Raw genomic sequence first — 288,358 nt, 5'->3', positions numbered from 1 at the left:
TCCCTCTCCCTCTGCCTGCTGCTCTCCCTGCTTGTGCTGTCAAATAAATAAAATCTTTTAAAAAAGAAAGGGATGCCGGGGGCTCAGTGGTTGAGTGTCTGCCTTTGGCTCAGGACGTGATCCTGGAGTCCCGGGATCAAGTCCCACATCAGAGTCCCTGCATCTTGGCCTGTGTCTGCTTCTCTCTCTTTGTGTCTCATGAATAAGTAAGTAAAATTTTTTTAAAAAAATAAAACGAAATAAAAAAAGATTATTTTTTTTAAAGATTATTTTTAAGTAATCTCTACAACCAATGTGGAGCTCAAACTCAACCCTGAGATCAAAAGTCAAATGCCTTTCCCACTGAGCCAGCCAGGTGCCCCTCTTCCTTCTCTTCTGAAGCCAGTGTCTCTTCTTACTTTGCCGTCCCAGTGTTTCCATCCTTGGCACTACTGACATTTGGGATTAGATACTTGTGTTTGTTACGAGGGCACCCATATGCTTTGCAGCATCTTTGGACTTTACCCAGTAGATGTCAGTAGTATCCTCTCTAGTTGCAAAGTTAAAACTCTCCAGATGTTGCCAAGATATTGCCCCCATTAAGAACCACTGGACTAGGGTGGCCTGGTGGCGCAGCGGTTTAGTGCCGTCTGCAGTTCTGGGTGTGATCCTGGAGACCTGGGATTGAGTCCCACGTCGGGCTCCCTGCATGGAGCCTGCTTCTCCCTCTGCCTGTATCTCTGCCTCTCTCTCTCTGTCTCTCATGAATAAATAAAATCTTTAAAAAAGAACCACTGGTCTAATCCCTTCATATCGTTTCTCAGAAGGCGTTCTCTATTGTTATTCCTTGGTTCTTCTTTCTCAACACCACTGTAAGCAAAAAGAATTAGAGGTCCCCAGAAAAAGACATAGCTTTCTTGACATAAGAGAAGTCATTTGAGGGATCTCTGGGAGGCTCAGCGATTGAGTGTCTGCCTTTGGCTCAGGGTGTGATCCTGGGTCTAGGGATCAAGTCCCACTTTGGGCTCCCTGTCAGGAGCCCACTTCTCCCTCTGCCTATGTCTCTGCCTCTCTCTCTCTGTGTCTCTCATGAATAAATAAAATATTTAAAAAAAAAGAAAGAAAAGAAGTCATTTTAGGCCCCAGGCCACCTTGTGATCTATGCCTGACCAGGACTACTTGCCCAAAGCACATTCTTGAGTTATCTTTGCAGAATTTAAAGCCTTCTGACCACTCAAACACCAGACAAACTGGGGCCAGAGAACTGACAGATGTTGACCCTTGCTGGCCTGGTGACTTCCCATCAACTAAGATCTAGACTCTGTCACCTTAAAATGACTTTTCCCTCAATTTCATGCTGAATTCCCCATTGCACAAGCCCCTTCATGACTATATGCACCCTTGGCTTAAAAGTTCCCCAGTTTTGCTGTTAGAGGAGACATGGCTTTGAGAAATATCCCCAGAGTTCTTTATCTGTTGCAAATAAAAACCTTCCTTTTCCTCTTCTTTGGCTAAATTGTGTCTTTTGACTCAAAACCCACCATAAGGTGAACCCAGTTTGGGGGAACACCATCAACTTCTACTTCACTGTACTCATATCTTTAACATTTAAACATAACATAAACATAGTATCTCCCATCCTGAAACAAATTTATGCCTTGCGTCCCACTTATCCCTCTGGTTAATGCTAACTCTCTCTTTACCACCAAACATCGCAAAAGAGTAGTCGACCTTCACAGTGTCCCCATTTCCTCACCTCCCTTAATATACCCCTAACTGGCTTCCACCCCACTACCCCTTCACTACTGTGCCAAGATGGCCAAGGATTTGAGAGTGAATGAGAATCCAGTAAATGCACTTCTGTCTTTTATTAAGTTGGTCCCTCAGAAAAATTCGATCACTACCCCTTTTTCTCTTCCCTGGGCTTTTGTGACCATATCTTACTGCTCTGGCTATTCTCTTTCATCTTGGCAGGCACTTCCATTGCTAAACGTCCTCCGGGATCAGTCTTGGCCCATTTCTTGCCTTACTCTGTGCCTTCTGTAATCTACACATCCCTTCTTGACCTTATTTTCATCTCTATGCTGGTAACACCCAAATCTTCATTTAGGGATCTCAAACTTAACACTTAACACCCATATCCTACTGCTTTTCAACTACTGCCATCTAAAATTTTCATAGATGAGGATGCCTGGGTAGCTCAGCGGTTGAGAGCCCACCTTCAGGCCAGGTCGTGATCCTGGAGCCCCAGGATCTAGTCCCACATCCGGCTCCCTGCGTGGAGCCTGCTCCTCCCTCTGCCCGTGTCTCTGTGTCTCTCATGAATAAATAAAATATTTCTAAAAAATTCAGACTCCTCTGATGAAACTTAAAAACTGAACTTATCTCTTCCCAAAAAAACCTGTTTTACTTCAAACATTCACACCCTCAGTAAGGGATACCTGTTCCCTGGTTATTCAAAGCAGGCAGAAAGGATTAGCGGTATCCCACCCTTTGCCCCACCCCACAGGTACAATTAATTGAAACAAGATTAACCATTTGACAAGGGCTTCCGGCCTCCTATGGGCTGGAATCAAAACCTAAGAGAATCCTTGATTCCTTTCCCTCAGTTCACAACAGCAATTGAAAATTTTAAGTATAGGCTCACTCTCTCCCCATTCCCAAGAGACAGCAACAATCACTAGAAACCTAAAACAAAAAGAAAGAAAGAAAAGAAAAGAAAAGAAAAGAAAAGAAAAGAAAAGAAAAGAAAAGAAAAGAAAAGAAAAGAAAAGAAAAGGAAAGGAAAGAAAAGAAAAAGAAAAGAAAGGAAGGAAGGAAGAAAGAAAAGAAAGAAAGAGAAACCTATAACTATTCCTTGATGGGATCCTCTACTCTACCATATAGCAGAAACAGGTTGAAATTCATACTAATCCAAATCATGCCCCCCCTCAACACCCAAATCCTATCAAATCATTCAGTCCTTTCTCCAGAGAAAATATCCCAGCTGCTGAAATCTGCCCCCCAATCCCAACCCCTGCTTCATGTGGATAATTCTGTTATTTTTGGTCTCTTTAAATCTCAAGTCACCTTTACTGTGAGCCCCACATCCAATAAAGCTAGTCAGTCTCCTCTTATTGTCTAAGCGTTGTTATTCCTCCTATGCAGTCTTCTTCAAAATTTATAATTATGTATTTAGTTCTTTGCTTACTTACCTTCTTTTTCTTCCACTAGAAGATAATGTTCAAAAGCACAAGAGTGGCTTTTTCTTATTAAAACATTATACCCAGTCACTGGAACATCACTAGCCACATCAAGTGCCCAGAATTCCAGATGAAGAAATGAATGAGTCTCCAAATAATCCATTCCACTTTCTATCTATCCCAACAGCATCACGCATTCCACTCTGAAACCAAGAGTCTAGATTGCCATCATTCATTTCTAAACCCTACTACTAATCCTTAATCTTATCTCCATTCCCTCAAGTTTGCCCTCTATCCTCACTATGCAACTAGCTTTCTTCTAAACTAATCTGTGGGCCACTCCAACTCACAATGGCTTCCCACCAGCCTTAGAATTACATTGTTATCTTGCTTTCAAGGTTCAAAAATCACACAATCTAATAGCTCGCCTTCCTTCTCTTGCTTTGTTTTCAGCCCTGTCCTATCTTGCTCATTTTCCAGAACATTCTAGAGCTCTTAGTTGCTCCAGGGCTTTTGCATGTGCAGAGCCAATCCTGCTAAAATGGTTTCTCCATTCCTCGTCCCACCACAGCCCAGCTAGTTGCCTAGCTGCACCCTAGTTGTGGTTGCTTAAATGGGGCATCTCAATGGGATGAGGGTCCCTCAAATGTGGTGGATGCTGGTGGCTTTGGTGGTAAAAGGATTTACCAAAGGCAGAACAAAGGAGATGTTTACTGAATGCATTGCAAGGGAGCAGCATGCAGGACAGCATAGAGGCTGTCTGCAATGAGGCAGTAGGTGGGGCTGTTTTTAAAGTGCAGAGATGGGGTGCCTGAGCGGCTCAGTCCGTTGAGCATCCAACTCTTAATTTTAGCTCACGTCGTGGTCCTAGGCTCCTTAAAGAGAGCCCTCTGTTGGGCTCTGCGCTCAGTTCAGAGTCCAGTTCAGAGTCGGCTTGAGCTTGTCTCCTCCTCCCTCTGCCCCTCCCCCCCACTCCCACTCTCTAAAATACATTTTTAAAGAATCTTTGAGGCACCTGGGTGGCTCAGTTAGTTCAGTGCCTGCCTTCAGCTCAGGTCATGATCCCAGGGATTGGGCTCCCAGCTCCCTGGCCCAGATTGGGAGTCTGCTTCTCCCTCTGCCTCTGCCTACCACCTGCTTGTGCACTTTCCTTCTCTCTGTCAAATAATTTTTTTAATCTTTTTTTAAAAAATTACCATGAAGAAACAACAGCCACAAGAAAAACTAGAAAATATTTTTAATTGAATGAAAATGAAAACCCAACATATTAAATATTGTGAAATGTATCTAAGACATTGCTTAGAAGAAATCTTTAAAGGGAGAGAACGAGGAGGTATGGTGACTATGGAATCTTCCCTTTTTTGGGAACTGTGCCTGGTTGCAAGTAGGCTATTGGTTAGTTAGGATCTATGGATTTTATTTTTTTTTTTTTAAGATTTTACTTGAGAGAGAGAGACGAGCATGAGCCAGGGAGGGGCAGAGGGAGAAGCAGACTCCCTGCTGAGCCTGATGTGGGACTTGATCTCAGGATCCCAGTATCTTGACCTAGGTGAAAGGCAGACATTTAACCAACGCTTAACAGAGCCACCCAGGTGCCGCAGGGTCTATGGATATTTTAAGGTGTGTCACCCAATGGGCCTGTCTTCAGCCAGGTGGTCACAGTGGCCCTTTCTGTGTACCATTGCTCAAGGCTATTTGCCTAAAAGCATCTATAGTAGTCATTTCTAAGATTGTGGCTTCAAAGTCTTTTCTTTCCAAGAAGCTTCATGAAGGATTAGATCAAGTCCTCCTCTGACATCTTCTCATTTACAACAACTCACCATCAGTTATAATTTAGCACACTTAGTGGCTGGACTGTAAAACCCAGGGACCTGAGCCTTATTTTGTTTGCCATTAAACCCGTGAGGCTGAGCTAACAGTAGTAAGCTCAATGTAGGCAAGTAATAACTATTTGTGGATCACTAATAAACAACAGAACTCACCCCAATAACCTTTCACTGTAAACATACTAAATGATAAAAATTACTAAAATATATGTAATGACAAATGATAAAAATAATGAAGTTTTTTAAGTTTGTAAAAGATTCATTCTATCCAGGTAAACAAGGCTTCAAATTCTATAAAAGAGGGATCCCTGGGTGGCGCAGCGGTTTGGCGCCTGCCTTTGGCCCAGGGCTCGATCCTGGAGACCTGGGATCGAATCCCACGTCGGGCTCCCAGTGCATGGAGCCTGCTTCTCCCTCTGCCTGTGTCTCTGCCTCTCTCTCTCTCTCTCTCTCTCTCTGTGTGACTATCATAAATAAATTTAAAAAAATTTTTTTTAATTCTATAAAAGAATAATTTTTATAACCAAATCCCTTGCATCTAAAACCAAAGTTGATACCTAATTTCACCTCTGCTGTGTTTTATCTGATTTGTGGGAAAATAAACATATATTTCACTAACACTAGGAAAAATTCATCTCATGTAGTCAATTCAACTCTAATTTCAGGTAACATCTTCATGAAGTTACAGTACTTTTTTTCTTAGAATCTCTTGATATTAAAGGATTGGGGGTTGTAATTTTAGTTAAGCTCACTTGAAAAGAACAAAGCTGATAATAGAACTCACAATCAAAAGGTAATACATTGCCCATCCTGATACCCTGTGAAAAAAACCTACCCAACATAGATAACTGAGAAATTACATTTCACAAGATACCTCAACCTCAAAGTGCACCCTGATGCCCACAGTCAAGAGCAAATGTTCCGTAAATTAAAAATTCTCTTACAAGGTGAAGGGTAGCAGGGAACCCATGCCACAATTACTCACCAAGACACACAGAAATCCGTAGGTCAGTGAGGTAAGGGTTTGAGCCAGACTGCGGTTCACGACTCCTCAGCTACAGCATGCTTTTGGTCTGGGGAAACACACAAGGTCACTGACTTTTATCTAGCAACTCGATTGAAAGGACTAAAGAATTAAAAGACACACCCTGTTCTCCTCAATTAGACTGACATAGTGGCTTTGTATAGGATTATTGATAACCAAAGAATATGCCCTGATTACCCTAATTCTGCTTACTTGATATTCCCTAAATATCCAGAGAGATACAAGGACTCAGAAACCTCAGGAGAGTGATTTACCTAGGAAAGTCTAAATTGTTGCATCTTTTTGCAGGGCATTTTATTATTCATTAATTCATGGAATAAATATTCATTGGGTGCCTACTGTATACCATGCACGATTCTTTTTTTTTTTTTTTAAGATTTTATTTACTTATTCACGAGAGACACAGAGAGTCAGAGACACTGGCAGAGGGAGAAGCAGGTTCCTTGCAGGGAGCCCAAGGCGGGACTCGATCCCAGCACTCCGGGATCGTGCCCTGAGCTGAAGGCAGACGTCCAACCACTGAGCCACCCAGGCGTCCCACCAAGCATGATTCTAAACATTGGGAAAGTAGAAGAAACAGCACACATTTATATAGGAAAATTAAGTAACTAAGAAAGCCTGCACAGATGACAAAAGCTGGAAGAGAAGTAAATGGTAAAGAAAAGTGAGTGATTGGTGTAGGTGAAGACAGGAACTCTTCCTAATTAGCGATTGTGGGTTTTTTGCTTTGTTTTGTTTTAATGAAGTATAGTTGACACAACACAGGCACCCTTTGAGAAGCTAATGTTCCACCTGAGACCTTAACAACAAGACTGATCAAACTTTGTGCTTGACATCATTTAAGCTAAATTGACTGGAACAGGGGTGCCTGGGTGGCTCAGCCGTTGATCGTCTGTCTGTCTTCAGCCCAGGGTGTGATCCTGGAGTCTCAGAATGGAGTCCCACATCAGGTTCCCTGCATTGATCCTGCTTCTCCCTCTGCCTATGTCTCTGCCTCTGTGTGTATGTGGGTCTCTCATGAATAAATAAAATATTTTTTAATAAAAATAAATAAATAAATAAATAAATAAATAAATAAATAAATAAATAAATTGACTGAAACAATTGGGCTCTGAATTTTATGTGAACTTCCCCCGCTGTAAATTATTTGCTCCACATCAGGCTCCCATCCCCACCGCGCCTCCACATGCCTGCAACACGTGAACATTCCTGCCTCATCTTTCCTGTTAATGCAATATTTAATGCAGTCTGTTGCATTTCAAGGCACATCCCCTTCCCTCTCCCCAGCTACCAGCCTCTGCATCTTTTTTTTTTTTTATTCATGAGAGACAGAGAGAAGCAAAAACATAGGCAGAGGGAGAAGCAGGCTCTCCAGGGGGAACCCAATGCGGGACTCAATCCCAAGACCCTGGGATCACGAACTGAGCCAAAGGCAGATGCTCAACCACTGAGCCACCCCGGTGCCCCCCAGCCTCTGCATTTTAAATCTTTGTTCGCCCACACCTCCTCTGTTCTGGCATACACTTTGCAGATCTTCCTGTTGCAAGAGTTCCCTTTAAGAAAGACTTTCCTTAGTAATTTTGAAATGCCCTTTAAAAAGAAATTTACCAACCCAATTTACAAGAGCCAACTATTGGATTGCTAGGGGAAGACATTTCCAAAGAGAAATACCAGTACGAAGGTTTTCAGGCATGAACAAGTTTTGAGAATTGGCAGAAGAGAGACTTCCTGTCAGTGGGGGAGCTGAAGTCCACTCTGCGTAACTGATCACTCAGCCTCCTTCCACCTCTGCCTTCAATGACTGCCCATTAGTGGAGTGAAATCATGGCGGGAGAATTTCCACTACAGACACCTGCCAACACCACAAATCAGAACTTTTACCAACTTCCCGCTGAACCATTGCCTCTAATCACTCATTGCTTCATTTCTATTACGGGTATAATAATGGCCCCTACCTCATAGGTTGAGACAATCTCTTGGCTCATACCAGGAATATTTAATCAGTTCTTATTTGGGTCGTGGTGAGCAAAAACTGACAAGTCCTTGTTCTCTCAGAGTTGTAGCTTACAGCACAAAAAGGCCTTTATTTGAGGGCACCTAGGTGGCTCAGTGGTTGAGCATCTGCCTTCCACTCAGATCGTGATCCTGGGTCCTGAGATCGAGTCCCACAGGAGCCTGCTTCTCCCCCTGCCTATGCCCCTACCCCTCTCTCTGTGTCTCTCATAAATAATAAAATCTTTAAAAGGGGTCCCCCCTTTTAAATAAAGCCCCTTTAAAGATTAAACAATTGCCCAAATCCTGCATCTCCCTACAGTTGTAGATGAGTGCCATCAGTAACAGGCCACCATATGGGAGAGCCGCAAATCAAGAGGCCTTGCCCAGGATAAAGTCAGAGTAGATCTACCTGAGCAGATGCTGCTAAGGCAAAAATCTGGAAGCTCTAGAGATGGCAGTCATTAGTGTTTCCAAAACAATGCAGAGAGCATTTTAAATCTACATATTTTAGTACATTTAGTAAGAAAATACGTTGCCAACACACACACAAACATATGGTTAGGAAAAAACAATTTGCTTAGGATTGTGGCAAGTTAAACTTTGCCAATTAAGAGTTGCTTTTAAGTCAATGAGAATATTGGCAACAACCATGAAAACAATCAGGAATGACTGGGGTTTGGGAGGTCTGGGTAGCTCAGCAGTTGAGCAGCTGTCTTTGGCTCAGGGAGTCATCCTGGAGTCCCAGGATAAGAGTCCCACGTTCGCCTCCCTGCATGGAGCCTGCCTCTCTCTTTCTCTGTGTCTCTCATGAATAAATAAATAAAATCCTAAAAAAAAAAAAAAAAAAAAAAAAAGGAATGACTGGGGTTTGGCAAACCATCTCCTGAAAAAGTGAGTGGTACATGGCAAGTGATAACTGGCTCTGCTTTGGGGCATCTTCATCAGCCCTGGACTGGAAGCTTTAGCTCTGGAACAGAACAGAGACAGGAGAAGGAAAGGGCAAATGTCTTATGCCCTGTCAGGCAATTAACAAGGCAGCAATTTCCTTCTTCCTGCTGCAGGATTAGAATGAAGAGAGAACAAGTTGGGAGCACCTGGGTGGCTCAGTCAGTTAAGTGTCGGACTTTGGCTTCGTTCCTGTCATGATCTCAGGATCCTGGGATTGAGTCCCACATCGCATTGCATGGAACTCAGCGCTCATCAGGGAGTCTGCTTCTCCCTCTCCCTCTGCTCTCATTGCCCCCCCCCTTATTGTGTGAGCGCATGCTCTCTCACTCAAATAATCTCTTTTAAAAAAAGAGAGAAAGAACAATTTGGCTAATAAGGAGCTTTATTTTTTTTAAGATTTTATTTATTTATTCATGAGAGACACAGAAAGAGAGGCAGAGACACAGGCAGAGGGAGAAGCAGAGTCCCTGCAGGGAGCCCGATGTGGGACTCAATCCCAGGACCCCGGGATCACAACCTGAGCCGAAGGCAGATGCTCAACCACTGAGCCACCCAGGTGCCCCTAATGAGGAGCTTTAGAAATGAGGCCTCTATGGACAGAAAAAAAAAATGTAAATAGACTGCCTGTCTCCTATCAACACAATCTCATACTTACCAGACCAAGAAGGAAGACACTGTGTCACTTCTTACAGAATGTATCTTGTCCAGAAACTCCATACATGACTGTCTCCTTGAAATTCTCAAAGGCCAATTTGTCTTCAACATCCACGTCCTGGGGAGAAACTCAACACCGGTGGCCTTCTGTGGCGCCATCCTGGATATACAGAAATACCTTGTAAGCAATTTACTATTATTATTGTTATTCCAATGTAGGGGTAGTCCTAGGTCAAAGTAGTAAGTCTAAAGCAGCAACTCTCAAAATGTTGTCCCCAGACCAGCAGCTAGGGCTGGGTTTATATGTGCATAACACAGACGGTCGCAGAGAACCCCACTCTTGGTTTAATACTTTGCTGTCACTGTCTTGAAATTTTTGAACTAGGGGTCCCACATTTTCATTTTGCCGCAGGACCTGAAAATGATCCAGCCGGCATTGCCTGAAGTATCATTACTTGGGGAGTCTTTGAATACACCCTCCCAGTCCTCACCCAGACATGCTGAAACTCTGGGGTGGCACCCAGCAATCAGTTTTTAAGAAACCCTTCAGGTAAGTCTGATGCATGGCCCAAATAGCTGTCTAAAGGCCCTCCCGATTTTCATTAATTACTTGGCATGTTTCCAAGTTCCCTGGCATTAGATTCACAATTGCTCTTTGCTGACGCCTTTTCCTCACCTGAAGTTTTCAAGGACCTATTCCCTGCTTGAAATAATCCATATTTTCTGAACTTCTCTAAGGATTCCAGGCTTCTCTGATGCACCACTTTATTTCCCAGGTAGAATAGGAGGAGACCTGTCTGCTCTGTTCTCACGTTGCTAGTATTTTTTTGTTTTTTTTTTAAAGATTTTATTTATTCATGAGAGACAGAGAGAGGCAGAGACATAGGCAGAGAGAGAAGCAGGCTCTATGCAGGAAGCCCGATGTGGAACTAGATCTCGGGCCCCCGGGATCATGCCCTGAGCCACCCAGGCATCCCACATTGCTAGTTTTAAATCCAATCCTTTGAGGGAGGTACTGAAATTCAAGGGAAGGAGACCAGTCTACCCAGTTGACTTGCCCTTTAATGTAATCAAGAGTCCTACTAGAATTTTCAAAATAGTCTTCTTCCTTCACAATTCATGAGTGTTAAAAAAAAAAAATTCATGAGTGTTGCCCTCATAGCTGTTCTCTCTCCTCCTTTATCTCCCTTTTTTTCCCTACACCTTCCAATACATGCCACTCTTCTCAAGTGCCAGTGATGGTAATATAAATAATAAGAGCAAATGAGTACACACTCTGCTGTGTCCTTTGCTTTTCCTTCCCATGTGCATTCCTAGACTATAGATACTATATCCTCATTTCCATTACCCAGATAAGAAACAAAAGATCAAGCGTGTTCATGGATTTCTTTCATTGGCTTTGTACAGGATTTGAATCCAGATGGAGTCATTCCACACCATGCTTTAGAAACTTCTACAGCAATGGTTTTTAAAGTGTGGTCCTACCTCCCTTCAACCAAGTGTTAACAGCATCACCTGGGAACTTGTTAGAAATGCAAATACTAGGATCCGACCCCAGCCCTAGTCAACTGGAAATTCTTGGGTAGGACACACAGATCTGTGGGTTTTCTTTTTATTGAGGTATAGTTAACATACAATAGTACATTGTTTTCAGTTGTATGACATAGTGATTTGACAATTATATACATTAAAAAATGCTAATCATGATAAGTATAGTCACCATCTTTCACCATGCAAAGTTATTACAGTTTTATTGACTATATTCCCTATGCTGTACTGCTCATCCCCATGACTTATTTCTTTCGTAAGTGGAAGTTTGTGCTTCCTAATCCCTTTTGCCTATTTTTAAAAATATTGGGGCAGCCCTGGTGGCTCAGCGGTTTAGCGCCGCCTTCAGCCCAGGGCCTGATCCTGGAGACCTGGGATCGAGTTCCACATCGGGCTTCCCGCGTGGAGCCTGCTTCTCCCTCTGCCTGTGTCTCTGCCTCTCTCTCTCTTTCTCTGTGTGTCTCTCATGAATAAATAAATAAAATCTTTAAAAAAATTAAAAAATTTAAAAATAAATAAAAATATTTATTTATTTAGAGAGAGTACATGTGAGTGTGGGGAGGGGCAAAAGGAGAGGAAGAGAGAGAGAATCTCAAGTAGACTCCCTGCTGAGTGCAGAGCCTGACTTAGGGCTTCCTCCTATGATCCTGAGATCATAACCTGAGCCAAAACCAATGCTAAAAAGAGTCAGATGCTTAACGGACTGCACCACCTAGGCACTCCTCCCCTTTGTCTATTTCATCCCACTGCCCTTGGGTTTGTATTCCCCAAGAACATCCATAAAGTATGAGAAATGAGGGGCAATTGATTTCTCCAAGCACCATGAAGGACAGGAGCATAATAAGCAAATCAGAAAAACGTTCTTCAACATTTTTATTAATTAATTTTTTAATCATAGTAAAATATACATAACATAAAATGTACCATTTTAACCTTTTTTTCAGTGTCCAGTTCAGTAGTATTAAGTACATCCACATGGTTGTGCAGCCATCCCCACCATCCATTTCCAGGAATTCTTTTAACTTGCAAAACTGAAACTCTCCATCCCTCTCTCCCAGCTCATCACCCATCATTCTACTTTCTATCTCTATGAATGTGACTCCTCTGGGAACCTCAGAGAAGTGGAGGCATAAAGTGTGTATCTTTTTGAGACTGGCTTATTTCACTTAACATAATGTCTTCAAGGTTCATCCACATTGTAGCAGGTGTCTGAATGTTGTTCCTTTCCAAGCCTGAATAATATTTAATATTCCATTGTATGGATATACCACATTTTGTTTATCCATTCATTTGTCAGTGGACACTTGGGTTGCTCCCACATTTTGGCTATTGTGAATAATCCTCCTATGAATACGAGTGAACGAATATCTCCTAGAGACCCTAATTTCAATTCTTTTGAGTATATACTCAGGTGAGGAATTGCTGAATCATATGGCAATTCTATTTTTAATATTTTTTATGAAATGTTTCAAAATTTTGACACAGAAGAACTATAAGACTTTTTTGGGCATTTAAAAATTTTTTCCAAATGTATCATTTCCATTCATATTTCTACAATAGTGACAATTGAAAAAAGTAACAGTCCATGTATCAAGAAATTGAGGGGAAAGGGAATATTCTAAACAAGCTCAATATTTTCCCTTCCATAAAGACTACTACCCTACTCCTTGGCCTTTTGGCTAATATCAGTGTAATGATTACTATAACCACTATACTGTTATTAATAAAAATGTAACAACAGCAATAATTATGGCCAATATTTCTAGAGTATTCACTATGACCCTAGCACTGAGATCTTTTCTTGTTTAATGCATATAACATCTTATTCATTTGAAGGACATAAATGTCCTTTGTTGAACTTTGCTCAGTTTCTCTCTTTCATTAATAGATTAATGTCCTCCCACCCTTGCTTCATAAACCATCCTATGGATTGCAATTCTGTCTAGTGGCCTGGATGTTAGCATTGGCTGGTTCAAAAGTTCTCTCCTCCACATAAGCCAGTGTTAGGGCAGAGGAAAAAATGCTCACTTACCCCCTTGTTCTCTCAAGACTCCATGCATTCCAACCTCCGTCCACTTCTGTCATGACATATGTATCCTTCCAAGATCATATCCTAAGATAGTTTAGTTTCAATTAAACCAAGAAAACCAACTTTTATATCAATAATGTATTTGCACACCAGCTCCTAGAATTATTCACTCTTGAAGATATCTTGACTCAACGATGATGTGGAGGTCAGTTTTATGAGGTGGCAATTACTGAGAGTACATAATCCCATATGTAATTATTATAGGAGCCAGATAATAGAGGAATTTCAATGCCACAGAGGACTTGGGAGTTTCATGGGTAGAATGCCATTGAGGTATCCTACAAGGATGTAATGGACCTTTCTTTGCTGGCACCTATAGGAAGATTGCTCTGTAAAGATACACAAAGTAAATGCACTTAAGACTACTTGGAAGATGGGAGATATTACAAAACCATTGCTATTTGGAAATATCCTAGAGGGTGGCTGCCAAGAAAAAAAAGTCAGTCAAAAGATATATGCTATAGGAACACCTGGTGGAACATGCAACCCTTGATCGCATGGGATCATTATGGGTTTGAGCCCCATGTTGGTAGTAGAGATTACTTAAAAATAAAATCTTTTGAAAAAAAGAAATATGCTATAAAATAACTCTCAGTTTCTAGACATGGTCCATATATCTGGCTCTAAGCTTACTAGGAGAGAGAGAGAGAGAGAGAAAGAGAAAGAAAGAAAGGAGGGAAGGAAGGAAGGAAGGAAGGAAGGAAGGAAGGAAGGAAGGAAGGAAGGAAGGAAGAAAGAAAGGTGTTTATTAGAGAAAATAGCATTGTTCCTGAAAAGCATTAACCATTCTTGTTTAAGGAACAGACAAGAATTTCCCCTACAGATATGACATTTCTTCAACAGACACAAGAGACTCATTCAGCCTTTTCTTAGAATGTCTCTCATTCACTGTAGTCTGATGACAAATGACAAATCACAACAAAGTCCAACAAAAACAATTCCTTTGAAATAGGTAGGTCCCAATAGAATGACCTGATGTAATTGTAAAATATAGAATATTTAGAAGAATGGATTAATGGTGTTATTTCTCGTGCTGAAGCAGTAGATAATGTCAGATTGTAATTTCCAGGATTACCTGAGATTTGCAATTATGAGCAGACTCGGATAGTACAGAATTAACTATGCAATTAAGATTTTCTAAGAAAATAAAGTAATCTAACCAGGTTTGATAGTTTGAAGAAACTACTAGAATGTAATCCTAGATTTTAAAATGGCATGCAGGGATCCCTGGGTGGCGCAGCGGTTTGGCGCCTGCCTTTGGCCCAGGGCGCGATCCTGGAGACCCGGGATCGAATCCCACATCGGGCTCCCGGTGCATGGAGCCTGCTTCTCCCTCTGCCTGTGTCTCTGCCTCTCTCTCTCTCTGTGACTATCATGAATAAATAAATAAAAAATCTTTAAAAAAATAAAAAAAATAAAAAAATAAAAATAAAATGGCATGCAGGCATGATAGTTTCTAAAAAAATAAAACAGCACTTGTTTTCATTCTTAGTTTTAGCATTAGAAAAATAGGTAATACATAGAAGTCACTCAAAATTTACCTGGTGAGGAAAGAAAAGAATAAAGGAACCTGATGGGAAGAATTGTTTAAGTATTATTAGATTTTATTTTATTATGATTTTTAAGATTTTATTTATTCATGAGAGACACACAGAGAGAGGCAGAGACATAGGCAGAGGGAGAAGTGGGCCCCCTGCGGGGAGCCTGATGGGAATTCGATTGCAGGACCCCAGGATTATGACCTAAGCCATTTGGGTGCACCAAATATTATTAGATTTTAAAGCATAGATAAAAGACTTCTCTCCAACAAGGGATATCTGTGTGTCTGTTTCACTGTAATTAACTTATGTCTCTAATTCATCAGACACATCAGCAACATGGAATCAGAAAACAGAACAGAAGTATCAGAATTCATCCTCCTGGGTCTCTCAGAGGATCCAGAACTGCTGCCCCTTCTCTTTGGGCTGTTCCTGACCATGTACCTGGTCACCATGCTGGGGAACCTGCTCATCATCCTGGCGGTTGGATCTGACTCCCACCTCCACACCCCCATGTACTTCTTCCTCGCCAACCTGTCTTTTGTTGACATCTCTTTCACCTCCACTATAGTCCCAAAGATGCTGGTGAACATCCAAACGCAGAACAAAGCCATCACCTATGCCGGCTGCCTCACTCAGCTATATTTTTTCATGGTGTTTATATGCATGGACAATTTACTGCTAACTGTGATGGCTTATGACCGCTATGTGGCCATCTGCCATCCTCTATATTACGTGGTCATCATGAACCCTCGCCTCTGTGGCCTGCTGATTCTTGTCTCTCTGTTCATTAGCATTATGAGCGCCCTGCTCCATAGTCTGATGGTGTTGCAACTGTCCTTCTGCACAGACTTGAAAATCCCCCACTTCTTCTGTGAGCTTGCTCAGATCCTCAAACTTGCCTGTTCTGATACTCTTATCAATAACATCCTGGTGTATTTAATGACCAGCTTGTTGGGTGTTGGCCCTCTCTCAGGAATAATTTTCTCTTACACTCGTATTGTCTCCTCCATCCTGAGAGTCCCATCAACTAATGGAAAGGTCAAAGCTTTTTCCACCTGTGGGTCTCACCTGTCTGTTGTTTTCTTATTCTATGGGACATGTGTTGGAGTGTACCTTAGTTCTGCAGCTTCCCTCTCCCCCAGAAGGAGAGCAGCGGCCTCAGTGATGTACACGGTGGTCACTCCCATGATGAATCCCTTCATCTACAGCCTCAGGAATAGAGACATGAAGGGAGCCTTGCGAAAACTCACCTCTGGAACATCTTCCTTTTCATGATTCTGTCATCTGCCTTGGGTGATGTCAAATGATTGAAAGGGAATTATGGGTATGTTAGAAATCCTGACTCCTCTTTTTTTTTTTTAAGATTTTATTTATTTATTTATTCATGAGAGACAGAGAGAGAGAGAGAGAGAGAGAGGCAGAGACAGGCAGAGGGAGAAGCAGGCTCCATGCAGGGAGCCCAATGTGGGACTTGATCCTGGGACTCCGGGGTCACACCCTGGGCCGAAGGCAGGCGCGAAACCGCTGGGCCACTCGGGAGTCTCTCCTGACTCCTCTTTAATTCAATTCTAACAAAGTAGTTGTTTTTTTTTTTTCTAACAAAGTAGTTAATCAAGCTTTCAAGTCAAATATTTTTGTATTAAGTCATACAGTACTGTGTGTTAGTACCTGTCATTTATTAACTAACAACTCTGAATTCACTTCAACATCTATAGAATGGGCAGAGTAATATTACACATTTGGTTATTAAATCAACATTATCTTAAGTTTGAAGCTAAATCTCATACCAAGCAGCTCTATGGATGGAAGAGTCTTTTTAAGCAGAATTTATTTTCTGGGGTGTGTTCTGTGTGCTCTCTGAGAGTGGCATGAGGAGAATATTTGTATAGATTGGAACCTGGCTTTTGTCTCTATGGAGAAATATTTGGTCTTTGTCCCCAGTCCCTGGCACAGAACTCCTTGGAATCTCCTGAGTGATAACAGTGTCCTTGGATGCTAAAGAGACAACTCTTGGCTCCGGAACTCCTAGGTAGCCTCAGGGCTGGTTTCCAGAAAGCCCAGAAGATTGGAACTTTCAGCCCCACCCCCAACCCCCAGGTGTTACGGTTAGGGTTAGGCTTAGGGTGATTGAACCAATGACCAATGACTTGATCAATCAAACCTATGAAATGAAACCTCCATTAAATAAACTAAAAAGACAGGGTTCAGAGAGTTTCTGGGTTGATAAACAAGAGCACAGTCATGTTCAAGGAGGGTGGAGCACCCCAAACTCCAGAGTAACAGCAGCTCCTGTGCTCAGGACCCTTCTGGATCTGGCCTTACATATCTTTTCATCTAACTGTTCATTCTTATCCTTTGTAAAGTATAAATAATAATAATAATAATAATAATAATAATAATAATGGCAGTAATCTAGTAAGTAATCTGCTTTTCCTGAATTCTGTGAGCTGCTCTAGAAAATTCATTGAACCTGAGGAGAGGACCAAGGGAACCTCTCATTTATAGCCATTCAGAAGCATAGGAGATAGTTTGGACTTGCAATTGGTTTTTGAAGTGGGACAGGGGCTGTCTTATGCAACTGAACTCTTAACCTGTGAGACCTGACACTATATTCAGTAGACAGTATTAGAATTAAGTTGAATTGCAGGACACCCAGCTGGTAACCAGGAAATGTGAGAATTATTTAGTGTGAGGGAACACACACACACACACACACACACACACACTTGGAAGCCAGAGGTATCAGAAGTAGTTTTGAGTGTTAATAAAGCAGTATTAACAAAAGCATGGATGGAGTTTAGGAAAATCACAAAGAGTAGTGTGGTACCCTATGTCTATTAAGAGAAGGCTATACTACCGGGGCACCTGGGTGGCTCAGTAGTTGAACCTCTGCATTTGGCTCAGGGTGTGATCCTGGAGACTGGGGCTTGAGTCCCACATTATGCTCCCTGCATGGAGCCTGCTTTTCCCTTTGCCTGTGTCTCTGACTCTCTCTTTCTCTGTGTCTCTCATGAATAAATAAGTAAAATCTTTTAAAAAGTTGGACCCTCAACCGACTGAGCCACCCAACCGCCCCAATGATGTCTTTTGATGAGCAGTTCTTAATTTTTTTTAGCAGTTCTTAATTTTAATGCATTCTAGTTATCAAATCTTTCTTTCCTTTGCCTCCTTTTTAAGAAATATCTGCCTATTCCAAGAAATAGTCATACTTTCTCTATTTTTTTGTTTTATCGCTCACATTTATTTCTGCAATCATTTTAGAATGATTTTGAGTTTTATACATAGCGTGAGAAGGGATGAAACTTTACTGAAGATAGTCACTTGCTCCACTGCAGTCATGGCCATAATACACTAGGTGGCGCTGTTCTCTTGCATTGTTCAGGGTTTTACTCTTGCATCAATCCCAAAGGAGGGGATTAACCCTACTTAAAGTTCAAAAAACAGGCAAAGCTCTTCCATGATGTGTAGGAGAGGGTGAAAAAAATCTTCCCTTCTACCCGTCTTAGGCTCTTGGTTGGGGCTCTGTACCAAAAGGCAGATTAACAAGAGAAAACACGCAAATGCATTTAAGTTTTACTTGACACTAGACACTTCATAAGGAAATGAAAACACAAAATTGTTAACCTAAACATTTTAGTGCTAGGTGTGAGGAAGAGTAGAAAGTAGTGGGGAAATATGATAAGACAAAAGGGTATGTGTTTAAGGGTAATAAACGGAAATTTAGCAATCCCGTTCATTTGGATTCCTCTCTGCATCCCTCCATCTTCAGAGGTAAGAATGCCCCCTTTCTCTGAGTATAGAAAGGACATCTATCCCATGAGCATCTTATGACCTACTTCAGGGGAAGGTCAGAGAGTCCTTTCTAAAACAGCCATTTCTCAAATACCTTCAACTTAACATATTCGATATGCTAAGGTGTCATATTTTATGGCAATTGTATACTGAACCCTGTCGGATTTGTTAAAAGATTTCATATTAGGGTGTTTCTTGGAGGATGGGGGATTGTAGTGACCAACAGAACCATGGAAGAGGCTTCTGGGTTTCTGGTGATTTTCTTTTTAAAAAACCTGGGTAGTGGGATATCTGGGTGTCTCAGTGGTTGAGTGTCTGCCTTCAGTTCAGGGCCTGATCCTGAAGTCCCAGGATCCCTCTTTCCAACTTTCAGGGTGCTGTTTTCTTTAAACGGGCTCCCTGTGTGGAGCCTGCTTCTCCCTCTGCCTGTGCCTGTGCCTGTGCCTCTCTTTCTCTCTCTCTCTCCCTCTCTCTCTGTCTCTCATGAATAAATAAATAAATCTAAAAAAAAAAAAAAGTAAAAACTAAATAAAAATAAGATTTAAAAAACCTGAGTAGCAATTGAATTGGACATGTACCCTTTGAGGACATTTTTATGATTTGTATATAAATGTTCACTTTTAAGTTTTATCCACAGACTATCTGAATGTTTCTTATACTTCAACAAATAATTTATTTTTTTTAAGTTTATTTATTTATTCATGAGAGACAGAGATAGAGAGAGGCAGTGACACAGGCAGAGAGAGAAGCAGGCTCCTGCAGGGAGCCCAATGTGGGACTCAATCCCAGGACCCCGGGACCACGACCTGAGCCGAAGGCAGATACTCAACCACTGAGCCACCCAGGTGCCCCTCAACAAATAATTTAAAATAAATAAATAAAATAATAAAATAAATTAAAAGTCCACTTTATCCCTTTCCAACTTCTCTAGGCAGTGTGAATGATTGATTAAAGGCCATTTACACAAGTAGGGGGATGTTTACCAGTATAAATTCATCAACTGTGAAAATTAATAAAAGAATCTCATTATAATGGAGTCTGGAAGGTGGGGAGACAGGAGCGGGGTCCTTTCAACTCTACTACTGGTTGGCAATTGCAACCAAACAGAAAGAGTGGCACCTTGCAAGTTGATACCACTTTACTACCACAGCAAGAGGATGAGAGATTTTCTTCTCTCCTGGCAACAGCTCAGCCAATGAGAGACTGTCACCACTCAGCCAATGAAAAGCCAATATATTTCAAACTACAAGTTTATTCCAAAGGAGTTTTTATGACAGCCTTCCCAATTTCCTGCTATCCTTTATGAAAGAGCATTCCTTTCCTTTGTTCTGTGGACTCCTTAGTTTGCTTGTCCTGGGTTGCAATTCTCTGGTTTTCCTACATATATCCCACCCCCACCCCCTTTTTTTTGCTGGCAAAATAACTAGCAGTTTCATTTTTAAGGTTAACATTTTATCTCTCTATGATAATCATATCTTTATGTAGAAACACAACGTGCATAAAATTTTTCCAACTTTCAGGGTGCTATTTTCCTTAACAATACTTCCCACTGAGGAGTTTTGTAGAATTGTCCTACTCTTAATTTTGAAGAGATAAGTGAGTGGTATTTTTCCACTTCACTCATTCCACCAATTAATCCTTGTGTGATTACTGGGATTCAGCCTTGATTAGACAAACTCTGATCCTGACCCAGGTTTGTTTATGAATTTTAAATATCCAATTTCTGTTTTTATGTCCCTAGATCCTACCTGCGTCCTAACTGAATCTTTTTCCTATTTTCCTCCTCTTTGCTGATTCCAGATCTTTAAGATATGACCCACCCCTCTCTAGAGTTTCCCCAGTCTTGATCCCAAGCACCCACTGCTCCAGGTCTTTCTATTTTCTGCTCACCTCTCTGCAGTGGGGTGGTTCTGTCCCCATCTTGTTCCTGTAAAGAGTAATCAGAATTACTTAATTACTTACTTTACTCTTTTGAGTCTCACAGCAATTTAGGAGGCAGCTCATGTATATAAAAGGGACATGCTATAGGCAATATACTGAAGTTGTCTGGCTTGGAGTTGGAATTAGAATTTGTGCTAATACCCTCCAGTTCCATCCACGTTGAAGCAAATGGTGGGTATTTGTCTGGAGGGTATTATGCTGAGTGAAATAAGTCAATCAGAGAAGGACAAACATTATATGGTTTCATTCATTTGGGGAATATAAATAATAGTGAAAGGGAATAGAGGGGAAGGGAGAAGAAATGGGTAGGAAATATCAGAAAGGGAGACAGAACATAAAGACTCCTAACTCTGGGAAACGAACTAGGGGTAGTGGAAGGGGAGGAGGGCGGGGTGTGGGAGTGACTGGGTGGTGGGCACTGAGGTGGGCACTTAACGGGATGAGCACTGGGTGTTATTCTATATGTTCGCAAATTGAACACCAATAAAAAAGAAATTTATTATTAAAAAAAAAAAGAATTTGTGCTAAGAGGGTGTGGACTGCCCTTTGCACTCCTCTGTGCTTCCCTACTCAGATATTTTATTTTTTGCTCTCACTTCGAAGCTGGGCTTCCTTTTTTTTTTTTTTTTTTTGAGTTTTATTTATTTATTTTAAATATTTTATTTATTTATTCATAGACACAGAGAGAGAGAGGCAAAGACACAGGCAGAGGGAGAAGCAGGCTCCATGCAGGAAGCCCGATATGGGACTTGATCCCGGGTCTCCAGGATCACACCCCAGGCAGTAGGCGGCCAAACCGCTGCGCCACCGGGGCTGCCTTTTTTTTTGGGGGGGGGGGGGGTTGTTTTGAAGCTGGGCTTCCTAACCTTCTGGCTCAGGTATTGTAAAAGAGGACCACTTTCCCAAGCCCTGCCACGACCTCTCTTTTTTTGGCAAAGTGATCAGGCTCTAGGTGGTTGGTCAAGAAAAAACTGAACATTCCCTGGTAGACAGATGAGACAAACCAAAAGATTGAGGATGTTGTCGAGGTTTATAACGGACAGATGGAAAGATGGGGTTGCAGTTACTTGAGGTTGAGAGGGTGAAGTCAGGACTTTGTGACATTTTATTTATTTTTAAGATTTTACTTATTCATGAGAGACACACAGAGAGATAGAGGCACAGGCAGAGGGAGAAGCAGGCTCCCCATGGGGAGCCCAATGTGGGACTCCATCCCAGGGCGCTGGGATCACAAGCTGAGTCAAGGCAGACGCTCCACCACTGAGCCACCCAGGTGCCCGGATTTGTAACATATTATTTTTCTTAAAACATTTTTTTTTTAAAGATTTTATTTATTTATTCATGAGAGACATAGAGAGAGGCAGAGACACAGGTAGAGGGAGAAGCAGGCTCCATGCAGGGAGCGGACGCGGGACTGCATCCCGGTTCTCCAGGATCACGCCCTGGGCTGAAGGCAGCGCTAAACCGCTGAGCCACTCAGGCTGTCCGATTTGTGGCATTTTAAAGTGTCTAAAGACAGCCAAGTGGAGAGAGCAAGTCTCATACCATCTAGAATCCAGGGTAGAGATGTGGGACTGTGGGTGTAAATTTGAACCTTGAGTGCATAGACAGTACTTAAAACGGTGAGATTCGCTGATACCACGGAGAGAATGATTACAAGACGAAATCGGAGAACTGAGACCTGGGATACTGGATCAACTGAAAGTGGGGAAACGTGGATCGTCAGGCTCCACCTGGGAACGGCGGCCAGGACGGTGTAAACTCGAGAACTACATTTCCCAGAATCCCTTCCTCCCCACGCTTCCGAGTTAGAGGCCGCCTAAGAAGTCCCGCGAGATTTAGAAGGCGGAAGTGAAGCGGAAGCCATTGCTCTCGGGAGGCGAGTGCGGCTCTACACATGGGCAGGGGAGGGGTCCGCCACGGCTTCCTCAGGGCTGTTGGGGATCCTCCGCTTCCCCGCCACAGACCGGACCTGCTGTATGAACTCGGCGTCCCCTCGGCGGCAGCTTCCGTGACCTCCACTGCACCTGATTCTACCCTCAGCCTTGTAAGCTCCGCTTTCCTCACTTAACCCTTTACCCTCGGTCTTCCCCAGGACTCGAAAGGCCCATCGACCCGGAGGAGTGAACGGGGCCGGGGACCGGGGACCTGGGACCGGAAAGCCGGGCAGCCAGGGGAGGGTGGCGGTATGAGACGTGGGTACGCGAGGACTGAAATTTAGGACTGATGTGTTCAGGACGAGGTAAAGGCACTGGTGAGCTGATTTATTATTTAATAAAAATAAAAAAAAATAAAATAAAATAAAAAAGGACTCCTTGGGGTGGGAGGGAAAAGCCCAGCCGCAGCGCATTCAGGACTTTTTGGTGGAGTCTGGAACGGGAAACCGGGAGGAATGATACCTTCCTTTGGCTCTGCGGTCCATTTTCTCCACCACGGGTAGAGGCACACTGGGCTTTCCGTTGACATTTATTTGCATTGAGTGTTAACATTCTACATGTAAACTTCTGGCCGCGCTGATCTGTTGGTTGAGTTGACTCGTGTAAACAGCCTACAACCAAATTTAAAAGTTCACTTCAAAACAAAAAAAAACGTTCACTTCAACATTCTGTTCATTTAACCTTGAGAGTTAGCCCATTAATATTTAGTGTGATCGCTAATATTTTGCATTTGGTTTTTCACCACCTTATTTCGCTTGCTAATTATCCTTTAACTTTCAAGTACTTTTTTTTTTTAGTTTTTTTATTCGTTCAAGTATCTTTTAATTGGAATATAAAACATGTTTAAAAAAAGGTATAAAAACACGCACATTCTCTGCAAAAAAAAAGCAAACACACTCTTAAAAGACAGCAGTAAAGTAAATCTATAAACAGAAAGAGATTATGAAATCTCTGGAACCTGTGTGCTCTTTCCTGCATCCTCCTCTTAATGATTTCCTTTGGATTTTACTATTACTTAATGTTTTTCCAAAAATTCATTTCCTAATTTCGGTAATTATTTGTAAATGGACTTAACGCTCTTAAATACTTTCAGGGACATTCTTTTTTTCCTATCAATGCAAGTATATTTTTAAATTTATTTACTTATTTTTAAAGATTTTGTCTATTTATGACACAGAGAGGCAGAGACATAGGCAGAGGGAGAAGCAGGCTCCTTACAGGGAGCCCAATGTGGGACTCGATCCCAGGTCTCCAGGACCACGCCCTGGGCCGAAGGCAGCCGCTCAACTGCTGAGCCATCCAGGTGTCCCTCTTTTTTTTTTTTTTTTTAAGATTTTATGTATTTATTCATGAGGGACACAGAGAGGCAGAGACATCGAGAACATCGGCAGAGGGAGAAGCAGGTTCCCTGCGGGGAGCCTGATGTGAGACTCCATCCCAGGACCCCCAGATCACAACCCCAGCCAAAGGCAGATGCTCAACCACTGAGCCACCCAGGTGCCCTATCCATTCTTTTTCAGACACCTCATAACTTTAAATTTTAGAGTCAGTTTACAAAGCTTCACATACTGGAGTTTTATTTTGAGGTTGTGTTGAATCTGTATATGAATTTGGATAATATTGACCTTATAATTTTGTTGTATTTTAACAATTACCATATCTATTTGCATATATTCTGTAATACCTTTCAGTAAAATTTTAAAGGACTTAGAATGGGTTTGTTGGGTTTTTGTTACTAGAATTTTTTTATTGGGACGCCTGGGTAGCTCAGTGGTTGAGCGTCTGTCTTTGGCTCAGGGTGTGATCCTGAGTCCAGGAATTGAGTTCCACGTAGGGCTCCCTATGAGGATCCTGTTTCTCCCTCTGCCTGTGTGTCTACTTCTCTCTCTGTGTCTCTCATGAGTAAATAAATAAAATCTTTTAAAAAATTTTTATGTATTTATTTCAACGAGCCGGAGAGTGCACAAGTTGGTGAGAAGGGCAGAGAGTGATGGAGAAGTCGACTCCTTATTGAGCAAGGAGTCGCCAGCAGGGTTTCATCCCAAGACTTTGGGATCTTGACCTGAGATGAAGGCAGACAGTTAACCAAGAGTCACCCAGCTGCCCCAAGGGGGGGGGGGGTGCGATTTGTTAAATTTATTCATAGGAACCTTTTATTTTTAACACTTAGGATTTTCCCCCCTCCCCCAGCAGCTTGGTATATTGAATTTGGGTTAGTTTTTGTGTAGTGTTTTGAATGTTCTTCAAAGACAAATGTTATCATCTGTATAGAATAAATAGATAAATATTTTTATTTTCTGTTTTTATTGTGTTGTTTGCTTGTATATTGCTTGTGTTTTATTTACTCACTTTGCTGGACAGGCTGGGGACTCCTGGTAGCATTGAGTGGAGTTCAGATAACAAACTCTAGGCAGTCCTGTTTTTTCCTGACCTTGAGGAAAATTGACCTTCTGTTTGCTGGAGGCTCTTTTTTTGAGATAGTAAAGAAAGCTCCCTTCTTTTCCTAGTTATTCCTTTTGAATGGTTTAGGCTTTTAACAAGTGATTTTTCTTTCAGCATCTACTTTGATATTTTTATCTTGTGTATCTCAAGCTCCATAAAAAATGTCTGGCTTGTGGTAGGTGCCACTGCCATTGTGCATCGAATGAATGAGTGAATAATGTACTTTTGTTATTATCTGGTAATTTGGTAAATTAAACCAGTTGATTTTCTAATGATTACACTTGCTTGGTAAATAACTCACTTGAAAAGGATAGGCAGTATTGTATCGTTTTTTTGGTTTCTGTCTGCTAGTGTATTGGTTATTTGGATCATTGTTTGAGTAAGATTGGCTTGCAGTTTTCAGTTTCCACTTTATGCCAATCTCATAAAATGCGTGGGAATATTTCCTCTGTTTTCTAAACTCTGGAACTACTTTTTCCTTAAAAGGTAGCCGCACTGGACAAGCCATTTGGGTATGGAATTTTCTTTGTGGAAATTTTTTGAGCTACTGTTTCAGTTCCTTTAAGGGTCATAGTGATCTAAGAAAGATCTTAGAGTTCAAAGCTGACAGGCAAGAAAGAACTCTGAGATGTTCCAAAAAGGTGGGTTTTTATTTTTATTTTTTTTTTTTTAAAGATTTTCTTTATTTATTTATTCACGACAGACAGAGAGAGAGGCAGAGACACAGGCAGAGGTTAGAAGCAGGCTGCATGCAGGGAGCCTGATGTGGGACTCGATCTTGGGTCTCCAGGATCATACCCGGGGCTGAAGGCAGTGCTAAACCGCTGGGCCACCGGGGCTGCCCCAAAAAGGTGGGTTTTTAAAAAAAAAAAAAATTTTTTTTAAGGGGTGCCTGGGTGGCTCAGTCAGTTAGGCATCTGCCTTTGGCTCGGGTCATGATCCTGGAGTCCTAGGATCCAGCCCCCACATCGAGCTCCCTGCTCAGTGGTGAGTCTGTTCTCCCCCTGACACCCATACTCACTCTCTCAAATAAATAAATAAGATATTTAAAAATTTAAAAAAAATTCTTAAAGATTTCATTTGTTTATTTGACAGTAGAGCACAAGCAGGGGGAGCAGAAGATGGAGAAACAGGCCCCCTGCTGAGCAGGTGGCCAATGAAGGGCTCAATCCCAGAACCCTGAGACTGAAGGCAAATGCTTAACCAACTGGGCCACCCAGGCACCCCCCTCCGTACATTTTTTTAAGAGATTTATTTATTTTTAGAGGGTGCAAGCAAGGGGAGGGAAGACAAGCTGACTCCATGCTGAGTGTGGACCCTCCATGGGGCTCCATCCCAAGACCCTCAGATCATGACCTGAGCTGAAATCTAGAGTCGGATGCTTAACGAACTGAGCCACCCTGGTGCCCCGTTTTTTTGTTGTTGTTGTTGTTTTGTTTTGTTTTTTAAGATTTATTTATTTATTCGTGAGAGAGACAGAGACTTAGAGGGAGAGCAGCCGATGTGGTACTCGATCCCAGGATCATGCCCTGACTGGAAGGCAGATGCTCAATCACTGAGCCATCCATGGACCCCCTCTCCTTGTATTTTGAACTTATTTACCCAGAAAAGGTTGACCTTAGAAGGGAGGGCAGACATCTTCGTCCTTGCTTTTTATAGGAGAGGAGGAGTATATCAGATGTCAGTTTTGGGGAAGAATTTTGGTAGAACTAGAGACCAGAAAGTTGGAAATATTCCTTTTAACTTTTTAAAGTAAACTATAATTTGAGTTGAAGACAATTTACAGATCTTAGATCCAGTTTGATGAGTTTTTTGACAATTGTGTGCTTTGTATAACTGCTAACTAAAAGTAAATAAAAATATGAAGACTTTTACTTGCTCCAGAAAGTTCCTCTTCTCTTAATCTCTCCTGCTCATACATTTCCATTGAGACAGCCACTTTTTTTACTTCTAGTGACCGAAATAAACAAGTTTTGCTAACAACCTAAATAAGTTTGCCCATTTATGGATGTCATATAACTGGAATCGGCATTTTTTGTGTTTAGTTCCTATTGGTCAGCACGGTAAACATTTAACCATGTTGTGTGTCTCAGTACTTTTTATTTCTCAGTAGTATTCTAATGTACACACCACAATTTGTTTATCCATTCTGTTGTTGGATATTTAGAATATTTACAGCTTGGAGCTGTTAGGAAATCAGATTGCTATGATCTTTTTTTTTTTTTTTTTTTTTAAGATTTTACTTGTTTATTTATGAGAGACACAGAGAGAGGCAGAGACATAGACAGAGGGAGAAGCAGGCTCCATGCAGGGAGCCAGATGTGGGCTGTGGGACTCATCCCGGGTCTCCAGAATCACGCCCTGGACTGAAGGCAGCGCTAAACCACTGAGCCCCCCGGGCTGCTCTGCTGTGATCATTTTTGTAGGAGTCTTTGTAACATGTTTTTAAAAATTTCTCAGGTAAATATCAATGAGTAGAATGGTTGAATCAAATGGTAAATGTACTTCAAGAAATTGGCAAACTTTTGTACAGAGTAGTTGGACTGTTTTAACCCCAGCCATCCATCCTTGCCAACATTTGATGTTGGTAGTCTTTTATTTTGGCCACCGTAGGGGGTTAAAATCCTTTATCTTCATTTTTGTTTTATATTCGTCTGATGACGAATGATGTTGAGTACCTTTTGACAAGCTTTTATATCGGTTATTCATTAAATTTTGTGAAGTGTCTTTAGCCTTTTTGTTGAGTTGGATTTTTAAAGATTTTTTTTTTTTATTTTTAAAGATTTTGTAGGAGTTCTTTATGTACTTGATATGAGCTCTTTAAGTATATGTACTATAAATATTTTTTCCCAATCTGTGGCTTGCCTGTTCATTTTTTTTTTAATTGAGGTATAATTGACATAGCATTACATTAGTTTCAGGTATACAGTGTAATTATTCAGTATTTGTATATATTGCAAAATGATCACCACATTAAGTCTGTAGCTAATATCACCATACATAGTTACACATTTTTTTTTTTACCTTGTGATGCGAACTTGCAAGATCCATTCTCCTAGTGGATTTCCCCTCAATTTTCTTAGTTGAAATATAGTCAACACACCATGTTACAATAGTTTCAGATGTAAAAACCATATGCTGTGCTCACCAGCCAGTGTAGCTATCATTTGTCATAGTACAATGTTACTACAATACTTTGGACCATATTCCCTATGTTGTACCCTTCCCTACCTACTTTTATATGCACTATAATATTATTAACTGTAGTCACCATGCTGTATATTGTACCCCCATGACTTACTCATTTTATAACTGGAAATTTGTATCTTTTAACCTCTTTCAGCCATTTAACACACCCTCTGCCTCAGGCAGTCACCTATCTGTTCTCTATATCCAGGACCTTGTTTCCCTGGTTTGTTTGTTTTTTGTTAAGATTCCACACAGAAATGAAACAATAGGGATGCCTGGATGGCTCAGCTGTTGAGTGTCTGCCTTTGGCCCAGGACGTGATCCCGGGACCCAGGATTGAGTCCCACATCGGGCTCCCTGCGTGGAGCCTGTTTCTCCCTCTGCCTGTGTCTCTGCCTCTAGGTCTCAATCTGTGTCTCTCATGAATAAATAAATAAAATCTTTAAAAAAAAAAAAAAAAGAAATTAAAAAATACAATAGTTACCTCTTTCTGTCTGACTTATTTGACTTTGCACAATGCCCTCAAGATGTATTCATGGTGGCAAATGGCTAGATTTCATTTTTGTAATGACTGAGTAATACTGAGGTGCATGTGCATGCACACACACATTTTCCTTCTCTCTTCATCCGTTGGTGGACACTTTGGTTGTTTCCGTATCTTAGCTATTGTAAATAATTGTGCAGTGAACATAGGGTTACAGATGTATCTTCAAATTAATGTTTTCATTCAGGTATTCTGGTTATATACCCAGTAGAATTGCTGGATTGTATGGTAGTTCTGTTTTAATTTTTTGAGGAACCTCCATACTATTTTCCATAGTGGCTGTGCCAATTTACATTCCCACCAACAGTGTATAAAGGTTCCCTGCTTCCATATCCTCCCTTACACTTGTTATTTCTTGTCTCTCTTTCTCTTTCTCTCTGTCTCTCTCTCTCTCTTAAGATTTTATTTATTTATTCATGAGAGATACACAGAGAGAGAGAGAGAGAGGCAGAGACACAGGCAGAGGGAAAAGCAGGCTCCATGGAGGGAACCCGACGTGGGACTCGATCCCGGGACTCCAGAACCACACCCTGGCCGAAAGCAGGCACTAAACCGCTGAGCCACCCAGGGATCCCCATCTCTCTCTTTTTTTTTTTTTTTTAAAGTTACTACTTATTTTAGAGAGAAAGCAAGCACACTCTCTGCTTTAGTGAGGAGCAGGAAAGAGAAAATCCCAAGCAAGCTCAGTCTCACCATCCTGAAATCAGGATGTGAGCCGAAATCAATAGTCAGACACTTAACTGACTGAGCCACCCAGGCACCCTCTTGTCTTTTTTTTTTTTTTTTTTTAAATAAGCTCTACACTCACCATAGGGCTTAAACTCACAACCCCAGGATCAAGAGTTGCATGCTCTATCAACTGAACCAGGTAGGCACCCTGTTTTCTTGTCTTTTGGTAAGTCATTCTGACAGGTATGAGGTGATATCTCATTGTGGTTTTGATGTGCATTTCCCTGATGATGAATGATGTTGAGCATCTTCTCAGGTGTCTGTTGGCCATCTGTATTTCTTTGGGAAAATGTCTCTTCAGATCCTCTGTTCATTTTTTTATTGGATTGGTATTTTTGCTCTTGCATTGTCTGAGTCTTACATATTTTGGACATGAACTCCTTATCAGTTATGATTTGCAAAGGTTTTTTTTGTCCTGTTAGGTAGTTGCCTTTTCATTTTGTTGGTTTCCTTTCCTGTACAGAAGCTTTTTAGTTTGGTATAGTTCCACTTATTTTTGCTTTTGCTTCCTTTGCTTTTGGTGTCGACTCAGAAAATAATTGCTAAGACCAGAATCAAGCTTATTGCCTAGGTTTCCTTATAAGAGTTTTGTGGCTTCAGGTCTTACATTCACATATTTAATCCATTTTGAGTTTTGTGTGTTGTAAGATAGCATGTGGCCATCCACTTGTGCCAGCATTATTTATTGAAGCCACTGTCCTTTCCTCATTCTTGGATTTTTTTGTCATAAAGCAATTGACTGTATGTGAATTGACTATATGTGTGTGACTTTATTTCTAATCTCTCATTTCTGTTCCATTGATCTATGTGTGTTTTATGCTAGACTGTTCATTTTCTTAATGATATGTGATAAAATATTAATTTGGGGGGAGTCCAATTTATTGATTTTTTAAAAATATATTCTATTTGTGTCTAGTCTAAAATACTGTTGTGTAACTCAGTTGTTAAAATATTTTCTGTGGGGATCCCTGGGTGGCGCAGCGGTTTAGTACCTGCCTTTGGCCCAGGGCGCGATCCTGGAGACCCAGGATCGAATCCCACGTCAGGCTCCTGGTGCATGGAGCCTGCTTCTCCCTCTGCCTATGTCTCTGCCTCTCTCTCTCTCTCTCTCTGTGACTATCATAAATAAATAAAAATTTAAAAAAAACTTAAAAAAATAAAATACAATATTTTCTGTGGATTTTTTTTCCCTGTGATTCACTTCAAAAGTTTTTAATTCACATTTTTGCTTACATGGTGATAATAAAAAATGCAGTTTCTTTTTACTTATTGAGTTCTTTCAGTACTATTAATTAAGAAGATTGCTTTCCCTACTGAATTGCCTTGTTCTTTTATTGAAAATAATTTGTACACGTGTAGGTTTGTTTCTGATTCTCATCTATTCCATTGGTCTATTTGTTACATATTCCAATGACTCTTCATTACTCTAGTGAACTTAGTAGCATGAATCCTTCAAGTTTGGTTTTCTTTCTTAACATTGTTCCAGCTCTGCTAGATCTTTTGCATTATGTTATACACTTTATTTATTTTATCTTTTTTTTTTTTTCATTGTGGGGCTTAAACTCATGACCCAAGTGGTGTAGAGTGTTTGGCCAGAAGGCACTGGAGATTAGAACACGTGGTTCTAGGTAGACCATCCTTGTGGCTGCTAGAACCATTCTAAACCATGGTGAGCCTTGAGGATGGATCCTTGGGTGGCTCAGTGGTTTAGCGTCTGCCTTTGGTGGAGTCCTGGGATCGAGTCCTGAATTGGGCTCCCTGCATGGAACCTGCTTCTCCTTCTGCCTGTGTCTCTGCCTGTCTCTCTCTCTCATGAATAAATAAATCTTTAAGTCGGGAGCCCAAGTGTTGTTTTTTGGGGGGAAGGGGGTAGCCCAAGTGTTTAACAAGTAAGGGAGTCTGACCAAGTTGTGCTTGGGGACAGATTACTTGGGACACTGGATCTGAATCTTCTTTGAGGCACATCAGGGACCTTCTCCACATTGCCTGGAGAATTTCCTGAGTAAGACAAAGGCCCATGATCGGACATACTTGCTGCTCCAAAGAGGAGGTGCTAGAAAGCAAAAGTTAAATTTGTCCTGTGAACCCAAGAGGCAGAAAACCTTTGACTACTCCTAGTCTTTTTATTTGCTACAGATGCTTGCTGGAAGAATTCCGTGACAGCAAGAGGGAAGCTTCCTGCTGCCAGTCCCCTGTTGTTTAGGCAGATTGACTGTCATTCTCACAGAATGGCAGCTCTTGGTCTGTCTCCCACATGTGGTAAGTTCTTGGGTTGATGAACGGATGCCCTCAAAAGTCCAGTTCAAGTGGCCTCTGGACTTCACTGGGTCAGGGCTGTACATGGCCACAAGGTAGGCTGCCAGGGTTGGAGGAACTGAAAAGGGGTGGGAATAAAGTATAGTCTTGGTAGCCTCCCAGTGACTGTCAGATTTGGGGTCTTTGTGAGTTTGGGTGAAGGTAGAGATTGTGTGTAGTTGGTATATAAGGAAAGACAGGTAATGAAGGTTATGTTATTTTATTATTATTAAAGATTCCATTTTCAAGAAATCTCTGTGCCCAGCGTGGGGCTCGAACTGACAACCCTGAGATGAAGAGTTCATTGCTCCACTGACTGAGCCAGCCAGGCATGCCTATTATTTTTTTTATTCACTTAGAATTATTATAAATCTGAGCAAAGTAACAGCTCTACCTCGTAGAGCTTTAATTTTTTTCAAACATTAATTTAGAAACATACTACTTTCTTGGTAGATATGTAAGCCCACCATCTTTTTTATGCCCTTGAGTGGAGCAGGGCTGCTCTGGCTATTTACAAGACATTGTGCATGGAAGAGAGGTGGGGATAGGTGCTGCATACTCAAAGCAGGTGTGGGGCAGTTTCCTGATCTGTGAGTGTTGGGCAGGCTTTAATCCTCATGGATCTGCTCTTCCCCAGCTGTGTCCACCCGGGACCCTGCCTATATCCATGAGTCAGAAATTCCTCCTTCGTCAAAAGACCATTCCTCTTCTCAGGACATGGACTTGTTTGTTTGCAATGGCCTGGAACCTTCTATGCCAGCCAGTGTTGGTTCTCAGGTACAGGATCTCTGGGCCCCTGGGGGTGGGAGAGGCACTTCCCTAGAATGCCTCCTTGTCAGAGTTCTAGTACCACTCGTTATAAATCTTTTAGAGCCTCACCCAGGGCACAGGACAAAAAGCCAGATTCTGTTTACAAGGCTGTCCTGGTAGCAGGGACCTAGTTAGGGAAATGAACTTATGTAGTAAGGTATTTCTCTCATAGTAGAGCTCAAAATGCTCAGGCCAGGTTAGAAGTGGAGAGAGATTTGGTCCTCTGTCAGCAGAGTTGAATTTAAAGAGATGAGATCACCTCATAGTGAAGAGTCTTGAGGACTGGCTTCTGGTTTGAGACACCAGAAGTCCATCTGACAATCCTGTGTTTGGAGTCTCTTGTGCCCAGGCTTCAGCCTCAGCCATCTTTCTGTGAACACGGATAGGCTGGTTTCTTACTGACCCCAAATGTGTGTGGTGATTCAGGAGTCAGTGACTTTCCAGGATGTTGCTGTGGACTTCACTGAGAAGGAATGGCCCTTGCTGGATTCTTCTCAGAGAAAACTGTACAAAGATGTGATGTTGGAGAACTATAGCAACCTTGCCTCAGTGGGTAAGACTGGAAATTATTTCTCTGTGTGTCAGATGTTTTTGTTCTAAGTACTTGCTGTGACCCAGGGACTATGGGGATTTGGAACTTAATTGTGAACAAAGGTGACCTCCCCCCCCCCCCCCCCCCCCGCCCCCATGGTGTTTCCCAGTGATTGTTGAGACTGTTCATTGCATTGACCTTGGAGGTTGTCCCATGTGTCTGAGTTTGGGCATAGGTTTCTGAGTTAAGAAATCCTCATTCTTTTGAAGGGCAAAGCGTGTGGGTCTTTGTGTTTTGTGTTTTATGAAAGCCTTTCACTGTGTTCCTTAGAAATTTGGCACCATCATTTTGCTGCTCCTAAGTCAGACTTGTCCATCTTCAGAACACTGAAGACCAAAACCTTGACCCCGGCCTAACGGAGGGGGTTGTCCTCTGCACGATCCTCCCTCAACATGTGTCTTTCCCCGTGAGTAGGGTATCAGGTGGGCAAACCCAGCCTCATCTCCCACTTGGAGCAAGAAGAGGAGCTGAGGACAGAGGAGAGGGAACTGCACCAAGCCACATCTCCCGGTGAGCACCAGGCAGACACTACCAGGAAAACACGAGTGCTTCTGGGTACCTGCTTTATTCACTGAGGGGGTGGAGGGAGATCCATTAGGAAATGTCACCCAGGGAAATTTGAGAATGCTCCTTCTCCATTCTCTCACAAGTCCTTTGCTCTCACTGTCCTCTCCTGTGTTGTATATGTTTCTTCCTTCATCTTTTTCATCTGTCTACGTATTCATTTGCCAACTTACTTAGTTTTGAGATGTAACTGACATGATACCATGTTAGTTTTAAGTATACGACATAATGGAAAAAAAAAAGTATACGACATAATGGTTCAATGTTTGAACCATTATGTGATCACCATGTTTAATGTGGATCACCATGTTTAATGTGGATCTTTAATGTGGATTAAGATCCATCACCACAGAGTTAGAAAAATATTTTTTCCTTGTGATTAGAACATTTAAGATTTACCGTCTTAGCAACCTTCAGTGCATTACAAAATTATTAACTATAGTCACCATGCTGTGTGTTACATCCCCAGGCTTATCTCTTTCATAACTGGGAGTTACCTTTTGACCCCCTTCACACCCACATCCACCCACCGCCTCTGACAACCACCACCAATCTGTTCTGGGTATCCATGAGCTCAGTTGTTTTGAGTTTTTTTGGCGGGGCTGGGGGGAGGTTTGGTTTTTGTATTTCGAATTCCACACTGAAGTAAGATATGATACGTCTTTCTTTGTCTTATCTTACTTAGCAATATGCTCTCTATTCCTGTTGCCAAAAATGGGAATATTCCCTTTTTTATGGCTGAATAATACTCTGTTATATATTACATGCCATGTTTTCTTTATTCATCTATTGAGGAACACTTAGATTGCTTCCATTGCCTTGACTATTGTAAATAATGCTGCTGTAAACATGGGAGTGTGGATATGTTTTTAAGGTAGTGTTTTCATTTTCTTGGGATAAATAGCCAGAAGCAGAGTTGCTGGGTGTCATCAAACTTGACATGTCTACACGAGCTCTGTCCCATTCTTTCATATTCAACATTCCTGGTCATACTCTTTCTTTTGTTATCACTGTCAGTCTTTGAAGAATTTATCCTTTGGTGAATCAAGTTAAATACAGACATTTTTACTCACATATGTTTCTCCCCTTTGATAACGCCTTTTCTTTCTTTAGGGTTAATATTGCAAAGAAATCTCCCCTGTTTTTGTCACTACCATCTCACCATCTTTCTCCAGCTAATATTTCTCTCCTCGGGTTAACGTTTTACCAATTTGTTTCAGATTGGGAGACTCCATCTAAAAGCAAATGGTCCATTCTCATGGAAGATATTTTTGGGAAGGAAACATCCAGTGGTGTGACAGTGGTAAGACTTCCTTGGGATAATCTCCCATGTTGGGAGGAAACAGGGGCAGCCTCAGAAAAGCAGCTCAAGAACCAGGCATGAGTGGCCTTCCCCAAGAGACAGCTGTTTCAGATGTTGAATGTCAGCTTCGGGGGAAAACCCTAAAAACCCAGCCTCAAATTTCTTGACTTAGAGTTGCAACAACCAAATTTTTCTAGAACTGTGCCCCAGATAGTGAGTGTTAGGGCTCAATTCAGATTTAAACAGTTAACAAAGTATATATGCAAAAGCTTTGTGAAAGTTACACCCGTGGAGCCTTAGGGGGTAGCATCCACCCTGTTATTTGATGGAGCCCAAATGGGGCAGAAACAGGACTTTGGCACTGCAAATCATGACCTCATTTGTCATAATGACGTGCTTATACATCAGTTTTTGTGGGGATGGCTAGAGGACTCCTAGGAATGTGGTGAGTTGTGGGAAACGCCTTAGTCAGCACTCCTCTCTTAATCAACAGGAAAGAACACATCTTGGAGATAAACCCACTGAGTACACTCACCTGTTTGAAGTCTTTAGCATGGGCACTCATCTTACTCAGCAGATGGGAAGGCACGCTGGCAAGAGGCCCTATCACCGCCGGGACTGTGGGGCAGCTTTCAAGAACAGGTCACATCTAGCCCAACATGTGAGCATTTACAATGGCAGGAAAATGCATGAATGTCATCAGTGCCAAAAAGCCTTCACCACGAGTGCGTCCCTCACACGGCACAGGAGAATACACACTGGGGAGAAACCCTATGAATGCAGCGCCTGTGGGAAAGCCTTCAATGATCCCTCTGCCCTCAGGAGTCACGCGAGAACTCACCTCACAGAGAAGCCCTTTGACTGCAGTCAGTGTGGAAATGCCTTCCGAACCCTCTCCTCCCTGAAGATACACATGAGAGTTCACACTGGGGAGAGACCTTACAAGTGTGATGAGTGTGGGAAGGCGTATGGCAGGAGCTGCCACCTCATTGCACACAAACGAACGCACACAGGAGAGAGACCATACGAATGCCACGACTGTGGGAAAGCTTTCCAGCATCCCTCACATCTCAAAGAGCATGTCCGGAATCACACTGGAGAGAAACCATATGAATGCACACAGTGTGGAAAAGCCTTCCGATGGAAGTCTAACTTCAATTTGCACAAGAAGAACCACATGGTAGAGAAAACATATGAATGTAAAGAATGTGGGAAATCCTTTGGTGATCTCTTATCACGGAGAAAACACATGAGAATTCATATTGTAAAGAAACCCATTGAATGTAGACAGTGTGGGAAAGCATTCCGAAACCAGTCCATCCTTAAGACACACATGAATTCTCACACTGGAGAGAAGCCCTATGGGTGTGATCTATGTGGGAAAGCCTTCAGCGCGAGCTCAAACCTGACCACACACAGGAAAATACACACTCAAGAGAGACGCTACGAATGTGCTGCCTGTGGGAAAGTGTTTGGGGATTATTTATCCCGGAGGAGGCACATGAGCATTCATCTTGTAAAGAAACGTGTTGAATGTAGGCAGTGTGGGAAAGCCTTCAGAAACCAGTCGACCCTCAAGACACACATGAGAAGTCATACAGGAGAGAAGCCGTATGAGTGTGATCATTGTGGGAAAGCCTTCAGCATAGGCTCAAACCTTAATGTGCATAGGAGGATACACACTGGGGAGAAACCCTATGAATGCCTGGCCTGTGGGAAAGCCTTCAGTGACCATTCATCCCTTCGGAGTCATGTGAAGACTCATCGAGGAGAGAAGCTCTTCGTGTCATCTGTGTGGAAGAGGCTCCAGTAATGCATCTTTAAGAGAAACGAGATCTCAGACTGGGAGGAAGCCTTCTTGGTGTATGGAAGGCAGGAGCACTTAGATGAACTCAACTGTACACAAACCAGTACATGTAACTGGAGAAATCCAGTTTGTGTAATGGCTGGGAAGGACTTGTTTTTCACAAGTGGGGATTTGTGAGAAATGGCTAGGGGCAAAAACACACTTGTGGTATGCAGAAACCATCAGTGTACATTCAACTCTTTAAAAGGACAACTTTAGGGAAAGAAACCATAGCTTGGTGTTTAATGTCAAGATGACTTTAGCGCCACCTGGCACCTTCTGGGCATATGAGTAAGCACACTAGAGAGAATCTGTAAATTCACCCTTTGGGCAAACCTTTACTGGTCTCACCCTGTATTCTCCATGAAAGAGATCATACAAAAGAGAAAAACTTATAAAGTAGGAAAGTCTGTAACAGAGGTCAGCAAACAAGCCAACTGTCTATTTTTGTATGGCTTGCAAGTTAAGAATAGTTGTTAAATTTTTAAGGAAGAAGAACGTGTGACACCCCACATGCAACTCACAATGTCTAAAATAATTAACTTTTTGGCCCTTTACAGAAAAATTTGGCCAACCCCTGGTCTGCAGCAGCAGTTGCTAACCAGGGATGATTTAGCTTCTCTGGAGACATTTTTGGTTGTTAAAACTGGGGGGGGAGATGCTACTGGCACATAATAATGCACAGGAGCCCCTGCAGCAAAGAATTATGTGGCCCAAAATGTCAATATTGCTGAGGTTGAGAACCTTAGCCTAGGGCAATCCATCAGTTTTTGTGAGACCTCACTCATACTAGGAGAGGTTTCTGTTTCAAACTTTGGAAGTATAATCAGTATGATTCTTTCAGGAAACGTGAGAACCCACACTGTACACAGTCCCCATATGGGGATGATTTTAGCCACAGCCCGCTTTCTTAGGCTTATGAGAATTCATACCCTGATGGAATTTTCTAGTAAACATGAAATTGCATTTGTCAGTCTTTAATCATGAAAACAGACCCTAGCTCATTACATTATAGTCTCTATTTTTAAGATTATGCTCCCCTAAATAATGCTTAGGCTTCATCACAGAAGGCTTGTATATAGTATTTTTATTATAATTTCATTCCTGATATGTGTATTAATTTCCTTTTGGATAACTTACTTGACCAGTGGACTGTTTAGAATTATGTTACATACTATGTAACGTGGATATTTTTAATATCTGTTTGTTACAAGTGTCTAATTTAAGTGCTTTGGATCAGCGCATGATGTCTTCCATCAGATGGATCCTCTGGGACGTTCTCGGTCTCCTGTCCAGCCAAGAGTGATGTAAACCTCTCATTGCTCTCCCACTGTCTCTTTCATGTCAAGAAAATCCCAAGTTTTTTCAGATTACTAAAGTATGCTGTTTTTAAAAGTCTCTTCAGAGTTTTCTGCAGCTAGTACAGTCTTTGTCTTATGTGTAGCCTGGCTGTTGACAGATAAGCAGATGTCACTGTGTGAGCTATGAGAAGAAAGTACTTGAAAAGGGATTATAACCTAGATTCTTCTACGTGTTTTGTTTTTGCTCTTTGCCCTACTTCACACCTTGCAAGGAGATAAGTACCTAGTGTTAAAAGATCCATCTGTGACTATAAGGATGCAAGCCACAGGCTAAAGAGGATCCTGCAGAAAAGGCATAAGGATCCTGGCCTCCCCAGTAGCTTCTTTGTCTACAGTAGCCATGAATTTGTTATTTTCAGACTTCCTATTACATGAGAAAAAAATAAAACATTATTGGCGTAAGTGGCTTTGATATTTCATTGTTTATCAATTTAATAATTTTTTGGTTGAGGGAGGGTTCCGATACTACTAGGTGGATGCCATCTGGAATACATACACTTAGTCATTAGGTTTTACAACTGCTGTATGTGGATATAATCTTTTGATTGTTGAATATGGGTGTTTTTTACATCTTTAAGCCATGTTTTAAAATTGTATTTCAAGTCTTTGACTTAAGTATTTATTTTCTTGACTTGAAGTAGTATATTAGTTTTTACAAAGCCCTAAGAAGCAATACCGTCACTCTTTCCCTTTTGCATATGAAGAGTCAGAGGCAAGAAAGTTTAGGTTGCTTGTCTGAGGTCAACCCACAAGTAGTAGTGCTTGTATTTGAGTCCACACTTACGTCAGGCCTTGTTGTGTCTGCCCCACATCTATAGCAGCGAATTGGGATTTTTGCCTTCATGGCACTTACCTTCTGCTTAGAGTAAGGCATCTGATAAACGAGTAAATATATTTTATATCAAATGGTGGTAAATGCAGTGGAGGAAAAGTTAGGCATAGTAATGGTGAGAGGAAATGCAGGGGTTTAGCAGAGCTGTTGAGTGGGCAAGGAAGGCCTGCCTTTAAGGGAGCATTTGAGCAGTGATGTAATATTGTATTCGGGAAGAGCACCCTAGGCAGTTCAAAGGCAATGGAAAAGAAAACTGCTTGGGACCACCATGCATTAGCAAAGGGGCAGTGTGGCTGGAGTGGAGCAAGCTTGGGAGTCACAGGAGGATGAGTACAGAGCTGGGTCAGGATCCTGATCTTGTGGGTTTACTGGAAGGATTTTCCTTTTATCCTCCATGTGGTAGGAAGTCAGTGGAGGGTTTTGATCAGAGGGGTGGTGACTGTCTTAATTTCTGTTTGAATCGCTGGTTTCCAGGTTGACAGGCTAAGGAAGGACAAAGTGCGGACAAGCCTGTTAGAAAGCCTTTGCAGAATTAGAGTGGTAGCCAGATTAGTAGTAGTGGGAGAGGATAAGAAGCACATGGATGAATGTAGCTATTAATTTTCGCTTCCACATAGCAATCTTTTTTGTCACCCTGCAGCATACCTTTTCTGTTGCTGATGGACAATTAGTTGTTGACATTTTTCCCAGTTGATGAACAGAGCTGCTTTAAGAATGGTGTACATACTTTGTGGAGTACTGGTGAGTTATTCCAGGAGCGTGAATTGCTGGTGTAAGGTCTGTGCACTTTCAACGTACTTGACAGTATTGAGGCCAAAATCATTTCTGCAGTGGTTGTGTGTGTTAACATTTAAAACAGGTTTTACTGAAACACAAAAATGCTTAATTCACACATGTGCAGCTTAATTATTATGTGAACAAATCCATGTAATCAACTGGCAAGAAGAAATACCAGCATAGCTAAATCCCTTCTTTGCCTCATGCCTGTGAGAAACCCTTCCCTACTCTGCACAAATAACCAGGATTTTGACTGACGGCATGGCTTGAGGGTTTGTTTTGTTTTTGTTTTTTTTGTCTTTGAACTCTACAGAACCATACAGTACGTATTCTTTTGTGTCTGTCTGAATTTGCCCATTATTTCTGTGAAATTAATCTTTATTAGAGTATCTCTAGCTAGTATGTTTTTTGTGTGTGTTTTCTTCAAATATTCTGCAATTATTTAAGCAGTTTGTATAAATTGACATTTCACTTTTCATTATGGGGGCTATTGTGAATAATGCTGCTATGGACATACTTTAACATTTCTGATAGTGCACAAGTGCATGTATTTCTCTTGGGTGTATACCCTGGACTGAAATTGCTGGGTCATATGGGGTACATATGTTCATTTTTATAGATGATGCCAATTTTCCAAAGTGATTGTGCAAATTTGTTTCCCAAGAAGCTATTTTATAGAGTTGGATAAGATACTAAAGTTGCCTGCCTTTTTCTTACCATGATTTACACATTCCATTATGAGCCCTCTGGATGCATGTTTTGCATGTTTTCCATTCCGTGGCTTGTCTCCAATGATTTAATTGGTGTATTTGGTTGAAATGATTTCCTAATTTTAATTTTATGGACAGCACTCTTCTTTTCCGGTGTAAGGAATATTTGCCACTCAGAAGACAAGAAGACATTCTTTAATTTCTTCTACAAGTTGTTTTGGTTTTGGTATTTTTATTTTAGTATATACCTGTAGATATATATTTAGATTTACAATCCCTGTGAAATTGATTTTTCTGTGTATTGTGTAAGCTATTAATCTTAGCTTTATTTTTTCCATATTGACCCAGCATTATTTATACGAGAAGTACATCGTGGCCCTAGGAATTTGAGATGTCACCTTTGTCATATATTGAATTCCATATGTATCTGGTCTAATTCTGGGCTTTTATTCTACTGATTTATTTGTTCATGTGCCATGCCACTGTTTAAATTATAAGAAGCTTTATAATAAGTTTCAATCTCTGGGATGTCTAGTTCCCTCTCGTGGTTTTTCTTTTTTTAGTGTCTTCCGAGATATTCTTGCTTGGTTTTTCTTTTTCTTTTTTTCTTTTTCTTTTCTTTCTTTTTATTTTTTGATATTTTTCTTTTAAGTAATTTCTGTATCCAACGTGGGGCTCAAACTTACAACCCCGAGATCAAGAGTCACATGCTCTACTGACTGAGCCAGCCAGGTGCCCCTGTTTGTGTGTGTGTGTGTTTTTGTTTTTTTTTTTTTAAGATTTTATTTATTCATGAGAGACACAGGCAGAGGAAGAACCAGGCTTCCTGCAGGAATCCTGACGTGAGACTTGATCCCGGGTCTCCAGGATCAGGCCCTGGGCTGATGGGAGCACTAAACCGCTGAGCCACCTAGGCTGCCCCCCGTTTGTGTTTTATATGCACTTTCCTATTATCTTGTCCAACTCTAAAATTAGCTTATTGGTATTTTTATCGTCATTGCCTTGAATTTGTAAGTTAACTTGAGAACTAACAATTCTATAATATAAAGTCATCAAAGAACAGAGGATGTCTTTCCATTTATTTGTTCAGGTCTATTTTAGTGTTTGTCTGGAATGTTCAAAAGTTTTCCATATACAGGTTTTACACATTCTTGTTGAGTTTTCCCTAAGTATTTAGCCATTTATTATAAATGAGGTTTTTCTTTACCATAATGTCTTCTGTTCACAGTTTTGTACACGAAAGCTACTAATTTTGTAACTTGCTACTTCATTGAATTGTTTTTTGAGCTAGCTCTGTTCCTGGTTTCCTGGGGTTTTCCTGGTATATTGCCATATCACCTGCAAATTGAGATATCTTGTTTACCAGTTCTTACGCTTCTAATTGTTTTTGCTTGTCTGATTGCATTAGCTAATAACCTCTAGTACAGTGGCAAATAGTAACAGATAGTGGGCATCCTTGCTTTGTTCTAGAGGAGATGCCCCTGTTTCCCATTAATTAAGATAATGTCTTCTAGAACTAAGGTATTATATTTATTTTATCATATTGAGAAGATATCCTATATTCTTGAATGTTTTGTCATGAATGAGTGTTGAATTTTGTGGGTTTTTTTGAACATTTATGAAGAGGATCATGATTCTTCTGATTCATTAATAAAGTATATGATATTAATAAATATCTCAATATTCAACAAATCTTGCATTCCTGGAGTGAATTTCACTTGTTTATGGTGTATTCTTTTCTTAACATGGTGTTGGATCCTTTTTGCTAGTATTTTATTTAGAATTTTCTCATTGGTATGTTCATGTGTGATCACTGGCCTGTAGTATGTACTGTCTGTCTGGTTAAGTATTAGTATTATACTTGTTTCCTAAAAGGGGTTGGGAATTTTTCCTTCTCAGTGCTCTGGGATAATTTATATGGTGTTAGGACTGTGTGGTTTTGGAAGATTTAGTAGAATTTCCTGTGAAACGATCTGAGTCTGGTGCTTCTCCCACCCCCCTTTGCATTTCTGTTTCAGAGGTTTCTATTTAGGCATTTTCCATTTCACCAAGTCGTCTCAGGCAGGTCCAGTCTGCGACACCCATCAAGGACAGTCTTTATTTCTGTTGCAGTGTTTTTGGATTTCTGGCATTTCCTTTTGATTCTTAGAGTTTTTATTTCTCAGCTTGCATTACTCATTTGTTCTTACATCTTTGCTTTTTCTATTAGAAAATGTAGCATATTAACCATAGCTAGCTAGTTTCCTGGTCTGACAATTCCAAAATCTCCGCCAGAACAGAGTCTGGTTCCAATGCTTGGTTCTCTTGTGTTAAAGACTGTTCTTACTTTTTTTTTTTTTTCCCCAAGATTTTATTTATTTATTTGACAGAGCACACACACAGGCAGTGGGAGTGGCAGGCAGAGGGAGAGTAATAAGTAGATTCCCCACTGAGTAGGGAGCCCAATGTGGGGATGGATCCCAGGACCTTAAGATCATGACCTGAGTTGAAGGCAGACACTTCAGTGACTGAGCCACCCAGGCATCCCTCTTACTTGCCTTTTAACATGCCTCGCAATTTTTTTGGGGGGGTGGGGTAAGTTTGACATGATATGTTAGGGTAAAAGGATCAGCAGTAATAGGCCCTCAGTGTGTTTTAGTTTTTCTGGCTAGAGGTTAGCCTGTGTTTACTTGGTGCTGTAGCTACTGCGTGAGAGGCCAGAGTTTCCTCTGGTGACCCTATTTCTCTGGATTCTTCTAGAGACTCCTTCAATCTGGGCTAAGGCTAGCAATTCTTTTAACTGTGGTCTCCTTCATATTGGAGCCCAAGAAGGTCTTTTTCATTCTTCAGTTAAGCAACAAGAGTTCCTTTATGTTTTTTAGTCTCCTGCTGCTTTTCTGAATTCAGGATAAAAGTGGATTTTTTTTTTTTTAAAGCTTGCCAATTTCTCCTTGAGAAAAAATAAATAAATAATGCTTCCTTAAGACAAGTTCCAGCCTTAGACCTTTGACAATTGTTTTGACTTAATAAGTGTCATAATTTAAAAAAAAATTAGTTTCTCTGCCTTATCCAAGATCATGGCAGATTTGAATATTTTACACTGATTAACCTGCTGTCCTCCACACACCACTGTAAGGTTGTCATTGGCCTACAGAAGACACAGATGAGAAGAGTGCTTACCTGCTGGAAAGACTGTTTGTCAGGTGCTGACACTAGTGGATCAGTTTGCCTGAGAGTGCAAGGAAGAGGGGTGTGTGGTTGTGGGTTTCTGTCTTCCATTTGCTCTCCTGAAATCCCAGCAGTGTTTCCATGCAGTAATTGTGTGTGTGGTGGTGGTGGTGGCACTTGCACATCAATGTCCCACAGGCCTCAGTGAAAGTTTTCTGAGCTCATTAGTGAAGAGCAATCATTGCTTGGCATTTGCCTAGGTCTGGGGGAAGAAAAAAAAATGTGTACCCCAGAGGCCAGGCCCAGGAGGAGGAGAGATGAAAATGGAACTGTGTCTTTAATTAAGAGCCTTGGGAATCCAGCACAGCTACACTCTGTGCAGTCCCTCCATCCCATTAATTACAAGAGCAGAAGGAAACAATTCCCAGCTACACCTAAGTGACCTGGAACTCTTGGACCTCATTGTACTTCCCTGCCATTGTCAGGACAAACATCCTCTCGTACTTGATCTTTCTGGAAGGACCTTCTAATTACACTCTTACCCAGTCTTCATGTCTCACTAGCTTTCTGTGCTTTGGGGCTTTCCAGCAGGAACTAGCTCTGTCCTCTCTAATGTTTGAGTAACTCCAATCCACTCAGGTTACTCTCTAGGGAGCCAACGAGTGTCAGTTAAGTGCCTTGCACTGAATTCAACTTTGAGAAGAGAGTAAGACAGGGTAGTATCTTCAAGGGAATAAAGGTCTAGGGGGAGACATGTAAACAATAAGATTGCTAGTATGGGCAGTTAGTCCATTCAGGAAGTCCCAGGGAGGGGTTACTGACAATCAACCAAAGCCACATAGAGATAATGCAAGCTAAGTGTAGGCAGTTTGTGTATAGTGCTCAGGATCAGAATTGAATAAACGTGCCAATCCTAGGTACAAAGGCACAGAAAAAACTCATTCTCTCTCAGGTAAAAGGATTCTCTGAAATGGTAGATAAAACTGGAGAAGTGGGATATAGACCATATAATACGCAACATTGCATCAACATTTTATGTATCAGTCTCAAATGTTAACTGAAGTTGATGGAAATCCACAGATGTTTGATGAGATTTGCAGTTTAGAAAGGTAACCTGGGCCCTTTAGTGGACTCTATATTTGCTGCATGGTGAACTACCCAAAACTGGTTTAAAACCACCATCACATGGTTTATTGTTAGTTAACAGTTTGGGCTGTGCTTGGGCAGGCTCCCTCATGTCTGCCATGGGCTGCCAGTTTGGCTTGCCAGCGCATTCACTCAAGGTGTCATCCTCCAACAGTCGAGATGGGGGCTGAACCTGCCCTGCCAGGTTTTCTTCAAGTCCCCTGTGCAAATTTTCTTCAAGTCCTGGTTTGTGTCATCTTTCCCTGCACCCCACTGACAGTGCAATCACATGGCTGGGCCCAGAGGGGAGGGGTAGGTAATCAGTTATATAGAAGGGATGTGGGTACAGGAAAGAGAAGAAATGATGGCCATTTTTGGAGACCCCACAGGGCCAATGTTTTGTAAAAGTCTAAATGAGAGAAGAGTTTTATAGGGATAACACATATAATAAATTGTACGTGCTTAAATATTTGGATAAGTTTTGGCCTATATGTACACAGCTCATGGTGGAAGTTCCCATACCCTCTGGTGGAAGTTGTAGAGATCTGAGCAGGTGTATGTTTGCCTTAGAATTACATGTGGAAACAGTACGTAGTATATAGGCATGGAAACAAAGTGCGCAGGAATGGAAGAAAATTTGGCTTACCATTGAGAAGCTGATCACCCCCAGGAGACCAAAGCACATTTTTATGAGAATGAAATTCTTTGTACAGCTGCTAAGACCATGGTAATAAGCAGCTCCTGCCTGACGGGTCTCAAAAACCATACATCTGGCTAATTTCCTTGGTTCCCATGTACTTATGGGGCGAAGTAAACTCTGCAAGCTCTAATCACTGGCTCCATGTTTCTGTAGCTTGAGGTCTTGATGGCAGGTGAAAGCAGCACTTTCTAGCTAGGTTCTGCCCAAGACTCACCATTCAATTGTGTTTTAGAGAAATTAGAGCCTTTCTTGTATATCTTTTCTGGGCATTGGAAATGATAGATGTTGTCTGTGGATGGCATCCTATCTGATTGGTTGATAGAAATTCCTTTTAGAAGAGAAGTATGATTCAGTTGGGTGATAGTGCCTTTGATCCTATGTATTTTCTTTGCTTGGGTGTGCCTCCAGTGGTTTGCAAGGGGATTTATGATGAAGTCAGGCAATGGTCCTTGATGGAGTTGGTTTGGCCATTAGATGGGACAAGAGTGTAGGGATCCACATCCCTGAGACAAGGCCATAGAGACTCAGCTAACTTTGTATAAAAGAACCTCTTAGTCCTTTATCTGGTGGGAGAAAGTGGACCTTATAGGCTGTTGGGACTTCCTTCTGCCTCAGACGTAGGGAGGACAGAGGTCCTCTAAGAAGGGAGGCCAGTAGGAAGAGAGATACATCTTTCCCCAAAGCAATCCACTTGGAGACAGAATTCATAGGAATGTCTCACCTCAGAGATCAGCAGAGGACATTTTTAGATTATACAGCTGCAGTGATTTCTGTGAATCAGCATTCTGTGCTGCTGTTCCCCTTTTTGCAAAGTAGAGATAATTGGTAGTTTCTGCTTCCTTAAGGTGGTTGTGAAGATGAACTGAGTTAACACATGTAGGTGCCTGGACTAATGGCCAGGCATACGTACTATGAGCACAAAACAGTCAATTTAGTAAGTATCTGCTCAGGATGTTCCACACACTTAGCATTGGAGGTAAAAGCAGGTAATAAGAACAAACAAGGTTCTTTTCCTCTGGTTCTTTTCACCAAGTGTTCATCTGTTTACTCAACAAATGTGCATTGGTGCTTCCATTCCTAACGTATGGCCTCCTGCATGCAATGACTCTTGACTAGAGACCAGTGTCTCGGGTCCATTCTATTCTGGGCCTTAGGAAAACTAGAGTCTTCCCCTCACTTTGTATCTCCTGCATTTTCCTTTCCTTGACTACTTTGTGTCGTAGCAGACCAGGTGGTTCTCATCCAGGAGTGATTTTGCCCCTCAGGGACATTTAGCAATGTCTGGAGACTTTTTTTTTTTTTTTTATGACTAGGATGGGGAGAATGCCACTAGCATCTAGTGCACAGAGGCCACAGATGCTGCTAAACATCCTACAACATATAGGACAGTCTCCACCACAAATAATTATCTGGACCCAAATGTCAACAGTACCTAGATTGAAAAACCTTGTGGTAGAGTAGTAATTTCTATGCTAGGCACTAGGAGAAAGAAAGCAATCAGATGCTGTTCCAGGCTCATTAGGATGGTCCTGTCCTCTTGACTTCATCTAATTCTGCCCAGGTCACCAAAGAGGGGGTTTTCCTTCTTCCTTCCTTCCTTCCTTCCTTCCTTCCTTCCTTCCTTCCTTCCTTCCTTCCTTCTTTCCTTACTTCCATTCTTTCTTCCTTCCTTCCTTCCTTTCTTTCTTTCTTTCTTTCTTTCTTTCTTTCTTTCTTTCTTTCTTTCTTTCTTTTTTTCTTCTTTCTATATTTTTTTATTGGAGTTCAATTTGCCAACATATAGCATAACACCCAGTGCTCATCCCATCAAGTCCCCACTCAGTGCCCATCACCCAGTCACCCTGTCCCCCTGCCCACCTCCCTTTCCACTACCCCCTTGTTTGTTTCCCAGAGTTAGGAGTCTCTCATGTTCTGTCTCCCTCACTGATATTTCCCATTCATTTTCTCTCCTTTCCCCTTTATTCCCTTTCACTATTATTTATATTCCTTAAATGAATGAAACCATATAACGTTTGTCCTTTTCCGATTGACTTACTTCAATCAGCATAATACCCTCCAGTTCCATCGACATCAAAACAAATGGTGGGTATTTGTCTTTTCTAATGGCTGAGTAATATTCCATTCTATACATAGACCACAGCTTCTTTGAACATTCATCTTTCGATGGACACCACAGTTTGGCCACTGTGGACATTGCTGCTATAAACATTGGGGTGCAGGTGTCCCGGCGTTTCACTGCATCTGTATCTTTGGGGTAAATCCCCAGCAGTGCAGTTGCTGGGTCGTAGGGTAGCTCTATTTTTAACTCTTTGAGGAACCTCCACACAGTTTTCCAGAGTGGCTGTACCAGTTCACATTCCCACCAACAGTGCAAGAGCATTGCCCTTTCTCCACATCCTCTCCAACATTTGTTGTTTCCTGTCTTGTCAATTTTCCTCATTCTCACTGGTGTGAGGTGGTATCTCATTGTGGTTTTGATTTGTATTTCCCTGATGGCAAGTGATGCGGAGCATTTTCCCATGTGCTTGTTGGCCATGTCTATGTTGTCTTTGGTGAAATTTCTGTTTATGTCTTTTGTCCATTTCATGGTTGGATTGTTTGTTTCTTTGCTGTTGAGTTTAATAAGTTCTTTAGAAATCTTGGATACTAGCCCTTTATCTGATACGTCATTTGCAAATATCTTCTCCCATTCTGTAGGTTGTCTTTGAGTTTTGTTGACTGTATCCTTTGCTGTGCAGAAGCTTTTTACCTTAATTAAGCCCCAGTAGTTCATTTTTGCTTTTGTTTCTTTTGCCTTCATAGATGTATCCTCCAAGAAGTTGCTGTGGCCAAGTTCAAAAAGGGTGTTGCCTGTGTTCTCCTCTAGGACTTTGATGGATTCTTGTCTCACATTTAGATCTTTCATCCATTTTGAGTTTATCTTAGTGTATGATGTAAGATAATGGTCCAGTTTCATTCTTCTGCATGTGGCTGTCCAATTTTCCCAGCACCTTTTATTGAAGAGGCTGTCCTTTTTCCAGTGGATAGTCTTTCCTGCTTTGTCGAATATTAGTTGACCATAGAGTTGAGGGCCCATTTCTGGGTTCTCTATTCTGTTCCATTAATCTGATCTATGTGTCTGTTTTTGTGCCAGTACCACACTGTCTTGATGATCACAACTTTGTAGTACAACCTGAAATCTGGCATTGTGATGCCCCCGGCTCTGGTTTTCTTTTTCAATATTCCCCTGGCTATTTGGGGTCTTTTCTTTTTTTTTTTAAGAATTTATTTATTCATTAGAGACACACAATGAGAGAAAGAGAGAGAGAGAGAGAGAGGCAGAGACACAGGCAGAGGGAGAAGCAGGCTCCATGCAGGGAACCCAATGCGGGACTCAATCCTGGGACTCCAGGATCACGCCCTGGGCCGAAGGCAGGCGCTAAACCGCTGAGCCACCCAGGGATCCCGTGTTCGGGGTCTTTTCTGATTCCACACAAATATTAAGATGACTTGTTCCAACTCTCTGAAGAAAGTCCATGGTATTTTGACTGGGACTGCATTAAGTGTGTAAATTGCCCTGGGTAGCATTGACATTTTCACAATATTAATTCTTTCAATCCATGAGCATGGAATATTTTTCCATCTCTTGTGTCTTCCTCAATTTCTTTCAGAAGTGTTCTGCAGTTTTTAGGATATAGATCCTTTATCTCTTTGGTTAGGTTTATTCCTAGGTATCTTATACTTTTGGGTGCAATTGTAAATAGGATTGACTCCTTAATTTCTCTTTCTTCAGTCTCATTGTTAGTGTATAGAAATGCCACTGACTTCTGGGCATTGATTTTGTATCCTGCCACACTGCCAAATTGCTCTATGAGTTCTAGCAATCTTGGGGTGGAGTCTTTTGGGTTTTCTCTATACAGTATCATGTCATCTACGAGGAGGGAGAGTTTGACTTCTTTGCCAATTTGAATGCCTTTTATTTCTTTTTGTTGCCTGATTGCTGAAGCTAGGACTTCCAGTACTATGTTGAATAGCAGTGTTGAGAGTGGACATCCCTGTCGTGTTCCTGATCTTAGGAGAAAGGCTCCTAGTGTTTCCCCATTGAGAATGATATTTGCTGTGGGCTTTTCATAGATGGCTTTTAAGATGTTGAGGAACGTTCTCTCTATCCCTACACTCTGAAGAGTTTTGATCAGGAATGGATGCTGTATTTTGTCAAATGCTTTCTATGCATCTAATGAGAGGATCATATGGTTCTTGGTTTTTCTCTTGCTGATATGATCTATCACGTTGATTGTTTTACAAGTGTTGAACCAGCCTGGCATCAGGGAAGGGGTTTCATGGAATGGTTTGAAGCTAAGACCTTATTATACCAAATAAAGTGATTTTTATGTAAGAGACAGGCAGTTTGTATCACATCGTCAGATACCTGCTGAGGAAGAATGCAGTTGGGTATAGCTTTCCAGAGTACAGGATCTTGCCAACAGATCTACCTTTTTGGCACAAGATGGGGATACAAATAAATAAATGCTATGTTCATAAATATGGTGCCAACTACTTTGTGAGAATCTCTATATTAGACAACACTAGTTTTCTATAATCACCCCAATAGTTATTTACAAATAAAGAATTTGAGAATAAATATTCTAATAAATGGCCAAGTTAGGATTCAAACATTGGAATCTGCCTTTGTCCAAATCTAGTGATCACCAAGAGGGTTCAACAGTCCTCAAATCAACCTAAGACATTTTCTGTTCTCAGTTCAAGGGAATCTACCATTCTACCCAATCTCGCTCAACCAGTATAAAGGATGCTTTGCCCTCTGAGTTCCCTGTTGGGGACAGTCTCTTCTGGGGACATTTCCTGGCCTAATACTTAATGTCTAGGTTCAGGAAAGTTCTCTTCTGGTCTGTGCATATCTGTCCTTCAGCATGGGGTACTCCTGAGGCTGTTCAGAGGGCTCAGCTTTGAACAGGGCCCCTCTCCTGTGTGGCTTCTTTGGTGCCCTGAGTCTGCTCTGGAGATGCACTCATCCCCATGTGAACCCATAGCCTGTTCAACCCTCTCTAGTCGGTTTTTCCAACTCTTCTCTGCTGGTAATGGATCCCTCCCCTGTGCTATCCCTTTTGCTCTATGGCACTGTAAGCTATTTTAGTTAATAGGGCTCAAGGGATGACGGCTGTTCACAATCTCTGTACCTTTTCATGGCCAAATTAGACCTCCTGGCCCCTTATGATGGTTAACATTTACTGAGTGCCTATGTCAGACACTGTTCTGAGCAATAGTATGTGTAACATTTAATCCCCACCAGATCTCTTCAAGAAATGTACTGTGATCATTATTACAGATGAGGGCAGAGGCACAGAGAAGTAACTTGTGTAAGATGGCACCATTTTGATTAATGGAAAATTTTAATAACTCAGAGCCCTCTCAGCCACTGTGCTATGCTGCTTCTCAAAATATGGCCAATGCTATGAAAACTGGACTAGGTAAAAAAAAAAAAAAAAAAAGAAAAAAGAAAACTGGACTAGGTAGGAGGTTAGTGGTCAGGGTAGGCTTCTGAAGAACTGACAGTTTTGATTTGAAGCCCGATTGTGAGAAGGAGCCAGGCACGTGAAAGTTTGGCCAAGTGTGTGCCAGACGAGGAAGAGAGCAAGTAGATTGCTTCTTATATGGATTGACAAAGACCAGGATTTTCTGTCACTTAAAATAGACATTACAATGAGTTTCCTAAAGAAGTTTCTTATTAACATCCTAAGTATAGGTTAATGGCCACCACCAAAGCAAGATTCAATAAGTAAAATTTTATGAGGTGACGGAGGTCAGTATGAGACTATCCAGATAGGTAATGGTTTCTACACTGAGACCAGGGAAACCATGGTCCAGCATTGATGGCGCTAGAAGCTAGAACATAACCAAGAAGGGTAAAGATGAGTCAGTAGCATGAAACACTTGTCACTCCTGCCTCTCTTCTCCCCAGTGCACTCAATGACTTGCCTTTTCCCTTGATGGTTACAAAAGTCTGTGTCCTTGAAATAGTGTATTTTCACAAGAATTTTAGTTATTGGTTGACCATTCTTTTTGTTGGAGACTTTTGATGTGCTTCAAGTCTGCCTTTGGTTCAGTAATGTTTTTCTTTCAGTAAATCATAAATAACATTTATGTTCTGTCTTAAGATTACATATTCAGGAACACCAGTTATCAGCACTTTGGATCTCTATTGTCTGTCCTTAACTTTGGTTATCTCACGGAGAGTAAGCTCCACTCCTGAAAAGTCTCCTCAGAGCCCCTTTCATGTCCCTGTTCCTCAGACTATAGATGAAGGGATTCAGCATGGGGGTGACCACCGTATACATCACCGAGGCTATTGAGCCCTTTCTGGAGGGATGGGTTGTTCCAGAAGTGAGGTAGACTCCAAGGCCTACACCATAGAACAAGGAGACAACCAAGAGGTGAGACCCACAGGTGGAAAAGGCTTTATACTTCCCTGCAATCGAGGAAATGCCCATTATGCAGGAGATAATTTTCGAATAAGAAAAAAGGATCCCAGTCAGGGGAATAACACCCAGCAGGCCACTTACAAAATACAGCAGGATGTCATTGATGAGGGTGTCAGAGCAGGCAAGCTTGAGGATCTGAGTAAGTTCACAGAAGAAGTGGGGGATTTCTGTCTCTTTGCAGAAGGACACCCTCAAAACCATCAAACTTTGCAACAAAGAATACGTAAGGCAGATTAACCAAGAAAGCAGAAGCAGGAGGACACAAAGGCGAGGGTTCATAATGACTGTGTAGTGCAGGGGGTGACAGATGGCCACAAACCGATCATAGGCCATCACTGTCAGTAGCAAATTATCTAGTCCAGCAAAAATCATGAAAAAATACATCTGGGTAAGGCAGCCTTCATACGTGATGGTGTTGGTCCGTGTCTGGATGTTCACTAACATCTTGAGGACGGTGGTGGAGGTGAAACCGATGTCACTGAGGGACAGATTGGAGAGGAAGAAGTACATAGGGGTGTGGAGGTTGGAGTGCAAGCTGATGGCCAGGATGATGAGCAGGTTCCCTATAACACAGACTAGGTACATGTAGAGGAACAGCCCAAAGAGGAGGGGCTGCAAGTCCACATCTTCTGAAAGCCCCAGAAGGATGAATTTTAAAACAGCTGTTTGGTTCCCTGCTTCCATAGGCCTTATGGAGATTGCCTGGAAAGAGGCAAGAATAATGTTAAAACAATAACAAAATAAGAGTGTGCCATACATTTCAAACTCATGAGGACTTATGTCTTACCTAAGAGTCATGATTTCTTTAGCCGACCAAAATCTCTTCAGTAACACCCTCCTTTTCCTGCTTCTACCACTACAACCAGGATCACCTCTTTAAAATGAATGTCCCAGGGCACCCAGCTGGCATAGTCAGTAGAGCATGGGACTATTGATCCTGGGGTTATGAGTTCAAGCTCCACGTTGGACATGGAGATTGCTTAAAAATAAAATCTTAAGAAAATTCAGGGGCAGACAAGGTGGCTCAGCGGTTTAGCGCCGCCTTCTGCCCAGGGTGTGATCCTGGAGACCCGGGATCGAGTCCCGCGTCGGGCTCCCTGTATGGAGCCTGTTTCTCCCTCTGCCTGTGTCTGCCTCTCTCTCTCTGTGTGTCTCTCATGAATAAATAAATAAAATCTTTGGAAAAAAAAAAAGAAAATTCATGTCACACACAATGGAGCAGTATCCTCTGCATCACCCCCAACTCATGGTTGTTATACCTCTGCTGTATAATCCTTTCAGAGGACCACCAGCCTCATGAGCATCTCCATTCTGCCTTGTGGCTGTGGTCTCTTCAAGTCCAGAGAAACAGAGAAGAGAGAGATCATTGGGATTTACAGGATTTAGTGATATTTTTTCTCTCATGCTGTTTACCAGTGTCTGTCTGGTACCTTACCAGTATCTGGGAAAAGAACATTCTCTGTCTGAAGTTTGGCTCAGAGAAGGATGCTGTGCAAAGATTTTTTTAAAGATTTTTTTAAGATTGAAAAGCCTTCATGATAAATGGAGTCTGTTAAACAGTAAACTATGTGTTTAGAGGTGAACCAAGGGGAAGAAGCTGTAAAATAAGTCAGGATTCCCCAGAAACACAGAACTAACTAACAGATCTGCAACCTGTTTATACAGTTGGAGTCCGAAGGCCTGAGAACGAGAGCTGATGGCCGTGGTTCCGGTCTGAAGCCTGACAGGCTTGAGTTCCGGGAAGAGCTGATGTTTCCATTCCAGCCTAGAAGCAGGGGGAAAGCCAGCCTGGAGGCAGTCAGGCAGGAGTAATCATCTCTTACTCAGCCTTTTTGTTCTATTCAGACCTTCAATGGATCTCATGAGGCCCACCCACATCAGAGAGGGCAATCTGCTTCCCTCAATCTAGGGAACCAAATGGCAATCTCACCCAGAAACACTGTCTCACACACACACACACACACACACACAACCAGATTTGACCAAATATTTACCATCACAGAAGTGTATAGATTTTATATGGTGATTTCTTTTTTTTTTTTAAGATTTTATTTATTTATTCATGACAGACATAGAGAGAGAGAGAGGCAGAGACACAGGCAGAGAGAGAAGCAGGCTCCATGCAGGGAGCCCGATGTGGGACTCGATCCCACCCTGGGCCAAAGGCAGGCACCAAACCGCTGCGCCACCCAGGGATCCCCTATCTGGTGATTCCAACTAAAAGGTAGCCGCAGCCTACAGAACTAAAAAACTCTCTACCTGGCTGCAGCATTAAGGAGTCTGATTGTGAATAGGGAGTAATGTCCACTGCCTGCAGGCCTCTGATGGGAGGCAGATAGAAATCCAGCAAAGTGTTGGAGATCCTTGCTTTGTCTCTGAGTATGTGTTGTTGTTGTTGTTGGTGGTGGTGGTGGTGGTGGTGGTGGTGGTGGTGGTGGTGAGGTTGTGTGTGTGTGTGTGTGTATGTGTGTGTGTGTGATACAGAATGAAAGATCTGATTTAGGGCAAATTTTTCAGATATGAAATGAGTATAATCCCCCTAGATGACAAATGCAAATTTGATTGCTTCAGGATTCCATGGATCATAGGAAAACAAATGAGAGGAACTTTGCCAGTGGGAGCATCTGAGACCCTCCATGCAGTAGGACATGGGGATTCAGGAATGGGTGAGGATGGCAGTGCTACAGGACTTATACATGAAGATTGGTATTTAGGGAGAATCTGACTGTCTTAGGTAGCAAAATGGCAACATAAACTTTCACTGGACACCTAAACTCACCAATGAGGCTTTAATTCAGGTCCTCATAGCTTCTCATCTGGGCTACACCTACGTGGCACCCTCATAGCCCATTATGCAGGGGAAGTCAGAATGGCTCCCATCTCATCATTGTTCACATCTTTTAAAAGTCACTTAGTGGCTCAGTATCCCTCTAGGGAAAAGGTCCAAACTCCACTGCCCTCCATGATTTGGCCCCTGTCTCCTTGCTCTGGCCTCATTACCCATTCCACCAATCCCTCCTGTCTTCTGATTCATCTTCTGTATTAAGGAGGAAGTTACCCAAAATTTTTAAGTTACTCAAAAGTAATGGCTGCATTTCTTTGGAACATTACATTGAAGTATTGCCAAAGAGGCCAACTCAATCTCCCATTTTCTGGGGGAGTGTTCTTTGGTTTGCCTGAGATCTAGACTCTGTGACATCAGTGCTAACACATAGGAGATTAATAAACTACAAGTGACTTTTGTCCAGTAGAGATGAATTTGTTTCTGTTCAGCTAAGAAGATCATCCCAAAGTTTATTGTTTATTGCCTGTGGGACAGTGAATCTCTCTCTGCTAGAGAAGATAACCCCCCCAAACTACAGGTTTTAAATTTTTAAAAAATAGAGAGCAGCACATTGCACACAAGTTGGGGGGAAGGGTAGAGAGAGAGGAAGAAGCAGACTCCCTGCTAAGTAGGGAACCCAACACAGGGCATGCTCTCAGTACCCCAAGATCATGACCTGAGCAGAAGGCAGATGCTTAACCAACTGAACCACCAGGCGCCCTAAAAGCTACAGTTTTATTTTCCTGTATTTTTTGCATCTAACTTGGAAAACTAATTTCATTATTCCTTTCCTGTCAGTATAAATCCCTGTTACTCAAATGCTCTGCAAACTAGGTTTACTCTCCTGACTTCCTCATTAAGAAAGAGGTTTTTGACATATGCTCGCTACATATTTGTATGAGAGTCACATTTTTATCTATTGGAAAACAATGTTTTGACATCAGATACTTGACATTTCTTATAATTCTGGGTACATCCGTGCAGTTTTGTAGCTCTGGATCTTTGCATTTACCTTCCCCTGGAGTCCTCTTTCTCCCTGTTCACTTGGAAAAGTTCTATCCCTCCCTCCACACTCTGTCTTGAAATTGTCACTGACACCCCCCAAGCAGTGCTGACCACTCTCCCTCTGCACCTCGGAACCTTGTAGAAACTGGACCACACATGGGGCAAGCTGTCACAGTGCATGTACATGTTTGCTCCTGAGGCTTTCCTCCTTCCAGGGGAGCAACACATTGTAGTTACCTCCTTGTATGCAGTACCTAGCTCAGTATTAAGCATAAGGAAGATGCTCTGTACATGTGGAAAGTTCCCTCTAGAAAATAAAAGGGAGGAATGTTCAAGTGAGTGAAAAGAGAATTCTGAGGGGGGAGACCCAGAACTAAGAGGCAGGGAAAGAAGAGCAGAGCTAGAGATGAGGTAAGAACGGAAGGTGCAGTGGGGCGTGGAGAACCCTGTCCAGAGCCGGGGACTTCTTTGTGATTTGGGTGGGCTTTTCCTCCCTTTGCATCCCTACCTACGTGCCAGGAAAGCATGCAAGTAAATCTTTGGTCCCCCTCTTACCTCTCTGCACACCAGTTTCTGAGCAATGCTAGGGCATCACAGTGGAATTGCTGAAGGTTTGAGCTCTATAATATTAGCTTCTCCCAATGGAAGACAAATAAGGACGGAGAAGCAGGGACAGATATCTAAGCATGGGGGCCCAGGGCCCGAATGACACCTGGCATAGCCCAAGGGCATTTCCTTCCGAGACGTGGGAGAGGCAAGCCTGAACTGAAGGGCACAAGAGGATTATTCAGGGCTGAATTCCCTCACTTCTCATTAAATAAATTGCTGTTTTGATTGTCTGCTTCTGGAGATTCCCCACCCCCTCTCAAGGGTCAGGGAGGTGATCTTTTCTGCCCTGTCTACCCACTGGGAGCAAAGATGGAGCCACATGTAGGATCTGCCTCCTCGCATACACATATACGCACGTCCTCCAGTCCCACCTCTCATCTCCACTGGGACTTTTTCTTCCTTTTTTTTTTTAAACAATTTTATTTATTTATTCATGAGAGACACACAGAGAGAGACAGAGACACAGGCAGAGGGAGAAGCAGGCTCCTGGGAGGGAGCCCAATGCAGGACTTGATTCCAGGACCCCGGGATCATGCCCTGAGCCAAAGGCAGACACTCAACCACTGAGCCACCCAGGCGTCCCTGGGACTTTTTCTTCCTAAAATATTCCTCTCCTCTTGGGTGTAGCCTCCAGGGTACACAGCTTCCCTTAGGGAACATCTTATTCCATCTCCAGTTTTTTTTTTTAAATAAATCTAAGGATCAAGAAACATCTTTTTTTAAAGATTTTATTTATTTATTCATGAGAGACAGAGAGAGAGAGAGAGAGAGGCAGAGACACAGGCAGAGGGAGAAGAAGGCTCCATGCAGAAGCCCGATGTGGACTCAATCCTGGGACTCCAGGATCATGCCCTGGGCTGAAAGCATATGCCCAACCGCTGGGCCATCCAGGCATCCCAAGAAACATTTTTGGTTAATTCTTGCTCAGTGTCCAGAGAAAGGTTCTCCAAGATTCCCAGAGATGCCTCTTAAAATGCATTTTATGGCCCAATTTGGATTCTGAGATATGGAAAATTTCCTGTGGAAGTATTATGGAATCATTCTTTTAAATGTTTTTTCCAGTATGATCTCATTTATGTAAAGGCCCCAAATGGACAAATCAAAGCTCTGGTGTTGGAAGTCAGAATAGCAATGATCTTTGGGGAGTACTGTATGCTATTTCTGGGGTGCTGGTAATGTTATAGCTGTTCTGGTTGGCAGTTACACAAGTATGTCCACTTCATAACATTGCATAAAGCTGTATATACATCTGATTTGTTTACCCTCTCTGTTTATCATATTTTAATTAAAACATTCACTTGAAAAATTTCCAGGTGGTTTGAATTAAATCCTTAGTTCAAACATCTCCTCTTAAGCAACAGAATCATTATTCCTAAATATATTTCAAGGATAATTTTTTTAAAGGATTTTATTTATTTATTCATGAGAGAGAGAGAGAGAGAGGCAGAAACACAGGCAGAGGGAGAAGCAGGCTCCATGCAGGGAGCCCAACGTGGGACTCGATCCCAGGTCTCCAGGATCAGGCCCTGGGCTGAAGGCGGCGCTAAACTGCTGAGCAACCAGGGCTGCCCCGATTTCAAGGATAATTTTGATTGCATTCTTTAATAATAACAAGATACAGTTGATAGCAACTGATTTTTGTAATGGGGCAATACATGCAGGCAATTAATAGTAAAAATGAACATGCAGAGGGGCATCTAGGTGGCTCAGTTAAGTGTCCGACTCTGGATTTTGGCTCAGGTTGTGATCTCACAGTCCTGAGATCAAACCTTGCGTCCTGGCTTTGCACTCAGTGGGGAATCTGCTTGTGATTCTCTCCCCTGCCCCCTTCTCATTCATGCTAGCTCTCTCTCTCTCTCTCTCTGAAGTAAATAAATAAAATCCTTTTTTTAAAAAAAAAGCACCGAGCAATATTCTAAGGCAGGGTTTCTTAACTCTGGATGTTAGGACCATCAAGAACTTTGTACATAGAAATTTTGATTAAACTGGTTCTAGGGATGCCTGAGTGGCTCAGTGGTTGAGCCTCTACCTTCAGCTCAATGTGATCCAGGGATCCAGGATTGAGTCCTACATCAGATCCTTGCAGGGAGCCTACTTCTTCCTCTCCCTGTGTCTCTGCCTCTCTTTCTCTGTGTCTCTCATGAGTAAATAAATAAAATCTTTAAAAAAAATAAATAAACTGATTCTAAACTGAAGCTAGTGGCAGTGTATTTTAAAATATCCACAGGTAAAATAATGGTCAACTAGGAATGAGGACTGCTGATCTTTTTTTCAAAATTTTAAATTCCAGTTAACATACAGTGCAATATTGGTTTCAGATATACAATATAGTGATTCAACAATTCCATATAACACCCTATGCTCATCATAATAAGTGCCTGCAAGTGGCTCCTGATCTATGCAATTTCTTTTTTCTTTCCTTCTCTTCTCTTCTCTTCTCTTCTCTTCTCTTCTCTTCTCTTCTCTGTTTCTTTCTTTTCCCCTTTCCTTCCTTCATGATAAGCTCCTATGTGTTTTGTTTTGTTTTCTTTCTTTCTTTCTTTCTTTCTTTCTTTTTCTTTCTTTCTTTCTTTTCTTTCTTTCTTTCTTTCTTTCTTTCTTTCTTTTCTTTCCTTTTTCTTCCTTTTTCTTTCTTTCTTTCTTTCTTTCTTTCTTATTTTTAATTGAAGTATTAATATACAACATTACTATTCATTTCAAATATACAACATAGTCATTCAAAATTCCATGTTACTCAATGCTCACCATGATAAGTGTAGTGACCATCTATTGCCTTAGAACATTATTATAATATTATTGACGATATTCCCTATGCCATACTTTTCACCTCTGGGACTTACTTATTTTATAACTGGAAGTTTGCGCCTCATAATCCCTCATCTATTTCACACATCCCCCCCTCCCAGCCACCACCCCTCTGGCAACTACCTGTTTGTTCTTTGTATTTAACAATCTTGGGTTTTTTGTTTTTGTTGTTTGCTTGTGTGTTCATTTTCAGGTATAAGTGAAGTCGTATGGTATTTGTCTTTATGTGTCCTTCTGTGTCTGACATTTCCTTTTTTTAAAAGATTTATTTATTTATTTTAGAGAGAGAGAGCGCACATAAGCAGGGGGAGGGGCAGAAGGAGAGAAAATCAAGCCGACTCCCAGCTGAGCATGGAGCAAAACTATTGCAAAACTAGGGGTACCTGGGTGGCTCAGTTGGTTAAGTGTCCCACTCTTGATTTTGGCTCAGATCATGATCTCAGGGTTGTGGGATCAAGTCCCGAGTTGAGCTCCATGCTCAACAGGGACTTTGCTGGAGATTCTCTCTCTCTCCTCCCTCTTCTCCTCCCCCACCTCACACTCTCCTGCTCTCTCTCTCTCCTGATCTCTCTCAAGTAAATAAGTAAAATTTTTTAAAGAAATTATGCAAAACTAAACATTTGTGATTGGTAAGCATGCGTCTCTGGACACATAATTTTTATAGTCTTCATGGTTTTCATTTCTCTTGATATTTCATATCTGAATATTGAGATTCATATTTGATATTTCATATCTGAATATTGCTTCTTTGAGAACACCTTTAGTGGGGTTTGAGGAATATTCTGAGGTCCTACATGTATCAAAACTATTTTGAGTTTGAATCCCATAACCTATGGGATCTTCTGAATTTGTTAATTATGACCCAGGCATCCTGGTGAAATGCACAACTCTCTTTTTAAAATATACATATAAGTCTTAACTCTTTTCACAGTTCATGCTATTATCCAAAAACTTTGGCATTGATCAAATCTGTTGAAAGAGGTTATGTGAGAGAATATATGTTACTGGTTCTCAATCTTGGCTTCATATTGGAAGTCTTTGGTGAACTTCAAAAATCATATTCCTCAGCCATTAGAAACGATGAATACCCACCATTTGCTTTGACATGGATGGAACTGGAGGGTATTATGCTGAGTGAAGTAAGTCAATTGGAGAAGGACAAACATTATATGGTTTCATTCATTTGAGGAATATAAAAAATAGTGAAAGGGAATAAAGGGGAAAGGAGAGACAATGAGTGGGAAATATCAGAGAGGGTGACAGCACATGAGAGACTCCTAACTCTGGGAACTGAACAAGGGGTAGTGGACGGGGTTGGGGTGACTGGGTGATGGGCACTGAGGGGGGCACTGACAGGATTAGCACTGGGTGACATGCTATATGTTGGCAAATCAAACTCCAATATATATATATATATATATATATATATATATATATATATATATATATATTGAAAAATCCTCATACCTGGATCCCACCACTAGGGACTCAGATTTAATTGGACTGGGGTTTAATGTGGTTGATGGTGGCGATGGTTGTACAACAATTGTGAATGTCGTGAATGTTCTTAATGCCCAAGAACTGCACACTTAAAAATGGTTAAAATAGGGCAGCCCAGGTGGCTCAGCAGTTTATCGCCACCTTCAGCCCAGGGCATGATCCTGGAGACCCGGGATAGAGTCCCACCTCGGGCTCCCTGCATGGAGCCTGCTTCTCCCTCTGCTTGTGTCTCCTACCTGTCTCTCTCTCTCTCTCTCTCTCTGTCTCTCATGAATAAATAAATACAATATTTTAAAAAAACGTTAAAATAGCAAAATTTAGGTATTTTTATCACAACTTAAAAAATCCAATATTTATACACAAAACATTATTTTGTTGTTGAAATTACATTTCACTTTCATAGTTGGGTACATTGTAGTGTGTGTACCTTGCAGGTCATCTAGTTAGTACAACAGATTCATTCAGTTTGAATAATTTTTTTAATGCACCAGTGGAACATTATCATAATATCTTTATATGAATTAAGCACACGTTATAGTGATACTATATACATTGGATTGACAGTTAAATTGAAATATTTATTTCAATTACAGAAATTTTTTTCTAGTTTCAATTACAGAACAGTTCTTTTTCTAGTTCAATTCCAGAACAATTTGTTTTCTAAATAAGTATGGACACATTTTTGAATTCCAAATGAAGGCAAACTAGTGATGCAGAACTGAGCGGCAATGCAGGAAGCAATAACTGTGACCACAATGTAAAGAAACAGACACAAGATGTGTCATTGTGGAGGGCAATTACAATGAGCTGCAACAGAGCAAAATGAAACAGGTTTTTTTGTAAAAATTTTTCAGAAACAATGAAGTGGACAAAATTAACAGATATTTTTAACAAATAATTAATGAATCTGATAATTTTCCTGTCAGTGGTCAAAAATTGGTTAACTTGGGGCACCTGGGTAACTCAGTTAAGCATTGGACTCTTGGTTTTGGCTCAGGTCATGATCTCAGGGTTGTGAGATCCAGGCCCCATTGGGTTCCCTGCTCAGTGGGGAGTCTGCCTGAAGATTCCTCTGCCCCTTTTCTCACTCGTGTGTGCTCTCTCTCTCTAAAATAAATAAATAAATCTTTTAAAAAATTATTAATTTTGTCACCTGAAATCAGGTGACCAATGTCTAGCAGAAGTTCTTTTTTTAACTTGTTTTGTTGGTATTGTGATAAAATATAATATATACGTAATAATATAACATTAAAGTTATCATTTTAACCATTTTTAGCACACAGCTTACTGGCATTAAGTACATTCACATTGTAGTGCATCCACCCAAATCATCCATCTCCAGAACTTTCTCAATTCCCAAACTGAACCTCTGTCCCCAGGAAGCACAGACTCCCTACCCCCTTCCTCACCGCTGGCTCCAACCCTCTCCTCTCTGTCTCTGTGAATTTCCTACCCTCGGAACTTCCTGCAAATGGAATGATACAATATCTGTCCTTTCAAGAGTACCCTGTTTCACTTAGCACAGTATCTTCGACGTTCATTCATGTTGTAGTATATGTCAGAATTTCTTTCCCTAGGTGGCTCAGTGGTTGAGCCTTTGCCTTCCACTCAGGTTGTGATCCCGGGGTCTTGGGTTGGAGTCCCACATTGGGCTCCCTACAGGAATCCTGCTTCCACCTCTGCCTAAGTCTCTGCCTCTCTTTCTGTGTCTCTCATGAACAAATAAATAAAATCTTTTTTAAAAAAAGAATTTCCTTCCCTTTTTATGCTGAATATTATTCCTTGTATGTATACACCATATTTTGCTTATCCATTCATCTGTCCAGGGATACTTGGGTTACTTCCATCTTTTGAATATGTGAATAAACTGCTATGAAATGGGTATATAGCCAACAGAAGTTTTAAAGCCTTTTTTCCCCCCAGATCTGATCCTGTAACTTTGGTCAGCTACATGTATGGCTCGAAATCTTACACACAAGAGAAAGATTTTTAAATGGATGATAAAGCATATTTTTTCAATTATCAAAATTTTGTTAGGAAATTATCAGGAAAAGACTAAAAAGGATATTTTTAACATCAAAGTTGCAACTAAGCCACTGAATAATTGTCCACAGTCTAAAGAGTATCAGAGAGCAATTGATTCAAAATTTGAAAAAATGCAAATACTTTTCTGTAACTGAGTATAATAAGTTGTGGTATGAGAGAGCCTGTCCAATTAATGTTTTGATACATTTTGTCTCAAAGAATTTCTAAACTTATTAAGAAATGTGTTCCATTCATAGCCTAAAGATATTAATTCACAGTCATAGGTTTTTCGAATCTTGCCATAGCAGAGTTTTTGCTAAGACTATTTACTAAAAGGAATGAAGAAATTCCCTATATAATATTTGAAGTCTTGTAGTTATGGTTCCAATGGCTGTTAGATTATACCACTGAGATTACAAATGCTTGTTAAGTGATTTATATGTGGTAGAAAACTATTTATACTTGTAGACAGGAAATTGCTTTTACTTACTAAAGTTGTGTTAGTAACACATCCAACTTTGACTTCACCACTCCACTTTTAGTTTACTTAACCAATTAAAAAATTAGACATTTCACTTACAATTAAGAGTAAATAGTTTATAAAATAAATGATTTATTCATTTAAAATAATTTTAAGTACGTTCCATGCCCAATGCAGGGCTTGCACTCATGACCCTGAGATCAAGACCTGAGCTGAGATCAAGAACCAGATGCTTAGGTAAGACTTTTCTTTTTGTCAGCCTTGACTTCTCTTTGGATATGGAGAAAGCAAAAGGCAAAAAGAACTCCATCCATGAAGTCAGGGCAAGACTATCTGGCTGGCCAATCCCAACCTTTATCAGAAGAAGCTAAAGAGAAACAGCAGGCTTCTGGTGAACCAAAGTTACCAGGAACCTCAGCAAGTGGGACCAAACAGAAAAGATCTATGAAAGAAGATGAGGCTTCCTGTTCAGAAAGATGGCCCAAGGCAAGAGTACAAGAGTAAGAATTTGGAAGAAAATCCCAATTCCTCCATTACCTTCTAAACTACCACCAGCCAACTTGCTTCACCGAGACATCCTGCGGACCTGGTGCCAAGAATTCAAGCTGAACACCAAAGGCCAGAAATTAGATGTATATAAGCGAATCTGCGAATATGCTTACCCAGGTCAAAAGAAGAACATTCTTGTCACCACGGAGGAGACCAAGATTCTCACACAGACACAAAGAAAATTGATAATGGACAAGGGGGAAATGTCTCTGGAAAGTCCTGGAACAAAGATACCTTCTGGTGGAACCTACCCTCCTGAAGTAGCTGCCCCCCTGAGCGGTCTGATGCTCTCCTGGAGGGGGTCAATACTGTTGTTGTGACAACTTCAGCCCCAGATGCCATTGGTGTTTGCCCCCTGGTATAGAATTGCAGCCAGGGCTGGGAAGATGAAGACAGTGGCATGGCCACAGGAGGCCCAAGGTGTCAAGTGGTGCATGGTCCATGGGAGAAGTATGTCTGCAGACACCCAAGGTTGGGTTCACCTGCAATTTCATGCAGGACAAGCCTGGGTGCCTGAAAAGCGGGGGAGAGTATGTGCCCTCTTCTTGCTCTCCGCTTGTAACTTTCTACCCCCACAGCAGGGGGACAATATGCTGTGCCTCAAATGTGTTCGGAGGAATAAGGTGTTAATGAAAAGTCTCCAATGACCTTTCAATAGCAGTAAAAAGGACACAGCTGTGATTACTATTAATGGTACAAAGAGAACTACAATCAGCTTGTGGTGACACTGATGACCAGACTGCAGGCTGCTCACACCCTCCATGCTTCCTTCTTACAGGGACACAAGCTTGTGCATTGCAGGTGTTACCCTGCGACCTCCATCGGGCTCTGTGGCTTCCTGGGTTGAGATGCAGGGGCTCTTAAGTTGTAAATTGTAAGAGCATTTCAGAAATTACCATTCATTCTGCTTAATAAGAAGAAAAAGTGATTCATACTACCAAACGTTTACCCTTCTGAAATTGAAGTGACCTTAACTTCTTTTAAAGTGGGTGATGAGCATTGAGGGGGGCACTTGGCGGGATGAGCACTGGGTGTTATGCTATATGTTGGCAAATTGAACTCCAACAAAAAAAAATAAATTAACATTTAGCTTAAAAAAAAATAAAGTGGGAACCTGAGCCTATGCTGGCAGAGGGGTGGGGGTGGGGGGGTAGAGTAGAAAGCACAGGTGTGCTTCCACGCTGGATTTCTCTGTAATTCTAACTCCTCCAGAGACTGCTACCTTCTCAGGTTCATGACTTTAGGCTGTTGAGTATTTTATTTTATTTTTTCAAGATTTATTTATTTATTTATTCATGAGAGAGAGAGAGAGGCAGAGACACAGTCAGAGGGACAAGTAGGCTCCACGCCGGGAACCCAGGATCGGGCCCTGGGCCAAAGGCAGGCTCCAAACCGCTGAGCCACCCAGGGATCCCCTAGGCTGTTGAGTATTTTAAACCAAAGGGAAAATTGTTATTCTTTCCCACTCCCAAAAACATACTCTTAAAATACATTTTTTGGTGTTTTCTTAATAACCTGAGACCTCTATGGTGTGTCTCTGGGATAATAATATAGAACACTTTGCGGGTATTATTTCCACTTGTAACTATCATGTGTGTTTCTACTGTTTAAAAATATTTAAGGGTACTTCTGAATCATAAATTCATAATGTATTGGATTGGATTTTATTTTTTTTAAGTTTTTTTTTTTTAGATTTTATTTATTTATTCATAGAGATGCAGAGAGAGAGAGGCAGAGACACAGGCAGAGGGAGAAGCAGGGTCCATGCAGAGAGCCTGACGTGGGACTCAATCCAGGGTCTCCAGGATCACACCCTGGGCTGCAAGCGGCACTAAACCGCTGCGCCACCGGGGCTGCCCCATGTATTGGATTTGAAATTGTATATAAAATCATCTGTTGTATATAGAAGACCATATGCATTGTGGGCAAATCCTTAATATTCTTAACTCAGGATTAAACCAAAAATCATGATTTTCTTTGGCATGATTCTTTTTTTAAAACCACTTGAATGGGATCCCTGGGTGGCGCAGCGGTTCGGCGCCTGCCTTTGGCCCAGGGCGCGATCCTGGAGATCCGGGATCGAATCCCACGTCAGGCTCCCGGTGCATGGAGCCTGCTTCTCCCTCTGCCTGTGTCTCTGCCTCTCTCTCTCTCTCTCTCTGTGTGTGACTATCATAAATAAAAATAAAAAAAAATTAAAAAAAAAATAAAATAAAACCACTTGAATGAAGTATGATAACATTAAAAGAAAAAAGCTATACATTTAATGTAAAAAAAAAAGAAAAGAGAAAAAAAAAAGAATCAGATGCTTACGTGACTGAGCCACCCTGGTGCCCTTGGTTTATTTATTTTTTTATTTTTTTATTTTTTTGCTCTTGGTTTATTCATTTAAAAACATATGGTATGGGCAGCCCGGGTGGCTCAGAGCCACATTAGCCTCATTAGCGTTGCCTTCGGCTCAGGGCGTGATCCTGAAGTCCCAGGATCAAGTCCCACATCGGGCTCCCTGCTTGGAGCCTGCTTCTCCCTCTGCCTCTGTCTGCCTCTCTCTCTCTCTCTCTCTCTCTGTGTGTGTGTCTCATGGATAAATAAATAAAATCTTTTAAAAAAATAAAAAAATCAAAACATGATAGAACTTCAGTTTTTATGGTAAATCATGGAATATCAATTTAATTTTCTACAATCAATTGGAGTGTTTCCTTTGTCATTTAAGTATTTTTTCACATCCAAAATGAAAAAAAAAGCCACTTATGGTATTACCCTCCCTCTAAAGATAGCACTCTTGATAGGAGAAGAAGTCACTTTTCTCGCCCCTAAATCCCAGTACAAGTAGACTCCTCCCCACCACTCCACCAAATCTCTCTTTTTATTATTTTTCATGTCAATAAATCCCAAGGAAATTGTTCAGCCTCTCTGACTTGACCTAGAATCATCATTTTACATGGTTGACCCTCCCTTTCTTGAAACGGGTCTTTGTTTATCTACACAGCATGTTCAACACCATGTAGCCTATGCAGTAACAATATGGTCACAAGGGATTCACTGAGACAAATGCATCTTTCTTTCCTCTGGGTTACTTTGAGACCCTAAACACTGTGGCTACAGGGAGCTGGGTCTTTGCAGCAGGAACACATTCCTGAGGGGAAGCCTCTTTCCATCAAAGCCAAATCCATAGTGATGAAGGAAGAGGCCCATGGGGGCGGAACAATCCATCTGGATCCAAAGCTGCCTTGGTGGAAACAGAATTAGCACACAAGGTTCCGTTCTGCCATTTTCTCTTTACGCCAAGGGAGCTGAATGACTTGAAGAATGGAACATCAGGAGAACAATTTATTTAATGAGGAGCAATGAGAAATCATCTCCCCTCATCTCCCCTCATCTCAAGTCCCCAGGGACTTGAGAAACCATAAATAATTCCCTACCATCCTCACCTATAGTTCAGTGACATCTGACCAGGAGGAGACCACACCTGTGCCTCTCACAGACATGACTTGGTGACGGGTTCTGTCTCCCTGCCATTCTCTGGTAGAGTCTGTCCTAAGCATCCAACAGAAGAGAAGGAGGTTGCACAACGTTTCTTTATGCAATGCCAGGCAACTAAGTCCCACTGTCCTAGTGAGTACTGGGTATGAAAAGCAGGATTAAAAATGGGGTAGAGGAAGGAGGTAATAGGGCTAATTATGACTTCTGGCCCCCTCCCTTTTTTTCACTTCTGGAATGTATTTCCCTGGTTATTTATGTCTTTTTGGATTCCATTGCTACTGCTTTCTGTCACCCTCAGCTCTAATGAGCCCTCATTAGAAACTAGTGACTAGTGACTTTCTCAGTGTCACTGGCATTGGCACTCCCTCAAGTGGACTCTTAGGAGTTTCTAACCCACCTGCCCACACCTTCCTTATGCTTCTCTAGTGAAGTCGTTTTCGCAGTGGGGTTCCTGAGCAGCTGCAGCAGTTCTCCTGGGAGCTTGTTAGAAATGAATATTCTCGGGCCCTGTCCTAGACAGAAACTCTGAGGAGACCCAGAAATCTGTTTCAGCAAGTCCTCCAGGTGATTCTAATGCAGGCAACGATTGGAGAATCTCTGCTCCAGCAGGATATCTGTTTCTCCACCCTACCACCATCATGACTTGGTTTCTACCAGGTTGTATACACCCTGTGATTCATGAAATATGTACTGCATGCCCACTCGGTGCCGGGTGTTCTCTATGTCGTCATTGCAGTTGTGAATGGAACTTTCTCTCTTATCTTTCCTAATGATTGTTTACAGATACATAAGAAGCTAATGACACTGATTCATTCTCATTGTGTTGAAGTTGACTTTCTTTAGTGTTCTAGCAGGCAATCACATCAGCAGCTAAGAGCGACCAGATTTGCTTTTGATTTCTTACTATTACATCTCATTTCGCTTTTCTGTCTTATGGCATTTCTTTTGATTTATTGGAAACAGTCTTAAATAATTATAACAGGGCAGCCCGGGTGGCTCAGCAGTTTAGCGCCGCCTTCAGCCCAGGGTGTGATCCTGGAGTCCTGGGATAAAGTCCTGCGTCAGGTTCCCTGCATGGAGCCTGCTTCTCCCTCTGCCTGTGTCTCTGCCTCTCTTTCTCTCTCTTTCTGTGTATCTCATGAATAAATACATAAAAATCTTTTAAAAAGTTTTTTAAATAAATCATTATAACAGCAGGCATCATTTCCCCTTTCTGCTTTTTGTTTCCTTGTTTTGTTTTTTAGGATAATGGATCTTGGATTAACACTTACTTTAACATAGCTATTCTTTATCACCTTTTGGCAGTATCCTTTGGTTCCATATGACTAAAATTTTACTCTGTTCCCTTCCCATCAGGACTTGTTAGATTTTATTAAATGTATTTTTATTTGCTTTGAAGCTGTATTATTTTCTGCATTGACTGATTGTGCTTCATTTTACTCCTTTTTCACTTTGTTGCTTCTGTAGTCAATGTGAGGTTAACCTGTAGATTTATTTTGTAATACATGTGATCAGTTTTTTTCATTTTTGGTTTCAGTCTTTTTTCCACTTTCCATGCTATTCCAGTATAAAGCACTGGGGATATGAGGAAAACTAAATTTTACTTTAAACATGTGATCTGAACTTGTGTAGCTGATAATTCAGTGCTGAGAGGGACATGTTAATTAAATATTTCCATAAGTAAATGTGAATATATAGCTATGATATGCTATATATCATAAAATTCAGGAGACTATGAAGGCATGGGTCAAGGGTCTACACTTGCAGGGTAGGGAGGGTTCAGGAAAGGCTCCTCTGAGGAAATGATGTTTCATCTGAGAAATAAGGACAGAAATGATCTCAGGAAGACAAAGGCATGGAAGGGCAGGGAGGGCAGTACTTGCACAGGCATAGCTGGGGGAAGATTAAAGCATTTTTAGAATTCCTCAGAAAGCAAAATGTTGGTGCTTCTAGAGTGAAAGTTTAGTGCAGTGCTTAGTAAGACTGGGAATCAGAAGGAACTGGCATATGCAGGCAAGCATCAGAAGGCTGTGAAAAGAAAGATATCAGACCAATCTCCCTTATGGATACTGTGGCAGAGATCCTCAGATGAAAGCTCCTTGCAGAGATTTGTGTTTGCTTCTGACTGAGACCTAGAATACAATTCATCCAAGAATACAATTCATCCAGGACCCCTTTAGACTAATTTCCCTTGCTGAGGTTTCTAGGGGAGTGTGGATGTGGGCTCCAAATCTGTGAATGGTCACTACACCTGCAGTGTTCTTAGAAGTTTGACTCTTTCCTGACAACATCTCATGGATGGATTTTCTTCTTCTTTTTCTTCCCACTGGGTATTGTGTGAAAATGCTACTTTTTAACTTTTAATTTTGACTTCATTTCAGATTTACAGAAAAGTTGAAAGAATAATATAAAAGCTCCTAGGTATATCTCAGATCCCCCAGATGTTAGACTTTACCATCTTTACTTTTTTCTTCATCCACTTTTCTCTCTTCCTTTTCTTTGTGTGTGTTTTCAGAACCATTTGCAAGTAAGTTGCACTGCAAATATGATACCTCTTTACCTCTAACTCTTTGGTATTCCCTAAAAACAAGGACATTTTGAGATGCCTGGGTGGCTCAGCAGTTGAGCATCTGCCTTCAGCTCAAGGTGTGATACTGGGGTCCAGGATCAAGGCCCAAATTGGGCTTCTTGCAGGGAGCCTGCTTTTCCCTCTGCCTACATCTCTGCCTCTGTGTGTGTCTCTCATGAATAAATAAATAAAATCTTAAAAAAAAAACCAAGGACATTTTCCTCACATAACTACAGTATAATGATCAAAATCAAGATAGTAACATTAATATAATGCTACTATCAAATTTATAGAACTCATTTATATTTTGACAATTATCCTAATAATGTTATGTATAGCAAAAGAAGATCCAGGATTAGGCATTTCATGTTGACATGTCTCTTTTTTAAATATTTTTATTTAGTTATTCATGAGAGACACACAGAGAGGCAGAGACACAGACAGAGGGAGAATCAGGCTCCCTGCATGAAGCCTGATGTGGGATTCAATCCCGGGACTCCAGGGTCACGCCCTGGGCCAAAGGCAGGTGCTAAACTGATGAGCCACCCAGGGATCCCCTTGTTGACATGTCTCTTAAGCTTCCTTTAATCTGGAACAGTTCCTAGACTCTTTGTATTTGATGACATTGGCAGTTTTGAAGGACATGGATCAGAAATTGTGTATAATGTCCCTCAATTTGAGTTTGTCTGATGTTCCCTAGTCTCTAAATTGAAGTCCTGCATCTTTAGCAGGAGTCTCACAGAAGTTACTTTGGGTCCTTTCCAGTGCCTCCTATTAGGAGGTACGTGATTTTTATGTGTCCCATTTTGAAGCTCCATGACCATCCAATAGGACTGTTATAAAATGGATGCTTAGGATAGGTGATTAGGGAAAAAACAGAGAGAGACAGAAACCATAAGAGACTCCTAACTCTAAGAAACAAACTGAGGGTTGCTGGAGGGGAGGTGGGTATGGGTGTGGGGTAATTGAGTGATGGGCATTAAGGAGGGCATGTGATGTGATGAGCACTGGGTGTTACATGCAAGTGATGATTCTACTCCTAAACGAGTAATATAGTATATGTTAACTAAATTAAATTTAAAAAAATTTTTTAAAGATAGGCGATTAGAATTCTAGATTCCATTCTGTAGGATTGCATTTTACTTGTTATAAAATGGATTCTGTTTTTGTTTGTTTGTTTCTATTTAAATTCCAGCTAGTTGACATATAGTTAAGAATCAGTTTTTTTGGTTTTCCTCTCTCTTTTTAAAAAATCTTATTGATTTATTCAAGAGAGAGAGAACATGTTAAGGGGAGGGGCAGAGAAAGAAGGAGAAGCAGATTTCCCACTGAGCAAAGAGTCCTGCTTGATCCTAGGACTCTGGGACCATGACCTGATCTAAAGGTGAATGCTTAACCCATTGAGCCACCCAGACACCCCAGTTTTCCTTTCTTTTTCTGCTATCATCATTTGTTTTGTTTCTTAAATTCCACAGATGAGTGAAATCATATGGTATTTGTCCTTCTCTGACTGGCTTATTTTCTTAAGATGGGTGGTTGGCGTAAGACTCCATTTTTTTCTGATCTCACTTATAAGACCCAACACTTATCAAAATGACTGACCTCATAAATAACTTGAGCAAAAGGCCAACATTTTTGTTAAATGGAGGGTGCCACTTTGCTGCTACTTCATGTTACTCTTGTCTCTTCCTTTATAGATATATCGGGTACATGGAAGCAGGAAATCTAACAGGAATTTTAGAGTTCATCCTCCTTGGGTTCTCTGAGGATCCAGAACTACAACCCTTCATATTTGGGCTATTCCTGTGTATGTTCCTGGTCACTGTGCTTGGGAACCTGCTCATCATCCTGGCCATCTGCTCTGACCCCCACCTCCATACCCCCATGTACTTCTTCCTCTCCAATCTGTCGTTGGTTGACATCTGTTTCAGCACCACCATAGTGCCCAAGATGCTGGTGAACATCCACACAGAGAACAAAGCCATCTCCTACATGGACTGCCTCACGCAGGTATATTTTTCCATGTTTTTTCCCATCCTAGACACTCTACTCCTTACTGTAATGGCCTATGACCGGTTTGTGGCCATCTGCCACCCCCTGCACTACACAGTCATCATGAGCCCACGCCTCTGTGGCCTGTTGGTTTTTGCTACCTGGTTTGTTGGTATCATGACATCCCTTCTTCATATCTCTCTGATGAGGCACCTGAGCTTCTGCAGAGACCTTGAAATTCCACATTTCTTCTGTGAACTGACACAGATTCTCAAGTTGGCCTGCTCTGATACCTTTCTGAACAGCACGTTGATATACTTTATGACTGGTGTGCTGGGTGTTTTTCCCCTTGTTGGTATCCTTTTCTCCTACTCACAGATTGCTTCATCTATAAGGAAGATGTCTTCATCTGGGGGAAAGCAAAAAGCATTTTCCACCTGTGGGTCTCACCTCTCAGTTGTTTCTTTATTTTATGGGACAGGTGTTGGGGTATACTTCACTTCTGCAGTAACTCACTCCCCCCAGAAAGTCTCAGTGGCTTCAGTGATGTACACTGTGGTCACCCCCATGCTGAACCCCTTCATCTACAGCCTGAGGAACAAGGATGTGAAGGGGGCACTGGGAAGCCTTCTCAGTAGAGTGACCTCTTGTCTGTGATGGATATACTGGCCCTAGGACTAAGGAGTTTTCTGGATCCCAAGGGCAAAACTTTGATTCTAAAGTTTACTCTTGAATCTTGCAAACTCTGTTTCACCCAGTCTTGAAGGATCTATGATTACTCTCTCCTAGTTTTTACACACTTTTAAACAACTAATTTCTGCATAATTTATCTGATGATCTTTCTGCCCTATCTGTTGTCCAAAAAAGTATGTCCTCAGGATGCCTGGGTGACTCAGAGGTTGAGCACCTGCCTTCGGCTCAGGGCATGATCCCAGGCCTGGGGATCGAGTCCCACATCGGACTCCCTGTGAGGAGCCCAATCCTCCCTCTGTCTATGTCTCTGCCTCTTTTAGTGTGTCTCTCATGAATAAATAAATAATAAAATCTTTTAAAAAAGCTATGTCCTCAATCTTCTTTCTAACTTCCTCAATGGTAAGTTGTAACTTGGATTTGGAGCACTTACTTTTTAGCTTTGTTATCTCAAATGTTAGAAGAGAATACTTAAAGTATTGGTTGTTCACTTTCACTTATTTCTATGTGTTCTGTTGTGAATTTTTGTTGTTCGTGTGCATGTACTACCAACAGTGTTTTGGGTTTTTTTTACTGGATAAAATATGATTAAAAATACATATTAAAATACAGTGTTTTAGTACTTATTATATGGTAAGCCTATGCTAACTGCTCTCTACTATCTTATGTAGTCTTCCTCTATGGGAATGATTACTGTCTCCATTTTAGAAGTAAGAAAACTGAGAATCTAAGAGCTTAAAAATATTCCCCAAAGTTACAGAGCAACCAAGTAGCAAAATCAGGATTCAAATTCAGTAATCTGACCCTGAGCCCATATTCTTATAACAGGCTGCCCAGCTGTTCACATGGATTTCAATGTGTACATCCGAATGGTGGATTTTTTTTTTTGCTTGGTTAACAATATTTCTGGATATCCTCTCCTATTGGATACCCAAAAGAATAGCATTTTCTTTCTCCCTTGAAGTTAAAGGTTGTAATAATATGTTTTGATGTGTCTAATAAAATATGAGTGGAAGTGATGTATCCCTCCTAGACTAAAACAGTTGAAGAGTTGGTACATTATTCTTCATGTTCACTCTTCTCTTGATATGGAATGAAGGCATCACAAGATCCAAAGAGTTTAGAAAGCTGGTCAATATGTGGAGGACTCCTCTGGATAGTTGTCCGAGTTAGTAGATACTTTTCAAGAGAAAGAAATAAGATTTTGTTTCATTAAACCAGTAACATTAAAAAAATAAAATAAAAAATAAATAAAAAATAAACCAGTAACATTTTAGTGCTTTTATACACACTGTTGCTGTTTTCAACAACATAGGCTAATCTACTCCTACTGTTACATGTCCCAAGGCTAGAAATCCAAATTAGAGCATTTATCTACTCTAATGACTTTTACTGTCATGCTAAAAGTAAGTCTGAGATCTCCTTTTTCATTCCTTTGTGATCCTCCCACTCTTTTTTGGAGAACTTTAATTCAATTTCACGTTAACACTTATACACATACATATATACACATATACATTCATATATAAATCTATATGTGGCCTACATCTTTGAAAGAGGAGAATTAATTTATTATTGTGCTAGAAATGCTCTCTTTCATTTTTTAGAGAGAGTGTAGGAGGAGGGGCAAAGGGAGAGGGAAAGAGACAACCTCAAGCAGGTTACATACCCAGCACAAGAGCCTAATGTGGGACTCAATCTCACAATCTCAAGATCATGACCTGAGCTGAAATCAACAGTCAGATATTTAACTGAATGAGCCACCCAGGCACCCCAAGAAATGCTTTTTCAACGGAAGGTAAGTGCCTCTGAAGTAGTCATCCTTTCTATAGTAGCCTTGGAGTCCTGTATAACTTAAAATCAGACTGGCACTATTCACTTGCAGGACTGTAGGAAATATCACATTGTCTAAGTGGACCTGTTAGGAATATTAATCTAGTTCCCAAATTGGTTATTTGAATAGGGTTTTTAACATATAAAATTCCATTCCTTTATTGTCATAATTCACAATCTCTGTCCAGTATATGTGATATCTCTAATACGACTTGATATGGTTTGTGATTTTGCATCGTATTGTTAAAATCTTTGTCTATGTATTGTAACAAATTTTTTCAAAAGTTATTTCCTATAGTTCAAATTTATATTTTCATTTTTGAAATGTACTCTACCTATGATGTATTTCTGTTCAGTGGGATGTGAGATCTACTCTTTCCAAGTAAAAAACAATTTATTCTCATACTTTATACTAGTCCTTCCATTCCCAATGACTTAGAAAGGCACCTTTTAATTTTTAAATTCTCAAAGCACATTTTCTACCTATTCTGAAGTCAGGCATCTGGTCCAATTCCAGCTCTGCCATTTGCAAGTTGGTCAGCTTCTCTCTACTTCTATTACTCATTACTAAAATTAAAACAATAACATATGTCAGGGGGTACTGTTCATATTAAATGAACTAGTAATGATAAAGATTATGGTGTTTTCTATTGATTTTGTTAGTAGGTTTTATTTACACTGTTACATGTTTTTATATTCATATCTGAAAGGGCAAGTCTTTGACTTAGGGTGCCATCAGGGACTTAGGTCCTTTACAATTGTTATTTAAGTATATTGATTGGCACAGAACATGTAGCTCAGATTCCAGTGAGATATTTTTTTATTTTTTATTTTTATAATAAATTTATTTTTATTGGTGTTCAATTTACCAACATACAGAATAACACCCAGTGCTCATCCCGTCAAGTGCCCCCCTCAGTGCCCGCCACCCAGTCACCCCCACCCCCCGCCCTCCTCCCCTTCCATCACCCCTAGTTCGTTTCCCAGAGTTAGGAGTCTTTATGTTCTGTCTCCCTTTCTGATATTTCCCACACATTTCTTCTCCCTTCCCTTATATTCCCTTTCACTATTATTTATATTCCCCAAATGAATGAGGACATATAATGTTTGTCCTTCTCCGATTGACTTACTTCACTCAGCATAATACCCTCCAGTTCCATCCACGTTGAAGCAAATGGTGGGTATTTGTCGTTTCTAATGGTTGAGGAATATTCCATTGTATACATAAACCACATCTTCTTTATCCATTCATCTTTCGATGGACACCGAGGCTCCTTCCACAGTTTGGCTATTGTGGACATTGCTGCTAGAAACATCGGGGTGCAGGTGTCCCGGCGTTTCATTGCATCTGTATCTTTGGGGTAAATCCCCAACAGTGCAATTGCTGGGTCGTAGGGCAGGTCTATTTTTAACTCTTTGAGGAACCTCCACACAGTTTTCCAGAGTGGCTGCACCAGTTCACATTCCCACCAACAGTGTAAGAGGGTTCCCTTTCAGTGAGATATTTTTTAGAAGGAATCCTGAGCTCTGAAATCACACTTAAGGAGAGAAAAGCTCCCACTGTGGAGAAAAACATGATCACCTTAAAATTTCCCACATTGGAATAGAATTGTCAAGCACAGTTTCCATTTTATTATGGTTCTCTTTCTCTCCCAACCAGCTAAAATGTTTAGAAATAAAGTAACAGGGCAGCCCTGGGGGCTCAGTGGTTTGGCACCGCCTTCAGCCCAGGGCCTGATCCTGGAAACCCGGATCGAGTCCCGCGTCAGGCTCCCTGTGTGGAGCCTGATTCTGATTCTCCCTCTGCCTGGTCTCTGCCTCTGTGTGTGTGTGTGTCTCTCATGAATAAATAAATAAAATCTTTTAAAAAAATCTCTAGAGATTTTAGATTTGTGACTTTGAAGGAGACTTCAGGCTCTAGATTGAATTAAATAATGATGATATGATAGCAGATATGCTTATCTTATTTATAACTTTAATGGTTAATGTATCCCATCAACTCCACTCCCTCAGATTCTTAACTAGAATCTAAGTTTCATTTCCAAATTTCCAGGGGAGAAAATGTTTAGCCAGGTTGGACCAGACACTCTCTGATCCAATTAGCTGTTGTCAGGGAGTAGGACCACAGAGCAAAGTGGGGCCTGAGCACCATCAACATGCATGGATCTGCTACAATATGAAAGAAATATGGGGGACACTTGGGTGGCTCAGGGGTTGAGCACCTGGCTTTGGCTCAGATCATGATCCCAGGTCCTGCAATTGAGTTCTGCATCAGGTTCCCCCCAGGGAGCATTCTTCTCCCTCTGCTTATGTCTCTGTCTCTCATGAATAAATAAATAAAACCTTTTAAAGAAAGAAAGAAAGAAAGAAAGAAAGAAAGAAAGAAAGAAAGAAAGAAAGAAAGAAAGAAAGAAGAAAGAAAAAAGTAAAAGAAGAAGAAGAAGAAGAAGAAGAAGAAGAAGAAGAAATGAAAGAAAGAAAAGAAAGAAGGAAAAAAGAAAAAAGAAAGAATAAGAAAGAAAGAAAGAAAGAAAAGAAAGAAAGAAAGAAGAAAGAAAGAAAGAAAGAAAGAAAGAAAGAAAGAAAGAAAGAAAGAAAGAGAAAGAAAGAAACAGCAGAGACAGAAATTCCAAGAGACAAATTTCAGCCCAAAAGAAAGAAGAATGTTCAAACCATTGATGTGTTTTACCTCAAATGGACTGATACTGAGCTGAACATCCAGAAGCTGCTGGTCCATGGGGATAGATCTGAAAGACAATGGCTATTTGTGATAAAGATCTAAAGGAGGGAATAGATTATACCCATAATGATACCTATACAAGATAATGACATCTGTAATCCTTCTTGGTGAATGATTAGTTTGCTGGTGAAAATGTTTGATTTTGTTTTTTCTTTGGGCATTAATATCATAAAAATATTTTTATATTGGGGACTCCTGTTTTTTATTGTTGTTATTTTAGTTTTTAGAGATTTAATTTATTTATTTGAGAGAGAGAGAGCAAGACAGGGAGAACAAGCAGGGGAAGGGGCAGAGGGAGAAGCAGACTCCCCACTGAGCAGGAGCCCGATGCAGGATTTGATGCAGGGCTTGATCCCAGTACCTTGGAATCAAGATCTGAGCTGAAGGCAGACACTTAACCAACTGAGCCACCCAGATCCCCTGTCGTTGTTATTTTAAAGTAGGCTCCATAACCAATGTTGGGCTTGAACTCATGACCCAGAGATCAAGAGTTTTATGCTCTACCAACTGAGCCAGCCCAGTGCCCTTTCTGTTTCTTTGTTTTCATTAGTATTGCTTTGGCTCTTTCCTCGCAGAATTATCAGCTACATGGATGCAGGAAACCAAATAGGTGTCTCGGAACTCTCTTCTTGGGACTTTTCTCTTCACTGCTTTTTTTTTAAGATTTTTTTAAAATTTATTCATGAGAGACACAGAAAGAGAGGCAGAGATATAGGCAGAGAAAAAAGCAGACTTCCTGCAGGGGGCCTGATGCGGGACTCAATCCCAGGACCCCAGTATCATGACCTGAGCCAAAGGTAGACACTCAACCACTGAGCCATCCAGGTGCCCCTCTTCAGACTGTTCTTGTTCAGGTACCTGGTACCATACTTGGAAATCTTATCATTCTGGCCATCTGCTCTATGACCTCTACACACCCATGTACTTTATTCTCTTCCACCTATCTTTTCTTGATACTTGTTTCAGTTCCACTGTGGCTCCAAAAACACTGGTGAAGATACATACAGATAACAAAGCCATCATCTATGCAGGCTGCATCACCTAGATGTATTTTTTTTAAGATTTTATTTATTTATTCATAGAGACACACATACAGAGAGAGAGAGAGAGAGAGGCAGAGACACAGGCAGAGGGAGAAGCAGGCTCCATGCAGGGAGCCTGACATGCAACTCCATCTGGGTTCTCCAGGATCACACTCTAGACCAAAGGCGGCACTAAACTGCTGAGCCACCTGGGCTGCCCTAGATGTATTTTTTCATAGTGTTTGGGTATTTGGACATTTTCCTCCAGATAATAATGGCCTATGACTAGTTTGTAGTCATCTCCCACCTCCTGCACAACACAGTCTTTGTATGATCTGTATTTAGCTAACTTTGGTCTGAGTATACATAGTGAGTCTGTACCACATGGTAGACACTTAAATATTTGTTAAATGAATGAAACCAAATTTGAAAGACCTTTTTGAAATAAATGTGGACTAAGAGGTTTTAGCCATAGACTCAGGGAGGTAGGAAAGAGCATTGTGTCCTTCATTTCACTTCATCAGTTTTTTTTTTTTTTTTTGGTTTTTTTGTTGTTGTTGTTTTTAATGAGGGGATGGATTTGCTTGAGCAAGACTGAATTCCCAGTAATGGATCCATTGATGCCAAGGACTGCTTGATGGAAGATAGACGAATCATTCTGCAAGTACATTATAGAATTTAAACAATACTATAGTTCTCTCTGGCAACAAATGTGCCATTAATCTTTTTCTTTCAATTAAAACATTTTAAATGTTTTCTGATTCCAGCATAATTAACATACTGTTTTATATTAATCTCAAGTGTACAATAGAATGATTCAACAATTCTATATATTTTTCAGTGCTCACCATAAATGTACTCTTAATCCTCTTTACCTATTTCACCTCCCCCCACCCATCTCCCCTCTGGCAACCACCAGTTTGTTGTCTATATTTAAAAGTCTGTTTTTTATGTTTGTCTCTTCTTTTCTTTGTTTTGTTTCTCAAATTCAAATTCCATATATGAATGAAATTATATGGTATTTGTCTTTCTCTGATTGACTTACTTCACTTAACATTATACCCTCTAGTTCCATCCATGTTATTGTAAGTGGCAATATTTCATTATTTTTTATGGCTGAGTAATAGAATTGCCATATGATTCAGTAATTCCACTAATGACTATTTACCCAAAGAATACAAAAACACTAATTTGAAAAGACATGTGTGTCCCCATGTTTATTGCAAATTTATTTACAATAGCCAAGATATGGAAGCAGCCCAAGCATCTAACAATAGATGAATGGATGAAGAAGATATGGGATGGATAGATGAGCTAGGGGACTGTTTCATCCCCACTAAGGAAGGAAGAAGAGAGGGAGGTAGGGAGGGAAAAACACTAAACTTGTTGTTAGAAAGATTCAGTTTGATGTGCCTGTGAAACATCCCACAAATAGTTTCCACTTGGCAGTGGCACAGGTTGATCTCATGTTCTGTCTTATGGCCTTAGTGGGAGAGAATTGGGTTACAGAGGAACCGGTCAGAAAGACATTATGCTTGGTTCAGCCCTACTCAAGATCCTTAATTTCTCAGTGTGGCTCCCCCTTTCTAAGGACAATTCTTCCCAACTTCTGACTCTCCTGCATCACAAATAAACTCTTGTGGACACTACATGTTGCTGCAGGTCACTATCCAAATGGTGATGGGGTGGACAGTAAATCTGTGTTGGGTCAACCACTTCTCCCTTCAGAACTATGGGCTTATTTTCCAGGTTCAAGGAGTGCAGCCATCTGACACTCCTCAGCCTTTAGCCCTCTTAGAGAATTGCCCTCAGCTAAAGGAAACTGACTTACCCACTCAAGTCTCCTGCTGGGGGAGTATAACTGCCTGACAGCCATGTGTATCCACCACTGTATTTCCTCTGAGGATACTGATGGCTGCTCCCATCCACTGACTGATCACAGCTGGATACCAGTTCATGCCCACTGCCATGCTCATGCAATGACATTTATGACCAGGGTCAATTAATTCTGCCAAGGAGCACCTGGGTGGCTCAGTCAGTATCTGCCTTCAGCTCAGGTCATGATCTCAGGGTCCTAGAGTTGAGCCCCATGTTGGGCTCTCTGCTCAGTAGGTAGTCTGCTTCTCCCTCTTCCTCTGTACTTGTGCGCTCTCTCTCTCTCTCTCTCTCTCTCTCAAATAAATAAATAAATAAAATCTTTAAAAAAAATTAACTCTGTAATGATGATGACTCGTCTTTCTGCCATGAGGGACCTCAAGCTACATAGCTTGAAGTTCAATGAGACTTTTTCTTGACTTTTTTAAAGATTTTGTTTATTCATGAGAGATATATATAGAGAGAGGCAGAGACATAGAGGAAGAAGCAGGCTTCTCACAGGGAGCCAAGATGTGGGACTCGATCCCCGGACCTGGGATCATGCCCTGAGCCAAAGGCAGATGCTCAACCGCTGAGCCAGCCAGGCATCCCAATGGGACTTTTTCTATGTCTCTGGAAATGCTACCTTCCAGATGTCAAGACCTCTAAACCTGCTGATGCCAGAGTGGAGGAGACCTGAAGCAAATACTGCCAAATTTGCTCACCAGGCATGACATTAGACAGGGCTGCTTCTACTAACAGCTTTGATTTCTGGACCCATGTATCCCATACATTGGAGATACAGCACATTATGATTGTCGTTTACTTAGATTGTATATGTGTCCTGTGAATTGTGTGGCCAGAATGTATTCTGTATTTAAATGCCTGAAGTAAATAAATATGGTCATACCCTTTGAAATCAAACACATTCCCTTATTTTCCATTAAACAAAAATTTTGTTAACTAACCATACTCCATGATTTCTTATGCAATGATTTACCTCTATCCTCACCTTCCCTAACAAACGTCATAGGTGATTTATATCGGCACCTCTATTTCTTCAATAGTCACTCATCAACCCACTCTACCTGGATTGTTTATGCCCCTATCCCTCACTTTAGAGGTAACAAATGGAGCCGTCCCTAATATCAACAAAGGCGTCCATGTCACCAGCAAATGTCAAGGAATATTTTCAGTTCTCATTTGGTTAGTCCTTTCAATAGAACCAAAACTATTAACCACTCTGCTTTTCATCAGAAAGGACCTCTTTGCCTCCATGACACTGTGGACTAAGTGATCATTGCAATCTCCAAAGACTCTTCAAGGAGTGAACAAGTGAACATCACAGAATACTCATTCCTGGTTTTGGTTCTTGTAGGAGTTCAACGTTCCTCAGGGGATACTTTGTCATTTAAGTCAACCAAAGAGAGAAGAATTTCTCCTTGAAGAAAATACCTTCATCTTGGCCCACTGTTTTCTACACAGACACAGCATTGTCTGAAATGTTTCCATTCTTTCATCTTCCTATCCCAAGGGAGCTGAATTGTTCAGAGAGGAACGTCAGTAGAACAATTTATTTAATGAAGAGCTCTAAGAACACAACCTTTGGGATGATAATAACATATCTCTGTTGGCCCTTTCCTGTAATTCTCTGTTGCCAGCCTAGGGGGAAAACCCAAATGGCCTGCTCCAGAACAGACTGCAGAGAAGAGAAAGCTTCAGTGATAACCATCAGAGAGGGTAGGATCACTGCTTCCCAGTCAGGGCTGGAGGAGTATGAGGGAATGGGGCGAGAAAGTGGGTACTGGTCTACCTCTAAGAGTAATGAAACTGGAACAGTCCCATATTTAGGTACAAAGCTGAAGTCTCTGTAGTATGAAGGTGCTTTACTCGCTCCTTAAACCAGGCTTTCCAGCACTTGCTAAATTTCCTATTTTCCAATGAGTCTCCTCCTCTTCTCTATTCTATTCCTTGAATTCTAGGCTCCTGTTCCATTACCCATCCCATCATTTATTCATTAACTGAAGATCTATGAAGCACAAGGTATTGACTATTTCATTCCTCATGTGATTGGATTTTTCTATTATATTCCATTTTTGTTGGCAGATTTGACTTGCTGATAGCACTTGATAGTTCTGTATTATTTTGTTTTCCTTTAGTGTCCACAATGTATCTACAAATAATGTCGTTACTTCTGGCATTGAGTACTCAGGCTGATTTATTTTTCTTATGAATCTCTTTAAATGTTCATGAGAGTGTTGAATGACTGAAGTTGGAATGGACTGCCTTGGCCTTTTCATGATAATACAAATATTTTAGTGTTTTAATGTAGAGAACCCTGTTGCTGCAGTTTTCAACAGCTATTCTTTATTAGGTTAAGAAATTGTTTTTAGTTTCCTTCTTTAGTGAGAGGCTCTATCCTGGAAGCTAACCGCAGGAATAGCTGCTACATTTTCTCAAATCCATTTTCTGTTGTGATTATGATTATTATTCCTCTTCATTTCCCTGTATTTGTGATGAATTGTTTTTTTAAAGCATTTTTCTTACTTTTTAAAAAAATTTTTATTTATTTATGAAAGTCACAGAGAGAGAGAGAGAGAGGCAGGGATACAGGCAGAGGGAGAAGCAGGCTCCATGCACAGGGAGCCCGACGTGGGATTCGATCCCGGGTCTCCAGGATCGCTCCCCGGGCTTAAGGCAGGCGCCAAACCGCTGAGCCACCCAGAGATCCCTGAATTGTTTTCCTTTTTCTTTTCCTTTTTTCTTTTCTTTTTTTTTTTTTTTTTTTTGCAAACATCCTAGCATTAAACCATCTTTCCATTCCTAAAATAGGTATGACTTGTTCGTGATATATTATTCTTTTAAACAATTATGAATGCTTTGCATTTAACTTTATCATTCTATTTTGTGTTCACATTCAGGTATATGATGAGTTTGAAGATTCCTTTTTTGCATTATAGTTGACACTTTTGGTCTCAATCTTTATTATACATCTAACATTTGCATGTGTTGAAAAACTACTATGTGCAGACCCTATGTAAGGCCCTGGAAAGACAATGGTGAGCTAAGAAAGTCTCAGTTTCTGACCCACAATATATATATAATTACTAACATGATAGCACACTAAGGAATAGTACAGGATGCTCCACATGTGCTGCTCACACACTCTTTCCCTTTGACCTTCACTGTCTGTTCTCCTTTTCACTGGCCTCTCAATTTCTTTCCATTACCAAGCTCACCCAACCATGGAGAAAACTATAAGTTCTGTTCTTTCTGCTCAAAATGTGTGCCTTTTCCTTATTTCCCTTAATTAACAGTTAATTAATTGTTCTTCCTTCCTCTCACAGCTCAGATATTCAGATTCCAGAGAAGTCTTTTCTATCCACCTCCCTAGGTTAAGTTGATCCCCAGTGGTTCTGTTTTCCTTTTAATTAATTAGCATTCTACAGACATTAATAATACTGAAACTTTTTCTATTATAGAAGGTATAAACATTTATTTTCACATCTTAAATTTGCCTTTACATTTTTAAGATGATTTTATTTATAGAATCTTTAAATATTTTTTATTAAGTCAACCAATATATTTTGTAATTAACTCCTCTGATTTTTAATATAATACATCCCCACTTGCAGACATGTACACTTGGGCATACACTCCCATACATGCTTTATATTTTATTTTAATGATTTTGCCATTTTTTTCCCATTCTTCTAATTTATGTAGTTCATATTCTTTTTCCTCTTTCTTGGAAGAATCTACCTAGAAAGTGGTATCTGAAAGAGGGAGGCATAGGGTCTTCATGAACTAGAAGTGCTACGTGGTGGTCAAAAGAGGTTACAGATCTGTTGTGTTTATAATGATTAGAATTCCCCCTTTGGGGAACCCTGGGTGGCGCAGTGGTTTAGCGCCTGCCTTTGGCCCAGGGCGCGATCCTGGAGACCCGGGATCAAATCCCACGTCGGGCTCCCGGTGCATGGAGCCTGCTTCTCCCTCTGCCTATGTCTCTGCCTCTCTCTCTCTCTCTCTCTCTGTGTGACTATCATAAATAAATAAAAATAAAAAATAAAAAAAAGAGTTCCCTCTTTGATGGCTACCCCAGTTTAAGTAGAATATTGATAAATGATAGCCATAGAAGATAAAATTTTTGTGATGGTAAGAACAGAAACTCACCTTTTCAAATGTCCTCTTTATATCACAAGAACCATACAAGAAATATTATATACATGATCTCATTTAATTCACTCACCAGGCTTGCAATGTATGGATTATTTACCACCCCCATTGTAGAGGTGAGGTATCTGCAGCTACAAGAGATTAATTAACTTTGTCAGGGCCACACAGTGGGTAAATTAGTAGACCAAATTTTTATTCTAGAAAGTCTGACTCGAGATCCTTTTTCCTTCTTTTTTTGTTTTTAAGATTTTATTTATTTATTTGACAGAGAGGCCACATGCACAAGTAGGCAGAGTGTCAAGCAGAGAGATAAGCAGACTCCCTGCTGAGCAGAGAGCCCAATATGGGGTTCGATCCCAGGACCTAGAGACCATGACCTCAGGCAAAAGAAACGCTTAACTGACTGAGCTACCCAGGCACCCTCAAGACCCCTTTTTCTAAATCACAGTTCTATAACACTGTATTTTGGGGCAGTTGTATGTCAAAAAATAATTATCATAAAAGGAATAGATTAATAAAATAGCTATTATTTATTGACATCTTACTGTGCACAACAGCATTTTGAATCATTATAAAGAAGGTAATAGGGATCCCTGGGTGGCGCAGCGGTTTGGCGCCTGCCTTTGGCCTAGGGCGCGATCCTGGAGACCCGGGATCGAATCCCCACATCGGGCTCCTGGTGCATGGAGCCTGCTTCTCCCTCTGCCTATGTCTCTGCCTCTCTCTCTCTCTCTGTGACTATCATAAATAAATAAATAAATAAATAAATAAATAAATAAATAAATAAGAAGGTAATAGCAGTAACCACATTTTTAGGGAAAAAAAGATACCTGAGAGTTAACTGTGACACCAGCATGTCAACTGTGACATCAGGTAACAGAGTAAATGTTGTTTGAGTTGAAAACCCATCCTAATCACTATGATAGGGTTATTAGAATAAAGGGAGTAATCAAAGAAAAGACTTTGAATGTCTTCAATTATTTTGGAAGATCATACCAAAGAAGAAATTGGTTTATATCCATAGATTGAATAGAAGAACTAGAACCAGTGAGTAGCAGATAAAAAGAGAAAGATTTCTGCTAAGTTGAAGATAGTCTGAATGATTATACACATTTAAAATAGAAATGGGTAGGGCACCTGAGTGGGTCTTTGGTTGAACCTCCTGTCTTTGGCTCGGGTCCTGATCCTGGGGTCCTGGGATAGAGTATTGTATCAGGCTCCCTGCAGGGAGCCCCGCTTCTCCCTCTGCCTGTGTCTCTGCCTCTCTTTCTGTCGCTCATGAATAAATAAATAAAGCTTTTTAAAAAATAAAATAGAAATGGGTTGCCACTTCAATGAATGAGTCACTGGCATTGGAAGGACTAGTGGAAGGTGAAGGATGTCCATGCAAAGTGGGATCAAAGGTGAATACTAGGAATTCACCCACAGCTGACTGTTCATTGAGGGTTGCTTTTGTCTCCTTTTCCAGCAAACAGACCAGCTACATGGGAGCAGGAAACCAGACAGAAGTATCAGTATTCCTCCTTCTGGGCCTCTCAGAAGATCCAGAACTGCAGCCTCTCCTCTTTGGCTTGTTCCTGTCCATGTTCCTGGTGACTGTACTGGGAAATCTGCTCATCATCCTGGCTATCCTTTCTGATTCCCACCTCCACACCCCCATGTACTTCTTCCTCTCCAACCTGTCTTTTGTTGACATCTGTTTCATCTCCACCACTGTCCCGAAGATGCTGCTAAACATCCAGGTACACAGCAAAGACATTTCCTATATAGGATGCATCACTCAGGTGTATTTCTTTATGATTTTTGCTGGAATGGATGATTTCCTCTTGACTGTGATGGCCTATGACCGGTTTGTGGCCATCTGCCACCCTCTGCACTATACCATCATCATGAACCCACGACTCTGTGTCCTCCTGGTTCTGATTTGTTGGCTCACCATTTTCTGGGTCTCCCTGATTCATATTCTAATGGTAGGGCAGCTGACCTTCTGTACAGGCACTGAACTTCCACATTTCTTCTGTGAACTGGCTCAGATTCTCAAGGTGGCCTGCTCTGACACCCTCATCAATAACATCTGCTTGTATGTTGCCACTGCTCTGCTGTGTGTTTTTCCTCTCACTGGGATTCTTTTCTCTTACTCTCAGATCGTCTCCTCCTTAATGAGGATGTCTTCCACTGAGGGCAAGTATAAAGCATTTTCCACTTGTGGGTCTCACCTTTCTGTGGTCTCCTTGTTCTATGGTACAAGCCTGGGGGTCTATCTCACTTCTGCTGTGACCCATTCTTCCCAGAGAAGCTCAGTTGCATCAGTGATGTACACTGTGGTCACCCCCATGCTGAACCCCTTTATCTACAGCCTGAGGAACAAGGATGTGAAGGGCGCCCTGCGAAGGCTCCTCAACAGAGCAGCCTCATGTCCATGATGGGCCACTGGCCTCAGAACCAAGTGGACATTGCAGGCCCCAAAGGCAAATGTGAATTTAAATATTTTTCTCCTTTAATAGACATCTTTGATTTATCTAATTCCCAAAGTACCCATGACTTCCTTTTTGTTTTTGTATTAGTCTCTCCTCAACAATCCCTCTGTAGTCCTTTTTGACTTTTCTTCCCTATATGCTGTCCAAAAAGTTCCATGTTTTATCAGCTTTCTTGTAGCCATTCTTAAGATTTCTAACTTTAGGTTTAAAGTACTCATCATATCAAGTGCTGCTGTGGCTGCCCCCAAAATTGTACTCTAAAATGTTGATGTTCTCCGCATCCTCTCCAACATTTGTGGTTTCCTGCCTTGTTAATTTTCCCCATTCTCACTGGTGTGAGGTGGTATCTCATTGTGGTTTTGATTTGTATTTACCTGATGGCAAGTGATGCAGAGCATTTTCTCATGTGCATGTTGGCCATGTCTATGTCTTCCTCTGTGAGATTTCTCTTCATGTCTTTTGCCCATTTCATGATTGGACAGGATGAGCACTGGGTGTTATTCTGTATGTTGGTAAATTGAACACCAATAAAAAATAAATTTATTATAAAAAAATAAATAAATAAAATGTTGATGTTCTTCACTTTCATTTGTTTGTGTGCTTGTTTTCCCCACAAGAAATGGAATGAAGTCTTACATGGTCATACCAGTGTTTACCATATCAGAACTGTGCCTGTTCCTTCACATGTATGACTTTACGTCATCTTGAAAACATGTCTTGGAGATATTTCCATTCATTCACCCCACTTTTCAAAAGAAGAGAATGAGGTTGACTGGGATTGTTACCTGGCTAGCTGACATGGAGTTTCTATCCTACTTTTTGTAAGAACAGTGATGTGATTTTAAACTTCAAAATAGGAATCTATATTTTTCTGATTATATTCATACTAATATACTGCTTAAGAAAACTCTGAGATGTAGCTTCATTCTTTGTGATCCTTCCATCTTTCTTTCTTTCTTCATTTCCTTCTTTTATTTGACTTTTATTCCCATATATACAATTTTAAGATACACCCTCTAAGATCCTAAAACATGTAATAATGAATACAATAGAATAAAAGTTGTTTTTCTTACATGGTTTATTTTTTTTTTCTGGGACTCTCTGGAGATGCCATCAGAACTGGTAGTTACACACATGTGGAATGTGTTCAGAACTTAGCTCATTTGAGAATAATGTTGATAGAATTGAGTGTTCAGTGAAGATTGGAGTAGTAGATGCTGTCCACATTTCTCCCACATTCCCTGGGATCCTCTCACCATATCCACTGCGTGACGGCCAATTGCCAACCCCATCCAGAACCAACTTTGCCCAATAGGTGGTGGCAGAACCTCCAGGGAATTATGCCCACACAAAGACAGCCCTTGATGGAGAGCTATGGGATTCATTGTCTTTCATCCATTAACTAGGATAATTCTTAGATTTGTATTTTGTACCATTTTCCAGAATTTCCCCACAGGATGAAAATTCTGCTCATTCTCTGTGGTAGCTGACTTAATATAAACTTGACAGATGTATTTCTTCCATGTATCACTTCTCTCTCACCCATGTTCCATGTTCTTTGTTCCTACCAATAAAACACTTGCACATAAATCCTTGGCTCAGCATTTGTTTCTCTGAGAACCCAAGCTAAGACAAGTGATAAAGCCTTTAACGTGTCAAGACAATATAATGAAAGGAGAAATTTTTGGAGGAAATAGAAGGGACCTAGCTATCGGGAATATAGTTAGGACTGAAAGATTTCTCAAAAATTATAATTTGTTAGAGAGGAAAGACTTATTTGATGCAGCTTTAATTCACTTTGATTCCATGAGCTCCAATCCAATGTGAGTTTATTTTCTGCTGTGCACAAATTGAGTAGGGAACCAAATGATTGCAATACAGAGAAATGAGCATAATAATATTGGTGTGTTATAGATCCTGTTGAAAACAAAAGTAAGGGACACCTGGATGGCTCAGCGGTTGAGTGTCTGCCTTCAGTTCAGGGTGTGATACTGGAGTCCTGGGATGGAGGCCCACATCCGGCTCCCTGCATGGAGACTGCTTCTCCCTCTGCCTATGTCTCTGCATCCCTATGCCTATGTCTCTGTGTCTCTCATGAATAAATAAAATCTTTAAAAAAAAAAAGAAAGAAAACAAAGGTAAGCATTTTCAACCCAGATTGAGTTATTCCCCAAAAAAAACCTCTAAATTTTTATTTTTTAAAATATTTTTATTGAGGGACACCTGGGTAGCTCAGTGGTTGAGCATCTGCCTTTGGCTCAGGTCGTGATCCTGGGGTCCTGGAATTGAGTCCCGCATTAGGCTCCCTGGGGGAAGCTGCTCCTCCCACTGCCTATGTCTCTGCCTCTGAATTCTCTGGGTCTTTCATGAATAAATAAGTAAAACAAAATCTTTTTAAAAGATTTTTAGGGTAGCCCTGGTGGCGCAGCGGTTTAGCGCCGCCTGCAGCCCGGGGTCTGATCCTGGAGACCTGGGATCGAGTCCCACATCGGGCTCCCTGCGTGGAGCCTGCTTCTCCCTCTGCCTGTGTCTCTGCCTCTCTCTCGCTCTCTCTGAATGAATAAATGAATAAATCTTAAAAAATAAATAAATAAATAAATAAACTTAAAAAAAAAAAAGATTTTTATTGGGGGAGGGCGGGGCAAGATGGTGGAGGAGTAGGGTCCCCAAGTCTCCTGTCCCCACCAACTTACCTAGATAACTTTCAAATCAGCCTGAAAACCTATGAATTCGGCCTGAGACTTAAAGAGAGAACAGCTGGAATACCACAGAAGAGTTTGCGCTTCTAATAAGGTAGGAAGACAGAAAAAAATAAAATAAAAAAGAATCAAGTTGGGGAGGGGCCCCGCGAGGAGCCGGGCTAAGGCCGGGTGGTGAGAACCCCTGGGACAGGGGAGCCCAGCCCCGGAGAAGCAGGAACTTCAAGAATCTGCACCAGATTCTTCCCGAATGGAAAGGCGCTCAGCAGGGAACACAAGCAGGATCCCAGGAGGGGTGGTGGAGCCTCCAGTCTCCCAGGGTCACTAACAGAGGAGGTGCGTCCGGGAGAGAGCACCCACACCCCACAGGGTAAAGGGCTGGAGCCCGCCCGGCGCGGGGGGTGGCTGCGCGGCCCCCGGGAGCCCGATCCCAGCGGCGCAGGCCCGGGAGCCCAGGACGCCGGGGGGACACAGCCCGTGATCCTGCAATCCCTCGGGACGGGCGGAGGCCGGAGGACACAAGACGTTGTGGACGCTCCTGCCACTGGATGATGCCTGGAGCTGTGCAGGTCAGTGACCCGCCCCTGGAGCATCCAGGCCCCTGCGGACTGGGAGCTGCGGTGGTTACTGCGGGAGCTGACTCCAGGGCTGGAGAGCTGGCTGCCGCCAGTGTGGTTGTTCCTCCCTGTGTCACCCTTTGCCTGGGAACACAGCCACCAGGGAACAGAGGCCTCACAGGATAAACAGCTCCCACTGAGCCGTGCACCTGGCGGGAGGCGGGGAAGCCCCCCCCCCCCCAGGTGCATACACCTGAGAATCAGCACAGCAGGCCCCTCCCCCAGATGACCAGCTGGAAGGACAAGGGAAGAGCAAGGTTTTGACCAACCATCACTGGAAAGCTCCAGGGGAAGACGAAGGATTTACAATATATAGAATCAGAGGGTACCCCTCCTTTTTTTTCTCTCTCTCCTTTTTTCTTTTTTTTCTTCCTTTTTCTAGTACAATTTGTTTTTACCTACTCTGCACTGAGCAAAATGACTAGAAAGAAGAACCCACCACAAAAGAAAGTATCAGAAACAGTACTCTCTGCCACAGAGTTACAGAATTTGGATTACAATTCGATGTCAGAAAGCCAATTCAGAAGCACAATTATAAAACTACTGGTGGCTCTGGGAAAAAAGCATAAAGGATTCAAGAGACTTCATGACTGCAGGATTTAGATCTAATCATGCCAAAATTAAAAATCCATTAAAAGAGATGGAATCCAAACTGGAGGTCCAAAGACGAGGGTTAAAGAGGTAGAAGAACGAGTGAGTGACATAGAAGACAAGTTGATGACAAGGAAGAAAGCTGAGGAAAAAAGAGAAAAACAATTAAAAGATCATGAGGATAGATTAAGGGAAATAAATGACAGCCTCAGAAGGAAGATCTACGTTTAATTGGGGTTCCCGAGGGCGCCGAAAGGGACAGAGGTCCAGAAACTGTATTTGAACAAATCATAGCTGAGAACTTCCCTAACTTGGGAAGGGAACCAGGCATTCAGATCCAGGAGATGGAGAGATCCCCCCTAAAATCAATAAAAACCGTTCAACACCTCGACATTTAATAGTGAAACTTGCAAATTCCAAAGATAAAGAGAAGATCCTTACAGCAGCAAGAGACAAGAGATCTCTAACCTTTATGGGGAGAAGTATTAGGTTAACAGAAGTCCTCTCCACAGAGACCTGGCAGGCCAGAAAGGGCTGGCAGGATATATTCAGGGTCCTAAATAAGGAGAACCTGCAGCCAAGAATACTTTATCCAGCAAGGCTCTCATTCAGAATAGAAGGAGAGATAAAGAGCTTCCAAGATAGGCAGAAACTGAAAGAATATGTGAACACCAAACCAGCTCTGCAAGAAATATTAAGCAGGACTCTGTAAAAGAAAGAGGAAGTCCACAGAAACAATCCACAAAAACAGGGACTGAATAGGTATCATGATGACACTAAATTCATATCTTTCAATAGTAACTCTGAATGTGAATGGGCTTAATGACCCCATCAAAAGGCGCAGGGGAAAAAAAAGGCGCAGGGTTTCAGACTGGATAAAAAAGCAAGACCCATCTATTTGCTGTCTACAAGAGACTCATTTTAGACATAAGGACACCTACAGCCTGAAAATGAAAGGGTGGAGAACCATTTACCATTCAAATGGTCCTCAAAAGAAAGCAGGGATAGCCAACCTTGTATCAGATAAATTAAAGTTTATCCCAAAGACTGTAGTAAGAGATGAAGAGGGACACTATATCATACTTAAAGGATCTATCCAACAAGAGGACCTAACAATCATGAATATTTATGCCCCGAATGTGGGAGCCACCAAGTATATCAATCAATTAATAACCAAAGTTAAGACATACTTAGATAATAATACACTTATACTTGATGACTTGAGTGTAGCACTTTCTACAATCGACAGATCTTCTAAACACAACATCTCCAAAGAAACAAGAGCTTTAAATGATACACTGGACCAGATGGATTTCACAGATATTTATAGAACTTTACACCCAAACGCAACTGAATACACATTCTTCTCAAGTGCACATGGAACTTTCTCCAGAATAGACCAAACTGGGTCACAAATCAGGTCTTAACCGATACCAAAAGATTGGGATTGTCCCCTGCATATTTTCAGACCATAATGCTTTGAAACTAGAACTAAACCACAAGAAGTTTGGAAGGAATTCAAACACGTGGAGGTTAAAGACCATCCTGCTAAAAGATGAAAGGGTCAACTGCGAAATTAGAGAAGAATTAAGAAGATTCATTGAAACTAATGAGAATGAAGACACAACCGTTCAAAATCTTTGGGACACAGCAAAAGCAGTCCTGAGGGGGAATACATCGCAATACAAGCATCCATCCAAAAACTGGAAAGAACTCAAATACAAAAGCTAACCTGGCACCTAAAGGAGCTGGAGAAGGAACAGCAAATGAAAACTTCACCCAGCAGAAGACAGTTAATAAAGATTTGAGCAGTACTCAATGAAATAGAGACCAGAAGAACTGTGGAACAGATCAACAAAACCAGGAGTTTGTTCTTTGTTTTTTTTGTTTTTTTTTTTTTAATTTTTATTTATTTATGATAGTCACAGAGAGAGAGAGAGAGGCAGAGACACAGGCAGAGGGAGAAGCAGGCTCCATGCACCGGGAGCCCGATGTGGGATTCGATCCCGGGTCTCCAGGATCGCGCCCTGGGCCAAAGGCAGGCGCCAAACCGCTGCGCCACCCAGGGATCCCCAGGAGTTTGTTCTTTGAAAGAATTGATAAGATAGATAAATCATTAGCCAGCCTTATTAAAAAAAAAGAGAAAAGACTCAAATTAATAACATCATGAATGAGAAAGGAGAGATCACCACCAATACCAAGGAAATACAAGCGATTTTAAAAACTTATTATGAGCAGCTATACACCAATAAATTAGGCAATCTAGAAGAAATGGATGCATTTCTGGAAAACCACAAACTACCAAAACTGGAGCAGGAAGAAATAGAAAACCTGAATAGGCTGATAACCAGGGAGGAAATTGAAGCAGTCATCCAAAACCTCCCAAGACACAAAAGTCCAGGGCCAGGGGCTTCCCAGGGGAATTCTATCAAATGTCTATTTTTTTATTTTTTTATTTTTTATTTTTTAAACATTTTTATTGATTTTATTTATTAATGAGAGACACACAGAGAGAGAGAGGCAGAGACACAGGCAGAGGGAGAAGCAGGCTCCGTGCAGGGACTCGATCCTGGGACTCCAGGATCACGCTCTGGGCCAAAGGCAGGCGCCAAACTGATGAGCCACCCAGGGATCCCCAAATGTTTATTTTTTTAAAGATTTTATTTATTTATTCATAAAGACAGAGAGAGAGAGAGAGAGAGAGAGAGAGGCAGAGACACAGGCAGAGAGAGAAGCAGGCTCCATACAAGGAGCCCAACGTGGTACTCGATCCCGGGTCTCCAGGATCACACCCTGGGCTGAAGGCAGCGCTAAACCACTGAGCCACCCAGGCTGCCCTATCAAATATATAAAGAAGAAACCATACCTATTCTACTAAAGCTGTTTGGAAAGATAGAAAGAGATGGAGTACTTCCAAACTCGTTCTATGGGGCCAGCATCACTTTAATTCCAAAACCAGACAAAGACCCCACCAAAAAGGAGAATTATAGACCAATATCCCTGATGAACACAGATGCAAAAATTCTCAACAAGATACTAGCCAATAGGATCCAACAATACATTAAGAAAATTATTCACCATGACCAAGTGGGATTTTTCCCCAGGATGCAAGGCTGGTTCAACACTAGTAAAGCAATCAATGTGATTGATCATATCAACAAGAGAAAAAATAAGAACCATATTATCCTCTCAATAGATGTAGAGAAAGCATTTGACAAAATACAGCATCCATTCTTGATCAAAATTCTTCACAGTGTAGGGATAGAGAGAACGTTCCTCAACATCTTAAAAGCCATCTATGAAAAGCCCACAGCAAATATCATTCTCAATGGGGAAACACTAGAAGCCTTTCTCCTAAGATCAGGAACACGACAGGGATGTCCACTCTCAACACTGCTATTCAACATAGTACTAGAAGTCCTGGCCTCAGCAATCAGGCAACAAAAAGAAATAAAAGGCATTCAAATTGGCAAAGAAGTCAAACTCTCTCTCTTCGTAGATGACATGATACTGTATAGAGAAAACCCAAAAGACTCCACCCCAAGATTGCTAGAACTCATACAGCAATTCGGCAGTGTGGCAGGATACAAAATCAATGCCCAGAAGTCAGTGGCATTTCTATACACTAACAATGAGACTGAAGAAAGAGAAAATAAGGAGTCAATCCTATTTACAATTGCACCCAAAAGTATAAGATACCTAGGAATAAACCTAACCAAAGAGGTAAAGGATCTATATCCTAAAAACTGCAGAACACTTCTGAAAGAAATTGAGGAAGACACAAAGAGATGGAAAAATATTCCATGCTCATGGATTGGAAGAATTAATATTGTGAAAATGTCAATGCTACCCAGGGCAATTTACACACTTAATGCAGTCCCTGCCAAAATACCATGGACTTTCTTCAGAGAGTTGGGACAAATCATCTTAATATTTGTGTGGAATCAGAAAAGACCCCGATTAGCCAGGGGAATATTGAAAAAGAAAACCATAGCTGGGGGCATCACAATGCCAGATTTCAGGCTGTACTACCTAAAGCTGTGGTCATCAAGACAGTGTGGTACTGGCACAAAAACAGACACATAGATCAATGGAACAGAATAGAGAACCCAGAAGTGGACCCTCAACTTTATGATCAACAAATATTCAACAAAGCACCAAAGACTATCCACTGGAAAAAAGACAATCTCTTCAATAAATGGTGCTGGGAAAATTGGACATCCACATGCTGAAGAATGAAACTAGACCAATCTCTTTCACCATACACAAAGATAAACTCAAAATGGATGAAAGATCTAAATGTGAGACAAGATTCCATCAAAATCCTAGAGGAGAACACAGGCAACACCCTTTTTGAGCTTGGCCACAGCAACTTCTTGCAAGATACATCCATGAAAGCAAGAGAAACAAAAGCAAAAATGAATTATTGGGACTTCAAGAAAAAAAGCTTCTGCACAGGGCAGCCCCGGTGGCGCAGCGGTTTGGCGCCGCCTGCAGCCCGGGGTGTGATCCTGGAGACCCGGGGCTCGATCCCGCGTCGGGCTTTCTGCGTGGAGTCTGCTTCTCCCTCTGCCTGTGTCTGCCTCTCTCTTCGCTCTCTCTGAATGAATAAATAAATGAATCTTAAAAAAAAAAAAAAGCTTCTGCACAGCAAAAGACACAGTCAACAAAACTCAAAGACAACCTACAGAATGGGAAAAGATATTTGCAAATGACATATCAGATAAAGGGCTAGTATCCAAGATCTAGAAAGAACTTCTTACACTCAATAGCAAAGAAACAACCAATCCAATCATGAAATGGGCAAAAGACATGAACAGAAATTTCACAGAGGAAGACATAGACATGGCCAAGAAGCACATGAGAAAATGCTCTGCATCATTTGCCATCAGGGAAATACAAATCAAAACCACAATGAGATACCACCTCACACCAGTGAGAATGGGGAAAATTAACAAGACAGGAAACCACAAATGTTGGAGAGGATGCGAAGAAAAGGGAACCCTCTTGCACTGTTGGTGGGAATGTGAACTGGTGCAGCCACTCTGGAAAACTGTGTGGAGGTTCCTCAGAGTAAAAATAGATCTGCCCTAGACCTAGCAATTGCACTGCTGGGGATTTACCCCAAAGATACAGATGCAATGAAACACCGGGACACCTGCACCCCAATGTATATAGCAGCAATGTCCACAATAGCCAAACTGTGGAAGGAGCCTCGGTGTCCCTCAAAAGATGAATGGATAAAGAAGATGTGGTCTATGTATACACTGGGATATTCCTCAGCCATTAGAAACGACAAATACCCACTATTTGCTTCGAAGTGGAGGGATCTGGAGGGTATTATGCTGAGTGAAATAAGTCAATCGGAGAAGGACAAACATTATATGGTCTCATTCATTTGGAAATTAGTGAAGGGGAGTAAAGGGAAAGGAGAGAAATTGAGTGAAAATATCAGTGAAGGTGACAAAACATGAGAGACACCTAACTCTGGGAAATGAACAAGGGGTAGTGGAAAGGGAGGTGAGTGGGGGTTGGAATGACTAGGTGATGGGCACTGAGGGGGGCACTTGGCGGGATGAGCACTGGGTGTTATGCTAAATGCCGGCAAATTGAATTCCAGTAAAAAAAAATAAAAAAATAAAACAAGGAAAAAAATCCAAATGGACCACTTAGTAGATTTGTGACTTTGAATGGTCCTTAATTTCCATAAGCATTAGTTTTCTCTGTTCACCATGAATGTGAAATTTAAGGGCATTTTGGGAATTAATTCACATAATATGAATGAAAGTGCTATATAAACCGTGTGTCACTAAATATGCTTTAAGAAGAGCTGTTTTATTTGTTTTCCTTTAACTGTAATTGATTTCTAAGTTGGAACAGAATATTCATTGCAGCTGTGATTAACAAACGCAGTTTTTATTCTAATGAAATATTAAGGACTTTTATATTCTATCTCATTTAGCCTTTGTGACACACCTATCAAACTGTATTTTTATTCCCAAATGAAGCACTAGGGGCAGTTTGGTTTTGTACCTTAGATATATTCATATAACTAATAAGTGTTCAATATAGCCAGGAACTATCTACAATTAAAGTCTATTCTCTAAAAAAAAAAAAAAAAAACTCAAAATGATTCTGATCTGTACAAATGTGTTCTCTTTCAGCTTGGGCCAATCAACTGTGGTCAGGAAACAATGTCACTAGCAGCCCCTTTAGAACAACATTTTTTGTTTACTTTTTAAAACAGATAGAGGTGTATGGGAAAAGCAAGTTGTCCTATTAAAAAGCCTGTTCTTAATAAACCTTATTGAGTACATTACATTTGTTTTTTTTAAGATTTTTTTATTTATTCATGGGAGACAGAGAGAGAGAGGCAGAGGTTGAAGCAGGCAGGCTTTCTGCAGGAGCCCGATGTGGGACTCAGTTCCGGAACTCCAGGATCACCCCCTGAACCGAAGGCAGACGCTCAACTGCTGAGCTACCCAGGCATCCCAAGCATACATTTATGAAGAAGGTGAATGCACATCTAGGGTGGAGTACCCTGGATAAATGGTAAGGTTAATACAAAGACCCTGAGGTGGGAGGTCACCTGGGGGAGGATGTGGCTGGAGTAGAGAATGGGAGCAAATGCAAAAGGAGGTAAGATATCCAGTACTGATCTTGTGAGGCTTTCCCTGCCTTTGGAAGATTTTTGCTTTCGTAAGTTCTGAGTGATGTGGGGAGTCGTTGCAGGGTTTGGGGCAGATGCATGACACCATATGACAGGATTTCAAAGATCATTCTAGCTGCTGGGTTGAGAATGGATTGCAGGGTGTGAGGATGTCTGCTCAGAGCCACCTGCAGCAAGCCAGGTGAAATATGTATAGGAAGGTAGGGCCAGGGTGGCACTAGTAGTGAAAACCTTGAGAACTTGTCCATGGGGCTATACTCGGAAGATAGAGCCAAGAGGATTTGTTCTCAGTAGGGAGATGGGTGTGAGATAAAAGAGAGGAGCCAAGATTGGCTCCAGGGTTTGGGGCCTGAACAATGAAAGAATGGAATTGTATCCATTGAGGCAAGGAGGGCTGTGGGTGGAGGAAATTTGGAAGAAAAGTGGACTTCAGAAGTTCAGGTTTTGAAAATTGGGAAGGTCAAAATTGAGATATTGCAAATGGATAAATTTTATATCACTCCACTTATACGAGGTACCAAGAGTAGTGAAACTCACAGACAGAAAGTAGAATGGTGGTTGTGAGCAGCTGGAAGGAGGGAGGAAGTAGAAGGTTAGTGTTTAAGGGGTACGAAGTTTCAATTTGGGAAGATAAAGACATTCTGGAGATGGATGGTGGTGATGGTTGCCCAACAATGTGAATATCCTCAATGCAAGTGTGTAGAAATGTGCACTTCAAAATGACTAAAATATAAATCTAGCTACAATACAAACCATTAAATAGAGGGGAAGGGAGAAGAAATGGGTAGGAAATATCAGAAAGGGAGACAGAACATGGAAGACTCCTAACTCTGGGAAACGAACTAGGGGTGGTGGAAGGGGAGGAGGGTGGGGGGTGGGGGTGACTGGGTGGCGGGCACTGAGGGGGGCACTTGATGGGATAAGCACTGGGTGTTATTCTGTATGTTGGCAAATTGAACACCAATAAAAAATTAATTTATTATTTTTAAAAATTAATTTATTATTAAAAAATACAAACCATTAAATAGCACAAAAGAAAAAAAGAAAAAAATTGAGATTTATTTACATATTTTCAATATCTTTATAAAATAATAGAAAATGGTTGGGATTTTTTAGATAAAAATTTTAATATTATTCCCCAACAGTTTAGACCAGGGTTTCTCAACCTCAACAATATTGACATTTGGGGTATGTATTGTTTGTCATGGGGAGGCAGTGTCCTGTATATTGTAGGATGTTTAACAGCAGCATCCCTGGTCTTTACCCACTAGATGCCGGCACCATGTGGTGATAACCAGAACTTGTTCTAGAGAGGTCAAAATCAGCCCAGTTGAGAACACTGGAGTGAAACAATTTCATGAGCGCAGAAGTTGATGGTGTTTGCTTTCAAACTAGGGGTGGTGGAAGGGGAGGAGGGCGGGGGGTGGGGGTGAATGGGTGGCAGGCACTGAGGGGGGCACTTGATGGTATGAGCACTGGGTGTTATTCTGTATGTTGGTAAATTGAACACCAATAAAAAACTAAATTTATTTAAAAAAAAAAAAAAAGAGATGGGATAATAGAGAAGCAACATTTGGGGAAGGTGAAACATCCTGGGAAGAAGTTGAAGGGCCTAGAACACCCCATTGGCACCATTATCTTGGAGGGTCCAATATATTGGTCTGGCAATCATCGGTCTGCACGGATGGTAGTATAAGTCAACTACTGGTAAGGAATGAGTGAGAAGTTCCTGTTTTGAGATCAGGAGTTAGAAAAGACAATGTCAAAAAAAAAAGAAAGAAAGAAAGAAAGAAAAGAAGAAAAGAAAAGAAAAGAAGAAAAGAAAAGAAAAGAAAAGAAAAGAAAGAAAAGAAAAGAAAAGAAAAGAAAAGAAAGAAAAGAAAAGAAAAGAAAAGAAAGAAAAGAAAAGAAAAGAAAAGAAAAGAAAAGAAAAGAAAAGAAAAGAAAAGAAAAAAAAGAAAAGAAAAGAAAAGAAAGGAAAAGAAAAGCCAATGTCTGGCTGAATCCTACCCCATCCCTTCAGTTCTCAGTTGTACAGTGTCCACCAGATAGATCCTCTTCTCATTGAACACTATGCTATCCACAACATTGGCCATTGTAATTAAGTAATTATTTATATAATAAATATAAAAATAAATATAAAATTATAAATATTTATATAATTATTAGTAATGATTGCCTCTTAAAAACCTCCACCTAAACTTTGAATCCCATCCTGTCCTAACTTTTGGGGAAACCTACACTTCAAATATCTTTTTTTAAATCCTGTATATTCCATGTAATGTTACAATTTCTAATAACATGGGAATCTTCCATATTCCCATTTCTTTCAATAGAAATAAAACTCACTCATCGGGGCACCCCCGGTGGCGCAGCGGTTTAGCGCCGCCTGCAGCCAGGGGTCTGATCCTGGAGTCCCAGAATCGAGTCCCGCGTCGGGCTCCCTGCATGGAGCCTGCTTCTCCCTCTGCCTGTGTCTCTGCCTCTCAGTCTCTCTCTCTCTCTCTCTGAATAAATAAATTTTAAAAAAATACTTATTAAAAAAAAACTCACTCATCGACCTTTACTCTCCTTTGGACATTGCTCCAAATTTTAGGAGATTTGGTCTATACATGCTACTTCCATTCCCACATTGTTCCCTATCTTCAACCAACTAATCTGGAATCTTTCTACCTCCATCACAATTTCTCTCCCTGAGGTCTGCCACGATCTCACATGCCAAGTAAATTCTAAGGGGGCGTTTCCACTCTTTAGAATGCTTGGTTTTCCAACAGCAATGTCACTAACGGCTACATTCTGTTTCTTGAAATAGACACCTCTTTTTTTTAATAAATTTATTTTTTATTGGTGTTCAATTTGCCAATGTACAGAATAACACCCAGTGCTCATCCCATCAAGTGCCCACCTCAGTGTCCACCACCCAGTCACCCCCACCACCTCTAGTTCATTTTCCAGAGACATTTCATGCATTTCATTTTTGTTACAGTGGGATTCTGCAGGTCAGGTCTGCTGTGTTCTTTTTAATATGAACACATCCCTTAGGGAGAAACTCTCAACTTTGAAACTAAACCCTGTGAAGAAGGGGAGGCAAGAATTGGGGCAATATCTTTTTTTTTTTTTACCCCAAGAAAATACAATTGTGCTTATTTATTTATTCTTATTTATGACTTTTTTAATATTTTAAGGACAGTATCTTAAGGAACCCTGGAAGATTTCTTTGATGGAGGATAAAACTCTTTTTAATCTCTAGGAGCATGATCTTGTTGACTGCACGTGTTTGGATGTACCAGGTAATGAAGAAATCTTTGGAAGAAGGAAATACGCCTCTCTGCATAGCAATTTTCAGGGAAACAGAAGGGGGAGAATGTTTCATTCCTATTATTCTCTTGATCTTAATTGTTTAAAAATTACAATGACAATAGGACAATTTATTTAATGAGGTGCTCTGAGAATTCAGCCTGGAAGTTCCTGGAAGCTTTGAATAAGCTCTGGGTGTCTCCAAGGCAGACTATGTTGGGCCTCCCAGAGATATGGGATATTCTCTGCCTGGATCATCTCCTTGAACTTTCTGGGGGAAAGTCACTATAGAAGACAGAGCCAGGGCAACCAGGGGTTTCCTTGAGGCCATCTGAAAGAGCCAGCATATCCTAGTAAAGGCTCAGGCTGAGGTCAAGGAGGGGAGATATAAACAGTGGAGAAAAACTTTTATTAGACTAGAACATTAGGGACACAGACAAGAGCAGTGTTTCTCCATATCAGCAGCATCTGCATCTCCTGGGAACTTGTTAGACTTGCAAATTCTTGACCTACATCCCAGATCTACTAAATCTGAAACTCCAGGGTCAGACCCAACCATTTGGATTTAATAAGCCACCCAGGTGAACCGCTAAAATTAGAAAACAATGATCTGAGGGGATTTGTTGAAATGCTTGATGAGGGACCCGCACAAGGCTACATCTTCAGAGGTCTGAGGGCTCTCCACCTCCAAAATCTTAATCTGTCTCTTACTTTGCAATGCTTGTGTCCCCTCTCTTTTTCATCTTATGCATTTCTTTGAATTATCAAAATGCTATTAAAACTCATGTTTCATAACAGCAATCCCTGTGTGTTCATTAATTATCATGCTCCCATCTTCAGCTGACCATTATATCTCATTAAAAATCATTATGGGAAAAAAAATCATTATGGGGGATCCCTGGGTGGCTCAGTGGTTTGGTGCCTGCCTTTGGCCCGGGGCATGGTCCTGGAGTCCCGGGATCGAGTCCCGCGTTGGGCTCCCCGCATGGAGCCTGCTTCTCCCTCTGCCTGTGTCTCTGCCTCTCTCTCTCTCTGTCTCTCATGAATAAATAAATAAAATCTTTAAAAAAATTTTAAAAATCATTATGATTTATCACTTTGAAGATAAATCCTTATTTTTCTGATTCCAGAGCCTGCATCCCCTCCCTCCTGCCCATGTACATGCCACCACTTACAGCAAAAGGTGTTTTAAAATTATCAAATAATTTTCTTCCTATGGACTTTACCATCTTTTTGTCAACCTGAAATTGTCAGGAGACAATAATTGAGCAAAAGCGTGCATTTGAGATCAAAGTATTGCAACTTGGGTGCATAGATTTTGTAGCAACCCAAATAGTGTCCCACTACCCAAGCAAAAGTCAGGGTTTTTTAAAGCAAAGCAATTTTATACATTTCTCAGTGCTCATCAAGTATACTCTTAACTGTTGAATCACTATATTGTACACCTGAAACTAAGTATAACACTGTGCATTACACTGGAACTAAAATTAAAAATAGAAGGATAAAAAAATAGAGGCAATGAAAAAACACACACACACACATACACAAACAAGATAAGTGTACTTTTATCCCCTGTATCTATTTCACCCATCCATTTACCCACCTCCCCTCTGGCAAACACCAGTTTATCCTCTGTATTTACAGGGTCCATTTATTTGTTTGTCTTTTTTTCTTTGTTCATTTGTTTTGTTTCTTAAATTCCACATAGGAGTGAAATCATATGGGATTTGTCTTTCTCTGGTGGATTCATTTCACTTAGCATTATATCTCCAGGTCCATACAAGTTGTTGCAAATTATTGGGTGTCTTTATTTCTCATGGAGGAATAGTATTTCATTATGTGTATATGCAAAAAATAAAAATAAAAACATATATATACATATGCATATATACGTATGTATACACCACATCTTCTTTATCCATTCATCCTTTGACAGGCACTTAGGTTGTTCCATATCTTGGCTACTGTGAATAATGCTGCAATGAACATGGGAATGCAGATATCTCTTCAACATTTGTTTTAAAGCCTATTATGTTTTTTCCTCATTTTTAGAATTTTAATGTTATTTAATAAAGAAAAAGTCTATCTAACATCTATTAGAAGATTTTGCTATTTCAACCCAAATTGTTCTTTGAAAAACACATCTGCCCCTCTCACAAAGCATTAGTCAGTGATCTTTTTTCATTTTATGGTGGAATTCTGTTATAGTGCCTCATTTACCATTTAACTCTGGGATCTTACACAGTCCTTGACCTAAATCATTTAGTAAAGATTTGACTAATTAATTAATTAGTGGCACATCTAGATTCAAAGCCCCTATCAAGATCTTTCAGATCCACTAATCTGACATCCTCTTTGCCTCTTCCGTATTTTTCCTAAGGACTACCAAAGTGCAGAATAGGGACTTTCCAGGATTTGTTGTTCAATGTCCCTGGGACAGTGTTTTTTCAAACATCTGATCATTTGGCATGCTTTTAAAAGTAAAGTCTCAAGATCCATCAACTCCATATCTAGATATATGCCCCTGACAATTGAAGGCAGAAACTCAAATAGAGAATCTTGCCAATATTCATACCAGCATTAATCACAATAGCTAAGAGATAAAAACAGTCGAATGGATAAACAGAATGGTAAATATGCATACAATGAAATATTATTCAGTCTTAAAAAAAACTGAAATTCTGATACATGTCACAACATGGTTAAATCTTGAAAATATTCTGCTAAGTGAGATAAATCAAACGAAAAAGGATAAGCACTGAATGATTCCACTTATATGAGGTACCTAGAACAGACAAAGTCATAGAGACAGAAAATAGAAGAAGTTTCCAAGGGTTACTAGGAGGGGAAATGAGGAATTGTTGTTTAATGGGGACAGAGTTCCTATTTGGGATGATGATAAAGTTCTGGCAATGGATAGTGTGATGGTTGTACAATATTGTGAATGTTCTTAATGCTACAGTATTGTACACTTAAAAATGCTTAGAATGGGGATGACTGGGTGGCTCAGCGATTTAGTGCCTGCCTTCAGCCCAGGGCATGATCCTGGAGTCCCAGGATTGAGTCCCACATTGGGCTCCCTGCGTGGAGCCTGCTTCTCCCTCTGCCTATGTCTCTGCCTCTCTGTCTCTCTCTCTGTCTCTCATGAATAAATAAAATCTTTTTAAAAAATGTTTAGAATGGTAAATTTTGTTATATATCTGTTATATATATATTATATATATTATTGTGGACACTATATATGTATAACATATATACAATATACATAATAAATGTATAAATTATATATAAGTTATTGTTTAGAACATATAAATAATAAAATATATAAATTATATATTATTATTAAACATAAATATAAACATCTATTTATAAAATATAATAAAAATAAAGTACAATTGTTGTCATTTCTTTTTTCATAGTGGAATCTCAACCTCTTACCCTGGAGATGTTGACTGGGTAAGTCTGGAATAAGATGGGAAGCTATACATTAACAATAGCCTCAGATGATACTTTTGATAAAGCTTACATTTTAAAACTTTGCCCTAGGGCAACTGTTTCCAAAAGATTGTCCTAGAGACCAGCAAAATTCAGAATTTGTGAAAAATCCAAATTATCAGACCTAAACCCAGACCTACTAAGATAGAGACTTGGAGCTGAAACGCAGAAATCTGTTTAAACAAACACTCATGGTCATCTTGGTGCAAAGTTTGAGAACCATTACCCTAGTAGTTCCTGGGACCCTTTACTACTCAGCCATCTGCCTAATATGAATACAAAAAGTCAGTTGTCCCCAAGAGAAGATCTAAGAAAGACCGGAGACATTCTTCCAAGAGAGAAAAAGGACCCAGGAGGGAGGAGTCACAGCTGGCTCAACTGTTACTCTCTCCAAGGGATAAAGAGTTGGCAGGTCAGAGACACTTTTCTCCTGTGTGGTCCCTGCCTTTGAGGAGTCAAACTGATCAGGGAATGGAAAATCTATCGATCAATTTGTCTAACAAGCTTCAGAGGGGATTCAGTCCCCAGGGCCACAAAACCTGTAACACACCAACTTATCATCACCAAGGCCCATGTACCACTCTTAAGATACTCATGCTTTCTCCAGGAGAAATCAGCCAGGCCCTGTATTACAGGCTCTGTATCCTTTCTCTTTTGGGAAACAAATCTTTCTTCGTTACCCACGCTCCACAAGAGAACAAGATTCAGGGGAGTTGGCCCCTGTGGTAAGCCCACATTGCTAAGCATGCATAGCCCAGTAAGTGCTCTCGGTAATAGGGAAAGGAGGTGGTTGCGTAGAAAGAGCATTGACTATAGCATATGGCAGAGCCACCCTGTGATGTCTGTGCAGAAGGAGCCCTATGGACCTATTGCTTAGCTTAGGAGAGTTAATGGCTACACTATTTGTTCAAAGCCAAACAACTTGCTGTTGTTAGTGAGCTTTTACTTTGATTGTATGTTATTTGGGTGAGTGGGTGATGGAGATTATAGGAATGAGGAAGAAGAGGCTAAGCACAGTTCACTCTGGGATACCATAGCATTTTCCAGAACTACGCTGTGTAGTGATAGTTACCAGTCAGAGATGTACAAATGGATGCCCCCACGTACTGAGAGATTTTTAGGTCATTTATCATGAAGTATTGATCTTCTCTTGTTTTCTCCCATCATTTGCTCCAAAACTCCAGTGCCTCCATCTTCACTCAGCCTAAATAAATCCTTTCTTTAAAAAAAAAAAAAAAAAAAAAAAAAGATTATTTATTTATTTGTTTGACAGAGAGAGAGAGCACAAGCAGGAGTAGTGGCAGGCAGAGGGAGAGGGAGAGGGAGAAGCAGGCTCTCTGCTGAGCAGGGAGCCCAATGCGGGAGTCAGTCCCATTACCCCAGGATCAGGACCTGCGCCAAAGACAGATGCTTGACCAACTGAGTCATCCAGGCACTCCAACAAATCCTTTCTGAATCCTTCTTTGCCACCTTCATTTGCTGGGGGAACATCTCCTGTTTCTTCAAAAGGACCTGTCCTTCCTCCTCCTCCTTCACCTTTATCTGTGATTCTTTTAGAACTTTTCAAGAGTGAAGAGTCTGTTCCCTGGAAATTAGGGCTGCAGTAGGTAAGACTGGGGCAGGGTGGCTAAGGGAGGAAAAGTGAAATGCACAGGAAGGTCCAACATCCAATTCCCTCTTGACATTCTACCCTTTTGCCCTGGGAACATTCTATGGGACATTGAAATTCACATGTCCCTTTCTCATAGTTCTCTGGATCATGCTTGGGTATGAGGTCTCATCCTTAAGTAGTTACATGGAATCATTAGCAAGACATTGGGCTAATTTATTCACCTATTTGCCTTTGTTCCTCTTCCCCAAAAAAGTGACTTGGCCCCTTCAACATTAATGATGTGAGGTTTTCCAACCCCATTCCCTTTGACTCTAGTTTTGCCTGCCTTAAATCTATCTTTCATTTCAGGCACCAGGGAAAATTGTGATATGGATCATGTTACTCCTTTGGTCACAGTCCCTACATAGCCCCTTCATCAATTTTTTTTTTCAAGGTTTCCAGAGATGTGGTCTCTGTTCATCTGTCCAACCTCATTCTTCATTATTCCCATGTCTTACTTTCTGCTTCAGCACATTGCTAACAGCACGTTGTCCCATGTTGCCTTTTGCTTATGGGCCTTTTCCCTTGCTGCCTTCTCTGCCAGAAGAGCCTATATTCAATCATCAACCTAGACAACTCCTTGCCCAGAGATCTCTTCCTCCAAGAATCCTTCTCTGACTCCATCACTTCAGGCTAGATTTGGAGCTGCTTTCTGTACTTCATTCTGCAGACTGCCTTTATCTTAGCATTTAATTCACTGTGTTGCAATGTCTGGTTTCTGTATCCATCACTACTCCTAGAAGGCAGGCTCTCTCAGGACAAAACCATACCATTAATCTTTGTTTCCCCAACAGCTAACACTTAGCCTGTTCCAAAGAAGCCCTTCTTGGACTAGACACTAGAAACAGAATAGAAACATAGGACAAACAGTGCATTTGATGCATGAGGAAAGTATACATGACAGATGGTTGTATCCTCCACCTCTAATTTATAACCTCTGGTCCTAAGATAAAATGTTTCTAACGTGTGAGAAACTCTTTTTAAAAATGAATGCTGTTATTCATTATTTCATGGCCCATTTGAATCGTAATCCAGCCTCTGTAGGAAATGAAATTGTTTTGCTTGATTATAATGTCGTTGATGACATTAACATGCATAGCACACTCCAGGAAATACCCAGAATTGTGGGTATTTCCTGTGCACTCTCTGATAGTCTGCTTAATAAAACAGCTCGGAATGCAAGAGAGTAAGCCACACTTATTAGAAGTCAAGGGAATCTTTTGCAAACTATCGTACTTTATTTATTTATTTATTTATTTATTTATTTATTTATTTATTTATTTATGATTTTGCTTATTTATTCATAGAGACACACAGAGAGAGGCAGAGACACAAGCAGAGGGAGAAACAGGCCCCATACAGGAAGCCCGACATGGGACTCAATCCTGGGTCTCCAGGATCACACCCCAAGCTGTAGGCGGTGCTAAACTGCTGCACCACCAGGGCTGCCCCAAACTATCATACTTTAAAGATGAGTCATGACCATTTGCTTAGAAAACCTCTCACCAGAAGCCAGCAGAGATCATTCAAACTACTCACCCCCTTAATGGTCAGAACAAAGGTGTTTGTTTGTAGTTAAACAATTTGCCTCTGATCTGATCATTTTTATCATTCCAGGGACACTCTGTGCTTTGGGATTTTTGTGGGTTTTCTTTTTTTGAGATAAAATTGGCATGTAAAATTATATTAGTTTTAGGTGTACAACATGATTCAATATATTGCACATATAAGGGTGCCTGGGTGGCTCAGTCAGTTAAACATCTGCCTTTGGCTCAGGTCATAATCCCAGGATCTTGGGATCAAGCCACAAGTATGACTCCCTGCTCTGTCAGAAGGCTGCCTCTCTCTCCCCCTCTGCCAATCCCCCCTACCTATGTTCACTCTCTGTCAAATAAAGTCTTTAAAACTAAATAAATAAATATATATATTGCACATATAATATTCGACATATTTTAAGTCAATAAGTCTAGTTGACATCTGCCATCATACATAGTTACAGAAATTGTTTTCTTGTGGAAAATGTTTAAGATCTCTTTTCTTAGAAATTTTCAAATACCCCATACCGTATTATTAATTATATTCATGCCACACATTACACTCCATGACTTGCTTGTTTTATAACTAGAAGTTAGTGCTTTTGACCTCCCTTCACCCATTTTGGCCACCTCCTCCCTGCTACTTGGTTTTTATATCTAAGAAGACTGACAGGGATAACAGCCAATGGTGGCTTTTTTTCCTTTGTAGGTAGGGGCATTACAGAATAGTACATGTTCGAAAATACTTCTAACAAGGCAAAGCACAACACTGAAGATCACTTTATGATTTTATGCTGTTTGGCATACTGGGTTATAGGATCCATTCCTCTCTGTTTGGGTATAGGACCCTCAGGACCTGGAGTAGAGAGAGTAGGAAAGTGGACCTCAGATGAGTTCCCCCATCTTCCCAGCTTCATTTGAATCATCACCTTAATGTGAGTACTGCATCTGATTCTCATCTTTTTTGGGCTCATGTGTCAACATCCTGGTTTAATTTCTATCTTGCGCAGTATTTAATGAGCACCATTGAGGACATGACTCAAATTATATATATATATTTTATTGGAGTTCAATTTGCCAACATATAGTGTAACACCCAGTATTCATCCCATCAAGTGCCCCCCTCAGTGCCCATCACCCAATCACCCCGTCCACCCGCCCACCTCCCTTTCCACTAACACTTGTTCGTTTCCCAGAGTTAGGAGTCTCTCATGCTCTGTCACCTTCACTGATATTCCCCACTCATTTTCTCTCCTTCCCCTTTATTCCCTTTCACTATTTTGTATATTCCCCAAATGAATGAGACCATATAATGTTTGTCCTTCTCCGATTGACTTATTTCACTCAGCATAATACCCTCCAGTTCCACCCACGTTGAAGCAAATGGTGGGTATTTGTCGTTTCTAATGGCTGAGGAATATTCCATTGTATACATGGACCACATCTTCTTTATCCATTCCTCTTTCGATGGACACCGAGGCTCCTTCCACAGTTTGGCTATTGTGGCCATTGCTGCTAGAAACATCGGGGTGCAAGTGTCCTGGCGTTTCACTGCATCTGTATCTTTGGGGTAAATCCCCAGCAGGGCAATTGCTGGGTCGTAGGGCAGGTCTATTTTTAACTCTTTGAGGAACCTCCACACAATTTTCCAGAGTGGCTGTACCAGTTCACATTCCCACCAACAGTGCAAGAGCGTTCCCCTTTCTCCACATCCTCTCCAACATTTGTTGTTTCCTGTCTTGTCAATTTTCCCCATTCTCACTGGTGTGAGGTGGGATCTCATTGTGGTTTTGATTTGTATTTCCCTGATGGCAAGTGACGCGGAGCTTGCCAACAAGTGACATGTGCTTGTTGGCCATGTCTATGTCTCCCTCTGTGAGATTTCTGTTCATGTCTTTTGCCCATTTCATGATTGGATTGGTTGTTTCTTTGCTGTTGAGTGTAAGAAGTTCTTTATAGATCTTGGATACTAGTCCTTTATCTGATAGGCTACTTGCAAATATCTTCTCCCATTCTGTAGGTTGTCTTTGAGTTTTGTTGACTGTTTCTTTTGCTGTGCAGAAGCTTTTTACCTTAAGTCCCAATAGTTCATTTTTGCTTTTGTTTCTCTTGCCTTCATGGATGTATTTTGCAAGAAGTTGCCGTGGCCAAGTACAAAAAGGGTGTTGCCTGTGTTCTCCTCTAGGATTTTGATGGAATCTTGTCTCACATTTAGATCTTTCATCCATTTTGAGTTCATCTTTGTGTATTGTGAAAGAGAGTGATCTAGTTTCATTCTTCTGCATGTGGCTGTTCAATTTTCCCAGCACCATTTATTGAAGAGACTGTCCTTTTTCCGGTGGATAGTCTTTCCTGCTTTGTCAAATATTAGTTGGCCATGGAGTTGAGGGCCCATTTCTGGGTTCTCTATTCTGTTCCATTGATCTATGTGACTGTTTTTGTGCCAGTACTACACTGTCTTGATGACCACAGCTTTGTAGTGTGGAATCAGAAAAGACCCCGAATAGCCAGGGGAATATTGAAAAAGAAAACCAGAGCCAAGGGCATCACAATGCCAGATTTCAAGTTGTACTACAAAGCTGTGATCATCAAAATTCCTTTTGTGACTTTGGAGTGTTTTGTCTTATGATACTGAAATGGCTGAAACGTTGATATCCTCATTTTCCTTAGACATTTTCACCAATTCCTTAACTTCACAGAAAAAGGGTGTTTTGTCAAGCAACAAATGTCTAGGAAGCATCTGTCCCTGTCCCTGCAAGATGTTGATGGCCCCTAGTACACTAACCATTAAGAATTTGTTCATGTGTTTTATTATTTGGTAAAAACATTTTCTTTTTCTTCCTTTCTTTTTTCTTGAGGAGTAAACTTACATTCTGCTGATCCTGAAATAGTCTGTCCAGATATTTGAGATACTCCCAAATTTTCTCACCTCTGAGATATACTTATCTGTCCCTTTTCTGCGTCCCAGACAAGGCAGATAATCCAGATTAAGTTACAAGGTTTCACTGGATCTCATGTTTCACATTTGCATTAGATTGAGTTTGGGCCATTTTATTGCTAAGGTTCGAAGTTGTTCTTAACTTTTTAGATCTGATGATTCTAAATAAAGGGGATATATGGGTGTCTTAGTGGCCAATGGATAGGGGTTGATCAACATTATTAAATATCTCACGTAATGAATAACAGAATGTTGGATTCCTAAATTTTATAATGTTAAGGCTTTTATGGCCAATGCTTCACTTCAAGAAATAAAAAAGGTAGAGAGACTCTAGAGTCTATCCAGTGCCTATTTCATATTCATTTCCTGCTTCAATCATCTAGCTGATGAGTTGGCAATATGGAACCAAGAAATCAAACAAGTGTTTCAGAATTTTTACTCCTGGGATTTTCTCAAGACTCAGTGCATCAGCCCATTCTATTTGGGCTATTCTTGTCCATGTACCTGGTCACCGTGCTTGGGAACCTACTCATCATCCTGGCCATCACCTCTGACTCCCACCTCCACACCCCCATGTACTTCTTCCTCTCCAACTTGTCCTTTGCTGACATCAGTTTCACCTCCACCACGGTCCCTAAGATGCTGGTGAACATCCAAACACAGAGCAAATCCATCACCTATGGAGGCTGCATCACCCAGATGTATTTTTTTATGGTTTTTGGAGGTATGGACACTTTCCTCCTTACTGTGATGGCCTATGACCGGTTTGTGGCCATCTGTCACCCCTTGCACTACACAGTCATCATGAATCCACAGCTCTGTGGCCTCCTGGTTCTTGTGTCCTGGTTCATCAGTTTCTCATACTCCCTGATCCAGAGTTTGTTGATGTTGCGGCTGTCTTTCTGCACCAACTGGGTAATTCCACACTTTTACTGTGAACTAGCTCAGGCCCTCACCCTTGCCTGTTCAGACACATTGGTCAATCATATCCTGCAATACATGGTGACTGCCCTTCTTGGCATTGTTCCCTTCTCAGGGATCCTTTTCTCCTATACTCGAATTGCCTCTTCAATCCTGAGAATCCCATCAGCTAATGGGAATTATAAGTACAAGGCATTTTCTACCTGTGCGTCTCACCTCTCTGTGGTTTCTTTATTCTATGGGACAGGGTTTGGTGTGTATCTCAGTTCTGATGTATCTTCCTGGAGAGGCATGATCGCCTCGGTGATGTACACTGTGGTCACCCCAATGCTGAACCCCTTCATCTACAGCCTACGGAACAGGGACATCAAGAGGGCTCTACAAAAAGTCCTGGGGAGAATATGTTCAGTGATGGGGACACTAGTCCTGGTTTTTTGAGCTGACAGTGGTAAAAGCAGTTGGCTAAAGAAATCCTGCCTCTTAATCACAGTGAGTTTTTCTCTCACCCCTCATTCATAAGTGAATTTGCTCAGAACTACCTTGTGAGTACTTTTCTTATGTACTTTAACCTCTTATGTTGACTGCTCTGTTATCCTCATTTCTACTCTCCACATCCCCTCCTTTTTCTTTCCTATTACTACACCTCAGCTTGGATTTCCAGTTCTGTGGCCACTTTCAGTACCTATTCAGAATAACTGCCTGAAGTAGTGCACTTTATCAATAACCATTGCTAGTTCTTTTTACTGAGCACCTTTGGTGTGCCAGGCTATGGTAGGTATCTGGAACACAGCAGTGAAAGAAAAAAAAAAAAGACAAAAATCTTTGCCCTCATAGAGCATAAATCTAGGATCTCAGAGTTTATCTGATCACATTATATGTCCAAACAGAATATACACTGATGGATAAATTATTTATTTGGTTATTATCAAGGTTGAACTTTTCTCCATGTGTTTATTGAATGCATTTCTAAAATAAGCTATAAAAATGTACCACTAGAGATAAAAATACCCCAAGGTCCAGACTATCAGAACTGATCAGGCTCTAATACAGTATTTGGTTTATTTGCCTTGTTTTGCAACTAAAGGTGAACTTACCAAGGCCCACACACAAAAGTTCAGACAGTGATAAAATCTGTCTGAAAGGGGAACTTCAAGTGTGATGTCAGGACAGAGCATCGGATTACAATTCAGGAGAGTAAGAATGGAATCACAGAATTACTACCCTCTATGTATGTGATGCTGGGCAGCTTCAGGTGATGCAGAATATGTTAGGACCAGTGGATCTCTTGATAAATATTTTCATATCTTCTTCACCATAAAGAAACTGGATAATGTGTTAAGTCTTTGGATGGTGGTGTTTCCCGAGACACTGTAGCAGGAAAGGCAAACATAAATACATAAATATTCATTCTGGTAAAGATGAATTACTGCCTACTCCAGGATGGAAGGAGTCTGACAGGATCAACTTTCCATCAAGTGGAGTCCTCAAAACATATTACCATTTTGAAAAATCACTTTATGGGCTTCCAAAAGGGAGAACCATGCCCCCCTTAATCTCTTTCAGGCTTTGCATCTAAAAACAGACTTAGGTCTGGAAACAGAAAAGAATCATGATTTTCTTTTTCTTTCTTTTTTTTTTTTATAAGAATCATGATTTTCAATTGTGGTAGCTGACATCTGATTTTTTCTGACTTGCTTTTGATATTTTGGATTATCTAAGTCAAACAACAATCTTGATGTCTGCTCACCTAATGGTCTGTTGCCACCACCACAGGTCTCTGGCTCATGGGCCCCGGTCAAGATTCTGGATTTGTTGCTCAATCATCCATGGTTAATGCTGCTGCCATTTGAGTTTAGAACTCAAGATACTTGTAATTTAGAACTTCTGCTCTTAAGCTAACTGAATCATGTTTTTTTTTTTTTTTTTTTTTTTTTAAATTTTTTTTTTTTTATTTATTTATGATAGTCACAGAGAGAGAGAGAGAGAGGCAGAGACACAGGCAGAGGGAGAAGCAGGCTCCATGCACCGGGAGCCCGATGTGGGATTCGATCCCGGGTCTCCAGAATCACGCCCTGGGCCAAAGGCGGGCGCCAAACCGCTGCGCCACACAGGGATCCCTGAATCATGTTTTAAAAAAAAAAACCACGAGAATTATAGAGGTGTCTGGGTTGGTGCTAAGCATCCAACTCTTGCTTTCACTCTTCAAGTCTTGATCTCAGGTCATGAGATCAAGCCCCATGTTAGGCTCCATGCTCAATGTGAAGTCTGCTCGAAATTCTCTCTCACTCTCTCTCTCTGCCCCTCCCACTCATGAGCACGCTCTCTCTCTCTCCAATAAATAAATAAATCTTTTTAAAAAATCCTCCTGCTTTTTGTTCTGCAGAATTGAGCTCAATCTCTATCTCTTATTGCAATAGTCTTGAATAAAGTCTTCTTTACCTATTTACTATGTCCAGTGCAATTTTTCTTGGCAACAACTTTCTAGACTTCCTAACAAATTTCCCATCAAAGTATTGTTTCAACGAAATTTACCAATGTCTTCTCTGTTTAAGTAAATAATATTGCATCTCACAAAGGACTTCAGGCTGGAAGAGGAGCAAAACTCACTTTCTTGATGCATCAGTTTAATTTGGAACAGAATAGCTAAGGCAACCTGGTACAACAACTGTTACTAAAAATACTCAAAACATGTGAGTTCACTCTGAAGGAAGTGGTAGTAAAAGATGACTAGAGACTAACTTGATGGAGAATTTAGATGGGTGTCAGACAAGACATCTTTAAGTTTTGATATTTAAGTGGAAAGTTCAGTAAGAAAGGGAAAGAACATTTTAGGCAGAGAGAATTAAGTGTAATGGTCTGGAGACTGAAACATGGTCTGCTTAAAGAACAATAAGAAAGCCACTATGTCTAGACAAGTGGTTCTCAAACTTAGTGTGCAATAGAATCACTCAGGGGCTGGTTAGAATACAGATGGCTGCAAAGATTCTGATTCATCAGGTCTGGAGATGAACCTGAAAATTTGCATTTGCAAGTTCCCAGGTGAAGCTGATGGTGCTGGTCCAGGGACCAGTGAGGGAGCTGGAAAAGAATAGGAGAGACTTACTGAAGGGTCTCATAGACCCTGGCAAAGGGTTCAAATTTTATTCTAGGAGTAAGACAAAGTGATTAGAAGGTTTTAAGCAAAGAAGTCACAAGTTTTTGAGTACACCTAAAAAAATCAGTCTGGCTGCCATGTACATGGAGAGAAAGTGAATATTGAGCAGTCATTGGGGACACTCTTGTAAGAGCAAAAATAATATGTTACTATGAGCTGTTTTTAAAGATTGGGGAAATCAAATCATATAAAGGAGATGGTGCTATTCAAATGATTGGATTGCTTTGTTATGGACACAGATAAAACAAGGATCTAAAATGATAAAACTGGGGGGACCTGAGTGATCTGGACGGGAGTAGTAGGTTTCTCACTTGAAAATCTGAATGTGCTAGATGCTAGATGCTAGTGAATTTTGACAGTGGAAGCAAGAAGAGAGTTAAATAGTATGTCTGTCGGCATGTGGATAAAGCACCTCCCACTAATGGACAAGTGTTGGAATATTTCTGAGTTCTTCAGAAGGCTCCTCTTTCCAGAAGAGCAGGAATAACCTCAGTGTTAAACACTGTGGTCATCCCCATGTGCAATGCCTTCAACAATCCAATGAGCAGAGGAATCTGCATGGCCCTGGTAAAACTTGTAACAAAATAAAGGATGGAGAAGGGGAGACTGTTTATGACTGGACCATTGGCTCCAGAAATTTGAGGAGTACAACTGCAACAGATGACAAATAAATGATCATTTTTAAGGCATATTTTATTTACATCCCAGGTTTTTTTTTTTTTTTTTTTTTTTTTTTTTTTTTAAATTTTTATTTATTTATGATAGTCACACACACAGAGAGAGAGAGAGAGGCGGAGACACAGGCAGAGGGAGAAGCAGGCTCCATGCACCGGGAGCCCGACGTGGGACTCGATCCCGGGCCTCCAGGATCGTGCCCTGGGCCAAAGGCAGGCGCCAAACCGCTGCGCCACCCAGGGATCCCCTACATCCCAGGTTTTAATATTTTAAAATAAACTTTTTTAAAGTGTAGTACACAATGAGATATGTATGTTATCTTATTAGTTCAAACTCTGCACTCATTTTTTTATCAAGCATCTCTGAGTTTGGGTTTCTAGATTCATTAAGATTTTCTATTGGGACATCCTTGCTGCCCCCAGGGAGGCATTGAATGAATGCTCCCATTCTTCATCTCCTTTCCTTGAATTTTCCCATTCCTGAGCCCAGCATTGGGTGTATAATTCAAATATTGCAAACCATTACAACTACCTTGGAACTGTCTTTAAATTTTTCTTAAATGAATTTTATTAGTAACAAGGTGTCCCACATTGAGTGCGTTCTGAAGCAGACTCTTAGACAATGATTAGCACACAGGATGTTTACCAGGCAGTGTTCCTGGAATCAACACCTGGGGAAGGTCAGATGTGTAGTAAGGAATTTGGCTTCACTTAAAGAGAAATATGGACTTTGTCCCAGCTCCCAAGAGGTGACTTTTAAACATTTGAAATTTCCCTAGTGATAAGAGTGATTGGTTATTCATGGAGGGCCTCATGGACTGTATCTGATAGTTTATGCTAACGAAATGACTCAGGATAGGGGTTGGCCATGCCAAAAAGACTAGCCAAGTGATTCAAGGGTTGGAACTTTGGGCAGAGTGATATCAGTCCAACCTCGGGAAGGAGGCTGGAGGTTGAGTTCAACCACACAGGCCATAATTCAATTAATTGTATCTATGTAATGAAGCCTCAATAAAATTCTGGACACTGGAGCTCAGGTGAGCAACGTGGTTGGTAACAGTCTTTGAGAATTATCACACATATTGTCATCAGGGAAGGGTAATGGATCTGGACCCCAAGGAGAAAGGATACATATGGGATGTTCCAGATCTTGCATTATGTGTATCTTCCTTTGGCTGAATCTAATTTGTATCTTTTTTCTATAATAAAACTGCAATCATAAATACACTGCTTCTTGAGTTCTGTGAGTAATTCTAGTGCATTATCAAACCTGAGGCAGTCCTCTCAATTTGAATCATCCCAGTAAATTATGGAATGTGAAAAAATTCCCAAATTTGTATCCAACTGATCTGATGTGAGAGTGGACCTAAGGACCCTTGAATTTGTGGCTGGTGTCAGAGGGGAGGGCAGTCTTGTGGTTTGGCAAATTCTTTGTAGTACAGTCCCTGTGTTGGGCTCTGCACCAGTCATGGAGTCTACTTAAAAATATATACATATAACTGACCAAGATCATTAAGGCATAAAAATGTATTAGATATTTTGGTCCTTAATGTAGAATTTATTTTTTAATTTTTTTATTTGAGTTCAATTTGCCAACATATAGCATAACACCCAGTGCTCATCCCGCCAAGTGCCCCCCTCAGTGCCCACCACCCAGTCACCCCAAACCCCCGCCCACCTCCCTTTCCACTACTCCTTGTTCATTTCCCAGAGTGAGGTCTCTCATGTTTTGTCACCCTCAGTGATATTTTCACTCATTTTCTCTTTTCCCTTTCACTGTTTTTTATATTCCCCAAATGAATGAGACCATATAATGTTTGTCCTTCTCCGATTGACTTATTTCACTCAGCATAATACCCTCCAGTTCCATCCATGTCGAAGCAAATGGTGGGTATTTGTTGTTTCTAATGGCTGAGGAATATTCCATTGTATACATAAACCACATCTTCTTTATCCATTCCTCTTTCAATGGACACTGAGGCTCCTTCCACAGTTTGGCTATTGTGACCATTGCTGCTATAAACATCGGGGTGCAGGTGTCCCGGCGTTTCATTGCATCTGTATCTTTGGGGTAAATCCCCAGCAGTGCAATTGCTAGGTCATAGGGTAGCTCTATTTTTAACTCTTTGAGGAACCTCCACAGAGTTTTCCAGAGTGGCTGCACCAGTTCACATTCCCACCAACAGTTCAAGAGGGTTCCCCTTTCTCCACATCCTCTCCAACATTTGTTGTTTCCTGTCTTGTTCATTTTCCCCATTCTCACTGGTGTGAGGTGGTATCTCATTGTGGTTTTGATTTGTATTTCCCTGATGGCCAGTGATAATGTAGGATTTAGATCCTCCTAACAAATAGGGGAGGGGAGATTATAGGAAAATAGCAAGAAACAGAAAGCTATGATTATTTTGCAAAGATAGAAACAAGACTGCTCATGACCAAGAGTCCTGGGCAATGCATAAAGAAACTAAGAGGGGTATATGGATATATGCATAATCCTGCAGGGGCTATGATTTAAGTGGGGAATCCAAAATAATCTCCCAGTTCCATTAGAACCATGCTAACAGGAAAAATTGTGTAAGTGTAAAGCAGAGATCCATAAAGGTACATATACCATGTGGCTGCAGATTCAGAATTTCTTGTTGTGCACCTTTGATTTGCTGTATTTTCCAGTTCTATGAACCAAAAAGAATAAGATATATGCTGAGATTAAGCTGTTATGCTTATAATCCCCCACAGTGCCCTCTTGATGTCCCTGTTCCTCAGGCTATAGATGAAGGGGTTCAGCATGGGAATGACCACAGTGTACACTACTGAGGCCACTGCATCCTTCCCAGGGGAGGGGGAGATGGATGAACCGAGGTACACTCCAAGGCCTGTTCCATAAAATAAGCAAACAACTGACAGGTGGGAGCCACAGGTGGAGAACGCTTTGTACTTCCCACCTGTGGTTGGGACTCTCAGAATGGAGGAAGCAATTCTACTATAAGAACAAAGGATCCCTGAAAGTGGAATGCCACCAAAAATGGCACCAATAAAATAGATTAGTATGGTGTTGATGGAGGTATAAGAGCAGGCAAGGTGGAGAAGTTGAGGTGCATCACAAAAGAAATGATGAATTTCCACATCTGTGCAGAAGGTAAGTTGTGACACCATCAAACAGTGAATCTGAGATTCCAAAAGGCTGCTGAAAAATGACAACAGGACCAACAAGCCACAGAGGCGTGGGTTCATGATAATTGGGTAGTTCAGGGGGTGACAAATGGCCACAAACCGGTCATAGGCCATCACAGCCAGGAGTAGATTGTCCAAACACCCAAATAGAAAATAAAAGGACATCTGAGTTAGGCAGCCTGAATAAGTGATATATTTACTGTGTGTTTGAATGTTCACCAGCATCTTTGGGACTGTAGTGGTGCTGAAACCAATGTCAGCCAAGGACAGGTTGGAGAGGAAGAAGTACATGGGGGTGTGGAGGTGGGAGTCAGAGCTGACGGCCAAGATGATGAGCAGGTTCCCAAGCACAGTGACCAGGTACATGGTCAGGAACAGCCCAAAGAGGAGGGGCTGCAGTTCTGGATCATCTGAGAGGCCCAGGAGGAGGAATTCTGAAACACTTGTTAGATTCTGTGGTTCCATGCAGGTGAGCCACCTCTCAAAAAAGAAGAGGGTATTGAATAAACAAAACAAATGTAGAGACACCTGGCTAAGTGTGCATATTTTGAGGCAAGCAGTTCACAAGTAAAGTATTCACACTTGAGGAGCATACATCCCATTACCTTCAGCAACATTTCTCAATTATAAACTCTTTTTAGAACGCTTTCCTTATTGGTGTCTGGGCTATTCACCTGTTTCTATACATACCCACTATGAGCCAAGAATGTTACAGAAATATATACATATTTAAACATAGATAAACTTAGTTATATTTGCTTCAGAACTCATATTTGTTACCAGTAAAATTTGGATTTCCTTGCTTTCCTTTCATGATCCCATTCCCCTACACTTCAGTTGCCCAAAGGCAAACACTGTCATGGATGTGGTAGGCATATTTTACATAATAATACTATTGGTTTATATTTCATAAATAGTTTTCTTTAAAATTTACATAATACTGTAATAATACATGTATTGTTTCCTGAGTTCTCATTTACCACAGTAATGTGTTTTAAGTGTCTCTATGAAGAATATACGTCTATTTCAAGCACTTCAATGAGGCATAGTCTTTTTTATTTGAGGCATAGTATTATCCAAAAGATGAACTTTGTTTTCTTTTTAATTTCTCATTACAATTTCCCTAATAAAATTCTTGTGCCCACCTCCATATTACACAAGTGAGAATTTCTATAGTATATAGGCATAAAAGATGAAAGAATTATAAAAATCAATATATGTATAATTTTCTATTAATTACCTACATTGGACAACCCCGGGTGGCTCAGCGGTTTAGCACCTGCCTTCAGCCCAGGGCGTGATCCTGGAGTCCTGGGATCGAGTCCCATGTCGGGATCCTTGCATGGAACCTGCTTCTCCCTCTGCCTGTGTCTCTGCCTCTCTCTCTCTCTCTCTCTCTCTCTCTCTGTGTGTCTTAAAAAAAATTACCTACATTTATTTTCCTAATAGAAAGCATAGTCAAAATCAATTTCACGATTTTATTGTCAGGGTATAGAATCAGAAAGTCTGATGAAGCCTGAAGTCTGTGTTACAATGGTCTTTTCATGATAGATCCATGTGAAAATTCCTATCTTATATCAGGAATAATATTTCCATATCACAGATTTCCAGGATAGGCTGTAAAATGCATTACTGTCCATCGAAAATCCTATGATCTATAATATTCAATCAGTAAAGACCCCTGTAAATCACTTACCCCATTTCCCTAATTCACAGATGAATTCATAAAATCCCAAGAGAAGGAGTTTGTTGCCCTGTTTCTGTTTGCTTATCTGAGGCTAAAGTATATTTGAAAAGGAAGCAATCAGGCTGCCCCTGTGGCTCAGTGGTTTAGCGTCGCCTTCAGTGCAGGGTGTGACCCTGGAGCCCCGGGATCAAGTCCTACATCAGGCTCCCTGCACGGAGCCTGCTTCTCCCTCTGTCTGTGTCTCTGCCTCTCTCTCAGTGTCTCTCTGTGTCTCGTGAATAAATAAATAAGATCTTCAAAAAAGAAAAGGAAGCAATCATTCCACACTGGTGGAGTGCACAGAACCCTGGGATGGAACTAAATGGGATCAGACTAAATGTGGAGTATGTGTCAATGTCTCAATCCCTCTGCTGGTACCCCTCAACTAGAAATGGGGATAACAGCATCCATTTCAAGATACATGTGGCACCAAAAAGAGATTTGCACCCGATAAATATTCAGTCATGATTTTTAAATCAGAATTTTCACTGTTCTTGGAATGGTGGGTTTATTGATGAAATCCTAAGAAAGGTTTAATGACCTTTATTTTGTTATATATCAGAGCGGTAGAAGCCTATCATGTCCCAGGAAATCCATTCAAGAATGGGTGGAAATTGGGGTTCCTGGGTGGCTTGGTTGGTTAAGCAATCGGCTCTTAATTTCAGTTCAGGTCATGATCTCAGAATTGTGGGATCGAGTCTATCTCCCTAACCTCTCCTTCTCTCAAGAAAAAAAAAGTTGGAAATCCAAAAATGTGCCTCAGTGCATGCAATAAGATTTACTTCTCTTCTCTTTTCCTCTCTTTTAATTTTCATCTTTATGACAATCTCCAGTAATTTTTAAATAATTAAACATAGATTCTATTAAGTGGAAAATGATAGGTCTCTTAGAAAATCTGTGGCATAGACACACACAAGCACTGTTTTATCTTTTATGTAGATCTCTGAAACGTCATTGGCAGGAAAAGAAGCACCCAGTGCATGGAAGCCATGCTGTCTATACTCTATTTCTGAGAACCAAAGAAGGGTCTATTCAATATTCAACAGAAATCTCTGCTGTTCTTATAGCCTACTCTGTGCCAAGCAAAGTAAGCCCTGGGAAATCAGAAATAAATGTGATTTAGTTGTTTCTCTCCAAATACTCAGTACCTACCTGTACAAGGACAAAAAAAAAAAAGTTCTCTCAGGACCTAGGGAAAATCGAACCTTCCGATCACAGGATATTTTAATTGGATACATGGTGCTTAGCCTTGATAATAACAACAATAACAACAATAATACCTAAAATTTACCTTGCCTTTATTATATGCATCCCTTACATATTTAGTCACATGTTTAGTGCTTATATTAATCCTTACTCAATGCAGTTGTATAAACCGGCTTAAAGATATTAAGAACTTGCCCAGTGTCATACAGATAAAAAGTAGAGCAGATAAGATTCAAAATTAGTGGGTCTCTGAAGTCAATGCACTGAACTTGTTTGCTTTGTTTCCTTGCACTTCATAGAGTTTGAGCAGAAGTCCAGAGGTCTTTTCCAAAACTGCTACAATTTATATTTGAACAGTTTATTATTTCCTAACTAAGAATGGAATCTAACATCCTGACTATATCTCCCTTAGAGATCAGGGTGAGGAATGGAGGAGGAAATGGAATATGAAGCAAAATCTGAGAGCAGGGTCAGGAAAGAGAGCTGCCCTGGATTGTCGGGAGCTGATTCGTTATGATCTCTACCTTCATCTTGGCCATCTTTTCTATAGTTGACACAGCAGGTGACTGACTGCTCTCTGGTGTCTTCTACCACGAACCCCTCAAAAGAGAAGAGCACAGCGAGTGGAGGTCTCTTGCTGGAGTAACAGGAAAGAGATGTACAAATTGGGTAGGCAGGAGAGAACACTGTCTAAGTGCCCTGTGACCAGTCTCACTGTCTGCATTCAAACCTGATTTCATCCCCTATCTACCCCAGGACCTAATAAAATTTAAAAAGCTTCTGCACAGCAAAGGAAACAATCAACAAAACTAAAAGGCAACCTATGGAATGGGAGAAGATAGTTGCAAAGGACATATCTTTTTTTTTTTACATTTTTAAAATTTAAATTCAATTTGCCAACGTATAGTATTACACCCAGTGCTCATCCCATTAATTGCCCTCCTCATTGCTCATCACCCAATTACCCTATCCTCCCACCCACCTCCCCTTCCGGAAAGGACATATCTGATAAAGCATTAATATCCAAAATATACAAAGAATTTCTAAAACTTGGGGCTCCTGGATGGCTCAGTCGGATAAGCATTTGCCTTCAGCTCAGGTCATGATCCCAGAGTCCTGGGATGGAGCCCTGCATCAGGCTTCCTGCTCAGTGGGGGGTCTGCTTCTCCATCTCCACCTGCCTCTCCCCTAGCTTATGCTTTCTCTGGCTCTCTCTCTCTCTCAAATAAAATCTTTTAAAAACAAAGAACTTATAAAACTCCACATCCAAAAAACAAATAATCCAATTAAAATATGAGCAGAAGGGATCCCTGGGTGGCGCAGCGGTTTAGCGCCTGCCTTTGGCCCAGGGGCGATCCTGGAGACCCGGGATCGAATCCCACGTCAGGTTCCCTGTGCATGGAGCCTGCTTCTCCCTCTGTCTGTGTCTCTGCCTCTCTCTCTCTCTGTGTGACTATCACAAAAAAAAATATGAGAAGACATGAATAGACATTTTTCCAAAGAAGACATACAGATGGCCAACAGACATTTGAAAAGATGCTCAACACCACTCATCATCAGGGATGCAAATCCAAACTACAATGAGGTATCACCTCACCTGTCAGAATGTCTAAAATCAACAACACAAGAAACAACTAGTGTTGGTGAGGATGTGGAGAAAAAGGAACGCTCATGCTCTGTTGGTGGGAACTCAAACTGGTGCAGCCACTGTGGAAAACAGTGTGGAGGTTCCTCAGAAAGTTAAAAATAGAACTACCCTATGTATGATCCAGCAAGTGCTTTACTAGGTATTTACCCAAAGGATACAAAATTACTGATTCAAAGGACTATATGCAGCCCAAATTTATAGCAGCATTATCAACAATAGCCAAACTATGGAAAGAGCCCAAATGTCCATCAACTGATAAATGGATAAGGAAGATGTGATCTATATATACAGTGGAATATTAGCCATAAAAGGAATGAAATCTTGCCATTTGCAATGACATGGATGGAGCTAGAGAGTATTATGCCAAACAAGACAAATCAGTCAGAAAAAAATAAATACCATATGATTTCACTCATATGTGAAATTTAAAAAACAAAACAAAATAACAAATGGGGAAAAAGAGAGAGGAAAACCAGGAAATAGGTTAACTATAGAATACAAATTGATGCTTACCAGAGAGGAGATGAGTAGGGTGATGGGTGAAATAGGGGATGGGGATTAAGGAGTGCACTTGTCCTGATGAGCACTGGGAAGCACTGTATGGAAGTATTGAATCACAATATTGTACAACTGAAACTAATAGTACGCTGTATGTTAACTAACTAGAACTTAAACAAAAAATTTTTGGGGGACACCTGGGTGGCTCAGTGATTGAGCATCTGCCTTCAGCTCAGGGCATGATCCTGGGGTCTTGGGCTCGAGTTCTGCTTCGGAAGTCTGCTTCTCCATCCGCCTATGTCTCAGCCTCTCTCTGTGTCTCTCATGAATAAGTAAATAAAATCTTTTTAAAAAACACCTTTTTAAAAAAAGGTGGGTTGAAGACAAAAAATAAAATCAGGTGAAAAAAATATTGTGCTCCTATCCTTAACTCGGAGATGATGATAATACATGTTGCTGTCTTTCAGGGGTGGTAATGTGGATAAAAGGTAGCAAGCTAAATAGAAAATTTATGTGTCTGGCACTTGGAGTCCCAAGATAAAAGTTTGTACCATTGTGGTTACTGATATTTCTATCATCACCATCATCATCACCTTCATGATCATTTGGAGGATTTAGGGGACAGTTAAGAAGAACCCATTTCCTGCTCTGATGGGGAATATGCCCAAGGGAAATAGAACTAGTATGGGACAAAAGTAGAAATCTAAATAAGAGTTCTAGGATTCCCACCAGAACCAACAACATTAGGTCTTTATAGGGCTGTGAGCTGATTCTTTGCATTTTGGTCCCCTCCTTTCTGGCTATCCCAACTGTCCCAGTGGTCTTGAGGAGGAGGAAACAAAGTTCTCCCAGTCTCTCCTGACATACTTGCTACTCAGTGGGATGTATTGTGTCTCTGCTGGAGCAGGACTGAGGAAGACAGATCAGGCTGCCTGTCCCCTACCTGGAGCTGGATGAGGACAGAGGCTTTGTTTCCAGGACTGGCAGGAAGACAAATGCAAGTATGTGTCCCCTGGAGCAGACAACTCTGCGAAGAGGAGACGCATGTATGGAGACCACTGAACTGGAACTGGCAACTAAAAGGCTGGAAAGCACAGGCTGATTGTTTACCGTTGCTTGGCCTTGAGGGCTCGAATTATGGTACATAATTAGCCAGATTGGTCCGCATTCTCCCAGTCCCCAAAGATTTGCTGTTACTAGTGGAAAAGGAAAAAAAGAAAAGTGAATGTACCAGAGGGGGTGGTATCTAGACCTGTCATCTTCTCAGGAAGAAGTAACCTCTACTCCTCACTTCTGACTTCCAAGTTACCTACCTCATTGTAAAATTCAGACACATTTGTTTTTCAACTACAGAAAGCAACATATGACTTTAATATCTGTAAAGCCATTGACTTAATCATGTAATTTAGAGAAAATTAGGTCTTTTATACCAAGAATCTTATAAAATTTCTATTTTCTCAGTTAAAATTTATGTCTCTAAGGAGAACTTTCTAATTTTCTTTCTATAGTCCTTGTTTGGGTTTTAGAATTTTATGCATTGGAGACATATCTTTTTTGCTGTTTTGAAAGACAGCCCAGGTTCTAATTTTTCTGTCTAGTGATGAATTTTATTATATTAGACAATTATTTATTTTTACATATTTTCTTTACATATTTATATTTACATGTTTTACACATTTATCTGGTGACTTAAGACTTGGCTTAAATACTTCAGGGGTTCTCAGAGATCTCTACATTCAAAATGTGGGTCAGGGATGTAATCATCTCAAGGCTTGACTGGAAGACAAACTCAAAGCTTGATTTCTCATTAACTGATATGAAGAAAATTTCAATATTTACCCAATTAAATTGGGTATGAAAGAAATTGTGTTAATTATGCGTGTGGGCATAAATAACATAGGAAAATTTTAGAGAGCCCAAATGACCAAATGACAGGAGTATAGAGAAGGATCAGAGGAGGTGGGAGTGTTGAGATGTTTTAGAATGCTTGAACAGGAGGAAAATCTAGTATTAAACTGAAGTCACGGAACACCTGGGTGTCTCAGTGGTTTAGTGCTTGCCTTTGGTGCAGGGTGTGATCCTGGAGTCCCAGGATTAAGTCCCATTGGGCTCCCTGCATGGAGCCTGCTTCTCCCTCTGCCTATGTCTCTCTCTCTCTCTCTCTCTCTCTCTCTCGTCTCTCATGAATAAATAAATAAAATCTTTAAAAAAAATAAACCAAAGTCATTTTGGAGCAGAAAGAACCAATCCAATACGAGGTTCATTGTCAGTGAAGTTGGTAGGCCATTTGACTTAGTATAAAGGCAGAGCAAATTGAACTAGCTATTAGGCAGCTTTTCAAAATGCACAGATTGCTACTTCAGAAATTATATGTAGCATCTATAAAGGAAATATTGATATGTATATGGGTTCCTGGGTGTGTAGCAGCAGACAGAAGGACCCAAAGTCAGATTGATCATGATAGAAGAGAAGGAACCATGGTGACAAAGTGGAATCCTAATGAGATGGTTACTAGTAAAAGAAAGATCTCCCCTTTGCTGAGGACATGGTCCTTTGCTACCCCTGAGTAATAAAAATGAAGATAGAGTTAAATTTATCCATAACTTAGGTGACTTAACAATCTACAGGCACAATAGAACCACACAGCCACCAGAAATTTCACCACTACTTGAAACATCAACTGTATCTCCTTGACTAAGATATATCATTACAAACACCTTTTTAACCTGAGCTCACTTTGCAATCTCCCCCCATTGCATCCCACAACGTAGCTTTATTCCCCATATTATGATTTATCAGTCAGAATTCAGTCAAGAAAAGAGAAACCACACTACTTACTTTAATGAAGTTAATTTTAGTACAGGTAGGAGTAAATGCTTATTGAAAAGTGAAAGGCACAGAAGGAAAAATGTGGTAACAGAGCCATAGTTGCAGGATATAGTGACAACACCATGGGCTAAGAGGTATGGGGAACAAAATTGGACATTAGTGCATGTGATCTTTATTACCATTATTAAAGAAAAGCCAGGTGGAAAATCAGAGCAATGGTTTAAGGATTCCCAGCCCCAACCACAGCATCACAATTTAAAGTATAGAAAGGTAAGTTTGGAGCAGAAAACAATAGCTTATTATTCAGCACAGTGAACCAGCTGTAGAGTGTGAAGGGAGAAGATAAGTAAAAAAAATATTACCTAGAATATGAGGGGAAAAACCACATTTGCTACTGCTATGGAATACTCTTTCATGTCTCCTCCTTTTTGATCTCTGATCACTTTGAGATGTTCAGGGTCTGAACCTGAACACTAAAAGACCCAACAAATGCAAGTTATCTTTGAATGAAAGGTCTGACAAAATTCAATAGTCCTCCACCTTAGCTGCTCATTAGACCCACCTGGAGTGCTGGTAAAAAACTTCACGTTCTTTTTACTCTCAAGTCCAATTGAATCTTAATCTGTGGTGGTGGGACTCAGGCATGAGGATTTTTAAAGTGTATCAGACGCTTCAAACATGAAGCCAAGGTTGAGGAAAAGTGACATACATTCTCTCAGACAACCTGCATCAATAGATTTGATCAAAGCCAAAATTTTATGGGAGATAGACATGACAATGAAAATGGGTGAGAATTGTGCATACATTTTATTCTTTTTTGTAAATTTATTTTTTATTGGTGTTCAATTTGCCAACATATAGAATAACACCCCCCCAAAAAAATAACACCCAGTGCTCATCCCATCAAGTGCCTCCCTCAGTGCCCGTTACCCAGTCACCCCCATCCCCCGCCCACCTCCCCTTCCCCCACCCCTAGTTCGTTTCCCAGAGTTAGGAGTCTCTCATGTTCTGTCTCCCTTTCTGATACTAATTTTTTCTCCTTTCCCCTTTACTCCCTGTCACTATGTTTTATATTCCCCAAATGAATGAGACCATATAATGTTTGTCCTTCTCCGATTGACTTCTTTCACTCAGCATAATACCCTCCAGTTCCATCCACCTCGAAGCAAATGGTGGGTATTTGTCGTTTCTAATGGCTGAGTAATATTCCATTGTATACATAAACCACATCTTCTTTATCCATTCATCTTTCGATGGAAGCCGAGGCTCCTTCCACATTTTAGTATTTTTTTAATTTTTTATTTATTTATGATAGTCACAGAGAGAGAGAGAGAGAGAGGCAGAGACATAGGCAGAGGGAGAAGCAGGCTCCATGCACTAGGAGCCTGATGTGGGATTCGATCCGGGGTCTCCAGGATCGCGCCCTGAGCCAAAGGCAGGCGCTAAACCGCTGCGCCACCCAGGGATTTCCTCCTTCCACATTTTAAAAGAGAGTTGTGAATTTCTACAGGATGTCTGGGTCATAGGTGACAAATACAGAAGACTCCATAGGTTTAATAAGATTCAATTGTGCAGTGATTTTGACGTACAGAGTCCCAGAATACTCCCCTAATTCCATCAAAGATGTGCCAAAATAAGTAATATTTAGATGTGACAAATCAAGAGGAATGGAAACCATGAGCTACAAAAATTATGTGACCAAAGGGGCATGCTTGCCAATTCCAAATGTTTGTTTTTGCAATTATTTCTAATCAACAGACCTAAAAAAGAGTCCAAGAATTAAGACTGGGCTGTTCTTTTTTTTTTTTAAGACTGGGCTTTTCTGTTGAGGAGCCTCTGCAAAGCATTCTTGATGTCCTTGTTCCTCAGACTGTAGATGAAGGGATTTAGCATGGGAACAATGACAGCATACATTACTGAGGCCACCGCATCCTTTCTGGGAGAATGTGAGATAGTAGAACTGAGGTACACCCCAAGACCTGTTCCATAAAATAAGCTAACAACTGACAGGTGGGAGCCACAGGTGGAGAAGGCTTTGTACTTCCCACCTGTGGATGGGACTCTCAGAATGGAGGAAAAAATTCGTGTGTAAGAGAAAAGGATCCCTAAGACTGGAATACCACCAAAGATGGCACCAAGAAAACACATGAATATTTTAGTGGTGGAAGTATCATTACAGGAAAGCTTGAGGAGCTGAGGAGGGTCACAGAAGAAATGAGGAATTTCCACATTTATGCAGAAGGTAAGTTGTGACATCATGAGGCAGTGCAGCTGAGAGTCCAGAAGGCTGATTAAAAAAGATATCAGAATCAGCAGGCTACAGAGGCGGGGGTTCATGATGACTGGGTAGTGCAGAGGATAACAAATGGCTACAAACCGATCATAGGCCATCACAGTTAAGAGTACACTGTCCAAACATCCAAAAAGATTAAAAAAAGACAACTGAATCAGGCAGCCCACATGGGAGATGACTCTGTTGTGAGTTTCAATGTCCAAAATCACCTTTGGGACTGTGGTAGAAATGAAACCGATGTCAGCCAGGGACAGGATGGAAAGGAAGAAGTACATGGGGGTGTGAAGGCAGGAGTCAGAGCTGACAGCAAGGAGGATCAGTAGATTCCCCAGCATGGTGACCAGATACATGGACAGGAACAGGCTAAAGATTACAGGCTGCAGTTCTGGATCTTCTGAGAACCCCAGGAGGAAGAATTCCAAGACATCTGTTAGATTCTGGGGTTCTGTGTAGCAGAGACAGCTTTTGAGAAATAAATGAGAGTTTAAATAAAGGAAACAAGTATACTGGGATCTGTCAGTGTGTCTATATTTTGAATTCAAGCAATTCATAAATAAAGGATTCACATTTGAGGAAAATTTAGCAAAATTTCTCAGTTGTAGCAACACATTCTTCCTAGAACTCTTTTCTCATCTTTTGGTCCATTCACCTGTTTCTATGTGCATCCACTTTGGAGAGACTGGGAGAAAGAAATTAGAGGGATACTCGGAGATTTAAAAATCTATAAACACTCTAATCAGCTCCCTCCTTTAAGGGAAACAAAAGGACTAAGAAATATCCTTTTCCCTTTAAAAATTATTCTAATTAAAAGACACTAATAAGAAGTCAAAAGTACTTTATTTTTTCTTGGGGAGGACCGTGTGGCTCAGTCTGTTAAGTGGCTGCCTTTGGCTCAGGTTAAGGTCTCAGAGTCCTGGGATAAAGCCCTATCTCGGGTTCCCGCTGGGGCAAGAGGGTGCCTGCTTCTCCCTCCTCCTCTCCCTCTCCTTCTCTCTTCTTCTGCCCCTCCTCCTCTGCATGCTGTCTCCCTTTCTCAAATAAATAAATAAAATCTTTTTTTAAAAGTACTTTATTTTATTTAAATGCAGAGAAATTAATTCCCTTGACTTGGACTATTTACAAATACCCTATAAGAACTTTGCAATAAAGTGACTCTATTTTTTGTGTGTGATATTTTATTGCTAACAGAGTTTAAGGCATACTGCTCTCTTTATCCCATCAACCCAACATCTGGGCTAGTTTATAAGAAAACCTGGGTCTTGGGGTGCCTGGGTGGCTCAGCAGTTGAGCGTCTGCCTTTGGTTCTGGGCGTGACCCTGGTCCCAGGATCGAGTCCCACATCTGGCTACCTTCAGGGAGCCTGCTTCTTCCTCTGCCTGTGTTTCTGCCTCTCTCTGTGTGTCTCTCATGAATAAATAAATGAAGTCTTAAAAAAAAAAAAAAAAAGAAAACCTGGGTCCTCCAGTTATAAGGTAAATAAGTTCTGGGGATGTGATGTATAGCATGGTAACTATAGTTAATATTGTGTTTCATATTTGAAAGCTACCAAGAATAGATCTTAAAAGTTCTCATTATAAGAAAAAAATTTTTAACTATGTATAGTGATGCATATTTGCTAGACTTACGATCATTTTGCAATATGCCTAAATTTTGAATCATTATGTTGTATACCTGCAACTAATATAATGTTATACATCAATTATATTTCAATTTTAAAAAAATCAAGGAAGCAAGCAAGCCTAGGTTCTCCCTCCTTTGGTGACAGTGAAACATTCAAACCTCACAAGCACATATGCAGGAACTCTCATGCTAAACTCACACTGTAAACACAATAAAAAACCCAAGTGAGCCACGTTCCTTGAACTCTTGTGCCATTTCAGACTAGTTTAGAAGGCCAGTTATGCTCTCTCTTCAAGGGAGATCTTCATATGAGGAATAAAACTTTTTATATCTTCTTATATATGTGGCATTCCCAGCCTCAACATCCAAGCCAAATTTTGAATAGATGTCCATCCTATTTCTTCAGTGTCTTATTTGATAAAATGAGTGGGGCATGAGACAATGACCATCACCATACAAGGTCTTTCTTCTCTTGCTCTGGCTTGCTCACTGTCCCTGCCGCCTACTGGCAAGCATGAAGTATGCACTCTGGATAGCACTGCACTGTGATGCATTTCTTAAGCCCTTCTGATCCTTTCTTATAGATCTAAATGACTTAATTTGGAAGTTTCAATAATTACTTGGCTGTTAGAGACAAGAGAATGGGATTGGGTCTTTTCTTAATGTGGCCCTGGGTCTTGTGTCTTGGTTCAGACCTGTCTTTGAACGAAGCCGTGACTGACACTAGGGTTTTGTTTTTTTGTTTGTTTTTTTTTTATCTTTAAACTTAAAATTTTTATTTAAATGCGATTAACATACAGGGTATTATTAGTTTCAGAGGTAGAATTCAGTTATTCATCAATTGCATACAACCCCCAGTCACTAAACTCATATCTTTCATTAGTAACTCTGAACGTGAATGGGCTTAATGACCCCATCAAAAGGCGCAGGGTGTCAGACTGGATAAAAAAGCAGGACCCATCTATTTGCTGTCTACAAGAGACTCATTTTAGACAGAAGGACACCTACAGCCTGAAAATAAAAGGCTGGAAAACCATTTACCATTCAAATGGTCCTCAAAAGAAAGCAGGGGTAGCCATCCTTATATCAGATAAACTAAAATTTACCCCGAAGACTGTAGTGAGAGATGAAGAGGGACTCTATATCATACTTAAAGGATCTATCCAACAAGAGGACTTAACAATCATCAATATATATGCCTGAATGTGGGAGCTGCCAAATATATCAATCAATTAATAACCAAAATTAAGACATACTTAGATAATAAGACACTAGGGTTAAGGAAAGGCTCTTACCCTGACTGACTGTGTGTTTCAACCAGACATTGACCTCTAAGGGTGCTTAGGGGAAATAATATACCCAGTACAAGATCTAGGTCCATTGGGTGGTTGCTCATGAAGGAATGTCATTGGAGGGGAGGAAGAAGGAGACAGAGACTGAGAAATAGGGAGGGAAGAAAAAGAAGAAGAAAAGCAGTCATCATGTGTCTTGCTGAGGTCTATACCCCTAAAACCAGGCTAGGACCTTTCAATACATCTGCTGCTCCTGCTATCCACATCTTTGTTGCAACAAAGATCCAAATCATCAGGGTTATATAGAGAGAAACATCCATAGCTCCCCACCCCCACCCTGTAGCACAGTAAAGGGGTTAATTCAAGCCTGATTTAAGCACAGGGTATATTAACCCTATGAAACAATCATCATCATGGAGGAGGTCTCTTACCCTGAAGACACTAGTTGAAGCTCTCTGGAGAAAGAAATGTACAAATATGAGCAGGATAGAGAGGACCTCCCTTGAAATAGATCCTGTGACAAAAAATGAAGAAAAAAAAGAAAGGCAACTGTATGGGGTGGGGGTGGGGGGACAAAAAACTGAAACAGAGGTATATAATTTGACCCAACTGGAAGTCTGAAATGTATTAAAAGAATTTATAGAACAAAAAATAGAAATGTGCTAATTAGCTTTTACATCCTTTCAAGATGGGTTCTTAATTAACTTTAATGTCCTGCGCTCATGTGAGTGATGCATATGGAAGCTAGAAATGATGTTGGAGGAGAACAGAATTCTGAATGAGAATTATGAAACCCCCAACACAAAAAAGAACACAAACTTCATAGGTCTCTGAGCTGAAACTTTGCATATTGCTGCCTTTCCCTCTGGCCAGCCCCAGCTCATCTAGCTGGTAAGAAAGCAGTTCCCAGCAGGCCCTCTTCCATCCACCATCTCCCTGGGCACTCAGTGATCTGTGTATACCTCTGCTGGGTCATGACTAGGAGTTTGGATCCCCTCCCCTTTCCTGCTTGGTGAATGATGATGGTTGAGGCTTTTTCTTCAGGGCTGGTAAGAAGACAGACTCAGGCATGAATCCTGTTGTGCAGATGATGACTCTGGGAGAAGAAGACAGTATGTGGCCTAACAGTCCTGGCACCCAGAAGGGCTGAAGGCACTGTCTAATTATTTATTCCTGCATGACCTTGAGAGCTCAATGCACAGAGCTCATAATTAACAAAATCGGTCCATATTATCCCAATCTCTGAGGACTTCCTAATAAGAGAAGAAGAAAAGGAGAAAAGTGAATGCATTTAGAAGGGTCTGGGCAGGGGCACCTGGATGGCTCAGCATTTGAGCATCTGCCTTTGGCTCAGGACATGATCCCGGTGTCCTGAGATTGAGTTCTGCATTGGGCTCCCTGCAGGGAGCCTGCTTCTCCCTCTGCCTATGTCTCTGCCTCTCTCTCCCTGTATATCTCATGAATAAATATTTTTTTTAAATCTTAAAAAAAAGAAGGGTCTAGGCATTCCTCTTCTTAGAAGAAAGCTCATCTGTACACCTTGCCTCTGACTTCCAGTTTTGAGGATCTTAACGTAAAGTACAGACTCTTTTTTGTTTGTTTGTTTCAGTTTAATTTATGACTTTTTGACTTTGGCATCTGCAAATCCATTATGTCAATCACATGCATTAGGGAGAATTCAGTCTTCTATAACAAGAATCATAAATTATTTTCATCTTCTGAGTTAAGACTTATGTCTCTAAGAAGAAATTCTTTTAAGTCTTTTTCCCTTATTTAAATGACAGCCTAAGTCCTAGTTTTTCTTTCATTGATGTATGAACATTAGAATATTATTAATTTTTATATGCTTATTTGTATCTTGCTACTTCTTTTAAATAAACAAGAGTGTCTAACAAGAGAGAAATCAATGCATCAGCTAAAGCTACTGTCTTCCCGAAGTTTGACTGGGAGACCTGTTTCCAAGCCCACTCACATAGCTATTGAAAGGATGGAGTCCCTTGAAAGCCATTGGCCAGAGGTATTCTTTAATTCTCGGTCACATGAGTCTTTCTTGGGAAGCTCACACATGGCAGTTGGCTTCCATCAGAATAAGCAGGTGACAGAGAAAGAACAGATAGGCATATAAAAGCCAGCATCATTTTGTATCCTAATCTCAGAAGTTGTGCTGCTTGGAAGCAAACCACTAACCCAGGACACACTTAAGGGAATGAATCTCCACAATGACATAAATATAGGAGGTGGAGGTCATTGGGACCATATTAAAATCTGCCCACCATGCAAGCCTTGCCCTTTATCAGGACATTGGTCTCTTAATACCACAAGACTCTAGAGATGTCTCTCTGCTTCCCAACGTAGTCCACAACCCATCATACCACAAGGCTCTCAACAAAATTCCCCTGCAGAAGATCTGACATGTGGGCAGAAATTGGCTCTAATTTGGCATTTCTGCAGACCCCACCATGTTGCTTTAGAACATGTAGTCAGAAGAAGCTGATGCCGTTTCTCTTCTATCATCAGGGTCCCTCCATTAACATCACACCACACTGTAGCCATTCTATGCTGAAATTCAACAAATGTCCCCAGTGGTTTCTGATTTCTGTACATTGAGAATAATTTGCTTCAGAATGTATTTTCTTTAGATTATTTTGTGTTCACAAATCCTAATGTTTAAATAAGTGTGCTTTTAGACTGTGGGTTTTTTTTTCTGGTGGACAAAATAAATTGCATGTAAATTATGGTCTCTTGGAAACTTCCACATCCTACCCATGTGATTCTCCTGGCTCAGAGGACTCTTGATGAGTAATTCAGAGATTGATCTGTCATTATCTTATGCAAAGAAAGATCAATTAAACCAAGATGGTATAGAAGGCAACCCTGGCCTTTGTCCCCCTACAGAGATCAATAATCAACTATCCATGCACAAAAACAGCTCTAGAAGAGCTTAGAAGTCTACTTAAGAAACTTCAGCAAATAGAAGAAAGAACAAAAGGGAAGGAAGAACAGCTTCATTTTATGCATCATTCCATTCCCCCCAGCTAGCACTGCTCAGCACCAAGAGGGAAATCTCCAGCTGGAAGAGTTTCCCTCAATAGGAAAGGGAGAGTAGGGTGAGTGACCAGCTTGCCCAGCCTTTCAGTGCACTGCATAAGGACTTGCTTCAGTTATACTACACCTAGAAAAATGACAAAGCTTACACATATAGACACAGCTAGAAACAAGGAAGAAGTGTAAGGACTACGAATATCAGCCACAGGCGGGTATGGTACTAACATCAAATTAGGCAGGGAAACCAATGGTACAGAGTCAAGGGCCCAGAAATAAGCCCTTGCATATATAGTCAAGTGATATTTGACAAGGGAGCCAAGAACATTCAAAAGGGGAAGGATATTCTTTTCAAAAAATAGTGTTGGGAAAACTAGATTACTGTATGCAGAAGAACCCTTATCTTACACTACTCACAAAAATGAACTTGAAATGGGTTAAAAGCTTAAACATAACACCTGAAAACATAAAATTCCTGGAAGAAAACACAGAATGAAAACTCCTTCATATTGGTCAGGCAGCAATTTCCTATATAGGACACTAAAAGCAGGCAACAAAAGCAAAAATAAAGAAATGGGACTGCATCAAACTAAAAAGCTTCTGCATAGAAAAAGAAAACAAACAACAGAATGAAGAAGCAACCACAGAATGGGAGAATGGGAGGACATATTTGGAAATAATATTATCTGATAAGAGGTTAATATTCAAAATATATAAAGAACTCACACAACTCAATGGCAAAAAAAATTTTTTTAATGGGCAGAGGAACTAAGTAAGTAATTTTCCAAAGTAGACTAACAAGTGACCAACAGGTACATGAAAGGTGCTTGACATCACTCATCATCAGGGAAATGTAAATCAAAACCACAATGAGATATCAACTCACACCGGTTAAAATGACTATCTTAAAGATAATTATAACAAATGTTGGCAAGGATGTGGAAGAAATACACTGTGCACTGTTGTGGGAATGTACATTGGTATGAATGCAATGAAAAATAGCATGTAGATGCCTCAAAATATTAAAAATAGAACTACTATATGATCCAGCAATCCCACTTCTTGGCATATATTCAAAGGAAGTGAAAACAGGATGTTGAAGAGTTGTCTAGGGTGGCTTCCATGTTCATTGCACCATTATTCACATTACCCAAAATATAAAAATAATCCAAGTGTCCAGCAACAGAATATATATATATATATATATGTATGTATGTATGTATATGTATATATGTATACATACAAATTGAAAAAAGGAGTATATCGACCACAGAGTAGATGACGATCATAATGATATCTATATTTACTTAGTTCTTACCATATGCATACTGTCTTTTTAATCCTAGAGTGCTTTCAGCTAAATATCATTTAAAATGAAGGATTAAAGGCCACAGAAGTTATAAAAAATATACCCCAGTGCACTCAGCTAATGAGTTAGAAGAGCTGATGTTGCAAATCAAATTTTTGGCTTGCAAAGCCCATATGTTAAAACCAGGCACTAGTCTGTTAATATATTGATTATGACAGCTTGCCTTTATTGATCTCCTACCACATATTAAATCATGTTCTATTCAGCACATTTGATGATATCTTATCAACTAGCCTTTCATTTAAATGCTCTTGTTGTAATAACTCTACAGATGTTATGTACCATACTCAAAGTCACACAATTTGTAACATCAGATTACTTATAAATTACTGGAATGCTTATTTAAATTAACTTTTTTAATGTTATAATAAGATTTACCATTTGATGGAAAACTATCATCTGACTAATCCATGGAACAATTACATATAATTATTGCATGGTCTCATGCACTATAATATGTAATTATTATACATATAATATACATGTACTATTATAAGCACTATTGCACCTAATTTGCTGCTAAGGATTCTGAGGCTCAGAAAGGAACTTTGAGTTGCTAAAATTTTCAAATTTTTGAGCTAATATCTGGGTAGTGGAGTATTTTCTTATCCCACATATTTTCTACTGTATCTCCTATTCTAATCAAGTATTGTCACACCGCATTCAGATGGCTGTGTGAATCTTCCAGTCTTTTCCTATGCACTCTTCCTAATCTAAAAACAAAAACCAAAGTGCTACCTCTGGGTAGAGCCTACCATTTGACCACAAATGGCAATACTACTTTCCCACTCAACTAGGTTCTTTGGCTATTATTCAGCTTTGCATAAATGGATATGCAAATATATAAATGTAGTAATTTTTATTGGATGGTAACTTCCCACTAACTGCTTTGGCTTCATTATCTGTCAATTTCATGCCTTTCTCTAATATCAATGTTCCTTATCAAAGTAGTTGGTAGGTGATCTACCTCAGAGATAAAAGGCAGGGTAAACTAAACTAGTTGTTGGACAGGTTTTCAGAGAACCAAGATTACTACCAAAAAACTATGTATGATACTTCTAAAGAAAGATGGATACTCATTTTGAAGAACCAAATGGAGCCCAAAGACTGATTTATCAATGACAGAAGACAAAGAAGCATGGAACAAAGTGAAGTCCTAAACAGGCCGTTACTAGAGGAAGAAAAGAGCCCACCTTTGCTGATGACACAAACTTTTGCTGCTGAGGATTTTTTTAAAAAGAAGAGTAAAATACAATCTATTTATTTTATATTTTTAAAGATTTTATTTATTTATTCATGAGAGACACAGGGAGAGAGAGAGAGACAGAGACACAGGCAGAGGGAGAAGCAGGCTCCATGCAGGGAGCCCAACGTAGGACTCAATCCCGGGTCTCCAGGATCAGGCCCTGGGCTGAAGTGGCACTAAACTGCTGAGCCACCCAGGCTGCCCAAATTACAATCTATTTATGATGAAATTCATGACTTAATAACCCTCAGATACCATTAGAGCCACCCATCTACTGGAAATATGCTATCAGTACCTAGATCTCAGTTGTACACTCCTAACAAAGATATATATTTAAAACCACCTTTACTTTAGGAGCTCATTTTGCAATATTCCAACTCACACAACTCATAACACACCTTTCTCCTCATGTTAATTTAAGATTCAGAGTTTATAAAAGAAAGAAAGAAAGAAAGAAAGAAAGAAAGAAAGAAAGAAAGAAAGAAAAAAGAAGAAAGAAAGAAAGAAAGAAAGAAAGAAAGAAAGAAAGAAAGAAAGAAAGAAAGAAAAGAAAGAAAGAAAGAAAGAAAGAAATCAGAGGCAACTGGGTGGCTCAGTCCATTAAATGTCTGATTCTTGTTTTCAACTCAGGTCATAATCTCAGGTCATGGGATTGAGCCCCCCATTGGGCTCCATGCTCAGTGTGGAGTCTGCTTAAAATTCTCTCCCTTTCCCTTTGCCCCTTCCCCCTTCTCATGTTCTCTCTCTCAAATAAATAAATAGAAAAAATAAATCAAGCTAATTAGTTTAATAAAGAGAATTGAGTGTAGATAGTTGGTTAAATACCTACTGCAGGACAAAGCAAAAAATAGAACAATATGATGACAAATGGAAGCCAATAAATACCAAGGACTTAGGGGTTTAGAGAGAGTAATGAACTTTACTTAATTTTAGAGTATAATGACATTTGCTGACCATTATTAAAAATATGTAACAACTTTTAACTATAGAGAACACACAGGGTTACTAGAGGGGAAGTGGGCAGGGGAATGTGTTAAATGAGTGATAGTTATTAAGGAGGGCACTTGTGATGAGCATGGAATGTTGTATGTAAGTAATGAATCACTAAATTCTACACTTGAAACATATATATATATATATATATATATATATATATATATATATATATATATATATATATATAAAACAAGAAAAGCCAGAGGGAAAATAAAGCAGTGATTTCAAGAGACTCACCCTAGCATTACAAGATAAATATAGAAGGGTGAGTCTGGAGCAGAGACACTTAACCAACACAAATGAAAAAGCTTATAGTACTAAAGGACAATGGATTTGAATAAAACATTTGAAAAAAAAAAGACCTTTGTCTGGAACTACAATAAATTTTTCATAACTTACCCTTTCAAGCTTGATCTCTTTAGGAACTTGCAACTAAGTGATCACATACCTATCCAACTAAATCAGAGTCTCTGGTAATGAGACTCAGTTACCATTATTTATAAGACTCCTCAGAGGGTTCTAATAAAATCCATGGTTGAGGAGCAGTGAATGGCACCCTTGGACATTACCTGAATAAATAGTTTTGATAGATGAAAAATTTGCATGGAAAATACACAGAAACCATGGAAAGGATATACATTTTAAGTATATGAAGAAACAGTTGTAGAGCCACCTGGGTGGCTCAGTTGGTTAAGCATTCAACTCTTGGTTTCAGCTGAGAGTTCATGGGACTGAGCCCCTCATTGGGCCCCATGCTCAGTGTGAAGTCTGCTTAAGAGTCTCTTCCTCTTTCTCCCTGTGCCTCTCTTCCCCTTCTCAAATAAATAAATAAATCTTTTTAAAAAGAGAGAATTCTATATTTCATCAAGATACCAAGGTCATTAGGGAGAACCTCTCATGCATTCATTATGATGTACAAAGCATCCCAGAATACTTCCCTAATCCAATTAAAAATAAATAAAAAAACTAACATTCATATATGAAACATGAAGAGGAATGAAAATCATGAGACTGAAAAAATTATGTGACCAAGAAAGCAGTATTTGCTGGTCTACATATTTGATTTTGCCGGTTTTTTTTCACCTCACACTTCAAAAAGGATTGCACACATACTGAGATTAGGCTGTTCTTCTGAGGAACCTCCATAGGGCACTCTTAATGTCCCTGTTTCTCAGGCTGTAAATGAAGGGATTCAGCATGGGAGTGACCACAGTGTACATCACCGAGGCCACTATATCCTTCCTGGGGGAAGGCAGCAATGCTGATCCAAGGTACACTCCAATAGCAGTTCCATAAAATAAGCAAACAACTGACAGGTGGGAGCCACAGGTAGAGAAGGCTTTGTATCTCCCACCTGTGGATGGGACTCTCAGAATGGAGGAAACAATTTTATAGTAAGAGAAAAAGATCCCTGAAATAGGAAGAAAGCCAGAGATGGCACCAACAAAATACATGACTATGTTATTGGTGAAAGTGTCAGAACAGGCAAGGTTGAGGAGTTGAGAAGGATCGCAGAAAAAATTAGAAATTTCCACATCCTTGAAGCAGGTAAGTTGTAACACAATCAAACTGTGCAGCTGGGAGTCCAAAAGGCTAACCAAAAAAGACACCAAAACCAACAAGCCACAGAGGCGGGGGTTCATGATGATTGAGTAGTGTAGAGGGTGACAGATGGCCACAAACCTGTCATATGCCATTACAGTCAGAAGCATACCATCCATACATCCAAAAAGGATCAAAAAAGACATTTGAGTCAGGCAACCCACATAGGAGATAACTCTGCTCTGAGTTTGGATGTCCATGATCATCTTGGGGACTGTGGTGGAGGTGAAACCGATGTCAGCCAAGGACAGGTTGGAGAGGAAGAAGTACATGGGGGTGTGGAGGTGAGAGTCAGAGCTGACAGTCAGGATGATGAGCAGATTCCCAAGCACGGTGAGCAGGTACATGGACAGGAACAGCCCAAAGAAGAGAGGCTGCAGCTCTAGATCATCTGAGAATCTGGTGAGGAAGAATTCTGAGACACTTGTTAGGTTTTGTTCTTTGTAGCCTAGACACCTTTTAAAAAAGAAAAAAGGGTTGGAAAAATGAAACAAGTAAATGAGCATCCAGCACTGTGTCCATATTGCACATTCAAGCAATCACAAATAAAACAGTCACACTTGCAGTCATACACCCTAGCCTTCAGCAATACTTCTCAGTGTGACACATCCTATTTCTTAGAACTCGTTTCTTCGTTGGTTTCTGCATTATTTACCTCTTTTTTTAAATTTTTTTTTTTTATTTATGATAGTCACAGAGAGAGAGAGAGGCAGAGACACAGGCAGAGGGAGAAGCAGGCTCCATGCACCAGGAGCCCGACGTGGGATTCGATCCCGGGTCTCCAGGATCGCGCCCTGAGCCAAAGGCAGGCGCCAAACCGCTGCGCCACCCAGGGATCCCTAGAGAAACTCTACCAAAGAGTATCAGAACCAAGAACATAAGAGATAACAAATCCATGATCACAGTAAAGACAGCCTCCTTCTTTTTTTTTCACAGCCTCCTCCTTGAAGAGAAATCATAAGAAATACCCTTCCTCTTTTAAGAAAAAAATCATTCTAATTTAAAGAAATTATGAAGCAGTTAAAAATATTTTATTCAAATGAAATGCTAGATATTCTTTTCATTTAGAATATTTATAAACACTCCATGAAAGGCAGGAGTGTGTAGTCTGGATTCTAAATTAGAATTAAAGATTCATAATCAGAAAATATTTTTTGTGTTAGTTATCTTCATCGGTTTCATCATTCTTTGATTTTCTTTCTTTTCTCCTTCATGGAAATAAGTGATGATCAATGTTGTTGTTGTTGTTGTTGTTTTTTTTTTTTTTTTTTGAGTTCAATTTGCCAACATATAGCATAATAGCCAGTGCTCATCCCATCAAGTGCCCCCCTCAGTGCCCATCACCCAGTCACCCCAACCCCCCGCCCACCTCTCCTTCCACTACCCCTTGTTTATTTCCCAGAGTTAGGTGTCTCTTGTGTTTTGTCACCCTCACTGATATTTTCACTCATTTTCTCTCCTTTCCCTTTATTCCCTTTCACTAATTTTTATATTCCCCAAATGAATGAGACCATATAATGTTTGTCCTTTTCCGATTGACATATTTTACTCAGTATAATACCCTCCAGGTCCATCCACATCGAAGCAAATGGTGGGTATTTGTCATTTCTAATGGTTGTCTTTTAAAAGTCATTTAGCATATAATTCCTATCCTTGGCTTTTGCAGACTTCAAATTTTGATAAATGTGGTTTAGTTAAGTGCACATAATCAAACAACATTGATAACTATGAAAATACTTTCTTCTTTGTTTCTGTGAACAATGGAAAGGTCTATCCTGTACTTAACTGAGATTTTTAAATTTTTGATGCTTCCTCTGTGCCAAAAAGGCATAGGCTCTGGGGATTCAGAAATAAATGAGACTCAGTTGTTTCTCTCCATATGCTAAAGATGTACTTGTATAAACAAAATGAAATATCCTGTTAAGGCTGTAGGGAAATCATAACCTTTATCATTATTAGTAATAAAACATCTAAATTTTAATTTGCCCTTATTTTGTGCATTCATCACATATTTGTTGCATAGAAGGCATCCATTATTTGTTTAACCCTTATTCAGTTGAGCTGTATCAACTAGGGATCAACTTAGATGACAACCTTAAGTCTCAGAGATACCAAGAATTTTCCCCCTAGCACACTAATAATAAATGGAGCAGACAGGATTCAAAATCAATTATCATTCTTGGGCAGCCCAGGTGGCTCAGTGGTTTAGCGCCTGTCTTCAGCCCAAAGCTGAAGACTTTTGTCTTTGGACAAAAGACTCCTGGAGTCCCACGTGGGGCTCCCAGCATGGGGCCTGCTTCTCTCTCTGCCTGTGTCTCTTCTATTCTCTCTCTCTCTCCCTCTCTGTGTCTCTCATGAATAAATAAATAAAATATTTAAAAATAAATAAATAAATAAATAAATAATCATTCTCTGAGTCCCACAAACTTCCTTGTTTCCAGAATTTCTGAAAGTTTTAAGCAGATGTACAGAGGTTTTAACTATAGGCACATCTGAGATACATTTTTAAACCATTTTCCGTTTCCTGAGTTTAAATGAACCCCCAAGATTCTGACTTTATGTCACCTTTTATGATTGAGTAGGCTGACTGTAAAAATGGAGGAGGGAGGCACCTGTTTGGCTTAGTCAGTTAAGCGTCTGCATTTGGTTCAGGATGATCCCAGATCCTGGGATTGAGCCCCAAGTCAGGCTCCCTGCTCAGCGAGGAGCCTGCTTCTCCCTCTCCTTCTGCTCCCCTGCTTCTGCTCTCTCTCTTGCTCCTTGTCTATCTCAAATAAATAAATAAAATCATAAAAAAAAGAATGGAGGAGAAAGTGAACAGTTGAAGTGAAATCCAGGAACAGGAGCAGGAGAGAGAGAGAAAGAGAGATCTCCCCTGAATAATCATGTGCCAACTCTCTGTGATCATTACATGTGATCTCAGCCATTCTTCCTGTAGTTGAAGCAGGAAGTGCTATCTACTGTTCTCCAATGGTGGTCTGCCAGAAACCCCTAAAGGAAGTGAAATAACCATTTTGGGTTAGCAGAGGAAAAGTCTGGTCTGATGCCCAGATTCAAACATGCCATCAACCCTTTCTAACTCACAACCTGGTATAAGTTACATAAAATGCTGCATTCCTTTCATCTTGTGTAAAATAATAATAATGTGTGCATTTATGATTTGGAACAGATTAACCAGATGAAATCAAATAAGATATGTAAAACACATACCTCAGAACCTGGCATTTAGGAAGCTTTCAATAAAAGTACATTATGTTGTGGTTAGTGGTCAATGGCATCCTTCTCCTTACAATCATCATAATCTCCTTCATGATCATTTTGGAGTAGCCTAGGCAAGAGGTTGAAGAGATCCATTGGCTATGGTGGGGGAGAGGCCAACCAGATCAGAGTCAGTGAGAGTGAAGCAGAACTCTTTTTTAAAAAAAGATTTTATTTATTTATTTGTTTGTTTTGTTTGTTTGTTTGAGAGAGGGAGGGAGAGAGAGCATGAGCAGAGGGAAGGGGAGAAGCAGACTCCCCATTGAGCAGGAGGTCCAATGTGGGACTGGATCCCAGGATCATGACAAGAGCAAAAGACAGATGCTTAACCAACTGAGCTACCCAGGCACCCTGGAAGCAGAACTCTTTTTTTTTTTTTTTTTTGGAAGCAGAACTCTTAATGAGAGTTCTCACATCCCCATCAGAACCAAGAAAATAAATGTCACAGGGGTCTCATCTGAAAGTTTGTATACTGATGCCCTCCCATCTGTCTAAACCAAGTGTTTCTATTGTGGAGGAGGAAAAAATGCTCCTGATACTCCCTCCTCCAATCACTGTTTCCTTCAGCACTTACTGAGCTGGGATGCATCTCTGCTGGAGCATGACTGAGGAGTACTGATCACTTGTCTGGTATATGACGAAGGCTCAGGGTCCCTCTTCAAGACTGGCAGGAAGACAGACTTGGCTGAGACCTTCTGATGCAGATGCCACAAAGGGAGGAGACACAAGTATGGAACCAGTATAATAGAATTGTCAAACTAAAAAGCTGGAGGCACCCACCAATTATTTCCAATTGTATAACTTGTGAGGCTCAATGCACAAAGCTCATAATTAGCCAATTGATCCATGTTGTCCCAATCTCTGAGGACTTGATAATGTTCTTTTCATTTTTAAAAAAAGATTTTATCTATTTATTTATTTATTTAGAGAATGCAGTGGGAGGGGCTAATGAAGGGAGAGAGAGAATCTCAAGCAGACTCCACACTGAAAGTGGATCCTGACATGGTGCTCCATCCATGACCCTGAGATTACAACCCAAGACGAAACCAGGAGTCAAACACCCAACCAACTGAACTACCCAAATGTTCCAGGACTTGCTAATGTCAATAGAAGAGGAAAGGGAAACAGGTGAATGTTTTTAGAAGGATCTGGCTCCTTCCGCTCCTCAGGAAGCTCAGCTGTACTCCTTACTTTTTCCAAGTTGTAGGATCCTAACATGAAATTCAGACTTTTTTTTCAATTGAATCACTCAATGTGTGATTTTGATATCTGTAAATCCATTGTATGAATCATAAAATTGAGGCAGAATTAGGTCTTCTATACAAAGAATGTGATACTATTTCCATTTTCTCAGTTAATATGTGCTCTAAGGATAACTTCTTATTTTCATTTCCATAGGTCTTGCTTGGATTGGCACTTTATATGTTGGAGATTCACAGGGTTATTGTTATTTATTTTTATTTTTTTCAATATTTTATTTAATTTCAAGTTAGTTAACTTATAGTATAGTATTAGTTCCAGGGTTAGAATTTAGCGATTCATCACCTGCATATAACACCCAGTACTCATTATATCACTTGCCTGCTTAATGCTTATCACCCAATTACCCATCCCTCAACCCACGTCCCCTCCAGTAGTCCTCAGTTTGTTCCCTATAATTAAGAGTCTCTTATAGCTTGCCTCCCTCTTTGTCTTATCTTATTTTATTTTTCTTCTCTTCCCCATGTTCACCTGTTTTGTTTACTTTTGGCTAATTTGAATGACTTTAGTTCTGTTTTTTCTCTAATTGAATTACATTGGTATATTAGAAAACTATTGATTTTTACATATTTTTTGGTAACTGATACTTCACTTAAATGCTTCAGAGAGCCTCTCATAATATTACAATGAAGATGTTTGCCAGAACTGTAATCATCTCAAGGCTTGACTGGCAGAAGTCCACTTAAAAGCTCACCCATAGGGCTGTTGGTAGGATTCATGCATTTGTAGACTATTGGCCCGAGGATTCCCAGATACATGGGCCTCTTTTTTTTTTTCTTTTTCTTTTTTTTTTTTTTAATACATGGGCCTCTTAATGGGGCAGCTTGTAACATGGAAATTGGGTTCCGTCAACAGGAGCAACCAAGAGAGCAAGGGAGAGGTAGCAGGAAGAAAGCCAGATTTTTTTTCCCACTCTATTCCTGGAAGTGACTTCTCAACATTTCTTTCACATTCTCATTGTTGGAAGCAAGTCACTATGTCTATTTCACACTCAATGGGAGGGACATATGCAAGAGCAAGAAAATCAGCAGTTGGGGATCATAGGGAGCATCTCAGGCACAGTCCACCACATAAGTCTCATCCTCTACAAGAACTTTGTGCTCCAAGCACTTCAAGACTCATGTCATATCTATCTGCCTTCCAGTATAGTCCCAAATTTGTCACACAACAAAAATTCCCAGGAGACAAATTGGCAAATGGGTAGAACTTCCTCTCCATTGGGTATTTCTGCAGACCCCGCTTTACTATTTCTCAAGTAGACTCCCTGATTTCTGCTATCCCAGGAGAGTCCCTCCACCAATAAGCCAGTTTGCAGCCATTCCATGGCCAAATTTAACAAAAATCCCCAGTGGTTCTGATTTATGCTAGTTAGAAAGGAGTCAACTGGCTCCAAAGTATATTTTCTTTAGATTTCTGTGGGTTCTCAGCCCTTGAAAACATAAATAAACTATGGTTTTGGTTAATCTGCTTTTTCTAGTGGATAAACTGAGATGTGTATGGATAGTAGTATATTGTAACCTTCTAAATTCTATCTATGCATCTTTCCTGACTCAGAGATTTCTTTGCTGAGGAACATGGAGATTAGTTTGTCATTAAGTGATATGAAGAAAACTTCAATGAATATCTAATCAAATTGGGTATGGAGGGAAGGATGCTATTTACTTGTGTGTGTGTGTAAATGTATGACAGAGGGTGTTTCTAGGGGAGAACACATGGTAGATATGTAGAGATAGATATAAGAGGGAGGGATGGGGTGTTAAGGCACTTAGAATACTTAATCCATAGCAAAAATGTGGTATTAGACTGAAGTTATTTCATAGTACAGTGTATAAAGACATTAATAGGGGCGGTAGGATACTAGGGTCATGGTAAAGATGAATTTACAGGACACAGAATAGGAAAACCAAAGATATTTATTTTTGTGCAATAAAATGTGATATATGCTTTATTCTTTTCCAGTTTCCAATTCCTTCTCCCACGATGAGTATCCATGATGAAAGAGCAAATGAGTAGGAGTGTACTGGAGAGGGAGGAGATGAGTATTGGAGCCTTGTAAAATATTTGGACAATAGCAAAAAATGTTATTAAACTGAAATCAACATAGTGAGTGAGGAGATGAGATATTAGAATTACTGTCAAAGATGAGTGTAGAGAACATTTACCCCATATCCAATAAGGGGTAAGTACCCAAAATACGTAAAGAATTTATACAACTGGGGATCCCTGGATGGCTCAGTAGTTTGGCACCTGCCTTCAGCCCAGGGCGTGATCCTGAAGACCCAGGATCAAGTCTCGCATCAGGCTCCCTGCGTGGAGCCTGCTTCTCCCTCTGCCTGTGTCTCTGCCTCTCTCTCTGTGTGTGTGTGTGTCTCTCATGAATAAATAAATAAAATCTTAAAAAAATAGAACTTATACAACTTAACACCAAAACCCAAAAAAATTTTCAACTAAAAATAGGCATTTTTCCAAATAAGACATACAGATAGCCAACAAATACATGAAAAGATGCACAACATCACTAATCTTCAGAGAAATACCAATTACCTTATGCCTGTCAGATGGCTAAAATCAAAAACATAAGAAATAACAAGTATAGTTGAGGATGTAGAGAAAATGAAATCTGGGCAGCCCAGGTGGCTCAGCCGTTTAGCACCCCCTTCGGCCCAGGGTGTGATCCTGGAGACCTGGAGCGAATCCTGTGTCGGGCTCCCTGCATGGAGCCTGCTTTGCCCTCTGCCTGTGTCTCTGCCTCTCTGCCTCTCTCTCTCTCTCTCTCTCAATCTCTCTCTCATTAATAAATAAATAAAATATTTTTTAAGAAAAGAAAGAAAAGAAAATGAAACTCTCATGCACCATTGGTGGGAATGCAATTTGATGCAACCACTGTGGAAAACAGTATAGAGGTTGCTCAAAAAATTAAAAATAGTATTATCATATAATCCAGTAACTCCACTATTAGGTATTTACCCAAAGAAAATGAAAACACTAATTCAAAAAGATATTTACACTCCCGTATTTATTGCAGTATTATTTACAATAGCCAAGATATGGAAACAACCCACGTGTCCATCGACAGATAAATGGATAAAGAAGAAAAGAAAATGTGCTATGTGTATATATGAAATGTATTATTAGTCAACCATAAAAAAAAAAACAATGAAATCTTGCCATTTGCAACAAAAGAGTTGGACCTATGGGGTATAACAATAAATTAAATAAGTCAGTCAGAGAAAAACAAATACTATATACTTTCACTCATATGTGGAATTTAAGAAACAAAACAAATGAACAAAGAAAACAGAGACAAACAAAAAAAAAACAGACTTTTAAATACAGAGAACAAACTAGTGACTCCCAGAGGAGAGGTGGGTAGAGGGATAGGTGAAAAAGATAAAGAGGATTAAGATTAAGGATTACTTATTTTAGAGTGCCAGCCTGGCTCAGTTGATGAAGTGTCTGCCTTTGGCTCAGGTAATGATCTTGGGGTCCTAGGATCAAGCCTTGGGTTGGGTTCCCCCTGAGCAGGAAGTCTACTTCTCCCTTTCCCTCTGCCCCTACCACCCCACTCCTCACTTATGCTCTCTCTCTTTCAAATAAATAAATAAATAAAAATTTTTAAAGAAGAGTACAGTTATCTTGATGAGCACTAAGAAATGCATAGAATTGTTGAATCATAGTATTTTACACCTAAAACTAATATAACACTGTATGTTAATTATACTTGAAAATACATACATACATGCATACCAAGTTTGAGAACTAGTAACATGCATCCTCCCACATAACCTGCATAAACCAATTGGATAGATAAGAAATATGTATGGAAAATACACAAGAATTATGGAAAAATATGAATTTAAAATATATAAAAAGAGAACTTCTCATCTTTCTGGGATGCTTGGGTCACCAATGATAAAGCACAGAGTCTCCATAGATCTAATAAGATTCAGTCAGGGGCACCTGGGTGGCTCTGTGGTTGAGCATCTGCCTTTGGCTCAGGTCATGATCCCGGGGTCCTAGGGTGGAGTCCCACGTTAGGCTCCCCACAGGGAGCCTGCTCCTCCCTCTGCCTATGTCTCGGTCTCTCTCTCTGTGTCTTTCATGAATAGATAAATAAAATATTTTTTAAAGTAAGGTTCAGTCATGCAGTGACTGTCATATACAAAGGACCTCAGAATACTCCCTCAGTCCCATTTAAGACATGAAAAAAGCAATTTCCAAATGTTAAGCAAGGAAAAGGATGAAAGCCACGACAACTACAAAAATGATGTGGTGAGAGCCTTAGAATTTGCAGGTCTACATGTTTAGTTTTTTGTTTGTTTTTAAAATGTTTTGTTTATTTGAGGGGTGGGGGAAAGAGAGAGAATGAGGGGGAAGGGACAGAGGGAGATGGAGAGGAAGAAACAGGCTCCCCACTGAGCAGAGAGCCCAACTCAGGGCTCAGCCTTGGGATCGAGATCATGACTTGAGCCAAAGGCAGACACTTAATGGATTGAGCCACCCAGGCACTCCTAGGTGTTTAGTTTTGCTGCATTCCAACCTACACCTCAAATGGATGGCAGAGGTACTGCGATTAGATTGTTTTACTGAAGAGCCTCCACATGGCCCTTTTGATGTCCCTGTTCCTCAGGCTGTAGATGAAAGGGTTCAGCATGGGGGTGACCACAGTATACACCACTGAGGCCACTGCATCCTTCCTGGGAGAAAGTGAGACAGCTGAACTAAGGTACACCCCAAGGCCTGTTCCATAAAATAAGCAAACAACTGACAGGTGGGAGCCACAGGTGGAGAAGGCTTTGTATCTCCCACCTGTGGATGGGACTCTCAGAATGGAGGAAACAATTTTATAGTAAGAGAAAAAGATCCCTGAAATAGGAAGAAAGCCAGAGATGGCACCAACAAAATACATGACTATGTTATTGATAAAAGTGTCAGAACAGGCAAGGTTGAGGAGTTGAGAAGGATCACAGAAGAAATGAGAAATTTCCACATCCTTGAAGTAAGTAAGTTGTAACACAATTGAATTGTGCATCTGGGAGACCAACAGGCTGATTAAAAATGACGCCAAAACCAACAAGCCACAGAGGCGGGGGTTCATGATGATCAAGTAGTGCAGGGGGTGACAGATGGCCACAAACCGGTCATACGCCATCACAGCCAGGAGGAGACTATCCAAACATCCAAAAAGCATAAAAAAAGACATTTGAGTCAGGCAACCCACATAGGAGATGACTCTGCTCTGAGTTTGGATGTCCATGATCATCTTGGGGACTGTGGTGGAGGTGAAACCGATGTCAGCCAAGGACAGGTTGGAGAGGAAGAAGTACATGGGGATGTGGAGGTGGGAGTCAGAGCTGACGGCCAAGATGATGAGCAGATTCCCAAGCACAGTGACCAGGTACATGGACAGGAACAGCCCAAAGAGGAGGGGCTGCAGTTCTGGATCATCTGAGAGGCCCATGAGGAAGAACTCTGATACACTTGTTAGATTTTGTGGTTCTATGTAGCTTGGACACCTTTTAAAAAAGAAAAGAGGGTTGGAAAAGTGAAACAAGTAAATGAGCATCCAGCTCTGTGTCCATATTGTGTATTCAAGCAATTAACAAGTAAAATATTCACACTTGGAGCCATACATTCCAGTACCTTTAGCAATAGTTCTGTGTCTCAAATCCAATTTTCTTGAACTGTTTCCTCATTGGTTTCTGTGTTATTCACCTCTCTATATACATACTTTAAAGACACAGAACTGAAGAATGTTAGAGGAGCAAGAACAGTTAGAGCTAAATGATAAATCCATGATCACCATAAAATACTCTTTTAAGAAACATGCCAAATAAGAAATATTCTTTTCCCTTTAGGTAAAAAAAAAAAAAAAAAAAAATCAGTCTAATTGAAGGACACTAAGCAGCCTGATTTTATTCAAATAAATGCAAGAAATTCCCTTTAGAATATTGATAAACTGTGTAATTGCTAGAACTACATCATTGACATTCTAAATTAAAACCGAATGTTTATAATCAGAAAGCTTTTTTTAATAGTTAATTATCTTTATGAGTTTTCATCATTCTCCGGTTTTCTGACATCTCTCCTCTGTAGAAATACATGCTCATTCAAATATGTGGGTTGTCTTTTTAAAGTTTTTTCAAATATAGGGGCAGCCCCGGTGGCTCAGCAGTTTAGCGACGCCTTCAACCTGAGGCTTAATCCTGGAGACCCGGGATCGGATCAGGTCCCACATTGGACTCCCTGCAGGGAGCCTGCTTCTCCCTCTGCCTGTGTCTGCCTCTCTGTGTGTCTCATGAATTAATAAAATCTTTTTAAAAAAAAGTTTTTTTCAAATATAATTGTTAACTGTGGCCTGATAGACTTCAAATTTTGTAAATACATTTTGGTTAAATGCACAAAATCATGCAGCATCGGTGACACCATAGATGGCATTTGTGCACAATGCAGCTCTGGGTCATTAAACAATAATTAACTTAAAAAAATACCTTTTTCCTATCTCTCGTCTTATACAGGATTAAATACCAACCCTACACAGTCTCAGGGAAATTGACACTGGTGTTTGACACTGGTGTTTGACACTGCTCTTTGGGGTTTTGTTTTGTTTTGTTTTGGTCTCTATCTTGAAGTGGTTTGGTATTGCTGAAAGTGCTTACATGTATTTCTAATCCTAAATATTTGGAAGTTCTGGGTCCACATGAAATCCAACTCTCTTGGGACGCCTGGGTGGCTCAGCAGTTCCGCATCTGCCTTCAGCTCAGGGCATGATCCTGGAGTCCTGGGATCGAATCCCACATCAGGCTCCCTGCATGGAGCCTGCTTCTCCCTCCTCCTATGTCTCTGCCTCTCTTTCTCTGTGTCTCTCATGAATAAATAAATAAAATCCTAAAAAAAAAAAAGAAAAGAAATCTAACTCTCTTATTTATAATCAAGGAATTTAGGATCATATAAAGCCCCCCAAACCAGGTCTGAAATCTAGCCTTCTTATGCTTCCTTAACTTTAATCTTTACTGAAACAAAAATTCTCCTTAATTAATTCCTTTTAAAATTAATTCCCCTTAATAGTCGGGGTTTTTGTTTGTTTGTTTGTTTGTTTGTCTTTTTTTGTTTGTTCATTTCTTTAGTTTCTTAAGTTCCACATATGAGTGAAATCATATGGTGTTTGTCTTTCTTTGACTTCTTTTGCTTAGCATAATACCCTCTAGGTCCATCCATGTTGTTGAAAATAAATAAATAAATACATAAATAATAAAATAAATTCTCCTTATATACAATTTTTTTAAGATTTTATTTTTAAGCGATCTCCACACCCAACTGAATCCACAACCCCAAGATCAAGAGTCCCACGCTCCAACGACTGAACCAGCAAGGCACTCCTAAATACAATTATTTTTAAATCAATTCCCTGAAGACAACTCTGCTATTCATTTCTCCTGATAGGTCACACTATGATTTAATTTAGAGAAAAATGCAAAAGGGAAAAGTACAAAGACTAACATAACAAGTACATGGGGAGTTTCCACGTTGGTAAAATGGAGCTAATGATTGAACTTACCTTATTGGGTTGTTTGAAGAAATTAAGCATAAAGAAACATAAAGTGGTCAGCCCCGTAGTTCTCAACCCCGTTGATTATTATACTTACCCATTTATACTGCAAAATGTACTAATGTCCTGTCCACTGCCTAGAGCTAATTAAATAATAATCTCTACATGCATGATTTTTAGTGGTACTAATGTACACCCAGGGTCAAGAACAATGCCTTAAAATATTGCCAGGCACTTAGAATATGTACAAAGAATATTGCCTATTATTGCTATAATGAATACCTAATAGCTGTATATTTTTTAGAGATTTAATTTATTTATTCATGAGAGACACAGAGAAAGAGAGGCAGAGATATAGGTAGAGAGAGAAGCAGGCTCCATGCAGGGAGCCCGATGTGGGACTAGATCCCAGGACTCCAGGATCACGCCCTGGGCTGAAGGCAGGTGTTCAACCACTGAGCCACCCAGGCATCCCACCCAATAGCTAAATTAAAAATATAGCCATTTACTAATGTTTTCTTCCAAACTCATATTTTATAGAGATCTGAAATATCACTGATAAAATTTTAGCTTTCTTTAAATCCCTGCATGATCTTATTGCCCTGCACACTTGTTCCCCAAAGCAACCACAATTATTAATTAGGTGAGTATATTTTCTTTCAGTGTTTCCATAACATTATTATTTATTTATAATCTACAAAACCTTACAAAATATTTTCTTAAAGATTTACCTAAATAGTATATTACTACACATAATGCATCTAAAGTGTTCCTGTTTACTACAACACTGCGTTTAAATCTAGATATAACACTTTTCGTGATATATAGTATTAACTATATACTATGAGTTAATGAGGAATTAACTTTATTTTGTTTATCAATTCCTTATTTCAACAACCCTATGAAAATCCTTTTACCTTTCTGCATATCATGCAAATGAGAATTTCTATATGACATCTGCATGGAGGATGGTTGTTAATATCAACCTTTCATCACAAGGTTGTTTGTGTTGTAAAAATCAGTGCAAGTTCAATTTCACCATTTATTTCCTACATCTGTTTTCCCAGTAGAAAAATTAGTTGCTATCAGCTATATGCTATTATTAAAGTATAGAATCAGAAATATTTCTCAGGTATCTAATAATCATCATTCTGTGATACCTTCACATAAAAATTCATATTTTACATAGGGGATATTTCCATATCTCAGATTTTCAAACTGGGCTGTAAAGTGCATTACTACTCATAGGAGATCCTATAATTCACCATATTACTGCCATAAGTGTTCCTGAAAACCAGTAGTCCAACGCCCTAATTCACGGAATACATGTAAATCCCTCAACTTGTCTGTGTTGGTATCCCTTCTCTGGAAATTGAAAGGTTAACAGCCATCTCCAGAGATGTGTGGCATCTAAAGGAAGTGGAACTTAATAAATATCTAGTCATTGTTTTGTAACCAGAATTTGAATCATTATTGTAATTGTGGGTTTATGGATGAAATGCAATCCTAAGAAAGCTTTAATAACCTTTCATTGGATTGTATGGGAGAGAATCTGAAGGCTCTCTCGTCTCAGGGCTCTAGAAATCCTAAAATATATCTAAGACCACACAGTAAAATTTATCTTCTCCTTCTCATTTTTCATACTTACAAAAATCACTGTGATAGTTTTCAATAACTGAATGTTGTAAATGCTATTAAATAGAAAATAATAGAGGAGAAAGGAGTGCCTGGTGGCTTAGTTGCTTGTGTCAAATTCTTGATCCCAGGCTCAGGTCTTGATCTTAGAGTTGTGAGTTCAAGCCTTATGTTGGGCAACACATTGGGTGTGGAGCCTACTTGAAAAAATAGATCCTATTGAATGACATAGATACAAACAAGTGCTATTTTATCTTATTTCTTGTTCTATGAGACATCCCTAAAATGGATGGCACGGGCAGGAAAGCACCAGTGTGTGCAAGCCATATTAACTATTCTTTGTTCTTGTGACTCAAAGAAGGGTCTATTCAACATTTCACATATTTGGGAGTTTTATTGTTATTGTTGCCTACTCTGTGCCAAAGATGATATATGCTCTGAGGAATCAGAAATGAATTTGATTCAGTCATTTCCTTCCAAGCACCCAGTATTTAATTTGTACACGGATAAAAATTAAATTTTTGTCAGATATCCATTGAAAACCAAATGATCAGATCACAGGACACTTTGGTTGAAAGGTATAAAGATCGGTATTAAAAAAAATAAAAATAAAGATCGGTATTAACAATATTAATCAATATCATCAATAATAATACTTAAATTTTTGCCTTTCCCATATGCATCCATCACATATTTAACCACATTGGTAGTATTCATATCTATTTAGTCCTTACTCAGTGGAGTGGTATCAACTAGGGGTCAATTCAGATGATAATTCTGAGGCTCAGATATACTAAGAACTTGCTCCAGGTCACTAGATAATAAGTAGAGAAGATAGGACTTAAAATTATATTGTGGATCTGAGGCACATGCAGTTAACTTCTTTACTCTTAAAATTCAGAAATTTTAAAACAGAGATCCATAGATCTTAAGCGATAGCACATATATTGTACATGTTTTAATATTTTCTAGTTTCCTGAGTGTGGATGGAACCTGAGACATTGACATTGTGTCTCCGTTTGAAATGGAGGAACTTATAAGAATGGAGAAGGAAGTAGACATCTGAGGCAAAATGCAGGAGCAGAGGCATGCAAGAGAAATCTACTATAAACTGTCATGAGCCGGCTCTTTCTATGATCTCTGCCAGCCAATCTCCACCCGTCCTTCTTATAGTTGAGGCACCAATGGCTCTTTACTCTGGTTTACTAGTAACCTCCAAAGAGAAGAGCACAGTGAGTGGAGAATGTATGGGTGGAATGACCAGAGAAGTTAAATGCTTGGTTGCATTGGCAAGAGGAGAATACTGGCCAGGTGCTCTGTGTCTGGAGTCAGACTGTTTGATTCAAACCTGGTTTCATCCCATTCCATCCCATGACCTGGGACAAGTTACACTAACAGGCTATAATCCTCTCCCCATCCATAAAAGAACAATAATGTGTACATATACATTTTAGGGGTGACTAGGCAGGAGAAAAGAAACAGTCTACATAAAGTACTTATTTCAGAGCCTGACACTTGGGAATCCTTAATAAAGGTTCATGGTATCATGTATATGGTCATCTAGCATCATTCCCCTGCTCCTCTTCATCATCACTTTCATGACCATTTTGGAATGCTTATGGGACTGCTTAGAGGGACTTAATTCCTGCTCTGGTGAGGGAGGTTCCTACAGGAGCTAAAACCAATGAGGGAGGAAAGCAGAACTCTGAATGACAATTCTCAGATTTCCACCAGAACCAAGAATATAAACATCACAGGCCTCAGAGCTGAAACTGCATATTGGTGCCCTTCCATCTGGCTACTCCAACTGTCATGCTTATCCTGATGATGAAGAAATAATGCTCCCCCCATTGTTCCTGTATCCTGTATCTCCAATATCACTCACTGGACTGTGCTGCCTCTGTGCTGGGGTATGACAAGGGAATGACGATCCATCATCCTTCTTATGCCTGTGAATGATGAAGGCTCAGGCTCTGTTCTCAGGATCTGCAGGAAGACAGGTATGCACCCCGTGATGCATACAATGACTCTGAGAAGAGAAGACACAACATACAGATCCGATTGTGCTGGGACTGGCCAACTGAAAGTTTGCAGGGCACAGGCCGATTATTTACAGTTGTGTGGGCTTGAAAGCTCAATGCACAGAGCTCATAATTACCCAAATTGATCCGGGTTCTCCCAATCTCTGAGGGCTTGTTAATATTAATGGGCCAGGATCATAGGAAAAGTAAATGTCCTTTGTTGGGTCTGAGGTCTTCCACTTCTCAGGAGGAACAGCACTTGTACTCCCTCTGACTTTCAAGTTTCATACATCTTAATTAAAAAAAAAACTCAGACTTAATTTTTAAATTAACAGACAAAAGCGTGTGAGTTTATCAGTCATCAAACGCATTCAAATGACTGGACAATTTAGGGAGAATTAGGACTTTCATATCAAGATTCTGGTAGTATCTCCATTCTCTCAGTTAATGTTTTTGGCTCTAAGAACACTTAACACAACCTCTACCCTTTTAACAAATTTGCAAGTGTTGATTTTAGGTACAATACTGTATATCTCTAGAGCTATTGTTGATTTTAGGTACAATACTGTATATCTCTAGAGCTTATTCACCTTGCTTGACTGAAACTCTATGCCCTTTGATTAGGAACTCTCCATTTCCCCCTCCTGCCACCATTCTGTTCTGACTCTATGAATTTGACTATTTTAGATACATAAATGAAATCGTGCAGTATTTATCATTCTGTGCTTGGCTTGTTTCACTTAGCATAATATACTTAAGGTTCACCTGTGTTGCTTCAAATGACAGAATTTCCTGCTTTCTTCAGGCTGAATAGTATATATAGCATATATACTATTGCATATATATAATATATAATTATATTGAAATATTAAATAACATTATATATTTATTTATTATATTATATAGTATATAATAGTATACTATTGTATATACATGATTTGCATTTCTTTGATGAATAGTGATATTGAACACCTTTTCATATACTTGTTAGCTATTTGTATATCTCCCTTGGAGAAATGTCTAATAAAATCCTTAACCCGGTTTTTAAATCAACTTGTTAGTTGTTTGTTTGTTTACCATTAAGTTGTAGGAGTTCCTTATATATTTTGGAGATGAACCAATGATCAGACATAGGGTTTGCAAATGTTTTCTCCCATTCCATAGGTTGCCTTTTCACTGATAAGGAATCTGAAGAGCACTGATTTGTCACAAGTCTTAAATTGTTCCTGAGATTGGATGGAATTGTGTCTTTAAATCCCATGCCCTTTCCATTATCTGTGATGCCACTCTTCTATCAAGGATATTAGCACCACTCCTAGATAGTTACTGTATAGCAACTGTGGACCTTCCTGGCACACTTCTGTCCAGGCTTTCCCCTCCATGCATAATGTTAATCGATTAGTTGCACTCATTCATATTTTGAAGTTTGATGAGGAAAAAGAAACTGTCACCCGTGGAGAGAATGTTAAATGAGATATCAAAAGCAATATTACTATATTAGTCAGGATTCTCTAGAGAAACAGACCTAACAGGAAATGTGTATATTTATATAGAGATTTAAGAAATTGGTTCACATGATTATGGAGGCTTGCTAAGTCTAAATTTTGCAGGGTAGGCAAGAAACACAGGAAGAATTGCAATTCAAGTTCAAAGACAGTCTGCTGGTGGGATTTCTGCTTCCTCCAGGAGGTCAGTCTTTGTTCTTAACTGATTGGATAAGGCTCACCTACATTATACAGGATAATCTACTTTATTCAAAGTCCACTGATCTAAAAGTTAAACTAAGCCAAAAAATACTTTTGCAGAAACATCCAGAATAAAGTTCAATCAAATATCTGGGCACTATGGCTCAGCTAAGTTGACACATAAAATTAACCATCATAATTACCTTGGCCAATTGCAAGCATTTTTGCCAATCATTTAGGTTTTCAGAAATAGAGACACACCCTATATATTGTTCCAGAGTAGATCAGACCCAAAGTGTTTCATTTCAATTCATAAAAACCAAGAAATCAAAATGATAATTTTGTCATTTTTATTGGGATGTATCTTTTCATTGGCCAATATGGCTTTCTCCTCAGTAAAGGAATACCCTTTTCCATTATTGAAGTTCCTGATCAGTAATGATGGTAGATGATTTAACTTAGTGGCCAAAGGTCAAATATATTAAACTATCTATGAGGCAGGTTTTCAGAGAGCCCCAGATTATTGTCTCACAAACTGTAGGCGACATCTCTAAAGGAAGTGTCCTTTACTATGTCGTATATAGTGGACACAGAGCAGAGCCCAAAGACAGATATGCCAAGACAAGACACAGGGAGGGATGGTTTTAAAGTGAAGCCCTAAAGATATTTTTACTAGTGAAAGGAAAGAGTTTTGCTGAGGTAAAGTATAAAAAGGTGAGTTTGGATTTATCCCAAAGATACAGATGCAGTGAAACGCTGGAACACCTGCACCCCGATGTTTCTAGCAGCAATGTCCACAATAGCCAAACTGTGGAAGGAGCCTCAGTGTCCATCAAAAGATGAATGGATAAAGAAGATGTGGTATATGTATACAATGGAATATTCCTCAGCCATTAGAAACGACCAATACCCACCATTTGCTTCGGCATGGATGGACCTGGAGGGTATTATGCTGAGTGATATATGTCAGTTGGAGAAGGACAAACATTATATGGTCTCATTCATTTGGGGAATATAAAAATTAGTGAAAAGGGATAAAGGGAAAGGAGAGAAAATGAGTGAAAATATCAGTGAGGGTGACAAAACATGAGAGACACCTAACTCTGGGAAATGAACAAGGGGTAGTAAAAGGGGAGGTGGGTGGGGGGGTGGGGTGACTGGGTGATGGGCACTGAGGGGGGCACTTGGCAGGATGAGCACTGGGTGTTATGCTATATGTTGGCAAATTGAACTCCAATACAAAAAAATTTTAAAGGTGAGTTTGGAGCAAGGTGACAGTATCTTATTAACCAGGACAAATGACTGGTTGTATGGCATGGAAGAATGTATGTAAACAAATATCAGGAATTTTAGGAAAGTCACATTGCCTATTACTAGTGTTAACTTTTTTATATCATCCTTTGATGAGCTCAGATCATTTTAAGAACTTCAGCATCTGCTCATGAGCAGTTAAAGACCCAAACATACTGTTATCTCTGAACAAAACATGTAATTAGATCAGTAGTTCCCAACCTTGCTTATACATGAGTACCAAGTGGGATAATTTTTAAGCCCCCATGCTAAGGCTATACTTCAGTCCAATTAAATCATAATCTGTGGTGAGAAGCAGTTACCAATATTTTTAGTGTCCTAGGTGACTCCAATTTGAAGCCAAATCTGAAGACCAGTTACATGCATCCTTACCTATAACATGCGTAAACAGATGTAAAGAACACAAAAATTGTGTGAATGATAGACATGAATTTTGGAAAGTTTTGAGAATTTTTTTACAATTTTACAATTGGATTGTAATTATTAAAACCAACAACAACAACAAAAAAGGGTGTGTATTGCTTCAGAATGCCTGGGTCATAGATGAGGAATAAAGAAAGCTCTATAGCTATAATATGATTCAATCATGCAGTGATTGTAATGTAGATAGGATGCCTCCCTCAATCACAACTCCCTCAATCCCATTTAAAATGTATCAAAAAATCAATATTCAGATATGAAGGATTCAATCCCTCAATCCCATTTAAAATGTATCAAAATAATCAATATTCAGATATGAAGGATTGAAAGGCATAAGAATCACAAACATTATGGGACCAATTAGACAGAATTTCCAGTTCCAAGTGTTTGGATTTACTGACTTTTCCAATTCACACAGTGAATAAAAGGGGACAGGTATTGAGATTAGGCTGTTCTTAGGTACCTCTGCATGGCTCTCTTGGTTGCTTTGTTCCTCAGACTATAAAGGAAGGGATTAAGCATGTGGGTGACCACGGTATACACTGCCGAGATCACCTCACCTTTCTTGGCAGAATATGGGATAGCCAACCTGAGGTACACTCCAAGACCTGTTCCAAAAACAAGCAAACAACTGACAGGCAAGAGCCACAAGTAGGAAGAGGTTCGTACTTCCCACCTATGGATGTGACTCTCAGGATGGAGGAAATAATTTGAACGTAAGAGAAAAGGATTCTTGAGAGTAGAACACCACCAAAAATGGCACCAATAAAATAAAACTGGCAGGGATTTCCAAGGAGGCAAGGTCGAGTTGCTGAGAAGGGCCATGAAAGAGATGAGGTATTTCTGCATCTATGAAGAAGGTAAGCTGTGACATCAAACTGTGCAGCTAGGAGTCCAAAATACTAATGGAAAAAAAAGACACTAAAACCAGCCCGACACAGAGGTGGAGATTCATGATCACCAGGTAGTGCAAGGGGTGACAGGTGGCTACAAACTGGTCATAGGCCTTTGCAGTCTCTAGATTGTCCAAACATCCAAAGAGAATAAAAATAGACATCTGAGCCCACACAGGAGATGATTCTGTGAGTTTGGATGTCCGACATCATCTTCGGGACAGTGGTGGATATGAAACAGATGTCAATCAAGGACAGATTGTAGAAGTATATGGGGGTGTACAGATGGCAGTCAGAGCTGACAGCCAGGATGATTAGCAGGTTCCCGAGCATGGTGACCAGGTACATGGATAGGAACAGCCCAAGGTGGAGGGACTGCAGTTCTGAATCATCTAGAAGCCCAGGAGGAGGGATTCTGAGACAAGTGTTAGATTTTTTAATCCCATGAGGCTAAGACACCTCCTAGGAAAGAAGAGTATCTTGGAATAAATAAAACAAGTAAACAGGCAGTGGGCACTGTTCCACTGTCCCCCCCCCTTTTTATTTCTTCATTATGACTCATTTTTTTATCAGGTTAAAAATTTCCAATATTTTTTCTATTTTACCACCTTAACTACAATATTTTACCAAATCTTCGTTTTTAAGTTTTTTCCTTTTTCACTTTCATATTTCTACAATTATATGTCTTAGATATATATTTCACTTCTGGACTCCCTTCAACGTATTCAATTTAATTTTGGTAGATATATGAGATATGGGTATTTGTTATTTGTTTTTTCTGTCTCATTTTGTTTTACAATGGTGGAAGTTAGTACCTTCTAACACACAACCAAAATACACCCAGAACCAAGTGGAACACTGTGTTGGTTCATTCTGTGAGATTATATTCTCTTTTCCTTCCCATTCTGCCCTCCTCTTTTATCTTGCTTATGTTTCTGTGGTCAATGTTGGGTCTTTATATCAGTATTGCTGGTTTATATAAATTTGGGATTGAGCATCTTCTACATACAGAACAAAATACACTCAGAACCAAGAGGATCATCCTCTAGGACCCCTCAGGGAGACTACATTCTCTCTACACTATCACTTCCTCACCACCACCATCCCCCCTTTTTTCTCTTTTCTTTTTTTTCTTCTTTGTTTTTGGTTTTGGTTTTTTATATTTACTACTTTGTTTTAAAATTTTTCACTTTAGTGGTCCTTTGTTTTATTTTATTCTGTTCTTTTTCCTTTATTTTCTGGTCTCTGACCTCTTCGGAATCATCTAGGGTGTATTTTACTTAGGTCGTGGTTGATATTTTTGACTCAGCTCACTCATACAGCCACTCTGCACTGGACAAAATGACTAGAAAGAAGAATTCACCACAAAAGAAAGAACCGGAAGCAATACTCTCTGCCACAGAGTTAAAGAATTTGGATTTATTTATTTTTTTATTTTTTTATTTTTTTTAAGAATTTGGATTTAAATACGATGTCAGAAATTCAATTCAGAAGTACAATTATAAAGCTACTCATGGCTCTGGAAAAAAGCGTAAAGGACTCTAGAGACTTTGTCACTGCAGAATTGAGATCTAATGAGGCCGAAATTAAAAATAGTTTAACTAAAATGCAATCCAAATTTGATACTCTAACTACTAGGGTTAATGAGGTGGAAGAGAGAGTGAGTGACTTAGAAGACAAGTTGATGGAAAGGAAGGAAGCTAAGGAAAAAAGAGAAAAACAAGAGCCCACGAAGAAAGGCTTAAAAAATTTTTTAAAGATTTTATTTATTTATTCATGATAGACATAGACATAGAGAGAGAGAGAGAGAGAGAGAGTGAGGTGCAGAGAGACACAGGCAGAGGGAGAAGCCGGCTCCATGCCGGTAGCCTGACATGGGACTCGATCCCGAGACCCCAGGATCCCGCCCTGGGTCAAAGGCAGGCGCCAAACCGCTGAGCCACCCAGGGATCCCAAGGCTTAAAAAATTTTTAATGTGAACATTCAGTAATATTTTCTTCAGAATTTGTAATTTATAGAGATTTGAAATATTACCAATAAAATTTCATTTTTCTTGCTTACTCCTTCATGATCTCATTTCCCTAAATACTTATCCCACAAAGGCAACCTCTGTTATGAATTTGACAGAGTATTTTCCTGCCGATGTTTCCATGGTGTTAGGATTGATTTTGTATCCATAAACAGTCTTCCCGAAAACATAGCTGAAAAGTACCATACTAGATATGTCCCTGGAATATTCTCATTAAAACTTTAAGCCTTTCTGTGAAGTACATATATCTAGATCAAATACTTTAGTGATGCATAGTAGTGCCAGAGGAATAGTTCATTTATTTTCCAATTCCTTATTATGACAATTCTAATTATTGAAATGGAGGACTTGAGTTCTTTAGTCACTTGAATCAGATTTACTTTTGTAAGTGACACTTTTCTGTTACCTGGATAGATTTTGTACCCACTATATTCTAGCCTGTAATTTGTATCAACTTACCATCTGCTGTCATTAAAAAAAGTGTTCATAATGCCAAAAAATTTTTTTACTTCTCCATATCACACAACTGAGAATATCTATAAAATATATATATGGGGGATCCCTGGGTGGCTCGGAGATTTGGTGCCTGCCTTTGGCCCAGGGCGCGATCCTGGTGTCCCGGGATTGAGTCCCACATCGGGCTCCCGGCATGGAGCCTGCTTCTCCCTCCTCCTGTGTCTCTGCCTCTCTCTCTCTCTCTCTATGTCTATCATAAATAAATAAATAAATCTTTAAAAAATATATATATGTATTGTATATGTATGAAGTATAATTGCATTGTACAAATCAGTGCACACTTTACTATTAGTTGCTCAGGTTTTTACTGATATATATATATATATATATATATATATATATATATATATATATATATATATCAACTGTATATATATATACATGTCGACCTCAGGACCTCAGGATCATGACCTAAGTGGAAGGCAGATGCTCAAACACTGAGCCACCTAGGTGCCCCCTAAGAGACTATTTAATGTTTAACAGAGATTTTTTTGTTGCCTACTCTGTACCAAAGATTGCATAGGCTCTGAGAAATCAGAAATGAGTGAGATTCAGTATTCCCCTCCACTCAGTATTTATGTGTGTAAGGACAAAATGTCCCATCAGAGATTCAGGGAAATCCGTACCTTCAGAGCATGGGGTATTTTAATCAAATAGTATGAAACCAGATTATTAATAATATCTGAAATCTATTTTGCCCTTTCTATACATATTCATCACATATATAGTCTCCACTATACTGTTTAATCCTTGCAACCAGAATGAAGAGGACAGTTTAAGGACCAAAGACAAGGGATCCCTGGGTGGCGCAGCGGTTCGGCGCCTGCCTTTGGCCCAGGGCGCGATCCTGGAGACCCGGGATCGAATCCCACGTCGGGCTCCCGGTGCATGGAGCCTGCTTCTCCCTCTGCCTGTGTCTCTGCCTCTCTCTCTCTCTCTCTGTGACTATCATAAATAAATAAAAATTTAAAAAAAAAGACTGAAAAAAAAAAAAGGACCAAAGACAAGAGAGAGATCTGCCCTAAACTATAATCAGCTGATGCTTCTATGATCCCTACCTTGATATCAGCTGTCCATCTGACAGTCTATTACTATAGTCTAGCCCATGCAAGGGGTGCCCATTACTCCCCGCTGTGGTCTACTGGAAAGCTCCAAAGGGAAAAGTACAGTGAACAGAGGGATTCCTCCTGAAGTGACCTGGCAGGTAAAATGAGAGACTGGGTTGGTAGGAGAGAATAATAGCTAGGTGTCCTGGGTCTGGAGTCTGGATGTGAGGATTCAAATCTGAATTCATACTCACTTTACCCTATAGCTTAATACAAGTTATATTTAAATGCTGTGCTCTCGTTCATCTGTAAAATGACGATAAAGTGCATTCCTCTTCCTTGGGAGGTGGTTATGCAGATGAAATGAAACAAGCTACACAGAACACTTAGCTCAGCCTGCCATGTAGGAAGCCAATGAAGGTTAGTGATATCATGCTTAATCGTCTTCATCCTCATCACTCCATAGAGCATTCAGGGGACAGGTCAGAGAGACTAGTTTCCTGCCATTGTGGAACTAGAACCAGTGTGGGAGGAAAGCAGACATCTGAATGAAAGTTCTTGGACTCTCTCTAGAACCAAGAACATAAACTTTGTAGTGCTTGGAGCGAAAACTTTGCATGTTGGTGCCCTACCATCTGCCCAACCCAAATGCCCTGCTTGTCCTGACAATAATGAAACAATGCTCCCCTAGTCCCTCCTCCATCCACTGTCTCCCATGGCTCTCTCTGGCTGCACCGTGACTTTGCTGATGCTGACCAAGGAGGAAGTGTGCTGCCTGTCACCTGCCTGGTGAACCATAATGGCTGAGGCTCTGTCCTCAGGACTGGCAGGCAGACTCAGGCCTCCTGATGGAGAGTACTACTCTGGGAGGAGGCATTGGTATGAAGCCCACTAGACAGAGACTGGCAGTCTGAAAGGCTGGAGACACAGGCTGATTATGGTACTGTGGCCTTGAGAGCCGGATGTAGAAGTCTCCAAGACTGTGAAAATTTCACAGTCTTGGAGAACCATCAGAGGAAATAGTGTCCTTGGTCCAGCTCAACGACTTGAGTTGTTGAGCCCACCTCTTCCCAGAAAGAAGTTCATTTAGACCCCTCTAGGCACATACCCACAAGGAAGGCTCTTTCTGTAAAGATTATTTCCACTTTAAAAACTCTATTGCGAGACTCCTAACTCTGGGAAATGAACAAGGGGTGGTAGAAAGGGAGGTGGGGGAGGTGGGGGTGACTGGGTGACGGGCACTGAGGGGGGCACTTGATGGGATGAGCACTGGGTGTTATACTATATGTTGGCAAATTGAACACCAATAAAAAATTAAAAAATAAAAAAACCCTCTATTGCAATTTTGATTTATTGAAATAGCATTGATGATGAAATAATATCAGGAATATTGGCATCCTAATTAACATTTCCCATGCTAGAACTGGAAAATATCTCCATATTTGTACATTTATATGTCTTGTCTGCAAGGACAGCTTCAAACTTTTCTAGTCCATCTAGGGACGCCTGGGTGGCTCAGTAGTTGAGCATCTCTCTCTGGCCGAGGGCCTGATCCTGGAGTTCCAGGATCAAGTCCCACATCAGGTTCCCTGCATGGAGCCTGCTTTTCCCTCTGCCTATGTCTCTGCCTCTTTATTTTCTGTCTCTCATGAATAATAAATAAATATCTTTAAAAAGTCCTTCTAATTCCTTATGACTTTACTCCTTGATAACTTTGTTAATTTGGATGACACCATTGGTTTTATCTGTTGCTAATTGATTTCTATTGCCATATTAGAAAACAATTAGGTTGTATACTTCCATTATCTACCACTCTTCTTTATTGAGAGCTTCTCATTTTTCTTGAGAATTATTTCATATGAAATTACTCGTCATTGTGAAGAGTAAACACACTGCAGTTGTAAAGTGTTTCAAATAGTGCCTGACATAATCATTCAATAAATCTTTTGGTCAAGTCAAGCTATCAATATCTATATAATGCTCACAACGTGCCCTATGTTTTCAAAGACAAAGCAATCTTGATCTTTCATACTTTATTGATGGAGTTTTCTCCTTCCCTGTAATTCCTTCCATAACATAGGGAACTCATATGATATGCATGGTTGAGAAGATACTTGGTGCTTGCCTAAAAGATGACAAGTGATGGTTACACTAGTATACTGTTCACAGCCCCTATCCAACTCTAGTAGTTCCCCATTCAACCATACCCAATCCTGCCTGTCCTGACTCTTCAGAATTCTTTGGTCCCTGGAGGCAGTAGTGTGTAGTATTAAAAAGCCTGGGTTCTGGACTTAGTTCCACCACATAATATGTAACTTAGGGAAATTACTTGAGTTCATTTGTGACTCTATTTCACCATGTGTATTATGTTGATAAGTATCTGCTTCATAAAATTCTTGTGATCAAATAAGTTAACACATTTAAGTTAAAACAGTGAATGACAGAAAAGCTCATTATGTTAAATATATATATATATATATATTTTTTTTTTTTTACCTCTTCTCTTTTCATAAAATCAAGCCAGTCCCCTTCTTTTCAAATCATCTCTGAATCAAATCTTCATCTTCTACAGTCTAAAAATTTGGGGCAGTGAAGTGTTTCTGATCCCACAGAAAGGATGTGATCCCTGTCCCCACTCCAGCCACTCTAATAGCACCTCCAATATACATCTGATGGTACTGAATGGCTTTGATTTATGGTCAATGTTGATAATATACCTGCCTTAGACTAAATACAAAATCGTGTTTCTTGTTTGTCTATTTTTAACACCTTAGAGATTTTTAAAAATGTATTAGCCTTAAAATATATTTTATAATTGATGAAACTAACAGAAAAGCAACTATTAGTAAACTGAATCCAGAACTGTATAAAAGGAATTACACACCATGACTAGAGATGTATTACAGATGTGCAAAGCAGGTCCATTATCTGAAAATCAGTGTGATCCGCCATCTCAAAATGCTATGATCATAACAATTGATGCAGAAAAGGCATTTGACAAAATCCAAAACCTACACTTATGACTTTTTTTTAACTCTGCAAACTAGGAAAAGGGGAACTTGATGAAAAGCACAAGAAAACCCACTGTTAACATCTTAGCAATAAATAAAAAGGACACAACTTCACACAACCTGGATGGATCTCAAGGGGATTATGCTGAGTGTAAAAAAAAAAAAATGGTATCTCCAGGTTACATAATATATGGCTTCATTTACATAACATTTTTTAAAAAAATTATACAGATGGAGAACATATTGGTAATTGTTGGGGCTAAGTACGGAGAGGTTTGGGTCTGAATACAAAGTAGCTTAAAAGAGTTCTTTTGTGCTGATGAAACAATTCTGTATCTTGATTGTGTGGTAGGTCCATTCACCTACATGTGCTCAAACTGCAAAGAAACACACACACACATATGCATCTCAAACTGGCAAAATCTGAATAAACTCTTGGATTTCCACTGGGTAAAACTGGGTGATGGGTACATGGAATTTCCTCATACATATTTTTTCACAGGTTACTGTGAATCTATAACTATTTCATAAAAAAGAATTTACAGGGACGCCTGGGTGGCTCAGCGGTTAAGCGGCTGCCTTTGGCTAAGAGCATGATCCTGGGGCCCTGGATGGAGTCCTCCATCGGACTCCTTAGGGGAAGCCTGCTTCTCCCTCTGCCTATGTCTCTGCCTCTCTCTCTCTCTCTCTCTCTCTCTCTGTCTCTCATGAATATATACATAAAATCTTTTAAAAAAAAATTTACACGCACACACACACACAACTCAGGACCAGAAAGCTTAAGTGACTTTTCTAAAGTCATAGAGGTAGAGCTGAAAAGTGAATACCATCTAGTGTCTTGACTACCAATCCAGTTTTCTTTCCACTCCATCAAGGAATCCCCATGACCTTAACATAATAGAGAGATAAACAATATTCTTCTGAATTATCTCAAGCACATTGTTACTGACAATGCTAACGGTAGAAAGTTCTGATTGGGTAGGTTTATAAGCAGACTGGCATATCAGAAAAGAGGCACTGATAGAAGTATCTATCTCAAATAGCTAGAATTAAGTGAAACCCAAATATAATAGAAGGGAATAACACGAGAAATTAAAGAATCAGAAAGAATAAAGTTGGTTCTTCAAAAAAATTAATATATCTAAATCCCTAACAGGATGAAGAAAAAGGAAGAGAACATATATATCACCAATATCAGAAATGAAAAGGGGATATATTACAGTTTTCAAACATTGAAAAGGAATCATAGGATATTATGAACAAAATTTATGCCAACACATTTGAAAAGTTCTGGAATAGACAAATACAATTCAGCAAAAGTAACACAAAAACAAATAAAAAACCTGAATAACCTTTGTCTGTTTATATTTGGTGTAATGCACCAGTTAAACTATCTTACAAAAGCTTTCTGTGAAGAAAACACAAAAGACAGATTCATGGGTGAATTGTTCTAAACATATATGGACTAACTGGTTCAAATTTTATATAAAATCTTTCAGAATAGTTTACAACTCCTTTTATGAGCTAATATAAACCTGATACAAAACACAGACAAGTATATTAAAAGAAATTATAGGACAAAACTCTATTTAACAGACACAAATAATTTTTAAGTAGCATATTGAATCTAGCAAAATGAAAAGGCCAATAAGCCAATATATACCATGTCCAAATGTGGTTTATTCCAGGAATACACGTTGTTTTACTATCTGAAAATCAAGGAATGTAGCAATTTACATTAATAAACTGAAAGGTTTTTTTCTTTTTTTTTTTTTTAAGACCATGATACATGCAGAGAAGGCACTGGATAAAATATTCACTCACAATTAAAAAAAAACTTGGCAAATTGGGAATAAAACAATTCTCATTATTAAAAGTAATCCATGAAAAACTTACAGCTATTATTAGACTTATGAAATAGGGAATATTTTCCCCTAAAATCAGGAACAAGGCAAAGATGTTCATAATCATTTCTATTCAACACTGTAAAGCAATGAGGCAAAAAATATATATATAAGATAAAGTTCAGAAATCAAGTAAGTCTTTCTTTTGTTATTGACAGGATTGTACATAGAAAATCCAAAATAATCCACAAACTATTTGAATAATAATTCAAGTAATAATAAATTAATTTATAAATGTCACTGGAGAAAAAGATCAATGTACAAAAAGAAAATTGCAATTTGTGCTAGCTGAAAATAAAAAAGGAAATAAATAAAAATACTTACAAAGCAAAACATACCACATACCTAGAAATAAATTAAAGATATTCAAGACCTCTACTATTAAACTACAAAACACTGTTAAGACAAATTAAAAACAACGTAGGTAAATGGATGATTATGTTTAATTCAATATTATAAAGATGCCAATTTCATTCAGTTTACCACATCAAGTCAATGCCATTCCAAGCATACTCTCAGCATACTTATGAAAATCAGTAAGGAAATTCTAAAAATAATATAGAAACAAATGAGGAGTAGAGAAGGCAAGACAATTTTAAAGAATAAAAAAGTTCTAAGTCTACCAGATTTCCAAATGTACTGCAAAACAGCATAAAAGTTGAGAAGCCATCTCTAGCAATCTAAAAAAAGATATGTTAACAGATGGCACTTAACCTTTCTGAAGGGATTTCTAGAACTACTTAGCCCCTGCTGTGTTAGCAGACTTCAGTTTCCTCCTATTGCTAAGACCCTAGTAAGCACAACATGCTAGCTGACAATATTTCCTCTATTCCCATTATATCCACTTGCCCACAGCTGCCACCTTCCCTCTCTGTACACATCACAATGGTCAGGACTCTGGTTCAGTTGGTGCAAACTCTACTTTGGTTTCTGGATGAGCACAGGAGCCAGTCCTAAACAATTCAGAGCATTACATTCCTCTGGCCACAGTGATTGGCTAACTATTGTCAAGTAAGACAATCAGATTCTATTATAATGATCATATTGGAGTTGCTCCAAAAGACCACCGCTCTTTTCTCTCTGAGACTTCAATCTAAAAAGAAAGCAGCCTGGATCTTCTGGGACCCACAGTAGAGAGAAACAGCCTGCCAGGAATAATTGCTAATACAAGGCGATGCACAGCCAAGACACAGACACAGAACTCACCCAGATAATAGCTTTTTAGCCTCAGGATCCCAGCCATCTCTGAAGCTAGTTATGCCCAAGGACTTCTCAATAATCAAACCAATAAATTCCCTTTATAGCTTACAAAAAATGAGAAGAGTAAAAAGACAAGCCAGTGAAAGGTTAAAGGTATCTGCAATGTATGTATATATAATATACACAAGCTATATATATATGATATATAACACATGGTTTTATATATGTATGTGTACATAACTAGACATAGAGATACACATACATACAATTAAGGACAAGTAACTAGAAGGAAACCCTTCAAATAAAAAAGGAACCAAAAATGGGTGCCCTCATAAAAGATATCCAAATAGCCAATAAGCACATAAAAAAAAAAATATTTACCATCATTACATATCAGGAAACTGAAAAGTAAAACCAAAGCAGGATAGTACCATGTCCTCTACTGTAGGGCTAAGATTAGAAAGGGCTGGTCAGCTATGTGGAACAATTAGAATTTTCATGCATTGCTTTTAGGATGAGCTTTTAGTCCATCTTTTTGAAAAACTGGAATACTCAAAACTAAAGCTAAAGTCTACCCTATGAGTCAGTGATCTCATTCCTAAATACAAAACATATACCAAGAGAAATAAGTGTAAGTCAGCAGAAAAGAGCAATTAAAAGGCAAGCTAGACATCATGCTGAGAAAAGAAGCCAAGCACATAATTGTACATATTGTACTTGAGCACTTAGATAAAGATCAAGAGGATCAAGAAGCAAACCTAATGAACTGAATAAAAGTCAAGATTGTGGTTTCCTCAGTGGAGCACTATTGAGAAAATATAAATAAACTTCCTGGAATCCTAGAAATGTTGTTTAACAGAGTGTGTATGTATGTAAGTGAAATTTCATCAAGCTATATGCCTAAGATCAGCACACTTCGTGCACATTAGTGTACATTAGTGCACATTAGTGAAAGCGGCATAGGTCTACTTTCAGAAATGATGGGGAAACATAACAGAAGGGAAAAGTGCAGCTAGATCTATCTGAAGAAGCACAAACCAAGTAACTTTCATCTTTCCCAAATAAAAAAAGCAGAAAAATCTGTTTGAAGGTATCAAATATAAATCTTCCTCCACTAAAATAGGACACCCTGTCTGATGTTTACCTCCCTTATACCTAATTTTCTTTACTGTCCACAACCCTTCTTGCTGGAGATCCCAATGGACTTGCATAGATGTCTCCTTGAGCAAAGTGGTGTGATGGGATTGTACTATGCAGATAACAATCCTACTCCAAACTTGGGCCACCTCTATACAGTCAGTTGATGTGCCAGGGACTATAATATCAGCAAAATGACAATGCTGGACCCTGCCAGAAAATCTTTTTTTTTAAAGATTATTTATTAATTTATTCATGAGAGACACCCAGAGAGAGAGAGAGGGGGGGGGGGGCAGAGACATAGGCAGAGAGAGAAGCAGGCTCCATGCAGGGAACCTGATGTGGGACTTGATCCCAGGGCTCCAGGATCATGCCCTGGGCTGAAGGCAGGCGCCAAACCATTGAGCCACCCAGGGATTCCCCAAGAACTTGCCAGAAAACCTAAGAAACTGTGTAGGACCATGATGGAGGAATTGATGGAGAGGTCTAGGGAGCTGCTGGCTCTGAGGTTAGTAGGCAGGACACACAAAAGCTTGTCTTCGAAAGTAGGCAGGACACACAAAAGCTTTCACTCATGTAAAAGCATTTACTGCTCTGTTTCAAGCTAGTATTGATTAGTAGGTCCTAACATCAGGAAAATGAGCAGGAAACTGAAGCCCACCATGCACCCCTATGCCTCTTTCTCCATATTATGGCCCCACTAAACAAAAAGTAATAGCTCTTCCATCTGCCTTCCAATTCTCATGCAAAGGCTCTTCTAGACAATTCTAACCTGGAACTGGATATAAGGAAATGATTCTGAGAAACACAGTCCAAAATATGTCCAAATTAACACATGCATACCAGCTCAACTACCTTTACTTCCAGCTTTCTTTTTTTTTTTTTTTTAAGATTTTATTTATTTATTCATGAGAGAGAGAGAGAGAGAGGCAGAGATGCAGGCAGAGGGAGGAGCAGGTTCCATGCAGGGAGCCTGATGTGGGACTTGATCCCGGGTCTCCAGGATCACGCCCTGGACTGAAGGCGGCGCTAAACCACTGAGCCACCAGGGCTGCCCTACTTCCAGCTTTCTTATTGCAAGATCCCCCTTTCCCCCCAACCTTTTTAAATTCAAAACATTGGGTCCAGTTCCCAGCCATGAGCAAGGACCAACAACAAAATACTAAAACAACGTATCAGATGTGACTCTTTTTTTGGAGACTTTTGCACTTATTAATTTCTGTTAAAATTACTTATTAGACAGGAAAAGCTTTTAATAGTAAAAAGTGATAGCCTCAAAAACTTTAGGTTCTCTTAGTAAATAAAAAGGAAAAAAATGGGTAGGCAATTTCCAGTATGTTCCATACTAGATCAAAATGAAACTACCAATCACAAGGAAAAAATCACAAAAGAAATTACAAATACCAAAGTATTGATACCATAATGACTACATACCTGGAGAATGATGAGCATTAATTAGAAACTAACTGAACAAACCAAAAAAAGAAGACCACTCTTGCCTGCTTATGAAAAACACCTTGAATCCCCTATGGGTCCAAAAGGTTTTATAATGTAAAAACATTTACATCTCAGGCAAAATGAAAGTACCTATAATAAATCGTGGTTAGAAAATAAATACATAAATAAATAGATAAATAAAAAGTGGTTAGAGCTGAAAAGGTATTAGAGGAAAATTTATCACCGTAACTATGAATTCATATCAGAAAACAGAAACTGAAAAATCAATGAGCCAGCAGTCCACTTTACAGGTGAGGTGCTGATTTGTGCTTCTTGTATGAATTTTCTTCCACACAGGAAGCAATGTTCACGAAGGCGTTACCACCAGGTATACATAAACAGGTCTCTCTCAGCTGTGAGTTCTCAAGACTTCAAACAGATAAGCAACAATTTCTTGCTTTCTTACATTCACGGAGCATTTCCACAATGTTCCATCTATGATTTGAAAACACCTTGCAGACATCCCCACATTTTTTATATTTATACACTTTCTCTAGTGTGAGTTTTCACATGTCTTCGAAAGTAGGCAGGACACACAAAAGCTTTCCCACATTCCTTACATTCATAGGGTTTCTCTCCAGTGTGGCTTCTTACATGTCTTCGAAAGGATGAGGGACAACTGAAGGCTTTCCCACATTCCAGACATTCAAAGGGTTTCTCTCCAGTGTGCATTCTTGCATGGACAGTAAGGTATGAAGAATGGCGAAAGGCTTTTCCACATTCCTTACATTCATAGGGTTTCTCTCCAGTATGTGTTCTCATGTGGATCCTAAGAGCTGAGGGATAAATAAAGGCTTTTCCACATTTCTTACATTCATAAGGTTTCTCTCCAGTGTGAGTTCTTATATGTACTGTAAGGTGGGAGGAACTAATGAAGGCCTTCCCACATTCTTTACATTCATAAGGCTTCTCTCCGCTGTGAGTTCTTAAGTGTTCAGTGAGGGATGAGGAACGGCTAAAGGCTTTCCCACATTCCTTACATTCATATTGTATCTTTCCAGTGTGATCTCTCACATGTGCTCTGAAGGATGAGGGACAACTAAAGGCTTTTCCACATTCTTTACATTCATAGGGTTTCTCTCTACTTTGATTTTTCACATGCGTGTTAAGGGAAGTGGGAAGATAGAAGGCCTTTCCACATTCCAGACATTCATAGGGTTTCTCTCCAGTGTGTTTTCTCATATGGATACTTAAGGAGGAGGGACAATTGTAGGCTTTCCCACATTCCTTACATTTATAGGGTTTCTGTCCTGTGTGTGTTCTGACATGTACAGTGAGTTTTGAGGACTCACTGAATGCTTTCCCACACTCTTTACATTCGTAAGGCTTCTCTCCAGTATGAATTCTTATATGTATTATAAGGTGAGAAGAAGAACTAAAGGCCTTCCCACATTCCTTACATTCATATGGCTTATCTCCACTGTGAATCCTTTTGTGTTTGGAGAGTGAAGAGGAACAACTAAATGCCTTCCCACATTCCCTACACTCATAAGGCTTATCGCCACTGTGAATCCTTTTATGTTCTGTCAGGGATGAAGAACAGCTAAAGGTTTTCCCACATTCCTTACATTCATAGCTCGTCTTTCCAGTGTGAATCTTCATATGTGCCCTAAAGAAGGAAGAACAACCAAAGGCTTTTGTACATTCTTTACATTCATAGGGTTTCCCTTCAGTGGGATTTTTCACATGCTTCTTAAAACAAGCAAGAAAATGGAAAGCTTTCCCACATTCTTTACACTGATAGGGTTTGCTGCCAGTGTGAGACCTGATGTGATTCTTAAGGGATAAATGATCCGTGAAGGCCTTTTGACACTCATGGCATTCATAGGACTTTACTTCAGTAGTTCCCTTGTCTATGTTAAGACGTGAAATTTGGCCAAAGGCTTGTTCACACTGATTTTCTTCGTTACATTCAAAGATGTGCTCCACTGGACTTCTTTTAAAAATAAAAAACACATTATTAGCAATAAATAAATTTTTACCACTTTCAGTGACTATGTACACTTTCTGCCCTGTCAAGTTACAAGTTCAAAGTTCTCAACAAGGGGTCTACAAAAGCCAGTATTACCACTGAAGTTTGTTTTGACATACAATTTTTCTGATAACTGCTTACAGCTGAACTGTGTGTCAAACAGTAAAGATCTCAATGTCATTTTTGAAATCTTGAAAAACTCTTTATGAAATCACAATTTTTGACTAAATTCTACGTACATGTTTTTTAAGTTTTGTCACATTTTTAAGATTCTTTCCTGAGGCATTACATTTTCTTTTATGAATGGCACTCACCTCAAATGTCTCTCATGGCTTTTGTTCTGATAATAAGTATCATGGTATTCCCAGTTTTGGTGTAAAATGGATGACCAAGAATCATTCCTTTTGAATCTTACTATTTTCTGTTCACTGGATATTTTTTGTTCATAAATATCTTGTGCTGATTCATTAGTTTTAAGTTGAATCTTAAAACCTGAAACAAAAAAGTAAAGGTACCTATAAGGAAAGGACTTCTGGCAGTGTTGCCGTTTCAGGACTTTGGCAATATACACAAGGGTCAAGATAGCAACTAAGAAATGATTCTATGAAGACTGAGACTGATAGTAACACATATAAGGAATTATTAGGAGAACAAGGGGCACCTGCCTGGCTCAGTTGGAAGACCATGTGACTTGATCTTGGGCTCATGAGTTCGAGCCCCATATGGAATGCAGAGATTACTTAAATATATAAAACTTAAAAAGGCAAACAAAACAAAAAAGAACCAGTTCCTTCCTAAAGTACACATGATACTAACAAGAGGAATTCGGACAATCTTTCCCAAGAACTAGGAAAGTAAGAATACTGATAAAATGTCAAAATAGTAATGCAAGGTATCTGGAAGATCAGACTCCTCAAACAAAACAAAGTTTTGTTTTGCTCTTATTTGATGTTTCCAAATGTCATATCCCCCAACCAGGGCAGTTTCTCCCCAGGACTCTTGCCTTCCTGGTGCTTCCCCTGGATAAGTCCTTGTTCTACTGTCTCCAGGTCCTCCTCTTGTTTCCATTGGGAGATCAGATATGGTGTGTGCAGTGGATATCCTGTTAATGCAGAAAGGCAAAAAAAAAAAAAAAAAAAAATGCAAAAAGGCTTATCAGAGGGAAAATGATGAGGAACCATAAGCATTTCCATGAAGACAGGGTCAAAATTTTGCTCTTCTAATACTCTAATTATGGGCAAGAGTAAACTGAATTTCAACAAAATGTTTGTGAAAAACTTTTTTAAAGCAGGGTCAGTATGGGGGAGTAGACAATGACAAAGACAACAACACAGCCTCTGATTTCTAGAATTGATGTGACATTCATTGTCTAAACTTCCAATATTAGAAGCTAAGCCAGGACATTTTGTTCTCCTCTTGCACATAAATAATCTCTCAGAATACCAGTCTTAAACAAGGTTACTCTGAGATCATGATAAAATAAAACAAAACAAGGCCACCACATAATTTAATCTAAGGTTGACAAAAAAAAAAAAAAAAAAAAAAAGTCATTACGCCACCCACAAAATACTCAGTAACAAAATTTCTACTTCTTTTTGTCAGCATCCAATCTAAAGTGATCATCTATGGACTGGGTTGAACAAAGTCCCTTGAAAATGTATGTCTAAACACATCAATGAGACAAAATCGCTCAGAAATAGAACTACATAAACAGTCAGCTGATCTTTGACAGAGGAGCAAAGGCAATACATGGAGAAGATAGTCTTTTCAAAAGAGACTAAACAACGAGCCATCAACATTCAAGAAAATATAGACACAGACATTTACACCCTTCACAAAAAGCAACTCAAAATGGATCACGGGGATGAAAAACCTAAATGTAAAGTGCAAAACTATGAAACTCTTTGAAGAAAACACCATATGAAAAGATAGTCCAATATGTCCTGAGGAAAATACAAATTAAAACAATGAGAGGGATCCCTGGGTGGCGCAGCGGTTTGGCGCCTGCCTTTGGCCCAGGGTGTGATCCTAGAGACCCGGGATTGAATCCCACATCGGGCTCCCGGTGCATGGAGTCTGCTTCTACCTCTGCCTATGTCTCTGCCTCTCTCTCTCTCTCTCTCTCTCTCTCTCTCTGACTATCATAAATAATAAAATAAAAAAAAAGAAAAAAAAAAAACAATGAGAAACCACTGCACACCTATGAGAACAGTAAAATCCAAAACACTGACACCAAAAATGCTGGCAAGGATGTAGGACAGGAATTCTTTCACTGCTAGTGGGAATGCAAAATGGTACAGCACTTTGGAAGAGTTTGGCAGCTTCTTACAAAACTAATCTTAACATATGATCAGGCAATCACACTGCTTAGAATTTACCTAAAGGAGCTGAAAACATGTCCACACAAAAACCTACACATGCATGTTAACTGCAACTTTATTCACAACTGCCCAAACTTAGAAACAATTAAGATGTCCTTTTTTTTTTTTTTTAATTTATTTATTTATGATAGTCACAGAGAGAGAGAGAGAGGCAGAGACACAGGCAGAGGGAGAAGCAGGCTCCATGCACCGGGAGCCCGACGTGGGATTCGATCCCGGGTCTCCAGGATCGCGCCCTGGGCCAAAGACAGGCGCTAAACCACTGCGCCACCCAGGGATCCCTTAAGATGTCCTTTAGTGGGTAAATGGGTGAATCAAACTATGGTACAGCTAGACAATGAAACATTATTCAGAATTAAAAAGATATGAATTATCAAGCCACAAAAAGCCATGAAAGAACCATAAATGCATATGACTATGTGAAAGAAGGCATTGAAAAAATCTATACACCTTACCACATGACTCCAACTACAACATTCTAGAAAAGCCAAAACTATGGAGGCAGTAAAAAGATCAATGGTTGCCACAGCTTAGCAGGAAAGGAGAGAAGAACTGACAAGGCAAAGAGGATTTTTAGGGCAATGAAATTACTCTGTATGATACTATAATGATGAATATATATCATTACATATTTGTCCAAACCATAGGATGTATTCTATGTTGAATGAATTCACCAAGAGTGAATCCTAATGTATAAATTATGGACTCAAGTGATGATGATGTGTCAATTCAGGTTCATCAACTGTAACAAATGTATCATTCTGGTAGAAGATGTTGATACTACCTGTACAGAGGTAGGGCACCCATGAGAAATCTTTGTATCTGCCACTCACTCATTCTGCTATGAATCTACAACTGCTCTAAAAAAAAAAAAGTAAGTGTATTAAAACAAAATGTCATGTACACCTGAAACCTCAGAATGTCACTTTATTGGAAATAGGGTCTTTGTAGATTAATCAAGTAAAGATGAAATTATACTGGATTTGAATGGGTCTTAAATCCACTGACTAGTGTCCTTATAAGGAGGGGCATAAAACAGAGGGAAGAAGACCAGGTGAAGATAAAGGCAAAGATCAGAAAGATCACCCTAGTTGCACGGGGTGCCCAGATGACTCGGTAGAGTGTGCAACTCTTGATCTCGGGGTTCTGGGTTTGAGCCTTATGCTGGGTATAGAAATCACTTCAAAATAAAATTTAAAGAAAACAAAAAACTAACAAACAAACAAACAAAACCCCCAATATCATCGCAAACCAAAAAACACCAGGGATTGGTGGCCAACTACCAGAAGCTAGGAAGAAACAAGGAGAGATTGCTGCCGTAGAGCCTTCAGGAGGAGCATGGTCCTACTGACACCTCGATTTTGTACTTCCAGTCTCCAGAAATGTGAAAGAATAAGTTTCTGCTGTTTTCAGCCAGTTTGTAGTACTTTGTTATGAAAAGCCTAGGAAACCAATACAGCCTGCTTCCACAGACCCACCCTTAAGTCACTCAACCAAAGTACAAACCCTGTAGTATAACTTTTTAACACCTCTTTTCGGAGATATACCACAGCTCCCCATGTCATCTGTTCTCCCTCCCTGCACTAATAATCTCCCCTTGTTTACAGGTGTGTTTCTGAGTAAAGAGCATTAACATCAGTAAAATTCTCACAATGACCCAAACCACAAACTTCCCTAAGGCTCAAAGTGACTCCTGAAGTCTATGCCAACACTTTCAACACTTAATAAACTTCAAGGCTTTTAACCACAAGAAAAAGAAAAAGGCAGTTCACCACACAGATGTTTATTTTCATGGTGAAGCCACTAGATTCTAAGTTCCTTGGGGTCGGTGACCACGTCTGTCTTATTTACCAATTTATTCTAATTCCTCAGTCTAAATTCTAGAACAAGGTCAATTAGTAAACTTGTTTTCTAAATAACTAAATAAAGAAATGTTGCCATTCTTACCTAGTGAGGCCAGGTTCTGAAAGTTTTCCAGCATCACATCTCTGTAGAGGCTTCTCTGAGCAAGATCCAGCAAAGCCCACTCCTCCTGGGTGAAGTCCACAGCCACATCCTCAAAGACCACAGAGTCCTAAAACATCCCACATACATTCTTTTCAGAAAGGTACCAACTCTCCCCACGTGTGCAGGAAGATGGATGAGGTTGCTAATACCGGGGAACTGAAAATCAGGAAATTCTGAAGATTTTATGATCTCCCAAAATCTACCTAAGAATTCAGACATCAGATCTTTCTCCTTGTATCCATTACATCCTTCCTAATCTCATCCTGTTTCATGGATCTAACTACACTTCTAAAACACTAAATTGATCTCTTGCACAGTTTGATGGTGACCAATTCCAATCTTATAATGACCCAGAACAGTCCAGAGCCTATAGCAGAAATGACAGAAATGCTCTAGAGATGAAATAATTTCCACAGACACTAGCAATTCCTTGTTCCACAAATAATTTTACCTGCTTCCTTCTTTCCTACCATAGCAATCAGCATAACATGAAAAGACCAAGTCAAAGCCAAATGAGGTTTAAATGCATAAAATCACACTGAGGGATGGGGAACTTTCTTTGTTGGTTTCTTTTTTTTCCCCACAAACCTGAGGCCCAGAAGCCTGCAGAAATATAACTTTCCACTCAGGCCCACAGCTGGCCATATTGTCTTTTACTTTAGCCAGGGGGTCAGCAAACTACAGCACATGGGCTAAATCCAGCCTCCAACTTGTTTGTGTAAAGTTGTATTGGAACACAATAAAGCATTTGTTTATGAACTGTCTGTGGCTGGTTTCATACTAAATTGACAGTTTAACTGTAATAGAAACTCTATAGCCTCAATGCCTAAAATACTATGTGATCCAACAGAGAAACAGATTGCTGACCACTGCTCTAAACAATTAGGAGGTCAATGACCTGGTGGAATGGAAAATTCTTTTGGAGAATTATTAGCTCCTACCTACCTGTGTCATATTTTTCTGTAATTCAGCAGCATTTCTTTCTTCTTCCATGTTCCCTTCATGAAGAAAGTCAGAGCACTGAGAAGTTAGTTAGAGCTGAAGCAGGAGAAAGAAAACACAAGAATCCAGGTCTCCCCACAATTTCCACAACTCATGAGCCTGGATGCTACAGCACATCTGTTATGAGGGACCACTCCCCTCAAAACACACACACACACACACACACACACACACACACGTATAAAGCATACCCCTAAGACACCCAACCAAACACACACTGAGTAAGAAGGTAATCTTATCTCCTGCAGAGCTAGAAAAAAAACATTGCTGTGGTCCTTGCTGACCATTAAAAAGAGGAGGGAGAAAACGTTAAAAGTCCCATTTTGTAAATTAAGCAAAATCTAAAACAGTTTAGCTGTCAACTTCCCATAATAATGAAAAACAAAAAATATCAGACAATGCTTTCAACCATAAAAATACACTCTGTGTCAAATCCCAAAAAGGACTTACATATCCAATTTCTGGGGGCTCCACTCCCAGTATTTCTTACTTCTGCACCACTGGCAGGCTAACAAGAATTACTGCTCAGCCCCTGACCATTGAATCCACCCCTGCAGGGCCTCTGAAACTCAGTTTCTGAGAAAGAGTATCAACTGACTGAATACTACATGTAGGAGGCAGAGAAGATTGCCATGCTGTGATTCCCATGTTAAAGTTTGCCTATGCAATACAGCAGCACAGAACAAGAACACCCAAAGTGAAGTCAGCAACATGTCATATCCGATAGCAGCTCTATTACATAAATTTAAAGTAATGAAAACTAACAGCTTTTTTCATGCAGTGGATCAAGCAGCATATTTTAATATCGATAAAAATTGCAACATTCTTTACTGTATTAATAACATGTGCCATTTGAGCAACCATGATGGGAGAATGACCCCGCAGAGAGCTTTCCTCTCATAGAAGTTCTGCAAATCAGGTATTATTACAGTTTTTATAGTTGAGAATTCTTAGAATCGATTAACCATATACTCAATGCTACCAAGTCAGAAAGCGGCCGAGGTGTACGTAACACAGGGTGTACTACACATACAAGTGTGTGAATGCAGGCCTGTTTGTCTTCAAAGCCTAAATTCCCAATGAGTGTATTTCTGAACATACACCTTATAATTTAGTTGTTAGTGAGGCATTACAAGCAGTACCAGAGTCTAGCCTAGAATCCTGCTGTGCACTATGGAGAGTAGACAAACGAAGTATTCTATTTACATGTTTTATCTTTGAACACCTCTTGACTAAGACCCATGTTCTGAGCAAGAGCGCTTCCCTTAAGGCCCCTACCTCTTGTTCCTTCATTTCATATTTACTTAGGTAATATTTACCCCAATCCCACTACATACAGTCACAAAGGATATAGCACTGAACAAAACAGAAAAATCCTGAAGGACAGGGATGTCATGATCTTCTGAGGGAGGGGAGTAAATGAACAAACTGTATCAGGTAGTGGTATAGGATACATAATAATGCAGCACACACACACATTTACCTTTAACCAGTTAGGACTACTTTTGTAGCTGAGAAGAAGCAGAAAATGAAACAAAGTGTTTCAGATAACACTAGGAATCCATAGCTGATGTGGGACATATACTTACATAGTTCTATGAATATCATCAACTCCCAGAGAAAATAAAATCAGAATGAGTGGGGTAACCATTAACTTAAAGGTTGGAAAAAGGACAGCATAAAGGTTTAGAAAAATGAAAATAGAACAAAATTAATGATGTTTTTTTTTAAAAAAAGGAATCATAAAAAGGAATAATGTGCTCCTTGAAAACTAATAAAATCAACAAAGCTTGAACAATTTTAACAATAGAGCATAGACAAAGAGTTATGAATGAGTCATAATCACAGATTTTGAAGGGAGAATACAACAAAAAAGCTAAGATAATACACATGAAAATGTACAGATAATGAATGAATTCCTACAGAGAAGTACAACTTTCTGGCAATGATCTAAAATAAATACAAAACCTGATTACATCCAATCCTGAAAGAAAAAACAACAACAAAAAACAGTAGTTTAAAACAGGCCCACAAAATAAATATAAATTACAATTTTTTTTCACAGGCAAGTACACCAAATAAAGGATTCATAATTCCATTGTAAGAGTGGAAAAATACTGTTTTCCTAGTGTTTCCAAGCCAAAAAAGTACAACTCAAGACAAAATAGGAAAGATCTCAAACACACAAATGCAAAACACTATAAAAGTATTAGTATAGTCAAGAATTGAATAATGAGGGATGCCTGGGTGGCTCAGCAGTTGGGCGTCTGCCTTCCGCTCAGGACATGATCCCAGGATCCTGGGATCGAGTCCCACATCAGGCTTCCTGCATGGAGCCTGCTTCTCCCTCTGCCTGTGTCTCTGCCTCTCTCTCTCTCTTTGTCTCTCATGAATAAATAAATAAAATCTTAAAAATAAAAAAAAGCGACCAATCTATATCAATATCCATTGATGGCCATTTAACACACTAGGATTAGAGAATAGCTCTAATTTGGAAAAAAATAATTAGTATCTATGACCCTACAGCAAATATATGTTTATATTTATATTTATATTTTTTTTTAAAGAGGCCAGTATGGAGCCTAGGGGAGCTTGAAATCACGACTCTGAGATCGAGACCAAGAGTCTGAGGCTGGGGTCACCTGGTCGGCTCAGTCCATTAAGAGCCAGACTCTTGATTTTGGTTCAGGTCTTGATCTCAGGGTTGTGAAATCCAGTTGTAATAGAAGCAGGACTCCCCCTGATGATGAGTGAGGAGTCTGCTTAAGATTCTCTCTCCCTCTCTAAAAAAAATAAATAAATAAATCAGACCCTAAACCAACTGAACTATCCAGGTGCCCCACAAACATCCTATTTAAATTCTGAAATGATAGGGGCGCCTGGGTGGCGCAGTGGCTGAGAGTCTACCTTTGGGTCAGGTCATGATCCCGGAGTCCTGGGATCCAATCCTGCATCGGGCTCCCAGCAGGGTGCCTGCTTCTCTCTCTGTCTCTCATGAGTAAATAAATAAAAATCATAAAAAATAAGTAAATCCTGAAATGATAGAATAATTCCCCCCTGGGATCGGGAACAAGGCAAGGATGCAAATTATATGCTCTCATTTAGTACTGTCTGTCCACTTAAATGTAGGTCCTAGCAAACACACTCAAGAAATTAAGAACGCAAGGTACGGGAATTTAAGAGAAAACGCTGAAAACGGCCCATGATCTCACTCTCGGTGTGAAATTCAAAACAATCTACAGATAAATGGTTAAAATTTACAGCCGCATTGGAGGGAGAAGGGGGTTACAGAGATATTAAGTAATCAGTTCGCATTTCTGTACCTGAATATAATGTATCAAACTGTTGCCCACAGGCAGGGTAAAATTCAATGATGAAGTATCTCCTGCACCAGGAGGGGAGCCGGGAACCGAGCTGAGGCCAACGTCACCCGGTGCTCACCCAACACACCGAAATCCCCTGACCAGCGGACGGACGAGGTGGAGGCGCCTGTCCGGCCACGGAATGGCGGGGATGCTTTACTTTCTGAAAAGGCGGCCTGGGATGCTTTGGAAGGCCCAGTACATAGGAGGGTGGGTGTCTAACTCTAGCCGGCAGCCGACTCACCCCGGCTGCTGCACGCAGCCCAGAGCTCCTGATTCGGGGAGTTTGGGCCGAGCCGCGGCCGCGGGAGGCCCCCCGCGCTGGGTTCCGGCGGGGGCGGGAGGCACGGCCCGAGCGGCCGTCCTCCGAATGACGACCTATCCCCCTCCCGCACGCCAGACCCGGGGCTGGAGGGTCTGAGCCGGGAAGGACGCCGACTGAGGCAGAAAATCTGCCCCAGCGGCGAGTGGGGGACCGAGGCGCTATGGCCGTCAGCTCGCGCAGGCGCAGGAGCACACTTCTACTTCCGGTTTCTGAGCCGCGCACAACGTAAAGGGCGGGGCCTAGGGATCAGGGGGTGTGGAGAGACGGCAGGTGGGGGCTTCCAGCCGCCGGTGGAAGAGCAATGCTAGTTCGTGCTGCCGTGAGTCGCGGTTGGGCCCTGGGGCCGGAACCGCGCAGGACTTGGGGTTGGACGGGGCTCAGAGGGGCCTCAGGTGGTTGGCGGGGTTTGGTTGTCTAGGCCTGTGGGGCGGAGCTGGGGCGAGACACCGCCTGGGGGCGTGGTTTAGGGTGGGACCACTCCGAGGGGCGGGGCTTGGTTGAAAATTGTTGGGGAGGGCACCTGGGTGGCTCTGGGGCTGAGCATCTGCCCTTGGCTCAGGTCGTGATCCTGGAGGCTGAGGATCGAGTCCCACGTCGGGCTCCCTGCGTGGAGCCTGCTTCTCCCTCTGCCTGGGTCTCTGCCTCTCTCCGTGTGTCTGTCATGAATAAATAAATAAATTCTTAACAACAACAAAAAACAATGGCATTCCAGCTCCTCCTCAGAGGAGCATCAAGACCCCCAATTCTTGGGCCCAGTCAGCTAAAACAATACTTACAGTAACTGAAGTCAAAGGAGTTTACAACCCTGCCCTCCCCAGGAGTCCAAAGAAGGTGGCTACTTTAATGAAGGAATGTTCTAAACCATGAGATAGGTGTGGAGTCCTGTTTACCACAGCTTCTCACCAGGATGCCCCCCCAAGAGGAGGAAAGAGCCCAAACTCCTGCAGGTGATGAGCCACGACAGAGTGCAGGATTCTGGAAAAAATGGGCTGTGTCATCACTGTAACAACAGAGATGTCTTATCCTCCCCTTGGCCAGTGACCTTCCAAAAAGTGGTAAAAGACAAAAAGACAAAGGGGGAAGGCAAAAAAAGGAAGAGCTGACTCTTTCTTGGAGGAGGAAATATACATTGTCTATACCATAAAGGGCCTAACTCAAGAAAGCAGTCTCTCTCTCCGACCCCAGGAAGTGAATACCTTGGGAGGAGGATTAATGAAAAGGGAAATTACCAGCTTAACCAATAAAATGGGCCCACTTTTGCTACAAGATGATACTGTCCTGGTTGTTCTTTCCAGACAGTCCCTTTTCCCATTATTGGAATGGGACCTGCTGAGCCAACCTTGTGAAATAAGCTGAAATCTTGTGCCATTGGTGGGCGCCAGTTGCTGAGAACAAGTTAACCTTCTGTTACTAGTGGAGGTGGTCAATATGCCACAGTATCTACTGGCTGAGGAAAGGCACTGACTTAGTGAAAAAAGCAACACTGATTCCTGCCATTTCATCTTTAGTTCCTGGTGCACCCTGTGATTAAAGCCACTAAGCATAAATAAGGCTGACCATAGACTATAGTTAAATGTGATTATTCCCTTCACTACAGCACCCATACCACATACCACTGCCTTATTGGATGATGTTTGAGCTGAAATTGTGAATTTGGCTAATATGTTCTATTCAATAAAAGTCTCACAGATGAGAAAGGCATCCTCACCCACTGCCCACGTGATGTACTCTCTCTTAAAAAAAAAGAAAGATTTTATTTATTTATTTGAGAGAAAGAGAGCATGAGCCGGGGCTGGGCGGGTAGGGAGAAGCAGACTCCAAGCTGAGCCCGGAGCCTGATGCAGGGCTCTGGATCCCAAGACCCCGGGATCTAAAGGCAGATGCTTAACCTCTGAAGCCACCCAGATGCCACCATGTTGTGCTCTCTTAAAGGCCTGGAACAAACTTGGGCCTGCTCCCAATACCCAGAAAATAGAATGAATAGAATTAATCCTTTCAGATGAAATAGATACCACCATTTTGGCAATACCCCGGGAGAGGTTTGGGCAGATTCCCCTACTGCCTCCCACAAATGACCATCAACTTTAACCTATGCTCTGTGGCTGTGCCTCTTTGGCTATACTCTGCACTTCTGTTCTGAATGGGGCAGAGCAAAAAGCCCCTTACCTCATCAGAACCTAGGAGTCAATGAGAAACTGTCTTCTGACCATTTCCCAAGAGAGGTGAGTGGGAGATGACACCATAACAGCTCCTTACAGGCCTCCCATCCTATCATGTTCTGGGAGAATCACAGGGCAATCTGCCAAAACTCAGATTTCCCCACAGGTCAAGCTTTTGCCTGCATGGCCTATGTGGATAGATACAAAGTCTCAATGGCACCACAGCTGAGTCATTTCTCTACAACTCTGGCCCCCAATTTTTCATGTATCTAGCTAAAAATTCTTTTTAGATGCTTTTGTGCTGGGCAGAATAATGCCCCTACCAAAGATGTCCATGTTCTAATCCACAGAACCCATGAATGTATTACTTAGTGTGCCAAAGGGGACTATGCAGATGTGGCTAAATTAAGGTTCTTGAGATGGGAGGGATTATGGAGGTGGGCCTAATGGGCCAGGGATCTTTATAAGTGAAAGAGGGAGGCAGTAGGGTCAGAGCCAGAAGAGATTTGAGAATGGAAGTGGTGATAAGAGTAATTTATGGTCATGAGCCAAGGAATGGAGACAGCTTCCAGAAGCTGGAAAGGCAAGGAAATGAATTCTCCTCTACAGTCTCCAGAGGAATGTGGACACCTTGTGGTGCCCTGTGGACACCCTGAATTTCACCCAGTGAGACCCATCAGATGCCTGACCTTCACAACTATTAGATAATAAATTTGCTTAAGCTACTAAGTTTCTGGTAACTTGTTACAGAAGCAATAGGAAGCTAACACAGATACTGTAATTAATTGTACCTATAGGGGCTTATGCCAAAATAGATTGTTTTTTTTAAAGATTGTATTTATTAGAGAGAGAGAGAGCAGAGGGAGACTGAGGGAGAGGGAGAGAATTTGAAGCTGACTCTATGCTGAGTGCAGAGCCCAATATGGGGCTCGATCCCACAACCTTGAGATTGTGCCCTGAGCTGAAACCAAGAGTCATACACTTAACCAGCTGAGCTATTCACGGACCCATGATTCTGTTCTTTTAGGGAACTTCAGACAAGAATGACCAGGACCAGGACTCCCAGTAGAGTAATGAGGGGTACATACTTTAGCCAGGCTCCCCATGCAGAGCCAAGCTAATTAAATCATTAAACTGGGTGCAGCAAGAGGTGTTGGCAGCTGAACACACCCTGCTTCAGCTGGCCAGCAGGAAGTCCAGGGTAACACAATTGTTCATTACCACTCATGCTAAAGTATTTAGAACACTGTCATCATCTGTGGGAAATATACAAAATAGAACAATAATAATAGGATGAGACCAAAAGGAATCATATTAGTATCCAGAAAGTTCATTTTGTTCTGTTAATTCAAGTTCAGTATCAAGGGAGGCTGCTCCTCCCTGAAGGTTCTTTGAAGTGTCTAAATGTGAACATCCATTTTAGAGGTTACCTTGGTGCATAGAGAGAAATTTTATAGACTGAGACCTTCTTAGAGTTTTAATGTGTCATAACAAATTCAGCATCCTCATTTTACTGCAATTAAACTCACATTTTCCCATTTCAAGAGATCCTGGAGACCAAAACATTGACCAGATCTCATAAAAATATTTGTTTCCCTAGAGTTTCTGCTTGGGATGATGAAAAAGTTTTGGTAATTGATAGTGGGGTAGTTGGGGAACTTTGTAAATATACTGAATGCCACTGAGTTAGTTACACACTTAAAAATGACTAAAGTGGTAAGTTTTAATTTTATTGCAGTTTTTAAAATCATTTGTGTCCTTCACTATATTATCTCATTGGGTGCATTTTTCTCTGACCAGTGTGTAAGCTACACACTTTCTGATATCCCAGGAGGAGCAACAGAAGGATCTAGGGAAAGTGTACAAAGGTTTATTTGGGAATAGCAGAGAACTGCAATTTGGGGCAAGCAACCTACAGCAAAGACCATACACTAGTCCAACAAACAAAGGAGAAGAACATTATTTTATAGAGAAGGAGAAAGTTGGGAGGGGTTGTTTGAACAAGAGTCCTTTGGAGAAAAAGAAGTCAGGGTGATGATAGTTTCTCATTGACTGAGTTGCTGAAGTAGTCTATATCTTGTAGGAGATGCAATGTGCATCTTCTGTTGGGGGCTGTAATTTCCTGTTGAGGATTCTTCCATAGGGAAATTTATAATTGATCATTCTTACAGTGACTAAGGAGTGGTACCCCGTGAGAGTGTCCCTTCTGGCCTCCTGACTGCATTTTAGTAAAGTTTTTCTTCCCACAAGAGAATAAATTACAATTCTATTAGATAAGCAGGTTCACTACCTAGTCCATGACATATCCCTGGGAGGCAAATCCCTCAAGCCAAGGCAAATTACAGCAATTCAAAATTCTCTCCCTTTGCACTAAAAGACAATTTAGAGGATTCCTAAGACTTATTATAGGCTGTCCGTTTCCAATGTAATGTCATATCTGTCTCCTTCTATGACATGACTGATGACATCCCTTAAGCTTTGCCATGGCTAATATTGAGAACTTTTCCACTCTGGGTCTCCCAAATTATAATATGTGTGTGTGTGTTGTTGTTGTTGTTTTTCTTGTTACCTGAAAGGGATGGTCAAGCTCTTGGGCTTTTTTTTTTTTAAGATTTTATTTATTTATTCATGAAAGACACACAGAGATAGCGCGAAAGACAGGCAGAGGGAGAAGCAGGCTCCTGCAGGGAGGGAGCCTGATGGAGGACTCAGTCCCAGGACCCCAGGGATCATGACCTGAGCTGAAGGCAGGCGCTCAACCACTGAGCCACTCGGGAGTCCCAAACTCTTGACCTTTTAACTCAAAATCATAATAGAAATAAGAGGTCCATTAGGCATAACAGTTGCTTTTCTAACCCAGTAAAGAAGACAGTAGACTCAGCCACACATCTAGACAAGCCATCTTATTTAAAATTAGGGTCACCTCTTTACCTCCAGTGTAGTATCAGAGACTCCAGACTGAGGTGCCTCTTACCTCAAGTGCAGTCGGCAGCTCCCTTCCCAGTTAAGAGGAATCACAGGCAGGAGGCTGAACTATGTTGAAAAAAAAAAAAAAGAGTCACGAGGGAGCACCTGGGTGGCTCAGTGATAGAAAACCTGCCTTTGGCTCAGGTCGTGAACCACAGGTCCTGGGATTGAGTCCCCAGTCTGGCGTAGGACTCCCTGCGGGAGCCTGCTTCTCCCTCTGCCTACATCTCTGCCTCTCTCTGTGTTTCTCGTGAATAAATAAAATCTTTTTTTAAAGAAAGAGAGAATCATGAATAGTGGATTTATGTTGCTATAGGAAAAGTTCAATTGCAGCTATGCAGCGACTGTATTCATTGTCTCCGCGGGAAACATTCAGCAACAGTCGTGCAATGAAGAGTATGATGCATTCATGCCTGCACCAAGATTTGTTGTTTTTAAGATTTTATTTATTTATTCATGAGAGACACAGAGAGAGAGGGGGGCAGACACACAGGCAGAAGGAGAAGCAGGCTCCATGCAGGGTGCCCGATATGGGATTCGATTCCAGGATTTGAAAGCAACTGTTATTCAACTAAGAGGTCTAAGAGAACCGGGCTGGGGAGGAAAGTAAAGCGGTTCCCACTCAGAGTCCTCCAGCCATTGGCAGAACAGGTGGCCGCGCACCCCGCCCCTCCCCCGAGGCCCCTCCCCTCCCCCGAGGCCCCGCCCCTTGCGCCGTTCGCGGAGACCAGAAAGGCGCGTGCGCAGGGCGGCGGCCATCTTGGCCGCGCGCCACTCTCGCGTCTGAGGGGGCGGTTCTCGCTTCTCAGCGCCCGGCCTCGGAGAGGCCCCGCGGGAAGGAAGGCGCCCAAGAGGGAGGCGCGGGGTCAAAGGTGCCTTCCTCGAGAGCCCCGGCGGATTGGGCCCTCGGGGCGGCGTCCGTAGCGGGCCAGGCCCTTTCTGGTCGCGGTGACTCGGGCTGTAGCGTCCCCCGCCCCCGGTAGCCTGGCGGTTGTGTCCCTTGTGGGGCGGGCACGCGGTGCTCTTGGGAATGTCGGTTATTGAAGTTGGGTAAGTTCTCCGGTGGAGAGGGGGGCCCTGGCGGGTCTTTAGGGGGCACCTGTGTGTGACATAAATAAATGCAGGAGTGCAGGGATTCGCCTGAGTAGGAAGCCGAGCGCGGCGGAGTCCTGTCAACGCCGGGAGCTTCGAGCGTAGGAGTCCCTGAGGGGAAGGACGCGGCGGGCCGGCTGCCCTTAGCTGGAACGGAATCGACCCAGAGTAGGAGGAGTTTGGACAGGTGGGTGTTTCTTGCGGGTATTCGTCTGGAAATACCTCCTTAAAGTCTGTAGCGGCAATCAAATGAACATCCGTGGAACCATATCCCTGTTCCCTAATTGTTAAGATTTTGTCTCTCCTTATATGTATTGTTACGATGAACCTTTTTAATTTTTTTTAAAGATTTTATTTATTTATTCATGAGAGACACAGAGACAGAGAGGCAGAGACACAGGCAGAGGGAGAAGCAGGCTCCATGCAGGGAGCCCGATGTGGGACTCGATCCGGGGTCTCCAGGATCACACCCTGGGCTGAAGGTGGCGCTAAACTGCTGAGCCCCCCGGGCTGCCCCGATGAACCTTTTTTTTTTTTTTTTAAATTATTTATTCAGGAGAGACAGAGAGAGGCAGAGACATAGGCAGAGGGAGAAGCAGGCTCCATGCGGGGATCCCATCCCAGGACCCCAGGACCAGGACCTGAGCCAAAAGCAGGTATCTGCTCAACCGCTGAGCCCCCCAGGCGTCCCATTTTTAGTATGTTTTATTTAATCCAACTTACCTAGGTAACAAAATAAAATTACTCGTGAAATTAACAATAGAGAATTATTATTTTTTTTATTTTTATTTATTTATGATAGTCACACAGAGAGAGAGAGAGGCAGAGACACAGGCAGAGGGAGAAGCAGGCTCCATGCACCGGGAGCCCAACGTGGGATTCGATCCTGGGTCTCCAGGATCGCGCCCTGGGCCAAAGGCAGGCGCTAAACCGCTGCGCCACCCAGGGATCCCAACAATAGAGAATTATTAATGAGGAATTTTATATTTTTTTCCTTTTGTAATAAGTTGCTGGAACCCAGTGTAGACGCTGGATCTCAGTGCGGATGCTAAGTTTTCATTGGAAATTCTTGATCTGTATTTAGCTCTTACTGATTTGCTGTTGAAAAGGATCTCCGGGGGATCCCTGGGTGGCTCATAGCGGTTTAGCTTCGCCTTCAACCCAGGGTGTGATCCTGGAGACCCGGGATGGAGCCCCCCATCGAGCTCCCTGCATGGAGCCTGCTTCTCCCTCTGCCTGTGTCTCTGCCTTTCTCTCTCTCTGTGTCATGGATAAATAAATAAAATCTTAAAAAAAAAGAAAAGAAAGAAAAGGATCTCCAAGCCTAGATTGTTCAAACATACTGAAAAGCTTTTTTTAATAACCGAATCAATTTTATTTCTAAATTCTAATTAGTTAAAAGTAGATAAGGTTAAGAATCTAGTCCCTCAGTCACACTAGACACATTTCTGCCAGAGAACCAGCCAGTGGCTGCCCGGTTAAGACTGCAAGTTTAGCCACTTGAATGTTTCTATGTACTTTGTAACATACCCCATCGGGAATCAGGTGAGTTCAAGTTGTCCCATGGTTTATTAGGGATGAGAAGCATTTAGTCAAGGTGCACTTCTCTCATAGTCTCATACTTTCGTTGCAGTTATCCTTGGGTGATACTTGGCAGCAGGGAAGTCTGTTCCCTATCTTTCATCGGAGGGTTTCATATCACTTGTCAGTCTTTGCCTCAGTCTCTTTTTACATGGTGGGAGGAGAGGTTTCAAAATAATGTTTTTCCTAATTCTGTCATTCTTTTTCCATTCTTTAGCTATGCAGCTTTCTTTTCCCACCTCCCCGTCCTCTACACTTTTTTCTTTTTGGAGGATCACAGTGTATTCTTGGACTTTTTTTTAATTCACTATGTTATAATCAATTGCAGTCATTTATTTTGATGCTCAAACTGTCCCATATTTGCCCAAGGGTAGTCCTTAAATCCCATGTCCCTTTAACATAACTATTAGTCTTTAAGTGTAATATAAATCCCCAGTTCACTTTGTACTTTCTTGTTACAGACTTGTCATCAGTGATTTCTCCAAAAAGCCTATTTTCTTTTAGATACCAAAATCTGTGATAAATGGGCTCGGTGCTACTCGGGTATAATCATGTCTAGGCCTTTTTTTTTTTTTTAATTTTTATTTATTTATGATAGTCACACAGGGGGAGAGAGAGAGAGAGGCAGAGACACAGGCAGAGGGAGAAGCAGGCTCCATGCACCGGGAGCCCGACGTGGGATTTGATCCCAGGTCTCCAGGATCGCGCCCTGGGCCAAAGGCAGGCGCCAAACCGCTGCGCCACCCAGGGATCCCCCCCCCCCTTTTTTTTTTTAATTTTTAAAGGCCTTTCAATGGATGTCTAAAATACGTATTTCCTTACATCTTAAGTTCATACTCCTATTCCCAGTAAAAATTTAATATTACATGGGGGTTTTTGCCTTTTATTTTATACTTGTGTCTCTTTTCTGTTAAGAAATCTTGGTTCCTAATAGCATTAATGTATCATTTTATACTATAGTGTGTGTATAGTAGTTTTAAAAATTGTAATACCAAGACACCTGGTTGAGTGTCAGCCTTTGGCTCAGGGCATGATCTCAGGTTCTGGGATCGAGTCCCTCACCAAGGGAGCCTGCTTCTTCCTCTGCCTATGTCTCTCTCTCTCTCTCTCAATGAATGAATGAATGAATGAATAAAAATTATAATACCAATATTACTATCAACTGTAGACTTACTCAGTAAACTGTTTAGTTTCTTTGCATTTCTTTTTGTCCTTATAGATTTATATTAAGGATGTAAAGTTCAGAGTACCATGCCCAAATATGTGCATGAACTTTGAGTCTTTTCTCTGCATGGTTATCAGTTTGATACACTTCAGAAGTAAAGACAAATTGCAGCTGAGAGGCTATTTAAATAGACACTGGGGACGCCTGGGTGGCTCAGTGGTTGAGCATCTGCCTTTGGCTCAGGTCATGATCCCAGGGTTCTGGGATGCAGTCATTATCCGGCTTCCTGCAGGGAGCCTGCTTCTCCCTTTGCCTATGTCTCTGCCTCTCTCTATGTCTCCCATGAATAAATAAGTTAAAAAAAAAAAAAGGACACTGAACAGAATATGTTAGCCCAATCTGTAAGAGCAAAATATTTACTGGTTATTGATTAGATGAATCCAGTAATTTGAATAATATTGAATGTTGAGTACAAGGGCCCTAATAGATGGACCACAGTGTTACCGTTATATTAATACACCATAAGACACCTTTAGTTTTTTCCAGGTTTAAGAAGAAGCAAAATTGGGCTGTTAAATGGAGAAGCAGTTGGAAATAATCACTCCTTTATTAATTAGATTTTATATAATAAGTTTGCATCCTTGAAGGCCATGTTTTAAATTAATTGGGCCTATTAACTATTTTACCTGGGGAATCTATGGGGTTACATTTTAATAAGCCTACCTGTGTGTGCTAAAGATTGAATTTTAAATTATCATTCTTATGTTAGAGCATCTATGTCCAATATGGGATGTTTCAGGGCACTGGGTACTGTGGCTAAGGGAGATTTAGGCAAGGTGTTAAAATATTCAGGGACATTTGTTGAAGATGGTAAGGCAAACTTTTCTCAGGACCATGGAAATAGGTATAGGCATCCCTGTGATGGGATTTTATAGTGTAGGAGAGATACTGAGCTCAATTCCAAATGAATACAGCATGGGCAAGTAGAAATCTATAGCCAGGGATCAGAGTAGGGGTTAATGAATAGAAAATTATTAAGAGGAAGGAGGAGGTAAGGAGGATTCTGGCTAAAACAGCCTAACAAGATTCTTACTAAAGACAGATCAGGGCAGCTTGGGTGGCTCAGCGGTTTAGCGCCCCTTCAGCCCAGGATGTGATCCTGGAAACCCAGGATTGAGTCCCGTGTCAGGCTCCTTGCAGGGAGCCTTCTTCTCCCTCTGCCTGTGTCTCTGCCTCTCTCTGTGTGTCTTCCATGAATAAGTAAATAAAATCTTTAAAAAAAAAAAAAAAAAAAAGCTCAGAGTGATCAGACATCACCTGGGAAATGGGTAGAGGATGAGGAATCTGATCAGATATTGAGGGTGATCATGTATTCAGAGTTCTAGGCAAACTGACTTAGCATTTTTGCTAAAACTGACTTTATAAGGAGGGGCACAGATAGGCCTAGATGTTGGATGGAAGATGCTAGACACAAATTAATGCATAACATGACTTGATATGTTCAAAAACAGACAAAATTACAGTGTTAGAAGTCAGAATAGTGCCTCCATTTGAATAAGAGAAAGAAGTAATTTAGATGAGGCAGATGAGTGCTTCTGAGCTGGAAAAATTCATGATAATGTACTGTACACTTGATGTTCTACACTTGTTTGAATGTATAATTCAATACAATGTTTGAAAAATGAACTCAAGTCTAATTTCCAAGTGTTTCAAAGGACCAATAAAAGGAACATAAAGCATAAATAATAAAAATGAAAGTATAAGGAAGGAAGGAAGGAATTTTAAAAAGGCAAATTTTAATGAAAAAAAGAACTAAGAGGGACGCCTGAGTGGTTGAGTGGTTTAGCACCACCTTCAGCCCAGGGTGTGATCCTGGAGCCCTGGGATCAGGTCCCATATCAGGCTCCCTGCCTGGAGCCTGCTTCTCCCTCTGCCTGTATCTCCTCTGCCTCTCTCTCTCTCTCTCTCTCTGTCTGTCTCTCTCTCTCGAATATATAAGTAAAGTCTTTTTTTTTTTTTTAGTTTTTTTAAGAAAAAAAATAAATTTTGGGCAAAATCTGGTTTAGCACTCCACCTGCTCGCAACATTTTATACTCTTTGGTTAAGACCTAGGGGATTGGTCAGATCTCTTAAATGAATGTTTCTAAGCTGATAGGCCACTGAAGTAGAGCAATATTTGAAATGAATTCTGAGTTTATTTTGTTTATAATGGAATTCTGCTTTGGAACAAAAGTTGAATATTACTTTTTAGGCTAGTCAGATGTCAGTTTTTCAAGAGTCTTCTGAAATTGTTGTTTTTCTATTGTCTTTATCTTTTATAGAGCTAGTCCTGCATTTGCTAAGAAAAATCCTTGGGTATGTGTGTATATATGTTGAAGGCAGAGGATAATGTTTCTTATCTGTTCATATTTTTTCCCTAACACTTATCACCAACTAATAGAAGACATGTATTGTTTATAATCTGTTTAGCTCTTTGGGATGTGAAAAATCTAAGTATAGGACATTTTCTGTCAGTTCACTGTGCTGTCCTCAGTAGCTAGTGTATTATGTAGCAAAGGGAAGAACTTTAATAAATATTTGCATAACGAATGAAGGCATAAGCTGATATAAGGACTAGGAGGAAGGCAACTGGGTCTATATGGTTTTGCCAATTGGAGGAGCTCAGAGATGTCTGAATTAAATAAGCCGTTTATGCTTGGGATCCCAAGACCACCTTCATGCTCAGCAATGCGGTGGGACTCCCAAGACTCATGCTGTTAAACCCACCATTATAGTTTATTAAAACCAAAGGATACATATCAGAATCAGCAAAGGGATAAGACACATGGGATTAATTCCAGAACAAACTAGGCACAAGCATCCAGGTGTCTTTTCCCAGTACAGTCAAATGGGCATTGCTTAATATTTCTAGTAATAATGTGTAACATCCCATATGAAATATTGCCAACCAAGGAAAGTCACCTGACATATTAGCTATTCAGCTGGATTGCTGTAACAAAAATACTACAGATTGGGGGGCTTATAAACAACAGAAATTTCTCATAGTTCTGGAGGCTGGCAGAATCAAGATCAAAATGCCTGCAGATCTGGTGTCAGGCGAGGACCTACTTGTTAATGGAAGGCAGTCTTCTCACACGGCAGAAGGGGTCTCTTATAAAAGCACTAATCCCATAATTAAAAGGCCCCATCTCCAGACACCATCACATTGGGGATTAGGTTTCAATATGCAAAGAGGCAGGGAGGTACAGACATTCAGTCTGTAGTCCCTGAGCTTTGGTGTCCAAGTTTTTATTGTGGGTCAGTCGCATAGGCATGCACCACCTGCATGGCTGACTTAGACACGATCCAACCTGAGTTCCAACTGTTAGAACATTGCCCAAAGTCTCAGGTGTATAAAAACAGATGTTCACCATAAATCACATTGTTAGCCTAAACTATCCGGTCAAACTGTTACTGTGTGGTCCAAGGCTTCAGGTGTACAAAAACATTATCAGGCCGGGTATTCCATGGTTTTGGGTCATCTTGCAGATGTCCTGGCAAGAGTAGGTCTCAGACAGGCCTTTCTCAGGGAAGTACAGGACTTGAGCAACCCACACCTGCTGAGTTAATCATTTTTGCACATAACTTTATGATCATTGTCCAGGTGTGTTAGAGAATAACAATAACTTTAGGAATTCAAGCTTTTGAGATAGAGTAACCTGTATCCAGACTCTGGCTCTTCCTAATTGATGATCTTGGGTCAGTGACTATTTTTGTCTAGTGTAAAGTGCCTTAACTGAAGAATGACAGTAATAATAATTATGTTGATAATCATATGAGTTACTATTGCTTCTGGTACCTAGTAGGCATTCAGTAAATGATGATTGTTATTTATATTCATGTGGTATACTACTCTACAATTTTTAATGGCTTTCACTAATATAACTTCATCTTCTACAGAGAGCTAATGAATGATGCTTCATGACAGCTGAGTAATGCCTGTTGCTTAAAGGCTGATAGTATGTGGTAAGATTCCACTGCTACTTAAGAGGAATTGAGATTGACCTATCCACGAAGTTCAGACACTGTCTTGAAGGACTTTGGAAAAAAGAAAAGTTCAGGCAGATTCTGCTGTCATACCCACGGGATGCCAGCCATTGATCTTTTCTCTTGTGGTAAGCCCTTGTTGATGCTCCTGTCAGAGATTGCTTTACCTGGCCTGTGAACAGCCTGTCTTGTGGTCAGGGTCTAAACAGTTTCTATGCTGTCTAGGAGGGGGCCTAAAGAGATAAGAACATTCTGATTTCTACATCCTGGAATTTGGGAAGGAGAATTGAGGATGGGCATTTTTGTGGGAGACGGTCTGCTTGATCACATGATGAGATTCATTATTTTTGGCCAAAGAAAACAACAACTTTACCTCCCTAGACTACCAAGTTTCTTTTTCTGAAAAATGGGATTATTAAACTTTTCCTCCCAAAGCTCTAAACCCTTCTTCTGATTTCAAATAAGGCAGTTTGCTTGGGTATTTTATGGCAACAGCATGTGTGTCAATTCAGAATTAGTGTGGAGTAGCTTCTAGCCTGAGTGGAAACTGCACGACCTGGGTTCTCAGGTTTTTTTTCTTCTCCCCAAGGTCATCTTTCTCAAGATTTTTTCTGTCTTCATGAGGAAAAGTCAGAAGGGGAAAGGATAGTGACCAAGTGTCTTATAAATTATTCTCAGGTAAGTAGGAACTTTATTCTTTTATAAAAGTACATGCTTCTGGAGTGCCTGGCTAACTCAGCCAGTTAAGTTTCTGCCTTCATCTCAGCTCCTGATTCCAGGGTCCTGGGATTGAGTCCCACATCAAGCTCCCAGTCCAGCAGAGAGTCTGCGTCTCCCTCTACCCCACCCCTAACCAGCCAGCTTATGCTCTCTCACTTGTTCACTCTCAAATAAATAAAATATTTTTTTTTAAAGCACATATTTCTTCCTATTAAGTAGATATGTTTTCTTCTAGTGGAATGGAATTCCTTTAGATATATATAAGGCCTGCTTAAGGACTTGAGTAGCCAGTTAAATCTCCTTATGTTTTAGGATTTTTTAATGAGGTTGACAAATGACATAGGGAAATGATATTATTATCCCAGTATTTACTAATTCAGTCCAGCTCACATCTATGCTGATTGTGTGCTCTCATTGTGCTATAATACACTGTGACAGAGTGGACATATGTTTCTAAGAATTTGTGCTATCACTGGAGTAATCATTCACCACCATTTATTGTGTCTATAATGTGTTCAGACTATGGTAAGCCCTGTCAATAGAGGAGAATAAGACTAGAAAAGGGTATAATAGTTGTGATGAGATACATTCAATTGGGTGAAAGAGGTACTCTTAAAGCTATATGACTGGATGATGTCACCAGTGAATATGTCCAGATAGGAGAATGGGCATGAGGACTACCAAGCCCTGGGAGAGATGATAGGAGAACATGGAATGCTGTCTAAGCTTTAGGTCTCCCATTTTCTTCATTGAACATGGATTTAGATGGTGACTGCCTGATGCTGGGATGTCTGTGGTGATTTAGGACCCAGTGACCTTTGACGATGTGGCTGTGGAATTCACCCAGGAAGAGTGGACTTTGCCGGATCAAATTCAGAGAAGGCCATACAGAGATGTGGTGCTGGAGAACTACAAGAATCTAGCTTCAATAGGTAAGGCCGGTACCATGTCTTCATTTAGCTTTTTCTGCAACAAATCTTTAAGTGACTGTGTTCTAGACTCTTCTGACTAATGGCAATGCAGCAGTGAAAGATAAGAGAGACATTGTTTTTGTTTTTGTAGATCTTACATTGAAGTGGCTTCCTCTTGAAAATGAAGATGTTTTTATTTTCTCTATGGAATGAAAGACTTAGGACTTCAAAAATGTTTTAAATTACGAAATTGAGCCTGGGTTTCAGGGGGAAAGATGGGAATCCCTTTTGATGAACAATGAGAGAGTATATGTTTGCATTTTAGTTTCATTTGGAAGTTTATTGGTTTGATAAAGTTGTCACAAACATTTTATTGTTTCTCAAGTTATAACTGACAGTATTTGGTATTCCTGAAGGGCAGAATCTTGGTCCTGATTTATGGAATTATTTGTCATCCCTTTAGTGTTCTTGTATCAACCTTCTTTCTCTGCTAGCCAAGCACCAGGTGTGCAGACCAGGTCTGATCTTTCAGGTGGAACAAAAAGGAGAGTGGAGGATGGTAGGAAGAGTTCTGCAAAGTAAGGGAGAGAGGAGAGGTTATTAAAAGACAAACAAAAACACACAGCAGGAATCCATAAGAGTTGCAGTCTATTTGGAAATGTGAAATAAGAAGCTTTTGAAGGTGAATTTTTCCTGAGAATGCTAGTACCTTTGGTTTCTATGGTTCCTTGGGTACTTCAGACTTCTCTTTAACTTCTTACCTACTTTTCTGAAATTTCCTTTTGGCCTGACAGTAAGATCTATTTCTTCTTTAAATTTTGCGTTTAGCTCTTTATCCATTTCCTTTCAGCTTGCTTTCCTGGTTCTGCTGCTTTTTGTTCACGATCAGTCTCAATATTTATAGAGTCATTTCTTAAAACACCTACCAATTTGATCAGGACTTTATCATTGCCAATTTCTTAATATAGTCAGATTTCTCAGTCTCTGTATATTCATTTCTTTTTATTTTGTAATCTGTTTTAAGTCAGACTTTGAAAGTAAGTACACATCAGTCTTTATTTTTAACACTTTCCTTCCATCATTTATTTTTCCAAGACCTTAATGTTTTTTTTAATCTTATTTCAGATTGGGAGATTTGTCTTAATTCCAAATGGTCAGCACCTCAGCAGAATATTTTGCAGGGGAAAACACCCAGTGTGGTAGAAATGGTAAGATTCACAGTGTGTAATACTTTGCCTTCCACATCAATGGAAGATTGGAAATTCCATAAAATAGAAAAACAGCATGATAACCATAACAGACATTTGGGGCTAGTGTTATTGATCCCAAACAAAACTGTTTCTCATAGAGTCTGAGCATTATGAATTTGACAAACACTTTAAATACTCCCTAAGGTATATTCCACAGTATTCACTTAGTATTTCCATATATATAATTCAGATAAAATTTTGGATAATTTCATCTCAGTCAGTTATCAGCTAAGCTCTCTAAGAATCCCGGCGAAAGTAAAGACTACTAGAGAACTTTTGAGCAGAATGGTCATTTTATTCTGTTTGAAAGCACTCAGGTCTGGAACCCTGCACTGCATGCAGTGAAAATGGAAGAAAAAACTTCAGTCATACTGGTGTGTTTCATGTATAGTATAACAATTCAAGATAGAGGGGAGGATCTCTGAATATAATAAAGCTGGAAAACTTTTATAAGTCATCACTAATTTCTTCATCAACAGGAAAGAAGCCATATTGGAGAGGAAATTGTTTAATTTTAACCATTGGGAAAAGGCCTTCAGTGAACATTCCTGCTTTAAGATTTACAGATTACTCACATTAGAAAATTTGTGAGTGCAGGGTGTAAAAGCCTTCACAACTCTGCTCTTAATGTACACAACAAAACCCATAATAGAAGCCTTATAAGTGTAATCAGTGTGAAACCATCTTTAGCCAAAATCCACATCTGGTTCACAAGAAAACTTAGAAGAAACTGACTATGGGAAAAGCATTCCTTCATCCTCACACCGTAATGTAAGAATTCATAGAATTCATAGAGGCTGTATGCCTTTGAGGAATGTAGGAAAGCCTTTTCTCATTCTGCAGGCTTTTTTGTACGTATGCAAGTTAACAGAAAAAATCCTACACATTCTTTAGATGTGGGAATACCTTTATTTGATCTTCATGTCTTAATTCAACATTTAAGAACTCAAAGTGGAAAAAAAAAAAGAACTCAAAGTGAACTGATGCCTGTGGAATGTAAGAAATTTGAGAAAGCTTTTCCTTATTCCCCAAATCTTGCTAAATGTATACAATTTCATAGAGAAACATTGTTTGCAAGGAGCGTAGTAAAGAGTTTACTTGCTTCCCAAAACTCAATATTCACATGTGAGTTCACACTGGAGAAAAACCCTCTGAGTGCAGTAAATGTCAGAAAATCTTCAATGATTATTCAAGTCTTTTATTTATTTATTTATTTATTTATTTATTTATTTATTTATTTATTTATGATTATTCAAGTCTTAGAAAACACAGAAGAACTCACACTGGAGAGAAGCCTTATAAATGTAAGGAATGTGGAAACGCCTCACTATATAGTTCCTCACACCTTACTATACATATAAGAACTCACACTGGCAAGTAACCTTAACAATATAAGGAATATGGGAAATCCTCTAGTAACTCATCTTGCTTTAAAAGTCACATGCAAACCCACCTTGAGTAAAACCCTATAATTATAATCAGTGTGGGAAAGCCTTTATTTGATCCTCATTTCTTACTCAATATTGAGTAGAACTGAGTGTAGAAAGACCTTTTGAGTGTAAGGAATATAGGAAATCATTTAGATATTCCACACACTTTAGTCAACATAAAAGAACACCTACTGGAAAGAAGTCATATCAATGTAAAAAGTGTGGGAGAGCCTTCACTGTTTCATCAGGCCTTATAGTACACATGAGAACTCACACTGATAGATGACCTTTTGAATGTAAGGACTGTGGGAACGCCTTTACCGTCCACATACCTTATTCAACATTTAAGAATTCACAGTTCACAGGAAAGAAAAATGTAATAAAAACATAAAAAAAGAGAAGTGGGGGAGAGGGACCGCCTGGGTGGCTCAGTGGGTTAAACATCTGCCATCCCCCCAAGTCGTGATCCCAGCGTCCTGGGATCAATCCCTGCATCAGGCTCCCTGCTTAGGAGAGAGCCTGCTTTTCTCTCTCCTGTTTCTCCCTGTGCTTGTGTGCACACACACACACACACACACTCTCTCTCTCTCTCTCAAATAAATAAAATCTTAAAAACTCAATAGAGAGAAGCCACATAGAGATGAGGGATGTGGGAAAACCTTTTAGTACTTCTTCATTCCTTACTGAATGTATAAGATTGCACACTTGAGAAAAGTTTATGCTTACAAAGAATATGGGAAAGCCTTTAATACTTTATCTTATAAAACATACTAATTCACAGTGAAGGTAACCTTATTAATAAGGAATATAGAAATCCTTTAGCTCTGCCTTATACTTTACTATTCAGCTGTGATTTCATAGATATGAAAAATCTTGCAAATGTAAAAAGTGTAGGATTTAAAAAAAAAATTTATCCTCCACTTTTGGAAAAATAAAGCACACATTAGGAAAGATCCCATAAGAGAAAGGGATATAGGAAGACCTTTAATTGTTCTTTGTTATTAGGAAACATAATTCACACTGGGGAGGAACTGTAAATTATAAATGTAGGGAATGTGGAAGACTTTATATTAACACAGAATAAGTCACTTAGTCTGTGAACGTAAAAACTTCTTTCAGTAAATATCTTACGTATATTTTTTACAAAAATTGAAATCCTAAAAGAGTTTTTATTTTATTTTTTTATTAATTTTTTGTTGGAGTTCAATTTGCCAACAATAAAGCATATCACCCAGTGCTCATCCTATCAAGTGCCCCCATCAGTGCCCATCACCCAGTCACCCCAACCCCTGCCCACCTCCCTTTCCACTACCCCAAAAGGGTTTTTTAAATGAAAAATCTAAAAAGGAAAGAGAGAAAAATCTTTGTTACAAAAGATGTTTTGTTTTGTTACAAAAGGTTTTAAAATAAAACCTAAAAGTGTAAAAATTTGGTAAAGTTTTAGAGTACAAATTTTTACTTACTACATACAAGAAAATTGATACCAGAAAAGAAAACCATTTTTATTTAAATGAGTTGATTCTCTGCATATGTGTCTCTTCTCAAAGTAGACCTGTAGATTTAAAGACCAATAATGTTGAACATCTTTTCACGTATTTGTCATCCATTTATCTCTGGTGAAATGTATGTTCAAATATCTTTTTTCTTGTTAAGAATCTTTGGTTTGTTATTATTATTATAATTATTATGTTATTATAATTATATTGTTATTATAATTATTTTATTCATTTATTCATGAGAGACACACAGAGAGAGGCAGAGACACAGGCAGAGGGAGAAGCAGGCTTCACGCAGGGAGCCCAATGTGGGACTCAATCCTGGGACTCCAGGACCATGCCCCAGGCTGAAGGCAGGCGCTAAACTGCTGAGTCACCCAGGGATTCCCTGGTTTATTATTGAGTTTGGTTTTCTTAATGAACAGGTTTATTGAGGTATAATTGCTATGCAATAAACTATACGTATTTTAAGTGTATGACTTAAGTTTTGATGCATACATACATCCATGAAACTATCAATTGGGATCCCTGGGTGGCGCAGCGGTTTGGCACCTGCCTTTGGCCCGGGCACAATCCTGGAGACCCAGGATCGAATCCCACGTCGGCCTCCCTGCGTGGAGCCTGCTTCTCCCTCTGCCTGTGTCTCTGCCTCTCTGTCTCTCTTTGTGTGACTATCATGAATAAATAAATCTTTAAAAAAAAAAAAAAAAGAAACTATCAATTGTTTTCCTGTACACTAGCAATGAATAAATAGAATTTGATATTTCAAACACAATATACAAAACTGATAAACAAAACCAAAGAAGAACTAAATAAATAGGTATTTAACGTTCATGGATAGACTTTATATTGTCAAGATGTTAGTTCTTCCCAGCCTGACCAATAGATTCAATCAAATCAAAATTGTAGCTACTTATTTTGTGGGTATTGACAAACTGATTCTGATGTTTATATGGAGATGCAAAAGACCCAAATTGACAACACAGTATTGAAGGAGTAGAACAAAGTTGGAGGACTGAAACTACCTGGCTTCAAGATTTAATATAAAGCTACAGTAAGCCAGCCTGGTATTTGGTAAGAGAATAGACAGATTGATGGAACCGAACACAGCTGAGAAATAGGTCCACATAAGTAGTCAGCTGATCTTTTGACAGAAGAGCAAAAGCAATGGAATGGAATAAAGATAATTCTTTCCAACAGATGATGCTGGAACAACTAGTCATCCACATGCAAAAGAATGACTCTAGATCTTGAACACTCTTCATAAAAATTAACTCAAAATGCATTGTAAACCTAAGTGGAAAATATGCAACTATAAACCCCTAGAAGATAATATAGGAGAAAACCTAAATGTCGTTGGGTATAGCAATACCTTTTTTTTTTTTTTTTTAAGATTTTATTTATTTATTCATGAGAGACAACAGAGAGAGACATAGGCAGAGGGAGAAGCAGGCTCCATGCAGGGAGCCCGACATGGGACTTGATCCCCTGTCTCCAGGATCACGCCCTGGGCCGAAGGTGGCACTAAACCACTGAGCTATCCGGGCTGCCCATCCTTTTTAAGTATAAGACTGAAAACTCGATCTATAAAAGAAATAATTGGTAAACTGGACTTTATTAAAATTAAAAACTTACGTTCTGTTAAAGACGTCAGGAGTGTGACAAGATAAGCATGGATTTGGAGAAAATACTTGCAAAAGACACATTTGGATAAAGGACTGTTACTCAAAATACATAAGGAACTCTTAAAACTCAACATTAACAATTGCCTTTCAAAAATGGGCCAAAAACCTTAACACACTTTTCCACAGATATACAAATGGCAAGTAAGCATTTGTGAAAAAATGTTCCATATCATGTCATCAGAAAAATACAAATTAAAATGGGATATCCCCACACATCTATGGGAATGGTCGAAATCTGGAACACTAATAGCACCAAATGCTTCTTTGCTGGTGGGAATACAAAATTGTACAAGTGCTTTGGAATAGTTTGGTCGTTTCTTTTTTTTTTTTTTTTAAGTTTGGTCGTTTCTTATAAAATTAAACATACTCCTATAAAATTATCCAGTAGACAGGGTCCTTGGTATTTACCCAAAGAAGTTGAAAACTTATGTTCATTAAAAAACCAGCACATGGTATTGCAGGGTTTTGTTTTTTTGGTTTTTTGTTGTTGTTTCCACATGAATGTTTGTAGCAGGTTTTTTGTTTGTTTGTTTGTTTGTTTTCCTAATTGCCAAAACTTCAGTAGGTGAATGAATGTCTTCAGCAGGTAACTGAATAAACTGGTGCATCCAGACAATGGAATATCCAGCACTTAAAAGGAATGAGCTATCAGGCCTTGAAAAGACCTGGAAGCACCTTAAATGCCTATTACTAAATGAAAGAAGCCAACCTGGAAGGGTTACATTATTGTATGATTCTAACTCTATGACATCCTGGAAAGGCAAGACTGTGGAGATCAGTGGTTGTTGCAGGGAGGAGTGGATGGAGATATGAATAGGCAAAGCACAAGCATTTTGAAGGCAGTGAAGTACCTTGTATGACGCTAAAGTGGTGAAAATGCCATGCTGTATTTGTCCAGACTTTAGAGTGCACAACAGAGAAAGTGAACCCTAAGGGCTATGGGTGATGTTAATGTGTCAGTGTTGGTTTATCAGTTGTAACAAATTTACCACCCTGGTGTGAGATGTTAGTAGTGGTGGAAGTCATTCATATGTAGAGGCAGGAGTATATGGGAACTCTACCTTGTTCAGTTTCATTTTGAACCTAAAACTGTTGTTTAAAAAAGTTTTAAAACTAATAGAGACCTTTGCATCCCCAAACTGTGGGCAGGAAACAAGATGAAATTTGCCTTTAAAAGTACTCCATTAAAAATATGGTCCTATGGGAAAGCAGGTGTGATTCAGGTAGCTGAACCTCACAGAGAATCATTCCTATGATACATTACTGATCTTTAAGCAAGAAATAGACAAGATGTTCCAGTCTTTCAGAATTGCTATGGATCATTGGCTACAGTAGGCCTCTCATTCCTCCTACTCCTTCCTTCCTTTATGAATGATAAGCAGCCAGCATTTTATTTTTTTAAAGGTTATTTAATTTTTTTAGTAATCTCTGCACCCAGTGTGGGTTTTGAACTCACAACCCTGAGGTCAATAGTCACATGGTCTTCTGGCTGAGCCAGTCAGACGCTCCCAATCCCTTTCTTAAAACAAATGTCTATTCTGATTATCCTTTCCTCCTCTCACAACTATATACTGAGTGTGTGAGGAGTAAATAACTTGTCTCTTCACAAATCTTCAAGAGTAACACTCAAAGCAAACCCAAGCAGTCTTTTCCAGATTGGACCTGATTTAGTTGTCAAGATTCTGGACATAGAACTTGAGTCCGATACTGTGGGCACAAGGTTCAGGCATGTTTTTATAGGCAGTGACTATTTGTGTATGTGGAAAGTATATAAGTAATTTGTGACAGACTGTGATGATTTTCAAACGTGGCCCCCAAATTCTTTGACCTCCCCTTGAATCTGGGCATACTTTCAACCTTTTCCTAGAGGAGTACAATATAAATAAATGGTGCCATATGATTTCCCAGTCTAGGCCATAAGAGACCGTTTCCCTCCTGGTTATCTTGGCATCTTTTCTGTTGGTATATTTCCTGTTGGTATGCAAACAGTTCTGCTGTGACATGGTGGGGCTACATGGAGGTTAGCCATAACCATGTTCTCAGCCTTCTAACTATTTCAAGGAAGGCAACCAGATGCATGTGTGAGTCTCCAGATGATGACTCCAGTCTCATGTCTTTTGAGTCACCTTGAGCTGTGTGAGTCTTCCCAAATAAGGCCCCTGGTCTTTGTAGGGCAAAGACAAGCCATCCATTCCCTTTGTGTCTTGTCCAAATTCTTGACTCGTGGTCTGTGAAAGTAACAAAATGGTGGTGGGTCCATACCAGCAGTTTTCAAACTTTTTGACCTCTGGACTCCTTTATACTCTTCAAAATCGAGTACCCAAAATGCTTCATTTTATGGGCATGGTATCTATGAATATTTGACATTAGAAGTTAAGACAGATGTTTCACATATTTATGATTCATTTCATAATGTACATATTTGTGAAAAATAACTTTCCTAAAATGAAAACAAAAAATGTGAGAAGTGAGAATCTCCTCTTGACCAAACTTTAGTTAAGTCTGCTAGACCTTTTTCTGGATTCGTCTGTGCATTTCCTTAAAATACTTATTTTAGGAAGAACCCTGCTAAGTCAGTTTAGCAAGAGTTCCGCATCCTCCATTAGTGATCCTTCTGTGTGTCTGACTGGGTTCCTTATCCTCTACCATCTTTGAAGTGATTTCTGATCACCCTGGCCCATCTTCAGCAAAGATTCTGTTAGGTCACTTCATTCAGAAACCCCCTAATCCTTGTTTCCTCTTAGTAATTTTCTATCCACTGATTCCTATCCTGCTCCTTTGCTCTAAGTTCCCACTTACATGCTGTATTAGAACTTGTGCCCATTCTCTTTCCCACTGTAAAGTCTTGTTGCAGTGGTCCCTGTACCTATCTTAATGGCTAAAAAAAGTCTGCCTCACTGTCTTTAATGAATGTCATTAAGTATTTTTTCCCCTTAACCAAATGAGTGACAAGCTTTACAAAAAAGATTTTATAAATCATTTTGTCTAGTGTAATTAATGACAGCTAGAATCTTATACCTGCTTCTGCATTCAATTTTTTGCCATAAGTTTTAGATAAAGCATATATAGAAAATTTGGCTTTATTGAGACACATAGTTGGAAAAGAGAAGTATTTTCATAGAATTTTGGCTCTTTGATACTTTGCCAAAACTCAACTAACGGTAGTTTCTTAAGGATTTAGCTGCACCATGGCGTATGAAGTTCTATCAGGAAACCCTTGCTGTTCTTTTACATTGAAGTCTATTGATTTTTCTTACATTTTGTATATTTTTCCCATATGTGATTTTTTTTAAAGATTTTATTTATTTATTCATGAGAGACAGAGAGAGGCAGAGACACAGGCAGAGGGAGAAGCAGACTCCATGCAGGGAGCCCGATGTGGGACTTGATCCTGGGACTCAAGGATCCTGTGATCAGGATCCTGTGATCCTGGGATCACACCCTGAGCCAAAGGCAAACACTCAACCACTGAGCCACCCAGATGTCCCCTCAGATGTGATTTTGTGTCATCATGTGTTACTTGGATAGGGAATAGTTCACTATGGTATGCATATTTTTCAAATGTTGACCTATTTTATTATCCAGCATCTAACATCATCATGGACTAATGCAACTATTGATCATAGCAGAAAGGTTTGTAAATGTTGAGAAACTTCCAGCATCATGGTTGCAGTTATATACGTTTTCTAGATTTTTCTGTTGCCTCAAGGACATTTTTAAGGAAAACTGGAATTTTTTTTTTTTTTTTATCATGAGTCTGTGGCAGTGAAGAATACAATGATTGTGGCATGTGGTGCCACTACCTTGATTTCTGCTAAGGTGTCAGCACTTATACCAACCATTGCTTTTATAATTAGTATAAATGTTAGCATGATAAAATGGTAAATAACAGAACTATTCTAACAATAGTTTTGACCTCACAGACTGCTTCAAAGTGTCTTGGGGTCCTTCAGCAGTCTGGCAACCACATTTTGAGAATTGCTATTATGTATCACTATATTTGAGTGGTTTGTTACACAGCAGTAATGACCATAACAGACTTACTCTCTTTTTCTTCTTATGATTAGTCTCTTCAGTGGTCTAGACAGTTAACTGGGAAAATCCCAGGGACCCAGTGTGCTTCAGAATGTGGCTTGCTTTTTGCCCAAGTACATACTGGATGTTAAGGGCTCAGACTGGAGCCAGACCGTTGAAGTCTAGGCTCTGCTGTTTTGCTTTTGAGCTATGTGTTTGGGGTACTTCCCTTAGCCTCTTCTAAGCTTCATTTCCATTTGCTAAATGAGATCTAATAAGGCAAGTTATTTCTTACCAAATGTCAGTGGAAAGTTTCTAACAGTCATGACTCAGAAGGGCTGGTGAGAGCTCCCAGTTACTTTGCACTTTATGCCATGAAATGCCCTGAGCTTTCCATGGATTGAATCACTTGGTTTTCATTACAACTCTCTGAGGGAGCCACTGTTCCTATTCTGCTTATGTGATTTATGTGACATGAAATATTCACAATCATTTCTGGTGGATTCTAGCTCAGCATTTCACTTTAAACTATCCTCCCCACCCCCCCCTTTTTTTTTAAATTCATGAGAGACATAGAGAGGCAGAGACACAGGTAGAGGGAGAAGCAGGCTCCATGCAGGGAGCCTGATGCGGGACTCGATCCCGGGACTCCAGGATCATGCCCGGAGCCAAAGGCAGGCGCTAAACTGCTGAGCCATCCAGGGATCCCCAAGTATTTCAGGATATTAACGTGACAGTAATTAAGCACATGATTTTATTAGTAAGCCACTTACTCTGCAGATCCCAAAATGAACCTGAAAAACCCCTATGGCTGGCACCACAGACCTATTAAATCACAGTAAAATCATATCAGAATAAGACTGTACTTTTTGCTTATTTTGCTTTTTAATAATCTTCAAATTTAGACCACAAATAGAAGGGGTGTTTATTTTTCTCCACTGTTTTGGCACCTGTAACAGTACAAATGATTTCATTTCAGGTTATCACAGTTACATGTTTTGGTTTTCAGGAATCTCAAGAAAATGAAAAGTTTGTTACTGTCATCAAAATAAGAGAAACTAAATCTTCATTTGCCTATTGTAAAAAAAAAACTTAGCATTTGACAAAGGCAGGTAATTTTTTAAAAGTATACGTGACCATTTAATGAAGCTAGAGTTTTTAATTTTGGAACCCTGGAATCCCCCAGATTTAGCTTCTGGAAATTTGTATTGAAAAGTGTCTCAGCTCTTAACCTGTATGTGGTACAATTTTGCCAGGTTTTGATCTTGGTATAAATGGCCAGAGGGACTTTTGTTTTTTCAAAAGAAAAAAAAAAAATCTCAAGTAGTCATTTTTAAAATCTAAAAATTTGGTCAATCAATAATACACAAACTAGAAATACAAATGCACACGTTTCTAATGGAAGAAGAGCTAACCATTGAGATTGAAAGTCTGTGTTCTTCTTTTTAAAGAGAAAAAATTTGTTTTAATTGTATTTATTTGACACAGAGCATGCAAACACAAGCAGGGGGAGCTGCTGCAGGAGAGGAAGAAACAGGGTCCCCACTGAGAAAGGAGCTGGGTTCAGGGCTTGATCCCAGGATCCTGGGATCATGACCTGAGCCACCCAGGTGCTCCAAAAGCCTGTTTTCAACTTGAGGTCCTTTTTGCATTAAGAGTAAGGATTTTAGGCAAAAGCATCACAAAGTGTTCTTGGATTGTATGAGCCTATGGTGGGTTGGTATAAATGCAGTTATCCTAACATGGCTTTTTACAAATGCTTTTGAGGAAATCTCCAGCATTTCTACGCTGCCTACCCCAAATCTGACTGGACTGTCCAAGCCCATAGGGGCCCGGTTAAGAGAATCTGTGTCATTAGTTTTCAAATGAGATTCATACAAATGGAAAATTCACATCTGGTGCAGTAGTTTTTATGCCAAACCCATTCACGTCCCCAGGTTCTGCTCGCCACCTTGAAGCCATCTCTGTGGGTTCCCTCCCCCACTCCATACCACTCCTCTGCCCCAAATGTTTGCAACCCTGAGAGGTAGGATTAGGATCTGCCCTCGTTAGTCCTTTGAGTAGAAGTGCTTTGAGGCGAGGGCCCAGGGTTGTTCACTGTAGTAGCAGGGAGCAGAGCTAGTTGTGAAGAGACATTCCACTGTGAATTTCTGGACCATTTGACTTTGGAATTTCTCTTTTCCTCCATTTCCCCCAAAAAACTGTTAAACGATGGAATCAAATATCATTAGTGAACTCTTCTAGGGTGTGTTCCTAAGAATAAGCAGCCTAACCTGTGCATCTGCATGTGCAGCTGTGTCATTTTCTCTAGGAACAGGAAGCTCTGGGTTTGCACAGTGCAAAAACAAAGATGGCCAGGGCAGTTATTGGCCAAGGCTGTGTGTGTACAGTGGAGCTCAGGACGGGTAGTGGGTGTTTTACTTCTGTCTCAGAGTGTCCTGCTTTGTGCCCCAAGTAAAGCAAAGAGTCCTTGGTCAATAAAAGTGTGTAAACACCCTTACAGTTCACCTAGCAGTACCTTGTAAGGCTGTGCTCATTATGTGGTAAAAACAGACGCGAGCCTCCTTGAAATCTTTTTTTGGGGAAATGTAAATTGAAGAATTTACATTAAAAAATTTTTTTGTTGTGCCCAAGATTGTGAATCCGAGAAACCACCATGGAGCCGACATCGATGCAAGTACATGAGGGTTTATTTACAAGCTCGAGCTTGAGTCCAAGTATACTTCACACAGCAGAGGGGCTTGGACCCCGAAGTGGGTTACAGCTGGGTTTATTATGGACTGGTCTAGGGGATTTTCAGAAGGGGTGGAGGAATTTTTTCCATTCCAATATGGGGGACAGGGTGGAGGAGTTTCTTAAGATCTGATAAGGGATTCTCTGCCCAGGGCATTCTGAGCTCTGTTGTCTTTCTGATATGGGATTCCCTGTCTTACTCACAGGGGCCTACGCTGTACTTGTGCTAATGCTAAACTTGAGGTGGAATGGCCTTAATTTTCTTGGCCTCCACATTTTAAATTTAAGTAATCCCTACACCCAACATGGGCTGGAAATTAAAACTCCGAGATTAAGAGCTGCATGCTCCACCCGAGCCAGCCAGGTGCTGGAAAATTTTTCAGTTTAAACACATGGTTCTAGGGCCTTCTGTTTACTGGCAGGTATTTTATGGAGTCGGTCTGCCTGAGCAGCACAGCCCACCAGGAAGGGATTGAGATTTCTTTTAACCACAGATCTCCCATTTCTGAGTAGCTCCATTAAATAATAATATGGTTCTCTTAATTCTTAAATCTGTGTCTAGGCAGATGTTTTATTCATCGAGGTATCAGGAAGAGTCAGAGAGGAGGTTCTGGAGATTTTTTAAATGCTGAATTTGGAGTGTCTAAATGTAGTAACAACACCCCCAGAGTACCTAAAATCCACCCTTTTCTCTACCAGATTGGGATTTTCACTTAAAAGTGCACTCATGGACTCCATTTAGGCAGATCTTAGTCAGTCTTCAGGGTCCTTATAAAGTACCATTTCTTGGTGGGTAGTCTTAAACCTCTGACACCCAACGTTTTGATTTTTCGTTTTTGCTTTTTGTTTTTAAGTACCAGAATATAATTCTTTAAATCAAGTACAACCTCGGTGGGGACTTAGGAAGATAGGAGGGGCAGTGACCTCACAAGTGAATCCATAGTGGCTTAGAGGTGAGGTTTAAGCCCCTTTTTCGAAGTCTTGGAGAACTGCCTTTTCCCCTTGGGGAGATCGTATAGCGTCAAAGAGCTCTGCGGTCAGGAGCAAGTTGCTCCACTCTTCAGGTTTCCCCGGTTTTGTCTACACCTTAAGTCCGGGCTTGAATTCACCACCTGAGGTCAAGTGTCATTCCCTACGGACTGAGCCAGCCAGGAGCCCTCGCTTCCTCTTTGAGGGAATAGAAAGCCTTGACTTTTACCAGCAGCCCCTCCTCGGCCACGCCGCGCAGCACCTACCCGCACCTCAGGGCCCGGGGCAGATCCGCTCGAGGCCTCACGCGGCCGGAGGCCGGAAGCGGAAGTGCGCCGGGCGGGTTCTCCCTTCCGGGTCCTGCGGAAGCTGAGGCCTGCGCCTTCTCCCACTGGCCGGCCGCCTCGCCCCGCGCTGACCCGGGTTGGGCCCGCGGTTGCAGAGGGCTGTGTGGGATTAGGGAGAGATCAAGGTTAGGGTTTCCCGCGCTAGCTGCTCCAGGGCCACGGCACTGCCTCCGGGCCCGGCCGTCCCTGCCGTTGCTTCCGGAGCCCCGACCGCCTTCCCTCCGCGGTCACTCGTGACTTCGGCCCCGAGAGGAGGCGGGCGCGGAGGTGCGGTCGGGCGCGGAGGTGAGGCCTTCAGCCCGTCCCTGAAATTCTCCCCCAAATATTCTTACTTAGTTATTTTCCCACAAGGAAATGCCATTTTCTGTGTCTCATTTCCTGCGTTAACGGCATTATTTTGAGATACGAGTTCACAAAGATCTTGCTCCCCCCCCCCCCCCCCCCCCGGCCTGAGTTACGTGTAACCGTCCTCGCGCCCTGTGGACGATGGAGCTGGTCCCCACCGTGGCCCGATTTCTCCCCGTTTCTGCACCAGGGCCGAGTTTCAGAGATAAACTTGTTGGGTGTCACGTATAGTATTTCTGGGTGTTGCCAACCTCCCCAGTCCATGGGGCTTGTTCGGCTGTGGAGCTTGAGAGTGTTTCCGTGACCTTATGATCTAAACTGAGCCACCCAAGCGCCCCTTGAATTGTGTTTTTTATAGAGTTGGTTAGGATTATTTTTAAGTTTTATGAAATACTATTACAAGATACTTTTATTGTGTCATTGTGATGATCACACTATTTCCTCCTTTGATCTATGAATAAAACGAATTAGATTTTCTAGTAAGCACCTCTGGGATAAGCACAACTTGGTTCCGATGTATTATCATCATTTATTAATATGTTTGGTTTGAACTTTAGGTTATTTGTATCTGTGTTTAGTTTTTTTAAGATTTTATGTGAGAGGGAGAGAGAGAGAGAGCGCAAGACCAAGGGGAGAGAGAAGCAGACTACCTGCTAAGTAGTGGGGCTCCATCCCAGGATGCTGGGGTCCTGACAGGGGCCTAAGCACAGGCTTAACTGACTGAGCCGCCCAGGAGCCCCATGCATCTGTGTTTTTGTTTTTGTCTTTTAAAGATTTTATTTATTCATGAGAGACACAGAGAGATAGAGAGGCATAGACACAGGCAGAGGGAGAAGCAGGCTCCATGCAGGGAGCGCGACATGGGACTCGATCCTGGGACTCCAGGGTCACACTCTGGGCTGAAGGCAGCGCTAAACCGCTGAGCCACCCCGGCTGCCCTCATCTGTGTTTATAAATGAGATTTGCTTATAAGTTTTTTTTTTTTATCATGGCTGTGTAATGTTTGATGTTAATATTATACCAGACAAAAAGAACATTCTTTTTCCCTTTATACTCTTAGTCAAAGTAATTCCTTTGATAAGTCAAGCTATTATGTAAAATTTATAAAAAGAGGTGTCTGCCTCCTCCTTTCTCCTATGTGGTAATTGTATAAGGTGTTGTAATAGAATAATCAAAATGCAAGCCTGACATTGTGGATCTTGCACAATTGTGGAGTTTCACATAATGGCTAAATTTATAAATAAAACCTTCCAAGTATATAACTCTATATAAAGTATATAACTTTACAGATTCAGAAAGTTATTATCTCTACTAATATAGTGATATACAAACATGTGACATAGCCAGTCTTCATAAGTGTGTCTGATCACTGGAAATTTTTGAGTCAGGTTGGAGTTTTCTCCTCTGAATGGCAGAACCAACAACCCAAGCCTGGTATTTTCTTTGTGAGAAAATTTATTTATTTATTTATTTGTTTGTTTGTTTGCTTATTTATTTATTTATAGATTTTATTTATTCATGAGAGACACAGAGAGAGGGAGGCAGAGACACAGAGGGAGAAGCAGGCTCCGTGCAGGGTGCCCAACGTGGGACTCGATCCTGGGTCTCCAGGATCACGCTAAACTGCTGAGCCACCCAGGGATCCCTAGTGAGGAAATTTAAGTGCCTAGCTCTTTTTTTTTTTCTTTTGTTTTATATTTTATTTTGTTTAAGATATCTATCCAGGCAGTAAGTTATTGGGGCTGGGGATGCCTGAAATCTCTCTGAGAAGGTCAGCAACAGCCCAGATTATTTCGGGGTTTTTTCAGCTTTTTTTTATTGTGATGAAATATACATAACATAAGGGGCACCTGGTGGCTCAGTTGTTTGGGTGTCTGACTCTCGATGTTGGTTCAGGTCTTGATCTCAGGCTCCATGCTCTGAGGGGAGCCTACTTAGGGGGGAAAATACATATATATTTTATATATGCTGTGTACACACGTATGTGTATATATGTCCTACACGTGTGTATATGTCATACATTTACATAACAACACATTATATGTGCGTGTGTGTTGTATACACGTAAATGTGTATATGTTATGCATATGTGCGTATAACGTGTAACACATGTACGTGTGTTATATACATATATTTAAAAACATAAAATTTGCCATTATAAGCATTTTAAATATACAATTTTGTGTCATTAATCACATTCACAATGTTGTGCATCCATCACCACCAAGTTCATTTTTTGTAATCTTAGCATTACTCAGTTTATTTCTGTAGAGGCATTTTTTTCTGAGTTTTATTTTTCAAGAAATTGATCTGTTTCCTGTGAGTTTTGAGCTTGGTTGGCATAAAGTTAATCATATCTTTTGTGTTTAATCTCTGTAGCATCTATAATTGTGTGTAGGGGGGGTTCTTAATTTTCTTTGAGCCTTCCTTTCTCTCTTCTTTTTTTCAAATAATATTTTCCTATTTTATTAATTTCAGAGGACCAAAAATTTTTTTTTGCTTGATTAACTTCTACTTTTTGGTTTTTAAGATTTAATTATTTATTTTAGAGACAGTGCACAAGTGGGAGGGGAGAGGGGAGAGAGAGAATCTCAAGCAGACTCTGTGCTCAGTGTGGAGCCTGACCCAGGGCTCAATTCCAGGACCCCAATATCCCAACCTGAGCTGAAACTAAGGGTTATTGTCTGCTTAACCTACTGTGCTACTCAGGCCCTCTACTTTTTGTTTTCTAGTTCATTTTTTTTCTATCTTTTCTTCCTTCAACTTTTTTTCTTTTAGTTTGGGATTTTTTTTCCTCTAAATTCTTTTTTTTTTTAATTTTTATTTATTTATGATAGTCACAGAGAGAGAGAGGCAGAGACATAGGCAGAGGGAGAAGCAGGCTCCATGCACCGAGAGCCCGACGTGGGATTCGATCCCGGGTCTCCAGGATCGCGCCCTGGGCCAAAGGCAGGCGCCAAACCACTGCGCCACCCAGGGATCCCTCCTCTAAATTCTTAAACTGGAAACTTAGATTAATTTTTAACTTCATTTTTTTCTAATGTAAGCATATGAAGGTTACTTTTTTCCCTAAGTTCCACTTTAGCTGCAGCTTACAAGTTTTGCTACTTAGAATTGATTGATAATCATAGTATTGTGTATTTTCTAATTTCCGATTTAATTGGAATAATTATATATTTTATTCATGAGTTATTCATAAAGATGTTCTCTAAACTCCACATGTATGGCTTTTAATATTAGATCGAACCATATGAACCTGCTAACTTTGCACCGCTTTTTTACCTGTTGAAATGGCAGTGTCATATGGCTCAACATAATAGTTTTCTTTTTTTGGCTGAATTTTACTTTGTCAAGGAACATAGCTGTATATAAATCCATTGAAAGCTTTAAAACCATTGCTCGCTTTGGCAGCACATATGCTAAAGTTGAAAGCTTTAAGACTAGCTGCATGTTATAGGAAAAGAGCTAGTTTTTGTAAACACTCCACATGTGGGGATGCCTGGGTGGCTCAGCAGTTGAGCATCTGCTTTTGGCTCAGGGTGTGATCCCGGGGTCCCGGGATTGAGTCCCACATCGGGCTCCCAGCCTGGAGCCTGCTTCTCCCTCTGCCTGTGTCTCTGCCTCTCTGTGTCTCTCATGAATAAAAAAATAAAATCTAAAACAAAAAACACTCCACATGTGTTTGAAAAAATGTGTATTCTCCATTTATTGAGTGTAGTGTTTGTGTTTTAGGTGAAGCTTGTTCATTTTACTATTCAAATCTTTATTTTTTTTAAGATTTTATTTATTCATGAGAGACACACAGAGAGAGGGAGGCAGAGACACAGGCAGAGAGAGAAGCAGGCTCCATGTAGGGAGCCGGACATTGGACTCGGTCGTGAGTCTTCAGGATCACGTCCTGGACTGAAGGTGGCGCTAAACCGCTGAGCCATCCCGGCTGCCCTAATCAAATCTTTATGTCCTCATTTTTTTCCCTCTGATCTCTGCATCACTGACAGTAGTGTGTTAAATTCTTTCACACTGATGGTGATTTGTCTATTTCTCCTTTAATTCTGTTAGCTTTTATGAGACTATACAACTTCAGAATCTTTGTATCTTCCTAGTGAATTGAACCTTGTATCCTAATGTAGTTGCCTTTCATAATGCCTTTTGTTTTTAAAATGTGTGAAATCAGGGGTTCCTGGGTGGCTCAGTTGATTGAGCATCCAGCTCTTGATTTCAGCTCAGGTCTTGATCTCAAAGGTTGTGAGATCAGACCCCCTGTTGGGCTCTGCTCTGGGCATGGAGCCTACATTAAAAAATAATAAAAATAAATAAATAAATAAATAAATAAATAAATAAATAAATAAATAAATAAATAAATAGTGTGAAATCAAACCATTTTGGCTAATATTTGCCTAGTATATAGTATATCATTTTTATTTTTGAATTTAGTCCTGTGTTGCCTTTTTTAAAAAAATATTTTATTTTTTAGAGAGAATGAGCCCAAGCAAGGGAAGGGCAGAGAAAGAGGGAGAAGCAGGCTCCCCCCAGAGCAGGGAGCCTGACACGGGGCTCAGAGCTCAATCCCAGGACCCGGAATCATGACCTGAGCTGAAGGCACATGCTTAACTGACTTGAGCCACCCAGTGCCCTACTCTCTTAAGTTTCTGTTTCCATCTCCTACCCCCACCCCGTTTTTTTAGGGACCAGCACACTCTTTTCATGTTTTTAAATATTCTTGAGGTTTAAAAATGTTTAAAGTTTGTAACTCCTAGCAGGAAAACATTATCTAACTGAATACTATAATGGCAAACCACTGTAGAATGTTTCAGTTGCATGTGGGGCAGAGGGATATAGGGATTCTCTTCACATCACCTCAGCTTTCTTCGTGAGAAGGTCAGAGGTACACTGGTTTGTATTAATGCGACCTCCATTAGGTGATCAAAGTTGCTTTTCCTTCAGCAAGGGCTTTTCTTTGTCGGAAGGGCATTATGCTTGACCTCCAAATTTGGCTGACAATTTACTGATAAGATTCATAACCTTTGGGTTGCTCTGATATTTTGACATATTTGCTGGGTTCTGTGCTACATCCTGGAAGGCTACCACAACTTCTGGATCCTGCATGGCTGTAAGAACCTCTGGGTCAGTAAGAATTTCATTGAGCCCAGGGATTCCTGCCATTCCAGGTGTCTCGCCCTACCTTTCCAGGCATTCCTCCAGAAAAATTAATAGGCATTCCCCCAGGAAAGCCACCTGGGAAAGAGCCATACTGAGCTCCTGATTATCTTCTGGCTTCTTCCTCCCTTGGGGCTCTCTCATGTTCTTCCCGGGTCTTCTTAACCCTTTCTATTCTTTCTTTGATGTCTCACTCTTCACGATTTTGCTTATACTTCCATGTTCAGCAATTTCCTGGGCCCTCGTTTGAACTTCTTTCAGCATTGCACTAGCATCTTCATAATCCAATTTACAAGCAAGGGCAATATCGTGTACTGCTTCTTCCCAATGACCCAGAAGTCTCTGTGCTTTCCCTCACCACTTGTAAGGCTGAGTTGAATCAGGGTTTATTTCAATAGCTCTGTCACAGTCTCGAATGGCAGCATTTGGCTTCTGTAATTTGATGAAGACACTAGCTCTCTTGGCATACAGAATGGTCAAGCCAGGATTCAGTTTGATGGTATCTGTGTGCGAGGCAGTGGCTTTCTGTAGTTCACCATCATTTGGGGCATCAATGGCAGCCACTTTTTTTTGTCATTTGCCTGATCCATCATTTCTGTGGTTATCTCTACATTTCATCTCCCATTTCTTGAAGGGCATCAGTATCTGGTTCAATCACACCTTCATTGTCCATTTCTAGATCACTTTCCTCACTTGATGGTTCGTCTGTCTTTATGTTTTCCTCTGCCTTCTTACTGTTTTTTCTTCCTTGATATTGTCTTCTGATTTAGTTTTATGAGTAGCAGGTGGTATTTTAACCCTCATGCTCTCCAACCACTTCCACAGGAAGCACATTTCCTCAGTCTGCTGAATGCTCGGATCCTGCTTCTACATTTTGAGAAAAGCCCGAAGCTCGCTCACTTTGCGGGGTTCTGTGGTCCAGAGGCAGTGGAAGGCGGCAGGCGCAGCTGAGGTTGCTGCCCGATTCCAGGCATGGGTGCTAGCTCAGCATGGCCATGTGGAAGGAGTTCATCTCCTCCCTTTCTTTTTTTCCTTTTTTTATTAATCCGTTAACAAAAAATGGACTTATTAGAGAGACTAAGTCATTTGTCTTTACAATGTTCTGTATTGGGCAGCCCCGGTGGCGCAGCGGTTTGGCGCCGCCTGCAGCCCAGGGCGTGATCCTGAGACCCTGGATCGAGTCCCACGTTGGGCTCTCTGCATGGAGCCTGCTTCTCCCTCTGCCTGTGTCTCTGCCTCTCTCTCTCTGTCTCTATGAATAAATAAATAAAAATCTTTTAAAAAAAATAAAATGTTCTGTATTATAGGTTTGGCTGATTGCTGCTTCTTGGTGTTTAACACATTTATCTCTATTTCCTGTTAAAAGTCGCTAGTCTAGAAGCTTGGCTAGATTGAGGCTTGATTTCATAAAGTCACTCTTAAACTAACAAAGATACTTCAACTAGATTTGGGATTTTAGGTTGATAGTTATTTTTTCCTCAGCACACTGAGGGTATTATCCCATTCTTGTCTGACATCCATTGTTGCTGTTGGAACTGAGCCATAGCTTGTTTTTCCTTTTTAGATGATTTTCCCCCCTGGCTGCTTTTAAGATTATGGGGGAAAAGTAAACACTGAAGAAGAAAAAATTACAATGAATCTAGATGTGGGTTTCTTTTCATTCATTCAGCTTGGAATTTATTTTGCTTTCAGAATCCAAAGGTTAGTGTCCTTTACTCATACTAGGAAATCAGTAGCTAGTTCTTCATCAAATGGTGCTAACAAAGTTCTAATCTGGTTGGAACTTTGCATTGAGTGTCTGACTTAATGAGTGTATTTTTGATTTCCAAAAGTCATGTTAGTTTTTTTAAACCACTTGACCATCTTATAGTGTCTTATTCCGTATTCATCTGAGTTTCTCTTAAGTCTGTTAAGTAGTTTTTTGTATTCTCTGTCTAAAAAGTCTAATATCTGAAGTTGTGTTTTTTGCTTTTATCCACTGCTGCTTGTTTTGGCTGCTTCTCACTCCTGGCACATTGTATATTTGCATTTTATAATCTTTAAACCGTGACTTCCTCAATTTACTTGGAACATGTAAAAAATTTATTTAAGTAATCTCTACACCCAATATAGGACTCAAACTCACAACCCCGAGGTCAAGAGTCGTACACTCTTCCAACTGAGCCAGCCAGCCCCCCACCCACCATTTACTTGAAACTATATGTGGGAATTCTTTGAGACGTGGCTTGAAATTGAGTTTTTTTTTTTTTCCGAGATAGATTCATTTGTTGATACTAATTGCAGTTAGTGTGGCAATGCCATTTAGGACCCTATTTATTTATTTATTTATTTATTTATTTATTATTTTCTAATTTATTTTTTATTGGTGTTCATTTCGCCAACATATAGCATAACACCCAATGCTCATCCCATCAGGTGCCCCCCTCAGTGCCCATTACCCAGTCACCCCCACCCCCCGCCCACCTCCCTTTCTACCACCCCTTGTTCACTTCCCAGAGTTAGGAATCTCTCATGTTCTGTCTCCCTCTCTGATATTTCCCACTCACATTTTCTCCTTTCCCCTTTATTCCCTTTCGCTATTTTTTATATTCCCCAAATGAATGAGACCATATAATGTTTGTCCTTCTCCGATTGACTTCTTTCACTCAGCATAATACCCTCCAGTTCCATCCACATCGAAGCAAGTGGTGGTTATTTGTCGTTTCTAATGGCTGAGTAATATTCCATTGTATACATAAACCACATTTTCTTTATCCATTCATCTTTCGATGGACACCAAGGCTCCTTCCACAGTTTGGCTATTGTGGACATTGCTGCTAGAAACATCGGGGTGCAGGTGCATTTAGGACCCTCTTTAAGTGAAATTACTCTTGAGGTTTTTTTGCACTACACAAATAATGTGAATTTGGACTGAAACCTAAAGTTTTCTTTTTCTACTGTATCTGATGCCAAGTTCTGGACAGGTGCACATCCTTGCTGTCCCTTTCTGTATGAAAGGTTGTTTTTTTTTCTTTTCTTTTTAAAACTCCTAATTATGGACTTTCAAACATACTCAGGAATCAAGAGAGCAATGATGAAATCTCCCTGTACCCATCACTCAGCTTCAGTGATTACCCCTGCTTTGCCATTCTTAATTCATCTGTTCTTCTTGTTTACTGTTCCCTGAGTTTTGTTTTCCTAGGGCACATAAAAATAAATATCAGATATCATATCATTTCACCCATAGTTTGAGTTGTATCTCTAAAAGGAAAGGGCATCGTGAGGACACAATGACCTAACCGAGTTTGGGGCTTAAACAAGGAAGGGAGAACTGTTGCAGTTTAAGAGACTAAGAAGGCGGGACAGCCCGGTGGCTCAGCGGTTTAGTGCCGCCTTCAACCCAGGGCCTGATCCTGGAGATCTGGAATGAAGTCCCACGTTGGGCTCCCTGCGTGGAGCCTGCTTCTCCCTCTGCCTGTGTCTCTGCCTCTCTGTCTCTGTCTCTGTCTGTGTGTGTGTGTGTGTGTGTGTGTGTGTGCGTGTGTCTCATAAATAAATAAAATCTTAAAAAAAAATTTAAAAATCTTAAAAAAAAAAGAAAGAGACTAAGAAGGCAATTAACAGGAAGTTCTTAGCATTATCACAATACCGTTATCATATCCCCTAAATGAATGCTATTTCTGGATATTTTCAGTGATCTTTGGCTAAACAGATTGAGCCACACATGTAGTTCAGTTTGTCACTCCTTGTAGCAAGGTGAGTGCACAGCTTTGGATACTATGGGACAAGTTACAGGGTGTGGGCTCATGCCAGGTGCTTTTGGGGGAGAGTTCTGGGTTAGATGTCAGGAAGTGAGAGTAATTCTGTGATTGGGCTTATCAGTAAAGTTTACCTAGAAGGAGGAAACTACACCACGGGGGGAGCTATAATTGATAAAGCAGCAGCAGTGGCTCATGTTGGCCAGAAAGAGGGGATGTTTGGTTACTTTGGAGTTCTAGATAATGTTTATCTTTTGTTTGTGTTCAGACATGATTGCAGAATGGTCTTATTTTTGTCTTAGCATGTCACAGTCATAGAGTGGCCCTGTCTGCTGTCGCTGTTCTGTGAACTTGCTTATGTTCAAGGGTAGAATTTGCAGATCTGGCTGATAGTACCAGGGCAGCTCCTGGATGTCGGGCTGCTTTTCTCTTTACCAGTATCCTCGAATACCCAGTCTGTGTTCAGTTCCCCTAAAATGCCTCATAATATGTTTTTACCATTGGTATTGTCTGAATGGAGATTGAAGGCCCACGCCCACACACTGCAGTGGGTTCTTATGTCTCTTAACCAGTCTCTTTGCGGGTAACAGTATTCCCTTCCTCTCTGTCCCCCAGATTGGGTTTGACTGCTTACATCTTCATGATGTCATTTTAACCTCTCAGTCTCTCCTCTTCCTTCTCTTCTATAAACTAATTACATGAAAGGATTTGTCAGAATTTTTGGCAAAAGTACTTCACAGATGGTGCTGTTTCTTCTTACATCATATCAGAACTTTTGTGCGATCCAGATACCTACTTTGTGATAATAAGATTTATCAGTTGGTTCTAGTATCAGCTTGATCCTTCTCTTATAAAGTTACCCAGCTTATTAATACAGTCTTCATTTATCCCTTAGTCAATAAGATTCCTTGTTAATTACAAAAGGATAAAATGATTACTTAATAGAAAAACCTGTGGCATGCCACCTTAACCACATGATCAAAGTTATCACCAGTAATGAAACAGACTGGATCATGTGCCTCCTGATGTGGCACATGAGAAGGACATGCATCACTTGTACAATCCTTCATCCAAAAACGAACTTTCTGAATCTAATCATGAGAAAATATCAGGCAAGCCAAAATTGAGGTGGGTGGAGTCTGTGAAACATCTGATCTGGACTCTTTGTATCTTGAAAGATGAAGAAGGGCTGAGGGACAGGTCCAGATTAAAGGAGAGTAAAGAACTATGGTTAGAGGGCATGGTCCCATGTGAGAGATTTACAAAGGGATTGCTATAAAGGACATTATTGGACCAGTTAGTGAAATTCTGCATATGGAATATATGTTACATAATAATAATAATAATAATAAATAATAATAATAATAAATATTAAATCCATGTTAAACATTCCTGATTTTGATCATTGTGGTTATGTTAGAGAATGTCCAAGTTCCTGTGTTACTTTGAAGTATATAGGAGGAAAGGGTCATGACATCTATTTTCCCTTGAATAGATTGTTCTCAACATTGTTGCTGAAACAGATGGAATGCAGGAGAGAGAGAAAGACAATTTTAATGGTGAAGAGTCTGTGGAAATTCATCATATTCACACCATCCTTCTTTAAAATAAAACATAACACTTATTCTTAAACATCTCCATTCATTTTTCACCTAATAATTTATTAACTGTTAATTGTTGCCATGATCCATTAATTTACTAGTGGTTGCAAAATGGTTACTTTCTGACTCTAGCATTTTTCTTTATAATAAATGAAGCTTCTTGTAAAGCTTGTATGATTCTTCTGTAAAGAACTTTAACTCACACAATAGGGATATATGCTTGATTTTTTCCTTATAGAATTTTCAGAATCAGAAGCTGATATCCTGGCCTCCTCCAATTCTGACCATTAGGGTTTTTTTTTAAATATCATTATGAATTCATGATTTTGTTTCGATTTGATGATTTCAACAGACTGCAGCCATTATTTATCAAATTGTTCCATCCTAAGAGGGGAACTCTTTTAAAAAAATTTTCTCCATGTCTTTTTTTTTTTTTTTTTTTTTTTTTTTTTTTTTTTTTTTTTTTTTTTTTTTTTTTATGATAGTCACACAGAGAGAGAGAGAGAGGCAGAGACACAGGCAGAGGGAGAAGCAGGCTCCATGCACCGGGAGCCCGACGTGGGATTCGATCCCGGGTCTCCAGGATCGCGCCCTGGGCCAAAGGCAGGCGCCAAACCGCTGCGCCACCCAGGGATCCCTCTCCATGTCTTTTTGACACAACCCCATTAGCCTTTGCTGGGTCTCTTGCTTTCTGTTATAAGATGTTCCAAACTCAGCTTGAACATTTCATGTTCTACACTGGACTGAGCTATTTCTCAAAAGGGTCCTGATTTCTTTTATGGGAAGACTACTGACATTTAGAGGCATATTGGTAGGAGAGTGGCTCATTGCTCTTCACAATGCCTATTGATTGTAGACATTTTTAGTAGTTCCGTCTAGAAAAAAGTTCAAAAACTAAAAATAAGTGCATCTTATATTTCTAATTCCTAGCTGTTCTTGGATAGGGAGATACAGTCCGAACAGTGTACTATACAGTGGGTATGTATGTGTGCATGTGTATGTGTGTGAGTGTGGTCTGTCTGAAGCTAGTATGAGGAAGCTTCTAGGTTGTAAGTGGTGAATATTTGTCAAGCCTGGACTCTCCTGGCTTCTTTCTTCTCTAGGTCTGCTTGCTCAGAACCTTGTCTGGTAAGGCGGGAGACATACAAGAGGAAGAATGGCTGCCAGGTTGCTGACAACCTGGTCACAGGTACTGAGGAAATTATTCTGTTTCCAAAAAACATTGCTGTTCCCAAAGGACACATCTCTTTTTTTTTTTTTTTTTAATTTATTTATGATAGTCACAGAGAGAGAGAGAGAGAGAGAGGCAGAGACACAGGCAGAGGGAGAAGCAGGCTCCATGCACCGGGAGCCCGATGTGGGACTCGATCCCGGGTCTCCAGGATCGCGCACTGGGCCAAAGGCAGGCGCCAAACCGCTGCGCCACCCAGGGATCCCCCCAAAGGACACATCTCTTGCCCATGACCCACAGCTTCAACTGAGCTGGCCTCAGGCTTCCCCAGTTCTTTGGGGTTCTTAGAATGAGACAAAGAATCCCTAAGACAGGCTTCTATTACTATAATATTTGTTGATTTCTTTTTTTCCAGATCTTCCTCCAGGTTAAGTATTTGTTCCATATTCTGCTGGATGCTATGAAGGAAAAGAGATTTTTTTCACTAGGAAAATCATCCATTCATTTTTCAAGTATTTTTCTCATCCTGTAGTACAGTCAATCTATACTTGGTCTTGACTAAGACTGGAAGAGGCCTCGAAACCTAGTGGTGGAAAGATCAGATAAACCATGTATTAGACAAGCTACTAAAAACATGAGTCTGGATGAGATGGTCCAGGCAGGGAGAGTGAAAGAACTGAGCCTTGGGTCAGATAATGAAATCTATGTGTTGGTCTCCTTCCCCATTGCTGGCAGCCTCCCCTACCATTCCTTTGCTACATTGTTGGAAATGAGCCTTGGCTGAGCCAGAATGTTTGTGATGTTTCAGGATTCCGTGACCTTTGAGGAAGTGGTGGTGGACTTCTCTCAGGAGGAGTGGGCACTGCTGGACCATGCTCAGAAAATCCTGTACAGAGATGTGATGCTGGAGAACTTTAGGAACCTAGCCTCTCTGGGTAAGATTGGCCTCATTAATTTTCTCATTTCTTCATGCAGCAGACAGTCCTTCCTGACATACCATGTTCTAGAATTTGTGAAAAGAATGGTAATACATGACAAACATAAAATGAATGGCGCCTGTCCTTGTAGAGCAGTCTTATGGCTTCCTGTAAAAAATCGACTGATTTCATTTTTCATTATTATTACAAGATTTAGGTAATTTGCCATATGTTTCTGCTCTTGGGCTTGGATTTCAAGGGTCAGTTCTCTATGAACAGGGCATACATAGGTATATCTGTGAACAGATACGTAGATACCTGTTTTGGGGACCTTGTAAAAGATCTGATTCTTGGGTCACTCCTGAAGTTGTATTTGCCTATCTTCCTCAGTATCAAAGTATTGGAATCAGTTTTGTGGACAGATTTCTTATCTCCTTCACAGTTCCTCCACCTCACACATCTTTCTCCATGAGCAGGGTATCCTCTCTGCAAACACAGTCTGATCACGGAGGTGGAGCAGGAAGCACTGGGTCCAGAGGAGGGGGGAATTGTCCAAAGTGCCTGTACAGGTGAGCCCCAGGCAAAAAGGAGTCATTACATGGAGGAGCCATGGTGAGGGATGATCCATTCGGGAGCGTCGGTTTTGGGATAAAGAGGCCATTACTTGAGCTTTCCATCTTGCCATTCATTCACATTTTCCTGTGGTTTCAGAGAAAAGGCTGTTTTAATTCCACTTTCAATTTGATATTTCCTTGAATACTTTTTGTTCCATTCTCCCTACTTTACTTTCCAGGTAATACACTCTAGTATCTCAAACCTTCAGAATCCTTTCCCATTTCCATTGCTTGTTCCTATCATTGTCATCTTCTCCCAGAGCCACATTCCTAGAACAGTTCCTCTCATCACACGTTACATCTTCTCTTTCATCATTTCCCTTCTGTATTTAATGTTACTGAAAACAAATCCATAGGGTGCCTACCTCCTTTTTTCTGTTATCCCTATTTTTTATCCCAATAGTTATAAAAATTTTCAATTTCAGATTGGAATATACAACTGAAATCAAAAGATGGAATTCCTATGCAGAATGTTCCTGGGGAAAAAACTTGCAATGGCATAAAAACGGTAAGATTCAGTAGGAATAATTCCTGTTTTTTTACAGTAGAAGTCTGTGAATGCCATTGAGTTAAAGTACCAGCTTCCAAATGAGGGGAGGCAGTGAGGCGTGGCATTTGCTCACCAGGAAGCTGTTTCAGGAGAGTCTTCCTGAATCTCATAAAATTAGGGAAATCTCTAAACCAAGCCCAACACTTTCTGCCTCACAAAGAATACCAAAAAGTAAACATTATTTAAATGTGATTCCAGGGATGGTTGGGTGGGTCAGTGGTTTAGCGTCTGCCTTCAGCCCAGGGCATGATCCTGGAGTCCCCGGATCGAGTCCTACATCAGGCTCCCTGCGAGGAACCTGCTTCTCCCTCTGCCTTTGTCTCTGCCCCCCTCTCTCTCTAATAGGAAAAAAAAATCACATACATACCACGAAAATAGTAAAAATGTCAGTTGTAATCATGTACTTCCTATGTATGGCAGATTGCACATGAAGAATTCTCATGAGTATAAAGAAAGTGATAAGGTCTTTAGTCACCACTTACTCCTTGCTCTGCAGGCACTAACTCAACCTGGTAAGAAACCCTTGGAATTTGATCATTGTGGAAAATTCTTCAGAAAGAACTATCGCTTTACGTGTACAAGATATTGTGAGAGAGAGAAATGCTACAAATATAAAGAATATGGGAAAGACCTTGGCCATCCCTCAACTCTTAGCAGTCATGTAAGTACTCACAGTGGAGAGAAAGCTCTTGAATTTAATGATCATGGCAAATCTTTCAACCAAGAGGGATTCCTTAGGAAACACTTAAGGACTCTCACAGGAGAGAAATTTCACACGTGTAGTCAGTGTCTTATGTCCTTCAGCTTACATCCTTCCTTTTCAGTACATGTGCAAATACCTACTGGAGAGGAACTCTGTGATTGCAGTGATTATGGAGAAAGAGCTTCCCATAGTGTCCACAAAACAATGTGTACCATGGAGGAAAGCTCAGAATGTAATGAGCATGGGAAGGTGTTCGCCAGCCCCTTGTCCCTTCAGAAATGTGTGAGACCTCATGCCGGAGAGAAGCCTTACGAATGTAGTGACTGTGGGAAAGCCTTCATTTTTCAGTCTTCCCTTAAAAAGCATGTGAGATCTCACACTGGAGAGAAACCTTATGAGTGTAATCACTGTGGAAAATCCTTCAGCCAGAGCTCTCATCTTAATGTGCACAAAAGGACTCACACTGGAGAGAAACCCTATGACTGTAAGGAATGTGGCAAGGCTTTCACTGTTCCTTCATCCCTTCAGAAGCATATGAGAACCCACACTGGAGAGAAGCCCTATGAATGCAGTGACTGTGGGAAAGCCTTCATTGACCAGTCATCCCTTAAGAAACATACACGGTCTCACACTGGAGAGAAACCTTATGAGTGTAGTCAGTGTGGAAAATCCTTCAGCACAGGCTCTTACCTCATTGTGCACAAGAGAACTCACACTGGAGAGAAAACCTATGAGTGTAAAGAATGTGGGAAGGCCTTTAGGAATTCTTCCTGCTTAAGAGTACATGTGAGAACTCACACAGGAGAGAAGCCCTATCAGTGTGTTCAGTGTGGGAAGGCATTCAGCACCAGCACTAATCTTATAATGCACAAACGAATACATACTGGGCAGAAAGTATGAATGAAATGACTAGAAGAAAGCCTTAACTAGGCCTTCACAACTCATTCTTCATTTTAGAACTCACACTGGAGAGCAGCCCTGTTGTGACTAATATAGAAAGCCTGCAGGCACAATTTTTGACTTATGCTACCCTGGGACCAATCTTACAAATGTTACCGTTCTGTGATTGTCTTTTATCAGTGAATGTTTCATCCTGAAAGTCTGTTAACCGATGAGTATTAAAAGTTATATGGCACTTAATCTACATCACAAAAGTTTTGATGATAATATTTTTACCATGAATTTAGTACTAAATGTTGTCCAATCATCATCAAGATGTCTTGGACCTATAGGCTATTTAGAAATGTATTTTTTAATGTGCAGACTCTACATATTTTAGTTATTTTTTATAGATTCCTAATTTAATTACATTATACACAAATGTATGTTCTTCATGATACAGATTCTGTATGACATTATTCAAACAGAAAATTGTTGGAGACTTGCTTGTGGTCTCAGATACAAGTATCTTCGATCCATTCCTCCCTCCCTTTCCTAAAAGTAACAAAACTACAACTGTGTTTAAGTTGGCAGTGTGGACAATTTTTTAAGGTCTCGACTTTCTTTGCCGCTGTGAATGCCCATGAGCCACTGGCTCTGTTCAGTGAGAAACAGGCAAAGGTGACTGCTTGTGGGCTCTAAAGAAGCCCATGGCAATGGGAGTGTCTCGTCTGGCATTTTTGCTTCACCATTTCCCCTGTGGTCTCATCTCATTTTCTCTCCTAGAAAACAGACCAAGAGGATCATAGTCAGAAGCTACTGATTATACAACAGGGACATACAGTATTATTTGGTTGTACCAACTCTGTGTTGCTTATTTCTGGGCTTCATGTAACAAGAGAAAAATAAACTCCTTAACTGATGCAAACCACTCTGGAGGGAAGATTCTGTTACAAGGGATTTCAGTTAACTGATAATCTCTCATATGTGGTCAAGTTTTGTGAATCCTTTAAGTATGGTTGAAAACAATGCCTGTTCTGTAATTATTTGGTCTAATCAGTTCTCATTGTGTCTGATGGATGATCTTACTGTTCTTAAAATTTGTATCATTACAAACCTTCTTTCATTTGTCCTTTATTGAAAGCGGTATGTTAAGATGTGTCACTATTACTGTGGATGGTCAGATTGTTTTCTTTTTTTAATTCTCATTTGTTTTACCTTGAGTCACTATAGCTAGAAGCATATAAATGTTGTCATTTTATATTTCTGATAAATTGTCCTTTCATTCTTTATTTAAAGATTTATTTATAAAAAATAACAATTAAAATTAAAAAAATAAAGATTTATTTATTTGAGAGACAGAGAGTGCACAAGCAGGGGGAGAGGGAGAAGCAGACCCCCCACCCCCACTGAGCTGGGAACCTGTTAAAGCGCTTGATCCCAGGACCCTGAGCCCAAGGCAGATGCTTAACTGACTGAGCCACCCAGGTGCCCCTGTCCTTTCATTCTTAAATAGTGCCCATTTTTCTTCCCTAATAATGTTATAATTCACTTGGTATTAATGTGAATTATTGACCTAGCCGATAACATTTTCTCCTTACCAGTATGTAAGGACAACCAGAAACAACTTACCTTTCCTCAGCACTATGTGGTGGTGGTCCCTGAAACTCCAAAGGGGGATCTCCTCAGCCAGTACATCTCCTATGGAGGACGAAGAGATCAGGAGGTCCTCAGCACCCTTCCCTGCCAAAGACAACAGCAGCCCTCACATATGTCTCTGTTGTTCCTTGCTTCATTTCTGTCATGATTTGTTCCTCTGCCAATCTGGTGGGATATGAGGGATCTCACCCATGAATGAGATAAATGTTTAATGAAAGAGGGAAAAGAGTAAGAACATTTTTTTCCCTGCTCCCCCTAAGAAAGCTCAGGAGGTTTCTCAACTCAATAAAGTTTGTCTCCTGGTCAATGAGCATGGGCTCTCTTGAGTGCCACTACCTATCAACTTCTAAGAGCATCTTCTTGAAAACCAAATGTTATAAAATTGGGATTCCCCTATACTGCTCTCTTGAAAAGAGACTGTAGTCCCTCTGCGGTTGAAAGGGACAGTCTAGAAATAGAGGCCATAGCAAAGAGCCACTCAGGATCATCAGGAACTTATAGGTAAATATGTAAAAAAAAAAAAAAAATGGGGAAAGATAAGAGACCAAAAGAAAAAAAGTATAGCAGCAGGATTACCAAGTAATCCCTCCCTTCCCAAAGAACGAGAACTTTAAATTTTATGTATCAAATATTCGTTGGGTCTAAGAAATATGTTAGTCTTCAGTTGCTTACTGATTTAAAAACAATAATGAGGGGTGCCTGCGTGGATCAGAAGTTGAGCATCTACCTTTGGCTCAGGGCATGATCCCAGTCCTGGGATTGAGTCCCACATCAGGTTCCCTGCAAGGAGCCTGCTTCTCCCTCTGTGTCTCTGCCTCTCTCTTTGTGTCTCTCATGAACAAATAAATAAAATCTCAAAAAAAGACAATAATGAAAAATAAACCCATATATATAGTGAAGAAAATAAAAGGTAAAGTAAGTTATATACATATGTAATATTTAACATAATGTATATATGTAAATTATAAATATACACACAAAACTATATTTTAAAAAGATCCATAATTTGGGCCAGTTGAAAACCTAGTTTATGTATTCAAGTTTAAAACTTACATAAAAATTTTTACATATAATTATCATATATATAAAAATGTAACAACTTATATATGAAAATATTTACTTATCAAAAAGATAAGAGTGGCACCGTGCTTTTGTGCCTCCACAATGTAAGTTCTAAATTAAACTTAACTTTGCTAAACTATACTAATTGACAAGGCTTCAAAATTGTAATCAATACCAGGGTTCAAATTATGGCTATATCTAAGAACCCCACTAAATTTAAACATTACTTCTCCTATAATCAATAAAAAATAATTAAAATAGAGGAAAACAGGTGTACTTCCCTGCAATTGTAGTCATGTCTAAATTTCCCATAGCTATTGTACCCATTACCCTAAAATATCCCATCTTAAGCACAAATGCCCTGATAATGATGAAAAATAAATTTAAAGGTCTTTGCCTTTATTCCTTGATAAAATGTGATTCTGTGGACACTTAGAATAATTAATATGGCTCAGTATGTGTTAAAACTGGCCTTCAGAGGAAAGACTATCCATTGGAAGAAAGACAGTCTCTTCAATAAATGGTGCTGGGAAAATTGGACATCCACATGCAGAAGAATGAAACTAGACCATTCTCTTACACCATACACAAAGATAAACTCAAAATGGATGAAAGATCTAAATGTGAGACAAGATTCCATCAAAATCCTAGAGGAGAACACAGGCAACACCCTTTTTGAACTTGGCCACAGTAACTTCTTGCAAGATACATCCACGAAGGCAAAAGAAACAAAAGCAAAAATGAACTATTGGGACTTCATCAAGATAAGAAGCTTTTGCACAGCAAAGGATACAGTCAACAAAACTAAAAGACAACCTACAGAATGGGAGAAGATATTTGCAAATGATGTATCAGATAAAGGGCTAGGTTCCCAGATCTATAAAGAACTTATTAAACTCAACACCAAAGAAACAAACAATCCCATCATGAAATGGGCAAAAGACATGAAGAGAAATCTCACAGAGGAAGACATAGACATGGCCAACAGGCACATGGAAAAATGCTCTACATCACTGGCCATCAGGGAAATACAAATCAAAACCACAATGAGATACCACCTCACACCAGTGAGAATGGGGAAAATTAACAAGGCAGGAAACAACAAATGTTGGAGAGGATGCGGAGAAAGGGGAACCCTCTTGCATTGTTGGTGGGAATGTGAGCTGGTGCAGTCACTCTGAAAAACTGTGTGGAGGTTCCTCAAAGAGTTAAAAATATACCTGCCCTATGGCCCAGCAATTGCACTGTTGGGGATTTACCCCAAAGATTCAGATGCAATGAAACGCCAGGACACCTGCACCCCGATGTTTATAGCAGCAATGTCCACAATAGCCAAACTGTGGAAGGAGCCTCGGTGTCCATCGAAAGATGAATGGATAAAGAAGATGTGGTTTATGTATACAATGGAATATTCCTCAACCATTAGAAACGACAAATACCCACCATTTGCTTCAACGTGGATGGAACTGGTATTATGCTGAGTGAAGTAAGTCAATCGGAGAAGGACAAACAGTGTATGTTCTCATTCATTTGGGGAATATAAAAAATAGTGAAAGGGAATATAAGGGAAGGGAGAAGAAATGTGTGGGAAATATCAGAAAGGGAGACAGAACATAAAGACTCCTAACTCTGGGAAACGAACTAGAGGTGGTGGAAGGGGAGGAGGGCGGGGGGTGGGGGTGAGTGGGTGACGGGCACTGAGGGGGACACTTGATGGGATGAGCACTGGGTGTTATTCTGTATGTTGGTAAATTGAACACCAATAAAAAATTATTTTATTAAAAAAAAATAAAACTGGCCTTCATGGTTTGAAACTTATATAAACATAACTAATAAAAAAAGGTGCTTATTTCTACTGCTTCTCTTCATAATTTAATTTTGCCTGTTTCAAAAATTGAGAACAAATAACTATATCTATCTTTTGGTATTAACTGAGTAAAGAGCAGTTAAGAGTTCCTGGACTGTGCAAACAGCACTGCTAACCATATGTGATGAAGCACTGGAATGTTAATGCTTTCCCTCTCTTTATACTGTATACAAAAACTAATGGAACAAAGATGAACCATTGAAACAAAATTGCAAAATTCCTAAAAGAAAGCATAAGAGGAATGCTTCATGACATTGAATTTGGCAATGGTTTCTTAGACGTGATACCGAAAGCACCTTGCAATCAAAGAAAAAACAGATTGTACCTTATCAAAATTAAGATCTTTTGTATCTTCAGAGATCAGTTATCAACATTAAAATGCTTTTGTACTCCAAAGGACACATCAAGAAAGTGAAAGACAACTCATGGAATGGGAGAAAATATTTGCAATTCATAATGCAAAAAGGAACTTCAATACAGAATATACAAAGAAATCTTGCTAGTCAATACTAAAAAGACAAATAATGCAATTTTTAAATGGACAAGAGATTTGGAGATACATTTCTCCATGGACAAACAAATAGCAACAAATATAAGAAAAGATACTAGCCCTCAACATCAGTGGTCAGTAGAAAATTGCAAACCCAAATCACAAGGAGATACCCCTTCTCACCACTTAGGATAGCTAATATATAAAAACAAAAATTAACAAGTGATATTGGGAAATAACTCTTACATTGATGGGTAGAATGTAAAATGGTGCAGCCACTTTGGAAAAGTCTGGTAGTCCTTCAAAGTGTCAAATACATAATTACTATATGGTCCAGCAATTCCACTCCTAGGTAGATACCTGTGGTAATTAATTTTATGTGTCAACTAGACTATGTCATGGAATACCTAGATATCTGGTTAAATGTAACATCTGGGTGTCTGTGAGCATGTTTCAGGAGATTATCATTTGAATCAATAGACTGAACATAGCATATCACCCTCCCCAGCATGGGTGGACATCATCCAATTGGATTTAGAGTGTGAATGGAATAAAAAAGCAGAAGATTGAGTTCTTTTATTGTCTGATTGTTGAATTGGGATAGTGATCTCCTGCTCTTGGTACTCCTGGTTCTCGAGCTCTGAGACAGACGGAAATCTACACCTTTGGCAGCCTTGCTCTCAGGTGTTTGAATGGCACCACCTGCTTTCATAGGTCTCTCAACTGGGGATGGTAGATTGTGAGACATCTCAGCCTCCATGGCCACATAAGTGGTTCCTTATATAAAAGTCGTGTTGTGTGTGTATAAATACAAATAATGTATGTTATGTCCATTATATGTGTGTGTGTATAATAGATGTTTCTGGGTTTACCATAAAGTTCAGGGTTATATGTTCTATTTCTTTGGAGAACTCTGGCTAATACAATACCCAGGAAAGATTAAAATATGCACACACACAAAAATAAATGAATGTTCAGAGCAGCATTATTCGTAATACCCACAAAATGTTAACAACCCAAATGTGCATCAACTGATAAATATGAAAATAACATGTAGTATATTCATACAATGGAGTATCATTCAGCAATAAAAAAGAATGATATGCACTACAGCACATATGAACCTTGAAAACATGCTAAGTGGGATCCCTGGGTGGCTCAGGGCGTGATCCTGGAGTTCCGGGATCGAGTCCCACGTGGGGCTTCCTGCATGGAGACTGCTTCTCCCTCTGCCTGTGTCTCTGCCTCTGTGTGTGTGTGTGTGTGTGTGTGTGTGGGTGTGTGTCTCATGAATAAATAAAATCCTTAAAAAAAAAAAAGAAAACATGCTAAGTGAAAAGTTATTGGCAGAGGATTTTATGATTTCATTTACATGAAATGTTCAGACAAGGCAAATCCATAGAATCAGAAAATAATTCATGGATACACATTAAGAGAGGAGGGAAATGGGATTATGACAGCCAAAGAATTCTTCTGGAGGGACAAAAATGGTTCTAAAATTGTGCTAGTTGCCCAACTCTGAAATTTTAAAAAGCATACACACACACATTGAATATTAAAGTTTCAAATGCACAAATTGTAGGTTTTGTGAATTATAGCTCAATAAAGCTGTTCCAAAATAACACAAAAACCCCCCATGGTATAGCTGCATCATTAGAAGCATAAAAAAATGTGTCTCTGAAGCACCTAGAGCAGTAAGGTCCAATATATGTTAGCCGTCATTATATTTTTTAACACTACATACTAGAGCTATTATAATTTTTTAAAAGTTATGATATGGCATTAGTATTACTGACACATAAGAGTCTAGAAATTTATACCGGCACATATAGGAATTTATTTAATATAGATGTAATTTCACATGACCAGGTCAAAAGTTTACTGGTAAGTGGTACAACTGGCCCATCTTTTCTGGAGGAAATAAAATAATTAAAAAATAATAATAAATAAAATAAAATAAAATAAAATAAAATAAAATAAAATAATAAAAAAAATAAAATAAAATAAATAAAATAAAAAATAAAATAATTGATCCACTACTTCACAGCACATGAAGTAAACTCTATGAGGAGTAAAGATTTAAATGTCTTTATGTTTTTAACTTTTTAAAAAATGTCTTTAATGTAAGAAGCAAATTCGGTGTACACAGTTTGAAGACATTTAAAGGCAAGGCAAGAAACATTTTTAAAAAACAATTTTTGGCTACATAAATTTAGTATTTTGTACAGCCACAGATGAAATATTAATGTAGCAAAAATTATCAATTTAATAGATCCCATAAGATATATTTGATAATGCACATGAACATCTTATCTTTTTTTTTTTAAAGATTTTATTTTTATTTATTCATGATAGTCACAGAGAGAGAGAGAGAGGCAGAGACACAGGCAGAGGGAGAAGCGGGCTCCATGCACCGGGAGCCCGATGTGGGATTCGATCCCAGGTCTCCAGGATCGCGCCCTGGGCCAAAGGCAGGCGCCAAACTGCTGCGCCACCCAGGGATCCCCCTGAACATCTTATCTTAATAAAATTTCTTAAAATCCGGGTTTAGGGGCACCTGGTGGCTCAGTCAGTTGAGCATCTACCTTTGTCTCAGGTCATGATCCTAGGGTCCTGGGATCAAGCCCCACATCTGGCTCTCTGCTCAGTAGGGAGCCTGCTTCTCCCTCTCCCTCCCTCTGTTATTCCCTCCACTTGTGCCCTCTGACTCTGTCACATAAAATATTTTTAAAAAATAATATCAAATCAGGGTTTAAACACCCTTATTAATTTCACAAAAACCGTCCACTGAAAATCGCAGCAAACATGACTACTGGAGACACTTCAGATGTATTCCTGAGAAGTGAAGAATTCCTGGTCTATTAGTGCTATTTCAAAAATAAAAATACAAAGACAATTACACACTAGAAGGGGTGGCAAGGATATGTGCAGAAAACCATTAACTGAACATCCAAAGGAGTCACTTACTGGAGTTTAGCATGGCGCCCAAATAGAAGCTAGACCACTTTCAGGACTGGCGAGAATGTCAAGCACGGGAGACTCGTCTAAGGGCTCCAGGAACGAGGGGAGGAGGGGCCGCAGCCTTCCCTGCCTGCTGCGGGGTGCTCGCCCACCTGCGCGCTCGCCCTTCCAGCTTAAATACTCCGCATTCCTAACGGGCACTGGGTGTGTTCCCCATTCCAGCCACCTACCTCTCCGGCCCGCTCCATTCCTTGTATTTTTTTTAAAGATTTTATTTATTCATGAGAGACACAGACAATGGCACAGACACAGGCAGATACAATCTCCACGGTCACGCCCTGGGCCGAAGGCAGACAGACGCTCAACCGCCGAGCCACCCAGGCGGCCCGCTCCCCACCCCGCTCCATTCCAGGCCCCACCCGCGCCTGTACCAGACCAGCCCACCCACATCCACACCGAAGGAAACCAGAACTTTCCCGCCTGAGGCGGTAGGACTAGGGACGCCACCGGAAAGCGGTGCCCCGCCCCTTCCGGCCTCAGGCAGGAAGCGGAAGTGGCGTCACGCAAGCGCCAACGTCTTTTCCGTCCCTGGCGCGGTTTCGCTTCGGCTGTGGCTCTGCGCAGGCCGGCTTTGGGAAGCCAAGGGGAGGGAAAGGGAAGAAGTTGCAAGAGTTTGTTCCAGGCCTCCCGGAGCCCTGCTGGGAGACCTAGCGCGTGGGGAGCCTGCAGGCTCGGTAGGTGGCGTGTGCCGCTCTTGATCTCGGGTGGTAAGTTCCAACCCCACCTTGGGTGTGGGGATGACTCAAAACAAAAAACAACTTTAGAAAAACAGGGACGCCCGGGTGGGTCAGCAGTTAAGCATCTGCCTTCGGCTCAGGTCGTGATCCTGGAGACCCGGGATCGAGTCCCGCCTGGGGCTCCCTGCGGGGAACCTGCTTCTCCCTCTGCCTGTGTCTCTGCCTCTCTCTGTGTCTCTCATGAATAAATAAAATCTTTAAGAAAAGAAAAGAAAGAAATCCCTGGTCTGCACTGCCCTCGTGGGCTGGACGTGAATGGGGAAATGTAATGGGCGCTTTTGGGGGGTTGTATTGATGTAGTTTTTGAATGTAGGGGTGGGGTGAAGTCTGCCATGGCCAAGAAAGATTTCTTGAGAAGCGTTTGGTGCAAAATGGTGGTTTTATTAAAGCACATGAACTGGGCTGTGGACGGAAAGAGGTGCTGCAGCGGTGCTGTGAGGGGTAGCTGATGAAATACCTGGGAGCTGGGGAGGGAAGGAAAGGGAGGTGTCCAGGAGGACTTTCATAGGCTAAAGAGGACCCACAAGATACTGGAGGCTTTGCTGTTATCAGAGTAACATTTTCCCCTCTAGCAAGACATTGACATTAAGGTAGTTGGAAGTGTTCCTGGAGGAATATCACACATATCCCACCCGGGAGTGGGGGGTACCAGGAGCTTGCGGGGTGTCAGCTTCTGCTTTGTCCTCAGCTTGCCTTCTCCTCCTCCATCAGAACCACCCTTGCCTCCATGGATAAATCCCACTTGATCCATAGTATTAGACCCCTTTGATATGTTTCTAAATTTGGTTTGCTAATATTTCCTCGAGGATCTTTGTATCTGTTTGTTGGGGATAGTGGCCCCTTTTTTGGTGGTATATTTGGTTTTGGAATCAGGGTAATGCTGGCATCATAAAATAAGTGTGCAAGTGTTCTCCCCTATTTTTTGGAAGAGTTTGAGAAGGATTGGTGCTCATCTTTAAATGTTTGATAGAATTCACCAGTGAAGACTTCTGGTCCTGGACCTTTTTTAGTGAGAGGTTTTTTATTCTTGATTCTCTTTAATGGCTCTGCTCAAATTTTCTGTCTCTTCATGATGAAGTCTTAGGAGGTTGTGTTTTTAGGAATTTATCCATTTTTTTACAGGTTGCCCTGTTTCTGTTTTTGTTTTTGATCTTTATGTACAGCTGTTTCCTTAGTAGTCCCTTAGGATCCTTACGTTTCTATGATATTGTGACACCTTCTCTTTTTTATTTAATCTTATCGTTTTTGTAAATAAAGTTTTATGGGGAAACAGCTATACCATTTTATTTACTAAGATCTTTTTTTAAAAAAATGTATTTATTTATTTATTCATGAGAGACAGAGGCAGAAACACAGGCAGAAGGGAGAAGCAGGCTTCCCGCGGGAAGCCCAATGTGGGACTCGATCCCAGGACCCTGGGATCACAATCTGAGCCAAAAGCAGATGCTCAACCACTGAGCCACCTAGGTGTCCCTATTTACTAAGATCTATGGCTACTTCTACACTACTAAGGTAGAACTAATTCGAGACTTTTTGTCCAGCAAAGCAAAACATACTTCCTATTTGGTCCTTTTCAGACAGAGTTCACCAACCACTATTCTGGACCCATTACCAACTGTCAGGAGATAACAAATGGAGTAAGGAAGGAAGAAAAGTCATAAACATCAAAACACAAATAAATAACCTAACTTTACACCTCAAGAAACTTGAACAAATGAAACCCAAAAGTAGTAGAAGGAAGAAAGCAACAATGATCAGAAAGGAAATATTTCAGAGGCAAAAAAGGTAATAAAAATGATCAATAAAACTAAGAGCTGAATTTTTGAAATGATAAACAAAATAGACCTTCAGCAAAAAAGATAAAATTAAATATATAAAAGGAGGTGTCACAGTATCACAGAAATGTAAGGGTTGTGAGTTGAAGCCCCCTGTTAGGCATATGGTTTACTTAAAAAAAATATTCTGTGGAAGCATAAGGAACAAATTTCAATATTAACTGCAAGGCACTTGTTTTCAAAATATCCACCCCACCTTCTTCATGAGTGAGAATACTCAAATATATTTTTAGAAGTACAGTGCTTGGGCTTGGGGTTGTGCATTCGAGCCCCATGTTGGGCATAGTTCAGACACACACACATATAAATAATAAACAAAAATATTTATTCCTAAAAAATGCTCATTGAGACCATCTACATTGAATCACACTGGCCAGGGTAGGGGATGTAAAATAAGTCTTTCAGTTGTGGAGAGAGGATCTTGTGTCCCTCTCTCACCTGATCCTAGCCCATGAAATCTCAGGATGAAGCATGGGATGACGAATGGAGAAAAGGTGAAATTACACCTAGTAATATGAGACACCCTGTGAACACCACCCTACCAACTGGAGAGGCCCTTCTACTCAAGCTGTGCAGCAAGAAAGTGAGAATAATAGGCTCTTCTGCCCCTATATCCAGCACCACAGTCTGGCAAAATGACCCTATCATCTTTGTAGCTCAAGCAATAAGTGTCACGGTGATGAGGCCTGACTTTGTGCTTGTCATTCCATCCATGTGCTGTGAAAACAGCCTCGGTGACACAAATTCACTTTTTTTTAATAGAACGGGATGAAGGTAGGTGTTGCAGGTAGGAATGAATGAAAATTGAGAGTGGTCACTCCAACAGCCTCAATTTGGTTAATAAATTGTGTGGGTTGTATAAAAAAAAAAAATCCAAATCAAGGTTCACAATCAATCCTGAATAGGAGAAGAATCACCTGTGCACCTTTCTCTCTTGCTCTCATTCCCTTTTTTACCTGGGAAGAATGCAAGTCCCTGATCACTCTTTCTCTGGGCCATTTGTTAGATGTACCTTTGCAGTGAGGAACCTTGAAAAGATGAGATCTCTCTCATTGAGAAAACGGAGTTTTGCTTACTACTTTAAATAAAGTAGGTTCTACAAGCTCAGCATTCCTCACCTTCAGTACCCAGGGTGTATGGGGACACCCATGTGGACCCTTTGGAACTCCTGAGAGACATGGAGACAAAGGGAGCCAATTCACACATGCTGAGGCTCATGCTGCTGGGTATACCACAAGTCAGTTATGGCCTTTGTCTCTGATGTCCGTTCTCAGCTCCTCTGCCAACATCCATGAGATAGTGACAAGCTAACTTAAGACCTTGAAAGGGAATATCAAATCACACATTCAAGAATTCTGGCTATGGGAATGACATGTTAATAGAGTCATGGATTTCTGGGAGAGGGAGAACAATGGTGGCCAGGCTGTGTGTGAAGACATGAGTATCTGCAATACAGTAATGCAGTTTCTTGCCCAAGAGGTTTCCTTGTGATAAAAGCAAGAAGGGAATAGGGCCCCTACTCTCCTTATTCATGAAGTTGGTTTTGTTTTTTTTGTTTGTTTGTTTTTTTTTAAGATTTTATTTATTTACTCATGAGAGGCAGAGACACAGGCAGAGGGAGAAGCAGGCTCCCCGCAAGGAGTCTGATGCAGGACTCGATCCTCCACCCCGGGATCAGGACCTGAGCCAAAGGATGACCCTCAACTGCAGAGCCATCCAGGCATCCCAAAGTTGGTCAAATACTATAGAGTAGTTACATCAGCTTGTTTTTCCTTAATTTGTTCATCTTCCTGTACGTTTTGTGATAGTCTCCTTTTTTACATACTATATGTGGAGTTTATCTATTTGAAACCACATTTTAAAATCCTTTTCTTTCATTTGGAACATTAGTCCATAATAAAATGTAACTACTGGGGATCCCTGGGTGGCACAGCGGTTTAGCGCCTGCCTTTGGCCCAGGGCGCGATCCTGGAGACCCGGGATCGAATCCCACGTCGGGCTCCCTGCGTGGAGCCTGCTTCTCCCTCTGCCTATATCTCTGCCTCTCTCTCTCTCTCTCTCTGTGTGACTATCATGAATAAATAAATAAAATCTTTAAAAAAAATAAAAAATAAAAAAAATAAAATGTAACTACTAATAAATGGGGATTTATGGCTAGCATCTTATTTTTTTTCAGTGTTTATCTCTTCCTAACTCATAAACTAGTATATTGATTGACTCTATTCCATCAACCTTATATCTAGGCTTTATTTCCTTTTTGTTTGTTTATGTTGGACACAATGGTAAACTCTAATCATTGATTCCTTGTTTTCAGTGTAATGATATTTTGTATATTTTTCATATTTTTATTCTTGTTTTGTGAGCACTGACGCTGGGCATTCTTCACTTATTCAGAAATGGTTCTCAAGTTACTTTGTCAATCATGTTTGCTGTGATTTTGAGTGGCTTGTCTTTGTACAGTTAATAAAGATCTTTTAAAACATATATCATCAAGACTACTCATGATCATCATTAAATGTTTGGTATGCATCTATTGATATCTTTTTTGCTACATTAGTGTTTCATGTTTTATTGCACAAATCTTTATGTAGGCAAAAAAGTGTTTTCTTTTCTTTTCTTTTCTTTTTTTTTTTTAACACTTACACCCTAACAGTGCTTTCTTTACGCTGGGCACTGTTCTAAGCACTTTACTTATTTTTTTTTTAAGATTTTATTTATTTATTCATGAGAATGCACAGAGAGGAGAGAGAGAGAGGCAGAGACACAGGCAGAGGGAGAAGCAGGCTCCATGCACCGGGAGCCCGACGTGGGATTCGATCCCGGGTCCCCAGGATCGCGCCCCGGGCCAAAGGCAGGCGCCAAACCGCTGCACCACCCAGGGATCCCCTGTTTTCAAAATTATATCTGAAGGGGTGCCTGGGTGGTGAAGTCAGTTGTCTGCCCACCTCTTGGTTTCAGCTCAAATCCTGATCTCAGGATCATGAGATCAAGCCACATGTAGGGCTCAGCACTCAACACAGTCTGCTTGGGACTCTTTCTACCTCCTCCACCCTGTGTGCTCTCTCTCAAATAAATTTTAAAAAATAAAAACTGTATCTGGATTTCCCAATATGTTTTAAAAAAATCCCTTCAAACTCTCAATTATATACAAATTTTATAGTTTATTTCTTAAATATAATCCATTTAAAAACACTGAAATCATTAATCCTCATAGGATATATTTTAACATGTGGGGTAAGGTGGTGGATCCAATCACTTCTTTTCCCCAGAAAAGATGGCCAATTGATACAGTACCAATTACAAATTACTCTTGACCTACAGATTCGAAATTCCACCTTTATTAAACAATAAATCCCTGTATCAGTCTCTAGACGCTTCTGCACTAGTGTTGCATTTGCGTATGTTCATATCAGTTTTTAGTGTCATAAAAATCAGTATTTAGCGGTGAATATATAAAATTTGGTAATGTTTTCTGTGTTTACCACTGTAGGTGCTCAGCTTGGGGGTACTTCCATTGGTAATTATCATGTTTATCTAATTTTGTGATTATTGCCTCTTTGCTTTATATCTGCACATCTGAGTAATTACTCTTCCAGTTTTTACAGTGTCACATCAGTACAGTAAGTCCTGTATCTGTCAGCTTAGTTTAGGCTGCTTAATGGTATGCTGGCTGTGTCTGCAGGCAATTGGGCTTGTCACTTGTGTCTCTGTAATTGAAGGAACAAACATCTCTTTCAGACTGTATAGACTGTTTTCATGGATAAACATGGTCTCATGTTGGGTTCATGGACTGATAGGTTTTGCCTCTGGAACCATAGTCAGGTGGGGTTGAGGCCAGGTCATATGGCTGCTGCTGGGTCTGCTCTGGAGTCCATGGTACACAATCTTGTTACCAGGGCAACTGACCTTGTCTGGACCTTGGTCAGTAGAGCTGACACTAAGAAACGGGATCAGTTAAAGGTCCAAAGACAGCAGTAATATTTCTGATTGTGTGGATAGGTAGGGCTCCTAACATGTCACTTGGCAGGCATAAATGGCCCCAGATCACAACTGAGAGGGACTGGAGCCATCATAAAGCTAACTTAGGGCTTATTACATTCATGACCCAAATTCTGCAGGTGTGTCTCAGAGGGCACCAATGGACAAGTCTTCCCCTGAGTGCCTAGGTGAAAAGGATTCCTCCTATTTTGTGGATATGTCTGAAGCTGGGTTGTGGGCTGCTTCAAGATCAGCAGGGAGACCAAAGCAAGCCAGCCTGCCTCCAGGGACACAGATGGACACACCTTCTGACTTCCTTTGTGGGGATGACCACAGCTGAGAGGCTGGAGCTGGGTCACAGGATGGTTGCTCCTAGTCTGCATCTCAGAGGCCTATTATCTGAGAGGCATGAGTGGATGGGTCTTTCTGGGGCCTGGGTTGGTGCTGGTGCCAAGGCCAAATGGGGCTGTAGCCAAGTCTAGATGGGTAAATGGCTGTTTCCAGGTGTATAGCTGGGACCACAGTCAGCGAGCTGGCCATCTGGGTATAGGTCTGCCTTCTCAAAATCAGCCTCGTTTGTGGGCTCTACTGGGGTTTTGAGTTTCCGACCTGGATTTCAAAACTGCTGCAATGGCACTTTTGTTCATGGAAGGCTGCCTAATTATTGTTGCTGTGGAGGTATCCAACCTCATCTTCTCCTGTCTTGCTATTGCAGGAATTTCAGTGTATTCATCTTAAGGAAGTCCTAATTTATCATGTCACTAGATCAAAGCAAAAAGATGGCTAGGCCAGTAGTATCCAAAATGTATTTGATCACTTTTCATTCTTTGCTGCATATGGTGGCATATATATTGGGGAAGGGGAGAGAAGCAAACTAGAGAAGTGTGTCTTTGATTTATACTGGCACCAGAGCAGACCAATGAACACACCAGTACAACTGATATGAGATACTATTACCAATGAGGTGTTCTGTAGGTCCCTCAACTCACCGTTTTCAAGATTAAACTAATGTTTTATCCTCCCCCCAATTTTCTTTTTCCTCTTACTACCATCAGGGTAAAAGCTACCACCATCAACTCTAGCACCTATGGAATTGTTATCCGGTGGCTGCCAGTCAGACTGGTTTGGCCTCCTACACCATAATAGGCAATGTCTAAAATCATTTCTAGTTTTCACAACTATGTGCTAGCACCTAGTGGGTTGACATGAGGAATCTTTTGAAAGCCTACAATACATGGGACAGCCCTTACAACAAATCATTAAACATCAAAACATCAATATCAACATTTTGAGATCCTGGTCTACACTGTCGAGGGCTAATATTAAAATATTTCTCTAGGGGCACCTGGGTTGCTCAGCTGGTTAAGCGTCTACATTTGGCTCAGGTCATGGTGCTGGTGTGCTGGGATCCAGCCCTGCATTGGGCTCCCTTCTCAGCAGGAACCCTGCTTCTCCCTCTGCTGCTCCCCCTGCTTGTGCTCTCTTGCTCTAATAAGTAAAGTCTTAAATTTTTTTTCCTGAAAATTTTCAGTTGTCCATTACATTATGGAATTAAAGATATCAGGAAGAAATTTCTTTCCATTTTGTCACTTTTTTATTGTTTAAATGCATAAAAAGGAATCACCATTTTAAACAAGTGAACAATTCTATTCAGCTGACACCAAGTACATTGGTTTTTGTGCAACCGTTAACCACTATCCATCTCCAAATGCTTTCACATTTCCAAATGGATACTCTATCCATTCAACATCCATTTATCATTCCTTTCCCTCCACCAGCTGCCAATCATGCACTGAGAAAAGTAGGTTCCACCTGGGTCTTGTTAGCAATAATGGAAAATAAAGACGCAATGAAACAAAGATAATAAGGGGGGACGCCTGGGTAGCTCAGCAGTTGAATATAAGCCTTTGGCTCAGGGTGTGATTCCAGGGTCTGGGGATCAAGTCCCATTTTGGGTTCCCTGCGGGCAGCCTACTTCTCCATCTGACTATGTCTTTGCCTCTCTCTCTGTCTCTCATGGAATTAATAAAGTATTTTTTAAAAGGTAAGGGAAAAGGAAGAATGAAAGAGGACAGAAAGCAAAGAAGGAGGCAATATGTCAGACTTATCCTATGCAATATACCACATAAAAACACCTAAGCACAGCACCACTCAAATCTAGAGTCCTACACTGGAAGTTCAAAATCACATCACCGTTTCCAGGGTAGAATCCACTGCAAACACAAACTTTTTGTGGAAAATGAGGTAAATAAGAAAAATCTCTATGAAATGTCCTAATTCCATAAAATTATACATGTAAAACAGCACAATTTTGATAATGGCAAGCACTTCGATTACAACTGTAGTATCCTTTTCATCCCACTTCTTTATGTGAAAAATAACCAAGTAAATGAATGTGAATATTGACATTTGAAAGGATGATTTTTGAGAAATCCATGTCAGCATCTGATTTGAGTGCTTCCCATCTAATGTTGGTCATCTCAGGAATGCCTATGGGAAGTGCAACCAAAGGCAGAAATTTGGTGCTATAATTAGGGAAGAAAGGCAACAAAGGAGTTACTGAAGAGGCTGTTGAGAAACAAACACAAAGACAAATACAAGCAAGTCACAGGTTCTTTGGAAATAAAGGAAAAGAAATATATCTATTACAAGAGGAGAATAACCATAAACTTAAATGCACAACGTTTGCATTTGGGACTCACAATGTCCTCTTGGTTCTAAGGCCAGTGGCCCATCACAGCTCCTCTCCTAGGTGAAAAAGCCTTTCCAGGAGGCTCATTACATCCTTGTTGCTCAGGCTGTAGATGGAGTTCAGCATGGGTGTGATCACAGTGCACACCCCTGAGGTAATCAAGCTTCTCTGGTTAGAATGTACCAAGAAAACTGAGCTGGACTGCCAGGCTTCTCCCATAGGAAAAGATCACAGAGCAGTAAGACCTACAGGTGGAAAATGGTTTATATTTTCCCATGAAGAAGACATTCTTATTTAGGAGGAGACAATCCAAGTATGAAAAGAGGAGCTCAGTGAGATCAGCTAACGTTATCAGCACAATAACAATGATGAGGGTATCAGATTGCTGGAATTACAACTTATGGGTTTTGAGATATCAATACTTAAGGCCAGTCAGTGTATTATACATTCCAACACACACCAAGCAGTTAAGACTACAGCCATATTCAAAAGAATCCCTTCCATATCCCAGTCTCCAAACACAAGAGTGTATCTGGGTCACTTCTTTTTAAGTAGGCTCCACACCCAGAGCCCAATCCAGGGCTTGAACTCAAGACCCTAAGATCAAGAACTGAGCTGACGTCAACAGCTGGACATTTAACTGACTGAAACACCCAGGTACCCCATATCCAGGTGACATCTGATCAGGATTTATCATTAAATTTGATTTGAAGTGTACTCTACTGATTTAAGCCAGAAGGAAGGTGACATTAAACTGCTGCAGCCTACAAGGCCACCCATGACATAACTAAAGGCTGCTCAAGTGTTACAAGTACATAAATGTGTTAACTCAAAACTGAAACAAGGTTCTGATGGATTCTGTGTCTCTATCAGTGGTGGCATAAAGTATATCAGAATATCAGGATCTGTCCTAGCCACAAGGTTTCCTATCTCATAGCATGTGAAGGGATGTGAAACTAACCACCATGTCACATGCTAGGTGCAGCTGTTTCTGAACACAGGCAAAGAATAGAATTGCTTTCCCAGGATATGGTGATTTAAGAACAAGAGAATATTCTCTGTTCCCAATCTCTCCACACACTGTCTGAGGTTAAAAATATTTTCTAACCTAGTACTGAGTATGTCGCTCTCTTTCCAGAGTTATGAGATCAGGGTATAACCTCACTGTTTCTAAAGTCTTTCCTGACCCAGAAAGATCAGGTGTGAGAGAAACATTTCAGGAAATCTAGACACATATCCTCCACCTTTGCCAGCATGAGGCACTGCAGATGGACTCTGAACAATGAACTAAATTCAACTGCTCACCATCTTCACAATATTAGACAAGGTCAGTATACACTAGAGGATCCCAGTGGCTTGTATAACATTAAGTCTAACGGTGATAGTCCCACATGGGGCAAGGCTGCAAACCAGGTATAGAAACTAGACTGGACTAGCATTGCTATGAGGGGCAGAGAGCCAGACCATTCTCAAAAATGCTCTGGGCAGAGTGGCACATGTTCAAAAAACATCTATGAAGCTACCCTGTAAGTTGAGTTCCATACATCTTCAACTGTGCTCCTCCAGCATGGTTTGTAGGAGACTGATTGCTTTCCCACATCATTTAACTTCATAGACATCTAATTAAGGAGCTCTTTCATGTATTCAATGGGACACCTGTAGACCTGTCCATAGTCCTCATATTCAAGTTTTCCCTCCAATGTCGCTTTTTATGTTTTTGAAATACACTGGAATAACACTTTGTCATGCTTATTATGTACATAAATCCTCAATTTATTGTGCTTAGTGTTTAGGTGTTTAGTCATGGCCATGACTGAAGTTTTCCTCACATTCCTTACAATTCAAAGGGTTGCTCTCTGGTATCAATTTTTACATGTTGAGTTTGGCTTGATTAGATAGTGAAGGCTTTCCCCCAGGCTTTATCTCCAGTGTGACTTCAAATGTGTAAATACTGAAGGTTTTCCCATATTCTGTACAAAGGGTTTCTCTTTACTTTGAATTTGTATGTTTTTGAAGGTTGGAAAACCAAGTGAAGCCTTTCTCACATTCCTTACATTAATATGGTTTCTCTCCAGTATTAATTCTTAAATGTCACATCAGGATGAGAGCACTAGTGAAAGCTTTGTCACAGTACTTACTTTCACAGGGTTACTCTCTAGAGTGATTTCTCAAATGGCTATTAAAATATAAGAAAGTCCTAAAGGCTTCCCCACATTCACCACATCGAAAGGGTTTCTCTGCAGTATGGGGTCTCAGATGTTCATTAAGATATGAGGAATTACTGAAGGCTTTCTCACAGTCACCACATTCATAGGGCTTCTCTCCACTGTGTGTTCGGAGATGTTTTTTAAGGACTGAGGGCCAAACAAAAGCTTTGCCACATTCTTTACATTGATAGGGTTTCTCTCCTGTGTGAATTCTCAAATGTACACTAAGTCGTGAAGAATTAGTGAAGGCTTTCCCACACTCCTTACATTTATAGGGTTTCTCTCCAGTGTGAATTCTTAAGTGTTCATTAAGAATTGAGGAACTACTGAGGGCTTTCCCACATTCCTGGCATTTATAGGGCTTCTCACCACTGTGAGTCTGAACATGTTTACGGAGGACTGACAGCCAAGCGAAGTGTTTCCCACACTCCTTACATTTATAGGGCTTCTCTCCAGTATGAATTCTCAAATGTTCATTAAGAACTGAGGAACGACTCACGGCTTTCCCACATTCCTGACATTTATAGGGCTTCTCGCCACTGTGAGTTCGAACATGTTTACGAAGCAATGAGGGCCACTGGAAGTGTTTCCCACATTCTTTACATCGATAGGGTTTCTCTCCAGTGTGAATTCTCAAATGCACATAAAGGCGTGAGGATGTAATGAAGGCTTTCCCACATTCACTACATTCAAAAGGTTTTCTTCCAGCGTGAAGTCGAATGATATGATTATTGAGGCACTTGGAATCTGCATAAGACTTCCCACATTGTTTACATTCATGGAGTTCTTGAGCAGTATGTGTCTGCACATGCTCAGTACGGCCTGCAGGGAAAACTGAAGCTTTTAGAAACTGCCTCCATTCATTGAGGTCTCTTCCATTGTGAGTTCTCACATGTGTCTGAAAGCGTGAATGACTAATGAACGTTTTCCCACAGTCCCTGCATTCAAAAGTCTTCTTTGCCATACTAGTTCTCTCATACGCTGTATGTGGAGTCAGGCTGAAAACTTTATCACGCTGATTAAACTCAGAAGGCTTCTCTCTAGTAGAGTTTTTCTTTTGTGGGTTAAGGAAGCCATTGCGGTACTGATTATGCTCAAAAGTGTTCCCTCTATTTTGAGTTCTCACATGTGTCTTAAGGTTTAAATGTTTACTCAAGACTTTTCTACCTTGTTCACAGTCAGAGAGTTCTGCTCCATGGTGGGTCTTTTCCTGTTAATAAAAGGATGAAAGTTGAGGATTTTCAGACTGATTATAAAATTCAACCTTATAATGCAAGAAATAGGATGATGATGACTCTTACCAGTTTTATTACATAAATATAGTTCCTGCTGATTTCTTTCAAATTGAATCAGGGAACTCTTCTGCTAAAAACTGATGCCATCTATGCTACTCTTATCATTCCATTGAAATTTCATGAAAATGTGTAAAGACTCAATAATGAGTTATATATCTGGGAATATTTACTTGTAGTATCTAGGAAGCAACAATTTTCACGATAGATTTGGATTATAAATCCCAAATCATCATATGCAGAGTATCTCTGAATTACTTTGTCTATGGTGAATGCCACTGGTCTCAAATGTCTCACACTTGCACTGAATTTTATAACAGGACCACCAATCTTTTTTGAATGTGGAATATAAAAAATATCACTAATCAATCTTACTTTTTGTATTTCAATGGCTGTTTTTCCTCCAAAAAAATCCTGGCGAGATGCTGATTCTTTAGTTTGAGGTCGCATTTCCCATTCTGAAATAAAACAAAAACACAAATTCAAACATCTGCAGAAAGAAATCACAGGCTTAACAATTTTAAACCAAGACTTAGCTTTCTTTTATTTTCACATTGAAAAATGGTGAAATGACAATAAAGAAAAAAGATTTCATCAGTTTGTTTATGGGAAAAATATGACAATAAATGTGTAGGGACAGATTTCCATGGCTTACTAAAAAATAATTTTCTAAAAATCAAATATGATGTCAAATGATAAAATATTATCAAGATAACATTATCAAGTAGACATGTGAAAAATATGTGGACAAGGAAGATACACCAAAATGATGAACTTAAGAACTAGAAGAGATCATTGAGATCATAGAAATTTTAAGTAAAAGAGTAAAAGAAAGTGAAGATATCCAAAAACATCAGAGATAAATGGCTTCAGCCCTCTGAGACAAAAGGTATCTTAAAAATTGTACACAGGGGCAGCCCCGGTGGCGCAGCGGTTTAGCGCCGTCTTCAGCCCAGGGCGTGATCCTGGAGACCCGGGATTGAGTCCCACATCGGGCTCCCTGCATGGAGCCTGCTTCTCCCTCTGCCTGGGTCCCTGCCCCCGCCCCATCTATCTATCTATCTCTATCTCTATCTCTATCTCTATCTCTATCATCTCTATCTCTATCTCTCATGAATAAATAAATAAAATTTAAAAAAAAAAATTGTACACATTACAGTTGCAAAGATCCCATACTTCAGACCAACCAATGAAGTTTGTAACAATACTCACCTTGGAAAACTCCGGTCTCCACTGTCCTCAGCTCCTGTTGTTCCAACCAAGCAACCAGCTTAGGTTTTGACAGTTGATATTCTGCCAGAGGAAAATGTACTTTTTTTTTTAAAAAAAGATGTTATTTATTTGAGAGACAGACACAGAGATAGCAACAGAGAACATAAGTGGAGAGGAGAGGGAGAAGCAGGCTCCCCACTAAGCAGGGAGCCCGACGCAGGGCTCAATCCTAAGACCCCAGGATCATGACCTTCGCCAAAGGCAAATGCTCAACTGACTGAGCCACCCAGGGGCCCCCCGAAAGGTACATTAGAAGAAGCTCATATAAAGAGATGACAAAGCTTCCAATGAATCCCAAACTGTATTTCTAATGAAAGCAATGAAATTATACCAAAGGACCAAAAGAGGCACATATTTATCTCTTGTAACAAAAGATTAGTTAACTCTAATCCCTAAAAGCCAAATTTGCATAAACATTTATTCAAATAGGAAATAAAGGGGATGAAGAAAGAAGATCTTTCTTCTGATGGGGAAACCACTAGAGCAATGGTCCTCAAACACTGGAGTGCATCACCATCAGGATGGCTCAATGAAACACAGAAGATGGGGCAACAACGCCAGATTTATAATTCAGAAGGTGGAGTCTAATAAGAATGTAAATTCCAAACAGAGTGATGGTGTTGCTGTTGGCCCTAGGACCACATTTACAGAACACCCATTGCAGATTATAATGCATTAATGTTATGTCCAGAGGGCATCACCAAAGCTGGAAACACATTAAGTATATGATATATATCTGAAATGTTGGCAGCCTTACCTACTGAGACCAGGTTCTGGTAGTTCTCCAGCATCACACTTCTGTATAGGTTTCTCTGATTAAGGTCCAGTAATATCCACTCCTCCTGGGTGAAGTCCACTGCCACATCCTCAAAGGTCACTGCAATCTAAACCATCACACCTGGGTTGGCTTAAGACAAGAAACATCTCCACAATGCTCATGGGGGAATGAGGGAAGACTCAAGGTTCTATGGTCCTAGGTACTCTTCTCTCCATCTAGACTCACTCAATGCTCATCTCCACTCATATGGCTTTAATGGCACCTTTTCAGTTTTTGAGTTTATCTGAGCAAAACCAGGGTAGGGGCTCTTACTTCCCTCTATTGCAGTAGATGACTGAATTCTTTGAGAAAAGGACACTTACACCTTCCTTACCAAGTCACAGCACACAGCAAGGTGGAAACTTGCACCTGGTATCCATGAGGTTCAATTGATTAGCAAAATACTGAAACTATATTCAGGGTAATCCCTCTTCAGTATGAGAGTTTCCACTTCCAGGAAAAATTCAACTGGGGATTCAGTCCTTAAATGGGGTTTATTTGTTTTAGGAAGCTCAAGACACAGATGTGCCTAGAAGGAATGTATCCAACTGGTGGATATAAATATGGCATTCATTCTGTTGACTGATATGCTTCTTTAAAATTACCTGATGATAATTTTTCAGCCAGACAGCTACCATCTTTTCTGTCTCTGTGTTTACCTCAGGAAGAAAAAAAGGATCTCTAGAAAGATCTTGGAAGGAAAAAAAAAAATCACTTAGAATACAGCAGGACCATATTAGTCAGAATCACCCACCTGAAAGTCATTCCATCCTAGTTTGAGATTCCCATATATTGCTGCATACTCAAGAAATTTTACATAAATACACACTACTGCCATAAAATACCAGAGTAGCCCTTGCCTCACTTGGAGCCATAAAAGGGACATGCAAGACATACCACCCACAAGGAAAGGGTTCACAGTCTTATTTTACGGGTATGGAAACCTAATCCCTGGGAAATCTGATTCTTTATTTGCCCAAGATAATAAAACTCATCAATGGGATTATGCAGCACCAAGTCCCAAAATACATACACTAGGAAGCTAACTTAGATAACAGCATTCTCTGGCATAATTCAGCTCTTTCTAAGTGAACCAGCAGCCTGACTACTTAGGTCCAGATCCCTGAGGCCTATATTCTGTAGGGTGACCTTTAAGAATCCTCTGAAAATGAGAATCAACGATGACTTACCATGGGTCAAATCAATGGCTGCCATCCTGGGAGAGCGATGTCTGATGCAAAATTTAGTGCCACGATCACTTCAGTGCAATTTAAGAATCTAAGTAAACATGGCAGTCTTCGTTACTCTTGACACAGTGTTAACCTGAAATACTTTTCATATCAATCATTAATCAGCACAAGCATTACTAATCCATCACCAAATAGAAAACATTAATGCATGTTCTCTGCAGATGACATGGGAAATTCACTAAAAGTGTTATAACCTATGGCATGAAAATCAGTAATATCTATTACCATTTCCTGATGATACATACATGACAGATGTCTCACTAGGAGCTGTACATACATCAGCTCACCTGATGTCCCTGATGTGGGACTCGATCCCGGGTCTCCAGGATCACACCCCAGGGTGCAGGCAGCGCTAAACCTCCGCGCCACGGGGGCTGCCCATAAACATCCCCCTTTAAAATAGGTTCATTGGGACGGCTGGGTGGCTCAGCAGTTGAGCCTCTGCCTTTGGCTCAGGGTGTGATCCCAGGGTCCTAGGACTGAGTCCTGCATCCGGCTTCCTGCAAGGAGCCTGCTTCTCCCTCTGCCTAGGTCTCTGCCTCTCTCTGTGTCTCTAATGATTAAATAAAATCTTTAACAAAATAAATAAAATAAAATAGGTTTCATTAGCCCTACTTAATAACTGTAAATCTAGATTCACAGAACACTAATCATTAGTTTAATGCCATCCAATTAAGAAAAAGATATCCACAACTGAATGCAATTAGACTTCTCTCAAATGGTTGATATCCTGAGGTTGACTCCCAAGTATGATCAGCCGTCAGCCTAGACCTGCGCTGTACATTTTGTAAGCCAGCAGCCACATATGCTATTGAGTACTTGACATGCAGTCAGTAAAACAGGATTTTAAATTTTATTTACCTTTGATTAAAATTTAAGTTTAAAACCCATATGCAAAAAAAAATAAAAAATAAAAAAAAATAAAACCCATATGCAGATTTGCCGATTAGAAAACTTATCTATGTTTGGGTAAACTTAAATACTTACATCTACTTTCTCAAATGTACTTATTACATGATTCAAACACATATCAAATACATCTGATGAAAATTTTGTGTCCAATGAATTCTGAATACTTAGTATGACAAGAATTTAAAATACCTCAGTTTTTCTAAGGGTTACATGCTGAAATATTTTGAATAGATGGGTAAAGTATATTATTATATACATGACTTCCTTCTTTTTTATTACAGCTACAGAAAAACTAATCATATACATGGCCTACATTGGCCAACACTGGCCTATAATACTGCTGGATGTTATGAAGAGGAAAAAAATGAAATGTTTTATTTGGTTAACACTGTCAAGCTTCGCTTGATGGAACTTAAGGACTTGAAGCCCTGCACCTCCTTTTTATTTATCATAATTCCTTCATTATTTTCACAAATATTTATGAAACTGTGGTGCTAGGCGCTATGCAGAAAACAGTGAAATATACAGAAAATGTCCCAGGGCTTAATATCCCAACATTCCTTTTTTTTAAAAACACTTTTTTTAAGATTTTATTTCTTTATTCATGAGAGACACAGAGAGAGAGAGAGGCAGAGACACAGGCAGAGGGAGAAGTAGGCCCCATGCAGGGAGCCCGACGTGGGACTCGATCCCGGGTCTCCAGGACCACACCCCAGGCTGCAGGCGGCGCTAAACCGCTGCACCATGGGGCTGCCCTATCCCAACATTCCTGAGACAAAATATTCATTTATTAATGACAGCCATTTATCGGTGCTTATGGAGAAAATAAAGAGTGTCCTATATACAAACACAAGTTTATACACAAGTATTTTGGATTGCTTCTTGGACAACATAATGACAGAAATGGAAAATAACTACTGGCTGTTCTAAATAGGACCCAAAATGTTAAGAAAAATAATGCTGGAAGGATTTTACAAAACTCAGAAGATTCTTCCAAGTATTCAACAACCTCAGCAGAGTCTTGTTTGAGGCTCAAAGCAATCAAGGTTTGTCCACCGCCCTTTGCGCTGGCAAAGGAGCAATGCCAAATTAGGCTGTGCTTCATATTGATCTATTTTTTAATTTTTTAAAAGATTTTATTTATTTATACATGAGAGAAAGAGAGAGACACAGGCAGAGTTGAGAAGCAGGCTCCTTGTGGGTAGACCAATGTGGGACTCGATTCCAGGTCCCCGGGATCACAACCTGAGCTGAAGGCAGATGCTCAACTGTTAAGCCACCCAGGCATCCCCATATTGATCTATTTTATGAGTCTTTCCACAGAACCTCTTTTTCGTATTATCACTTCCAAGTTTTTATTTTTATTTCTTTCTTAATGAGGCTTCCTTCTTATTTTAATCTTTTAACCTGATACAGTTAAAAGATAATTCCTATGTTGAAAATTATTGACTCTTTAATAACAGAGAACAGCAGCCCAAACCCTGATCTACAGAATGGGATTCATATTATGACAAATACTGGAAGTTCCACAGTTTTATTACCATAAACCAAATCAACTCTCATAACCCAAGATACCTCATTCAACCAATGAAAAGACCAAAACTCTGAAATAACATGCTTCCACAAACATTGCATCTCAAATGCTTAGTATACATTGCAGGTACTCCCAGGGGTCTCAAACCGACATCGTTTGGGGTGAACAGGCCCAGAAATGTGTTTATTTTGGTGGCACCTGCACTTTTTACCTTTTGTTGTTAGTTTTGTTTTGTTTTTGAGATATAAGTGCTATACAATGAAATACACAGATCTTAAGTATTCTGATGAGCTTCAACACTTATGTTTACTTGTTTAATGAGCAGTACAAGAAGATATAGTATATATTCATTTCCCCAAAAGTCTTCACCCTTCTAGTTCATTCCCTCACCTCCATTCCAGAGGATCATTATCTCATTTGTTAATTACTAGATACATTAAACAGTGTGCACATCAATCACAAATTTATTATTCTAACAATTTTCTTGTTTAGAGAAACAGTAAGGGAGAAAACATTCTTTAAACTACCACTGGACGTGTGGATGTGTCCATTTCTTCTTATATTTCTGTCAAGCATTGGTTTATAGTTTGTGCAACAATATTATGGGATAGATGAAAATTTTTAAATTGTATCATTTTGGAGATACTGAATTTTCTATTATAAACAACTCTCTCTAGTAATGCTTTAGGACAGTGTTGTCTGACATGAGGATCCATTTTCTTTTGGAGAGCTTTTTGCATATTAAGGGTAGCATTATATCTGCCTGAAGGACATTATGACCCAGTGATCACTGACCAAGACCAGGATTCATATCACTCAAAATATATCAATCTAGACTACTTTTAAGTAAGTCTCTAACAAAGTATACCCCAGGTATTAGGAAATGTAGTTAAGTACTCTAGAAATATAAATGTGTGGGGATCTCTGTCTTCAGAGCATTCACCCATTGCAGCCAGGAGCGTCTGCAAATTGAACACTTACTTCCCAAGGATACCTGATATGTCTGCCCATCAGACATGGCTTGGCTATATCCCAGAGATTTTCTTTTTTTTTCCCCCCCAGAGATTTTCAAATGTTTGTCCAATGCCTGCTGACTACCTCTGCCCCCAGGAAACCCAGTCAACTTTACAATCAAGGGACTGCAATGATACCTTGCAAATAAGATGTGACCCAGTCTTGGGGAGAAGATATCCCTGCAAATCTGACCATCCTTTTACTCTGTTCAACTCCAGGATCTAACAGAGTGCTCTTTACATCTTTATGTTACTCTTCCCATGTATATCAAAAAAAATCAAGGAGTGGTTTTTGTCTCTTGATTAGTCCCAGAATTATACAGAAATGAGACAGACAGTGATTGCAGGAGATACACCTGTAAAGATGAGATCTGGGGGTTGATTTCATCAAGTCTTTGGTCTGGAGCCAGTAGCTGAGCTCCTTCAAAGACACTCAGCTGCATTATGAAAATCAAGCTATTACCTATGGCTCATTGTGAAGATGTCCAAACAGAAGCACTTGTGTGAGAGTCCAAGTGAATACCATGCTTAGCTGCTACCTCAGTAATGATGACTACAAAAACTGTGGTGAGGGATAGGTTCTTATGACTGGACTTCCACAGAAAATGACAAGCTCAGATTTACTAAAACAAGCTCAAATCAAACCTCAAGAAAGCTCTTGGAAAAGGACATTTCTTGTGGACACAAGACTGACACTGTTGAAAATCAAACATGAAATTTAATTGTACAAAATTACAAGCAAAATTAGAATGTCTATCTCAACTAGTTGTTCAAGTGAAAATTAGAGCACTGATGAGGGAAGAATGAGAACTTGAAAACTGGAATGAGGACATCCAGTTGGATCAAGCCAAAACTCACAATCTTGAATCCACAAGACACGGACTCTCCCTCATCAGGAAATCTCCTGTCCTTTGGTTTCTGAAATGAGCCTCCCTCTGTTTAAAAATACTGAGGAAATCTCATTTGAGACAGGAGTCTTAGAAGGAAATGCTCCGCCACTTTGGAAAACTGTGTGGAGGTTCCTCAAAGAGTTAAAAATAGATCTGCCCTACGACCCAGCAATTGCACTGCTGGGGATTTACCCCAAAGATACAGATGCAATGAAACACCGGGACACCTGCACCCCGATGTTTATAGCAGCAATGTCCACAATAGCTAAACTGTGGAAGGAGCCTTGGTGTCCATCGAAAGATGAATGGATAAAGAAAATGTGGTTTATGTATACAATGGAATATTACTCAGCCATTAGAAACGACAAATAACCACCACTTGCTTCGATGTGGATGGAACTGGAGGGTATTATGCTAAGTGAAATAAGTCAATCAGAGAAAGACAAACATTATATGGTCTCATTCATTTGGGGAATATAAAAAATAGTGAAAGGGAATAAAGGGGAAAGGAGAAAAAATGAGTGGGAAATATCAGAAAGGGAGACAGAACATGAGAGACTCCTAACTCTGGGAAGCGAACTAGGGGTGGGAGAAGGGGAGGTGGGCGGGGGGGTGGGGGTGACTGGGTGACGGGCACTGAGGGGGGCACTTGATGGGATGAGCACTGGGTGTTATTCTATATGTTGGCAAATTGAACACCAATAAAAAATAAATTTACAAAAAAAAAAAAAAAAAAAAAGGAAATGCTCCTTCTCTTCAAGATCCACCCAAACCACCTGCTACTGCCCCTAGTGACATAACGAATTCACAGTCCAAGGTAACAGGGATACAATACAGTGTAAGATAAAAAAGCCTGCACAATGAAATAGTTCCAACTCCAATAATATGTAGAAAAAAGTAGGGTACCCTGTCGGGGAATAAACTATAAGCATGCCAGACCCAGAAGAAGGGTGGAATGTAACAATAAACTGGGCCAAATTCATTGACATGGGGTACTTATCAGACAGTCTGGGTTTAATGTGTACTAGCTCATGGACCCGGGGAAAGCTCTAACAGCTTACTTGCTTGGAAGGTACCACAGACTCAATGGTGACCTACAGAAATGAGTTCACATGCCTTAACTTCCAAAATAGAATGTGAAAGAGCAAATCTTAGGGAGATAGGAATGTTGCATTGGATTTATCCTGTATGATACACAGTCCCCATTCCCCATTGTATGTTGAGGGAATAGACTCTCCACAAAGGTACTGAGAAACAGATAACTCGAGAGCCTCCATCCTAGAAGCCTCTGTGATTGGTCTCCATGATAGATGAGGTATGACTGTAGGGGCTATAACATTGCTAAGATGAACTCCTTGATTTCAGTGGGGAAGATGAGAACCCAAAGTAGCAGAAATCAAGTAAGTGGCGCTGCACTGCCAAAGACAAAGGCATAATGGGCACATGCATCAAGAGCACTGGGAATGAAACAGGAATCAGAATGCTTTAGCCTGGGACACCTGGGTGGCTCAGCGGTTGAGCATCTGCCTTCAGCTCAGGGTGTGATCCTGGAGTTCTGGGATCGAGTCCCACATCGGGCTCCTTGTATGGAGCCTGCTTCTCCCTCTGCCTGGGTCTCTGCCTCTGTGTGTGTGTCTCACATGAATAAATAAATAAAATCTTAAAAAAAAAAAAAAGAAAAGAAAAAAGAATGCTTTAGCCTGCAGAGATTGTTAGTGGTGGCTAACTGACCCCAGCCTAACTGATCCCCTGAAATGAAACAGATAGGCAGCCTATTACAACAGAGATCTGGGCTGCCAGACCTAGCCTAACAGTTTATACAGTACATTTTAGCCATAGTGGGCCAAAGAGCCTCTGTGCTATATTCAAGTCTGTCACTGTGGTTTCAAAGAAGCCATAAACAATATGTAAACCAATGAATATAGTTAAATTTGTCTAAAGGTATATTCACAAAAACAGGTGGAAGACCAGATTTGGCCCCAGGGTCCAGTTTGCCAGCCTGTGTACTAGAATTTTAACATCAGTCACAGAGACTACAGATGTAAGTGGTCTCAAGTCCAATAACCAAAACTCTGATTTGACTTACCACAGTGGAAAAATCACAGTCCCTTATCCAACTTCCAGACATAGGCTGTATCACAAGCTTAGAACTCCTCAGCAAAAGATTTTGCACCACCACCACTATTCATACTATAAACCTTCCTACAGACTCTTCATAAAGGGATGTACAGTCATTTACAGGTGACCATGCATGGGGGAAAAGGAAGTACTCAGTCTCCAAGAGGACACTAATTCCTAAGGATCCAAAAATACCATTATGGCACACCACCAAAGTGGAGGCTTATGGTAGTCAGGTGATTTTTTTAAAGTCTTAACTTCAATGAACTCAGACTGGACCCAGGTGCGGCAAGCACCCACCCATTTGGGTTTCTTTCTTTCCCCTAAACCTGTATATATAATTGGAATTTTTGGCAACTAGCAGAATTCCCTTATCTCTGGCCCATACGGTAAGGAGCATTATGGTAGTAAAAGCTAAAAAGAGGATCCCGGAATTCCCCACCATTGGACATAATAATCCAGAAACAATGCCAAAACTGCAGGGGGAAATGCAAGGGCTAATGCCACCATTAAACTTGCCTGAGGACTGGGAAATAGGGGATTGGCCTTAAAGAAAAAACTATGAGGACATCAACAATCACCTCAAAACCAATTCCAGAAACCTAAACATAAACTGCACTGGGCTGGTATGTTTTCTCTATGCTTGTTGTATTTATTTATATGAATGAATTTATATTACCTAGCCATTCACTTCTTCTAGTTTTCATTTCATTCATTTCATTTTCATTAATATACAAGTTATTACAACATAAAATTGCAATTTAGTCTTTAGGTAACTGATTTTCATAAGATTGTAACTAAATTTGAAGAATAGTTACTATGGACTGGGAGGGAGAGAAAAATGACTCTTGATGTACACTTATTCCTTTATGCAACATAAGCTGAAATATACATCACCCTCAAAAGAGTTTGCGAAAAACCTTTTGAAGCCTCTGGATTTGAAGCTGGCAAACTATACATCACGGGCCTGTTTTTGTAAATCAAGTTTTACTGGAACAAAGCCATATTCATTTATTTAATAAGGTCTATGGTTGCTTGTGTGCTACAAAGGCAGAGCCGAGTAATTCCAGGCCTTATGGCCAACAAATCATAACGCACTTAAAGAGGACTGCAACTACCCCTCATTTTGACCTCAAATTTTCTAATTGATTAAGGTCTTCTTTCCAGCTCATCTAACTCAAAAGTCCAAAGCATCCCTGATTCAGCATAAACTGAATCCTCCCGCTCAAGCTATAAGGACTGTCCTAAGCCAGCAAGACCCCATGTGATTGACTTCAAGGCAGTGACTGCCCTGATCTTTGCTCACCTGCAGGTACACACTGACATTTGTCTCACATGTTCCTTATAAAAAAAAAAGCCAGAAGTATTTTCATAACTTTGGAGACCATCTTTGAGATGCTACTCCCCTCTCTTCCTGGTATTGCCTCAGTAACATATATTTCTATCTTGTTTCACCACCACTTGTTTCTCTGTCTTTGACTTGCCAGTGGCCAATGGCCAGACCTGTTTTAGAACTCCAGAGACAGGGCAGCCCGGGTGGCTCAGCAGTTTAGCTCCACCTTTAGACTAGGGCCTGATCCCAGAGACCTGGGATGGAGTCCCACGTCGGGCTCCTTGCATGGAGCCTGCTTCTCCCTCTGCCTGTGTCTCTGCTTCTCTCTCTCCCTGCATCTCTCATGAATAAATAAATAAAATCTTAAAAAAAAAAAAAACTCCAAAGACAGGTGCTCTTGCACCTCTGAGCCACCCCCCTACATTATTCCCTTGGCCTTTTCTGAGAGTCTACTAACCTCTGTACCAGACCCAATTACCATATTACAAAATCATGAAATACAGAAGACATTTAAGCACATCATGAATAAAATCATGAAATAAAATCACAAATATCAAAAAGTATAAGTTTCTCAAAGAACATGACTCTTCCAAGTCAGTGTTATGAAGAAACAATAGCTCTGCTCTAGCTTAAAAGAGACTAAGAAACATAAAAAAAAAAAATGTCATATATAAACCTTAATCACAGCGTAGATCCAAAAACATTCAAAAATATTTTGAAACGATGTGTAACCTTTTAGTTTTAGAGAACATTTTTAATTTTCTTGGGTGAAATCAATGTATTATCTTTTTAGCAGCAAAATATCCTTATCTTTAGGAGATACATCACCAAATATTTAAAGGTCAAGTATCCCGCCTGCAATTTATTTCCTTTTTAACAGTCCACTAAAAAGCACATTTCTTTATCCAGAGAGAGCAACCAGACAAAATGAGAAAGTGGGTGACTCTACTTCAACACACATTCATAACATTTCCTTTAGGTTTAAGATTTTACGAAACAAAAATGCTGGGAAAATACACACTTAATCCAAACGTCCTGTTAATGTGAAATTCAATTACTCTAAAAGTGGGGTTAATAATGCCTCCATTGTTTTCTCCGGGAGTCCCCTGGTTTGAGGCTTGGTAGGGATGGACGGGCTTAGGAGGGAGGGATGTAAAGGTAGATGAAAACCTGTTTCTCTTTAGTACAAAGACTTGGGGTGTACGTACGTATACCTCGCTACTGAAATAGGCACACTACGCACATCCGAGAAAGCATATTACCTTCCGACTAAGATTGTGTGCCCAAAAGAAAAAAACGAGCGTGGAAAAAACACATTCTCGGATGAAACATTCTCTTCCACGCGAAAAGGAAGCACAGGCCCTTGTGAACCAACTTTCCCACCTGTCAAGTCCCCGAGGAAGCGAGGACGCGGGGCGGAGTCTGGGTCACTCCCAACAGCAGAACTGCGTTCCCTTCAGAAGAAAAGTCACAAACGTTGCTTGCACACTGGACACAAAGACCCTACGGACGCCCTCACCGCGCGGGTCCACAGCGGTCCCGGGGGGGTACCGCCGGCCCCGGCGGCGTCTCGGGCGAGCTAGGCGCATGCGAACCGCACGGCCCGGCGGCACGGCACGCCGACTGGGGAGCCTGCCTAAACCCGTCCCTGGACTCCATCCTCCTTCCCTCACCTTCACGCCACTCTCACCACTGCCGGCCCACGGACGACCACTACCATCCCGACGCGCTGAACGCCGCAGAGAGGAGACAGCGGAAGAGACCCCGGCGCGCGTGTGACGCCACTTCCGCTTCATGCCGGGACTCGAGGGGCGGGGCTTCCACCTCAGACTGCCGAGTGCCGGTCGCCTCTCGCGCGGGCTGAGGGGCTGGCTGGGCTGGGCGCTTGTTCTGAGTCCCGGATGCGGCCGGGAGGACGCGCCAGGGGCTGGAACCAGGTATGTGGACGCGACCCGCGGAGGGCGGGACCGGGCGCGGGGACGGGCCGGGGTGACGAAGGGCGAGGCCCAGCGCTGGTTTGGCCGGTCAAGGACGCTCGTGTGCTCACCCCGTAGCCTGCGCAGTGGAAGGTTTCCTGCCTGCCTCCCCGCACCTCCTCGAGCATTTACGGTCGTGGTCCCGAGAATCCAACAGTCCATCCCGGTCTTAGGCCTTTACTTCCTCTGTCATTGGAGTCGGACACCCTTCTAAAGTCTGGTCGTTGATGCCCTTGTTTCATCGTCATGACATTTCCTGTTAATCTTTCCTTTTTCTGTGTCAGGTATGCATATCTGTTTTTGTTTTTGTGACACAGCACTGATCCCAGGCGCTGTTCTCTTCTTCACGCAAGGTTATAAAGTCTCCCCTTAATCTTGTTGGCGGTGGTGTTCATTGGGTGGCCTTTGTGCAGTGAATAAAGATCTTTTTTTAAACTAGATTGGGTATCCCATCTATTCAAGACTTACGGGTGGGGAGTGGGGGGGAGGAATGGACGAAATAGGTGAAGGGGATTAAGAGGTACAGTCTTCCAGTTAAAAAAAAAATTATTAAGACAGAGGATGTAAAGTCCCCACATATGGAATATAGTCAATGTAACATTTCACGACTCTTTGTATGGCGACAGCTGTTAACTAGACTTACTGTAGTGACCATTTCACTCTTTGTATATATGTTAAATCACTGTGTACTCCCGAAACTAATCGAATATTGTATGTCAGTTGTTCAATAAAAAGAGAAACGTCTTGTTCATGCGCATCATCAAATGTGTTTTATGGACCGATTGAATTGATCATGTCTGTATTGAATTGATCATGTCTGTTGCTATGTTAATGTTTCATCTTTCATTGTACAAACATTTAGTGGGTTTTTTTTTAACATCTCCAAAATATCAAATTTATTAACATTATGAAAGTTAAAGAAACTAATTGTGTCATGGACTGGAAGGTGACTTAGTAATTCCCTCTCATTTCCAAACCTCATCAAGCAGTCACTGTATTTATGAGGTAAGTCAACTGAATGCTTGAAATCTAGATACATTTTAAGATCTTCAGTTTGTCCTATTGAATGTTAACAATACTGACATAAATAAATCCCTTCAGATAAATGCGAATTTAGAGTTTGCACTATTCTAACATACTTGAAAAGCCTTTCAGAGTCATCACATACATAAGGAAAAATTTTAGTATGTTCAATAGCAACATACCTGGTAACATTTGTATGAAGTCTACTATGAAAACCACATACTTGACATACAAAGAAGTTTTAACATTTGTCAAAGGCAATTTTGCGAGCACCTCGGTGGCTCAGTCAGTTAAGCATCCAACTCTTGATTTGGGGGTCAGGTTGTGATTTCAGGGTCATGAGATCAAGCCCTGAGGCCCATGTCAGGCTCTGCACTCAGTGGGGAGTCTGCTTTAGATTCTCTCCCTCCCTCTTCTGGTGCCCCTCCCCCTGCAGATGCTCTCTCTAAATAAATAAAACCTTTTTTTTTTTTTTAACTATATGTACCACTTTTTTTTTGGACAGAGGCTGCACTGTCCATGTTCTCCATTGTTATACTTATGATCACTTAATTTATGTGCATGTTCATTTACCACATGGTTTTACAAGTCTTCTGGATTGTTGGTTTCATGTTTACAAAACTGACACTAGTACTGTCATCACAGCTGTACTCTTGGAAATGTAGGTTGAATTCACTGCTTGAGAATAACTGTACATTGCATTGCTCACACCAATAAAGGTCACTAAATTGGGTGTCTACAGTGTGCCAGCTGAGGTTCTCAAAAATCACTGTTTTATAATTACAGTTACAAATTACAGTTACAAATGTAGGGATCCTCTTCATGCAGTTTGGTGTGTTCGATCAGAAGTATGTTGGTAGAGAAACTTTCCTTGCATATTTGACACGTGTTTCAATCAGTACACTTACGCTTCAGCATCATATGCTGTTTTATAGCAGAAAAATATTTGCTGTTGAATTCACAAAGTTCACATTTATAGGGGACACTCCTATTAGCTCTCAGTAAAAGTCACTTCTGCTGGGCAGTCACATTCAAACTTGGCTCATGTCAAGAATTTTGCAAACTTTAGCTGGTGGCTTCCTTATCAGTTTGGCCTTGGAGACTCTCAGAGGAATTGTTTCCTGTCTCTATATCATAGTCTTCAGAAATTGCATGCACTTCTGCAACAATTGGGACATCTTCAGTAGTGTGAACTTCTGTAGGACTCTACTCTTGAGTTTGTTGGTTGACCAATTCAAATGAGTCACACTCTTGATCACAAATTTCAATTTTCTGTACAAAATCCAGTGTGGTATGGAATTCTCAGTACAGGGATCCCTGGGTGGTGCAGCGGTTTGGCGCCTGCCTTTGGCCCAGGGCGTGATCCTGGAGACCCAGGATCGAATCCCACATTGGGCTCCCGGTGCATGGAGCCTGCTTCTCCCTCTGCCTGTGTCTCTGTCTCTCTCTTTCTCTGTGACTATCATAAATAAATAAAAATTAAAAAAAAAAGAATTCTCAGTACAGGACTGGGAACCAGATAGTTATGATTTCTATTTCTGACCTTGATTCCATCTGTAAATTTTGACAAATCATTTGATGTCTCTGTATCAGAGTCATCATCTTTGTTGCCAAAATATCTCATCTGGTTGTCTCATAGAACAAGTACTATAACTAATCAGAAAAAAAAATTCCATTGAATCTATCTGCAATTCTGCTTATTCCAGAGGAATCTAAGTAAAAGAAGAGTGTAATGTCTTATGTCTTATTTTTTCTTGTTTTAGGGTATTCATTCATAGCTTTTCAATTTGGTATAATTCTTAATACTACAGTGAGAAAACATGAATTACAGAGAAGCTTGCACAGATGCTAAAATATGCCAGGACCTTGGGGCTGCAGCACTATGGCTCCTGGACACTCCCCCAGCCTGGCCCCTCTCCCTCCTGCATGCCTCAGACCCTGCCTTCCAGGCCCCCTATATAAAGATTTAAGTGTTATATAGGCGAAGAAGTCTGGCTTTTTAAATTTTTTAATTTATTTATGAGAGTGAGAAAGAGCATGGGTAGGGGCAGGGGGAGAGAATCTCAAGCTGACTTCCTGCTCAGCAAGGAGCCCAATGCAGGGCATGATTCCACGACCCCAATATCACAACCGAGCAGACACCAAGAGTTGGACCCTTAACTGAGCCAAAACCAAGAGTTAGGCCCTTAACCAACTGAGCCATGTGAGCGCCCCCCCAAAAGTGTTTTTAAAAGACTATCTGCCTTGGGGATCCCTGGGTGGCTCAGTGGTTTGGCGCCTGCCTTTGGCCCAGGGCGCGATCCTGGAGTCCCGGGATCGAGTCCCACATCGGGCTCCCGGCATGAAGCCTGCTTCTCCCTCCTCCTGTGTCTCTGCCTCTCTCTCTCTCTCTATGTCTATCATAAATAAATAAATCTTAAAAAAAAAAGACTATCTGCCTTGATTTTAACCCTTTTTAAACTATATCTTATTCAGATTTTATAATTTTTTCTTAAATATATTTAAAGATCTTTAAATCTCTAATCTGCATGGAATATATTTTGACATGTAGTGTGTGGTAGTGGATCCAGTGACAATTTTTCTCCAGAACACATGGCTAATTGTTTTAGTACCACTTACTGGTAAGCTAATTGGCATACTGAATAGGAATTCCACCCTTATTTAAAAAACAATTCTTGGGCAGCCCCGGTGGCTCAGCAGTTTAGCGCTGCCTTTGGCCCAGGGCATGATCCTGGAGACCCGGGATTGAGTCCCACGTTGGGCTCCCTGCATGGAGCCTGCTTCTCCCTCTGCCTGTGTCTCTGCGTTTCTCTTTCTCTTTCTCTCTCTCTCATAAATAAATAAATAAAATCTTTAAAAAATATATAAAAAATAAAAAACAATTCTTATAAATATCTATCAGTTATAAATTCTTATAAATATCTATCTTATGTACTAGTCATATATATGTACATACCTCATTCTTGATTATGGTAGCTTTATATGTTTTAATATTTCATGGTAGGTAATATTTGTTGCATGTAACTGCAGTAAATGTTCAGCTTGGAATTCTTCACAGGTCAGCTGGTAGAGTATGCAGACAGGTGGTATTGGTATTAGGGTCTATGCATTTGAAGGAGAAAACACTTCTTTCAGTCTTTGGAGGCTGCTTTCACTACATAAAGACCTCCTGCTGGGTTTCAGGGCTGGTGGTTTTGCCTCTGGGACCATAGTTGAGTTGTGTTGGAGCCATGTAATACAGCTGCTTCTGGATCTGTAATATAATCTGTGGAAATCCAATTAGTAGGGAAATGGACTTTTTCTGGGTAGACAGAACTGCCTTCTGGGCCTTGGTCAGTAGGGCTGGCACTGGGGCAAGCATTCTCTTCAGGATCCACAGTGGCTATTTTCCAAGTTGTGTGGAAAAGTATGGCTCTCTCACTAGGCATGCGTGAATGGCCCAACACAGGTGAGGGGCTGGAGCCATGTCATAGAACTGCCTTAGGGTCTACATGACCAAGTTCTGTAGATTGCCTCAGTGGGCACTGATGGATGAGTCTCCCCCTGGGTCCTTGGGTGAGCATGATTCCTTCTACATCATGGCTCAGACTGTCTGGAGCTGGGCATGGGGCTGCTTCAAGATCTGCAATCAGACCAGTCAACAGGCCTGCCTTCAGGGTCACAGATGGACATAGCTGAGAGAGGCTGGAACTGGATTATAGGCTGGCTGCTCAAGGTCTGCATCTTAGAGGCCTATTATCTGAGAGGCATGGGTGGATGTGTCTCCTTCTGGAGTCTGAGGGATAGTGCTAGTGCCAAGGCCAAATGGGACTATAGTCAAGTCCACATGGGGATGTGGCTATTTCCAGGTATGTGAGTGGGACCATGGTCAACAAGCCGAACATCTGGGCATAGGTCTGCCTTCTCAAAATGTTCCTCCTTGTTCTTGGGCTATAACGGGGCTTTATACCTGAATTCCAAAACTCCCACAAATGGAGGGGGCCTAGAATTTGGAAAAGGCAAGGAAAGAGACTTCCTCAGCACCTCCAGAAAGAAAACAGTCCTGCTGATGCATTTTAGACTTCTGACTTCCAGAAATGTAAAATAATAAATTTGTATAGTTTTAAGCCACTAGACTTATGGCAATGTGTTACAGCATCAATAGGAAATTAGTACACCTTTCTTCCAAAATCTGCCCATCTATTGCCACTGGTCAGGTCAGGTCCCCATCTTCTCTCCCCTTCAGCAGTCTCCAAACTGTTCCCTCTGCCACTAATTTTTCCCATTAAGAGCAATCCTAAGGTCCTCATACTATATCTGTGATTACAGCATGGCCATAGTGCTCCATTGCTTTCAAAGTCCTTAATTTGTCAAATTAGATTCTCTCTCTCTCTCTCTCTTTTTTTTTTTTTTTTATTCCTAGAGCACAATGGGGAGGAGAGGGAAAAGACAGAGGGAGAGAGAAAATCTCAAGCAGGCTTCATGCCCAGCATGAAGCCAATGCAGGGCTTGATCTCACAACACTAAGATCTAAGATCTGATCTTAGGTTGATCAGATGCTTAACCAACTGAACCACCCAGGCATCCCTCAAATTAGATTCTCAATAGTCTGTCCTCTATCCACATATCTAGGCTTATTTCTAATAACTCAGTCATCAGTTCCATATATCCTCCTGAAATGCCTTAATCTCAAATTTTCCATGTTTATGTGTATGTGGTTCCTTTCTCCTCTTGTTCCAACTCTCCTCTCTACTTCCTACCCAAACCCATTCTTCAGTTGAATTTCTACTGATTGTTTGTTAACTCAATCCTCAAGTGTACTCTCCTGTTAGAAGTTTTTGCTGAATCCCAAGTGTTGGTGATGTGGGAAATGTGGAACTATTTATTGTTCATTGGTCATGGGAATGTAAAATAGTGGAGCCACTTTGAAAAAAAGTTTAGCAGATTCTTAAAAATGAAACATCAATTTACCATGTAACTCAGTAATTACACCATGAGTTATCTACCCCAGAGGAATGAAAATACACATCAATACAGAGATACATACAAAAGTTCATAACAGATTTATTCATAATAACCCAAACTGCAATATCCAAGTGTCTACCTGCTGATAAATGAATAAACAGAGGTATATTTATATGTTTGAGTATTACTCTGCAGTTATAAGAAACAAAATACTGGTGTATGTTTTCCACATAGATAACCCTCAAAAACCATTATGCTAAGTGAAAGAAGCCAGAATCAAAAACCCATATATTGTATGATTACATTTACATAACATATCTAGAAAAAGCCAATTTCTAGAGATAGGAAGCAGATAAGGTATTGCCTAGGACTGAGGTGGGAGTGGACATTAACTGCAACTGGAGACCAAGGGAAATTTTGGAGTGATAGAAATGTTCTAAAACTGCATTGTGGCAATGGTTGCATAACTATGTTTACTGAAATTACTGAATTTACATTTTGAATGGGTGAAATTCGTGGTATGCAAATTTTACCTCAGTAATTTCATTAAATAAATATATTCTCTGGAATTACTTGAGTTGAAAACTTTTACCTTTTTCTTAAGATTTTATTTATTCATGAGAGACACAGAGCAAGAGAGAGAGAGAGGCAGAGACACAGGCAGAGGGAGATGCAGGCCCCACAAAGGGACCCCGATGTGGGACTCGATCCCGGGACCTCAGGATCACACCCTGGGCTGAAGGCAATGCTAAACCGCTGAGCCACCTGGGCTGCCCTACCTTCTTTTCAACAGGCTCTTTTACACACCAATATTATTATGCTCACAATTTTGTACGGCAATCATATTTACCTCTTTGGTCTCCTCCTCAATTTGCACACAGTCAATAATTAAACATAGCTTGAAATGTAGTGGAATCAAAGTGAGTCAAAGCTACCCCAATATTGCTGAAAGATTGTGTTTTTTTTCAATAATTTGAGGATCTAATTATGTATGTATTGAATTCTTGGTTTTTGTTCAGTTTGGTTTTGTCCCAAAAGTCATTAGTTCCATCCATGATGTTGTTTTAATACCCATCACAATCTTTACTACCTCACTTTCTTTGGGTTCCTCAGAAGAAGACACTGAGCCAGTGATTCATTAGCAAGCACATTACTGGAAGAAGCAAGGAACAAGCACATGGGTTAGGGAGAAGAGAAGTAATACAGGGAAGGAAATATATCCAATAAAGTATGCCCTAAGTCAGCTCCCACAAAAACTAAGCACAGTTTTCATCCTGTGAGGAAATATTGGAAAGTGGCACAAAATGGAAATATGAGAATTATTCTAGCTAATTGGTGAAGAAGATGGTGTACTTCACACCTCTTCATCAAATGCAGTCCTTGGTGGATCATAATTCCCTGTTACTTCTTACCCCATGTACCTGTTGCTGAGCATCGGCAGTCAGATTGGTATGCAATGGAGAAAGTGAAATCCCTGGGATCCCTGGGAATGGAGGAGAAATGCTGATAGCTTCTGTTACTCTACTCTTCACTGCAAACTCATTTCTTTCAAAATTCTTTTTAACAAGTAAAGTGACTTCTGAATACACAATGTCCCCTTGGTTCTGAAGCCAGTGGCCCATCACATACAAAGGGTTCCTCGACTGTGGAGTCTTGCCAGGGCGCCCTTCACATCCTTATTTCTCAGGCTGTAGATGAAGGGATTCAGCATGGGGGTGACCACAGTATACATCACTGAGCCAATGGAGCTCTGGGAAGAATGAGTTGCAGAAGGACTGAAATAGAGCCCCAGGCTTGTCCCATAGTACAAGGAGACCACAGAGAGGTGAGACCCACAAGTGGAAAATGCTTTATATTTTCCTGCTGCAGAGGACATTTTCATTAAAGAGGAGACAATCAGAGAGTATGAAAAGAAGATCCCACTGAGAGGAAACACACCCAATATGACAGTGGACACATACAAGAAGATGTTATTGATGAGGGTGTCAGAGCAGGCCACCTTGAGGATCTGAACCACTTCACAGAAGAAATGTGGAATTTCTGTGCCTGGACAGAAGGTCAGCTGCCTCACCAGTAGGACATGAATCAGGGAGACCCAGAAAATGATAAACCAACACATCAGAACCAGCAAGCCACACAGCCGTGGGTTCATGATGATTGTGTAGCGCAGGGGGTGGCAGATAGCCACAAACCGGTCATAGGCCATCACGGTCAGGAGGAAACCATCCATCCCGGCAAAAATCATAAAAAAATACACCTGAATGAGGCATCCAGTGTAGGAGATGTCTTTGCTGTGTGTCTGGATGTTTACCAGCATCTTTGGGACAGTGGTAGAGATGAAACAGATATCAACAGAAGATAGATTGGAGAGGAAGAAGTACATGGGAGTGTGGAGATGGGAGTCAGAGAGGATAGCCAGGATGATGAGCAGATTTCCCAGCATGGTGACCAGGTACATGAAGAGAAATAAGCCAAAGAGGAAGGGCTGCAGTTCTGGATCATCTGAGAGGCCCTGGAGGAAAAATTCTGACACTCTGGTATGGTTTCCTGCTTCCATGTAGCTGATGTGCCTGCTGGAGAAGGAACTGAAAGCAATCTTCAGTGAATAGCCAACTGGCACATCAGCCAGTCATCACCTTACAATACCACCTTTAGGTGGATATCCTTCACCCTCCATTCATTCTTCCAAAGGCAAAGAGTCATTCACTTAGCCAAATGGTAGCTCATTTTCAATCTAAATGTACTTAGGTATCCTTTTAAAAATTTAGCAGACATCTCCTTTTATCTCCTATTCACTGATCTAATTCTATTTGAGGCCATGGACATAAACCAATTTCTTCATGGTATGACCATTCGAAATAAGTGAAGACATCAAAAGTCTTTCTTTGTTAATCTCCATTATTCAGATATCTCTATACTAATTATCAATGTGGATTCGCAACTCAAATACCCTTAATTTGAAGAGCTGAACTATGCTCTTACTATATTTCATTCTAAATATGTGGTTACTACTATTAACTTCTTTGTGGGGATTCAGAATGCTCAAGTAATTGTTAATAAAGGAAAATAAGGAAAGAGCAGGTATTTCAGGTGCAGAGAACAGAATTTGCCCTTTCCCTAGGGTTGGGTGAGCTTGGTAATGGAAGGGATTTGAGAGGCCAGTGAGATGGAGAGCAGACAGTGAAGTTCAGGAGGGACAGAGTATGTGGGGAGCAAAAGTGGAGCATCCTGTACTATTCCTTAATGTGCCTCTCTCACTTGGTGATTTTATTTGTAGGTCAGAGGTTGTGACTGGTTTTGCTCTCCATTGTCTTTCTAAAGATTTACATGGTACCTACACATACTAGGTGTTCAACACATGAAATATTGGGCATATAATAATGATTGAGACCAAAAGTAGTATATACCAGAACACTAAACAGGAATCTTCAAGATCATCATATAACTAAATATAGACAGGGAAAAAAACAGAATAGTAAAGTTAAATACAATGCTGTCATATCTATTCAAGAATAGTAAAAGTAATATATCCTAAACAAGTAACACAATTATTTTAGAAATGGAAAGCTCATTAATGCTGGGATGTTTGCTAAAAGTGTGCATCACAAAAATAGAGACGTGAAGAGCAATCATAACCATAATCACAATAGAAAAATTATTTCAGAAAATGTAAGAACCAGTACTGTCATTAGCTGCCTAAGAAGAACCTCTTGCTAAACAAAACAAAACAAACAAACAAAAACACTTGGGTCACTTTCTTAATCCAATAAAAAATAGTTGTTTAAAACTGCAACCAACCAAGGGGTGCCTGGCTGGTTTAGTCAATAGAGCATGCAGCTCTTGATCTCTGGGTCATGAGCTTGAGCCCCCTTGCTTGGCATAGAGATTACTTTGAAAAAATCAGCCAATAGAGTATTCTACATTAAATTATTTCTGTTAAATTTGTGAGCAAGCCAATACAGTCTACTCCAACTCAATCACTCAATATTCTCTTGAATGTGTATAGAGATTAGTAAGATGGGAAATGGATATTAACTTGAAGACCAAATGTCAGAAATGATTACAATATGTGTAGAGATATTGTGGACACTACAGAAAAACAACAATACAGAACTACCAAGTGCTATCAGTAAGACAAATCTGCCAGCAAAAAGAGTTAGAGAATATAACAGAAAAATCCAAACACTTGAGGAACAAAGAGGACAACACATCACACATAATACACATAATGGAACAGGAGCCTAGAATTCATGGGAAAGAATAAAGAGGAAGAGACTCACTGGAAAATAACTCTTACTGGAAACTGTCTCGATTCTGAAAGAGCAGGAAGCAGAACTAGATCTGGGAAAGACTTATTTAAGTACCAAGTAAAGTACCTTCAAACTACAGAGACTTCCTAAATATGGGACTGTTCCAGTCTCATTACTCTAGAGGTAAACCCAGTGCCCACTTTCTTGTCCTGTTCCTCCATAGTCCTCCAACTCTGACTGGGAAGCAATGATCCTGCCCTCTCTGATGGTTATCACTGAAGCTTACTCTTCTCTGCAGTCTGTCCCAGGAGAGCCCATTTGGGTTTTCCCCTAGGCTGCCATCAGTGAATTACAGGAAAGGGGCAACAGGACATGTTATCATCTCAGTGACTGAATTCTCAAAGGTCCTCATTGAATAAATTGTTCTTCTGACTTTCCTCACTGCAAACAATTCAGGTCCCTTAGGATACAAAGATGAAAGAATGGAAAATGTTCGGTCATATCTGTGTAGGCAGCAGTGGGCAACGGTGAAGGGATATTCTCAAAAATGAAATTCTTCTTTCTTTAGTTTGACTTAAAATGAGAAAATATCCCCTAAGAAACATTTAATACCTGCACGAACCCAAAACAGGAAATCAATTTCATGGGATGTTCATTCCTTGAAGAATCTTTGGAGATTTCAAAGATCACTTAGTCCACAGTGTCATGGGGGCAAAGAGGTCCTTTCTGATGAAAAGCAGAGTGGTTAATAGTTTTGGTTCTATTGAAAGGACTAACTAAATGAGGACTGAAAATATCCCTTGACATTTGCCGATGACACGCAGGCCTTTGTTGGTATTAGGGAGGGCGCCATTTTTTACCTCCAAAGGGTAGGTGCATAAACAATCCAGATAGACGGGGTTGATGAGTGAGTATTGAGGAAACAGAGGTGCCAATATAAATCTCCTATGAAGTTTGTCAGGAAAGATGAGGACAGAGGTAGAACCATGCAGAAAAAAAATTGTGGAGTATGGTGTTAAAAAATTATTTAATGGAAAATATGCAACAGTTTAATTTCAAAGACTATGATCACATTTAGAATAGACATTTGCATACAGTAGATATTCTGGCTACACAATTCATAGGATGCATGTACATTCTAAGTCAGTGACAATCACAATGTACTCTAACTCAAAAACATGGGATATGTGGGTCCAGAAATCAAGGCTTGTTGGTAGAAGCAGCCCTGTATAATGTCATGCCCAGTGAGCCAATTTGGCAGTATTTGCTTCAGGTCTCCTCCAGTCTGGTCTCAGCATGTTTAGAGGTCTTGACACCTAAAAGAGTAGCACTTCCAGATACATGGCCAAGGTACTATTGAAGTTATCCAGGTGCCTGGCACTTGAGGTCTGTTATGCCAGAAAGAGGAGACACCCTCTTGGCAGAGTTAACTGGCCCTGGTCATCAGTGTCGTTGTGTGAGCATGGCAGTGGGCATGCACTGGTGTCCAGCTGTGATCAGTCAGTGGGTTGGAGCAGCCAGGAGTATCCTCAGAGGAAATATGGTGGTGAATACAGATAGCTGTCAGGCAGTTATGCTCCCCCAGCAGAAGACCTGAGTGGGTAAGTGAGTCACTTCATTTAGCTGAGGACAGTTCTCAGCAGGCTAAAGGCTGAGAGCTGTTAGATGGCTGTACTCCCTGAACCTGGAGAATAAGCCATAATTCTGAAGGGAAAATTGGGTGACCCAATACAGGGTTTACTATAATCCACCTCATTAGCATTAAAGATTTTATTTATTCACTCAGAGAGAGAGAGAGAGGCAGAGACACAGGCAGAGGAAGAAACAGGCTCCATGCAGGGAGCCTGACGTGGGACTCGATCCTGGGTCTCCAGGATCTCGCCCTGGGCTGAAGGTGGCGCTAAACCGCTGAGCCACCTGGGCTGCCCCCCATTAGCAACACTATGTACAGTGTCCATGAAAGTGTATTTGTGATTATGAAGGTCAGCAGTTGGGAAGGACTGTCCTTAGGAAGTAGGAGCCACAGTGAGAAGTGAAGGACTGTAGGATTGGTGCTGACAATACCAAGTGCAGCTTTGACTCTCCTTTTTGCTCATGTTCCAGTGATGACATCTCTTAGGGCTACCTGTTCTGGGCCCCTTGGAGACTAATACAGCCAAGGCCAGGATGGGGATAGGCTTGCTTTTGTCCTCCGTAAATTTGTTAAAGATACCATAGTCTCTCCCCTTTGTGACAGACAGGGAGCACCATAAAATCTAATTAAAGTTTAGCTGCCAATTAGGTGCATGTGAAACTTTTAATTTCACTACAGTTCCCCTCCCCCCCTTGCCCCAGGGGTGGGGGAAGCATCCTATTGATCTACAGAATTTGTAGAGTAAGGTCTGAATTTTGCAGAGAATAGCTGTGCTGCACCTGGATTGTCACTCAACTGATCCCCCCCCATATAATAAAATAGGATTCCTATATAGTCTTTACTTTTTCTATTAGCACTTATAAGAAACTCCATTATTACTCTTTATTTATATATATTTTCTTTCTCCCAATAAAACGTAAATTCTATGAACATTGGGCCTTCATTTTGTTTCAAATGTCATACCAGTACATAGAATCTAGCAGTTAATAAATGTATAAATGCATGCATTAGCCAATCACACTAATGTTAATAGTAGAATTAGAATGGTCTTTGGAGTTCAGACCTGTCTAACATTAGATCTGTCACTCATCAGTTTTTGCCTAGTACTAAATATTACATACACAAACTGAGTATTTATCACTGGATTAAATTTGTACTGTGTATTACTCTTTGAAAGGAATCTACTTAAAAGCCACTCCCCCCTACCCCCCACCAAGCTTACAGATAAAACTGACAGGTATCTGCACTTGGCCCTAACTTTTTTCCAGCTCATAGTGCCCTAAATTCTCAGAAAGTAGATCCCAACTACAAAACAAATTCTCTAGCCTGACCACAACCCACATCCCAAATGAGCCCTGGACAGAGCCCCTCAAAAACCTGCCACCTCCTGCTCTATTTGGCAAAGAGTTGACCCCCCTCCCATACCCACCATGGGCACAGCTGCAACCCTGTCACACCCTTCAAAATACCTTATGAGGCCCAGACTGACAGAAACTTGGAGTCTAGGGGGGAAATGTATGTATATGTGTGTGTGTTGTTTTCTGGCAAGCACTAAACAATACCCAAGGGAACTAAAAAGACTTATGCACAAAAAGATACACATGAATTTTCATAGCAATATTCCTCCTAATACCCACAGGGGGCGCCTGGCTGGCTTAGTCCATAGACCCTGCAACTCTTGGTCTCAGGGTCGTGGAGTTCAAGCCCCACTTTGGGCATAGAGCATACATTTAAAAAAACACACACACACTCCTAGTAACCACAAAATGAAACAACCCAAATGTTCATCAACTGATGAATAAATAAAATATACCCATACAATGGAATATCATTCACCAATAATAAAAAGAAATGATGGGGGTGCCTGGGTGGCTCAGTTGGTTAAACTGCCAACTCTTGATTTTGGCTCAGGTCATGATCTCAGGGTCCTGGGATTAAGCTCTGAGTCAGCCTCTGTGCTCAGTGAGGAGTCTGCCTGAGATTCTCTCTCTCTCCCTTTTCCTTTGCCTCTCCTCCTACACAAGCATGCACAGGCACATGCTCTCTCAAATAAATAAATAAAATCGTTGTATACTACAAAGCATATGAACCTTGAAAGGCATACTTAGTGAAAAGAAATGATTGACAAAAGACTGTATGATTTCATTTCCATGAAATGACTATACAATACAAATCAATAGAGAAAAAAAGATTTGTGGATGTTTAGAGGTTAGGGAAGAGGAAAATAAGGTTGGACAGCCAAGGATGCTTACAGAGTGATGCAAAGGTTCGAAAATGCAATGCTTGCATCACTCTTTGAACATGCTAAAAAAAAACATGGACCAGTATACTTTTAAAAGAGTAAAATTTTGGGGATCCCTGGGTGGCTCGGCAGTTTGGCGCCTGCCTTCAGCCCAGGGCGTGATCCTGAGGTCCTGGGATCGAGTCCCACATCGGGCTCCCTTTGTGGGGTCTGCTTCTCCCTCTACCTGTGTCTCTGCCTCTCTCTCTCTCTGTGTCTCTCATGAATAAATAAATTTTTAAAAATCTTTTTTAAAAAAGTAAACTGATACACGAATTATATCTCAATATAGCTGTTGCAAAACACAAAATCATAATAGCTATATAAGTAAATTCATAAAAATTTTATGTCTCTGAAGAACCTTGAGCAGAACCATTAACTGCCATTATATTTTTACTGCTCAATTACCACTCAGTATAAAATTATAGTAAAAAAAAAAGCGATATGACCCTAAGTATATATTGCTGTCATAGAAAAATCTAGAAACTAACAAAGTGTATATAGAGTATTCCACTGTTTAATAAAAGTGGAATTTCAGATAAGTATGTCAAGGATAGTTTAACAATAAAACTATTTCCTTTTCTGGATAAAAAGTAAAAATGGACCCATTATCCCATACCACACACAAAATACAAGCTTGGAGGAATAAATATTAAAATGTCATTAAAACTAACACATTAAGAAAGAAAATAGGAAATCTGTAAGTAATCTAGATTTTGAAGAGAATGTTTCAAGGCAAGGCAAATAGATTTTTTTCGAAAGACTCCCTTGGCTACCTGAAAATGAAATACGTTATACAGAAAGAAACATGAATGCAGCAAAAACAGTTATGAATTCAAGAGATGCGTAAAACATACTTGATAACACACATAAACCATTCTCAGTAAATGTGCTAACAAACCAGGATCTAAAAAGACTATTATTAACTCCACCACTACCACCCACTGAAATCCACATCACTCATGAAACTTTTTTGAGTTTGGTAGAAACCTTAGAACCATAGCTGAATAACTGAAAATGCTTGGAATTGATGCTGTTCCATACAACTTACTATGGGAAGCCCTGGATTGTATGGCAAAATCTGAAAAATAAAAAACAGAAACAAATGCAAGTGTATATAGAGGAATTTACTATATTAACAAGAATGGAATTTCAAATGAATATGTCAAGGATAGCTTATCAATAGGTAATATTACAGTAGGGTTTATTTATTAAGTAAAAGGAAAAATTAATCTCACGCCACCATTCCACTAAAATACATCCTTAAAATGTCACTGAAAGTAATGCATTTAAGGGGGCCTGCGTGGCTCCGTGGTTGAGCCCTGCCTTTGGCTCAGGTCGTGATTCCAGGGTCCTGGGATTGAGTCCTGCATCAGGATTCCTACAGGGAGCTTGCTTCTCCCTCTGCCTCTCTCTGTGTCTCTTATGAATAAAGTCTTTAAAAAATATATACATTTAGAAAATTAGGAAATCTGTACAGAATCTAGGGTTTGAGGAGAATTTTTAAGGTAAAGCGGGTACCCCCCCCCAATTACTTATTAACAAAGCATCCTCTGAGGCAAGCCCCTGCCCCCTACCCCCACCTTAGCCCTCCAGACTCCCAACACAGCACAGGCCTGGCTCCAGCCCCATCCTATCCCCTGGCATCTGTCCCTGCCCTCTGCTCCCGTCCTGGACCCTCAGCACGCACAGAGGACCAAACTACGATTTCCCAGCGTGAAAACGTCTTAAGGTGCCTGCGGTCCCAGCTGGAGCCCCGCGCCTACTGCAAGACGCAGGAAGCGGAAGTGACGTCACTGGTTCCCCGCGGTCTCTGTACGGCTGCGCAGCTCCTGACAGGGAGACTTGTAGGTCGTGGGGCTGAACTGTCGGTGAGGCCACATCCAAGGAAAGCCCGGATGTAAGGAGGGCGTTAATTTTTTTTTTTTTTTAGATTTATTTATTTATTTATTCAGAGAGAGAGAGAGAGGCAGAGACACAGGCAGAGGGAGAAGCAGGATCACTGTGGGGAGCCCGACGTGGGACTCGATCCCGGGTCACCAGGATCACACCCCGGACTTATGGTGGCGCTAAGCCGCTGCGCCACCGGGGCTGCCCAAGGAGGGCGTTAAAGGACAGGTGCACCCAGTCTCCAAGGGGCCTTTGTAGGGGGCCAGGTTCCCTGAGCCTCCGCCTTTCGCGGCCGTTCGTGCCCCCATTGGGCAGGGCCCGGAAGTGCGGCGGAGGGCGCGCCTGCGGAGTGTTTTGGAGCCACGGTGCCTTCCTTGTTCAGATGCTTCAAGTAACCTTTTTGACTCTTTTCCAGAAGGAAGCGAATTTCCGCTGAGCGAGGCAGGTGGCCCCGGCCAGGCCCTGCGGTTCTCAGGACTCTGGTGCTCCTGGCTTGTTCCGGTGAGCAATGGGCCTTTCCTCCTCTCCTAACCAAGAGGTTTCTGGGAAGCGTTGACCTTGTCTTTGCCTGTTGTTTCTTTTTGAAGTTACCTCCAGGTAGAATGAAAAGAGACTTGTTAGGTTCAAGGGTGTGCATTTTTCTGTACATAAATACGAATATGTGTGAACCATAAGTCATTTTTCTAGATGAAAGCAAGAATACTCTGCTTTTGGTACTCAGAACATCCTGGGCCAGTGCATCCCCGACAAACCATCACAAAAAGGACCTCCAGGAGAAAAATATGGGGGCTTTATGACACTACTTTTGGAATAATGGAGTTTACCCTTAAAGAGATGTTTAGACTAAGAGTGGTTTTTACCCTTAATTTTCCTTCTCTAAAACCTGAAACTTTGAGCAAAATTCGAACACGCATAATAAGTCAGAGAAATACAATTACACGGTTTCACTCATGTGGAATATAAGAAACAATGCAGAGGATCATAGGGGAAGGGAGGAAAAAATGAATGGGAAGTCATCAGAGAGGGAGAAGAACCATGAGAGACTCTTAACTAGGAAATAAACAGGGTTGACAGAGGGGAGGTGGGTGGGGGAGGGAGTAATTGGGTGATGGGTAGTAAGGAGAGCATGTGATGTGATGACCACTGGGTGTTATATACAACTGATGAATTGTTGAACTCTATGTTGGAGACTAATGATGTCTATATGTTGACTAATTGAATTTGAATTTAAAAAATCTTTTTGAATAAAAAATTGAACATCCAGTACAGCGAATGTTTGTTATAGTGGTTTCACTTCTTTTTACCATTTTGCATGTTTGCTCTCTCTGTAGGTAACTGAGTGCATTTTATTGTTGAACTGAGAGCATAAGTTAAAAATTAAATGCATATATCATACTTGACCTTTAAATACTTGGTAATGTATCTTGTAAAAATAAACACATCCTACTAAAAGCATGTTCTTTCTTTGACCCAGGAAAATTAAAGATGATAATGCCATCTTACGACTACTCTGTACAAGCTGAACTTCCCCCACATTGTTCTTTTTTTTTTAATTTTTATTTATTTATGATAGTCACAGAGAGAGAGAGAGAGAGAGAGGCAGAGACACAGGCAGAGGGAGAAGCAAGCTCCATGCACCGGGAGCCTGATGTGGGACTCGATCCCAGGTCTCCAGAATTGCGCCCCCGGGCCAAAGGCAGGCACTAAACTGCTGCGCCACCCAGGGATCCTCCCCCCCACATTGTTCTAACTTATGTTTTTGGTGATTTTTGGACCGAGGACCCAGTCATGGTTTATATATGGTGATTTTTTTCAGCCTTTTAGCCTTTTTTGACCTATACTATTCCCTGTTGTTTATACATTATAGTGACTTTTTATGAGTCATCTATATTCTTTTAGAAAGTCACACATTTTGAAATTTTGGACTTTATTTTCACAGTATATTTAGGTGTTTCTTCCATTTTTTGTATTTTCTGTCAACTGGTAATTGGGTCCAGACTAGAGGGTGGCAAAACGTTTTCTCTGAAAAGGTCCAGAAAGTAATTACTTGATGCTCTCTCTACAGGCCATAAGATGTCAGAATGACTCACCTGTTCCTTTGTCCTGTGCAAGCAGTCACAGAACTGAGGCAACAAACAGGTAGGTGTGTTCCAAGAAAACTGTTTACCAGTCAGGCCTATGACCGACCAAATTGTGCCAGTTCCTGGTGTAGAGGCTTCAAAACATCACTTCCAAATACTCGATAGGTACTGTTTTGTGCATCAAGTTGCATTCTATTTTTTTTAAGGATTTTATTTATTTATTCATGAGAGACACAGAGAGAGGCAGAGACACAGGCAGAGGGAGAAGCAGGCTCCATGCAGGGAGCCCAATGTGGGATTAGATCCCAGGACTCCAGGTTCACGCCCTGAACCAAAGGCAGATGCTCAACCACTGAGCCACCCAGGCATCCCAATCAAGTTGCATTCTTTCAGGAACACTTAAATTTATACCATCCCTCGGATGCCAGGCTTGATTGCTTGCTTGTTAGTGATCACCAGAGCACTCTGTTTTAAAGATAGACTTTTCCTTTGGCATAAGAAAAGTAACATATGGGATGAGATTTTGATATGTGAAAAGTTATATATGGGATGAGACTCAGAATATCTTATGTCACAGGAATCTTTCTAACAATTGCTTCATTTCTGTTAATAACATGCATGAATAAACTTTTGTATATAATTTTTGTGGGGATGTGTTTCAAGGTAAGGGTAAGCTTTTCAGCTTGGTTTTCTCAGTCAGGACAAGTATACATACTTTTTGGTAGATACTGTAAATTCTGTTAGATAATTCTTGTGACACAGAGCAGTTTGTGAATCACCTATTTAAGAACTTCTAAAAATTATGGAGAAAAATAAGGAATAAATTTATTTTTATTGCTTATATACTTGTTTCAAAAAGAATATCCTGGGAATCCCTGGGTGGCTCAGCGGTTTGGTACCTGCCTTTGGCCCAGGGCGTGATCCTGGAGTCCCGGGATCAAGTCCCGAGTCAGGCTCCCTGCATGGAGCCTGCTTCTCTTTCTGCCTGTCTGTGTCTCTGCCTCTCTCTGTGTCTTTCATGAATAAATAAATAAATAAAAATCTTAAAAAAAAAAAAAAGAATATCCTATCCATTTTTATCTGCCTTCGCAGCAGTATAGTATTTTGCTTTATCTTGTATTGTGTGGGACTTAAATGGTTTTCCTGTTGTAACTCTATTTTTGTCTTCCTTTTCTTTTTACGTACCATACTGTAATGCTTTTGGTGGTGAGTTGCAATTGTTTCATGTTCCACAAAGGGTCATTGAATTCCCTTAAAAGGAATTAATTCCCGTTAAAGCTAGGTCGTGTGGCAGGGACAGGGAAACAATGGCCATCAAAACTGACGTAGTACTTGCCACCACAGGGCTTACAGTCTACCTGGGAATACAGGTTTCAGATGAATAACTGGCACATTTATGACAGGAACATAGAATGGGTTAATATGAGGTGGTAATATCTATTGGGAAGGACTGATATTTATGTCGTGAAGGGAAAAGTGAGTGGGATTTACCTAAGCAGGTTTTTTATTAGGGCTGAGGATTTGTAGAATAGATAAAAATGTCAGATGAAGGGAACTTTATGAGCAAAATATAGCCTAGTTGGAAGCTTAGTGTATTTCTGGAACTGAGGCAAGAGTGTTGGCAGAAGATGAGCAGACAGCAAGTGTTGGGAGATAGAGTGGAGAGCAAGGACAGGACTAGGGGAACAAGTGAGGCAGTCTAGCCAATATTCTAAGGCCAGGGACACTTCGGAAGTGCCAAAGCCTATGAATGATTTGATTCCATTTACAACTTAAATAGAATCCACTAACTCCCACTTTGGGAATGAACTTCAGGAAAAATGAAAATGAGGGCACAGAGTCAGAATAGAATCTTAGGATGCGGGACACCTGGGTGGCTCTGGTTGAGCGTCAGCCTTTGGCTCAGGGTGTGATCCCATTGTCCTGGGATCAAGTCCCATATCGGGCTCTTTGCGTGGAGCCTGCTTCTCCCTCTGCCTTTCTCTCTGTCTGTCATGAATAAATAAATAAAATCTTTTTTTAAAAAAGGATCTTAGGATGCATGAGTTGGATTTTTTTCTTTTTTAGGATGGATAAGTTTTAAAACATGGACCCTTTGGTCCCCTGGATGAGGATGATTATTATAGAAAAGAAAAATAAATGATTTGAGAGTCTTGTAGAAGGTAAAAGTAAAATAATTTCTTCACTTACACATTTACTGAAGGATATACCCTTACTTAGTTAATGCTTGAATGTTTGATTAGTGTTTAGGGAAAAAATAAAATCCAGGGCAGTTCTTAGGGAACTTGTAAACTATTAGAGGGGGTGAACATCTATCCAAGAGTCGACTCATTTGTGAGCATTTATTAAGTGTCTACAGTGTGCTCAGGTGTGTTTTGAGGTACTTCCATGGTATTTTCCATAGTGCTGCACCAATTTACATTCCCTCCAACAGCACGCAAGGATTCCCTTTTCTCCACAGTCTTACCCACAGTTGTTATTTCTTATTTACTTATTTATTTATTTATTTAAGATTTCATTTATTTATTCACAAAAGACACACAGAAAGAGAGGCAGAGACACAGGCAGAGGAGAAGCTGGCTCCATGCAGGGAGCCCGATGTGGGACTCAATCCCAGGATTCTGGGATCGTGCCCTGAGCCAGAGGCAGACGCTCAACTGCTGAGCCACCCAGACGTCCCTCTTATGTTTTTAATAATAGCCATTCTAACAGGTATGAGATGATAACCTCATTTTTGATTTATGATTGTAAATTGTTTTAATTTTTTTTAAGATTCTTCTATTTATTCATGAGAGACACAGAAAGAGAGGCAGAGACATAGGCAGAGGGAGAAACAGGTTCCCTGTAGAGAGCCCGATACGGGACTCAATCCCAAGACCCCAGGATCATGACCTGAGCCAAAGGCAGACACTCAATCACTGAGCCACCCAGGTACCCCTTAATTTCTCTTTCTGAAAGGTCATTAGTGCAGAGAAATAAAACAGACTTTTTTTAAGATTTCTTTTTGTTTATTTATTTGAGAGAGAGAGAGAGAGCATGAGTAAGGGGAGGGGCAGAGGCAGAGGGAGAGGGAGAGGCAGACTCCACAGAGCAAGGAGCCTGATGCAGGGCTCAATCCCAGAACCCCAGGATTATGACCTGAGCCAAAGACAGTAACCAACTGAGCCACCCAGGCACCCTGGAACAGACTTTTTTATATTGATTCTATATCCTGCAGCCTTACTGAGTTTGTTTATTCTAACAGTTTTTTGGTGGTATCTTTAGGGTTTTCTCTATGTAATATCATGGCAGAGAGCAACAGTCTTTCCAATTTTACAAGCCTTTTCTATTTCCTGCTAGCTAGAACATCCAATACTATCTTGAATAAAAGTGGCCAGAGTGGACATCCTCATCTTTCTCCAAATATTGGAGGAAAAGCTTTTGGCTTTTCACCATTAAGTATGGTGTTAGTTGTGGGGTTTGTCATATGTGGCATTTATTATGTTGAGGTATGTTTCATCTGTACACTTTGTTGAGAATTTTATTATAAATCAGTGTTGAAGTTTATCAAATATTTTTTCCTTCATTAATGTAGTGTATCACCCATAACTGATTTCTAGATGTTAAATAATGCCTCCCTGGAGTAAGTCCCACTTGATCATGATGTATGATCCTTTTTTTAAATAAAGATTTATTATTTTAGAGAGAGAGTAGGGGGAGAGGGAGAGAAAGTATTAAGCAGATTCTGTGCTGAGCTTGGACCTGGTAGTAGGGCTCAATCTCACGACCCTGAGATCATGACCTGCGCCTAAACCAAAAGTCAGACACTTAACTGACTGTGCCACCCAGGCACTCTGATCACTCTGATGTATGTATGATCCTTTCAGTGTATTGTTGACTTTGCTAATATTTTGTTAAGGATTTTTGCACATCTCTTCACCAGGAATAGATATTGGCCTGTGATTTTCCTTTCTTGTGGCATCCTTATCTGGTTTTGGTACCAGCATAAAACGGGCCTCCTAACAAATTTGCAAATATTCCCTCTTTCATTTTTTAGGACAGTTTGAGAAAGATTGGTATTCATTCTTATTTGAATGTTTGGTATAATTCACAGCCATTCTAACAGGTATGAGATGATAACCTCATTTTTGATTTATGATTGTAAATTGCCATTTGTGGATTTTGTAGAAATTTTATTCCTGATTCTACTCACTAGTCTAATAATCTTTTGAGATTTTCTGAATCAATCTTGGTAGGTTAAATGTTGTCTCCAGTAAGGAAGATGTGGTTTGTATATACAATGGAATATTACTCAGCCATTAGAAACGACAAATACCCACCATTTGCTTCAACATGGATGGAACTGGAGGGTATTATGCTGAATGAAGTAAGTCAATTGGAGAAGAACAAACATTATATGGTCTCATTCATTTGGGCAATCTAAAAAAATAGTGAAAGGAAATAAAGGGGAAAGGAGAGAAAATGAATGGGAAATATCAGAGAGGGTGACAAACTTGAGAGACTCCTAACTCTGGGAAACGAACAAGGGTTAGTGGAAAGGGAGGTGGGCGGGGGTACAGGGTGACTGGGTGACAGGCACTGAGGGGGACACTTGATGGGACGAGCACTAAGTGTTATGCTATATGTTGGCAAATCGAACTCCAGTAAAAAAAACCTACAAAAAAAATGTTGTCTCCAGGAATTTCACCATTTGTTTTTCCAATTCACTGACATCTAACTAACTTGTTTTTTATAGGTTCTTGAGGTGATTTGAGATTTTGTTTCATGATGTTACATTTATTGCTTCCCTCCTAGAACTTCTTTTTTCTGCATCCCATAAGTTTCGGTTTTTATTTGTCTCAAGGTATTTTTTTCCTCTTGATTTCTTCTTTGACCCATTGATTAATAAGTAAAAGCACATTTTTATATCTCCACTCTCCCCCACCCGCCAGTTTTCTTGTAATTGACTTCTAGTTTCATAGCATTGTAGTTGGAAAAGAAGATGCCTGATAGGATTTTAATCTATTTAAATTCACTAAGACTTGTTTTATGGCTGACATATCTATCCTGGAGAATGTTCCATATGTGTTTGAAGAATATGTTTTGTTGCTTTCGGATGGAATATTCTGTATATATCTTAAGTATATTTGATTTAACATGTCGATTAAGGTCAGTATGTCTAGATATCTAGATATTTTGTGTCTAGATATCAATTGATTAAAGTAGGATGCTGAAGTCTTCTAATATTATTGTATTGCTATATATTTAGGTCTGTTAATATTTGCTTTATATGTTTAGGTGCTTTTATGTTGGGTGAATACATATTAACAAATGTCCTATCCTCTTCCTGATTGAACCTTTTATCATTTTGTAGTGGCCTTTGTTTCTTGTTACAGTCTTTGTATTGAAGTCTATTTTGTCTGATTATGCTACCCCAGGTTTCTTTTGGTTTCGTTTTGCATGGAATATCTTTTTCCATCTGTTTTATGCCAGTCTTGGTCTATTAATAAGCAGTGTTGTAGCTGAACTATTCTACTTTCTTTGTATGTATGTATTTATTTTTAAGTACGCTCCACACCTAGCATGGAACCCAACGTGGGGCTTGAATTCCCAACCCTGACATCAAGACCTGAACTGAGATTGGATGCTTAACCAACTGAGCCATTCAGGTCCCCCTGTGTTTTTTATTCAAATGCATGGCCCATTTTTCAGCCTTTTTTCTATAAAATAAGCATTTGAAACTTTGGCTATTTCTGTTGCTAGAGCTGAATCTCTAACAAAGTTTGCATAATTAGTAATTGTTACTTTTTAATTATAAATATTTAATTTGCACTACAGTGTGTACTTTGACATCAATTGTTTCAAAATACATTTCCACCATATGTTGTATTTTTAATATTTTTATTTTTTTAAAAGATTTTATTTATTCATGAGAGACACAGAGAGAGAGGCAGAGACACAGGCAGAGGGAGAAGCAGGCTCCATGCAGGGAACCCGATGCAGGACTCGATCCCGGAACTCCAGGATCACGCCCTGGGCTGAAGGCAGACCCTAAATCATTGAGCTACCCAGGCATCCCAATGTTTTTGTTATTGATTGTAACCAAGCTTCATTGTCATTACAGAATTATATTAATTTTTTGACATGTTTGAGATATTCTTTCTGGCCCTGTATGTGGTCCGTTTTCAGAAGGGTTCCATGCAAGCTTGAAAAGAATGTTTGCAAGCAGCAGTGCTCTGTGTCTCTGGGTCCAGCTGATTGTTTTGCTTAGGCCTTTGTGGTTATTGAACATTTGTCTATTTTCCAGAGAGAGGTGTATTAAAAATGTTCCACTCTAATGGTAGCTTTTATTTGATCCATTTTTTAAAAGGTTTTATTTATTTCAGAGAGAGAGAGAGCAAGCATGAGTAGAGGGAGGGGCCAAGGGAGAAGCAGACTCCCTGATGAGCAAGGAACCCAATGTGGGGCTCAATCCCCAGACCCTGGTCATGACCTGAGCTGAAGGCAGATGCTCAACAGACTGAGCCACCCAGGTGCTCTGATGTTTCCTGTTTTGAAAGCTGTGTTATATTAGCTATATACCATTTTGGAATTGCTGAAGCTTTTTGGTGAATTAACTTTTTTTAAAAAAGTTTTGTTCATGAGAAAGAGAGAGACAGAGAGGTAGAGACACAGGTAGAGGGAGAAGCAGGCTCCATGCAGGGAGCCCAACGTGGGATTTGATCCCAGGTCTCCAGGGTCATGCCCTAGGTGGAAGGCAGCGCTAAACCGCTGAGCCACCTAGGCTGCCCAGGTGAATTAACTTTTAATATTGTGAGTAACCGTGTATCTCTATAAATGCCCATTTCATTAAAATCTCTATCAGATTTTTATGTATCTTTGTCATATTGTTTCTCCTGTATTTCTTTTTTTTTTAAGATTTTATTTATTTATTCATGAGAGACACGGAGAGAGAGAGGCAGGGACACAGGCAGAGGGAGAAGCAGGCTCCACGCAGGGAGCCTGATGTGGGACTGGATCCTGGAACTCCAGGATCACACCTTGGGCGAAAGGCAGGCGCTAAACTACAGAGCCACCCAGGGATCCCCTCTCCTGTATTTCTCAACCTAATTTCTTAAACTTTTAAAAACATAGAGCTGTCATTTAAAAACTCTGGATCCTAAATAAAATTCTCATTTTGAAATATAGGCACTTAGGTAGTAAAAATAGGACATATGTTCCTGTATATCTTTCACCTACCTTTCCATAAGGTTAATATCTTAAGTAACCATAGTATAATTACTGAAACTAGGAAATTAACATTGATAAAGTACTATCAACTAATCTCCAAACCTTAATCAAACTTTGTTTTGTGGGATCCCTGGGTGGCGCAGCGGTTTGGCGCCTGCCTTTGGCCCAGGGCGTGATCCTGCAGACCCGGGATCGAATCCCACGTCGGGCTCCCGGCATGGAGCCTGCTTCTCCCTCTGCCTGTGTCCCTGCCTCTCTCTCTCTCTCTGTGTGTGACTATCATAAATAAATAAAAATTTAAAAACAAAAAAAAAAAAAAAACTTTGTTTTGTTTGGCCTGTTTTGGAGCTGTGATGTATTCAGAATCACACATTGCACTAATACTGATAATTTTTTTTTTATTTTTTTTTTTTATTTTTTTTTTTATTGGTGTTCAATTTACTAACATACAGAATAACACCCAGTGCCCGTCACCCATTCACTCCCACCCCCCGCCCTCCTCCCCTTCTACCACCCCTAGTTCGTTTCCCAGAGTTAGCAGTCTTTATGTTCTGTCTCCCTTTCTCATATTTCCCACACATTTCTTCTCCCTTCCCTTATTTTCCCTTTCACTATTATTTATATTCCCCAAATGAATGAGAACATATAATGTTTGTCCTTCTCCGACTGACTTACTTCACTCAGCATAATACCCTCCAGTTCCATCCACGTTGAAGCAAATGGTGGGTATTTGTCATTTCTAATAGCTGAGTAATATTCCATTGTATACATAAACCACATCTTCTTTATCCATTCATCTTTCGTTGGACACCGAGGCTCCTTCCACAGTTTGGCAATCGTGGCCATTGCTGCTAGAAACATCGGGGTGCAGGTGTCCCAGCGTTTCATTGCATTTGTATCTTTGGGGTAAATCCCCAACAGTGCAATTGCTGGGTCGTAGGGCAGGTATATTTTTAACTGTTTGAGGAACCTCCACACAGTTTTCCACAGTGGCTGCACCAGTTCACATTCCCACCAACAGTGTAAGAGGGTTCCCTTTTCTCCACATCCTCTCCAACATTTGTTGTTTCCTGCCTTGTTAATTTTTCCCATTCTCACTGGTGTGAGGTGGTATCTCATTGTGGTTTTGATTTGTATTTCCCTGATGGCAAGTGATGCAGAGCATTTTCTCATGTGCATGTTGGCCATGTCTATGTCTTCCTCTGTGAGATTTCTGTTCATGTCTTTTGCCCATTTCATGATTGGATTGTTTGTTTCTTTGGTGTTGAGTTTAATAAGTTCTTTATAGATCTTGGAAACTAGCCCTTTATCTGATATGTCATTTGCAAATATCTTCTCCCATTCTGTAGGTTGTCTTTGAGTTTTGTTGACTGTATCCTTTGCTGTGCAAAAGCTTCTTATCTTGATGAAGTCCCAATAGTTCATTTTTGCTTTTGTTTCTTTTGCCTTCGTGGATGTATCTTGCAAGAAGTTACTATGGCCGAGTTCAAAAAGGGTGTTGCCTGTGTTCTTCTCTAGGATTTTGATGGAATCTTGTCTCACATTTAGATCTTTCATCCATTTTGAGTTTATCTTTGTGTATGGTGAAAGAGAGTGGTCTAGTTTCATTCTTCTGCATGTGGATGTCCAATTTTCCCAGCACCATTTATTGAAGAGACTGTCTTTCTTCCAATGGATAGTCTTTCCTCCTTTATCGAATATTAGTTGCCCATAAAGTTCAGGGTCCACTTCTGGATTCTCTATTCTGTTCCACTGATCTATGTGTCTGTTTTTGTGCCAGTACCACACTGTCTTGATGACCACAGCTTTGTAGTACAACCTGAAATCTGGCATTGTGATGCCCCCAGATATGGTTTTCTTTTTTAAAATTCCCCTGGCTATTCGGGGTCTTTTCTGATTCCACACAAATCTTAAAATAATTCGTTCTAACTCTCTGAAGAAAGTCCATGGTATTTTGATAGGGATTGCATTAAACGTGTATATTGCCCTGGGTAACATTGACATTTTCACAATATTAATTCTGCCAATCCATGAGCATGGAATATTTTTCCATCTCTTTGTGTCTTCCTCAATTTCTTTCAGAAGTGTTCTATAGTTTTGAGGGTATAGATCCTTTACA

General features: G+C 40.4%; 16 protein-coding genes, 1 long non-coding RNA gene and 5 pseudogenes across 30 annotated transcripts; 10 read left to right on the top strand and 12 right to left on the bottom strand.

Moving 5' to 3' along the window:
* Positions 1 to 15,143: 15,143 nt before the first annotated feature.
* LOC144289366 (olfactory receptor 7G3-like) lies at positions 15,144 to 16,082 on the top strand. The gene has a single exon (XM_077857505.1). It carries the CDS (start codon positions 15,144 to 15,146, stop codon positions 16,080 to 16,082), a length of 939 nt encoding a protein of 312 aa, XP_077713631.1.
* A 6,304-nt stretch (positions 16,083 to 22,386) lies between these two features.
* Positions 22,387 to 38,554, top strand: ZNF317 (zinc finger protein 317). The gene is made up of 7 exons (XM_077860054.1): positions 22,387 to 22,587; positions 31,518 to 31,640; positions 32,314 to 32,453; positions 32,913 to 33,039; positions 33,493 to 33,588; positions 34,863 to 34,945; positions 35,439 to 38,554. Exons 2-7 carry the CDS (start codon positions 31,610 to 31,612, stop codon positions 36,756 to 36,758), a joined length of 1,797 nt encoding a protein of 598 aa, XP_077716180.1. The 5' UTR covers positions 22,387 to 22,587; positions 31,518 to 31,609; the 3' UTR covers positions 36,759 to 38,554.
* A 13,113-nt stretch (positions 38,555 to 51,667) lies between these two features.
* On the bottom strand, positions 51,668 to 52,606 carry LOC144291133 (olfactory receptor 7D4-like). The gene has a single exon (XM_077860856.1). The coding sequence runs from the start codon at positions 52,604 to 52,606 to the stop codon at positions 51,668 to 51,670; it is 939 nt and encodes a 312-aa protein (XP_077716982.1).
* Positions 52,607 to 63,483: 10,877 nt separating this feature from the next.
* Positions 63,484 to 64,383, top strand: LOC144291132 (developmental pluripotency-associated protein 4 pseudogene; annotated as a pseudogene).
* A 6,754-nt stretch (positions 64,384 to 71,137) lies between these two features.
* Positions 71,138 to 72,817, top strand: LOC144289365 (olfactory receptor 7D2). The gene has a single exon (XM_077857504.1). It carries the CDS (start codon positions 71,366 to 71,368, stop codon positions 72,419 to 72,421), a length of 1,056 nt encoding a protein of 351 aa, XP_077713630.1. The 5' UTR covers positions 71,138 to 71,365; the 3' UTR covers positions 72,422 to 72,817.
* Positions 72,818 to 85,558: 12,741 nt separating this feature from the next.
* On the top strand, positions 85,559 to 87,517 carry LOC144289364 (olfactory receptor 7D4-like). The gene has a single exon (XM_077857503.1). The coding sequence runs from the start codon at positions 85,564 to 85,566 to the stop codon at positions 86,500 to 86,502; it is 939 nt and encodes a 312-aa protein (XP_077713629.1). The 5' UTR covers positions 85,559 to 85,563; the 3' UTR covers positions 86,503 to 87,517.
* Positions 87,518 to 110,448: 22,931 nt separating this feature from the next.
* LOC144291131 (olfactory receptor 7D4-like) lies at positions 110,449 to 111,408 on the top strand. The gene has a single exon (XM_077860855.1). The coding sequence runs from the start codon at positions 110,449 to 110,451 to the stop codon at positions 111,406 to 111,408; it is 960 nt and encodes a 319-aa protein (XP_077716981.1).
* A 6,093-nt stretch (positions 111,409 to 117,501) lies between these two features.
* Positions 117,502 to 118,434, bottom strand: LOC144289362 (olfactory receptor 7E24-like). The gene has a single exon (XM_077857502.1). It carries the CDS (start codon positions 118,429 to 118,431, stop codon positions 117,502 to 117,504), a length of 930 nt encoding a protein of 309 aa, XP_077713628.1. The 5' UTR covers positions 118,432 to 118,434.
* A 9,245-nt stretch (positions 118,435 to 127,679) lies between these two features.
* Positions 127,680 to 132,054, bottom strand: LOC144291130 (olfactory receptor 7E24-like). The gene is made up of 2 exons (XM_077860854.1): positions 132,012 to 132,054; positions 127,680 to 128,617 (listed from the first exon to the last, which is right to left on the bottom strand). Exons 1-2 carry the CDS (start codon positions 132,052 to 132,054, stop codon positions 127,680 to 127,682), a joined length of 981 nt encoding a protein of 326 aa, XP_077716980.1.
* Positions 132,055 to 138,809: 6,755 nt separating this feature from the next.
* Positions 138,810 to 142,854, bottom strand: LOC144289361 (olfactory receptor 7E178-like). Its single transcript, XM_077857501.1, has 2 exons — positions 142,848 to 142,854; positions 138,810 to 139,772 (listed from the first exon to the last, which is right to left on the bottom strand). Exons 1-2 carry the CDS (start codon positions 142,852 to 142,854, stop codon positions 138,850 to 138,852), a joined length of 930 nt encoding a protein of 309 aa, XP_077713627.1. The 3' UTR covers positions 138,810 to 138,849.
* Positions 142,855 to 146,868: 4,014 nt separating this feature from the next.
* On the bottom strand, positions 146,869 to 149,755 carry LOC144289360 (putative gustatory receptor clone PTE01). The gene has a single exon (XM_077857500.1). The coding sequence runs from the start codon at positions 149,415 to 149,417 to the stop codon at positions 148,425 to 148,427; it is 993 nt and encodes a 330-aa protein (XP_077713626.1). The 5' UTR covers positions 149,418 to 149,755; the 3' UTR covers positions 146,869 to 148,424.
* A 9,161-nt stretch (positions 149,756 to 158,916) lies between these two features.
* Positions 158,917 to 159,811, bottom strand: LOC144291129 (olfactory receptor 7E178-like; annotated as a pseudogene).
* Positions 159,812 to 165,856: 6,045 nt separating this feature from the next.
* LOC144290622 (uncharacterized) lies at positions 165,857 to 182,930 on the bottom strand. The gene is given in 7 exon segments (XM_077860030.1): positions 165,857 to 172,200; positions 172,202 to 173,641; positions 173,992 to 174,169; positions 174,681 to 174,779; positions 178,006 to 178,132; positions 179,011 to 179,103; positions 182,391 to 182,930. Coding segments are annotated over 6 exon segments (2,016 nt in total). The 5' UTR covers positions 179,059 to 179,103; positions 182,391 to 182,930; the 3' UTR covers positions 165,857 to 172,076.
* Positions 182,931 to 195,734: 12,804 nt separating this feature from the next.
* LOC144290631 (zinc finger protein 559-like) lies at positions 195,735 to 199,629 on the top strand. The gene is given in 6 exon segments (XM_077860051.1): positions 195,735 to 195,872; positions 196,334 to 196,422; positions 197,270 to 197,396; positions 198,501 to 198,583; positions 199,105 to 199,128; positions 199,130 to 199,629. Coding segments are annotated over 6 exon segments (438 nt in total). The 5' UTR covers positions 195,735 to 195,844; the 3' UTR covers positions 199,217 to 199,629.
* On the top strand, positions 197,270 to 227,901 carry LOC144290625 (zinc finger protein 177-like). 5 transcript variants are annotated; one of them, XM_077860036.1, is made up of 6 exons: positions 197,270 to 197,396; positions 223,243 to 223,328; positions 224,119 to 224,245; positions 224,704 to 224,796; positions 225,267 to 225,349; positions 225,888 to 227,901. In XM_077860036.1, exons 2-6 carry the CDS (start codon positions 223,296 to 223,298, stop codon positions 226,992 to 226,994), a joined length of 1,443 nt encoding a protein of 480 aa, XP_077716162.1. In that variant the 5' UTR covers positions 197,270 to 197,396; positions 223,243 to 223,295; the 3' UTR covers positions 226,995 to 227,901. The 5 variants fall into 5 exon arrangements, with proteins under 5 accessions (XP_077716162.1, XP_077716161.1, XP_077716165.1 ...); XM_077860035.1 differs by lacking the exon at positions 197,270 to 197,396 and adding an exon at positions 198,499 to 198,583; XM_077860038.1 differs by lacking the exon at positions 197,270 to 197,396 and adding an exon at positions 211,340 to 211,424.
* Positions 197,701 to 235,323, bottom strand: LOC144290633 (uncharacterized). Of its 2 annotated transcripts, none has more exons than XR_013358223.1 (3): positions 235,019 to 235,323; positions 228,606 to 228,716; positions 197,701 to 197,946 (listed from the first exon to the last, which is right to left on the bottom strand). It is a non-coding gene; the product is annotated as an uncharacterized LOC144290633 (long non-coding RNA). The 2 variants fall into 2 exon arrangements; XR_013358222.1 differs by lacking the exon at positions 197,701 to 197,946 and adding an exon at positions 223,583 to 224,926.
* On the top strand, positions 199,483 to 203,691 carry LOC144290628 (uncharacterized; annotated as a pseudogene).
* Positions 216,616 to 218,322, bottom strand: LOC144291068 (hsc70-interacting protein pseudogene; annotated as a pseudogene).
* Positions 235,324 to 243,193: 7,870 nt separating the features above from the next.
* Positions 243,194 to 260,734, bottom strand: LOC144290623 (zinc finger protein 426-like). Of its 4 annotated transcripts, none has more exons than XM_077860033.1 (7): positions 260,626 to 260,734; positions 251,093 to 251,180; positions 250,508 to 250,593; positions 249,843 to 249,969; positions 249,026 to 249,124; positions 248,189 to 248,271; positions 243,194 to 247,731 (listed from the first exon to the last, which is right to left on the bottom strand). In XM_077860033.1, the coding sequence occupies exons 2-7, from the start codon at positions 251,115 to 251,117 to the stop codon at positions 246,463 to 246,465; spliced, it is 1,689 nt and encodes a 562-aa protein (XP_077716159.1). In that variant the 5' UTR covers positions 251,118 to 251,180; positions 260,626 to 260,734; the 3' UTR covers positions 243,194 to 246,462. The 4 variants fall into 4 exon arrangements, with proteins under 4 accessions (XP_077716159.1, XP_077716157.1, XP_077716160.1 ...); XM_077860031.1 differs by having other exon boundaries at positions 251,093 to 251,233; positions 260,626 to 260,719; XM_077860034.1 differs by having other exon boundaries at positions 249,026 to 249,106; positions 251,093 to 251,233; positions 260,626 to 260,719.
* On the top strand, positions 260,590 to 286,356 carry LOC144290632 (uncharacterized). Of its 6 annotated transcripts, none has more exons than XM_077860053.1 (3): positions 260,631 to 260,889; positions 277,365 to 277,450; positions 279,015 to 286,356. In XM_077860053.1, the coding sequence occupies exons 1-3, from the start codon at positions 260,747 to 260,749 to the stop codon at positions 279,032 to 279,034; spliced, it is 249 nt and encodes an 82-aa protein (XP_077716179.1). In that variant the 5' UTR covers positions 260,631 to 260,746; the 3' UTR covers positions 279,035 to 286,356. The 6 variants fall into 6 exon arrangements, 2 of the variants coding, with proteins under 2 accessions (XP_077716179.1, XP_077716178.1); XM_077860052.1 differs by lacking the exon at positions 279,015 to 286,356 and adding an exon at positions 277,637 to 278,222 and having other exon boundaries at positions 260,635 to 260,889; XR_013358219.1 differs by lacking the exons at positions 260,631 to 260,889; positions 279,015 to 286,356 and adding exons at positions 276,356 to 276,930; positions 277,017 to 277,177 and having other exon boundaries at positions 277,365 to 278,222.
* LOC144291067 (zinc finger protein 639 pseudogene) lies at positions 262,429 to 265,312 on the bottom strand (annotated as a pseudogene).
* Positions 267,655 to 269,501, bottom strand: LOC144290629 (olfactory receptor 7D4-like). Its single transcript, XM_077860050.1, has one exon. It carries the CDS (start codon positions 269,450 to 269,452, stop codon positions 268,517 to 268,519), a length of 936 nt encoding a protein of 311 aa, XP_077716176.1. The 5' UTR covers positions 269,453 to 269,501; the 3' UTR covers positions 267,655 to 268,516.
* Positions 286,357 to 288,358: the final 2,002 nt, after the last annotated feature.

The sequence above is a fragment of the Canis aureus genome, chromosome 19 (assembly GCF_053574225.1).
Source record: "Canis aureus isolate CA01 chromosome 19, VMU_Caureus_v.1.0, whole genome shotgun sequence".
NCBI classification, from domain to species: Eukaryota; Metazoa; Chordata; class Mammalia; order Carnivora; family Canidae; genus Canis; species Canis aureus.
The sequence above is the reverse complement of the archived record's forward strand: the minus strand, read 5'-3'. Positions and strand labels throughout refer to the sequence as shown.

Excerpts from the sequence above, each read along its gene's own strand:
- LOC144290629 (XM_077860050.1), bottom strand. The coding sequence starts at position 269,452 with ATGGAAGCAGGAAACCATACCAGAGTGTCAGAATTTTTCCTCCAGGGC.
- LOC144290625 (XM_077860036.1), top strand. The coding sequence starts at position 223,296 with ATGGCTGCCAGGTTGCTGACAACCTGGTCACAG. Across the intron at positions 223,329-224,118 it reads TGCTGACAACCTGGTCACAG|GATTCCGTGACCTTTGAGGA; the intron begins GTACTGAGGAAA and ends GTGATGTTTCAG. Across the intron at positions 224,797-225,266 it reads TGTCCAAAGTGCCTGTACAG|ATTGGAATATACAACTGAAA; the intron begins GTGAGCCCCAGG and ends TTTCAATTTCAG.
- LOC144290623 (XM_077860033.1), bottom strand. The coding sequence starts at position 251,117 with ATGGCAGCCATTGATTTGACCCATG. Across the intron at positions 249,970-250,507 it reads GGCTGAAAAATTATCATCAG|ATTGCAGTGACCTTTGAGGA; the intron begins GTAATTTTAAAG and ends GTGATGGTTTAG. Across the intron at positions 247,732-248,188 it reads CAGCCATTGAAATACAAAAA|GAAAAGACCCACCATGGAGC; the intron begins GTAAGATTGATT and ends TTTTATTAACAG.
- LOC144291130 (XM_077860854.1), bottom strand. The coding sequence starts at position 132,054 with ATGACCCAGCAGAGGTATACACAGATCACTGAGTGCCCAGGGA. Across the intron at positions 128,618-132,011 it reads GATCACTGAGTGCCCAGGGA|ACACAGAACCCCAGAATCTA; the intron begins GATGGTGGATGG and ends GCTGTCTCTGCT.
- LOC144289360 (XM_077857500.1), bottom strand. The coding sequence starts at position 149,417 with ATGCTCATTTACTTGTTTCACTTTTCCAACCCTCTTTTCTTTTTTAAA.
- LOC144289364 (XM_077857503.1), top strand. The coding sequence starts at position 85,564 with ATGGGAGCAGGAAACCAGACAGAAGTATCAGTATTCCTCCTTCTGGGC.
- LOC144289366 (XM_077857505.1), top strand. The coding sequence starts at position 15,144 with ATGGAATCAGAAAACAGAACAGAAGTATCAGAATTCATCCTCCTGGGT.
- ZNF317 (XM_077860054.1), top strand. The coding sequence starts at position 31,610 with ATGGCAGCTCTTGGTCTGTCTCCCACATGTG. Across the intron at positions 31,641-32,313 it reads TGGTCTGTCTCCCACATGTG|CTGTGTCCACCCGGGACCCT; the intron begins GTAAGTTCTTGG and ends GCTCTTCCCCAG. Across the intron at positions 33,589-34,862 it reads GCACCAAGCCACATCTCCCG|ATTGGGAGACTCCATCTAAA; the intron begins GTGAGCACCAGG and ends AATTTGTTTCAG.
- LOC144289365 (XM_077857504.1), top strand. The coding sequence starts at position 71,366 with ATGACTGACCTCATAAATAACTTGAGCAAAAGGCCAACATTTTTGTTA.
- LOC144291133 (XM_077860856.1), bottom strand. The coding sequence starts at position 52,606 with ATGGAAGCAGGGAACCAAACAGCTGTTTTAAAATTCATCCTTCTGGGG.
- LOC144290632 (XM_077860052.1), top strand. The coding sequence starts at position 260,747 with ATGCCGGGACTCGAGGGGCGGGGCTTCCACCTCAGACTGCCGAGTGCC. Across the intron at positions 260,890-277,364 it reads GCGCCAGGGGCTGGAACCAG|AAGGAAGCGAATTTCCGCTG; the intron begins GTATGTGGACGC and ends ACTCTTTTCCAG. Across the intron at positions 277,451-277,636 it reads GGTGCTCCTGGCTTGTTCCG|ATGAAAGCAAGAATACTCTG; the intron begins GTGAGCAATGGG and ends TCATTTTTCTAG.
- LOC144289362 (XM_077857502.1), bottom strand. The coding sequence starts at position 118,431 with ATGGAACCACAGAATCTAACAAGTGTTTCAGAATTCCTCCTCCTGGGC.
- LOC144291131 (XM_077860855.1), top strand. The coding sequence starts at position 110,449 with ATGGAACCAAGAAATCAAACAAGTGTTTCAGAATTTTTACTCCTGGGA.